This window comes from Oncorhynchus kisutch, linkage group LG5 (assembly GCF_002021735.2).
Source record: "Oncorhynchus kisutch isolate 150728-3 linkage group LG5, Okis_V2, whole genome shotgun sequence".
Lineage (NCBI taxonomy): Eukaryota > Metazoa > Chordata > Actinopteri > Salmoniformes > Salmonidae > Oncorhynchus > Oncorhynchus kisutch.
In genome coordinates, this window is record NC_034178.2 from 58,752,315 (window position 1) to 59,040,672 (window position 288,358).

The 288,358-nt window shown below is 43.0% G+C and overlaps 9 protein-coding genes and 1 long non-coding RNA gene across 30 annotated transcripts in view; 6 read left to right on the forward strand and 4 right to left on the reverse strand.

Annotated features, from left to right (window-relative positions):
• The first annotated feature begins 2,684 nt into the window (after window positions 1-2,684).
• Window positions 2,685-5,261, forward strand: rpusd4 (RNA pseudouridine synthase D4). The gene is made up of 6 exons (XM_020483800.2): window positions 2,685-3,268; window positions 3,424-3,628; window positions 3,914-4,007; window positions 4,217-4,367; window positions 4,686-4,783; window positions 4,909-5,261. The coding sequence occupies exons 1-6, from the start codon at window positions 2,809-2,811 to the stop codon at window positions 5,101-5,103; spliced, it is 1,203 nt and encodes a 400-aa protein (XP_020339389.1). The 5' UTR covers window positions 2,685-2,808; the 3' UTR covers window positions 5,104-5,261.
• A 357-nt stretch (window positions 5,262-5,618) lies between these two features.
• Window positions 5,619-18,113, reverse strand: qrich1 (glutamine-rich 1). 2 transcript variants are annotated; one of them, XM_020483799.2, is made up of 12 exons: window positions 18,010-18,113; window positions 16,140-16,418; window positions 15,804-15,884; window positions 15,474-15,578; window positions 14,418-15,359; window positions 13,894-14,053; window positions 13,524-13,678; window positions 12,162-12,276; window positions 11,778-11,886; window positions 7,217-7,377; window positions 6,893-6,983; window positions 5,619-6,624 (listed from the first exon to the last, which is right to left on the reverse strand). In XM_020483799.2, exons 2-12 carry the CDS (start codon window positions 16,389-16,391, stop codon window positions 6,435-6,437), a joined length of 2,361 nt encoding a protein of 786 aa, XP_020339388.1. In that variant the 5' UTR covers window positions 16,392-16,418; window positions 18,010-18,113; the 3' UTR covers window positions 5,619-6,434. The 2 variants fall into 2 exon arrangements, with proteins under 2 accessions (XP_020339388.1, XP_020339387.1); XM_020483798.2 differs by having other exon boundaries at window positions 17,761-18,096.
• On the forward strand, window positions 17,765-20,493 carry LOC109891340 (uncharacterized). Its single transcript, XR_002255518.2, has 2 exons — window positions 17,765-18,180; window positions 18,338-20,493. It is a non-coding gene; the product is annotated as an uncharacterized LOC109891340 (long non-coding RNA).
• A 10,676-nt stretch (window positions 20,494-31,169) lies between these two features.
• LOC109891621 (extensin) lies at window positions 31,170-35,209 on the forward strand. Of its 2 annotated transcripts, XM_031825519.1 has the most exons (8): window positions 31,170-31,545; window positions 32,215-32,331; window positions 32,449-32,570; window positions 32,724-32,874; window positions 33,056-33,174; window positions 33,281-34,104; window positions 34,237-35,056; window positions 35,151-35,209. In XM_031825519.1, exons 1-7 carry the CDS (start codon window positions 31,230-31,232, stop codon window positions 35,048-35,050), a joined length of 2,463 nt encoding a protein of 820 aa, XP_031681379.1. In that variant the 5' UTR covers window positions 31,170-31,229; the 3' UTR covers window positions 35,051-35,056; window positions 35,151-35,209. The 2 variants fall into 2 exon arrangements, with proteins under 2 accessions (XP_031681379.1, XP_020339737.2); XM_020484148.2 differs by having other exon boundaries at window positions 33,281-35,056.
• A 6,254-nt stretch (window positions 35,210-41,463) lies between these two features.
• Window positions 41,464-60,792, forward strand: LOC109891341 (transmembrane and coiled-coil domains protein 1). 5 transcript variants are annotated; one of them, XM_031825522.1, is made up of 8 exons: window positions 41,564-41,747; window positions 47,727-47,889; window positions 50,757-50,835; window positions 52,130-52,896; window positions 56,742-57,167; window positions 58,313-58,761; window positions 59,061-59,196; window positions 59,521-60,792. In XM_031825522.1, the coding sequence occupies exons 4-8, from the start codon at window positions 52,315-52,317 to the stop codon at window positions 59,833-59,835; spliced, it is 1,908 nt and encodes a 635-aa protein (XP_031681382.1). In that variant the 5' UTR covers window positions 41,564-41,747; window positions 47,727-47,889; window positions 50,757-50,835; window positions 52,130-52,314; the 3' UTR covers window positions 59,836-60,792. The 5 variants fall into 5 exon arrangements, with proteins under 5 accessions (XP_031681380.1, XP_031681381.1, XP_031681382.1 ...); XM_031825520.1 differs by lacking the exon at window positions 47,727-47,889 and having other exon boundaries at window positions 41,464-41,747; window positions 52,130-52,962; XM_031825521.1 differs by lacking the exon at window positions 47,727-47,889 and having other exon boundaries at window positions 41,464-41,747; window positions 50,792-50,835; window positions 52,130-52,962.
• Window positions 60,793-62,201: 1,409 nt separating this feature from the next.
• h1m (linker histone H1M) lies at window positions 62,202-64,664 on the reverse strand. 2 transcript variants are annotated; one of them, XM_031825524.1, is made up of 5 exons: window positions 64,540-64,664; window positions 64,037-64,302; window positions 63,675-63,789; window positions 62,973-63,016; window positions 62,202-62,787 (listed from the first exon to the last, which is right to left on the reverse strand). In XM_031825524.1, the coding sequence occupies exons 2-5, from the start codon at window positions 64,247-64,249 to the stop codon at window positions 62,284-62,286; spliced, it is 876 nt and encodes a 291-aa protein (XP_031681384.1). In that variant the 5' UTR covers window positions 64,250-64,302; window positions 64,540-64,664; the 3' UTR covers window positions 62,202-62,283. The 2 variants fall into 2 exon arrangements, with proteins under 2 accessions (XP_031681384.1, XP_020339398.2); XM_020483809.2 differs by lacking the exon at window positions 64,540-64,664 and adding an exon at window positions 64,393-64,532.
• An 8,863-nt stretch (window positions 64,665-73,527) lies between these two features.
• LOC109891343 (mucin-5AC) lies at window positions 73,528-95,319 on the forward strand. Of its 7 annotated transcripts, XR_002255519.2 has the most exons (21): window positions 73,528-73,636; window positions 74,133-74,159; window positions 76,242-76,553; window positions 76,700-76,744; window positions 77,371-77,418; window positions 77,606-77,659; window positions 77,749-77,805; window positions 78,659-78,715; window positions 78,856-78,903; window positions 79,077-79,130; window positions 79,752-79,778; window positions 79,926-80,018; window positions 80,178-80,196; window positions 80,319-80,350; window positions 80,458-80,562; window positions 82,428-82,456; window positions 82,549-82,612; window positions 83,133-83,173; window positions 89,389-89,493; window positions 89,851-90,536; window positions 93,440-95,319. XR_002255519.2 is itself a non-coding variant. In XM_020483812.2 (19 exons), the coding sequence occupies exons 1-19, from the start codon at window positions 73,582-73,584 to the stop codon at window positions 83,409-83,411; spliced, it is 1,218 nt and encodes a 405-aa protein (XP_020339401.1). In that variant the 5' UTR covers window positions 73,528-73,581; the 3' UTR covers window positions 83,412-84,992. The 7 variants fall into 7 exon arrangements, 5 of the variants coding, with proteins under 5 accessions (XP_020339401.1, XP_020339402.1, XP_031681386.1 ...); XR_004210094.1 differs by having other exon boundaries at window positions 89,389-90,536; XM_020483812.2 differs by lacking the exons at window positions 89,389-89,493; window positions 89,851-90,536; window positions 93,440-95,319 and adding an exon at window positions 83,319-84,992 and having other exon boundaries at window positions 78,701-78,715.
• Window positions 95,034-162,566, reverse strand: LOC109891622 (voltage-dependent calcium channel subunit alpha-2/delta-3). The gene is made up of 36 exons (XM_031825527.1): window positions 162,461-162,566; window positions 160,262-160,321; window positions 154,437-154,599; window positions 151,172-151,303; window positions 150,415-150,475; window positions 149,472-149,622; window positions 149,099-149,173; window positions 148,904-148,993; window positions 144,948-145,061; window positions 128,811-128,889; window positions 127,434-127,579; window positions 126,923-126,940; window positions 113,922-113,993; window positions 113,440-113,520; window positions 113,261-113,335; window positions 111,763-111,846; window positions 111,313-111,384; window positions 111,138-111,199; window positions 106,806-106,873; window positions 106,558-106,603; window positions 104,896-104,993; window positions 104,054-104,147; window positions 103,734-103,829; window positions 103,480-103,598; window positions 98,519-98,596; window positions 98,156-98,217; window positions 98,001-98,045; window positions 97,768-97,830; window positions 97,597-97,667; window positions 97,384-97,459; window positions 97,254-97,294; window positions 97,072-97,127; window positions 96,831-96,948; window positions 96,536-96,648; window positions 96,129-96,211; window positions 95,034-95,947 (listed from the first exon to the last, which is right to left on the reverse strand). Exons 1-36 carry the CDS (start codon window positions 162,527-162,529, stop codon window positions 95,855-95,857), a joined length of 3,024 nt encoding a protein of 1,007 aa, XP_031681387.1. The 5' UTR covers window positions 162,530-162,566; the 3' UTR covers window positions 95,034-95,854.
• Window positions 162,567-198,730: 36,164 nt separating this feature from the next.
• LOC109891345 (parapinopsin-like) lies at window positions 198,731-205,834 on the forward strand. Its single transcript, XM_020483815.1, has 5 exons — window positions 198,731-199,143; window positions 199,635-199,803; window positions 199,920-200,079; window positions 200,395-200,637; window positions 205,237-205,834. Exons 1-5 carry the CDS (start codon window positions 198,804-198,806, stop codon window positions 205,354-205,356), a joined length of 1,032 nt encoding a protein of 343 aa, XP_020339404.1. The 5' UTR covers window positions 198,731-198,803; the 3' UTR covers window positions 205,357-205,834.
• Window positions 205,743-288,358, reverse strand: part of LOC109891346 (voltage-dependent L-type calcium channel subunit alpha-1D) — a 123,030-nt gene continuing 40,414 nt past the window's right edge. Inside the window, exons 5-48 of one of the 8 annotated variants that reach the window (XM_031825529.1) lie at window positions 286,006-286,211; window positions 281,669-281,821; window positions 281,334-281,530; window positions 280,808-280,911; window positions 277,106-277,278; window positions 271,110-271,187; window positions 268,521-268,608; window positions 268,184-268,210; window positions 267,514-267,674; window positions 260,493-260,718; window positions 260,140-260,347; window positions 259,422-259,542; window positions 258,954-259,057; window positions 258,745-258,778; window positions 258,422-258,548; window positions 258,203-258,332; window positions 257,396-257,455; window positions 253,223-253,329; window positions 252,885-252,972; window positions 252,528-252,635; window positions 249,902-249,954; window positions 249,524-249,670; window positions 248,689-248,890; window positions 247,022-247,180; window positions 244,073-244,183; window positions 242,461-242,544; window positions 234,183-234,311; window positions 233,874-233,939; window positions 231,636-231,727; window positions 230,813-230,972; window positions 229,600-229,727; window positions 229,351-229,447; window positions 229,052-229,154; window positions 228,853-228,954; window positions 225,558-225,691; window positions 223,996-224,112; window positions 222,999-223,411; window positions 222,144-222,170; window positions 220,766-220,894; window positions 219,260-219,426; window positions 218,848-218,954; window positions 216,816-216,970; window positions 215,010-215,175; window positions 205,743-209,409 (exon numbers count right to left, since the gene is read on the reverse strand). In XM_031825529.1, coding sequence (XP_031681389.1) covers window positions 209,104-209,409; window positions 215,010-215,175; window positions 216,816-216,970; window positions 218,848-218,954; window positions 219,260-219,426; window positions 220,766-220,894; window positions 222,144-222,170; window positions 222,999-223,411; window positions 223,996-224,112; window positions 225,558-225,691; window positions 228,853-228,954; window positions 229,052-229,154; window positions 229,351-229,447; window positions 229,600-229,727; window positions 230,813-230,972; window positions 231,636-231,727; window positions 233,874-233,939; window positions 234,183-234,311; window positions 242,461-242,544; window positions 244,073-244,183; window positions 247,022-247,180; window positions 248,689-248,890; window positions 249,524-249,670; window positions 249,902-249,954; window positions 252,528-252,635; window positions 252,885-252,972; window positions 253,223-253,329; window positions 257,396-257,455; window positions 258,203-258,332; window positions 258,422-258,548; window positions 258,745-258,778; window positions 258,954-259,057; window positions 259,422-259,542; window positions 260,140-260,347; window positions 260,493-260,718; window positions 267,514-267,674; window positions 268,184-268,210; window positions 268,521-268,608; window positions 271,110-271,187; window positions 277,106-277,278; window positions 280,808-280,911; window positions 281,334-281,530; window positions 281,669-281,821; window positions 286,006-286,211 — 5,854 coding nt within the window. In that variant the 3' untranslated portion in view covers window positions 205,743-209,103. Of the gene's footprint in view, window positions 209,410-215,009; window positions 215,176-216,815; window positions 216,971-218,847; window positions 218,955-219,259; window positions 219,427-220,765; window positions 220,895-222,143; window positions 222,171-222,998; window positions 223,412-223,995; window positions 224,113-225,557; window positions 225,692-228,852; window positions 228,955-229,051; window positions 229,155-229,350; window positions 229,448-229,599; window positions 229,728-230,812; window positions 230,973-231,635; window positions 231,728-233,873; window positions 233,940-234,182; window positions 234,312-242,460; window positions 242,545-244,072; window positions 244,184-247,021; window positions 247,181-248,688; window positions 248,891-249,523; window positions 249,671-249,901; window positions 249,955-252,527; window positions 252,636-252,884; window positions 252,973-253,222; window positions 253,330-257,395; window positions 257,456-257,537; window positions 257,598-258,202; window positions 258,333-258,421; window positions 258,549-258,744; window positions 258,779-258,953; window positions 259,058-259,421; window positions 259,543-260,139; window positions 260,348-260,492; window positions 260,719-267,513; window positions 267,675-268,183; window positions 268,211-268,520; window positions 268,609-271,109; window positions 271,188-277,105; window positions 277,279-280,807; window positions 280,912-281,333; window positions 281,531-281,668; window positions 281,822-286,005; window positions 286,212-288,358 lie in introns of all 8 variants that reach the window. The other 7 variants (XM_031825530.1, XM_031825528.1, XM_031825533.1 and 4 more) reach the window with 7 other exon arrangements.

Genomic DNA, 288,358 nt, shown 5'->3' on the forward strand with positions numbered 1-288,358 from the left:
TACAAGATTGAATCCCCGAGCTGACAAGGTGAAAATATGTCGTTCTGCCCCTGAACAAGGCTGTTAACCCACTGTTCCTAGGCAGTTAACCCGCTGTCATTGAAAATAAGAATTTGTTATTAAATGACTTGACTAGTTAAATAAAGGTTAAGAATGTGGCCTTTATAGCTATGGTGATTGATGGCACTGCTAAGGTGGAGAGGAAGTCCAGGAAAATAGATATCATTGTGGATGCGGCGGAATGGTTCCTGGGACTGGAAGACTTCTCAGCGGAGAAGTTGCATGGAGTATTGTCACAAGCTGTACCATCTTCTCAGGTCATAGAACCTGAGAAGGGAGATAGGGAGATTTGAAGGAAGAATTGGGAGTTTTGGTGTTTTGGTTTTGTCAATGTGTTTTTTTATTGTTTTATTTTGGGTGGATTAAGTTAGTTTTCCCTGTCACGTATGGGTTTTACTTTTACCTAGTTTTTTTCCAACCCCATCCAGTTGGTAGCAGTAATACATATTTCTGGGTGTAGTCTGCCATAAAACCCACAGAAGAAGAAGAAGAAGAAGAAGAAGAAGAAGAAGAAGAAGAAGAAGAAGAAGAAGAAGAAGAAGAAGAAGAAAATGAGGCATTGAGGGAAGCCACATTACCTATTGGGTATTATATTTTCTAGACTGTGATAACAGGAAATACACAAGCTATAGGCTACACACTATAGCTCAATGTGGTCTACATCGGAATATCGGCTTGCACGTGAAAAACTGTAAATGATAACATTTATGGTTGAGATTTAATTAATATAAATATAAATTATGCACCTTTAATTAATATAAATATATTCCATCTAGACACCGTTGCCCTAGAGCACACAAAAAACTATACATACCTTGGCCTAAACATCAGCGCCACAGGTAACTTCCACAAAGCTGTGAACGATCTGAGAGACAAGGCAAGAAGGGCATTCTATGCCATCAAAAGGAACATAAAATTCAACATACCAATTAGGATCTGGCTAAAAAATACTTGAATCAGTCATAGAACGCATTGCCCTTTATGGTTGTGAGGTCTCGGGGACCCCACTCACCAACCATGAATTCACAAAATGGGACAAATACCAAATTGAGACTCTGCATGCAGAATTCTGCAAAAGTTTTCTCCATGTACAACGTAGAACACCAAATAATGCACGCAGAGCAGAATTAGGCCGATACCTGCTCAAAATCCAGAAAAGAGACGTTAAAAGAGACATTAAATTCTACAACCACGTAAAAGCAATTCCCAAACCTTCCATAACAAAGCCATCACCTACAGAGAGATTAACCTGGAGAAGTGTTCCCTAAGCAAGCTGGTCCTGGGGCTCTGTTCACAAACACACCCCACAGAGCCCCAGGACAGCAACACAACTAGACCCAACCAAATCATGAGAAAACAAAAAGATAATTACTTGACACATTGGAAAGAATTAACAAAAAAAACAGAGCAAACTAGAATGCTATTTGGCCCTAAACAGAGAGTACACAGTGGCAGAATACCTGACCACTGTGACTAACCCAAATTTAAGGAAAGCTTTGACTATGTTCAGACTCAGTGAGCATAGCCTTGCTATTGAGAAAGGCCACCATAGGCAGACCTGGCTCTCAAGAGAAGAGAAGACACTGCCCACAAAATTAGGTAGAAACTGAGCTGCACTTCCTAACCTCCTGCACAATGTATGACCATATTAGAGGCACATATTTCCCTCCGATTTCACAGATCCACAAAGAATTAGAAAACACACCCAATTTAGATATATCACATATCTACTGAGTGAAATAACACAGTGTGCCATCACAGCAGCAGGATTTGTGACCTGTTGCCACAACAAAAGGTCAACCAGTGAAGAACAAACACCATTGTAAATATAACCCATGTTTGTGCTTATTTATTTTCCCTTTTGTACTTTAACCATTTGTACATCGTTACAACACTGTATATATACATAATATTTCATTTGTACTGTCTTTATTCCTTTGGAACTTATGTGAGTGTAATGTTTACTGTTCATTTTTACTGTTTATTTCACTTTTGTATATTATCTACCTCACTTGCTTTGGCAATGTTAACATGTTTCTCATGTCAATAAAGCCCCTTGAATTGAATATAAACTATGACTTTGACTTTCATAACAGTAACACGCAGACGTTAGTACGGCGTTGGTAACACGTTCAATGGTAGTTGACAGCCACACGGTGGTATTGTTGCCTAAACTGAATTCAAGTCTGAATCACTCCCCATCCCATAGTATGTACACCGTGTCGCTAACTAGCTAGTTCTCTTGCAAACTGTGTCCTCCTAACATCCAGTCTGCTGTCCCAGGGGGAGGCAGGGACAACCGGTAGACAGTGTCCTTTGCACCCACATGTGTCGGGCAAGGTTTTCTCTGTATACGGGAGGCGTGGACAACACTTGTGTTTGCTTTCTATTGGAGAAAGCTAGAAATCCCCCCCTGTCACTTTCACGAGGTTGGAGTAATAACATGTTTAAATACTCAAGACCTTGGCTCGAATCTAGGTTATACCTTTAGATTTCGAGAAAATGAACAACTAAGGAATAATTGTTCCCTTCTTGCTGACTTCTCAAACCGCGGACTGGTCTGCTTTACAAGCATTCCCGGAAGTCTTGAGATGTTGGGTCTCTGGTTTGAAACTCTGTGGTAGCGAATCTGAAAAAAAGGAAGTCAATTTACGTAATTTCCGGTGACGGTAACCCTAATGGTGCACTCCAGTGTTTTCAGCTTCAGAACGACATGAGATTTAACAATCTTCAAAGTAGCTAGTTATCATGAACAGCTATAGGACGGTTACATTGGCTTGTAATAATGATGTTATAAGGACATGTAAAGCGGCAATTCGCTCAGGGAAAACAGGCAGTATTTGTCACATATCAAGGGGAGTAGCATCCTTGCTCACGCGAGCATATGCTTCTGTCCCGAGACGAGAGGAACCACCACCAGTGTCTGACTCTGACAAGAGACCGAATCTGAGAGCCATCGACCTTGCACGCAAAATTCGCCAGGAGAAACTGAAAGGAAATGCAACTGGTGGTGGGTCAGACGCGGCTGTCCTTAATCCGTCGGTGCCAGTGTCCCAACTGCAAAAGAGGGTCATCGAGCTGCGACAGTTCACTCAGCAGCTACAGAATGTTCACCCCAACGTTCTTGCAAAGCACCTTCACAGAGGTCTGATCCTCCCACATCCAGAGCTCGCCGTCGTTAATAAACCCTATGGAGTTTCTGTTCAAGGTAAGGTGTATGAAGTGCTGTATTGAGTCAAACACACAATTAAAGATAACGTGAGGAATAAGTCTGTTCTTTTTCATGTCCCTTCAAGAACACACATCTGTGCTAGAGCAGTGGTCAAATCCACAGTGATTTAAATCCCATATTCTTCCTCTTAGATGGGTCAAGCAACAAAAACAACATCTCAGACGTGCTTCCAATCCTTGCCAAGATGGTGGATGGAATAAGGGCTGGGTCTCGGCTGCACGTCTGCCTTGGATTAGACAAGGAGACGACAGGGACCCTCCTGCTGGCAAGGACTGAGGAAGCACTGGACTATGTACAAAATCTTCACAAAAACCACCAAGTGGAGAGGAAATATTGGTGTGGATTTAGTTTCAAATAAGGATCAAGGCAGCACATCATTCACATTTCAAAACCATCAATTGAGGGCAGCAAATTAACATAGAATATGCCATAAAGCTATTGCAATGACCCTGCCATTAACAAGACATTACTGCTCCCCCAATGGAACTTCCCCTTGGAGCAGCGGGAATGTCTTAATCTGGACGCAAGGGTTATTGAGCTTGATTCACGCCTTGCAACATCATGCTACATTCTTGTTTCGTTACTTTCAATCATCTTCCATTCTCCCTATTCCCCATGCAGGGTTGTTGCTGTGGGTGTGCCTGTTCCCTCTGAGGGAGTGATTGACATTCCCGTCATAGAGAGAGAGGTCACAGGGGCTCAGCCTCACTTCAAGGTAACGTAATATTTTGTAATATCTCTCAAACTTCTTAACCAGTGCTGCCAATAGTTCTGTTAAATTCTAGTCATTATGACCAGTATTGTCATCCAGTCAGTCTTTCCTCTCATTTGTATTGGTGGCTTTCAGTATACTGTGCTGTCCTTGAGGTTTTTAACTTGACAGTCTTATATACACCGAACCTAACTACCCATAACCCTTCTCAGATGGGCCTGAGTCCTGTGTACAGGGTGAGTGACGGGGGCGAGGGAGTGACCAAAGTGCGGGCCAATCGGCAGGCCCAGGGTGCCGTGACTCAGTACCGTGTCCTGGACAGCAGCAACGGCTGCAGCCTGGTCGAGCTCCAGCCTATCACAGGTAGAGACACTACTGAAGCTGACTCTGGGGTCGTTCCAAGTTGTTGGTTTTTGCAGTCACCCTGCACATCCCAAAAGATTGCTATATAACATGACTGCAAAATGTTATGCTGTTTTCAAATTAAATACAATATCTTGCTCAAGCTTTTAGAATTGATTTCAATCATGTTGTTGAGGGGGTCTACCACATGCTAATAACACAGATTAACCTAGGTCCTAGAGGATACTATGCACCATGTTATAGTAGCACCAATAACTTTGAACCTTCATAGAAAGCTGTTCCCTCTCTCTTGCCCCGTCCACCCTCTTGTGCTTCTAGGTGTGAAGCACCAGTTGAGGGTCCATATGGCATACGCTCTGGGATCTCCTATCCTCGGAGATCACAAATACTCCCACTGGACCAAACTGGCACCTCAGGTAAGGCAAATGAACATCTCCAGACTTCACAATGTAGAAGCTTTACAACAAGGTAGCCTAGCATTTAGACCTCTTTGGTGCCAGTGATTGATGGGCATTGTTTTTTAAAACTTTTTTTACTTTAGAAACTGCCAGATGGTGTGTTGCGGAGGCTGGGACTTGAACAGAGCAAGGCGCGTTATCTGCCTCTCCACCTGCATGCCCGTCAGCTGACACTGCCAGAGTTCAAAGGTCAGAGTGACATTACGGTGTCTTGCCCCCTGCCAAAGTATTTCACCAGCACTTTGCGACGACTGCAGATCCCGATTCCAGATGAATGATGCTTCAGGATACAGAAGACTTGCTTCTTGCTTATGAAATATGAAGCAGCATCACTTCAAGGGACCCTTGGCCTAATGGTTTAAGTTTGTACCTGGACTGGGAATTAACTGTGTGTGTGGCAAATAAAATAAACGAAACCATTTTTTCCCTAATTTCACATGCTAGGACCATTTCTTCATAACGTGCCTCCCCCTGGGACAGCAGACTGGAGGTTAGGATGACCTAACAGAGCATCTATGCAGATTTGTTTAAACAGTAAATTAATTTACTGTCATACAGACCTGTACAATGGTGAATAGTGGTATTCATTGAAATATCAGTGCAAACTCTACCCACCTGAGAGACAATTCTGATAAACAAATAGTTCTGGCAAGGCAAGTGACATCACTTCACGGTATACATTGACAAAACCAGATCCTACATTTGTCCCTTCTGTTATTCTGTGGACTTTTTTTTTCTACCAGAGGATCTCGTATGAGAGAAAATAGTGTTTAGATCTCAATACTACTTCAAATCACTAAGTAGTAGCCAGGTTTATTACCATTACATCCCAGTCATGTGTGAAGACGGCAACATATAACCTACTGTATTGTGAACTGTTCAACATCAGAGCCAAGGCTTGACATACATAATGCATCTCAAATCACACAGTACAAAAGGCATATTTGAAAACACAGGCTTTCTTTAGCCTCCAACACCACCATAATATCAATACATACAGGAGATCATAAATGCCAATATATATATATATATATATATAAAAAAGAAAAGTGAGCAGAGGTCCTGTTAAATGTCTGTAGGTTATCCTGCCATGTCTGGGACCTGAGAGCTTGGAGGAAAGAGGTCCGTGTGGTAAAAGAGTTACATGTGTATAATATATTTAAGACTGAATTAGTCCCAATATTTCACCATCCATTTCTGCCTACTTCAGTTTTATTGGGGGGCTGCAGTGGCCTACAAGAGTAGACGAGGAGCGCTGAGTTGGTCAAAATCCATTGGTCTCATCAGTCCAGGAAAAAACATTATGGTGAAGTGGTGGGTGACACGTGAAAAATAACATCAGTCATTCTGGACTGGGCATTGAGGGTGACATAATTGTCATTGGATGAATAAACACATGGTACTGTACTTAAAAAAGGCCCATAAATCCACTCTGTAAACACTGTCACTCCCCCACTCCTGTGGTTGAAAGGTGTGATAGGTAGAGACTGAGGCCACCGGAGGTCCTTAGAGTTAGACACTGGGTGAAGGAGGTACAACAAAGAGGAACGCTAGAGAAGGGCTGATTTCGGAGTGAAGAGTGTGATTCGGTTCCTCCTCCCCTCCCGGCTCAGTGCATGTCGACCGACGACATGGCGATGGTCTCCTGGATCTCTCGCACCATGATGATGCGTGTGAGCATGTGCTCCACCTGCTCACTTGTGATTGGCTGAGTGGAGTACCATATGGGACTGTTTGGCGCCACGACAGGCTCTGGCGTCAGGTAGTACGCGTCGTTACGCCCCTTAGCACTCTGGGGACTGAGAGAGACAGGTGATTAGTTGTTGCAGGGCTATATGCTAACATTTTTTTCAAGTAGTAGATGTGCTCCTAAGTTGAAAAATGTAGGAGTACAAAAATAAACAGTTGATTTGATCATTAGAAATGCATAGAAAAGGGCATTCCAGTAGAAGATAAATGTGTCGTTGTGTATTTTTTTATCCTTTTAACACCAAGGAAAACATCACCCTGTGCAATTACATCCTCTTAGCTACTAGAAATGTAGTGAGAATGGGGGGCATTACTCACCATTTGAAGAGGTAAAAGTCATACAGTTTAATGGGGCATCGCAGCGGGTTCTCAGGATCCTCAGCCTGCTCCTCATACATGTCATCAGTCACTGCAAATCAAGTAACAAAGAGGTTAGAACCAGCTAGTAGTGATGGGGCATATGGAATTCATAATGTTACCAAACTCGGGAGAATCATAGAGGCCCAATGAATTAGCCCCATAGGGAAAGTTCTAAATGTATGAAACACAAAGCTGACTCAGTGACTGGGTATATGGAAATCAGGTCTGACTACAATATAAGAAGATTCATTTTCCTTGACATGAAGTAAGAGAAGATCTCACCTTTCTGCCCAGCATGGTGTGTCCCCAAAGGGCCATGGCCCTTCAGATAGCGGATACTGGTGCTCTTGTCCTTGGGGTTGGACGGGTTCTTCTTGGTGTGTCTCAGCACCTTGGAGAAGGCCACCTTCAAGTGCTGCTCTACCGTCGTCAGATGGAAATACCTAACGCAGATAGGTTTGTTTAATACCAAAACACAAACACTAGGCTTGAGCAATATATCGTATATACCAAGGTTTTTTAAAATACCGAATAGTATGACTTTCAACCCCCCCGCCCCGAAGCTATGTCCCCGACACAGCCTTGTGTGGATGTGTGCTACGCCACTGCTATTAACTATAAATAAATAAATTCTCTACAGCTCAGGGCTCCAGCTATGCATTTTGCTAACTTGCTAGCTGTGGCTCGATGGCAAGATCAAGCTTCTTGGTCACAGCAGAGAATCAATTCATCACGGATCAAGATCCCTGCTGTCTAATGTTTGTGTGTGTGCAGCAAACTGTTCGTAGCCTTTAAAGATCATTGTATATGAGCTGGGTTGTCTGTCCCTGCAATTAGTTTATGTTCACTTGCACTTGTTAGCTTTTAGCTAGAGTCCGCTATGGGATTTCGCTAGTAATTATTAGCATTTGTTCGGACCCCAACGTTTGGAAAGAAATAGCACCCCTTGTGAACACTGATGGTAATACCATATACCCTGTATATGGTATGAACATCTGGAAACCTCCCAATCCCCCCCCCCCCCCCCTTTCTCACACACACAATCACCTCAATTAACCTGCAGAAATAAAAACAGCCACTAACCTATATACATTTCAATTACCTTGTGGCTCTGAAAGTACAATGACAGCACCAGAGAGAAAAAGATATGTGAGCATATGTTGGGGTAGTGAGCAACCAGGAATATTGATTTCAGAATCATGTGTCCAGATGATTGTGTGCATGTGCTTCATTCTATAGCTAGAGGACTCCTGATATCTCCAGGATACATCTCCAGGAGTGATAAGGATCATTAATTGGTTGTTGTTTCAACCAGGATTAAGGGGCAGGGCAATTCATGACTGTTGTCATTTTTGTAATCAGTGGTTGTATTGGAGGGGGGGGGGGGGGGGGGGGGGGGAGTGCTTTCAGTCAGAAATTAGTATCAGGAGTTGTGCTCTTCACCTTTGCAAGGCAATTAGTACTTCAGTCTCCCTTGTTTTCTCAGCAGTGGTCTCGTCACAAGAAGGTTTTGGTAAATGAACTAAATGTCTATCGCCCCGTAGCAATGACTTCTGTCATCATGAAGTGCTTTGAGAGACTAGTCAAGGATCATATCACCTCCACCTTACACCCTAGACCCACTCCAATTTACATACTGCCCCAATAAGTCCACAGACGATGCAATCGCCATCATAATGCACACTGCCCTAGCCCATCTGGACAAGAATACTGTTTAGACTACAGCTCAGCATTCAACACCCTAGTCCCCTCCAAGCTCACCATTAAGCTTGAGGCCCTGGGTCTCAACTCCACCCTGTGCAATTGGGTCCTGGACTTCCTGACGGGCCATCCCCAGGTGGTGAAGGTAGGAAACAACATTTCCACTTTGATGATCCGCAACACTGGGGCCCCACAAGGGTGCGTGCTCAGCCCCCTCCTGTTCACCCATGACCGCCTGGCCATGCATGCCTCCCAACTCAATCATCAAGTTTGCAGACAACACAACAGTAGTAGGCTTGATCACCAACAACGACGAGACTACAGGGAGGAGGTGAGGGCACTCGTAGTGTGGTGTCAGGAAAACAACAGACTCCAGGATGCTGGCCTTCAAGGAAGAGTTGCAAAGAAAAATACATCTCAGACTGGCCAATAAAAATAAAAGTTTAAGACGTCCAAAAGAACAGAGGAACTGCCCTGAAGGCCAGCATCCCGGAGTCGCCTCTTCACTGTTGATTTGCAGGTACTATTTAATGAAGCTGCCAGTTGAGGACTGGTGAGGCATCTGCATTCCAATATTTTTTTGACTTTACTGCAAACGACACTCAAGTCTTGAGGGAAAAAAACAATACACTAATATTGCAGTTAGCCATGACAGCCTTTATAATAGAACGCTTGTGACCACACACACACATCTAAAAATTGCACTTGGGAAAAAAACATCTTTAAGTAGAAACAGAATTAAACAAACAGGCATTCTATTTTTGCTCTATTATAGTGTCCACTATAATAGACATCGATCAAGTGCACAAGGTTACATGTGTGCAAAAATAATGTTCAACGAGTAAAACATTTAATTATCCCCCCTCACTCACACACACAAATTGTACTGTCAAGTTAAACACAAAAGCAATATCTTTGGGCTACAGTGCAGGTTATTACATTGTACACTTCCTGCCTGTTGGCATCTGTTCTACAATGTGCCAGTAGCAGAGCATGAGACCCTTTGCTGGCATAATTGATCTCTCAGGCAGAGTACACCTGGCATACCCCTTTTATCCACTGTATTGGAAAAGTGAGACAGAGGGCAAGTGTGGTGTTCCTTTCACCTCTGTCATCCAGCTTAAGCCTGGCCTAGCTACACTTTACATGTTTTTTTTTTTAACCTTTAACTTGGCAAGTCAGTTAAGAACAAATTCTTATTTACAATGACGGCCTAGCCCGGCCAAACCCAGACGGCATTGGGCCAATTGTGCACCAACCTATGGGACTCCCAATCACATCCGCATGTGAAACAGCCTGGATTCGAACCAAAGTGTCTGTAGTGACGCCTCTTGCACTGAGATGCCGTGCCTTAGACCGCTGCGTCCATGTGTTACCTATTTAAATGTACTAGAATGCTAAAAGTCCACTAAAATTTTAAATATTGGTTATCGGTATCGTTTTATTTTCAAGGGAAATATTGTTATCGGCCAAAAATGTCATATCGGTGCAACACTAGCTGTAACGTTAGCTAGCTAACGTTGGCTGTCTGACTTTATTAGCCAACAAATTGTCACACCATAAACTCAATTACTTGACCAATGTTGGTCAACATTTCGCTGGTTAGATAATGGAGAATTCGATCCAGCTAGCAAGATAGCATTGTTAAGTAACGTTAACAATACTAGTACTTGTTCCACCACACTTTCTCCCGTACCTCAAACTTTCCAAATGCCAGTTGTTTTTCGGTTACAGCTCATGAAGTACGCTTCATCACCTTCTCACCAGTCATGCTTTTCATTTTGGTTTCAAAATGGCAAATTTCGCCTTAAGATGACTAGTTTGCAACCCTGCGGCATCCCTTCTTTCTTTCTAAAACGCGTGTTGCCTCTGACCAACCTCTCTCAGAATGATCTTATTGACCCTCAAGACGGGTCTATCAACCGAGATTACTCTTCTGCCCTGCCAAAGCTGACTCTCTCCTCTGTCAGCATCCTCCTAGATCTTTTCCGCTTCCTTTGACACAGTGAACCATCAGATCCTCCTCTCCCCCCTCTCAGGGCTGGGTGTCTCAGGCTCTGCACACTCTTGGATTGCATCCTACCTGGCACGCCGCTCCTACCAGGTGACATGGAAAGGAACTGTGTCTGCACCACATACTCTCACTACTGGTGTCCCCCAGGGCTCGGTTCTACACCCTCTCTATACACCAAGTCACTCGGCTCTGTCATATCCTCAAATGGTCTCTCCTATCATTGTTATGCGGATGACACTACTTTTCTCCTTCCCCCCTTCTGACACCCAGGTGGCGACACGCATTTCTGCGTGCCTGAGATATCTCAGCATGGATGTCGGCCCACCACCTCAAGGTCAACCTCGATAAGACGGAGATGCTCCTTCCCACAGGGAAGGCCAATACCTCTCCATCACAGTTGACAATGCCACATGTCCCCCTTCCAGAGTGCAAAGAACCTTGGCATGACCCTAAACACTCTGCCATTCTCTGCAAACATCAAAGTATTGACCCACTCCTGCATATTCTACAACATCTATAGAGTAAAACCCTACCTCACACAGGAAGTGGCGCAGGTCCTAATCAAAGCACTTGTCATCTCCCGTCTGGTCTACTGCAACTTGTTGATGGCTGACCTCCCCGCTTGTGCCATCAAACCCATGCAACTTATCCAGAATGCTGCATTCCGCCTGGTGTTCAACCTTCCCAAGTTCTCCCATGTTACCCCGCTCCTCCGCACACTCCACTGGCTTCCAGTCGAAGCTCACATCCACTACAAGTCCATGGTACTTGCCTATAGAGCAGCAAGAGGAACTGCCCCTCCCTACCTTAAGGCTATACTAAAACCCTATATCCCCAACCCAAGTACTCTGTTCTGCCACCTCTGGTCTCCTGGCTCTCCAAGCTCGTCTGTCCTGACACTCCAATGGTGGAACCAACCCTCACACCCCCTCTTGACCTTTCTTGAACTAACACGTTACTTTCTTACCCCTACTACCTCTGACTTTGCTGATAGCTTCTGAGGTCAAATGTACTTACTATGACTGTGATATGTAGTTGTCCTACCTAGCGATCTTAAGATGAATGCACTAACTGTAAATCGCCCAGAGCTTCTGGTTGATGACTGAAATGTAAGTGTGTGAGACTCACTTAGTGTTGAAGAACATGAGTGTGGTAAGCAGCGTGGCTGGCGAATGGGCTCCTAGTTGTTTACACTCCCACAGCATCTCCTCTGTCACGTGACTGGGAATGATGTACCCTGGGAGGAGAGAGCAGCCAATCACAATACACTCTCCTCTAATGAGACCACTGCATTCTGCACAGAAATGTACTCAGGTATGGAAGTAGCGAAAATACACAACAGAATTGTGAGTTTCTCTTGCACTTAACAAAAAGATATCAGACTGTGCACAGAACAATCAATGTTCCAAAGTGCTTTTACAGTTCCACCCTCAGCCCTTCAGCAGGCTTTTACCTGTACTCTCTCTTGCACTTACACACAGAAACACAAAAGACAAACGCTGTGGCTCTTACCTAGTGGATGGATGCTGGGCCTCCACTCATCCAGGGCTTTGTGTAACCACTGGGAGAAGCGTGTGTAGTACTGGTCAGAGAAGATATCATCCACCCGTCCGTTTTCAAAGAGGTACTGCAAGCAGAAATACAACCTCTATCAACTGTAATACATTTCAGTCAGTATCTTGTACCATGTGTGTTTGTGGTATGATGCTATGTCAGTGACAGGGCAGGTGGGGCAAAGACCCACTGTTATTTTGGCATTAATACGTGTCACATATCTGTTTGCAAACAATGTAAAAAATTATAATAATCATTGAGTTAATAAAGCCACATACAAACACTGTCTATTTTTTGCGGAAGGCAGCTCCAAAATGCAGGCGTTTCAGCCTAGCTCAGTGCTTTCACTGGTGGTGGGGCAGCCAGTGTAAAATATGGAGTGTTCGGTCACTCATGGGGACACTACGTCACCGCAAAATCTACGGGAGAGCTCAAAAATTCAAACCCCTTGGGTGCTGCCATAGAGTTACATTAGAAGTGCCCACCCAAGAAGGCTCAAAGTCAATGGCTACAGATAAAATTACGTCAAATCACATTATATGTACCATAGCTTTAATTTGACTGATCATGTCAACATCATGCTTTCAGAATCTTAGCTAGAAAGCATCATCATTAATTAAGTCTACTGGCAAATCCTGTTCAATCCTTGTCATCTGAAGAGAAATTATAGACAGAACATATTGGTGCTCATCAGCGATTAGACAAAAAATTACACGTCACAAATTCAACAATGAGTGGTTTGGAAGGAATCAATGGCCTACTGTAAGCATTGCAAAGAAATCACTAGCCTATTATTCAGTAGAGTGGGTGTGTGGTCCAAGTCTGGGTTTAAGGGTTTGTTTTCCAAGCTTAAAAAAGATAAACATGGGCTATGCTGTCAATCTAGCATGACTTCTACCGCGTTCGAAACAACTAGAAACTCGGAAATCTCAGACTTCAGGGAGTTCAAGACAACTGGGGACTCTGAACTGAAAGAAACAAGCTCTGACTGGGAAAATAAGTTTTGAACGTTTGTCAAACTTGGGAACTCAAGCCTCTTTCTAGAACAGACCTGAAGATCACGGACGTCATGACACAACCCTGCCCCCCCCCCATCAGCTATGTAAACGAAGCTGAATTAACTGGGGTTTTTTGGACTGCTGTTAGGACTGCTGTTGGGACAGCTTTATGTAGGCCCTAACAGTTTGTGCGCAGCGTTTGTCACTGTTATAGTGCAATTAATGTATTGTCTAGTGGCTTTGTTGGCATTCATCAACAACAACAAAAAATGGTGTTTGCCCCACCAAGATTTACATGCCACTGGTCATGTGGTATGCATACCTTCTGTATACACAGGAAGATGTAGTAGAGGGCATCAGGCTCAAAACGTTCTCCCTCCAGCCCCTGGGCCTCCTGGGTCATGAGAGCCAGAGCCACGTTGAGCTCAGCCACCGCACTCGACACCAGGTCCTCCTGGAAGCGCAGGGCCTGCCGACCTGCACAAAGAGAGAGAAAATAAATATGGTAATTTAGAAGAAACTTTTATCCAAACTCTGACTAGTAGAACATTCATTGACATATTCAGAATTAAGAACCTAAAAACCTACAAGAGAAAGACAGATGCAGGAGAGAGAGACAGGAAGGGAGGAGAGAGTGGATGAGAAGTTCACATACTTGGCGAAGGCAATTTAATGAGTTTGTTGACACTCACGTCCAATGGGCGCCAGCTTGTTCTGCTCGTCCTTGTCCAGCTCTGCGTTCTTGCGCTGGACCCAGAGGCGCCACACATCCAGGCCCTCCTCAGGCTTCAGGGAGATGGGCATCAGTAGCTCCTGGGGGGCTTCCACCTGGGACTCTGACTCCACGTGACCCTGCAGGGGGACACATTTGAAGTGAAACGTTAGAAGAGAAACATGCACACTACATGCTTTGCTCATTTGTGGTGCAGGGAATTAAATATTTCCTAAAATGCCTCCAAGGGGAGAAAGACAGCACAGGGGACATAAAACTGGAGACAGGGAATAGGTGTTCATTAATTGAAATAATCATATCCTGCTTAACTGGGGGAGAGTACTGACTTAATCTACAACATAATCTAACAGTCCAACATGTTAATTATTGATTAATCCAACATATGTCATAAAGCACAAATCTACATTAATGTTGTGGAAAACCTTGAAATCGGAGGCAAGGACAAAGTCAGGGTCACCCAAGAGGTGAAGGTCCTGTTCTGACCTGTAGGTGGAGCTGGTGCTCCTGGTGTTCCTGCTGCTGCTGGGGGTCCCAGATGTGAAGCTGCTGTGTGCTATTGTAAGCCCCGCCCACCGTCTGGACCACCACTGGGCAGTGAATGTTCCCGTTCATGAACTGCGTTGGGAACAGCGTCTGCACCACTTCCTCATTCGTCGTCCCGGACACCGACACGGTGCCACCCGACTGGACGGACAAGGCACCCGACGATGAGGAGTGGGCCACTCCATTGTCTTTGTTGTCGTGGTGACTGGAGGACACCTGCATCGTGCTGTATGCCTCCTGGGGAATGGCAATATGATGCACGCCCCCTTGCTGCCCCCCAGAGTACACAGGGATGGTCCAGGTCTCCCCGGCAGGGCCTGTGATGGTACCCGTGGTGCTGTACAGGTGGGTGCTGTCCACAGTGAGCAGGTCTGGCCGGATGGACAAGTACTGCTGCTGCTGCCCCTGCCCTTGGGGGAGGGCCAGAACCACCTGCTGGCCCTGCTGGCTCTGAGGGAGGGCATAGGACACCTGGATGGGGACATCCATCTTGCGCTTCTTGGCAGGTTGGAGGACACCAGCTCTCCTCTCTGGCTCTCGGGGAGAGCCCTGCTGCTGCTGAGGAGACATGGCCTCCACCGTCTGGATCTGGATCTGCTGGCCTCCCTGTAGTTGAATTTGTTGACCGCCTGGTAGCTGAATGTGCTGGATTTGTTGCCCACCTTGCAGTTGGATTTGTTGACCGCCTGGCAGTTGGATTTGTTGACCGCAAGGTAGCTGGATTTGTTGACCGCCCGGCAGCTGGATTTGTTGACCACCCTGTAAGTCCCCTTGAAGCTGGATGTGTTGACCTCCTTGGAGCTGAATTTGCTGACCCCCTTGTAGTTGAATATGCTGGATTTGTTGACCGCCTGACACTGCTGCCACCAACTGGGCCTGGATCTGAACGAGACAGAACAAACACCTGAGCATGGTGTATACACTTACTGGGTGAGGAGAGTACATGGATGGGGTGGGTGTGTATTTAATAATGCAGCATGGTGTGTGTGTGTGCACCTGTTGGTGCTGCTCCTCTGTGAGCTCTCCTTGCTGGACCAGCTGGGCTGCTGTGGGAATGCCCTGGAGGTCCACCGTCTGGTCCTGCTGCCCCTGGATCTGCACCTGATCACAGAGAATGAGAATGCACAGTGCACCACCATCCATTACATGCCACATGTCTGAGGGTGGTGGGGTTCTGTGTTTCCCTGACCACTGTATTTTCATTTGAACATTTTGGTTACAGGCCCTGGATGTCAATAAAGAGGCCTATCGGTCCAGTCTGGAGAATAATTGAGTGTAAACACTGCTTATAGTGTAATAGGTAGGGTGAGTGAGGGAAGGTCTCACCTGTACTTGTATCAGCTGTTCAGACCCCTGGTGCACACCAGAAGCCATCTGGGGTGAGATCTGTGCAGAGGTCACCTGCACCTGTTGAGCCACAGGAGAATGAATCAATCGCAGAGTAAAAGTAGCAATGATAATGACAATAAGATAGGTGCTGCCAGTGTTGAAGGATGAGTTGGGCTTTACTATCAATTTGGTCAATTGGATCCGTTTTTTTATATATTTTTTTTAACATATATAGACTAGACTAGATAAGGGCAAAGGGCACTCGGCAGCCTGAGGTGGATTCAAAAGAACGGAACTACTGAAGGAACCACGTAAGGAGGTCTCTCCTCTTACCGGACAGGCCAGCTCCAGCAGTGAGCCAGCTACCTCTGTGCTGTCTGTGTATACACAGTTGCCCCCCTGCTGGTAAACCATGGTGGTGGTAGTGGCGGCATCGCCCTGCTGTCTGAAGTCCTGCAGCGTCTCAGGGCCCTTGTTGGCCAGGGACTCCAGGAACTCCTTCATACGGTGCTGGGGCACACTGCGGGCCTTCTGACGCACGTATTCATCAAATGAGACCACACCGCTCTCTACGGGCTCGTTCATGACAATTCACTCTGCCCTCCACAGCACCTGGTGGGGAAAGAAAGGATATAGTTAACACAGATGTCCAGCATCACAGGTCAAGAACTGGGCAGCAATATCACATCCTTTAACTCTGGTGTCAATAGACTGCAGCCACAGTCACCAATACAACCTCACACACTTCAGTGCCACGTTCAGTAGCCTCGAACATTGCAGACAAATGTCATGTTCCAAAACATTCTGTCCGGCTGAATGAGCCCCAGTGTCTATTAGACATTTAAAGGCCCAGGTACACAACGGTTTGCATAGAGAGAAATAGTAATGGTATCTTTTTGTAGGCACTAACTCCACCGTGGTTCACCGTGGAGATAAATGCTGAAAATAAGTTCTGGTAAATAGAGGCGTTTTATTCTATGAGATCATCTTAAATCAGCTAACGCCACTTTGTGGACTCTGATGCATTTATGTAATACATTATTTTTTTTAAAGCTCATAAATGCCATGTTAACTGACTGATCATCTCATAGAACAAAGGGTATAAGATCCCCTAAGCCTGCGTTAACCTCAGACCTTATTTTGGGGGTTTATTCCAAAACCCTATTAATTCCCAATTCATTTTCCCCATAGGTATTGATAAACGAACCAGAGGTGACAAATTTCCGGGTTTGGCGAGCTGTATTAGAGGGGGAAGTAAAGCCAATTAGGGCAAAGTGCACTGGCAAACCCCTTTCTATGATGAACTTTGAACCAATTATTCCGCCATCTGAACACTTGGCACTATGTTCTGTATACTGCATTGGGCCGTTGTAGTATTCATTATTTGTCTTAGAAAAAATATGATAGTATTATTATCATGATGCTAAGATTTGCTTGCTAGCTACATTTACTACAGGGGCAGTGTAAAGAGCCACCAACCTCTGTGCATCCTTAGCCATTTATCACATGATGGCTTTTTCTTATAGTAATTATATTCATGCTGCCTAGTTTAACTACTAAAATCCCACAATCTGAATGAAGTTAACATTTGAAAAATAGTGTACTTGAGTGATAAACATACGTGCAACTTCTGCAAAGCATTCTACAACAATACCTAGCTAACTAGTTGCTAACGTTGTCTGGCTAGCTAACTAGCTAGCAGTACATCTTCCCATGCTACCTTAAATAAAAACCAAAACCCCTCGGTTCAGCCAAGGCACGGCGTTCAAAAGTAATTCGATAAACCCCAAGTCATTTGCTTTCCACATGCCATTTGTTAGTATTCTTTGTATAGTGTGCATTGAATTGCAATAATTTTAATTTAACAGTTAGCTAGCCAACTAAACAATATCACAATTAGCTAACTAGCTTGCTAGCCAGCTACGTGACGTGTGCTTATTTCTGAGATATTTACCCTCGTTTCGAATAGAACAATGTGGGAAATCCACACGAAGAATTTGGCTCGCGCGTACAAGTTTATCCAATACAATTCCGAGCGTTTATGGAAAATATGTGTCTAACTGTAAAATGTTACTATTAAGAGAACATTATTTAATCGATACATAGAAAACTACGGAAGTAAGCCCGGTAGAACAACGTGAATCCCGGACTGCTGACAAGCAACGGCCTCATCAGACATGGCGAGGAGTCGGAGATCCTTTACCGTAAATTCCACTTGTAAAGGCGAGGCAACAACCATATACAGTCATTGGCAACAACACATTTCATTTTTACGGGAACGAGCATGGCGTGCACCCGAGAGACCAGGGGACCCTAAATTGTGCCAGTCCAGCGAACTATTGTCTTATTGCAAGAAATACATTTGACTGTAAAGGTTCGTATTTCAATTAAATAATTATGTCAACAGACACTGATAAGATTAAACTGTTTGTGTCTATACAGTCAATGAGTGTGTTGTGATAATGCATTGTAAATATATTTGGACATGCCTTGTAATTATTCAAACTATTAATTATCTGCATTTTCTGTAGATTTGGACGGTGATACCACCGCAGCACCTGATTTCGAGGCCAGCTCGCCCCCGCGTCCACATGTATCTTGCGCATGTACGCGAACAGGACTCCAAGGTGCATTGCACGGGCGCTAGTGTTGTGGTACAGACGCTGAGATATAATAACTCCCACCCATATCCCTTGTATTCTGATCTAACGGTCTTATCTGTTACTATTTAAATTATGATGTGTCTTGAAGGTCCTCTTAGGCCCAGCTTTTGTATATTCTATTAATAATTAGCACTTTTCTTTCAATACTTCCTACACAGTTGTTGGAAGGCGCCATTTTACATTCAGTTCAAATGGGCACGTATTCTCGCGAGTACTCGCTTGGAAAGGGTCACGATTAAGGCATGCATGCTAGTAGCAGAAAGGATGCTTATCTATGAAGTTCAATTAAATTATTAAATTATAGGACTATTATATTTTATTATATTCAAAGATTCAGGAAGTTGTGGAATGACAATGAAATATTTGATATGAATCACATCTATCTTTGTTTTTTCACTGTACATTCTGAAACTTACCAAATACCTTTCAAGGATCGAATACAACCCTGGTTCCTAAAGCACTGTTTGAAATGGCAAAACAAAAAAAAGTTATAATTAAAAAACAAACACAGGCTACAATAACATTTTCTCAGTTGGCCTATTGTTGGGCAAAAAAACATCCATATATTAATTCCTAATGTTTTAATGTAAAAGTGAGTGTTAAACTGACTGTTACGTTTAAGGAAACCTCATTTTGACCCTTGCACCCTGTAAAGGTTAATTTTGTTCAGAAGTTAATATTCAAGGTCCGTCTGAATGTATACACTTTTGTGTGTGTATGTGCCTTTAAACAGGAATACAACTGCCCCAGTCTGCCTTAAAGAGCCAGGCATGTGCTGGTGAGGCTCTCCCCACAACAGGCTGCCTCTCTGCTCTCTTAAGGTGGACCAGAAGAGATGTGTTGCGTGTGTCTAGTACCTTGCAGTAACAATGGACGGGAAAGAGTTAATTCCCACGGTCTCTCCTCTAGCCTCTTTGTGATCTCATGGAAGGCTGTCCAGTGGATATGAGGATCACTCTCTTCCCCAGAACACTTCTTATACACCGCATCTCATCTAATAATAGGGTACACACACACACACACACACACACACACACACACACACACACACACACACACACACACAAAACACCCCTCATACAAAGGTAAATTCATATGAGGTGTGTATGATGAGAGGTGGGACTGATCCCAAGCTGTACAATACATGACAACCTGTTATGACTTGTTGACAGCATACACAACACATGGCACTATGTTACAATTGTGGAATGAATGAGAGGCCCTCACATAGACTATTGCTGCTCCAAGTGCTTTATTCTTGCACCCAAATACACTATGTTTCGACTTCACAGAAGACTTTGTCCGGTGTATATTACGATTGACCTAAACCTATTTACATATTATAGTAATCCTCATCACTTACTGTATCATGTTAGTTACATGAATGTGTTTTGTGTATGTCACTGTATAAAAATGTATCTTAAGTTCTTTGTAGGCTAGTCTGTGTTTGTCGGTTGACAGTACCACCTGTCCTCCTTTGCTCAGTGTCTGCCTGAGGTTAGTCCCAGCATACTGGCAATAATCCATGAACTTGGCGTCAAAACAATAGGTATGTTGTACACACCTACACAATACACACACTTACACAATACACACATCTACCAGAATACACACATCCACCTATTCCTATTCTAACTGATTTCCTCTATGCATTTGTAAATCTTTGTGTCTGTGAGGTGTGTCTGTGTGTGTGTGTGTTTTTTCTCTACTGTCCTCGTGCACTGCTGGTATCTTTGCGCCACTCTAATGATCTTAAAGTAATCCTTGACTGATGAGATTACAGAAAACAGTGTGAAAAGGTATGTAGAGGAGAGACTGAGCATCACTATAACAGATCCACTCAGTGCAAACAGGACAACTACAAAATGGCTACACTTGACCCATGAGACCAACGGGAGAAAAGGGAAAGCCAGTGTGTTACCCAACAACACGACAAATGTGAAGCAGAAGTCTAAAGGATCAGAGGTATATATTGAAAGAGCAGCCTTTATTGCTTTTGATGGAAATTAAATTGGTTTATTGAAGCATCTGTTACTTTGCCTTAAAGTTACTGAAAGAGGAATTATGTCTAAATGTTCTCAAAGAACAGAACAGGCATACCATGCATTGAGGTAGAGATGCTGCAAGTGCAGAGAGGAAATGAGTGTGTGAAGTATCTTAATAAAACAGTGTAAGTTTTGCTAATTTTTGCCAATTTAAAAGGTAATGTTTTCAACTTTTAATTTGATAACAGATAGACCATAGTAAATTATATGAAGATACATAAGACAGGAGGATATTTGCTTGGAAATATAATTATAATGTGCTGTAGTGTGTGTGTATACACACACTCTGCATATGCCTGATACCAATCACAATGAAATTAGGTATCATATTGTATGATGGTGTCTGATTGTATCAAGGAAACACTAATTTTGTGCACCAGGCACTTCCTACGCAATCTGTGTGCAATAGCTTGGGGACAAAGTTAAGGAAACAGACAGGCATGTGACAAAAAGGGCACACCTCCAAACTCTCAGAGGTCAGACTGCTTGCAGCTGTAGGATGTTGTATTTTTGCCTAGTTCACCCACAAGTGTAAGCATGCTTGCGTGTCACATGTCTCTCACTCATACACACAGACACACTTGGAAATGCAGATTAATGATCAGCAGGGAAGCTGTTTGACACATTACCCCCAGCTCACATCTTTAATCAACAGCAGCTGTTCACCCTGACAAAGTAGTGTTATTAAACTCTGGAAACCACATTACCTACAGTGCCTTCAGAAAGTATTCACTCTTACTTTTTCCACATTTTGTTCTGTTACAGCCTGAATTTATTGTCACTGGTCTATACACAATATCTCAATGTCAAAGTGGAATTAAGTTTTTCAAAATGTTTACAAATTAATGTTTTGAGCCAATAAGTATTCAAACCCTTTGTTATGGCAAGCCTAAATAAGTTCAGGAGTAAAGATATGCAAGATATGCAACAAGTCAAAGTAAGTTGCATGTACTCACTGTGTGAAATAAGTGTTTATTAACATGATTTTTGAATGACTACCTCATCTCTGCACCCCAAACATACAATTAAAGGTCCCTCAGTTGAGCAGTGAATTTCAGACAGAGATTCAACCAAAGACCAGGGAGGTTTTCCAATGCCTCGCAAAGAAAGGCACCTATTGGTAGATGGGTAAAAAAAAAGCAGACATTGAATATCCCTTTGCATGGTGAAGTTATTAATTACACCCAGTCACTACAAAGATACAGGCGTCATTCCTAACCCAGTTGCCGGAGCGGAAGGAAACCGCTCAGAGATTTCACCATGAGGCCAATAGTACTTTAAAACAGTTGTGATAGGAGACAACTGAGGGTGGATCAACAACATTGTAGTTACTCCATAATACTGACCTAATTGATAGAGTGAAAAGGAGGAAGCCTGTGCAGAATAAAATGATTACAAAATATGCATTCTGTTTGCAAGGCACTAAAGTAATACTATACAAAAATGTGTCAAAGCAATTCCCTTTTTGTCCTGAATACAAAGTGTTACTTTTGTGTAACAGTATAACTTTAGACCGTCCCCTCGCCCATACCCGGGCGCGAACCGCTAACTAGCTAGCCATTTCACATCCGTTACATTTGTTGCAAATCCAATACAACATATTCAAGAGTACCACTCTCCATATTTTCAAGCATAATGGTGGATGCGTCGTGTTATGGGTATGCTTGCAATTGTTAAGGACTGGAGTTTTTCCAGGATAAAAAGAAACAGAATAGAGCTAAGCACAGGCAAAATCTTAGAGGAAAACCTGGTTCAGTCTGCTTTCCACCAGACACTGGGAGATGACTTCACCTCTCAGCAGGACAATAACCTAAAACACAAGGCCAAATCTACACTGGAGTTGCTTACCAAGAAGACAGTGAATGTTCCGGAGTGGCCGAGTTACAGTTTTGACTTAAATCTGCTTGAAAATCTATGGCAAGACCTGAAAATGGTTGTCTAGCAATGGTCAACATATCAGGTTTCAGGTATGACCCAGATGCAGACAGTGCCGATAAAACAAATGTCACGATCGTCGTTGGAATGAGGTGAGTACCAAAGCGCAGCGTGATAAGTGTTCATCATATATTTATTAAACCGAGAACACTAAACAAAATAACAAAGGAGAAACGAAATGAAACAGTTCTGAAAGGTGACATACACATAACAGAAAATAATCACCCACGAAACACAGGTGGGAAAAGGCTACCTAAGTATGATTCTCAATCAGAGACAACTAACGACACCTGCCTCTGATTGAGAACCATACCAGGCCAAACACAGAAATACCAAATCATAGAAAACGCACCTAGACTGCCCACCCCAACTCACACCCGACCATACTAAAACAAAGACAAACCAAAGGAACTGAATGTGACAAAGGGCAGAACGTGACAACAAATGTTTATTTCTAGTACAGGGCAGGCAAACTACAGAGCAAAGGCAGGCAGAGGTCAGTAATCCAGAGAGGGTGCAAAAGGTCCAGAACAGCAGGCAGGGTCAGGGCAGGCAGGGCTCAATAATCCAGAGAGGGTGCAAAAGGTCCAGAACAGCAGGCAGGGTCAGGGCAGGCAGGGGTCAATAATCCAGAGAGGGTGCAAAAGGTCCAGAACAGCAGGCAGGGTCAGGGCAGGCAGAGGTCAGTAATCCAGAGAGGGTGCAAAATGTCCAGAACAGCAGGCAGGGTCAGGGCAGGCAGAGGTCAGTAATCCAGAGAGGGTGCAAAATGTCCAGAACAGCAGGCAGGGTCAGGGCAGGCAGGGGTCAGTAAACCAGAGAGGGTGCAAAATGTCCAGAACAGCAGGCAGGGTCAGGGCAGGCAGGGGTCAATAAACCAGAGAGGGTGCAAAAGGTCAAGAACAGCAGGCAGGGTCAGGGCAGGCAGGGGTCAATAATCCAGAGAGGGTGCAAAAGGTCCAGAACAGCAGGCAGGGTCAGGGCAGGCAAGGGTCAATAATCCAGAGAGGATGCAAAAGGTCCAGAACAGCAGGCAGGGTCAGGGCAGGCAGGGGTCAATAATCCAGAGAGGGTGCAAAAGGTCCAGAACAGAAGGCAGGGTCAGGGCAGGCAGGGGTCAATAATCCAGTGAGGTGGGGCAGAGGTATAGAACGGCAGGCAGAACGGTAAAAAAAAGAAAAGAGAAGGACTAGAAAACAGGCGCAAGACCAGACAGACCCAGGGGAACAAACGTTGTGAAACAAACAAACTGGCAACAGACAAACAGAGAACACAGGTATATGCCCAGTATAAATATACTGGGCATAATTGGGAAGATGGGCAACACCTGGAGGGGGTGTAGACAATCACAAAGACAGGTGAAACAGATCAGTGTGTGACACAACCACCAATTTGACAGAGCTTGAAGAATTTTTAAAAGAATAATGGGCAAATGTCGCACAATCCAGGCAAGATTTTTCCAGAAAGACTCACGGCTGTAATTGCTGCCAATGGTGCTTCTACAAAGTATTGATTCAGGGGTGTGAATACTTATGTAAATGAGATATTTCTGTATTTCTTTTTTAATAAATGAGTTAAAAATGTCTAAGAAGTTGTCTTCACTTTATCATTATGGGGTACTATGTGTAGATATGTAATTTAAAAAAATCAAGAAGGACTGATCTTTATAATATATATATATATATATATACAGTGCCTTGCGAAAGTATTCGGCCCCCTTGAACTTTGCGACCTTTTGCCACATTTCAGGCTTCAAACATAAAGATATAAAACTGTATTTTTTTGTGAAGAATCAACAACAAGTGGGACACAATCATGAAATGGAACGACATTTATTGGATATTTCAAACTTTTTTAACAAATCAAAAACTGAAAAAATGGGCGTGCAAAACTTTTTAACAATTCAAAAACTCAAAAAATGGGCGTGCAAAAATGGGCGTGCAAAATGAACTTATCCTCTGCAGCAGAGGTAACTCTGGGTTTTCCTTTCCCGTGGCGGTCCTCATGAGAGTCAGTTTCATCATAGTGATTGATGGTTTTTGTGACTGCACTTGAAACTTTCAAAGTAATTTAAATTTTCCGCATTGACTGACCTTCATGTCTTAAAGTAATGAAGGACTGTCTTTCCTCTTTGCTTATTTAAGCTGTTCTTGCCATAATATGAATTTGTTTTTTGAACAAATAGGACTATATTCTGTAAACCACCCCTACCTTGTCACAACACAACTGATTGGCTCAAACGCATTAAGAAGTAAAGAGATTCCACAAATGAACATTTAACAAGGCACACGTGTTAATTGAAATGCATTCCAGGTGACTCGCTCATGAAGCTGGTTGAGAGAATGCCAAGAGTGTGCAAAGCTGTCATCAAGGCAAAGGGTGGCTACTTTGAAGAAACTCAAATTAAACATATATTTTGATTTATTTAACCATTTTTGGTTACTACATGATTCTATATGTGTTATTTCATAGTTCTGATGTCTTCACTATTATTCTACAATGTAGAAAATAGTACAAAATAAAGCAAAACCCTGGAATGAGTAGGTGTGTCCAAACTTTTGAATTTTACTGTATATAAAATTGCCTAATTCTCACCAAAACCTTCCAAATGTTCACATCAAAAGGGTATTGCACAGAAAAACGTTGACCATCGGGTGCATTGCAAATTCAGAATCGCTGGACATCATAATAAACTAAAGTACCGATCATTGGGAATGAGATCCGAATGACTGCTAAGGCTTGATCCATAAATTCAATAATGAAATAGGTAGTCTAGCTGTTCAGGGGCAGAACGACAGATTTTTACCCTGTCAGCTCGGGGATTCGATCTTGCAACCTTTTGGTTACTAGTCCAACGCTCTAACCATGACAGCAAATGGAAGAAAAAGAACAAGTTCGATTGTGCTGATTTAATGGCACATTGAACCATGTCTCTCTCCGTAGTGTAATCTGTGGGTAGTGCTTTTTTTCCCTCTCGAGTCACTTTACACACAGAATATCTCGACGAACATAGAATCGCATGGTTTAGCCGTCTCTCTGTGACTGTGATAACTTAAGAACAAAGCTGACGACAAATATGAAGTTGCCGATGTCTTTGCAATTTATACAAAAAAGCGACGTATAAAAAGATGCTCAAATGAAAACCGAGATGACCACATTAAGATATAAACAGTCAGCCCTATTTCAATCATATGAAATACATTTCCTGTTCAATCAATTGTTCTATTTTTCTACTTATAGGCAACTGTTTGTGATTTGTCTCAACATATTTCATGATGTGAAGCCTAACATGTGCGCAATGATGTGCCACATCAGTGATTTAGAGACATTTTTATTGGGTAAGCATTAGAATAAACTGCCTAAATATTTACAGCCGTAGCTGTTAATATCTCTCAGTATTGTGAAATAATTATAATGTTAAGGAAAGATCTTCGGCCATTGTAGGAAAGATGCATCATTAAAGATGCAATACGCAGAAATCGCTCCCCCATTTCCCGGTTGCTGAAATTCTAATAGTTTGCCTAATTTCAGTTTATGTCAGAAAACAAGCAGTCATTGTGTAGAGAATCATTGTACCATCTAAACCGCTGTGAAATATATTTTCCCTAACCAAAAATATTGTATTTTCAGCTGTTTGAAGCTGGTGTTCAAAACTGAATGTAAAATACTCAAAAACGGGAAGCATAGAAATAGCTTACATAGAACAGATCTCTCACTTCTTAGACTTGCTTTCAATGAGAATGACAGATCTTTAACATACATTTCTGTGTGAATTTGGTCGGGTCACCCAAAAACCTACATATTGTAGCTTTAAAACACTTATAAGCCTACATTTCACTGCTATCAGGAAACCAGGTGACCGGTATGGAGGACTTAGCTAGGGCATTGATTGGCACATCATATGGCAGTGAAGAGTGTATGGATGGCGGTGAACCTGGAGACGTGTTTATAATAGAAGGTAAACAAGAGACCAAGCCACCTGCCAGCACACTTAATTTCTGTGCCTGGAAAAGAGGAGAATAAAGCAGGGGAACTTGATGTGCACTCCTCTGCCCCAACTTCTCCCCCACTCCCTCCTTTGCCCCAAAAACAGACCCAAGAAAGTGTCAGCACAGCAGAACCAGTTGGCTCACAAATGTGAGAGGATGTACGTTCACAAGCCAAGATCACACTTATAGCAAGATCTAGAATAGATTTGTATCCCGTAGGTAACAGATCTAGAATAGATTGTCTCCCATAGGTAACGAAGACAGTGGACTCAAACTTGAACCTGAGTATTCTACTATAGAGATCTCTGAACAAATGGAGCTAAATTTATCCAAACTCATTCACAGCTTCCACCAATCTCCTAAACCCACAATTACAGAGGCCACTGCCGAAGAAGGGCTCAGAGCACTGGAGGAGAATGAGGAAGACCTTTTTGTGATTGACTCAATGGTTCCTTTAAGAAGCAACATACGTACAAAACAGTCCCACTCCTCCTCCTTGTCATCTGCCATTGTGATAGAACAGTTTCAAACAGGTAACTGAGAGTAAAGCAGTTAACAACACAATCTTATTTTTTTTAATTATAATTGTTCACAAAACATCTAAGCATTTCCTCTTCCATGTGCTTGCTCTTTTTTCTTCAGACAGGGAACAAACTCAAACCATTCCTGACATACAAACAACTGAGTCGTTGGCAGCATCATCCCCTGACGTGAACAAAACAATCGATCAACGCTTAAAAAAATGGTAAATAACCATTTTGTAGTGCTTAGTGTCTATTAATGTATCTTAGTGTAACGATGCTTAGGCCTACTGTATCATTAACTGAGATAATAATTTCACACTCTCTTGCTCTCTCTGACTCTGTCAGACAAGGGTAAGCTCTGGCCTGCGCTCCCTGTCCTCTATGGTGTGTTTGGCACCATAACACATCAGAACCTGAATGGAGGCCCCTGTGTGCTGGGCCTGGGCCCCTGGGTGGAGCTCATGCCAAACAACTGCGTTGGGCAGCATCACTCGAAAGCAGCTCCATATGCCGTGTCTATGATGACCCCCCTCCACCACCACAGACTGAGAAACCATGTCATCATAAGGGTGGAGGAGGACCCACTACCAACAGCATCTCTCCCCTACTGTGGCAGTGAGCATCCTCTCCTTCATAGAGCATCCTCTCCTTCATAGAGTTCGACATGTGTCCTCTGTCACAATCAACCTCCGCATCGACAACGTGCTCCACCGTGACCATGGACACCTGATAGGGGTGGGCAGTCACTTCACAGCCCCACCCCCTTCTTCCTGGACACACCAAGCTGGAGCTGACCTCTCACTGCAGGACAGTGAGATCACAACCATCTCTCACACCTCTGGTGGCTATGGCTGGATGCTGCAACTCCTGACAATTTCAGAGCCAAGGAGCAACCACAGCCAAAGCCAGAGGCTCATTCAGTCATTGCAGGCTTCTGGTCAGATCCTTCAGCCATCTCCAACCCCTGAGCACCAAGAGGAGGAAGTTCCAATGATGTACACATGTCTATGGTTCCAGACAAGGTGAATGAGCCAGGGGTCACTCAGGAGGGTCCAGTATGGGCAGCAGTGACTTTTTTTATTTTTTTTATTTAACTAGGCAAGTCTTTTAAGAACAAATTCTTATTTACAATGATGGCCTACCAAGGAGAATTGGGTTAACTGCCCTGTTCAGGGGCAGCCTTTCAGTTACTGGCCCAACACTCTAACCACTATAGGTACACTTCAACTATGACAGACAAAATGTGAAGAAAAAAAATCCAGAAAATCACATTGTAGGATTTTTAATGAATTTATTTGCAATTTATGGTGGAAAATAAGTATTTGGTCACCTACAAACAAGCAAGATTTCTGGCTCTCACAGACCTGTAACTTCTTCTTTAAGAGGCTCCTCTGTGCTCCACTCGTTACCTGGATTAATGGCACCTGTTTGAACTTATTATCAGTATAAAAGACACCTGTCCACAACCTCAAACAGTCACACTCCAAACTCCACTATGGTCAAGACCAAAGAGCTGTCAAAGGACACCAGAAACAAAATTGTAGACCTGCACCAGGCTGGGAAGACTGAATCTGCAATAGGTAAGCAGCTTGGTTTGAAGAAATCAACTGTGGGAGCAATTATTAGGAAATGGAAGACATACAAGACCACTGATAATCTCCCTCGATCTGGTGCTCCACACAAGATCTCACCCGTGGGGTCAAAATGATCACAAGAATGGTGAGCAAAAATCACAGAACCACACGGGGGGACCTAGTGAATGACCTGCAGAGAGCTGGGACCAAAGTAACAAAGCCTACCATCAGTAACACACTACGCCGCCTGGGACTCAAATCCTGCAGTGCCAGACATGTCCCCCTGCTTAAGCCAGTACATGTCCAGGCCCGTCTGAAGTTTGCTAGAGAGCATTTGGATGATCCAGAAGAAGATTGGGAGAATGTCATATGGTCAGATCAAACCAAAATAGAACTTTTTGGTAAAAACTCAACTCGTCGTGTTTGGAGGACAAAGAATGCTGAGTTGCATCCAAAGAACACCATACCTACTGTGAAGCATGGGGGTGGAAGCATCATGCTTTGGGGCTGTTTTTCTGCAAAGGGACCAGGACGACTGATCCGTGTAAAGGAAAGAATGAATGGGGCCATGTATCGTAAGATTTTGAGTGAAAACCTCCTTCCATCAGCAAGGGCATTGAAGATGAAACGTGGCTGGGTCTTTCAGCATGACAATGATCCCAAACACACCGCCTGGGCAATGAAGGAGTGGCTTCGTAAGAAGCATTTCAAGGTCCTGGAGTGGCCTAGCCAGTCTCCAGATCTCAACCCCATAGAAAATCTTTGGAGAAGTTGAAAGTCTGTGTTGTCCAGCAACAGCCCCAAAACATCACTGCTCTAGAGGAGATCTGCATGGAGGAATGGGCCAAAATACCAGCAACAGTGTGTGAAAACATTTGTGAAGACTTACAGAAAATGTTTGACCTCTGTCATTGCCAACAAAGTGTATATAACAAAGTATTGAGATAAACTTTTGTTATTGACCAAATACTTATTTTCCACCATAATTTGCAAATTAATTCATTACAAATCCTACAATGTGATTTTCTGGATTTTTTTTCTCATTTTGTCTGTCATAGTTGAAGTGTACCTATGATGAAAATTACAGGCCTCTCTCATATTTTTAAGTGGGAAAACTTGCACAATTGTGGCTGACTAAATACTTTTTTGCCCCACTGTATATATCATGTTATGTTTCTGATTAAATGAATAAAACATTAAATCCCGACTCCTGAGTGTTATTGCAATTATTGTGGTTTATTATATAGGCTAGTTTATATCCCTGCTCTAATAAGAGCAGAGATTAACAGTTCGTACAGTCTATAACTGGAAAGATAGCCTACATAAAGAGGACACAATAACAATCATAGTTAAAAATCAAAAGTTGATGTGCCATACTAATTGATTAACTAGCCTCTGATTGATTTAGACCAGCTAACAGTGCTTCAGGAGGTTCTGTGAGTCGAGAACGATAGAGAAAGGCACTGTGAACAGACATACTTTATAGTCAATAACTATTTGTTTAGCACTTTTGAAATGTATAGTGACAGAATTCAGAACACGGGCCATTCTTACAGTGTTCTCCCTGTAACATCAAGTTAGCAGCCTAGGATAAATAAAGGGTTCTTTAAAGCAGACAATGAAAGCTCTTAAAATATTAGCGGGCCTCCAAGTTAACAGTTGTTTTGAGCGAGGCACAAATCATGCTTCATTGACAGCATGGCCAATTTTGAATGTTTATCATTTAAAAAAAGAGCCCCTTAATTCCAGGTTTGTGACCACACAGCCACTGTCACTGATTCCTTCCAAACCACTCATTGAATTTGCCATTTCCAACTTGTTGTGTAATGTCCAATGGCTGATGAGCACCAATACGTCTTATCTATAATTTCTCTTCATTATTTCTCTTCATACGATAAGGATTTTAAAGGATTTGCCAGTAGATTGTTAACTTGATTCATGATGATGACTGCTAGCTAAGATTTTGAAAGTATGATGTTGACCTGATCAGTCCAATCCAAGCTACTGTACATATAAAGTGATTTGACTTCATTTTATCTGTGGTCAATGACCTTGAGCCATCTTGGATGGGCACTTCTATGGCAGCAGCCGAAGGGCTAGAATTTTCAATGTCTCCTCTTACACTTCGCAGTGATGTGAAGTCCCCATGAGTGACAGAGCTCTGAGGCATATATATATATATATAATTTAGTTAATAAAGACGCATATATATATATATATATATATATATTGTAACGACCCTGGGTTTATAACCGCGGAAATCGACACTGCCGCACGAGCATGCTTTTGCGGCACAGTCGATAGCGCGCCGGACCTCGGGCTCGAAGGTCGAGGGTTCGAGACCTGCTCCCTGCTGTGTCATTACAATATATATATTTTTTTATGTTTGCAAACTGTTATGTGACACGTATTAATGCCCAAATAACATTCAAAACAGGCAAGCCCTCCCAAAAAATAATATGTGGGGCTCAGCCCCACCTGCCCTGAATGACGGGTCGCGACGGCACCGGCACCTCAATTGGCCTGCATTTCTATCTGCAACTTAACCGGGAACGCTAATAAGTAGTGTAAAAAATGTCAATTCTGATTGGTCTTTCAATTAGGCAAGCCGTTTAAATTTGGGGCAACTTCTACCAGAGACCTCAGTGAACTCGCGTATTAGCGCAATTGCACAGACTTTTGTGTGTATCACCATGCGAAAAACGATTAGAGATGTGATGTCGTGTAAACATCCTATATTGTGTTTTACGGTGATGGCAACGATTAGCTCTGTGTTAACCCCTTGCTATGGCCAGATTCCAGACGCAAGCATTTCAATGCCAAATGCCAAAATTCATCCGACGATTGTCCGATCCGGGAGGCTTGTAGTTGGGAATAAATTGGTCCTACTGAGAAGGGTGGGTTTCGAAGTAACCAATGATGAATCCGCCACTTCTGACCGCATCAAGACTCAAAACGGATCTCTTGCATTTGAGGCTGGTAATCAGGCTGGACAGCCTGCATCACAAGGTAAGCCACCAGGCCTCCCTTTTTTCCAGTTTGTAAATCATGTAGCGGTAACCTAATAGTGAAATGCTATATTGCTTCAACACATCGTTGGTCAGTCTTTGCATCCACAGCTGAACTTAGTAGATACATTGGTTTAGCCCCATTCTAGCTACAGATTGTAACACCAGCTAATGTGATTTAACCAACACATTTGACCATTTTATACTGGTAGTTACATGTGTGGCTATACAACACGTTCCTCTGTGTTAATGTTCTCAAATGTCTCCAGTTGCAGGGTGTCTGTTTGAATTTTAGATGTCTGCAAAAACAATTTTTTAAAATGAATCCAATGATGTGTACACCTCATCTTGTCTTCTCGTTGCTTGAAATGGGTGTATGTCCTGACATGTGGCAGGTGGTTCCACCCCAAAGTGTCTCAATTGGTGATTTGAAAGGGGTAAGATGGCTGTGTTCACTGTTGGACTACTTCATGGACCACAACATTTAGTTTAAAAAGGCTGTGTTTTCTAAATTCAGATGGACCCCCTGCAACTGGCCAGACTTCAGACTTCTGTTTTGCTGAATGGAGGACTAAAATGTTAGAGCCCTTTGTTTGAATCCCAGATTGCCCCTTAAAGGTGGCACATGTTTGAGCCTTCGCAAATCCTGTTTATTCATTCCCTCTCCCAGAATGGCACAAGTTGGATGCTAAACTCCAGCATATGGGGCCATCAGTACAGTGTAGCAATGAAACAATGACTCTTCGGGTCAAAGGGGGAAGAGCTCCACATTTTCTGGTCGACGGCGGTAAGTAGAATGTGCCCACTAAGTAAGAAAAATATTACACACTGATGCTGCTTATGCATGTAGGTTGCGTAGCCCTATATGAGTTGGTTTAGCCTGAGGTATTTCTGTCTTGTGCAGGTGATGGGTCTCCTGTTCTTCCCCTGTCCCGAATGCCAACTCACTGTGGCTTCTCTGTGAAGCGGTCACGCAGGGATGTGTTTTTTGTCGCACCATACCAAGGCTGCCATGTCACTCAAGAGGTGATATTTCCTCCATGGAGGCTTTCCCTTACTAAAAAATGTTAAAATTAATCATCTTGTACTGCTAAATGTTGATTTGAGCCTCTATTCACATGTTGGCTATTAAAGCACATTTACATGGGTTGCATCATGATACTGTTTTCCTTCATACAGGGGGGTAACTATGTTCTGCCACTCCGTCTGTGGGGGGCACCCATGACCATGTCTTGTCCTGTTGCACCACCCCCCCCTCCCTCTGTCTCCTGCTATTTATCTGGCATGGTGGTGAAGCTTTCCATGGCAGCGAATGCTCTTCAAGTCAAAGGTGGGTAATTCTTTGACATTGTTTCAGTGCACATGGTATATTTGGGCATATGAAATGTATTCATTTGAACCTATGGTGGATGAATGCTGATCCAAAAGTAATTAATTTCTATGAATGTTTGACAGTAGACTGGTGTATGCCCACAGTCTATTCTGTTGCTCACACTGAAATTGTTTTTCAGTGTCTGGTGTGTGGGAGCCACTTCTCGCAATCACCCAGCAATGTGGCTTAACTATTGAGCCATTCTTTGGAGGAGTGGTGATCACTGCACCATACACAGGACCCTGTGTGGAGTTGGAGGTAGTCCTTAATGTCATCTTGTGGTCATGAACGTGATCAAATGGTCACTTTTTTTGGGGGGGTTATTTCCTGACTTTTGTACTTTTTTATTTATTTTTTAATTCAGGATGATGAGCGTTTGCTTTTTATGCTCTCGGGTGCTGGGGAGCTCACCCTCTCCTGCCCTGCAGGCCTCCCTCCAACTGAACCTGTTACGTCTGGATACCCTCTGTTCTACCAGTTGTCCCAGTACCATTTCCCTCCGTATCCCCCCCAACCACCCTCGTCCCCAACAGCAGCCACTACCATGTCTAAACAAACACATTCCCTTAAACCTTCTAGCCAGGCCATGCATATGCCACGTAAAGGAGACCCCCAGGTCCCACAAACACCTGAATTCCACCCGTTTTACCCATACCATTTTCCTCCATATCCCCCTCAACGCTATTTCCCAACATCAGCCCCCACTACCTCACCTAAACACACAAAATCCCCTCAACCTGTCACCCAGGTCCTGCATATGCCACCTAAAGCAGACCCCCAGGTCCCACAAACACCTGAATTCCACCCGTTTTACCCATACCATTTTCCTCCATATCCCCCTCAACGCTATTTCCCAACATCAGCCCCCACTACCTCACCTAAACACACAAAATCCCCTCAACCTGTCACCCAGGTCCTGCATATGCCACCTAAAGCAGACCCCCAGGTCCCACAAACACCTGAATTCCACCCGTTTTACCCATACCATTTTCCTCCATATCCCCCTCAACGCTATTTCCCAACATCAGCCCCCACTACCTCACCTAAACACACAAAATCCCCTCAACCTGTCACCCAGGTCCTGCATATGCCACCTAAAGCAGACCCCCAGGTCCCACAAACACCTGAATTCCACCCGTTTTACCCATACCATTTTCCTCCATATCCCCCTCAACGCTATTTCCCAACATCAGCCCCCACTACCTCACCTAAACACACAAATTCCCCTCAACCTGTCACCCAGGTCCCACAACCACCTGAATTCCACCCATTTTACCCGTACCATTCACCATATCCCCCTCAACAACGCTATTTCCCAACATCAGCCCCCACTACCTCACCTAAACACACAAATTCCCCTCAACCTGTCACCCAGGTCCCACAACCACCTGAATTCCACCCATTTTACCCGTACCATTCACCGTATCCCCCTCAACAACGCTATTTCCCAACATCAGCCCCCACTACCTCACCTAAACACACAAATTCCCCTCAACCTGTCACCCAGGTCCCACAACCACCTGAATTCCACCCATTTTACCCGTACCCTTCACCGTATCCCCCTCAACAACGCTATTTCCCAACATCAGCCCCCACTACCTCACCTAAACACACAAATTCCCCTCAACCTGCCACCCAAGCCCTGCATATGCCACCTAAAGGATACCCCCAGGTCCCACAAATGTTTTACCCGTACCATTTTACTACACATCTCCCTCAACCTTATTTCCCATCAGCCTCCACTACCACACCTAAACAAACAAATCAGGCCCTGCATATGCCACCTAAAGGATACCCTCAGGTCCCACTGAGTTACCAGTTCCCCCAATACAATTTCGCAGGGTTTTTCCCTCAACGCTCTGTCCCAAGAGCACCCCCCATAGCCAGCCAACTGGATAACCAGAATAACCCCCAGAAATATCATTACTCAGATTCCTCCTACCGTCAAAAGTCAGCCACTCCTTCAGTAACTGCTAGCACTATCCCTGGCACCACACCCCAGGCCCAACCCAAGCAGCCCTTCATGCAATATGACCAGCATCCGATGGTTCGCAGCTGGAATCCATATGCTTCTGCTCTGTTCCCACCCCATTATGGAACGGTGCCGTATCATTATCAAGGGCCTAGGGAGTAACTTATGGTAAGGCATAATTATCACAAATGTAATTAAGTTTAAAATGTATAATGTACTATTTGCAATTAAAATTGAAGTTTAATCACACTACTTTCAACAGGTAGAATCTACAGTTTCCAGACATTACTTGTGAAGTGTAAAATAAATTAACTAAATGTACTGCTTGAGTTTGTTTTTACTTGACAGTTGGACCAGTGGTACTGTTGGCCAGGGAACTAGCAGGATAGACTAGCAGAATCCAGTAAGATCAGGGGTGGTGTCACCCCTTCTGGTCTTCAATGCAGGGCCGACATAAGTTTCTTACATTTTCCCTCCATCTTTTTGCGGCAATGCTGCAATTAGTTGGTTGTAATTTTGGGTAGAGCAGACATTTTCATAAATTTATATAGCTTTATAAAAATATTTTAATATAAATATTTAGTATAACCACAATATTTGTTGTATTAATATGTTCCTTTTTTCTGGTGGATTAAATTTAAATTGCAACCAACTTTCTATGGCTTGTGTTAAAAATAGTGATATTTGGGAGAATTTCAGTTTCAAATAACTGGTTGTAATTTGAATAAAGTTTAAAAGGCCATTCTTAAACATGGGGTGAGAAATTATTACTAATTTGCTGGAGAACCAGTTTGGCTTTAAGTATAACTTTTGTATGACTGCATTTAGTGAGGTCTAATGCTTTATTTGAATAATTTCTGCCCTCAATTCATTATATAAATAGGCCTGTTGAATTGTCTGGCTTGCCGTTCCAAATGAAATGTTTTTTCCTCATATAATTTAAATAACTTCACTAGGTGTAGGCAAGACCATAAGCAAATAGGTAAACTGGGATATGAATAAGTTCATCAGGATGCTTTTTTCCACGATAGCAAGATCTTCTATATTTAACTTTCTATTAAAATGCATTGGCATGAGATCATTTATTTCAAGATATATACTGCGTTTCTCCACATCAGATCCTTTTATTGGTATACTACACAGTAAAGGGTGTATTTCATTATTTTTTTGTGATCCAATACGTAGTATCATTTGCATTACTTTTTCTATCCTCTGGTTGTATCTCGAGGCTGTGGAGGGAACCAAATTGTGGATTTAAAAGAGAATTAATCAGCTTACAATGACATCTTTGTTTTTAAGCCCTGGATTTTTAACCCCTTAATGTTGGATCTGATTTTAATTGCTAACATTTCACATGGCCATAATAAATATGCCGATAGTGGACAACCTTGTTTTACTCCGACAGTTTAAAACTGAAAGCCATTATTATTTCATACCTAGGTTTACTATACATGACTTCAACCCATTTTTATAAGATTCTCATTGTTCCAGATATTTATCATACTTATTTTTTTATTTTTTTTTATTTCACCTTTATTTAACCAGGTAGGCTAGTTGAGAACAAGTTCTCAATTGCAACTGCGACCTAGCCAAGATAAAGCATAGCAGTGTGAACAGACAGAGTTACACATGGAGTAAACAAGTCAATAACACAGTAGAAAAAAGGGGCAGTCTATATACAATGTGTGCAAAAGGCATGAGGTAGGCAATTACAATTTTAATTACAATTTTGCAGATTAACACGAGTGATAAATGATCAGATGGTCATGTACAGGTAGAGATATTGGTGTGCAAAAGAGCAGAAAAGTAAATAAATAAAAACAGTATGGGAATGAGGTAGGTGAAAATGGGTGGGCTATTTACCAATAGACTATGTACAGCTGCAGCGATTGGTTACCTGCTCAGATAGCTGATGTTTGAAGTTGGTGAGGGAGATAAAAGTCTCCAACTTCAGTGATTTCTGCAGTTCGTTCCAGTCACAGGCAGCAGAGTACTGGAACGAAAGGCGGCCAAATGAGGTGTTGGCTTTAGGGATGATCAGTGAGATACACCTGCTGGAGCGCGTGCTACGGATGGGTGTTGCCATCGTGACCAGTGAACTGAGATAAGGCGGAGCTTTACCTAGCATGGACTTGTAGATGACCTGGAGCCAGTGGGTCTGGCGACGAATATGTAGCGAGGGCCAGCCGACTAGAGCATACAAGTCGCAGTGGTGGGTGGTATAAGGTGCTTTTGTGACAAAACGGATGGCACTGTGATAGACTGCATCCAGTTTGCTGAGTAGAGTGTTGGAAGCCATTTTGTAGATGACATCGCCGAAGTCGAGGATCGGTAGGATAGTCAGTTTTACTAGGGTAAGCTTGGCGGCGTGAGTGAAGGAGGCTTTGTTGCGGAATAGAAAGCCGACTCTTGATTTGATTTTCGATTGGAGATGTTTGATATGAGTCTGGAAGGAGAGTTTGCAGTCTAGCCAGACACCTAGGTACTTATAGATGTCCACATATTCAAGGTTGGGACCATCCAGAGTGGTGATGCTAGTCGGGCATGCGGGTGCAGGCAGCGATCGGTTGAAAAGCATGCATTTGGTTTTACTAGCGTTTAAGAGCGTTTACTAGCGTTTACTAGCATTTAATCAAAAGCCTTTTCAAAATCAGCTATGAATCGCAAGCCTGGTTTCCCAGATTTTTTATAGTGTTGGATTGTTTCCAGTACTTATCTTAGTATTTCCAAGGTAATGTCCATGTAAAAAAGAATAGTGATTATAATGAACAATATCCGACAATACCTTTTTAATTCTCTGCACTATACATTTGACATCAGAACACTGAACTGTAAGGCCTTGTCTACCATTTACATAGGAGTGGTTAAAGCTAATTGAGTATGTGTAAAAAAAGTTTACCTAACTGGTATGCCATCCAGCCCTGGAGTTTTCCAGGACTTACGGGCATTAATTACATTTAACTAGGCAAGTCAGTTAAAAAACTATCTTATTTACAAAAATCCTGCACTGGCCAAACCCGGACGATGCTGGGCCAATTCTGCACTGCCCTATGGGACTCCCAATCATGGCTGGATGTGATGCAGCCTGGATTCGAACCAGGTACTGCAGTGACGCCTCTTGCACAGTGATGCAGTATCTTAGACCGATGTGCCACTCCTCCTCTGTAATTTGGCCTTCTAGGGGCAGCAGGTAGCCTAGTGCTTAGAGCGTTGGACTAGTAACCGAAAGGTTGCATAACCGAATCGTCGAGCTGACAAGATTAAAAATCTGGCGTTAACCCGCTGTTCCTAGGCCGTCATTGAAAATAATAATTTGTTCTTAACCGACTTGCCTAGTAACTTTTTTTAAATTTCTGTATAGCTGTTAAATTTGACATTTAATAGAAAAAAATTAGCTGTGATTAAATTAACCCTCGCCCACATGGAAAGTCAGTAAGTGTAAGTCCTTGTATATGCCAATTATCTCATGGTCCGACTGCATTCTGTCCCCTATCAACATTTTTTTTTTTTTGCTTTTGGTGCCACAGAGAATGACATAAGAAAGTAGTCAAGATGACTAGCTTGATTAAGCCTCCGCCATGTATATCTCACTTGGTCAGGATATTTAAGCCTCCATATATCCACTAGAGTTCCTATATATACACTGCTCAAAAAAATAAAGGGAACAGTTAAACAACACAATGTAACTCCAAGTCAATCACACTTTTGTGAAATCAAGCTGTCCACTTAGGAAGCAACCCTGATTGACAAATGTCACATGCTGTTGTGTAAATGGAATAGACAACAGGTGGAAATTATAGGCAATTAGCAAGACACCCCCAATAAAGGAGTTGTTCTGCAGGTGGTGACCACAGACCACTTCTCAGTCCCTATGCTTCCTGGCTGATGTTTTGGTCACTTTTGAATGCTGGCGGTGCTTTCACTCTAGTGGTAGCATGAGACGGAGTCTACAACCCACACAAGTGGCTCAGGTAGTGCAGCTCATCCAGGATGGAACATCAATGCGAGTTGTGGCAAGAAGGTTTGCTGTGTCTGTCCGTGTAGTGTCCAGAGCATGGAGGCGCTACCAGGAGACAGGCCAGTACATCAGGAGACGTGGAGGAAGCCGTAGGAGGGCAACAGCCCAGCAGCAGGACTGCTACCTCTGCCTTTTTGCAAGGAGGAGCAGGAGAAGCACTGCCAGAGCCCTGCATTTGTGGCCTCCAGCAGGCCACAAATGTGCATGTGTCTGCTCAAACGGTCAGAAACAGACTCCATGAGGGTGGTATGAGGGCCGACATCCACAGGTGGGGGTTGTGCTTACAGCCCAACATCGTGCAGGATGTTTGGCATTTGCCAGAGAACACCAAGATTGGCAAATTCGTCACTGGCGACCTGTGCTCTTCACAGATGAAAGCAGGTTCACACTGAGCACATGTGACAGTCTGGAGACACCATGGAGAACGTTCTGCTGCCTGCAACACCCTCCAGCATGACCGGTTTGGTGGTGGGTCAGTCATGGTGGGGGATGGCATTTCTTTGGGGGGCCGCACAGCCCTCCATGTGCTCACCAGAGGTAGCCTGACTGCCATTAGGTACCGAGATGAGATCCTCAGACCATTGGTGAGACCATATGCTGGTGCGGGTGGCCCTGTGTTCCTCCTAATGTAAGACAATGCTAGACCTCATGTGGCTGGAGTGTGTCAGCAGTTCCTGCAAGAGGAAGGCATTGATGCTATGGACTGGCCCGCCCGTTCCCCAGACCTGAATCCAATTGAGCACATCTGGGACATCATGTCTCGCTCCATCCACCAACGCCACGTTGCACCACAGACTGTCCAGGAGTTGGCGTATGCTTTAGTCCAGGTCTGGGAGGAGATCCCTCAGGAGACCATCCGCCACCTCATCAGGAGCATGCCCAGTGGTGCCCGGAGCTCATACGGCAGGGTAGCCTAGTGGTTAGAGCATTGGACTTATAGCCGGAAGGTTGCAAGTTCAAACCCCCGAGCTGACAAGGTACAAATCTGTCGTTCTGCCCCTGAACAGGCAGTTAACCCACTGTTCCTAGGCCGTCATTGCAAATAAGAATTTGTTCTTAACTGACTTGCCTGGTTAAATAAAGGTAAAATAAATAAAAAATACAGGCACGTGGAGGCCACACACACTACTGAGCTTCATTTATGACTTGTTTTAAGGCCATTACATCAAAGTTGGATCAGCCTGTAGTGTGGTTTTCCACTTTAATTTTGAGTGTGACTCCAAATCCAGACCTCCATGGGTTGATAAATTTGATTTCCATTGATCATTTTTGTGTGATTTTGTTGTCAGCACATTCAACTATGTAAAGAAAAAAGTATTTAAGAATATTTCATTCATTCAGATCTAGGATGTGTTATTTTAGTGTTCCCTTTATTTTTTTGAGCAGTGTATATATAATAAATTAAGAACTTTCTTCAGAAACTCATCAGTCTATTCTTGTTTTGAGAAATGAAGGCTATTCCATGCGAGAAATTGCCATTTGGTACAACGCCGTGTACTACTCCCTTCACATTACAGTGCAAACTGTCTCTAACCAGAAAAGAAAGAGTGGGAGGCCCCGGTGCACAACTAAGCAAGAGAACAAGTACATTAGATTGTGTCTGTTTCTCAAACTAGACCTCACAAGTCCTCAACTGGCAGCATCATTAAATAGTATCCGCAAGACACGAGTCTCAACGTCAACAGTGAAAAGGCAACTCTGGGATGCTGGCCTGGAGTAGTTCCCTCTATTATAATAATAAGTCATGTATAGGCTTACAATGTATTTCTTGGGACCAATGAAATGGGTGGAGCAGAAAGTGCTGTTAGGTATTTAGACCACAGTCCCCCGAGAAGATAGGCACCTGAATTTGACTGAGACATTGCAGGCTCTTCATCCTCGCTCATTTGTTCCACTTGTTTGCATTTATCCGGCAGTGATTACATTGTCCATATACTTTATCCTCTTTGGGTTCATTTCTCTGACACCATGTAATTATGTATATGTGAATAACTCACGTCGGAGTTTGGTAAAAATGCAAGCATAATAATTTACTCAGGTGTTACAGGTCACGACATCCTAATTAAACACTTATAATGCACCTGTTTATATATCCTACTGTAGATAAGTGCCCCACTATCACAATCTCTGGGTTGGCATTATGACCATTATTTTAACTGGAGGAAAGTAGTGTTCAGTGTTGACAATGTCCCTTTTTACCTTGTGGGAGTACAGTTTGTTAATGAGAAGCAGTTGATGCATTACCAATCTTGAAGAATCCATTTGAAATATCCAAACTAATGTAGAGAGTGCTGTGTCAAGTGAACGCTGTGAAGATCACGAGAGACAGACTTGTCAGGCTTTCCAGTGGCGCAGCGGTCTAACATTGCATCTCAGTGCTCGAGGCGTCACTACAGACACCCTGGTTTGATTCCAGGCTGTATCACGACCGGCCGTGATTGGTAGTCCCATAGGGCGGGGCACAATTGGCCCAGCGTGGGTCGAGTTTGGCCGTCATTGTAAATAATAATTTGTTCTTAATGGATTTGCCAACAACAACAAAAAATCATTAAGATGTTTGTACTTCTTGGCGGAAGAGTTGCATGGAGTAGTGTCACAAGCCAAACCATTTTAAGGAAGAAGTGGGCTTTTTGATTTTGTCAAGGTACTATTTTTTTGGGGGGGGGGGATTTTCTTTTTACCTTGTTTTTTCAACCCCATCCAGTTTGTGGCGGCAATCCACTTTTTGGGGTTGTTGTCCGAAGAAGATTTCTTGAACACGCTCTTTGACGTCATCGTGGCAATGCTGTTCCATCCGGAGAAATGAACTGGCATCATCAGCACAATCCTCTCAGCGCCTATGTAAGTTGCAGCCTGTAAATGCACAATATATCATATAGTTTGATTTACGAACTGTAGTGTCATTGTGGTGTGAAGAACGTCTATGTTGGTAGTATATTTCCTAAAGAGGTATTGTTTATGAACTTGTGTTCAACCTGATGCTAGCTCGATGTGGTAGCTAGCTAATGTTCGCTGGCTAACGTTAACCCCAACCAACCTGTTCTATCTCGCTAGCATTAGCTAAGCCAGATAGCCTGTAGCTTGTTAGTGTTGCTGTCTGAGTGCAAGCAATTTACGATTACTTTACTGTCTGGGCATGGGATGGCTAGCTAGCTACACGGCTTGCTTGGGTGTGTCATACAGCATTCAAATGTGATCACCCCCTCCATGATCACATTTCCAGTGAGCACATGTTACCTACATTGTCATTAAACTAAAGTGTGTAGTGTGAGGGTCTGCCAGGTAGGGAGTAACACGAAAGCCACTCAGCCGGTGGCGCATCGTCGGGATGTGCTGCGGTGTAAATCCACTGTCAAAAACTACAGCGTACACACACACCAGGTTGGTCAATGTTTTCAGCATGTCTGTGAGATCATTAGCCATGCACAATATGCAACAGACAAAAAGGAGTTGTTCATTTTTTCATGCTGTTTGTCAATTGTCGGGTTTTCATTTTAATTTGGCCTGTACGCAGTAGTGCTAGTGGATGTAACATTGGCGATTCAAATCCACACATGCTAACTAACCAGCCAGCTAACGTAAACTCACCCCATTCCGTACAAATGTGCGCAACCGCAACATTCAAACGAGGCTACAAAGAAAACCAATGGGACTATGTTGACGTCAAAATCGGGGGTGTGAACTAGTTTTCTATTCAAGCGTTGATCGACATGGTAATGGCTCTATAGTATTGGAGAAAAGTTTAAAAAACGGACCCTCAGTTACATCGGGATGTGTCATGTCTTAACGTTCAGCACTCATAAAGCAACTATTTCTGTCTTACAATCTCTCTCCACCAGGTGTAGCACTACTCTCATCCTTTAAAAACAAGAAATGGACAGTATTTTCATCATTGCATGCAATCATCATTCTCAAAGCCGCTGTTTATTTCTAAGATCACTTTAGCACAGCCCTAAAAACCTGATTCAAATTCGACAAACCTTCAAATAGGTGTGTAATGACACATTATATAAACTCTTTATAGTGTTTTATTGACATTTTAGAGGCGATAAGTTGGACAGATCGAGTGAAAAAAAGCAATTTTCCCACACATCTCTCCGTCTCACTATCACGCATTAGTTTCGCTTCCCCACCCGCCATTTTTAAAAAGGCCTGACGGGGCTCATTGCCTGCTTGAATTATGCCGAAACGGGCAGTGTTTAGGTCATGTAATTGATTCTGTTGGAAAGGGGAGAAATTGTACTTTACAATGGTATTGACATTACAGTTGATCTGGAAGTATTACGTTTTGGGGGCGCTAAAATAAGGGCAATTGTACGGACCAAGGCGATGTACGAGTTTACGTGAGTTTACGTTAGCGGCCTCATTGTGATATTGATGGTGGTTTTGTTTGGCCACTGACTACTGATAGCTGCACAACTTATTTTCAATGCTTGCCAAAAGATACCGAGCTTACCTTTACGCTGAGTTACACTGGGTTCAGAACGCAATCGTGGTTACTTTAAGACACCATGGAGCCGGCGTGAGATATGGGTCTGAAAACATACCTCAATGCATGGATGGGATATGCCACTACTCCAAATATGACCTTTATCCACCCAGCTGCATCAAAAATATTGAAGTACTGCTTGTTTTCCCAGAAAACTGGTATTTTTGTCATCATGCTAGCTATCAGTAGCCACAGCAGCCATTATGGAATGGCATGTCTGCATTGAACAATAAAGGAGCTTAAATCAAATGAAAGTTTTATTGGTCGCATACACAGTTTTGTTTATGTTATTGCAGGTGCAGCAAAATACTTGTTTCTAGATCCAACAGTGCAGTAATACCTAGCAATAATAAAATAAACTATACACATATAATGCAGAAATATCAGAAGGAGCAATGTCAGATCCCGGAAAATATAGGTGTGTGCCTTTCCAAATCATGTCCAATCAATTGAATTTACCACAGGTGGACCCCAATCAAGTTGTAGAAACATCAAGGATGATCAATGGAAACAGGATGCACCTGAGCTCAATTTCGGGTCTCATAACAAAGGGTCTGAATGTAAATAAGGTATTTCTGTTTTTTATTTTGTAAAAAATTTGCAAAAATGTCTAAATCTGTTTTTGCTTTGTCATTATGGGTGGGGTATTGTGTGTAGATTGAGAATGTATTTATTTAATCCATTCTAGACTAAAACAGTAAACTAACTAAATGTGAAAAAAGTCAAGGGGCCTGATACTTTCCGAAGGCACTGTACATTTTAAAGTTGGTTAAAGAGTATCTAAACATTTATTGTCCAGTGTTCAATGACTATGTATATAGAGCAGCAGTCTCTAAGGTAGTGAGCGGAGGCCGGCTAGTGGTGACTGTTTAACAGTCTGATGGCCTGGAGATGAAAGCTGTTTCTCAGTCTCTCGGTCCCAGCTTGGATGCACCTGTACTGTCTCCGCCTTCTAGTCTCATCGTTGTTGGTAATCAGGCCTACCACTGTTGTCATCAGCAAACGTGATAATTTGAGTTGGAGACGTGCATGGACATACAGTCATGGGTGAACAGGGAGTACAGGAGCGGGCTGAGCACACCCCTGTGGGCCCCTGTGTTGAGGGTCAGCGTGGGGGAGGTCTTGTTGCCTAACTTCACCATTTGGTGTTGGGAGTTCAGGATCCAGTTGCACGGGGAGGGGTTCATACCCGAGTCCCTGAGCTTAGTGACGAGCTTGGAGGACACTAGGGTGTTGAAGGCTGAGCTGTAGTCGATGAATAGCATTCTTACTAGAGGTCGACCGATTTAATCGGAATGGCCGATTTTAATTAGGGCCGACTTCAAGTTTTCATAACAATCGGTAATCTGCATTTTTGGATACCGATCATGGCCGATTTATATTGCACTCCACGAGGAGACTGCGAAGCAGGCTGACTACCTGTTATGCGAGTGCAGCAAGGAGCCACGGTAAGGTGCTAGCAAGCATTTCAACTCGCCCAACTCTGTTTCAACTCGCCCAACATGCCTACAAAGTATCTAAGTTACCTGTAAACTTGGTCCAAACATTTCAAACAACTTTCCTAATCCAACCTTAGATATCCTAAAATGTAAATAATCAATACAATTTTTAAGACTGGATAAACTGTGTTCAATACCGGACGAAAACAAAGTGAAGCACGTTCCAGGCCCGCGCGCACCAAAAGACTTGAGTCCCTCTGAGTGACACATGGAAATAACAGGACTACTTCTTAATTTCTCAAAAGAAAAACATCAACCAATTTCTAAAGACTGTTGATATCTAGTGGAAGCCATAGGAACTGCAAGCAAATTCCTATTAAAAAGAGCTTCCCATAGAAAACACATTGACATTCCCTGGATGGATTGTGCTCGGGGTTTCGCCTGCCAAATCAGTTCTGTTATACTCAGACATTATTCAAACAGTTTTAGAAACTTCAGTGTTTTCTATCCAAATCTACTAATAATATGCAAATCCTAGCTTCTGGGCTTGAGTAGCAGGCACTTTACTTTGAGCACGCTTTTCATCCGGACGTCAAAATACTGCCCCCTAGCCTTAAGAAGTTTTTTTTAACTACACATGGTTGAGGAAATTACGAGTTTATCTAGCTTGTCCTACGTTGCATACAATCGATGCGGTGCCTGTTAATTTATAATTGAATCATAGCCTACTTTGCCAAACGGGTGATGATTTAACAAGCGCATTTGTGAAAAAAGCACTGTCGTTGCACCAATGTGTACCTAACCATAAACATCAACGCCTTTAAAAAAAATCAATACACAAGTATATATTTTTAAACCTGCATATTTAGTTAATATTGCCTGCTAACATTAATTTCTTTCAGTTAGGGAAATTGTGTCTTCTCTTGCGTGCTGTGCAAGCAGGGGTGGCAGGGTAGCCTAGTGGTTAGAGTGTTGGACTAGTAACCGGAAGGTTGCAAGTTCAAACCACCGAGCTGACAAGGTACAAATCTGTCATTCTGCCCCTCAACAGGCAGTTAACCCACTGTTCCTAGGCCGTCATTGAAAATAAGAATTTGTTCTTAACTGACTTGCCTAGTAAAATAAAGGTAAAAAAAAAAAAGCTAAGTCAGGGTATATGCAGCAGTTTGGGCTGCCTGGCTCCTAGCGAACTATGTGAAGACCATTTCATCCTAACAAAGACCGTAATTCATTTGCCGGAATTGTACATAATTATGACATAACGTTGAAGGTTGTGCAATGTATAACAGCAATATTAAGACTAAGGGATGCAACCCGTTAGATAAAATATGGAACGGTTCTGTATTTCACTGAAAGAATAAACGTTTTGTTTTCAAAATGATAGTTTCTATATTTGACCATATTAATGACCTAGGGCTGGTATTTCTGTGTGTTATATTATAATTAAGTCTACGATTTGATATTTGATAGAGCAGTCTGACTGAGCGGTGGTAGGTAGCAGCAGGCTCGTAAGCATTCATTCAAACAGCACTTTCCTACATTTGCCAGCAGGTCTTTGATGTGCTTCAAGCATTGTGCTGTTTTATGACTTCAAGCCTATCAACTCCTGAGATTAGGCTGGCAATACTATAGTGCCTATAAGAATATCCAACAGTCAAAGGTATATGAAATACTAATGGTATAGAGAGAGAGTCCTATAATAACTACAACCTAAAACTTCTTACCTGGGAATATTCAAGACTCATTTTAAAAGGAACCACCAACTTTCATTTGTTCTCATGTTCTGAGCAAGGAACTTAAACGTTAGGTGTTTTTAAATGGCACATATTGCACTTTTACTTTCTTCTCCAACACTTTGTTTTTGCATTACATAAACCAAATTGAACATGTTTCATTATTTATTTGAGACTAAATAGATTTTATTGATGTATTATGTTAAAATAAGTGTCTATTCAGTATTGTTGTCATTATATATATACATGTATGTCTGATTTAATGTTTATCAGATTAATTGAGCTAACAGCTCTGTTAGGCTCGAAGTCAACTGCCTCCTATTGTAAAAACAAACGCACCCCACACATTTTGGAAAATCTATCCGTCACATCACTCTAACTAACGTTAGCTAGTTACACAACGATTCCTCCCCGGGCGCGGCAGCTCCCTGGATCTCCCGAAACCAGTGTATGTGTGTCTTTCACATGGGGTTGGGTTAAAAGCGGAAGTCACATTTCGTTTACCTTATGCGCAATTGACCAATAAAGTGATCTTGATTAGCTAAGAAATATCACGCTCCCAGACATACAGTGCCTTTAGAAAGTATTCACACACCTTGACCTTTTCCAAATTTTTGTTGTTACAGCCTGATTTTAAAAAATGGATTCAATTTAGATTTTGTGTCACTGGCCTATACACAATACCCCATAATGTCAAAGTGGAATTGTTTTTCAAAATGTGTACACTTTAATTACGAATCAAAAGCTGAAATGTATTGAGTATGAATACTTTCTGAAGGCTCTGTAAGCTACTCAGAGGAGACTGTTGGCAATAGTTTGCTTGTCCGAGGTCAGAGTTTGCACCTGTTTGGTCCTAGTTTTCATGACAGCTCACTGGATTAGCCAGAATGATATACAGTGTAATAGCTTATTGAATCTGGAGCGCATACTGTATTGAGTCTTGATAAACCACACATTAAATGAGCGAATCGCATGTATTTGAGTTGAGTCTGAAAGTACAGTGTTGAACTGCGGTGAGTTTGTCAAAAGCATAAAGATCACATTTACCAGTCAGATCATCTAAAGTCAATGGACAAACCATGGTCTTAATGGTAAATGTTTATCTTTATACCCCTGGTGATTTTGGAAACCTGACATTTCTCCACTCTTTCCATTGCAGCATGTGATATTCCTAAACATCACTGGATACCGTTGACTGAAGAGGAAAGGACATCCCACGTCTTTTATTTTGGAAAGAGCGGTTTTGAAAACTTCCCTGGAATATTTAGCCTTTTCTTATGCAGAGAAATCCTAATAGGCCTGCCGATGACTGGAACGTAAAGGCATGTGTCCCAGTAGCTCGCCAAACTATTTGCTTTAGGAAAGAGTCAACTGGCTATTGTACTGCATATCATTTTGCCTAAATCTTGTCCAAAAGGAGGGAATTTCTTTGCCTTATGGTAGATGAGGAAAGAAGGCAGCTCCTGAGTTAAATTTTTTTGTTGATCCTAACATTGTTGAAAGTGGCATTAATGTTTCAGCCATGTTGACTTTCATCAGAATGAAGAATAGCTTATGGTAGATGAACAGTGGAAAAAATAGATCAGAAGATCAATAATCAGCAGGCTGACACAGCACATTGAAGGGGAATGGAAACACTTTTTAGGACATATAGCAATGCAACAAGTTGTATTCAATCCACTAACACTAAACAGGTGTAAAGCCTAGTGTTTCCCTTCCCCTTTAAAGCTGGAATCCTTAATGGTGAAACTGCCATGTCCTTTTGGGATATTACAACAACAAAGAAGTTACTGCAAACAACAAACTCTGTTTTTTACCCTCTGACGACATTGCATACGCGATAGAATAGCAGAATATGTACTGTGTTGCTCGAAGCATCTCGCCTCCATTTAGGTCCACAAAATAATAAGAGGTGCTGGGGCGGACAGGGGCGCTTTCCCCCCTATTGCGGATTCAATCTTTAAGATGTTGTCATCTTGCTGTAGATGCCGTGTGAAAGTAGACTGTTACAGTGAATGGACACAAGTACAGATGTGGTAGATACATTTGCATGCAGTATCTTATCTATGTAGGCACAGGCAGTATAGACTGTAGACATACGCACACTGGTGTGACCTTGGAAGGCTGAATGCTCGAGGCGGCGGGGGAGAGTGATAAGCGAGTGTTGGCCAACCCTCTTAAGTCAGAAAATGTAGCGGACTAGAGGAGGAAGAGAGACTGGGTGTCATGGTGTGTAATAGTGTCATGGTGTGTGTGTGTGTGTCACTGTGAATGTTTGCTACTATGCACATCTATGTACTTAGCTGTGGATGTGCATGTTGGACTGCATCTGTGGTGGTAGGTAGTCTGATATTATAGCATTAGGCCTTGTGTTCCATTAGCCTTTCTGCTTGTGTATTATCTATAGTGTTTTTGGATATGTTGGATGTGCCTGCTTGTTGACAGTGACACACAATATCTGTGCTGAGTCACTCCTATGTTTGTCTGCTTAATAATGTATGAACAACACCGTTAGACTCACTTATCGCTCTGTATTACCTTCAGGACACAATGGAACATACACGTCTCTGTGTGTGTGCCACATGGATGTCACTGTGTGTGCCACATGGATGTCACTGTGTGTGCCACATGGATGTCTCTGTGTGTGTGCCACATGGATGTCACTGTGTGTGTGCCACATGGATGTCACTGTGTGTGCCACATGGATGTCACTGTGTGTGCCACATGGATGTCACTGTGTGTGCCACATGGATGTCACTGTGTGTGCCACATGGATGTCACTGTGTGTGCCACATGGATGTCACTGTGTGTGCCACATGGATGTCACTGTGTGTGCCACATGGATGTCACTGTGTGTGCCACGTGGATGTCACTGTGTGTGCCACGTGGATGTCACTGTGTGTGCCACATGGATGCCACATGGATGCCACTGTGTGTGCCACATGGATGTCACTGTGTGTGCCACATGGATGTCACTGTGTGTGCCACATGGATGTCACTGTGTATCTGCTCAACTGTTGGCCACAGCGTCCCCTCATTGAAATCGGGCCTGCACATATCCTATAGATGGCCATACCTTTCAGTCTGGATTGCAATAAGTCGAACATGGGGTGAAATGAGGAGGAGGGGAAAGGGCAAACACATTAGGGGACGTTCAGTGACAGACGAGGAGGATGCTGATATGACTGTTGTTGACACTTTGTTTTAGGTCAGTTGTTAGTTAGAGCAAGGGTTTGAATAGTTTCTCTCTGTGGGTGAGATTAGCCATAGTGGTACACCAGTGTTGGGTTAATGTTACAGGGTTAGTGTTATAGTTATGAGGAAGGGGACTTTGCTTCATTTGAGAATCTCTCCTATCCATTTGGGATACTTTCCCTCCATGCTAGTAGTGTTTTCTCTATGCTGTTCCTGCATAGCACAACCTCCTAATGTGAGGGAAATACAGGTGTATCATCATTTCAGAGTGAGTAGGGGCGGTAGGGGGGCTTGTGTGGGTAGGGGGTTGTCAGTGGTGCCAGTAAACTGGTGGTGACTGAATTTTTCACCTTTCTTAGTTTTGTGCTGATTAGGAAAATGCTGCCACATAGGCCAGTAATTGGTGGGGTTGAGGTGCACTGACGGGCACTGTGTGTGTGTGTGTGCCAAACAGCAGCCTAATTTCCTATATAGTGCACTACTTTTGACCAGAGCCCAAATGCTGGAAACGGTAGTGCACTATTGTAAGGAATAGGGTGTCATTTGGGATGCTGCCAGTGACTCTAAGCAACAGGCTCTTAGCTCACTACATGAAAGACACTATTAGGTTATTGACAATGTCTGCTAGTCAGTGTCTCTCAAGCTTTGTGTCCCTCATTTACTTACGTTATTTACTGTACCACTCATGATGCATCAATGTATCAGAGACTTCTACTGCTCTGCTCTCTGAGTAATCTGGATGGAGTCATCACTGTTAGGTGTTCCACACATCTTCATGTCATAGTTTCACATTTTGAGTGTGCACTGGGCAGTGAAGATGAGGACTGCTCCTCCTTCTAGAATACATTTTAGAAGTAACTGAATAGCCTCAGTGTGTGTTTGTGCACACACTGAGTGCAGTTTATACATGGCTGATTTGAGCGTGAGTCAGTGTGCTGCCATACCAGCATAATTTATTTGTATCTCTATCTCTTCGTTTGTTCCAATTTGATAGTGATTTTCCTCTCATGTTGACCACCTCCTCCGCAGCAGCCAACCCTGAGCTGTGAGTCAGAAGAGAAGCTGGACGGATGGTAAGCTTTTTTTCTCGCTCCATTTCTCCTCTCTTTCTTGCCAACTGTTTCTCCTTTTCCCTCTCACTTTCATCCTCCATATCTCTCTCCCTCCCTTTATGTCCCTCTCTCTTTCAATCTTTCTATGCTGTTGATAAGTGAAAGATAGTCTTTATATAATGTGCTCTCCATGAACTCAGCTCTCAGACACTGTAGATTAGCCATAGACAGCCCCGCTAACTCGTATGTTTGATTCTGAGGCCAAAGCTCTCTACAGGGAGAACATGGTGCAACTCTGGGTGCCTCTGGCAGATAAGACCACCTGATAAAACTATATGAATTAATATTTTAGTGCTCACTCACCATCCTTTCCATATTATTTAGCTACAATAATTTTAAACTAATTTGAAATCCTAAAAGGATATATGGTTTCTTTCACCCATTTGGTAAAGAAATTGTTTCTGAAATGCTGTGTCTTATATTAGGCGACAATGTAAAAGGATGGTCTGAGTGTCACTTAGGCCTACTGTCTGAGTGAATAATTAAGGCAATGTTTGTTTGCCTCTGCCTGACCAGGGAACCACAAAGATTAGGCTAGTTAACCCAGGTCCTGTGACACGCTTCTGTCCTCTAAAAGGTCACTGTGGCACTTTAGTGTATCTATGGAAACTGTACAATGAACCCCATTTCAGAAATGTAATTAAAAATATTTAAAAAATTATATTAAAAAATGTTTAGCGTGACACCCATCATTTTATTTTACTTGCTATATTGTATTTACTTTGCCATCATGGCCTTTTTTTGCCTTTACCTCCCTTCTCACCTCATTTGCTCACATTGTATATAGACTTGTTTATACTGCATTATTGACTGTATGTTTGTTTTTACTCCATGTGTAACTCTGTGTCGTTTTATCTGTCGAACTGCTTTGCTTTATCTTGGCCAGGTCGCAATTGTAAATGAGAACTTGTTCTCAACTTGCCTACCTGGTTAAATAAAGGTAAAATAAAAATAAATAAAAAATTGCTGTAGATTAGGCTTGTGCAGTAGATTTATTTTGGAAGTGGGTTTAGACATATCAGACATTATTTGGCTTATATGGATTTCTCTGAGAACATTTACTATTAATTGCCATTAAGAATATTTGGACATAAAAAAACGAACAATTTGACTCAACTAATAACTCAAGTCTCAAAGCCGACCCTAGTACGACTGTCTGCTCCTTTGTGTAATCAGTTTTAATTCTGCTACTTTTTTTGTCCCGTCCACTCACTGCTGCATGTCATAATCCATTTTATTTTCCTTCTTGTGTTAGACGAGCATGACTTTGAGCCAGTCCGCAGATGCATGCATGTGCACAGGGCCCAGTGCCATCCCCCCTGCTTCCCGGCTTTGAAGCTGCCTCTGAGAGGGGGTGTGGCGTCGGGACGTAGCTAGACCCTCGCACCCCCAGTGTTGGCCGTGTGACACTGTGGCTGAGCGTCAGCCTGGCGCCCCCTGATGGATCAGGCTAGCAGTGAGCAGAGTCCTGAGGAGCCGGAGGTGGGCCGAAGGGCGTCTGAGTCAGAGCACGGCCTGTCCAAAATCACCCATAATGCACTGGAAAACATGGGCGCGCTGGGCCACGGCCTGAAGCAGCTCTTCCAGCCGCAGCGCCGCCGCTCGTCCGTCTCCCCGCACGACGCCGCCACCTCCGTCTCTATGGGTGGGCCTGCCCCTGAGCCCCCGGACGGTGGGGGTACAGAGGTTGGGGACTTTCCCGCCCCCGGTCCGGACTCTGACCCCCACGCTACTTCCTCCACTCACCCTGCAGCTCTGAGCCGCGTTCTGCAGCAGATCAGAAGCGCGCCCCCAATGATAAAGCGAGGGACCAGCCTGCAGAGCCGCCGCAGCAAGACTGGGGGGACTGGGGACCCCCCCCAGAAAGGCAGCCCCCAGATCCACCGGAGGAGTACCCAGGAGGTGATGCTGCTGCAGGATGGCCGCCCGCGCTCCTCCTCCACCACGGACACGCTCACCAGCCCCACCCTGGCCGACATGCTGCTCACATCTGGGTACCACTCCACTGAGGAGCCTGACCAGGTGAGTTTAACCCCAACCGACATGCTGCTCACATCCGGGTACCACTCCACTGAGGAGCCTGACCAGGTGAGTTTAACCCCAACCGACATGCTGCTCACATCCGGGTACCACTCCACTGAGTAGACTGACTGTGTAAGATTAAACTAGGGGACCTACTCACAAGCCACTGCAAAGCTTTTTGTCCTACACTAGTTCAAAAGTTTGGGGTCACTAGAAGGCCAGCATCCCGGAGTCGCCTCTTCACTGTTGACGTTGAGACTGGTGTTTTGCGGGTACTATTTAATAAAGCTGCCAGTTGAGGACTTGTGAGGCATCTGTTTCTCTAACTAGACACTAATGTACTTGTCCTCTTGCTCAGTTATGCACCAGGGCTTCACACTCTTTCTATTCTGGCTAGAGACCGTTTGCGCTGTTCTGTGAAGGGAGTAGTACACAGCGTTGTACGAGATCTTCAGTTTCTTGGCAATTTCTCGCATGGAATAGCCTTCATTTCACAGAACAAGAATTGACTGTGTTTCAGAAGAAAGTTATTTGTTTCTGGCCATTTTGAGCCTGTAATCGAACCCACACATGCTGATGCTCCAGATATTCAACTAGTCTAAAGAAGGCCAGTTTTATTACTTCTTTAATCAGAACAACAGTTTTCAGCTGTGCTAATAACATCAATGCAAAAGGGTTTTCTAATGATCAATGATAAACTTGGATTAGCTAACACAACGTGGCATTGGATCACAGGAGTGATGGTTGCTGATAATGGGCCTCTGTACGACTATGTGATATTCCATAAAAAATCTGCCGTTTCCAGCTACAATAGTCATGCAGTATGTCTACATAGTATTTCTGATCAATTTGATATTTTAAATGGACAAAAGAAATTGCTTTTCTTTCAAAAACAAGGACATTTCTAAGTGACCCCGAACTTTTGAACGGTAGTGTAAATTTAAGAAGCTGCTACTACTAGAGAAACAGAAGATTCATGACTTCTTGTGCTGTTAGATTAAATTGGTCAGATTTCGGCCAACTGGTTTGCCATCCTCTGGATGTTCTTTGATGAAGGAGTGAAAGGAGCTGTCAGTGCTGATAGGTCAGAGAGAAATATTGTGTGTGTGCGTAGGTGACTGTGCTCTAAGCTTTTCTATATTTAGCTGTGGCCTGTGGCTGCCTCTAAGTGTACTTCAGGTCAGCCAGAGAACACTTGCCTTGCAGGCCAAAACGAGCTCAAACTTTACATCATTGACACTGTTCTATAGCCCCCAAGATCTAAAATGTTCCTCACTGGAATTTCTCAAATCCACTGAAATGTGTAGTACACTGATTGAATACTGACTTGTAGCAGGTAAATGATCAAATCCTTTACATTGTTAAAATTGAGCGTTGAACTTCTAGACAACTAGTAAAGCTGGCGCCTCATTGTGTCTGAGGTATACCAATCAAGCACAGTGCATATCCCTGGCAGTGATCTCACAATGCTTGATGACACCACCAAGCCTTTTGATATGAATCTGACTGTTAGATGGATAAGGCTAAGTTGTCTGTTGCACCAACAGACAGTGATCACCCTGTGTGTACTGCAATGAACTGTCCTTACAAGAGCAGCTATCGGACTAGGGTCTAACTAGCATCGAGACATGTCTGTGGTTGAGGGACTCAGTCGACAGTCTGTCATTCTTAGAAAGAGCAACAACTGTCCTGTCCACTGCCTCTTTTACACAAGCTGTCTGAGCGGACAGTGATGGAAAGGGGAATGTACTCGCAACCCCACTGTGGTGGCCTACGTCTTTCCCAACTCCCAAGAACAGCACAGAATCCCTCTCTGCACAAAGTTAATTCTCTTCTGACCTCTAACACTGCTGTTCCAGAATCTGTTTATAGCAAATTGATTTGAGAACATAGTGCCTTCAGAAAGTATTCACACCCCTTTACTTTTTCCACATTTTGTTACAGCCTGCATTTAAAAATGATTACATTTAAATGTGTCACTGATCTACACACAATACCCCATAATGTCAAAGTGGAATTTTGTTTGTATAACATTTTAGAAATTAATAAAAAATGTAAAGTTGAAATGTCTTGTCAACAAGTATTCAAACCCTTTATGCCAAGCCTAAATAAGTTTAGGAATACAAATGTGCTTAACAAGTCATATAAGTTGCATGGACTCATTCAGTGTTCAATAAAAGTGGTTAACATTATTGTTTTCATAACAACCGCATCGGTGTACCCTATACATACAATTATCTTCATTGATTAGTGAATTTCAAGCACAGATTCAAACACCAGGTTTTTCAATGCCTCACTAAAAATGTCAATGAAGATGTTTTAAAAAAACAAACAGATGCTGAATATCCCTTTGAGCATGGTGAAGTTATTAATTAGGCTTTGGGTGGTGTTACTACAAAAAAAATACAGAGTCCTTCCTAACTCGGTTGCCGGAGAGGAAGGGAACTGCTCAAGGATTTCACCATGAGGCCAATTGTGATTTTGAAACAGAGTTTTTAATGGTTGTGATGTGAGAACTGTGGATGGATCAACAGCATTGTAGTTACTCCACAATACTAACCTAAATGACAGTGTGAAAAGGAAGCCCAAACAAGCATCCTGTTTGCAACAAAGCACTTAAGTAATATTGCAAAACATGTGGCAAAGAAATGAACTTTTTGTCATGAGTACAAAGTGTTATGTTTGGGGCAAACACATCACTGAGTACCACTCGACATATTTTCAAGCCTTGTGGTGGCTGCATCATGTTATTGGTATGCTTGTTATCGGTAAGAACTAGGGAGTTATTTAGGATACAAATAAACGGAATACAGCTATAAGCACAGGCACAATTCTAGAAACCTTGTTCAGTCTGCTTTCCAACAGACACAGAAAACAGACACAATTCACCTTTCAGCAGGACAATAACCAAATATACACTGGAGTTGCTTACCAAGACATTAAATGTTCCTGGGTGGCCTAGTTACAGTTTTGACATAAATGATCTTGAAAATCTATAACAAGACTTTAAAATGGCTGTCTAGCAACAATCAATTTGAGAGCTTAAATAATTTTAAAAAATCATAGTTGGCAAATATTGTACAATCCAGGTGTGTAAAGCTCTTAGATTTACCCAGCTCTTAGACTCTCAGCTGTAATCTCCGCCAAAGGTGCTTCTACAAAAAATGAATGATGTTTTCACATTGTAATAATGGGGTATTTTGTGTAGACAGGTGAGACATTTGTTTTTATTTAATACATTTTGAATGTAGGCTGTAACACAAAATGTGGAATAAGTTGTCGGGGTGTGAATACTTTAAGGCACTAACATTTAATTTTTCTGGTTGAGCATTAAGCTTCTTCAGAGTTATGTATGAGGTGGCACACAGTCTTTATGGCATCCCTGTGATGGATTACTGCTCAGATTGTACACATGGATTCCTCTGCGTTCATATATGAAAGGTATGGCCCAGCTGTTTTACACATTCTAGGAAACCAGTCTGAGTATAATGGTAGGTAACAGGTAACCTTATGATTATAGGGTGTTGGTATTGGCTGGTTTATTATGTTAGTGCTATAGTTTCATATACATAAAGGTCTGATGTAGGATGAAGACAAGTTTCTTCACCACATCAAATAGTGACCATAGCAACTGGAGGAAGCTTGTGGTAACTGTTTTGCAGCCGAATGATCATGATAGTTTATGAAATGATGAAACTCAATATTGCCCCTGTTGATATAATAGGCCTTCCCCTTCCAGTTCAATTTAGTTATTTTTACACTCTCCCTCAATCTCACACGTCAGTCTCTGATTTCCATCTTCCCTTTATCTTCTCTTCCTCATTACTCTCCCTTTCCTTGGTCAGCTGGATCGTCTGGACGGCTCTGGCCCGGCCATATCGCCCAACGCTATTTCCTATGGAGCCGACAGCTACGGGCTGGACTCGGTGGACAGCACCCCAGACCCCCAGCGCACAAAACAGGCCATCGCCCAGCTGCAGCAGAAGATACTCAAGCTCACAGAGCAAATCAAAATGGAGCAGAGGGCCAGAGACGACAATGTGGCAGAGTACCTGAAGCTAGCTAACAACGCAGACAAGCAGCAGAGTGCCCGCATTAAACAGGTGTTTGAGAAGAAGAACCAGAAATCAGCCCAGACCATCCAGCAGCTGCAGAGGAAGTTGGAGCGCTATCAGCGCAAGCTGAAAGAGGTGGAGCACAACGGGATCCCCCGTCAGCCCAAAGACGTGCTCCGAGACATGCACCAAGGCCTCAAAGACGTGGGCGCCAAGGTCAGGGCTGTTATGAACATTTTTAATCACATTTACTTTCCCTGTGAGCTGTTTTGTTAGTCATCTCATGTATTTTTCACCACTGTCATACTAATTCCTGCCAGTGTAGTGCGCCACTGCATCTGCTAATGTGAGTAGTACCACCACAAATGTACAATTTGTCTGGTCTTAGCCACCTGTCCTTGACTTCTTTGCAGAGTGGTTAGCAGTACACAGCTTCTAACAGAGTCCTATAGAACACATGTAGAATACGTATCTCTCAGACCTGGGTTCAAAATTACTTGTTTAATTTCAAAATTATTTGAAATCATTTATAACACTTTAGCTGGGCTTGATTGGCACAATGGAACCAATAGAATAGTTGCAAAACATCATACCTGGCCTATCTGGCACTTCAGGCAGACTAAAGGAATCGCTAAAAAATATTTGAACCCAGATCTAGTATATCTATGTCCCTGTCCATTAAGTAAGGGATAAACACAGACATTCTGTAGATTATCTTGGAAATAATGGATGACATTGCAGAGTAAATTTTTCCAATGTAATGTACATAACAGAGGCGTTTATCCCGCTTATACCACAGTTTCCAAAGAAAACGATACTAAAGCACACATTTACCGGTAGAAATACCTTTTGTTTATTTACTTATCTTTTAAATGCTAGGGACTCAACCCAGTTGTTCATTCTATATGGTCTGTTGCCATGCTCGCTGGCTAACACAGGCATGACCTCTGCAGCCAGAATAACAAGAAAGTAGCTGCATTTGCATTTATTTAAGCTGTTTTCTATCAACATCCATTAAGATAACAATGAGCTGATGGTGCCTGGCATAGCTAGAAATGTTAATTACGAGGAGATTGCATATATTCAAATAAAGAAATACCTGATGCTGAAAACAGATGGTAAAACTAGAAACATGGGAGGATTTGACAGCATAGCGCCACTTGCGTAAGGACTAGAGAAATTCATCATTGCAAGGTGTCCTGATTTTATATTTTCAAATGGACATGTTATCTGGTTTTAATGTCCATTCTAGAGCCCTTCTAGCCAATCACGAACAAGTATTCAACAATGCTGTGGTCAAATCTCCTTTAATTCACACTTTAGTCCCACCCCAGTTAGTATCTATCTGTCCTTCCCTACAGGTGACCGGTGGCCTCTCCAGCTTCTCCCACGCCACTCACTCTGCAGCTGGGGCTGTGGTGTCCAAGCCCCGAGAGATCGCCTCCCTCATCCGCAACAAGTTTGGCAGCGCCGACAACATTTCGTCCCTGAGGGACTCCCTCGACGAACCCCAGGAGGATGGTCACGGTCTGGTGGGGGCTTCCAGCCCAAAGTACGGCAGTGAGGATGACTGCTCTAGTGCCAGCTCTGGCTCGGCAGGGGTCAACAGCGTCCCCGGGGGCCCGCCCAGCTCTAAGGGTCTTAACACCCTGGACCCCGGCCAGTCATTGAGCTTGGACACGCTTCTCCACGAGGTTCAGGAGCTCCGGGACAACCAGGGTCGGCTGGATGAGTCGTTCAACAGCCTGAAGAGTCACTACCAGAGAGACTACACCATGATCATACAGGCCCTGCAGGAGGAGAGATACAGGTAACCAGTCACTGCCACACACAACCTCGCAGGTACTACATACACTTTACTGAGTCCTCATTTACAAAGGACACGGACTGTCACTAATACTTATGTGATAACCTGAAATCTGCATGTATTTACCACCCCTCCCTGAACTCAGCACTTGCTCAAATCGCTCATAATTGCAAATCGGTCTCGTTATTAAACACTTTTTACGTTCAAAAGAATGTATTATTCTCACTCAGCAACAGAACATCTCCTCCACCTTTATGAAAGGAAGCGTGTGTGATCGGTACCTGACCTCTGTGTGTCTCTAGGTGTGAGCGTCTGGAGGAGCAGCTCAACGACTTAACAGAGCTCCACCAAAATGAGATCCTCAACCTGAAGCAGGAGCTGGCCAGCATGGAGGAGAAGATCGCCTATCAGTCCTACGAGAGAGCTAGAGACATTCAGGTAGGTTGTTTCTCCAGTACTTGAAAGAAGGATTATGGAATGATTATATTTGACTTTTAGCTCCAAAGGGCCTCAACAGTGCGTCTCCAGTGAACCCAAAGCGTATTCTTAGTCTGGGACATTTTTTGTATTATTATCATGCTACATGGTACAGTAGTTGTCTACTGTACCATGTCACCATGGTGATCCATGGTCTTCTCAATGCCCCCCCCCCCCCGTATGTGGTACTGTAGTTATGTCTAGCCATGTTTGTGACGAAGTGTGTTGTTGACATTCCACAGTGTGTGGCCGTCTGATAATCCTGTCTCTCCCCTCCCCCTGTAGGAGGCGTTGGAGGCATGCCAGACGCGGATCTCCAAGATGGAGCTGCAGCAGCAGCAGCAGCAGGTGGTCCAGCTAGAAGGCCTGGAGAACGCCACGGCCCGCACCTTGCTGGGCAAGCTCATCAACGTGCTGCTAGCCGTCATGGCCGTGCTCCTGGTGTTCGTCTCCACTGTGGCAAACTGTGTGGTGCCCTTGATGAAGACGCGTAGCCGCACCTTCTCAACGCTGCTCCTTGTTGTCCTCCTCGCCTTCCTCTGGAGGAACTGGGAGGTCATCTCCCAGTACTTGGACCGCTTCCTGTTGTCCCCGAGTTGATCTGCAGGGGGGCCTCAATGAACGACAACAGAGGTGCGGGGCTCTCATAACAATCAGGGATGGTGACGCAGGGCCTGGCGGGACGAGAGGGGACTAACTAACCCATGCATTGCCTCTGCAACTGTAGTGGCTTAGTGGAAAGGAGGAGGAGCCAGGATACCTTTCTCTCTCCAAGGAGTGAATTTGTTTACAGGTGGAAGATGTTTATTGCATTAGAATTGATTCAAGTGGTATTGAATTTGTTTCTTGATATTGCTATCATTAATGCAGATGATTGAGGGCTTTCTCGTGGCTGGATTTGGATAATGAACAGCTGGCATTTTGCTGATCCACATGGCTAGTGTCGTCTTTTGCTATTCCTTTTCTCTTTCTCTTACTCCGATGTCTCTCTTCTCAATCACCCCAGTCTGCTTGTCTTTCTGGGAGGATTGATAGACTAACTACAGTACACAGTTGTGGACAAAATCTTTCTGGATCAAGCAATTGATGGGTTCTCGAGCAGTGTGTTTTATATGGACAAGCTGAACGCAATGATGGGCCTGATTGGATAAGGACGCTAAGTCGGAATATGCTCAGCCCTGTTGGTCCTGCCCCCTGCAGAGATGAACATACTTGAAGAGCTGTAAAAATGCTCAGACTGTGCTTCCATACCATTTCTATTAGTGACAATAAAATAGGACTTATTTAAAAAAAAAAATGAAAGATGGACTGGTCCTTGAGTCAAACCATGACTGGGTGATGTTTGTTTCCTTTCTCAAATCGAGGTTCACAGCACTGTTTTATAGATCTCCTGGCTGACTAGAGAATTTGATCAAACTTCCAAGGAAAAAAGAACCAGCAGCACCCCAACGCCTTGATCACACCAAGTGTCACTGCCCAAAATGGTATACAGCATCTGGATGTGCAACATTCACCTACCATTTAATGCATACTATTTATAAATGCAATGCAAATGCAGCATTCTATTGGAAATGATTGCACTGTCGAGGTGCTCAATGGGTAAGGCTATGGTTGGAGTACCCCACAGAACATTTGGTATGATCAGTTTAAGCTCAATGTGTCCTTGCACACCCTTGTGGACAAGCTGAAGTGGAGAAGAGGTGCATTTTTTTCACTTATGACCCATACACTTCTAATAACCCATGGCAAATGTATCGTTAATCCTGAATCGAGCGAACACCAACCTTGTATAACCATTCAGATTAAGGATAGTGCAGTGCTAATCCAAGGCTGGGAGAACCCACTTTGGCATCAAATGTCAAACAGGATGTACTAGTAATGCAATTCACCTGGTAGAAGAGGCTACCTCTGCTGAACAGGTCTAAATGGCTATACCAATTTTGGACTCATGAACTGAAATGCCCCTATTTCAACTACTGTACACCAATGTAACTCAGTTAAGGCTATTTACAATGCCTACTCGAAAGCTTGTTTTACTCCAATCTTTGGAAATGTAGAACTACAGCCTCAAGTCAATTTGAGTGGTTAATTTCTCCAGCCACCCAAGAGTTGTTTCAACTGCCACAAGCATTTAAAGATTGCACTGATACAAGTTTGTCATTTTTAACAAAAAGAAAGTGGGCCCCTATGCCCTATAAGGACAGATTTAGACATGGGACACCAGGTGGGTGCATTGAATTATCACAGGGACGCAACTTGTTTTAGAAGGGGGGATACATTAATACAAACACTCCAGCCTACCCTGCCGCTCTGAGGTGTTCATATGGCACACCGTTGCCTTTTATCACATTACAATGCTGAAACGGGGGGGGGGGGGGCCCCATCTTTCATAGATAATTCATAAAAATCCATATACCGTCACAGATCATTGTAAAGGGTTTAAACACTTTCCCATGAATGTGGAACGGTCGTTAAGACACTAACAGCTTACAATTATGAAAACTTGACACTAAAAAGAGGCCTTTCGACAGACTGAAAAAGATGCCCAGGGTCCCTGCTCATCTGCGTGAATGTGCCTTAGGCATGACTGTATGTTTGTTTTTACTCCATGTGTAACTCTGTGTCGTTTTATCTGTCGAACTGCTTTGCTTTATCTTGGCCAGGTCGCAATTGTAAATGAGAACTTGTTCTCAACTTGCCTACCTGGTTAAATAAAGGTAAAATAAATAAATAAATAAAAAATGCTGCAAGGAGGATTGAGGACTGCAGATGTGGCCAGGGCAATAAATTGCAATGTCTGTACTGTGAGACGCCTAAGACAGCGCTACAGGTCGGACAGCTGATCGTCCTCGCAGTGGCAGACCACGTGTAAATATTTACACATGTTAAGTTTCCTGAAAACAAACACTTGACAGTGAGAGGACATTTTTGTTGCTGAGTTTAGTATGCAGGTCTACACTAAAGGATACCGCAACAACTTCAAAAAATAAGCTTTATTCAAAAACATAGTGAATCTTAAAAACCCACATTTGGATGAAAGGAGATAAGTCACTCAGCTGCTCCCTTCTTGTCTCGTTTCCCTGTGGTTCTAGCAGCAGGAGCCCCCTCGCCCTTCTTGGCTGCCCCCTCGCCCTTCTTGGCTGCCCCCTCGCCCTTCTTGGCTGCCCCCTCGCCCTTCTTGGCTGCCCCCTCGCCCTTCTTGGCTGCCCCCTCGCCCTTCTTGGCTGCCCCCTCGCCCTTCTTGGCTGCCCCCTCGCCCTTCTTGGCTGCCCCCTCGCCCTTCTTGGCTGCCCCCTCGCCCTTCTTGGCTGCCCCCTCGCCCTTCTTGGCTGCCCCCTCGCCCTTCTTGGCTGCCCCCTCGCCCTTCTTGGCTGCCCCCTCGCCCTTCTTGGCTGCCCCCTCGCCCTTCTTGGCTGCTTTGGTAGTCTTCAGTGCTTTGGGCTGGTCCTCAGCAGCCACCTCAGCCCCTCCTTCCACTGCAGGCCTCGTCGCCTTGGGCTTCTTCGTAGGGGCCACCTTGGAGCCACCAGGAGCCTTCTTGGGTTTTGCATCCTTGAACATGAAATTGACTGTCAGATTTGCCATACAATCACCCATTGATTAGAGCTAACATTTTGCCATGATAAAGCCCAGACGGAACAGTACCCATTATGACCAAGGTACATAAACTGCTTACCCACCAAAACCACTTGAACTATGTCAATAGTCATAAGAAGAAAATAAATAAAAAAACTTGCCTCTGAAGTCTTCTCCTTTTTGGCTGTAGTTCTTCTCTCAGAAACTAGTGATGTAAATGGAGCGACATGCAATCATGGACACCACAAAAAGGAGAAGTGAGATAGAACAATGCTCATTCATGACTTGTATTTGTGACAAAGAAAAGTTCCTGCAATATTATACCAATACCTAGACTCGAAGTAGCAATTTGTAAAAAATAAAAATTCTCTAGGTAGCGCATCGTTCATCCTATAGCTTGTGCGCCATCTGTTTAATTAGTGAACCAATAGGTTTCAGCACATTTCCATGGCTGATTAAAACTAATTTCTCATGTTCTACAGCAGACATTAGTGAGCAATATGCTCCCAGATAGCACAAATACATCTGCCCAAAGTCCTGCAGATTCATTTAGAATCCCTAAATTCTTCACTCTACATTGTTTATACATCAGTTAGACAAACATTCTGATGTCTCACCGACATCTTCCCAATGTGCAAACATGCTCCAAACTACACAGTCCCCATGCAATTCCATACGTCAGCTCGTTATCTGGGTTTGGAACATCAGCACTTAAGTATCGTGATAACTCCTCACAAGGTTCCTGGCAATTCCCAGCCCTCCATTGAAATGTGTTGCTCAATAAGCAACAATTATCTCAACCAATTGGGCAGATGGGTTTAGACGTAACCCTAAGGACTATGATCACAATAGATTCAGTTTACCTGCTTCCTTCTCTTTGGTCTTCTTGGCTCCAGCCTTGGAGGCCTTTGCCACATTGGGATCAGTGTTCTCAGTGGCCTTAAGCTTGGGCTCCTTCAATTTACCCCTGACTGCAAGCTGGAAAGGGAGGGTGACGACGCACTACATTTTAGAAACAGCAAACCCATATTCAACGCAATGTTTTGATGTAACAACTTGTATAATAAACACTGATGCTCAAATGTGCATTCAAAAGGTGGTACCAAATCCAATAGACAAATTTGGCAGGTACGCTACCACACAGGAAAGTATTTAATTGGTTGACATCTGTAGTCCTAGTTAATTATTCTAACAAAAAAAAAATATATAGGTATGGGTCACTTACCCGAAACCTCCCCTGTGCGCCGCTTGCAGTGGAGTTAGGTGGCCTCGCTAATACCCCGCTCTCGATTCCTTTGTTCAGGGCCTTGCGCATCATGTACTTCAACCTCACCTGGTCCAAAGATGGATATTTCTCTGTTATGTAACTACGAATGGCCTGCGAGGAAACACCCTTTCGAGAGTCCAATTCCTTCAGCGCTTCTTTGACCATTATCATCGTTGGTGGATGAAGGTGGGTTTTCCTTGCCACATCAGGTGCTTTGCTGGACTCTAACAAAATGAAAAAGAACAATTTATAACCGTAAACTAACAAAATATTAGGATACCCTTATTGGCCAAAACAACACATGGGTTACAAACCGGATTTAGCTTTTCCCAACACTTTCTCATCTTTATTGGATGATTCAGAAGATGCGATTCCTTCTTCGGAGGCTACCGTTTTTTTAGGTGCCATTTTCTAACGATAAATCTTAAATTAACTTAAAAACAGAACGCCTATTTTCTCACCTTTAAAAGCGGATTGGATTCCAATTTTATGCACTCCAAACAACTCAGCCGCTAACCACGTGGTTCATCAAACAGGTGCTCCCAGTTATTAGGTAGGCTACCACTCAGGACACATCCCACTAGTGTGAAGTCGATTCCTTTCCTTGCCTCTGTTCCTCCTTTGCATCCTTTCCTTTATTGCTCTGATCAGCTGCTTACATTTACTGCTCTGGCATATTAAACACGATTCAACAAACATAAATAAAATATGAAAACATTTATGCTTCGATCATACTGACTGTTATTGCATTTTGGTACACCAGAAGTACATTACTTTCCAATGGAACACTGCATTTGCCTTGCAGCATTGTGTTGCGGAGGCAGTTGCAGTGTGTTCTGTGTGGTGCATATGTTGGATTTATCAAACTGTATGCTTAGACGGCTTGAAGGAAATGGTAGCAGAAGGTGAATGTTGAACTTTTGTTGCACACGTATCCAGAGGATGTTGCATACCATTTTGCATAATAACACGATAGGTGTGATGAAGACGTTACACCTAGATCACACGGACTGAGTCATTGCGCTTTGGTTACACCAGAAGTACATTCATTTCCAATGGAACGTTGCGTTTGCCTTGCAGCGGCAGTTGCAATGCATTCTGTGTGGTCCATATGTTGGATTTATCAAACATATGCATCGAACGAATGCATCAAATTGTATGCCTAGACTTGACAGAAAGTAGCACTGTGAATGTTGAACTGCACACATATCTAGTAAAAAATATTGTGGGATTACATCATTTTTAAAAAGTGTGACTCTAGAATTTTTTATAAAAATGATTTACAAAGTAAAAACATTATTTATTCGATGATATCTACACATTTGTGACAGCCTATAATATAATTTACCTTAAAAATGCATAGTTGGAGGAAATTACAATAATAAATAGTCAAGATAGTAGAGAGTAGGCTCTTTCAACAATGAGACCAATGTTGTGCAAGCTGGTCTTGATTGTGCTGTTGGACTGGGACCAGCCCCCCCGAAAGCGCTGGTCTGTGTGGGTCCAGGGATGGTTGAAGTCCCAAAAGCAGGCAGGGGAGTTCCACCGTCTCATTCAAGAGCTTTGACTGTTTGCAAAGGAATTCCAAAGCTACTTTTGTCTGGACCGAAGCCAGTTCGATCACCTGCTCCAGATGGTTGGAGACAGGATCGCCCGGATGGATACCAACTACCGGGAGTCCATCAGCCCAATTGAACGCCTGGCAATGGCAAAGGAAAATTAAAAAGACTTTTAAAGCCTTTGATACCGTAATTGATTGATATTAGATATACAGTGCATTCGGAAAGTATTCAGACCCCTTCACATTTTGTTACCTTACAGCCTTATTTTAAAATGGATTAAACACAAAAACAGGTTTAGAATTTTTGGCAAATTTATACAAAATAAAAAACGGCAATATCACATTTACACAAGTATTCAGATCCTTTACTCAGTACTTTGTTGAAGCACCTTTGGCAGCGATTACAGCACCGAGTTTTCTTGGGTATGACGCTACAAGCTTGGCACACCTGTATATTGGGAGTTTCTCCCATTTTTCTCTAAAAATCCTCTGAAGCTCTGTCAGGATGGATGGGGAGCGTCATTGCTCAGCTAATTTTAGATCTCTCCAGAGATGTTCGATTGGGATCAAGTCCGGGCTCTGGCTGGGCCACTCAAGGACATTCAGAGACTTGTCCCGAAACCACTTCTGTGTTGTCTTGGCTGTGTGTTTAGGGTCATTGTCCTGTTGAAAGGTGAACCGTCGCCCCAGTCTGAGGTCCTGAGCGCTCTGGAGCAGGTTTTCATCAAGGATCTCTCTGTAGTTTGCCCCGTTCATCTTTCCATCAATCCTGACCCCGCCGCTAAAAAACATCCCCACAGCATGATGCTGTCCCCACCATGCTTCACCATAGGGATGATGCCAGGTTTCCTCCAGACGTGACGCTTGGCATTCAGGCCAAAGAGTTCAATCTTGGTTCAGAGAATCTTGTTTGTCATGGTCTGAGAGTCCTTTAGATGCCTTTTGGCAAACTCCAAGCGGGCTGTCATGTGCCTTTTCCTGAGGAGTGGCTTCTATCTGACCACTCTACCATAAAGGCCTGATTGGTGGAGTGCTGCGGAGATGGTTGTCCTTCTGGGTGGTTCTCCCATTTCCACAGATGAACTCTCGAGCTCTGTCAGAGCGACCATCGGGTTCTTGGTCACCTCCCTGCCCAAGTCCATTCTCACTTGATTGCTCAGTTTGGCCAGGTGGACAGTTGTAGGAAGAGTCTTAGTGGTTCCAAACGTCTTCCATTTAAGAATGATGGAGGCCACTGTGTTCTTGGACCCTTCCCCAGATCTGTGCCTTTACGCAATGCTGTCCCGGAGCTCTACGGACAATTCCTTCGACCTTATGGCTTGGTTTTTTCTCTGACATGTACTGTCAACTGTGGGGCCTTGTATAGACAGGCGTGTGCCTTTCCAAATCATGTCCAATCAATTGAATTTACCACAGGTGGACTCCAATCAAGTTGTAGAAACATCTCAAGGATGATCAATGGAAACAGGATGCCCCTGAGCTCATTTTCGAGTCTCATAGCAAGGCTCAAAATACTTACGTAAGTAAGGTTTATTTTATTAATGTGCAAACATTTCTAAAAATCTGTTTTTGCTTTGTCATTATAGGGTATTGTGTGTAGATTGATGATGGAAAAAAAAGATTCACTCAATTTTAGAATAGGGCTGTAACGTAACAAAATGTGGAAAAAGTCAAGGGGTCTGAATAGTTTCCAAATGCACTGTATTTTATGCTAGCTAAAGGGCTCTCTAGTTAATAGCCCCTATGTGATATCAGATGTACTTTTACAGAATGTTCATTAGGTCTATTACTTTTCCCAAAGTTTGTTTAAAATCCCTTTTTAATGACTAAATGTTACCAAATGAAAAGAATGTTGGGGTGCCTTCTGCCCTGATGAAGGTAGGCTAGTCTTCTCCAGGACCACTTGTTCAAGACAGTTACAGTCATTCATTGCATTCTTATTGGAATCATGTACACTCTTAGAAAAAAGGGTTCCAAAAGGGTTCTTCGGCTGTTTCCGTAAGATAACCCTTTTTGGTTCCAGGTAGAACTGTTTTGGCTTCCATGCCTGTCCCCAAGGAGGAAGACTGGAGGGACATCACTGCTGAGATCCTTGTTACCCAAACTGTTATAGACCTACATGTATATCCATCCTGCCCTGCCTTTCTAAAATCTTTGAAAGCCAAGTTAACAAACAGATCACTGACCATTTTAAATCCCACCGTAACTTCTCCACTATGCAATCTGGTTTCAGAGCTGGTCATGGGTGCACCTCAGCCATGCTCAAGGTCCTAAATGATGAAGATGGCGCCATCGATAAAATACAGTACTGTGCAGCCATCTTCATCAACTTGGCCAAGGCTTTCGACTCTGTCAATCACCGTATTCTTATCGGCAGACTCAATAGCCTTGGCTTCTCAAATGACTGCCTTGCCTGGTTCGCCAACTACTTCTCAGACAGAGTTTAGCATGTCAAATTGGAGGGCCTGTTGTCCGGACCTCTGGCAGTCTCTATGGGGGTGCCACATGGTTCAATTCTCGGGCCAACTCTTTTCTCTGTATACACCCTCTTGCTGCTGGTGATTCTCTGATCCACCTCAACGCATACGACACCATTCTGTATACATCTGGCCCTTCTTTGGACACTGTGCTAACAAACCTCCAAATGAGCTTCAATGTCATACAACACTTCTTCCGTGACTTCCAACTGCTTTTAAATGCTAGTAAAACTAAGTGCATGCTCTTCAACCGATCGCTGCTCGCACATAGCCAATCTGTAAATAGCACACCAACTACCTCATCCCCATGTTGTTAATTATCCTCTTGCTCTTTTGTACCCCAGTATCTCTACTTGCACATTATCATCTGCACATCTATCACCCCAGTGTTAATGCTAAATTGTAATTATTTTGACTCTATGGCCTATTTATTGCCTTACCTCCCTATTTTTCTACATTTTCATACACTGTAGATGTTTCTATTGTGTTATTGACTGTACGTTTGTTTATGTGTAACTCTGTGTTGTTGTTTTTGTCGCACTGCTTAACTTTTTCTTGACCAGGTCGCAGTTGTAAATGAGAACTTGTTCTCAACTGGCCTACGTCATTTAATAAAGGTGAAATAAATTCAATAAAACCGTTGACATTGCATGTCACATCAAAAACCAAGCTATGAGGTTGAATGAATTGTCCGTAGAGCTCCGAGATAGGATTGTGCCGGCACAGATCTGGGGAAGTGTACCAAAAAATGTCTGCAGCATTGAATGTCCCCAAGAACACAATGACCTCCATCATTCTTAAATGGAAGAAGTTTGGAATCACCAAGACTCTTCCTAGAGCTGGCCGCCTGACCAAGTTGAGCAATCAGGGGAGAAGGGCCTTGGTCAGGGAAGTGACCAAGAATCTGATGGTCTCTCTCGTGACAGAGCTCCAGAGTTCCTCTGTAGAGATGGGAGAACCTTTCAGAAGGACAACCATCTCTGCAGCACTCCACCAATCAGGCCTTTATGGTAGAGTGGCCAGACGGAAGCCACTCCTTAGTAAAAGTCACATGACAGCCCGCTTGGAGTTTGCCAAAAGGCTCCTAAACACTCTCAGACCATGAGAAACAAGAGCCCTCTGGTCTGATGAAACCAAGATTCAATTCTTTGGCCTGAATGCCTAGCATCTGAAGGAAACATGGAACCATCCCTAATGTGAGGCATGGTGATGGCAGCATCATGCTGTGGGGATGTTTATCAGCGGCAGGGACTGGGAGACTAGTCAGGATCAAGGCAAAGATGAAAGGAGCAAAGTATAGAGAGATTCTTGATGAAAACCTGCTCCAGAGCGCTCAGACTGGGGCGATGGTCCATCTTCCAACCGGACAACGACCCTAAGCACACAGCCAAGACAACACAGGAGTGAGCTTTGGGACAAGTCTCTGAATGTCTTTGAGTGGCACAGCCAGAGCCCGGACTTGAACCCAATCGAACATCTCTTGAGAGACCTGAAAATAGATGTGCAGCAATGTTCCCCATCCAACCTGACAAAGCTTTAGAGGATCTGCAGAAAAGAAGGGGAGAAACTCTCCAAATACAGGTGTGCCAAGCTTTTAGCGTCATACCCAAGAAGTAAAGGGTCTGAATACTTACAGTTTAAGTCTGAAGTTTACATACACTTAGGTTGGAGTCATTGAAACTCGTTTTTCAACCCCTCCAATAATTTCTTGTTCACAAACTATAGTTTTGGCAAGTCGGTTAGGGAATCTACTTTGTGAATGACACAAGTAATTTTTCCAACTATTGTTTAAAGACAGATTCTCTTATAATTCACTGTATCACAATTCCAGTGGGTCAGAAGATTACATACACTAAGTTGGCTGTGCCTTTAAACAGCTTGGAAAATTCCAGAAAATTACTTTAGAAGCTTCTGATAGGCGAATTGACATCATTTGAGTCAATTGGACGTGTACCAATGTATTTCAATGCCTACCTTCAAACTCAGTGCCTCTTTGCTTGACATAATGGGAAAATCAAAAGAAATCAGCTAAGACCTCGTAAATAAATTGTAGACCTCCACAAGTCTGGTTCATCCTTGGGAGCAATTTCCAAATGCCTGAAGGTACCACATTCATCTGTACAAACAACAGTACGCAAGTATAAACGCAGTCGTCATATCGCTCAAGAAGGAGACGCGTTCTGTCTCCTAGAGATTAACGTACTTTGGTGCGGAAAGTGCAAATCAATCCCAGAACAGCAAAGGACCTTGTGAAGATGCTGGAGGAAACAGGTACAAAAGTATCTATATCCACAGTAAAACGAGTCCTATATCGACATAACCTGAAAGGCCGCTCAGCAAGGAAGAAGCCACTGCTCCAAAACCGCCATAAAAAAGCCAGACTTTGGTTTTCAACTGCACATGGGGACAAAGATTGTACTTTTTGGAGAAATGTCCTCCCTCTGGTCTGATGAAACAAAAATAGAACTGTTGGCCATAATGACCATCGTTATGTTTGGAGGAAAAAGGGGGAGGCTTGCATGCCGAAGAACCCCATCCCAACCGCGAAGAACAGGGGTGGCAGCATCATGTTGTGGGGGTGCTTTACTGCTGGAGGGACTGGTGCACTTCACAAAATAGATGGCATCATGAGTGAGGAAAATTTGGTGGATATATTGAAGCAACATCTCAAGACATCAGTTAGGAAGTTAAAGCTTGGTTGCAAATGGGTCTTCCAAATGCACAATGACCCCAAGCATACTTCCAAAGTTGTGGCACAATGGCTTAAGGACCACAAAGTCAAGGTATTGAAGTGGCCATCACAAAGCCCTGACCTCAATCATATTGAACATTTGTGGGTGAATTGATAAAGTGTGTGCGAGCAAGGAGGCCTGACTCAGTTTTTTAAAACCTTTATTTAACTAGGCAAGTCAGTTAAGAACAAATTCTTATTTTCAATGACGGCCTAGGAACATGGGCAGAATGACAGATTTGTACCTTGTCAGCTCGGGGATTTGAACGTGCAACCTTTCGGTTACTAGTCCAACACTCTAACCAATAGGCTACCCTGCCGTCCCTGGTTACACTAGCTCTGTCAGGAGGAATGGGCCAAAATTCACCCAACCTATTGTGGGAAGTTTGTGGAAGGCTACCCAAAACGTTTGACCCAAGTCAAACAATTTAAAGGCAATGCTACCAAATACTAATTGAGTGTATGTAAACTTCTGACCCACTGGGAATGTGATGAAAGAAATGAAAGCTGAAATAAATAATTCTCTCTGCTATTATTCTGACATTTCACATTCTTAAAATAAAGTGGTGATCCTAACTGACATAAGACAGGGAATTTTTACTAGGATCAAATGTCAGGAATTGTGAAAAACTGAGTTTAAATGTATTTGGCTAAGGAGTATGCAAACTTCAACTATATGTAAATGTCATAGTTCAGTTTTTTTAAAATGTTTTGCTTTATCATTATGAGGTATTGTGTGTAGATTGATGAGGGGAAAAAACAATTTAATCACTTTTAGAATAAGGCTGTAACAAAATGTGGGAAAAGTCAAGGGGCCTGAATATTTCCGAAGGTACTGGAGAACAAGCTTACTACTATACTGACCTGGCAATCCTACTATCGTGGATACTTGTCTCCAAGCAGCATTTTTTTGTGTTTATGTCCCTGTAGCTGTCAGCAGTTGTGTCAAAAAGGCACTGTTTTGAGGATACTGCGAAAATGATTATTCCCTCAATGTGTCCAACAACCGCATGCGACCGTCTGCAACACCTGTGTAGGTACATGCATTCAGTATAGTTGCATTGCTGCACAAAATGTTATGCAGCATTGATGCAAAGATGCTGTCGGTGTGATCAAGGCGTTACACTTTAGAGACTGTTTTTTTTTGGGGGGGGGGGGGGGGGGGTGTCAATGTAAATACACTGGGTGGCAATTTTATTAATTGTTCAGCAGTCTTATGGCTTGGGGGTATATCTGTGAAGGAGCCTTTTGGACCGAGACTTGGCACTCTGGTACCGCTTGCTGTGCTGTAGCAAAGAGAACAGTCTATGACTTGGGTGACTGGAGTCTCTAACAATTTTTTGGGCCTTCCTCTGACACCGCCAAGTATATTGGTCCTGGATTGCAGGAAGCTTGGCCCCAGTGATGTACTGGGCCATACGCACTACCCTCTGTAGCGCCTTACGGTCGGATGCCGAGCAGTTGCCATACCAGGCGGTGCTGCAACCAGTCAGTGCTCTCAATGGTGCAACTGTAGAACTTTTAGAAGGTCTGGGGACCCATGCTAAATCTTGTCAGTCTCCTGAGGGGGAAAATGTGTTGTTATGCCCTCTTCACGACTGTCTTGGTGAGTTTGGACCATGATAGTTTGTTGGTGACACCAACGAACTTGAAACTCTCGACCCGCTCCACTACTGCCCTGTCGATGTTAATGGGGGCCTGTTCGGCCCTCCTTTTCCTGTAGTCCACGATCAGCTCCTTTGTCTTGCTCACATTGAGGGAGAGGTTGTTGTCCTGGCACCACACCTCCAGGTCTCTGACCTCCTTCCCGAAAGGCTGTCTCATCGCTGTCGGTGATCAGCTTGTTGTTTCGTCAGCAAACTTAATGATGATGTTGGTCGTGCTTGGCCAAGCAGTCATGGGTGGCCAGGGTGTACAGGAAAAGTTTAAGCACACACCCCTTAGGGGCCCCACTGTTGAGGATTAGCGTGGCAGATGTGTTGTTGGCAGATGTGTTGTTGCCTACCCTTACCACCTAGGGGCAGTCCATCAGGAAGTCCATGATTCAGTTGCAGAGGGAGGTGTTTAGTCCCAGGGTTCTTAGCTTAGTGATGAGCTTTGTGGGAACTATGGTGTTGAACGCTGAGCTGTAGTCAATGAACAGCATTCCCACATAGGTGTTCCTTTTGTCCAAGTGGGAAAGGGCAGTGTGGAGTGTGATTGAGATTGCGTCATCTGTGGATCTGTTGGGGCGGTATGTGAATTGTAGTGGGTCTAGGGTTTCCGGGATGATGATGTTGATGTGAGCCATATCCTGTTCAAAGGCACTTAAATATTTTGTCTTGCCCATTCACCCTCAGATTTGCACACATACACAATCCTTGTCTCAATTGTCTTAAAAAAAACATTTTTCCTCCCTTTCATCTACACTGATTGAATTGTACTGTATTTAACAAGTGACATCAATAAGGGATCAAAGCATTCACCTGGTCAGTCTATGTCATGGAAAGAGCAGGTGTTCTTAATGTTTTGTTCACAGTGTATATGACTGAGACATTATTCTGATTGTTCAGATGCCATGTCCTCCGCAACATTTGCCCACACTTGCTGCATGAGCCTGGTTTTTGCTCTCTGTGGTTTTCCTGTGCACATGCTCCACATCTACTTCTCCATTCAAACACTCCCACTGTCTCTGTCACATACACCCTACCTTGTGAAATCATACTTACAGTCTGAAACACTCTGTATAATTACAATGTTCATCCCTGATATGGCAGCTGGTTGTCTGTTTTTGGTCATCGTCCTTCTATGTGAGTAATTCCTTTGATCCAAATGACATGATCTGTTTTTGCTACAGGTTTCTCTCTTTTCATCTTTTACTTTATTTGAATCTTTTACTTTAGGAACGCTTGACATTTCTGAATTTCATGGCTATAATAAGTGTGTCTTATTTCATTGATTATCCTACTGATTTATTTTTCTAGATCAGTATTGTACGTTTTGTTCAGATAAGAATAACCACTGCTTGATAACATAGCCATGAATGCATTTACAGCAGGGGTGTCAAACTCATTCCACAGAGGGCCGAGTATCTACTGGTCTTTTGTTTTTTCCTTTCAATTAAGACCTAGTCAACCAGGAGTTCCTACTAATTAGTGACCCTGCAGACACTCTGCCCTCCATGGAATGAGTTTTACATGTTTATTTCAGGCTATTCAACTTTACCGACTTGTGCCAGTCTCATGTCTTCTCATTTTTTAGAATGGCAAAATGTGCATGATAATGACTAATTTGATTTATTTATAGATACCTTTCAATACATCAAAGCCCAAGGTCAGTATCATTATTATGATTTAAACTGCTACTATTTTCAGTTTTTCCAATTTAGTTAACTATTTTAACTAAATAATATTACACAGTACCATCAATCTAAATGATCTTTTTCCAATGTAAATCAAATGCAACTTTGTATCTCTAATTACCGTGTTAACCTCAAATACATATTTTAGAAACTCTGTTACTAACAGATAACAGTGACTTAATAGTTATTTTTTTCGGATTTGATTTGATTTTGAATAGAACTTTATAGTTTTTTTCTTTCAAACTGATATACAGTGCTTTCAGAAAGTATTCCCTCTCCTTAACCAATTCCACATTTAGTTGTTTTACAAAGTGGGATTAAAATGGATTTAATTGGCATTTTTTGTCAACAATCTACACAAATTAAAATATAATAAAATGGTGAATATTTGTAAACAATTAATGAAATTTAAAACACTAACTTGATTAGATAAGTATTCAACCTCATGAGTCAACAATGCATGTTAGAATCACCTTCGGCAGCGATTACAGCTGTGAGTCTCTCTGGGTAAGTCTATAACAGCTTTTTTTTACCTGGATTGTGCAATTATTGTACAAATATGGGGCAGGTCATGATCTGCCCACTGAGCTCAAAGTGAGCTGTATCTACTATGCTGCAGGGAGGTCTAACCCATCTCCTCTCAGTGACATTGTCTCAGTCACTTTTCAAGGTAAGCAGGTGGTTTATAGTAGGCAGGTCAAAGTTCACCTGCTGAAGAGATCCCAGAAGAGACACACTTTCCATTTCCTGTCTCTTTTACGAGTCTGGGTACGAGATTATTATTTAAATGAATACACTGATCTGATTGGCTAATTGTAACCAGAATTACTTTTTTAAACATCTTCAGCTGGCACCATAAAACAATACATTTCTCATTATTTCAGTCATTTATAAAGAGGTGTGTATTATTATTTTTATGCTACTGTATAGACAGAATATTGCTGCTTTCTCCTCTCAAGTGAACTAAAGAAACCAGAGATTGGTGTCAATGACATGACATCACCGTCATCTGTGTACTTCCTGAGTCTGTCAGTGATGGTAGCAGCTGTAACCTGTACACTGGAGACTGGCTCAGCCTTACAAAGAGGCTCAGGCCGCGAGGATGATGTGGAAGTCAACCTTAAGACATTTTAGCCACAACACATTAATGGGAATGTATCAGGGGTTAGAACTGGTTCAGTGAACAGAACAGAAAACCGGGAAAGAACAAAATTTTTTGAGGAACAGAATCAGAACTGGGAATGAAAATGATCTTTACTGTTCCGGAACAGAAATGTTACGCTGAAAGCAATGGAACCGGTTAATAACATTATTTTACGTTCCATGCATTTTTTTCAGTCACGCAAAAAAACGCAACAAGGCGCTTATTGTAAATGAGAACTTGCTTACCTGGTTAAATAAAGGTGAAATAAAACATTTAAAAAATAAAAAAGCCCTAACTTTTTCAATGCTAATTAAGGATACTATAGTTATCACGGTTCACATCGGATTTATTAACTACATGTGTTTTTAATTCTGGTGCCGCTCTGCACACACATGCTTGTTAGCTAGCTAGCGCTGGTCCAACATTAAGTCAACTCAGAAGTTCAAAGACATTCAGTTCCTCAATAGAAGCCGCTCCTCGGTAGGTATAATTATGTTGACCAGATAATGCATGTCATAACAAGACGCCCAGCGCTTCAAGCCACCCTCTCCTGTTCTCTCCCCACCTGCAAAATTTCAGTCACATCTCGTGCCCTACACTTGTCTGACCATCGCACATGTAAACAACTATAGCTTGCCCTCACCATAGCAAGCTCATCTAACCACACTGATTGGTGAAGTAATTTAATGTTGAGCTAATGTCAATTTTAAGCTTTTAAAAAATAACATTTTCTGAGGTTTAAAAATAAAAAGGAACGATTTTTATATACTTTTATATTTTTTCAGATTTTTATAGAAACCATATATCCATAATGTTTTATGAAAATCTGCATTTTATGTTTTGTTGTGAAAATGGAACTTATAAAATAATAAACAGAATGATATGCATAGAAGTGTGTTCTACTTCACAGTTCAGAAACCAGTGATTAGTACCAGTCATAATGAGGAGGATTTCATCATCACCTGTTTGATTCCTGGAATTGCTGGTAACGACACCTGCTGTAACCTGTATATTGGAGAGAAGAATAAGCCATTCTTGAAAACACGGATATGGAAAAAGAAAACCCAAAAAACCAAGCAATGGTACTGTACATTCTCTGTGACCGAAGACGATCTGATCAGACATCTACAGTCAGTGAGGAGTAAGGCGGTGAGCTGTGACTACAGAGTGAACTCAGGAACAAACTCTCTCTCTCCACGTAGTGATGGATACAGCTTTACAGGTGAGTCATGATCTATTCAAATCTATCAGTGCTGCAGGTCTTCATGATCTGACTTCCCTTTGATTTACAATCTTCTTAGTAGTACTGTATTCATTCTGACCCACAAACTAAAAAACGTATTTACTGTAAATCCCAAATACTTTTAGATCTGGTGGAAGTTCACATCAGTGATCCAACAACTATTACAGCAGGTAGGCTTAAAAATATTGTTTTGTTTATTTGAACAACAAAAAAATGATTGAGGCGCTGCTGTTATTTTATAGCAGAGTGGGTTTCAGTAGCAAGATACAGTATAATAGCTGATGTTATTTTGTAGCAAAACACATTTCAGCATTTAAAAAAGATCCTGGCTCTACTTTGCTTCTGAGCAGAACAGTGAGTCCTACAACAGACTACCTTTTCAAATAGTTTCCAATTATACATTCATTCAAGGATGTAGGTTTCAACAATAACATGCCATCTTTCTACTGACTGAGTTGTGTTGTTAATACCTTTATTCTTTGGTAATCAGATACAGAATCAACTTTTATTGCTTCCCAGCAGGTTTGACTGATAGTTCTACTTTGACCCTCCAAAACGTTTGACTTTGTTTGCAATTAAAATATTTTTCTCATATTTATTTACAAATGCTCAGACTGGCTTTGCAGTAATAGACCTATTTATAGATGCTTGTCATTTTATTTCAGATTTTTTTACTTTTACATCTGATTTGTAGGGAATGTATAGTGTAATTATCTCTTTCTGCGTAATGGATAACCTTAGACATTAACACATGTACATTTGCTCTTGTATAATATGAGTTCTCTCTTCTCACAAGGATTGACCTCTCCTTTGACCCCCAGCACAGCAGTGAATCCTACGTCAGGTGTGTTGGACATCTTTATCTAGATCATGGTTTCCCAAACTCAGTCCTGGGGCCCCCCCTGGGTACACGTTATGTTTATTTGCCATAGCACTACACAGATAATTAAATTAATCAACTAATCATTGAGATCCCATTTAGAAACCTTTATTCTTGTATAATTAGATCCAATTACTTTTCTGTGCACCAGGTTGGACTGTTCTTTCTACTTTGACCACTGACACCGCAAAGATTTCAACTGAAGGTAAGTATGGCCGCTAGATTTTGCATAGTATTCTAAGTTGTGTTGTGTGTTAACTGTTAGTAAGCTGTCTCTCTCTGGCATGTGCACAGGAGGTCAAAGCTACACAGAAAGTGAGGTTTTTTCAAACAGTCAAGAAAGCGTTCCAGGTATGCATCCTTCTCTAGGTACCTAACTGTTTTTCTCACACAAACGAGACAATCGAGACATGTAATGCCACATTTTCTGAGATCACATCATGAGATGAAGTATTGACCCTGGGAATAGAAGCTAATGACCTCTCCCAATGTCACCAAACAGCTGAGTAATTGTGGCAGGCAGCAGTAGTTGTGGCTTCTGGAGGGGGCGTGCAAATAATAGTCCTCATTTCCTGATTTTATACTGAACAAAAATATATGTGCAATATGCAACCATTACAGTTCATATAAGGACATCAGTCAATTTAAATAAATACATTCATTAGGCCCTAATCTATGGATTTCACATGACTGGGAATAAAAAATACCATAACCCGACCGCCACCATGGGGCACTCTGTTCACAACATTGACATCAGCAAACCGCTCACCCACAGAACGCCATACATGTGGTCTGCGGTTGTGAGGCCGGTTGGATGTACTGTCACATTCTCTAAAACGACAAGAGAGTTGGCTTAAGGTAGAGAAATTAACATTAGATTCTCTGCAAGCTCCCTCAAAACTTAGAGACATTTGTGGCATTGTGCTGTGTGACAAAACTGCACATTTTAGTGTGGCTTACTATTGTCCCCAGCACAACATGCACCTGTGTAATGACCATGCTGTTTAATCAGATTCTTGATATGGCTCAGGTGGTTGTTGTCCTTGATGATCTTTTGGGCTTTCCTGTGACATCGGGTCATGTGCTTTCAGTTTTGCGCGAAAGCTGCCATCTATCCACGGTTCCTCTCTACTGACTGAGTTGTGTTGTTTATTGAAATAAATAATTAATACATTTATTATTGTGTAATCATATTGCTTCCCAGCATGTTCAACTGTTGCTTCTACTTTGACCCTTGACATCACAGTGAGACCAACTACCAGTAAGTAGGTCCTAAGTTTAGCTTAGTTTGCAATTACAATACTTTTGTACACATGAATTCAATAAAACTCCAACTGGTTTACTAGAGTAATAGATATATTAATAGCTGCTTGTGTAATATGACTTCTCTCTTCTCCCCAGGTTTGACCTCTCCTTTGACCTCCAGCACAGCAGTGACTACTACATCAGGTGTGTTGGACATCTTTATCCAGTTAGTAGATAGAACTAAAACAAATAGACTAGCTTTTTTCCATGACAAATTTGCCTAATTACAAAAAGAGATTGATTTGATTGATTAAATCATCCCAGTTAGATACATTTATTCTTGTATAATCAGATCCAATGACTTTGCATTGCGCCAGGTTCGACTGTTCGTTCAACTTTGACTACTGACACCACACTAAGTCCAACGGAAGGCGAGTATGGCCACTATATTTTTGTTTAGTGGTTTAACTTTTCTCAAACTATTTGTCACATTATAGAAGATGTGAACATGTTATCACTATATACTGATTTGTGTCGAGTGTTAAGCATTTAAGGTCCAATGCAGCAGTTTAAAAAGAAATCTCAATCTCAAATAATTTCTGGGTAACAATTAAAGTACCTTACTGATTTTTTTTATATTAAAATTGTCAGAAATAAACCAAAATAGCTTCTTAGCATAATTTCTCAAGCAAGAATTTTGCTAGGACTGTCTGGGAGTGGTCTGAGAGGAGCTCTTATTGGCAGGGAGAGGGCAAACTCTCCTTTTTATTAGTCTATTAAACTTACACCGCCTGGTGATGTCACCCGGCAGTCCAAAAACCCACCTAGATAAACAAGCTGAAATTTGAGGCAGTCTTTTCAAACAGCTCCTACACTAAAAGTGCATTATCCACATTTTTCACAATTTCACAGTATTATTCCAACCTCAGTGTGAAAAAACTGTATATGTATATACAACCCAGGAAAATCACGTCTTTGACTGCTCTCTCTCTCTTGCATGTGCACAGGAAAATCATGTCTTTGACTGCTCTCTCTCTCTTGCATGTGCACAGGAAAAGGCTCCACAGAAAGTATTCTGTGTATGTATCCTTCTCTAGCTGACTACCTTTCTTTTAAAATACATATGAAAACAAACAAATGTATCAGACAAATAATAATGTGGTCTTTAAAACCTAGTCTTGATGTACTGACTCTGGGTAATAACCTCTTCTACTGTTCCCAAACAGCGGGGCAGGTTTGGCAGGCAGCAGTGGCTGTGGTTTCTGGAGTGGGTGTGTTCCTGGTGGGATTGACTGCTTTCTGTCTCTGCAGGAGCACCAGTAAGTACTTCTGATTCTAAATAACAAATAATTAACACATTTACCTTCCTCACATTAATGTAAGTGCATTTGACATGGGTCATCAATCAACTCCTTTTGGTCATATTGTATAGATCAGGCTATATTCAGTATAATTAATTAAGCGTATTTTTTTTTCAGAGAAAAACAATTCTCAGAGGTAAGTATTCCCCTTGTTTTTGATACTTGACAGTATGATACAGTTTCTATCAACCTTTAGTTGTGTGTTGTCATGACGAGGTCTTACCACAACCTTTTTGTTGTCTTTTTCTTTTCCTCTAGACCTACAGCCAGACAGGATGATGACAACCAATGTATGTTCCAAACACAATACATAAAACACCACCACACTACTAACAAAACGACACACATGCATGTACAAACACATTGTAATTACATTTACATTTTGTTTCTGTTGTAGATGATTTGGTGTTGGGAGCCATGAGCAGTGCAGCCATGATGGATTCTGGGGAAGCTGGGATATACAGTCTGATCACCTCTGTACCAGCCACGTTTTTGCCCTCAGGTGAGTCCATTCTGTTCATAACAAAATGTCTTCTGTCCCTATCTTCCCGACCTTAGATGTGATTTCGGCATCCGCAGAATAACCACACTCAATGTCAACTGTATTAACTTAAAGCCGAAAATAATGTGTCAGTCAGAGCATCTGGGTAGCATGAGAAAAGAGCTGTAAGTTAAACTCATTCCACGAGTGTCAAACTTATTCCACGGAGGACCGGGTGTCTGCAGGTTTTCGCTTCTCCCTTCACATAATTGAGGAATTAAGGTCACTAATTAGTAAGGAAGTCCCCTCACCTGGTTGTTAGGTCATAATTTAAAGGCAAAAACAAAAATCCTCAGACACTAGGCCCTCCATGGAATGAGTTTGAAACCCCTGGTCTACAGGATGGTTTGAGTAAGGAGGAGAAGTGTGAAGTGACATTATTACATGTTACTTTCACTTCTGTTCTGCTGTTACTAATGCACTGGGGAAATTTGGCAAAGTAATGTACACATGGACAAAATACCCCCCCCCCCCCCACGCACACATGTATAAACCCATGCTCCTCTCCCCACCCTTGTAAAGCCCATGCTCCTCTCCCCACCCGTATATAAACCCATGCTCCTCTCCCCACCCTTGTATAAACCCATGCTCCTTTACCCACCCGTATATAAACCCATGCTCCTCTACCCACCCTTGTATAAACCCATACGCCTCTTCCCACCCTTGTATAAGCCCATGCTCCTCTCCCCACCCGTATATAAACCCATGCTCCTCTCCCCACCCTTGTATACGCCCATGCTCCTCTCCCCACCCTTGTTTAAGCCCATGCTCCTCTCCCCACCCGTGTATAAACCCATGCTCCTCTCCCCACCCTTGTATAAACCCATGCTCCTCTCCCCACCCTTGTATAAGCCCATGCTCCTCTCCCCACCCTTGTATAAGCCCATGCTCCTCTCCCCACCCTTGTATAAGCCCATGCTCCTCTCCCCACCCTTGTATAAGCCCATGCTCCTCTCCCCACCCTTGTATAAACCCATGCTCCTCTCCCTACCCTTGTATAAGCCCATGCTCCTCTCCCCACCCTTGTATAAGCCCATGCTCCTCTCCCCACCCTTGTATAAGCCCATGTTCCTCTCCCCACCCTTGTATAAGCCCATGCTCCTCTCCCCACCCTTGTATAAGCCCATGCTCCTCTCCCCACCCTTGTATAAGCCCATGCTCCTCTCCCCACCCGTGTATAAACCCATGCCCCTCTCCCCACCCTTGTATAAACCCATGCTCCTCTCTCCACCCTTGTATAAACCCATGCTCCTCTCCCCACCCTTGTATAAACCCATGCTCCTCTCCCCACCCTTGTATAAGCCCATGCTCCTCTCCCCACCCTTGTATAAGCCCATGCTCCTCTCCCCACCCTTGTATAAGCCCATGCTCCTCTCCCCACCCTTGTATAAGCCCATGCTCCTCTCCCCACCCTTGTATAAGCCCATGCTCCTCTCCCCACCCTTGTATAAGCCCATGCTCCTCTCCCCACCCGTGTATAAACCCATGCTCCTCTCCCCACCCTTGTATAAACCCATGCTCCTCTCCCCACCCGTGTATAAACCCATGCTCCTCTCCCCACCCTTGTATAAACCCATGCACCTCTCCCCACCCTTGTATAAACCCATGCTCCTCTCCCCACCCGTGTATAAACCCATGCTCCTCTCCCCACCCTTGTATAAACCCATGCACCTCTCCCCACCCTTGTATAAACCCATGCTCCTCTCCCCACCCGTGTATAAACCCATGCTCCTCTCCCCACCCGTGTATAAACCCATGCTCCTCTCCCCACCCTTGTGCATACACACAACCTCTTACTTGTGGCTTTATCTGTCTCTGATGTGAAGGTCCTGTGCAGGTATCTGCACATGAAGATGTAAGTACAGCACAGATAATCACATTGGATATAGATACATACTTGTTTACACAGACAGACAGAGAGGGATAATATGGATCTCTGTCCTCCAGGTCGATTCAGGGAATACAGGGATCTATAGGCTGATCACTGCACCACGCACATCTATACCTTCAGGTTGGTCCCAATACCAAATCATTGGATTCATAATACAGTGGGGCAAAAAAGTATTTAGTCAGCCACCATTTGTGCAAATAAATTCATTAAAAATCCTACAATGTGATTTTCTGTTTTTTTTTCTCATTTTGTCTGTCATAGTTGAAGTGTACCTATGATGAAAATTACAGGCCTCTCTCATCTTTTTAGGTGGGAGAACTTGCACAATTGGTGGCTGACTAAATACTTTTTTGCCCCACTGTATATACTGCTTTTTATAGGACATAATGTTGTTTATGCCTGGATTTAGTTCTGAATGTAGTCATATCAGCAAGCATGTATTATAAGTTATACATACATCAGAACATGTGTTAGTCTGAGCATCTTGAAAGTGTTTGAAACAGAGCTGTAAGTCTTCAGGGTGGTTTGACTCTGGAGGAAAAGTGTAAAGTGACATCAAGCACAGCAAAGAAACACAGCCACAACAACAACTGGAGGCACGCACACACATTCTCACTCAGGCTCTCTCTGTGTTGTACAGGCCCTATTGAAGAGAATGGACAGTCATTTGAAAACTACACAGTAAGTAGAATCACCAACTGTGTTATGTGTGTGACTTTCAGTTTCAGATATGTATTACATCCATAAAATATGCCTATTCCCAGAGGATTCGTTTTACAGCACTGTAGATTTAAAGGTCTAAAGTGAAACTGTTTCTTTTCTCTAGACTGATACGTACCACATATACTGCTCAATCCCTGACAAACTAGCAAACTCAGCCCAGCCGGATGGGTTGTACAGTCTTCTACAGGCACACTGAAACTACACCACTGGCTGTCTGTAGCTATGTCTCACACAAATACCCTCTTTGTCCCATGATGTGCTTTGTTTATTACATATCAAGTTACTGAGCGTATCCATAACATCTGTTACTGTGTTAGTAGTTTTATTTTGGAGGGGTCTGGTGGCATACTCCTGAGTATTTGTCTGATTTTGTTCTCGTAGTAAACACAAAATCTACTGTGTATCTATTCTTTCAGCTGTGTCATTCCATAACGGTCAGATCAAAATCAACAAATACGGACATTTCAAAATGATATCAATAAATGTATAGCATATTAACACAATGCTACCATGCAACAACGCAAATAGTAAATGAAGCGACATTCATTGAAATTAAGAACAAAAGAGTAGTATCTTAAAGAAAAATAACACAAATTCCCCAATATACAACAATATTACATTTTCCTTTGTGAAATGAATCTTGCCACTAACAGTAAAATATGCTTATTAGCTAGATGCTAAGATGCACCAAAAAAGCTTGGGAAAAGTCTGAAAATGTAATAGACTTTTCCTCTTTTTATAGCAGGAGTATTCATATTTATATTTCCCATACATGTTGCTTCAGGCTACAAATTATATTTCAACTTTAAAATGTTTACGTTGTTGGCAACTGATCATAAAAATGGAAAATATAGATTTCCTAAATGCTACTCAAATATCCCCATCTGCCCACATTTACCTGTTATTTAATTTCCCAGTTTAAATTAAACTTACTCTGCCTCCCCTTCAATGTGCAGTGTTGTACACACATTCTAGCTTTTTAGTTCAATGACCTCTGAGCAGTTAAGATGTAAATGGTGTTGGTGCCATAACTTTGACAATTTATTTTCAAACTAAAATGGGGAGGGGGGGATCAGCCTCATTCGACCATTCTGATCTTGCCAGTTTACATTCTGTTTCGCTGCACACGAGAGTTCAGCAGATATGGAGGGGTGGTGGTGGTGGTGTCACGATCGTCGTATGAAGGAGACCAAGGTGCAGCGTGGTATACGTACATTCTCTTTATTAAAAGAATGAACACCGAACAAACTAACAAACGAAACGTGAAGCTATACAATAGAGTGCTGAAAGGCAACTGCACATAGTCAAGATCCCACACCAGAAAGTGGGGAAAAAGGCCTGTCTAAATATGATACCCAATCAGAGACAATGATAAACAGCTGTCTCTGATTGGGAACAATATCAGGCCAATATAGACATACATAACCTCTAGACATACAGTGGGGAGAACAAGTATTTGATATCGACAGTGTATCAAATACTTCTCCCTACTGTATATAAACCCCTAGACATACAAAAACCTAGAGTACCCACCCTAGTCACACCTTGACCTAACCAAAATATATAGAAAACAGAGATATCTAAGGTCAGGGCGTGACATGGGGTGGCTTTTAGGACAAAGGGGTGTGTCTCCCCCTCTTTTATAAGCCCCTCCTCTATAAAACCTTTGAGGTACAGTAAATACAACCTTCTATGCTTTTTTTGTTGCTCTGTATGAAACGCTCTCTTCTGTAAAAAGAAAAACCAAACAGAATAAATGGACTTCAACCTTTGGCAACACTGGGTGTTATTGACTACAAGTAGTCACAGACATTGATATTTTTGCTCTTGTATCCAGGTTCTGTGTTGTAGTCAGTGCTACTGTGAGGGGGGCAGAGAGGCCTGCATTCTCCTGCAGCAGTCAGACAGTCTACAGGCCACATACCGGTACATGGACTGTATGCTGCCACTTATCCACACAAACAGGTGCACCAGTGTAGATGTGCACACACAGCAGGATGGAGAGGATGACATGAGTCAGGTCACTTCCTGTCCATATGATACTTCAGCCTATCACATTTCAGACACTCGTTGTGTTCAGAGGGGTTAAGGATGGAAATGCAGATGAACCAAAATTCAGATACATTCAATCACATACAATATTTACCAGATTTGAGCAAAACCCAATTCACCCTCAGGTAGGTTACCCTCCCCCTGACTCCCTCAGGTAGGTTACTCTCCCCCTGACTCCCTCAGGTAAATAGCGGGCATGCAATCGTAACACTGCAACACACTGCACACTGAATTGTTCTGATATGGCACTGAATCAAGATAGTTATAGTCAGTGGCAACCTGTCATTGCCTGTTTTGCATGTTATTTTGGCATTAATAAATTAATAAATTAAATAAATCGATAAATAATAATTTACTTAATAAAGCCTCATACAAACTAGGTCTTTTTTTATTTCTTGAGAAAGGTAGCTCCAAAATGTAGGTGTTTCAGCCTAGCTCGGTGCTTTCTGTGGTTGTGGGGCAGCCAGTGGAAAATACAGACCGTATAGGTTGGTAATGTTCTCTAGTTGTGCCGTGATTGGCTCTGTGTTCTGTCACTCATGGGGACACTAGTCACCCTAAATTCAAGGCCCTTGGTTGCTGCCATAGAGTTACATTAGAAGTGCCTTTCGAAGAAGGCTCAAGGTCATTGGCCACAAATAAAATGATGTCAATTCATGTTATATCTACAGTAGCTTTGATTGGACCGAGCACCTCAACATCGTACTTGCAAAATCTTAGCTAGAAAGCTAGCAGTCATCATCATGAATCAAGTCGACAATCTACTGACAAATCATTTTCAAACCTTGTTATATGAAGAGAAATAATAAAGAGAAATTATAGATAAAACGTATTGGTGCTCATCGGCCGTTGGAAATCGCAAATTCAACAATGAGTGGTTTGGAAGGAATCAGAGGCTAACTGCAAGCATTGCAAAGCCATCACTAGCCTGCTTGTCAGTTGAGTGGGTGTGTGGTCCCAAATCTGGGTTTAATGGTCTCTTTTCCAAGATTAAAAGGATAATCATTCAACATTGGCCATGATGTCAATCCAGCATGACTTCTGCCGCGCTTTAAACAACTGGAAACTCGGAACCGGAAAATCTGACAGTTCAAGCCAACTGGGAACTCTGAAAAAAACTTGCTCCAACTGGGAAAATACCTTTTGAATGGTCATCCAACTCGGAATTGCAAGTCGGGAACTCGGGCCTCTTTCTAGAGCTCTGACCTGAAAATCATTAAGATTCGACCTTGTTCTTTTCTGAGTTCTCAGTTGTCTTGGATAAACAGAAATCCAGAGAATGCCAGACATTAATGACAACATTTTCCCATGATGGACCGCCGCACCACCTTTCTGTTTAAGTGAGCACAGCAAAACAAGGTGAGTCCAAAAATGTTTTGTATGCTGCTGCATAAATGATGTAATATGCCAGGAGATATGTATACTCTAGCTAAGAAAGTAATATTAAGTGTATTAAGCAAGATGGCAGGTAAGCTGTTAGCAGCCCATGTGCCTCACCCTAATAATTTAGTCCCTTTTCCACACTTAATTTCACCTACTTTTCTGACTTGGTGGTGCACATGTAGCCTATAGCCTGTTTTAGATAAATGCAATCATTGACCATGGTAAGCGCTTTCATTGTCTGCTTATATGCCCAATTTATTTATTTGTTTTTGGGGCAGAAGGTAGCCTAGTGGTTAGAGCGTTGGGCCAGTAACTGAAAGGTTGCTGGATTGAATCCCCAAGCTGACAAGGTAAAAATGTGTCGTTCTACCCCTGAACAAGGCAGTCAACTCACTGTTCCCCGATAGGCCATCATTGTAAATAAGAATTTGTTCTTAACTGACTTGCATAGGTAAATAAAAAGGAATGATAATTCATCCTATGGTTCTGACTTGGTGTACAGGGAGAACACTGTAAGAACGGCCCATGTTCTGAATTCTGTCGCTGTACATTTCAAAAGTGCTGAAAAAATTGTCATATTGACTATGTCCGTCCTAGCTCGCTCATTAATGTCTTAATCGAAATTACGGATTGCCTCTTATCTGCTCGTCGTCCCCTTCTGCCGTAGTTTGTACATCTCAATTGTCAGTAGAAGCCACATTTGTTTAAGCAAGTCAACCATATCAGCTATGTTTTTTTTAAAGGCAGTAAATGAGGCTGAATAAACTGTATTGCTGCCACACAAGGCTCCGCTGATAGCCAGGTGTAGCAGTGGTAAGGTGTTGGTTCTGCTGTTGGGACTCTGCTGTTGGGACAGCTTTATTTAGGCCCTAACAGTTTGTGGGCACCGTTTTTCACTTTTATAGTGAAATTAATGTATTGTTTAGTGTTGTGTTGTGTAGTGGCTTTGCTGGCATTCATCTAAAAAACATGTTTTGGGGTTTGCCCCACCAAGATTTACATGCTAAAACCACCACTGGTAATTCTAAGGGAAGGCACTGCAAACAATATGGTGAAAGGCACTACAATCTCGCTCTGGTTCTGCACACAATATGAGACCCATCCTTGGCCCTGCTCTACTCTGCCAACCCCTCTAAAGGACTACTGCTATGGGACAACTAGAGAGGGGGAAAGACACACAAGAGAACATATAGAAAGGGTGGGGAAAGGTTCTAGATTTCTAGGGTCTGATGAGAACCATTTCCCCACAAAATCAAATAAACATCTCCCTGTTCTGGAACATGCCCGGTCTGAGACTGCTTGGCGATGTCACCGATAGCCCCGCCTCCGGTGCTAAACGAGAGGAAGACAGATGGCAGGGAAACCTGCCGACAATAGTGGCTTCTAGTGGAGTGGCAAAACAGCCCAGAGAGAGTAGTGTGAGGGGAACATAGGAAGAATCACATCCCTTACTTGGTGGAGCTAAAGCTCCTAGATATCCTTTATACCAATGGCTCTCTCGGTCCATTGCTCTCCAATCACCACGCAGCTCCACAGCCCCAGTTCGTCGTCAACTCAGACGCCCACTTCCTCACTCAAATTCGCCAGTAAGACTTCTCGTCCCACATACACTGGTCCAGTGCGATCACCACAAACAAGACATGGACACTTGCATGGGAGACTGATCCCCACAGAGAGACATTCTCTGCTCAACTCCCAGCCCCGAACACCACAAAACACAAGGCTTTTAAAGGAAATTACAGACAATCCTCAGCTACCTGTCTGATTAGCTAATCCGCAGCAGGTGGGTCTGATCACACCAGCCCCGCCACTCTCTCCCCCCCTTTCTCTACAGTCGTCCTGACTATCCTGAACTAGCCAACTGTGCCCGGTACGTGTCTACCCATCTAGGGGCCCAACCACCTTACCTCTAGCATCCTGAACCGCTGGGGGAGCAGCAGCCTCTTCTCTGTCCAGAGGAACGGCAGTGCGCCTGACTGGGTACCATGTGTAGTTGTGCCAGTCCGGCCTAGGGACCTGGCTCAGCTGAACATTGTTTGATTGGCTAGTTGGGGGGAGAGTTGAATCTGGGTGCGGCCTGAAGTTTGGGTAGGGGCAAGGCCGCACATGGTTCCTATGAATTGTCACTATTGGTCCCCTTCCCTCTGGTCAGACACGAAGGACTGGCAGTCCAGGCCGAAGGTGTCCTAGAATGACAAAAGGCTGCGGTTGACATTGGGGGGCTAGTTTACCCTGATCACATTGTGTATGTGAATTGAAGGGGGTCTAACGTTTCCAGGATGATGGAAACCCTAGACCCTGGGGCAGGCTTGGCAGGCAGCAGTGGGTGTGGCTTCTGGAGTGGGTGTGTTCCTGGTAATTTGCAAACATTGACTTTTCTCATATTAATGTGTCTTTGACATGGGATAATCTATCAACTCCTTTTGGTCATATTATATACACCAGGCTATATTCAATATAATTAATTTGGCCTATTTTGTTTTTCGGAGAAAAACAATTCTCAGAGGTAAGAATTCCCCATGTGGATATTTTATGATGCATTTTCTATCTCAACCTTTAGTTCTGTGTTGTCATGACGAGGTCTTACCAGAACCTTTTTGTCTTACCAGAACCCTTTTGTTCTCTTTTCATAGACCTACAGCCAGTAAGTCCTTGTCAACACCACCACACTACTAACACAACTACACACATGTACAAACAAATTTTGTAATGATCTTTTCATTGTGTTTCTGTTGTAGATAACTTGGTGATTGGAGCTGTGAACAGTGGAGGCATGGTGGATTCTGGGGATGCTGGGATGTATTCTCTGAGCATCTCTGTACCGTCCACATTTTTGGCCTCAGGTAAGTCCATTCTGTTTCTAACTAAACGTCTTCTGTCCATGTCTTCCCGACCTGGAACGTGAATTTGAGACCCTCAGCACAACAAAACTTTGTCACTCAATATCAACAGTACTAACTTTTAACAGAAAATGATGTGTTAGTCAGAGCATCTGGGTAGCGTGAGAACAGAACTGTAAGTCTACAGGGTGGTTTGAGTCAGGAGGAGAAGTGTGATGTGACATTATCACATCATGCTTTCACTTCTTCTGTTCTGCTGTTATTAATGCACTGGGGCAAAACTTGGTAAAGTAACACACACATGACCCGACCAGCAGTCACAACCTCTTAATCATGGCATTGTCTTTCTGTGATGTACAGGACCTGTTGGTGTGGATACACAGGGATCTGCAAATTAAGATATAAGTACAACAAATATAATTATATTACTTTGTCTAAATAATTGTTTGCGAACAGACAGCTGAGGAGGATAAAAGGTCTCTCTCTCTCTCTGTACCAATCACATTCATGCTCACAGGTGAGTTAATTCAGACTGCTTATACATTATTAATAATAATATATTGGATTCATATAGCTCAAGTTGTATTTAAAACAGGAAGGAGTATGTCAGAACATCTTGGGAGTGTGAGAACCGAGCTGTACACTCTTACTTTCACTTCTGTTCTGATGTAATGCACTGTCACTCACTCACTCACTCACTCACTCACTCACTCACTCACTCACTCACTCACTCACTCACTCACTCACTCACTCACTCACTCACTCACTCACTCACTCAGGCTCCCTCTGTGTTGTTCAGGCCCTGTTAAAGCCAATCGAAAGTCACCTGAAAACAACGTAAATTCATAATCTGTAGCTTTGTCTCACACGTCTCACAAATACCTTCACACATGATGTCCTTTGTTTAACCATAACATCACCGGGGGCAAACTACCAGCCCTCCAGGACACCTACAGCACCCAATGTCACAGGAAGACCAAATATCATCAAGGACATCAACCACACGAGCTAAGGCCTATACACCCTGCTACCATCCAGAAGGCGAGGTCAGTACAGGTGCATCAAAGCTGGGGCTGAAAAACAGCTTCTATCTCAAGGCCATCAATCACTTTGGCACTAATTTCAGAACCTTGATGTCATTTTTCAAAACTCTAGACACAAAACTCACATCCGATCATCAAAATGCAAATTTTTCAAAACTCTTAACACTTTTTCCAATTGCTTGGAAACAATACACATAAAGCTAAGATCATTTGTTCATTGAACTAAAATCACCTGTTCAAAATGACACAACTTTGACGCAGCACATCAAAGTGTTACCATTTCAAAATGCAATTCACACATTACATCTGAAATGACTGTCTATTAATTTCATTATAATGATCTAACTATCAATTGATACAACTGCTCAAAATGATAAGTAACTGTTGCGTTACTCTTAATGTATAGTTTTATGGAAACTGACAAACAATATTCCATGTTTAGATCATGAAAGTTTCAGGATAACGAGATACATTGACACCAATTACTGTGGAACATGAACCAATTGGACTTCATTATCTATGGATGTAATGTTTCATCGTCATTCTTTATCAGACACTGTTCTAATATCCATTTAACACTTTTCCAGACCATGTTTTCAGGTTTGACATTACTGTACACTCACCGGCCACTTTATTAGGTACACCGGCCACTTTATTAGGTACACCTATCTAGTACTGGGTAGGACCCCCTTAACTCCACAACAGCCTGAATTATTCACGGTGTTGTACGTTGAGAGATGCCCTTCTCCACACCACTGTTTTAAACAGCTGTTATTTGAGCATTTGTGGCCTTTCTGTTAGCTCGAATGAGTCTGGACATTCTCCTCTGACCTCTCTCATTAACAAGGTGTTTTTGCCCACAGAACTGCCGCTCACTGAATGTGTTTTGTTTATCGCACCATTCTCTGTAAACTCTAGAGACTGTAGTGCGTAAAAATCCCAGGAGGGCAGCTGTTTCTGAGATGCTGAAACCACCATGTATGGCACCAACAATCATACCACGGTCAAAGTTGCTGAGATTACGCATCTTGCCCGTTCTAATGTTTGGTCGAACAACAACTAAAGCTCTCTACTCTATATACTCTATATGTTGAGTTGCAGGCTGCCACATGATTCTCTGTTCAAAGGAGCAGGCTATTTGCATTAACACGCAGGTGTACCTAATAAAGTGGCCAGTGAGTGTATGTATGCAGGCCCTTGTCATTGCTTTTTCAATACTGACAACTCGTTACTGATGATACGAGTATATAGTGAAATGAGTGGTATCCACCTACAACAACATAGTGATAACGTGGAGCCTGCAGGTGATCCAGGTCACAACAGAGGTCAAGCAGTGGGAGGAGGAAGACGAGGAAGATGTATTGGTCAAACAAATGTCAGGGGACAAGCACCCCTTCTGAGAGGTGGTCGTGGGCATCGTTTGAGAGGTGTGGGGGAACGTGGTAGAGGACAAGGCCAGGGACCAAGACAGCGGCAGCAACAGCAAAGAGTGTCCAATGAAATCTGAGCACAGAGTAGGTGATGTGACTAAATGCGTTCTTACTGTAATTTTCCCTGCAGAATTGAGACTAGGGCAAATAAGGGGACGCAGAGGCAAAATTCTGACTGACCAACAAGAGCGGGCTGTGGTCAATTTGGTTCAGGCCAGAAATGATATTCACCTAACAGAAATTCGGCAGCACATCTTGGACAATAACAACATGTTCAATAATGTGGAAGCCATAAGTTTGCCGACTATTGTACGCATGCTGAAAAGGCACCAGGGGTCTCAAAAACAGCTATATCGTGTGCCTTTTGAAAGAAAAACAGCTATACCGTGTGCCTTTTGAAAGAAAAACAGCTATACCGTGTGCCTTTTGAAAGAAAAACAGCTATACCGTGTGCCTTTTGAAAGAAAAACACCTATACCGTGTGCCTTTTGAAAGAAAAACACCTATACCGTGTGCCTTTTGAAAGAAAAACAGCTATACCGTGTGCCTTTTGAAAGAAAAACACCTATACCGTGTGCCTTTTGAAAGAAAAACACCTATACCGTGTGCCTTTTGAAAGAAAAACAGCTATACCGTGTGCCTTTTGAAAGAAAAACAGCTATACCGTGTGCCTTTTGAAAGAAAAACAGCTATACCGTGTGCCTTTTGAAAGAAAAACACCTATACCGTGTGCCTTTTGAAAGAAAAACACCTATACTGTGTGCCTTTTGAAAGAAAAACAGCTATACCGTGTGCCTTTTGAAAGAAAAACACCTATACCGTGTGCCTTTTGAAAGAAAAACACCTATACCGTGTGCCTTTTGAAAGAAAAACACCTATACCGTGTGCCTTTTGAAAGAAAAACACCTATACCGTGTGCCTTTTGAAAGAAAAACACCTATACCGTGTGCCTTTTGAAAGAAAAACACCTATACCGTGTGCCTTTTGAAAGAAAAAACACCTATACTGTGTGCCTTTTGAAAGAAAAACAGCTATACCGTGTGCCTTTTGAAAGAAAAACGCCTATACCGTGTGCCTTTTGAAAGAAAAACACCTATACCGTGTGCCTTTTGAAAGAAAAACACCTATACCGTGTGCCTTTTGAAAGAAAAACACCTATACCGTGTGCCTTTTGAAAGAAAAACAGCTATACCGTGTGCCTTTTGAAAGAAAACAGCTATACCGTGTGCCTTTTGAAAGAAAAACAGCTATACCGTGTGCCTTTTGAAAGAAAAACCGCTATATCGTGTGCCTTTTGAAAGAAAAACAGCTATACCGTGTGCCTTTTGAAAGAAAAACAGCTATATCGTGTGCCCTTTGAAAGAAATGCAGACAGAGTGAAGCAACTGAGGACTGAGTATGTTCCTGATGCCTGTTGTGAAAAATTCCCCCAAAATTCTACATCATTGTAATTCTCTTTCCAAAATGTATTTCTAGAGGGTGATGGAGCTGGATGCTGATGAAAACCTTCACAAATTCCTCTTTTTGGATGTAGCAGGCTTCAACCTGGCCAAGACAAGGAGGAGAGGTTGGAATTTCATTGGCCAGCGGGCAACCAACCAAGTACCTGGACAACATGGGGCCAACATCACCATGTGTGCGGCTATATCGGAAGACGGTGTGGTGGGACGCAGACCTCGTATTGGATCATATAAAGCAGCTCTCCTTGTGTAACCTTCTTGATGAGATAAATCAGGTCTGTAGAGCGGATGTCGTGGTGGGACGCAGACCTCGTATTGGATCATATAAAGCAGCTCTCCTTGTGTAACCTTCTTGATGAGATAAATCTGTATTTTTAGAGCTGATGTTGTGACCTATGTCATTGCGTGGGATAATGTCAGGTTCTACCATGCTCAAATGGTGCAAGCACGGTTTCAGGCCCATCCACAATTTATCACCCTGTACTTACCCCTATACTCTCCTTTCCTTAACCCGATTGAGACATTTTTCTCCAAGTGGAGGTGAAAGGTATATGATAGGCGCCCTCAGGAACAAGCCACCCTTCTCCAGGCCATGGATGATGTATGCAATGACATCACGGCATACCAGTGTCAGGCCTGGATTCACCCTGCCCGAAGATTCTTCTCAAGATGTTTGGCCAATGAAAACATCCATTGATGAGAACCTTTGGCCAAATCCACAAGACAGGTTTGATGGAAATATAGAAGTACAGTAATCAACCCTTTGTTTTGCTTTTTACAGTAAGCCAGGTGAGGAACACTACAGTTGACATTTTACTGTAGTGTTTTTCTTTTTTGAAGCTAATCATTTTTGCATTGATTCAAGGAGACCTGACCTATGTTGTGATTTTATTGTATTTCATCAATACCTTTCAGATTTTGTTCAATGATTCCAATGTGTCTGTAGTATTCTCTTTGCTAGTCATTTTACAGTGATGTATTACGTGTAGTACCATAATGAAACACGTATCACATATTTTGTACTACAATATTTACATTGCTCAATCTAATAATTATATATTTCTTAATTACATTCTTTTACTTTTAGATGAGTGTATATTGTTGTGAATTGTTAGATATTACTTTACTCTTGGAGCTAGAAAGACAAGCCTTTCTCTACATACCCTTTCTCTGATCTGTTTCACCTGTCTTGTGCTTGTCTCCACCCCCCACCAGGTGTCTCCCATTTGTCCCCATTACCTCACTGTGTATTTATACACTATGAAGTACCTCAGAAAACAAACGTTCACTTCCAAAACCCATCTACTCACACACAAAAAGAATGTACTTAAAACACGCACAACCCTTTTTACAAAAAAAACACATAGAGAGAGAGAGAGAGAGACAGACAGAGACAGACAGAGAGACAGAGAGAGACAGACAGACAGACAGACAGACAGACAGACAGACAGACAGACAGACAGACAGACAGACAGACAGACAGACAGACAGACAGACAGACAGACAGACAGACAGACAGACAGACACAGACAGACAGACAGACAGACAGACAGACAGACAGACAGACAGACAGACAGACAGACAGACAGACAGACAGACAGACAGACAGATGAGAATATCAATTAGGTTTATTGAGATTTTAGCAGCCTTCTTAAAGGAAGGGGGTTTGGGTTCAAGGGTAGGGGTCAGCATTAGGGGTTATAGTCAAGGTAACTATAACATTCTTAAAACAGGCAAATGTTCATATTTCAGTTTGCAGCCAGAGCTCTGAACTTGATTCCTTTCATGGAACTTAAGTATGTTTGTTTTTATCCATCACATGCATCTTTTTACTCTGTATGAAATGTTCACTGCTGTAAAAATTAAAAGCAGGCTAAATAAATTGACTTCAACCATCCTGTAATCTCTTACTTCACATGATCCCTGTCATATCCCAAAATACAGAATTAGATTCTCCAAGATAATGCTACATATATTTAGCTCCAATTTTTTTTTGCAGTTTCTTTTCAATTGTAAAGATAGACCACTCTTTTTAAAAGGTGACATTTTTTTTCTAGTTCTTTCATAACTACCTTGACATAGAAGGTCTTATTTTCTACAGTGCAGGTAAAGTACACAGGGATATTGATTTCTTTGCTCTGTAATGCTCTCAGAATGTCATCATTGCATCACAATGCTTTCTCATAGTTTATTTCTCAGTCTGATGTCCATATGGTTTCCCTCTTGGAACAGTGTTCTATTTATCTTGAACAATGCCTTCTTATTCATTATTTCTCTGCTGGTTAGCGATAAGCAACTCAGTTAGTTATGAGCAAGTTCTTCTGGTTGGCGAGGCTCCCTGCACTTTGTCAGCATTTGATGATGTGTTAAAGCCGGTCTATCAGTCTCTCCAGTGTTGGGTCCAGTGTGGTGGGCTTCGGCGACGGTATGGTCATCTGGTGAAGAGAGTGGCCAGCAGGGAGAGCAGTGCTCCTGTGAGGGGGGCAGACAGGCCTGCTGCTCCTCCACACTCCATGGCATTCTCCTGCAGCAGACACAGGGGGCATCAAAACAGAGATACTAGAATTAATATATACACTATGTATCTATGGTTCAGACAATATACAGATGGTCACATACGTGCTAACTGTCACATTATTACTCAACCAAAAACAGGTGTTCATGTTCATTTTCATGTCATCACAGAGCAAATACATACTACGTACCTCAGGGTGGAAAGGATGACATGATTCTGGCCGCTTCCTGTCCTTCTGAAACTTCAGCCTATCACATTTCAGAGATTCGTTGTGTTCAGAGGGGTTAAGGATGGAAATACTGATGAACCAAACCTCAGATATGCATTTAACTGACACTGTGGTGTCCGTTTCTGCAACATCATTGTAGCTTGATGAGAAACACAAACCATATTGCACGCTTCAAAAAGACCTACATGTATGAGAAATGTATTAATACCTCTGACTATGAAGTAACTCAGAAGCTGTTGATGTTCTCAGAAAACAAATGTTTGAGTTCACTTACAAAAGCTCACTCAAAAACCCTTCCTAGTAAAAACACACTCAAAACCTTTTTTACTAAAAAACACACTTAATATTCCCAAACTTCACAAGGATATACATAATCTCAATGGGGTCCATGGAAACTGGAAGGGTGGAGCTACAGTCACACTTGTTGTCCACGACAACCATGAATAGGTTACTGCTGGGAATCTGCTGAATAACAAAAGATCTGAGGACAGACAGACAGACAGACAGACAGACAGACAGACAGACAGACAGATAGAGAGAGATGAGTCGATTCAGTTGCTGCTTGCAATATTATCCCACTAAGGCATGATCCTGTAAACACTATCAACACAGGTTAAGTGAGTTTATAAGTGCTTAACGCAAAGGTAACTGTATTCCCAGTACCTGACACAGCCCTCACAGTCAATGTTGCCCGTGGTCTCTTTGATGGTACGCTCAGAGACAAAGGCAGGGTACTCAGTATCACATGGCACCAACATGGTCTTTCCCCTCGAGTTTTGGGCTACAAATGAGACATGTAAATGTTAACATACTAAAAACACACATGACTCTCTCACACACACACACACACACACACACTCATTCATGCATGTGCACACACTTGAGCTCACACACACATACTGACCTTTGACAGAGAGGTCAACATGCCACCAGCTGTACAGGTTGAATTCCAGCAGGAACCTGACGAGGAAGACACAAACATACACATTCAAAATATACATTTATATAACAAACCATTTCTATGTGGTTGATAATCAGTGGATCTTTAATAATTTTACTATATCATGGTGATAGTATTATTCTCACATTACTAGTTCAGTCAGGAGCCATTTCACAATGGAGAAGGGCTGGAAGAGAATCAATTAAACATTTGCATTAAGTGGATTTAACATTGACTTGATGTAGGGCTAGTAAATCATTTAGGGGTGGAACTTACATGTGATAAACAGTGTCCACTGTCACTGCTGCCGGCATACTCTCTACAGAGAGCCTGGTAGTCATACAGATTGATCCTACAGGGACGAGACACTAGGACATTAGTGTGTGTATGTGTGCGCTCCAATGTGTATAGGCCATGGCGGTGTGTGTTCGACTGTGTAGGACAGAGACATTGTAGATATAATGATTGTAATTTTATTGCTTCTCTAACCTCTTGAAGGAGCCAATGAGGAGCAGCTTGGTCATAACAGCAGCCTCCACCTCGCCAAAGAACTCCCCTGTCTGAGGAAGAAAATATGGTTTATTTAAAGGCAAATACTAAGACCTAGGAGAGCAACAGGCCACGGGACAGACATATGTGTCTTGTGTATGTAAGTGGTACCTGAGAGTAGTCTTCTGTGACCAGAATAAAGCCGTTGTTGTCTATGAGGTAACACTTGATGTCCTGAGAATAGAGAAGATAGGAAGATACACATCATCAGCACAGGACATAATACAGCAATTCAATAGCGTGTGGGAACAGAGAAAGGTCAGAAAGATAAGTCAAAAAGAGAGAGGCCCAGAAACCAGAAGTAGAATGAGGGGAGTTTCAGACAGGGACTGTTCTGTTCTTACCTCATTATCACAGCTGATGGTGCACTTCCCATCCAGAGCAGCACACTGTATCAAATTAATATGATGAATCATTTCATTCAATAATAAATACATCATGTCACTGGAGTTTGAATGAGTCAATTTGTGTGTGTGTGTGAATTTGTGTGTGTGTCTACCTGTCTGCTAGCGGTCCAGAACTTCCTCTGAAAGAAATTCAAGTTCATTTGAATCCCAACGGCTATAGTGGATTTGAGAAAAACAGAACTGTCAGCACACTGTACATCTAGTAGAGGAATTTATGTGAATTGTGTCAATTCTTTATCTATATATTCTGTCTGTACATTCTGTTTATTGTGGTCAACACTATTTCACCAGGTGTAATTCCTGTTATGTGTACATGTAATTGGTGAATAAAGGTGATTCTGATAAAGGGGTCTCTTGAAATGTCTTCAATGGGCATTTATATAGAAAATATGACAGTTAAAAGTTTATGACAGGAAAACCTTACAGTACTCTAAATTAGGGATTAGTGAATTTACATGCAACAATGGGTGACTTCCTGTCATCCAGCAACTGTATGGCGGTGCTGGCCAAAACCACACTCTTATTCTCATTTCCTGAGGAGAAACAGGAACACAGAAGAACACAGACATTAGCAGGCATTTAACAGAAAAAATTGCATAAAAATTGACCAAAAAGTATTTGTCAGTAGCTAGGTTCCATCCAATTGGCAACAGATTTTAATGTGAATATTCTAAAATCTGCATAAAAACAACATGCACATTTTCCCACCAGAGATGTGTTTCCATCAAATTACTTCCCTACATCAAACATGTCTAACAAAACACAGGTGTAAACAAGAAAATACATACCATATATATATACACACACATACACTTATATAGTGGCTTGCGAAAGTATTCACCCCCCTGGAATTTTCCTACTTTGTCACATTACAACCTGGAATTAAAATACTTTTTTTTTTGTATCATTTGATTTACACAACATGCCTACCACTTTGAAGATCCACAATATTTTTTATTGTGAAACAAACAAGAAATAAGACCAAAAAAACAGAAAACTTCAGCGTGCATAACTATTTACCCCCCCAAAGTTAATATGTTGTAGAGCCACTTTTTGCAGCAATTATTTCAAGTCTCTTGGAGTACGTCTCTATAACGTGCCCATTCTTCAAGGCAAAACTGCTCCAGCTCCATCAATTTGGATGGGTTCTGCTGATGTACAGCAATCTTTAAGTCATACCACAGATTCTCAATTGGATTGAGGTCTGGGCTTTGACTAGGCCATTCCAAGACATTTACATTTTTCTCCTTAAACCACTCGAGTGTTGCTTTAGCAGTATGCTTAGGGTCATTGTCATGCTGGAAGGTGAACCTCCGTCCCAGTCTCAAATCTCTGGAAGACTGAAATAGGTTTCCCTCAAGAATTTCCCTGTATTTAGCGCCATCCATCATTCCTTAAATTCTGACCAGTTTCCCAGTCCCTGCTGATGAAAAACATGGATGGTGTTCTCGGGGTGATGGGAGGTGTTGGGTTTTCCGCCAGACATAACGTTTTCCTTGATGGCCAAAATGTCACGCCCTGACCTGAGAGAGCCTTTTTATGTCTCTATTTTGGGTTGGTCTGGGTGTGATTTTGGTGTGCATTCTATGTTTTGTTTTCTATGTTTCTATGTTTTGGCCGGGTATGGTTCTCAATCAGTGACAGCTGTCTATCGTTGTCTTTGATTGGGAATCATACTTAGGTAGCCCTTTTCCCCTCCTTTCAGTGTGGGTAGTTGACTTTTGTTAGTGGCACTATAGCCCTGTAAGCTTCACGGTTGTTTCTTTGTTTGTTGATTTGTTGGCGACATTTTAAATTAAACGAAAATGTACGCTAACCACGCTGCACTTTGGTCCACTTCTTTCGACGGCTGTGACACAAAAAGCTACATTTTAGTCTCATCTGACCAGATGACCTTCTTCCCTATGTTTGGGGAGTCTCCCACATGCTTTGTGGCGAACACCAAACGTGTTTTCTTATTATTTTCTTTAAGCAATGTCTCTTTCTGACCACTCTTCCATTAAGCCCAGCTCTGTGGAGTGTATGGCTTAAAGTGGTCCTATGGACAGATACGCCAATCTCCTCTGTGTAGCTTTGCAGCTCCTTCAGGGTTATCTTTGGTCTCTTTGTTGCCTCTCTGATTAATGCCTTCCTTGCCTGGTCCGTGAGTTTTGGTGGGTGGCCCTCACTTGGCAGGTTTGTTGTGGTGCCATATTCTTTTCATTTTTTAATAATGGATTTAATAGTGCTCCGTGGGATGTTTAAAGTTTCTGATATTTTTTTATAACCCAACCCTGATCTGTACTTCTCCACAACTTTGTCCCTGGCCTGTTTGGAGAGCTCCTTGGTCTTCATGATGCCACTTGCTTAGTGGTGTTGCAGACTCTGGGGCTTTTCAGAACAGGTGTATATATACTAAGATCATGTGACAGATCATGTGACACTTAGATTGCACACAGGTGGACTTTATTTAACTAATTATGTGACTTCGGAAGGTAATTGGTTGCACCAGATCTTATTTAGGGGCTTCATAGCAAAGGGGTTGAATACATATGCACACACCACTTTTCTGTTTTTAATTTTGTATATATTTTTGAAACAAGTTATTATTTTCATTTCATTTCACCATTTTGGACTATTATGTGTATGTCCATTACATCCAAATAAAAATATATTTAAATTACAGGTTGTAACGCAACAAAATAGGAAAAACACCAAGGGGGATGAATACTTTTGCAAGGCCCTGTATACATAACACTACCGGTCCAAACACACTCATTCAAGGGTTTTTCTTTATTTTTACTATTTTCTACATTGTAGAATAATAGTGAAGACATCAAAACTATGAAATAACACATATAGAATCATGTAGAAACCAAAAAAGTGTTAAACAAATCTAAATATATTTCAAATTTGAGATTCTTCAAATAGCAACCATTTGCCTTGACGACAGCTTTGCACACTCTTGGCATTCTCTCAACCAGCTTCATGAGGTAGTCACCTGGAATGCATTTCAATTAACTGGTGTTCCTTCTTAAAAGTTAATATGTGGAATTTATTTCCTTCTTAATGTGTTTGAGCCAATCAGTTGTGTTGTGTCAAGGTAGGGGTGGTATACAGATGATAGCCCTATTTGGTAAAAGACCAAGTCCATATTATGGCAAGAAGAACTCGCTCAAATAAGCAGAGAGAAACAACAGTCCATCATTATTTGAAGACATGAAGGTCAGTCAATACGGGACATTTCTTAAAACATTTCTTCAAGTGTAGTCGCAAAAACTATCAAGCGCTATGATAAAACTCGCTTTCATGACGACTTTTGACTTTTGACCAGTAGTGTATGTATATATATATTCTAAAGGAAATCATTACAAAACATATGACAATTGTAGTGCAATTGTATTCATTCAGATTTTTTATTTTATTATAATAATTCAGGAAGATGTTATTATTTTTGTTATTATCAAATTGACATTGCAGATAAAAAGCTTTACGTGATGACATAGTGCACATAAAAATACCTTTTCCGGTTAAGTTCCCATGTACCGAATACAAAATACAAGTTCAATGGGTTTCCATCATAGTTTCAACTCTACTGATGGTTTACTCACAAAACAGATGTACCTACTCTGGTATTGGCACTGGGCTCAGCTCATATATAACCTACATGGTGAGATTATGGACAAAAAGATCAAGATTATTTTTATTTGTCAAACCGCAGCTAAGCATCAACGACAATGTCACCTAAATAAGACCCTAGATATTTATTGGGAATGAGCATCAAGCTCATCACCTTGCACTTTCACCACTCATTTATTTTATCAGTATCCTAATAAGCCCGACGAGTTGTAGTGGGAGGACCACACAACATGGCAGAGCGTGACTCCAGGTTTTCTTCAATATGATGATTATTACCAACGTATTGTCTCAAGGCTTAAACATCCTTCTTTAACCCGTCTCCTCCCATTCTTCTACACTGATTGAAGTGGATTTAACAAGTGACATCAATAAGCGATCATAGCTTTCACCTGGTCAGTCTATATCATTGAAAAAGCAGGTGTTCCTAATGTTTTGTATACTCAGTGTCCATCAACCCTTGAACAAATCACATAAATATGAGTGATACACCTTATTTAGCTTGAAGATGGCGCCATACGCACAGCTTTCAAACAGCAGGTTCTAACACAGGAGCAACCCACTACTCCACTCTGTATAGTTATAGAGTATAATGACATCAATAGAGCTCAGCCAGGTAATACAACACCCCTTGAGAGAGCGAGAGAGAGAGAGAGAGAGAGAGAGAGAGAGAGAGAGAGAGAGAGAGAGAGAGAGAGAGAGAGAGAGAGAGAGAGAGAGAGAGAGAGAGAGAGAGAGAGAGAGAGAGAGAGAGAGAGAGAGAGAGAGAGAGAGAGAGAGAGAGAGAGAGAGAGAGAGAGAGAGAGAGAGAGAAAAGGAGAGAGAGAAAAGGAGAGAGAGAGAAAAGGAGAGAGAGCAGAGAGAGAGAGAGAGAGGGGGGAGAGATTGAGAAAAGGAGAGAGAGAGAGAGAGAGAGATAGAGAGATAGAGAGAAAGGGAGAGAGAGAGAAAGGGAGAGAGAGAGAAAAGGAGAGAGAGAAAAGGAGAGAGAGAGAGAAAAGGAGAGAGAGAGAGAAAAGGAAAGAGAGCAGAGAGAGAGAGGAGAGAGAAGAGAGGAGAGAGAGGAGAAAGAAGAGAAAGAAGAGAGAGAAGAGAGAGATAGAGAGAAGAGAGAGGAGAGAGAGAGAAGAGAGGAGAGAGAGAGAGAGAAGACAGGAGAGAGAAGAGAGAGAGAGGAGAGAGAGAGAGGAGAGAGGAGAGAGGATAGAGGAGAGAGGAGAGAGAAAAGAGAGAGAAAAAAGGAGAGAGAGGAGAGAGAGAGACAGGCAGATAAAAACAGGTAGAGCAAGTAAAGAGGGAACAGTATGATTGTGATCTGATTATACCTCTCCTCTCTTGCTATCAGTGGGGGGAAAGTGAGGCACAGTAATTACACACAGGAGTTAGAGAGGTGAGCTGTACAGTATACCCTATCAGAGACACAGATACACAGTCTCTATGACAAACCTATCAGAGACACAGAATCCCCACAGAAATGCAGAGATACATACAACAAGGTAAACTAAAAAGAACTATTGAGTGTGAGAATGCATTACAGACGGTATTACATTAGAGTGTTGGGAGAGTGAGCTACTATATATTAGAGAAACTGAAGAATGATTAAAAAGTCAACTTAAAAAAACTACACAACACACAAAATAGTATTTTAAAGGCAACAACAACCACACAATGGAAACACGAGCGATGGATGTATGGCCGTATAAAAACGTTTGTTAAACTTTGAGGTCGAGTAAAGGTGTATTTAGTGGGTGTGGGATTTCTGGATGTAGTAAAGGTACATTTAGTGTCAGTGTCTCCTTACCTCCAAAGGGGATGGAGTAGACAAAGGTGCCAGGGACCTGCTCTGCTGCTCTCTTATACCACAGAGGGAAGTGGTCAGCGTTAAACACCCCCTCCTTATCCTCCGCTGTCAGGAAGTCTCTGATGGAACACAGGAAGTCATGAAGGAGTCAAAGGAGAAACTACAAGTCACTGCTGAAACTACAAGTCATTGCTGTAATGCTTTGTCTCAGTGTTAATTTCACTAATTCATCAGATGCTCAGTATAGTGCTCACTGATTGGATAGATCCTCTTGCACAACAAACAGGTTGGTTCTAGAGAGGCCAGTGCGTGTGCCCAGGTAAGCAATCTCCACACCTTTATCTGAATTCCTGTAGACATGATGGAAGCAAACAAGTGTACAGTAAGAATATAATAAGGGGAGATAATCTGCATATTTGTCATGATATCACATAGTACAGAGGACAGTACGCTGGCGATGACAGGAGACACTTTGCTACATACAGTACCTGTGGTAATACAACAGGTGCAGGACAGCGGCAACGTTAGTTGAGAAGAAGTTAGTTCAGTTTAGGAGTTAGTCAGTAAGACTCACTCTGACTTGTTGAGGGCCAGGCCTGTCCAGTAGGCCTCCAGTGGGGCTGTGACCACAGCATCAAACAGAACCTCCTGGATCAGCTCCCTGTCACCTGCAACAGAAAGGAGTTGTTCTGGTTCACTACAGGAACCTATACAGACAGGACTGAGTCATCCCCCACTATCAATCATGACTAGATAACAGTACATTATATTTTGACTCACATCATTATAATTAATTCCTGTCTTCTGAAGCAGATGGGATATTCAGTCCAGGAAACACATGACCAAGTCCTCTACAGACAGGGTATAGGGTTAGGGTTAAGGCTGAGGCTAGGGTTAAGCCTAAGGGTTAGGGTATAGTGTTACGGCTGAGGGTTAGGGTTTAGTTGAGGGTTAGGGTATAGGGTTAAGGCTGAGGGTTAGGGTATAGGGTTAAGGCTGAGGGTTAGAGTATAGGGTTAAGGCTGAGGGTTAGGGTATAGGGTTAAGGCTGAGGGTTAGAATATAGGGTTAAGGCTGAGGGTATAGGGTTAAGGCTGAGGGTTAGAGTATAGGGTTAAGGCTGAGGGTCAGGGTCAGGGTACAGGGTTAAGGCTGAGGGTCAGGGTATAGGGTTAAGGCTGAGGGTCAGGGTACAGGGTTAAGGCTGAGGGTCAGGGTACAGGGTTAAGGCTGAGGGTTAGGGTATAGGGTTAAGGCTGAGGGTTAGGGTACAGGGTTAAGGCTGAGGGTCAGGGTACAGGGTTAAGGCTGAGGGTTAGGGTACAGGGTTAAGGCTGAGGGTCAGGGTACAGGGTTAAGGCTGAGGGTTAGGGTTATAGTTAGTAGACCTATAGATCCCAGTGAGGTGTGGCTCACATTTGATGAGTGGTTTGCGTCCGGTCAGGTAGAGTTTAATAGCCTGGATCTGGGAGAGAGAACGGTGCTCATAGTACTCGTCTGTGTTGCAGTACGTCCTGTCAAATGAACAGGTAGAAACACACCCCAAAAATATATACTGAAGAAAGTCATACACTGTCTAAATACTACCAAACACTTAATGAAAAGTAACAACATTTTGGCCATAACATAACAGACACATGTGCTGTTATGTCACATGACTCAACATAACATGCCTACTGAGATTTACAGAGAGCAGTAGCCCTCTGATTTTTTCACATTTTGTTGTGTTACAAAGTGGGATGGAAATATATTTAATTGTCATTTTTTTGGGTCATAGATACTCCATAATGTGAAAGTGAAAATAAAAATACTACACATTTTTACAAATGAAAAATGTAATAAATAATATAGTAATTTAATAAGTATTCACTCCCTTTGTTTAAGCAAGCCTAAATGAGTTCAGGTGTAAAATGTGACTTAACAAATCACATAATAAGTTACATGGACTGAAATAATAGGAGTTGACATGATTTCAGAATGACTAACCCTTCCTCTGTCCCCCATACATCCATCTGTAAGGCCCCTCAGTCAAGTATTGCATTTCAAGCACAGATTCAACTACAAAGACCAGGGAGCTTTTCAAAATCCTCACAAAGAAGGGCAGTGATCGGTAGATGGGGAACAAGACATTTAATATCTCTTTATGCATGGTCAAGTTAATAATTATACTGAGCCTGTGGATGATGTATAAAAAAAACAGACACATATAGAGTAGTTCTCCTGAAATTAACTGAGCTCAGGGATGTCCCCAATAAGGTCATTAGCGATTTTAAAACATTTTAGTGACTCAACAATAATGACCTAAAGACAGAGTGAAAAGAAGAATAGAAGCATTCCAAAACATTCATCCTGTATGTGACAAGCCACTAAAGTCATCCTGGAGAGAAGAAAACATGGCAAAGAATACACTTTCTGGCATAAATGTCAAGCATGGTGGTGGCTGCATCATGGTATGGGTATGCTTCACATCGACAAAGACTGGGGAGTTTTCAGGATAAAAAGAAATTCACCTTTCAGCAATAACCTGTAACAGCAGGCCAAATCTACACTGAAGTTGCTTACCAAGAAGACAATGAATGTTCCTAAGTGGAAAGGTTACAGTTTTGACTGAAATCTGCTTGAAAATCTATAGCAAGACTTGAAAATTGCTGTCTCATTATGAGCGCCAACACCATGACAAAGCTTGAAGAATTTTGAAAAGAACAATGGGCGAATGTTGCACAATCCAGGTGTGAAAAGCTCTTGGAGACTTACTCAAGAAGACTCAGCTGTAATCTCTGCCAAAGGTGTTTCTAACATGCATTGACTCAGGGGGTGAAAAGTTATCAAATCAAGATATATCAGTGTTTTATTTTTAATTAATATAAAAATAAATACGAATTCTTCCCCTTACAGAGAATGATGTGTTGATCATTTTATTTATTTTTATAAATAAATCCATTTTAATTCCACTTTGTAACACAATATAATGTGAAGAAATCCAAGGCGGATGAATACTTATGATACCCACTGTATATAATGCTTGTCTGACCAATCTCAAGCCTTTAACTCAACATTACCCATAACCTCCTGCATTACCATTCATCTGCTAGCGCAACATCTGGCTGTTCCAGGTCATGAAGCCCTGAAAAACACATGAACATCAGATCAGTGCCGCTCCAGCAGGGCCAGGCTCAGTGGGCTGATACATGGCCTTATGAAAAGGCAGACCACAGGTACAGAATACACAGATCCTATGTGAAACTGATGACGAACTGGTAGTTTGTTGAGTGAGTGTAGGATAAAAGGAGTGGGAGAGTGAATGACAAGAGTAGAGTGACACTTACCTGCTTCTACGGAGACGTTTCCTCTGAAGAAGAATTTGCCATGGCCTCTGGACAAAGCCACACCGACACTGAACACAGAAATAATATAAACACACACACACACACACACACACACACACACACACACACACACACACACACACACACACACACACACACACACACACACACACACACACACACACACACACACACACACACACACACACACACACACACACACACACACACACACACACACACACACACAGTAGGGTGAACCGCAGAGATAGTCAACAGTTACATTCACATGTCATTCACTCACTGAACCAGCCCATCATGTCAACTCACAGAAGAACATCAAGAGAATTGATCAAGATAAATGGATAAATCAATAAATGTACTGAAAAGCTAAAGAAGTATAGTGCACCCTACTCTCCTCTGCTCAACATGAATGAAATCTCCACTCACCTGAACCCAGTATAGTGACGGACTACAGTGCATTTGGAAAGTTTTCAGAGACCTTGACTTTTTCCACATTTTGTTACGTTACAACCTTATTCTAAAATGAATTACATTTTTCCCCCTCATCAATCTACACACAATACCAAGTAATAACAAAGAAAAAACCGTTTTTTAGAAACGATTGCAAATGTATAAAAATAAAAAAAATCACATTTACATAAGTATTCAAACCCATATTCAGTACTTTGTTGAAGCAGCTTTGGCAGCGATTACAGCCTTGAGTCTTCTTGGGTATGATGCTACAAGCTTGGCACACCTGTATTTGGGGAGTTTCTCCCATTCTTCTCTGCAGATCCTCTCAAGCTCTGTCAGGTTGGATGGGGAGCGTCGCTGCACAGCTATTTTCAGTTCTCTCCAGAGATGTTTGATTGGGTTCAAGTACAGGCTCTGGCTGGGCCACTCAAAGACATTCAGAGACTTGTCCCAAAGCCACTACTGCGTTGTCTTGGCTGTGTGCTTAGGGTCGTTGTTCTGTTGGAAGCTGAACCATGGCCACAGTCTGAGGTCCTGAGCGCTCTGGAACAGGTTTTCATCAAGGATCTTGCAGTACTTTGCTCCGTTCATCTTTCCCTCGATCCTGACTAGTCTCCCCATCCCTGCCGCTGAAAAACATCCCCACAGCATGATGCTGCCACCACCATGCGTCACCGTAGGACTGGTGCCAGGTTTCCTCTAGATGTGATACTTGACATTCAGGCCAAAGAGTTTCTCAAGGTCTGAGAGTCCTTTATGTCCTTTTGGCAAACTCATGTGCCTTTTACTGAGGAGTGGCTTCCGTCTGGCCACTCTACTATAAAGGCCTGATTGGTGGAGTGCTGCAGAGATGGTTGTCCTTCTGGAAGGTTCCCCCATCTCTACAAAGGAAATCTAGAGCTCCGGTTCTTGGTCACCTCCCTGACCAAGGCCCTTCTCCCCCGATTGCTCGTTTGGCTGGGCGGCCAGCTCTAGGAAAAGTCTTGGTGGTTCCAAACTTCTTCCATTTAAGAATGATTAAGAATGATGGTAGCCACTGTTTTCTTGGGGACCTTCAATGCTGCAGACATTTTTTGGTACCCTTCCCCAGATCCGTGCCTCGACACAAACTTGTCTCGGAGCTCTACAGACAATTCCTTCAAGCTCATGTCTTGGTTTTAGCTCTGACATGCACTGTCAACAGTGGGACTTTATATAGACAGGTGTGCTTTTCCAAATAATGTCCAATCAAATGAATTTTCCACAGGTGGAATCCATTCAAGTTGTATAACTAAAGCAGGTATTCCCAATGCCGTCAGGGGTATGCCAAATAAAAAATGTGATTCACATAAATAAATAAATAAACATTTTCAAGCAGTACCTTTATATTTTCCAACAGGGCTAAACATTTGGGTGAGGTTTGTTTTCTCACCTGAGTAGCCTCGTTTCACAGCCAAAAATAAAATTAAACCTTCTAGTGTTCAGCGAAATAACAACACAATGTCAAATACAGGGGGCCTTAATTAACATCCATCACATTAACCATTACTCTCACAGGAAACCTTCACTCTTGTAAAGACATTTAGAAACTTAACATAACCATTTGAAAAATAAACCACAGGAGTTTTTTGAGCGAGAATAAAGATGACTTTCGAGTAGTAAGTATAAAAGCAACAGATACCATGAATAACAAGGGGCTAGAAGCGTCTTATATGGTGAGCTACCGAGTGGCTAGGACAGGCAAGCCCCATACTATTGTGGAGGAATTAATTATTCCTACTGCCACAGATATGGCTGGGACAATGCTGGGGGAAAAGGCCCAAAATAACAATACAGACAATGCCTTCATCAAACAACACTGTTTCATGATGCATCAGTGACATGGCAGGAGATGTTTTTAAACCATTTCTGCTTTGCATACAAGCCAATGAATTATATGCGTTACAGCTGGATGAATCAACAGATGTGACGGGCCTGGCACAGCTCCTCGTATATGTCCGTTAAGGTTTATGGGGGTTAATTAAGGAAGACACCCTCTTCCTCAAACCACTGGAAACCAGGACAACATGAGAGGATATGTTTAAAGTACTGGACATCTTTGTGACATCAAATGGACTTTGGTGGTCAAGATGTGTTGGTATCTGTACTGATGGAGCAAAAGCCATGACAGGGAGACGCAGTGGAGTGGTAACATGTGTGCAAGCAGTTGCTCCCAACGCCACTTGGGTACACTGCAGCATCTAACGAGAGGCTCTTGCTGCCAAGGGAATGCCTGACAGCTTGAAAGACGTTTTGGACACTACAGTGAAATTGTTTAACTTTGTTAAAGCAAGACCCCTGAACTCTCGTGTATTTTCAGCATTATGCAATGACATGGGCAGCGACCATGTAACGCTTTTACAACATACAGAAGTGTGCTGGTTATCAAGGGGCAAAGTATTGACATGTTTTTTAAAATTGAGAGACGAGCTTAATGTTTTCTTTGTTGACCATGATTTTCACTTGTCTGACCACTTGCATGATGAAGAGTTTCTCACACGACTGGCCTATCTGGGTGGTGTTTTTTCTCGCCTGAATGATCTGAATCTAGGATTACAGGGACTCTCCGCAACTATATTCCATGTGCGGGACAAAATTGAGGCTATGATTAAGAAGTTGGAGCTCTTTTCTGTCTGCATTAACAAGGACAAGACACAGGTCTTTCCATCACTGTATGATTTTTTGTGTGCAAATTAACTCAAATGTGATATAGCGAAGCACTTGAGTTTTAAATATATATATATATTTTACCTTTATTTAACTAGGCAAGTCAGTTAAGAACAAATTCTTATTTTCAAAGACAGCCTAGGTTAACTGCCTGTTCAGGGGCAGAACGACAGATTTGTACCTTGTCAGCTTGGGGGTTTGAACTTGCAACCTTCTGGTTACTAGTCCAACACTCTAACCACTAGGCTACTGCCACCCCAGTGAGCTGAGTGAGTTGGGTGCGCAATTACGCAGGTACTTTCTCGTAACGGACTACACAAACAACTGGATTCGTTATCCCTTTCATGCCCTGCCTCCAGTCCATTTAACGATATCTGAACAAGAGAGCCTCATCGAAATTGCAACAAGCGGTTAAATTGAATTTAATCAGAAGCCACTGACAGATTTCTGGATTGGGCTGCGCTCAGAGTATCCTGCCTTGGCAAATCACGCAGCTAAGACACTGATGCCCTTTGCAACCACGTACCTATGTGAGAGTGGATTCTCGGCCCTCACTAGCATGAAAACTAAATACAGGCACAGACTGTGTGTGGAAAATGATTTAAGCCAGACTCTCTCCAATACAACCTAACATTGCAGAGTTATGTGCATCCTTTCAAGCACACCCTTCTCATTAACCTGTAGTGAGTTATTCACCATTTCTGATTAACAAATAAGGTTTTATATGTAAGATGGCTAAATAAAGAGCAAAATGATTGATTATTATTATAATATTATTTGTGCCCTGGTCCTATAAGAGTTCTTTGTTACTTCCCATGAGCCGGTTTGTGACAAAAACTCAAACTCATGTTTAATAAATGTATCATATAGTGTGTGTGTGGCAGGCTTACAATGATGGCAAAAAACAACATTTGAGAGTGCGCTGACCCCGGTGCTAGAGGGCGTACGCAGCTGGAGGTTGAATGTTTTAAGGGGTATGGGACTATAAAAAGTTTGGTAATCACTGATCTAAAGGATGATCAATGGAAACAGGATGCACCTGAGCTCAATTTCGAGTCTCATAGCAAAGGGTCTGAATGTGGAAAAAGTCAAGGGGTCTGAATACTTGCCGAATGCACTGTACATTAAACATTAGAGAATGTATCAAGATAAATAGGAAACTGCGTAAACCTGAAGGGCGTTCCCTTGACTTCAGTGTAGTAGTAGTCATTGTGCATCTTCAGCAGACGTTTCTGATAGCACAGAGGAAAGCACGAAGCATGAGGACTCATCCACTGATTTCATTACAGTCCACAGTCTTTGATATACAGTAACTGTAAGGGTCATCCTCCTCCTCCTGTCTCACCCCTTTGTCCACTGTCTTCTTCACTTCCATGGAGAAAGTCCCCGTCTTCCTGTTGACCATGGCATTACGCAGCTGAAACAGAAAAACAAGCTGTAAGGAGTCTGTGCAGTTCTGGTGTCATCATTAACACCAGGAGGTGTTATATTTGTTCAGTTTGATCAGACCAGCATTCAATCAGAGGCGCGTTACACACTGGACAGCCGATAATGCCCCTTTTAAAGGTAATTTACGCTTGAGCCGACATCCGCAGCGTTTACCATGAATGTGATCTCCACGAATGTCTGGGACATTGCTTTTAAAAGGCACCTTGTTGGCTGTCCAGTGTGCTACTATATAACACGCCTTGGATTGAATACTGTCAATAGTATTATTATTTAAAATGAAACCGGTCTGTCTGTATTAGGAATCAGATGCGTGTATAAAGTTTGTTATGTCAGGGTTTAGACGTACAAAGTCATCCTTGTCCTCCCACTCCACCTCAGACAGGTCCACACTGCTGTAGTTGGGTTTCCTCCTCTTCTGGCCCTTCTGGTACTGAGGCACAGAGGAACACACATTTGAGGGAAACAGTTTCAGATTTTGGTTGCACTGTGGATGTTCTGTGTAAACAGCACATTTCAGGCCTCCCGAGTGGTGCAGTGGTCTAACACACTGAATCATAGTTGCTAGCTGTGCCACTAGAGATCCTGATTCGAGTCCAGGCTCTGTCGCAGCCGGCCGCGACCGATGAAACCGAAGGTGTCCCAACGTCATCTGGGTTAGGGGAGGGTTTGGCCGGCAGGGATGTCCTTGTCACATCACGCTCTAACGACTCCTGTGGTGGGCCGGGCACATGCACGCTGACACGGTCGCCAGGTGTACGATGTTTCCTCCGACACATTGGTGTGGCTGGCTTCCGGGTTAAGTGGGCATTGTGTCAAGAAGCAGTGCGGCTTGGTTGAGTTGTATTTCGGAGGACGCATGGCTCTCTACCGTCGCCTCTCCCGAGTCCGTACGGGAGTTGCAGTGACGAGACAAGACTGTAACTACCAATTGGATACCACGAAATTGGGGAGAAAAAGGGGTAAATGTTTTTAAAAATTCGAATAAAATGAAACACATTTCAGAGTGAACCTTTTATAAGGCCTCACTAACACTGTTTTGCTCAAAACCAGAACACTCCTAGCCTGATCAAGCAGACTGACTCACTGCGCAGAATGTTGACCGCTCAAACAGAATGTTGACCGCTCAAACAGAATGTTGACCGCTCAAACAGAATGTTGAGCTATAGTGTCATCAGGCTGGTTCCACCAGGTTAGAAGTCCCCAGTTCAATAATGCCTAATTGATCAGTTCATTCAACAACCAATAACATAAAAACATCCAGTCCAATAGAGTCTGGTTCAAGATCAGAATACACCACCCACAGTCACATCACAGTCTACGACACAGAAAAACCCACACAGGGGCGCTAATATTACACAGACACTGTTACACACAGATCCACTAGAACATGTTTCTAGTGGGAACCCAAGCAGGATCCCAGAGAGTAAGTGTCTATGGTCTAGTCTACAGTTACAGGTGAGTGTCTATGGTGCAGTCTATGCATAGGACAGTTACAGGACAGGAGGGTTACCTCAGGGTTACTGTTAGCTCAGTTAGCCAGGGCCAGCCAGACCTACAGTACTATCAATGGTCTGTATCCCTCCCTGCATGCATATATCAAAGGAAAAGGTGAGGATTATAAATTGCTACCGAGCAAGTTGGGAGGCTCACTCACTCAAACTGGTTCTGTTTTTAAAAACACTCATATTCATTGGCGGCATTATATGTATTAACAATTCAATGAACCTCGCTCTCCTGCTTTCTATATAGTTCAAGGTGTAGGTGCAGGTTAGGGCTAATGCAATGTTGTGGCAAGGTTACAGTTAAGGTTAGGGGACAAGTGTGTTTAGGAGACAGTGTATTACCAGTGGCCTCAGGTCTGGATGGGTCAGGATGTACCCGTTGTTAGTGATGGCAAACGCGTAACCGTGGATACCCAGCTGAAGGCACACAAATAATATAGAGATAATTGATTACATGAAGTAGAGTGTATGAGAACAGTAAATGACAATGCGTCATAACTTTGGGTTATTAGACACTGTACCAGGTGTTTAGGGATGATCTTCATAAGTTCCTGTAGGGGAATGTCTGTGCCCACTACCCCTAGGAGAATACCCTGGTTCTTCTGTACAGAGAGGAGAAACAGACAGACTCAATGACAGAGAGAGAGACAGACTCAATGACAGAGAGAGAGACAGACTCAATGACAGAGAGAGACAGACTCAATGACAGAGAGAGAGACAGACTCAATGACAGAGAGAGAGACAGACTCAATGACAGAGAGAGAGACAGACTCAATGACAGAGAGAGAGACAGACTCAATGACAGAGAGAGAGACAGACTCAATGACAGAGAGAGAGACAGACTCAATGACAGAGAGAGAGACAGACTCAATGACAGAGAGAGACAGACTCAATGACAGAGAGAGAGACAGACTCAATGAGTATCACACAGACAATCAGATGGACAGAAAGAAAGAAAAATACAGACTGACAGACAGACACACACAAAGACACACAAACTTACCGTCTCGTTCTTGGTGCTGAACACAGGCATGGCCACAGTGGTCATCAGGCTGGGGCCCTTCTTGTTTCTGGACTAAGACAGAACACAGTATCAGAGACCATGTCTACTGAGATTCCTTATGTTTTAACTATCATAGGCTGTTGCTACAGTGTTCTCTTTCTGACTGATGCTAAATGCTAATCTGAGTCAACAGAGGAATATAAGCAACAATGTCCATCCGTGCCAAGTTTTCACCAAAATAGATTTCACCAAACAGACATGTTTATACAAAATAAACATGTCTGGCGGGCGGCAGGTAGCCTAGTGGTTAGAGTCAGGTAGCCTAGTGGTTAGAGACAGGTAGCCTAGTGGTTAGAGACAGGTAACCTAGTGGTTAGAGACAGGTAACCTAGTGGTTAGAGTCAGGTAGCCTAGTGGTTAGAGACAGGTAGCCTAGTGGTTAGAGACAGGTAACCTAGTGGTTAGAGACAGGTAGCCTAGTGGTTAGAGACAGGTAGCCTAGTGGTTAGAGTCAGGTAGCCTAGTGGTTAGAGACAGGTAGCCTAGTGGTTAGAGACAGGTAGCCTAGTGGTTAGAGACAGGTAGCCTAGTGGTTAGAGCGTTGGACTAGTAACTGAATGGTTGCAGGAACAAATCCCTGAGGTAAAAAATCAGTCGTTCTGCCCCTGAACAAGGCAGTTAACCAACTGTTCCTAGGCCCTTATTGAAAATAAGAATTTGTTCTGAACTGACTTGCCTAGTTAAATAAAGGTCAAATAAATCAAATAGAAGACAGTCTCAGAGCTCCCAACTCTCATGCATTGGCTGTGAGACACGTATTTGACCCTCTTGTCACACTCACACGCCACACCTCTTATATCTCACGCAGTGAAAAATACTGTATTTAGTTTTGTAATTAGTCCATTGTATAGTCAGTGTGTTAACTTTTCAACTGTACTCCAAATATTTTTGAAATCGTAGCATTTGCGCCTGCAACTTAACATCATGAGCAGAACCTCTATCATTGTCCTGTTTTACCACAGCACTGTGAACCGCGGCACATTGAAGCATATGATTGGTCTATTTATGTAAGGGATCAAGGGAATTGGATGTGCATTTCAAAGAAACGCCCCTCAAGATTAGGAGAGTGGAGCTGAATGGAGAGAGAGAACGTTCTCAGCTGAGTTTATCAAACTGTAAAAAGAGCAGCATGGTAGCTGTTTTATATACACTGTTGTCAACAAAATTACAATATGTTTTAGCAGGGAAGTTTAGTAGGGTGACCTGATTTGTAACTATGAAAATAATTTTGTCAAACATATTGTGAACCCCAAAGTGTACGTTTGATTCTAGAGGAGGGACAATAAATATTACAGTGATTTGGTTATGGCGTAGAGGCAGATTCATTTCATTTTGTCTTCAGGAGATTTTATTATATATTTATATTATATATTATTTAATGTTGCTCGTAGTTTGTGGCTTTACAGCTCCGGTTTAGAGCAATCCCCAGTGTTTCTTGTTTGGCTGAGAGCAGGGCTATGCTCAGCAGAATGAGAAGTGACTTGAGTAAACACATGAGCTGTCACGTTGGCATGAAGCATTGGGAGACAGATGCAGGAATGCATAATCGTTTTTTAAATTAAACCTAAATTACGGCGTGCCGTGTAAAGGCACGGGGACGAAGACCAAACAAATCCGTAACAAATCACACGGTAGAAACCCAAAACAAAAGAGCGAGGAGCACCTTGAAAAAATAACACACACGCACAATGATTAACACACGGGACGAGACCCGTAATCATCTGCGCAATCCACAAGGGCACGAAAGCCAAAACACACAGCACAGGTACTCCCACGCACCAACGGACAATGTAACAATAATGGACAGTCCAATGGAAACCAAAGGGCACACTTATACAAGTACTAATCAGTGGGAATAGGGGACAGGTGTGCGCAATGAAAGTTCCGGAGGCATCACTGAAACTAGGTCTGCTATTCCCTAACAGGCTCATGGACACAGCTGTGACTGTGTGTGCTTATGTCTACTGTGTGATTGTGTGGCTATTTGTGTGTGGAAGTGAGTGTGAGTTTGCCTAAAAGAGAGGGAGTGTGTGTGAGTGTGCGTGTACTGTGTATATGTATGTGGCTGTTTGTGTGCAGGATAGAATGTGTATTGCAAAAAAGAGCGTGTCCATGTATAGTACAGAACATGTGTCGGAGAGAGGTAGTGAACTGTGTAGGGTACTAAGGTACTGGATTACTAAGGTACTAGGGTACTAAGGTACTAAGGTAGTCTCTGTATGGTACTAGGGTACTAAGGTACTAGAGTACTAGGGTAAAAAGGTAATAGGGTATTAGGGTACTAAGGTACTAGGGTACTAAGGTAGTCTCTGTATGGTACAAGGGTACTAGGGTACAAAGGTACCAAGGTGCTAGGGTACTAAGATAGTACCCCAGTACCATACAGAGGCTATCTTAGTACCCTAGCACCTTGGTACCTTTGTACCCTAGTACTTTAGAACCCCAGTACCATACAGAGGCTAAAGTACTAGGGTACTAGGGTACTAAGGTAGTCTCTGTATGGTACTAGGGGACTAGGGGACTAAGGTACTAAGGTGGGAGAATGTTTCCTTGTTGACTCAACAAAATGATTAATGGACGGTTTCACCATCGACCACCCTCTCCCTCCCAGAGCAGCAGCCCACACTGGGAATAGAAGGGTTTAGCATAGACCAACTGGGAATAGAAGGGTTCATGTCAGACACACTAGGAATAGAAGGGTTCAGTACAGACACCCTGTGAATAGAAGGGTTCAGTACAGACACACGGGGAATAGAAGGGCTTAATACAGACACACTGGGAATAGAAGGGTTCAGTACAGATACATAAGGAATAGAAGGTTTTAGTATAGACACAATGGGAATAGAAATGCTTAAAACAGACACACTAGGAATAGATGGGTTCAGTACAGACACATAGGGAATAGGAGGGTTTAGTACAGACACAGTAGGAATAGAAGGGTTTAGTACAGACACACCGGGAATATAAATGTTCAGTACAGACACACTAGGAATAGAAGGGCTTAATACAGACACACTAGGAATAGAAGGGTTTAGTACAGACACACTAGGAATATAAGGGCTTAATACAGACACACTAGGAATAGAAGGGTTTAGTACAGACACACTAGGAATAGCAGGGCTTAATACAGACACACTAGGAATAGAAGGGTTTAGTACAAACACACTAGGAATAGAAGGGTTTAGTACAGACACACCGGGAATAGAAGGGTTCAGTACAGACACACCGGGAATAGAAGAGCTTAATACAGAGACACCGGGAATATACATGTTCAGTACAGACACACTAGGAATAGCAGGGTTCAGTACAGACACACAGGGAATAGAAGGGTTTAGTACAGACACACCGGGAATATAAATGTTCAGTACAGACACACTAGGAATAGCAGGGCTTAATACAGACACACTAGGAATAGAAGGGTTTAGTACAGACACACCGGGAATATAAGTGTTCAGTACAGACACACAGGGAATAGAAGGGTTTAGTACAGACACGCTGGGAATAGAAGGGTTCAGTACAGACACACAGGGAATAGAAGGGTTCAGTACAGAAAAACAGGGAATAGAAGGGTTCAGTACAGACACACAGGGAATAGAAGGGTTCAGTACAGAAAAACAGGGAATAGAAGGGTTCAGTACAGACACACAGGGAATATTCTGCAGCAGTCAGCAGAAGCTAGACACAAGATCTTTCTGGGAAATGACCTTGTGATATCCTTCTGCCCCCCATCTGCCGTCCCCCGTCCCCCTGTTCCCCTGTCCCCTCTCCTTCTTTCTCTGTCTCTCTCCGCTCCAATGTCAGTTTTATTACAGGCTTTAGGAGATAAAAGGCAATGATCCACAGAATGATCAATGGTGTGTCTCTGTGGCTGAGATACAGCAGAATACACTCTAGAGGACAATCCCCCTACCAACCCAACCCTCACCTCTGTCACCACTGTGTGTGTGTGCGTGCGTGCGGTGTGATCTAGTTCTTGCATGAGTGCGCTTCTGTGTGTGTTTGTTTGTGTACATGAGTTTATGTGTGTGTGTGCATGTACTTACACAATACACATTCAATCTCTAAATGACAAGGAAATTTGTTTCAAGCAGTTCTAGTCAGAGACTGATTTTTATCAGAGAGAGAAAGAGAGTGAGAGAGAGAGTGAGAGAGAGAGAGAGAGAGAGAGAGAGAGAGAGAGAGAGAAGAGAAAGAAATAGAGATAAATGTAGATAAACTTGAATTTTTTCAGAAGGACATACAGGATAGTAACCTAAGCAGTAAAACCTTCAATCCAAATCAAAATTTCTGACCTAAAACCTTGATTTTGGACAAAATTACCTGAATGGACTATTACTACCAAGGACTCTCAAGAAAAAACTTCTAACAAACCAAGACCTGCAGAAAAAAACACAGTGGGTCCTGGAAATACCGTCCATCACAACACTGAGTGAGTAATACTCACTCTGAAGCTACTTCACAAGCCAAAAAGTAAAATACAATAATCTCCAGGTAATTGTGTTATATAAAGCTAAGTAAATAAGTATACTAAGCTACCGAGTTGCTAGGACAGAACAGACCTGGTGGCACCTTCAATTAGCACTGAAGTGTGAAATCAGATGTGTGAAAACATTTGAGCCCAACAATGGCAGGACAGTTTCACCGCTGACTGCTACAAAGAGGGGAAAGTTAAGCAACTTCATTTTCCACACCATCCCCTGGCATGGCACAGTGCTATATTAACACACACCATCCCCTGGCCTGGCACAGTGCTATATTAACACACACCATCCCCTGGCCTGGCACAGTGCTATATTAACACACACCATCCCCTGGCCTGGCACAGTGCTATAACAGCACACTACCCCTATGGCAAGAGAGAGAGTATTGGCCCAGGGTGGAAACTCAGAATACAAGACATTGAGGAAATTTAAACAACCTCTGTCAAATGTGTACAAGTCAAATGTGACAGTAATGGTGTAGGGCATCCTCATGCAGTTCCAGCAGGACTTACCGAGATCAAATAGAGACCACAGTAGGAAAAGCTCTCTCTCTGTGACGACTCCCCCATCCTGAGTGAGTCTGATCACACCTCTTCAAACTGTCCTGCAGACGAGGATAGTCACACAGTGCTGAACACACCCAGGTCTCACAACTGACTGCTGCTCCAGGGATAAATTCTTAGAACTGGAGAGAGACATGGTGGAGCTCAGAGAGCTAGTCCACACAATCCAGACAGAACAAACCCATAAAACAGACCAGCACAACAACACCCCGAACAAGACCCAGAGGGCAGAAGGTGGAGATGGACGGCTGTCTGAGAGAGCTGGCTGCTCTACGGACTGAGATGAGAGAACTTAAAGAGGCACACATGGCACTGAAGGACGAGGTCAGAAAGCTGAGGTGTGACAGAGAGCAGGACACTCCCCAAGACAAGCCAGCAGAACAGCCCAACTCAGACCCAGACTACAACCTCAACACCACAATGGGACAGACAACACAGGACCTACCAACCCAACAGACCCCACACCCTCCTAACAGCCCCCCTGTCAGCTCCCCCGATAGCCCTCCTGACATCCCCCACACATCCACTGAGGACACACAAAAGCCAGAGATTGTGTTCCTAATTGACTCAAATGGCAAATACATTCAAGAGGATAAACTTTTTCCCAAACACAAAGTGGCTAAACTCTGTTTCCCAAACACTAGGCATGCCCTGGAGCTGTTGGCAAAGGACAGACTAGGGTCCTCCAGCCACATCATAATTCACACTGGCACAAATGCCCCGAGGGCCCAGCAGTAAATGATGGCAACAGCACTCAAAGGAGTGATTGAAAAAGTTTATTCCACTTTACCTAACCCACAAGTGGTCATCTCCACTAATTTGGTATAGTGCAGACCTAACCCACGAGTGGTCATCTCCACTAATTTGGTATAGAGCAGACCTAACCCACGAGTGGTCATCTCCACTTATTTGGTATAGTGCAGACCTAACCCACGAGTGGTCATCTCCACTAATTTGGTATAGAGCAGACCTAACCCACTCTATTAAATGAGTCAAAACAGGGACATTTTACATCTGTTGAGAAATTAATAAGGAAATTATCTCAACAGAGAAAAATGTCCTCATGTGTCCTACCTATATCCCCCCAATAGAATCCCCATACTTTAACAATGACAGCTTCTCCATCCTAGTGGGTGAGATCAACAATTTCCAGGCCAAGGGACATGTACTAGTCTGTGGCAACCTAAATGCCAGAACTGGACAAGAACCCAACCCCCTCAGCACACAGGGGGACAAACACCTACCTGGAGATGACAGCATTCCCTTCCCCATATGCCTCCCTAGACACAACTATGACAACATAACCAACAAAAACAGGTCACAACTCCTGCAGCTCTGTCAGGTGCTGGGTATGTACATAGTCAATGGTAGGCTTCGAGGGGACTCCTATGGTAGGTACAACTATAACTCATCACTTGGCAGTAGTACTGTAGACTACTTTATCACTGACCTCAACCCAGAGTCTCTTAGAGCATTCACAGTCAGTCCACTGACACCCCTATCAGATCACAGCAAAATCAAACTCTACTTGAACAGAGCTATGCTCAATCATGAGGCATCAAACCCAAAGGAACTGACAAATATTAAGAAGTGCTTTAGATGGAAGGAAAATTGTGTGGAAATCTACCAAAAAACAATTAGGCAACAACAAATTCAATCCCTTCTAGACAAAAGGCTTCACTGTAATAGTGAAGGTGTAAATTTGGCAGTGTCATGACGTTGCCCTCTTTGGGTACAGCAAGCCCATCCCCCTCTCCCTGTCTCCTACACCCAGGCTGCTGTGGTCAGAGAGAGGTCGTAAATTCCTGGAGGAGATTATCTCCTCATGGCCACAGTATAGAGACAGAGTGAATTTTCATAGAGAACAAAGGAATTTCTTCCACCTCACAGGTCTGGAGAACCGAACATCATTTATGTTCTGGAGAAGGTATACAAGTTCGGTGAAGAATCCAGCTACGAACTGGTCCGTTTGGTACAATTTGGTGAAACTCATGGAAGACAATACGGCCACATTACCATAACGCTGTTAATATAATAGCCTCAGATATGAGGTTTACATCTAATTGTTGTATAAGATGAATGAGTGAAGATGATACTGTTTGTAAAATTGTCTAATGTGATTTTGGACTGTTTAATGAAGGAAACTCCAATTCCCTTTTGAGTGTAACTAAATCAGAGGACCGCCCATGAGCCCAGTTCGGACCTGGCGTCATGAGACAGCCTTTTTCTGCTCTGCCGACTAAAAACCCCACTTTGAGAATTTCTCAACAGACCATGTTTCCCACAATTATGAGAAGACAAAGGTTGCAGACCAGCTTACCTCGATAACGAGAGGGCCAAGGTTTGAGACCAGACTGGTTAAACTGGTTAAACTCTTAGACTATCGATACCGACAGAATAAGAACAAGTCTTTGATATTAATTACTAGTCTGCAGCTAGGAATTCGGTATCTTTGAACGTGAAGACCGACAACTGCCGAAACATCTATCCATAACGACATGAATGAATGTCACTCTGAACTACCATTCTAACCACGACAGAGAGGGCAAACTCTCCAACAGAAACAAACTTTTCAACAGAGACCCCGACGACACACTGAGCGTAAATATATACAGTATGTTGATTGCAATTGTTCACAAATGAGTGAGCGTTCATGTGCATAGGATTAGCATTTCAATTGTTATAATTATCAACTGTGTGTTGTCTTATCTCAGTCGACTCCCACTTCCCTTTTGTACACCAAGCCGCGATGCCAGTTTATCCCATTAGGGAAACTCCGTTATCATTTCCTTGTAACTATCTACTGTTTGTTTATGCATTTCTGTGAATTATTTAGTTAGTAAATAAATGATTTAAGACAATTGATGTATGGATGACACATAGTGAAGACGGGGTTCGTGCAGATAACCAATAATTTACAACGTTTGGAATAAGACTAACGTGAGGTAAAATAAATAATTCATTAATTCAGAAGACTATTGATCAGATATGAAAATATCTGAAAAGTTATATTAGGAAAATTATAACTTTGTAATCTGAATATTTTCCTTGACGCCCCCGACTTCCTAGTTAATTACAGTTACATGATTAATCAGTCTAATCGCGTAATAATAATTACAGACAATCTTTGATAAAAACTACAAGTCTTCATTTAATGATAGTAAAGACACGACAGCAGTAGAAAACCTAAACAGTATATTTGACCTCTCAGCTTCCCTATCAAATCTAAAAATGTCAAACAGACAACCTAAGAAAATTGACAACAATGACAAATGTTTTGATGAAGAATGTCACGACTTCCGCCGAAGTCGGTCCCTCTCCTTGTTCGGGTGGTGTTCGGCGGTCGACGTCACCGGCCTTCTAGCCATCGCCGATCCACTTTTCATTTTCCATTTGTTTTGTCTTTGTTTTACACACCTGGTTTCAATCCCCCAATTACTTGTTCATTATTTAACCCTCTGTTCCCCCATTGTTTTTGTAAGTGATTGTTTGTATGTTTATGGTCCGTTATTGTGGGCTAGTTTATTGTGTTGTATATATTTGTATTCTTGAGTAAAGTACATTCATTACTCATATCTGCTGTCCTGCACCTGACTCCTCCTTACCAGCTACACACAGACCGATTACAAAGAATGCAAAAACCTAAGAAAGAAATTGAGAAACCTATCCAACCAAAAACATAGAGACCCAGAAAACCTGAGCCTACGCTTTCACTATGGTGAAGCACTAAAACAAAACAGAAATACTGTACACTATGGAAAAATAAGTTGTAGCACATCAGAAATCAGCTCAATGTAATTGAAGAGTCCATAGAATCTAACCACTTCTGAGAAAATTGGAAAACTCTAAACAAACAACAGCATGAAGAGTTATCTATCCAAAACAGAGATGTATGGATAAACCACTTATCCAATCTTTTTGGCTCTATAACAAAGAACAAACAGCAAAAATATATACACGATCAGATACAAATCGTAGAATCAACTATTAAAGACTACCAGAACCCATTGGATTCTCCAATTACATTGAATGAACTACAGGACAAAATACAAACCCTCCAACCCAAAAAGGTCTGTGGGGTTGATGGTATCCTAAATTTTATGACAAAATATACAGACCAATTGGTTATACTTAAACTCTTTAACATAATCCTCAACTCTGGCATCTTGCCTGGTTTTTGGAACCAATGACTGATCACCTCAATCCAAAAAAGTGTAGACAAATTTGACCCCAATAACTACCGGGGTTTATGTGTCAACAGCAACCTTAGGAAAACCCTCTGCATTATCATTAACAGCAGATTTTACCTCAGCGAAAACAATGTACTGAGAAAATGTCAAATTGGCTTTTAACCAAATTACGGTATGACATACCACGTATTCACCCTACACACCCCCTAATTGACGAACAAACAAATCAAAACAAAGGCAAAGTCTTCTCATTCTTTGTTGATTTCAAAAAAGCTTTCGACTCAATTTGGCATGGGGGTCTGCTATACAAATTGATGGAAAGTGGTTTTGGGGGAAAACATACATTGTAAAATCCAAGTACATAAACAAGTGTGCGGTTAAAATTGGCAAAAAAACACAAATTTCTTTCCACAGTGCCAGGGGGTGACACAGGGATGCAGCTTAAGCCTCACACTCTTCAACATATAACCTGTAACGCTCGTCGAAATGGGTAGACCAAGGCGCAGGGTGATTTGGGTTCATCATAATTTATTAGAATGTGAACCAGCAACAAAAACAAGAAAGAGAACCAAACAAACGAACGTACAGCCTTGTAGGGCTCAAAAGCAACAATACAAAAACAAGATCCAACAAACAACAAATGGAAAAAGGCTGCCCCAGTATGATCCCCAATCAGAGACAACGATAAACAGCTGCCTCTGATTGGGAACAATACCCGGCCAACAAAGAAATAGAAAACATAGAATACACATAGAAATAATAAACTAGAACACCCCCCAGTCACGCCCTGACCTACTCCACCATAGAAAAGTAAGGCTTTCTATGGTCAGGACATGACAATACCAACAAATTGGCAAGGGCACTAGAACAGTCTGCAGCACCCTACTACCATCTGAAGTCTTATGTCTACTGTTTGCTGATGATCTGGTGCTTCTGTCCCCAACCAAGGAGAGCCTGCAGCAGCACCTGGATCTTCTGCACAGATTCTGTCAGACTTGGGCCCTGACTGTAAATCTCAGTAAGACAAAAAAATGGTGTTCCAAAAAAGGGCCAGTTGCTGGGACACCGAATACAAATTTCATCTAGACACCGTTGCCCTAGAGCACACGAAAATGTATACATAACTCGGGCTAAACATCAGCACCACAGGTAACTTCCACAATGCTGAGAATAGTCTGAGAGACAAGGCAAGAAGGGCCTTCCATGCCACCAAAAGGAACATAAAATGTGACATACATCAAATTTGAAATACTTGAATCAGTTATTGAACCCATTAGGTTTGGGATCCGCTCACCAACCAAGAATTCACAAAATGGTAGAAAAAACAAATTGAGACTCTGCATGCAGAATTTTGCAAAAATATCCTCTGTGTACAACGTAAAACACCAAATAATGAAATAATGCATGCAGAGCAGAACTGGGCCGATACCCGCTAATTATTAAAACCCAGAAAAGAGCTGATAAATTCTACAACCACTTAAAAGGAAGCGATTCCCAAACCCTCCATAACAAAGCCATCACCTACAGAGAAATTAACCTGGAGAAGAGCCCCTAAGCAAGCTATTGAGAAAGGCTGCCAAAGACTCTCAAGAGAAGACAGGCTATGTACATACTGCCCACAAAATGAGGTGGAAACTGAGTGCACTTCCTAACCTCCTGCCAAATGTATGACCATCTTAGAGACACATATTTCCCTCAGATTACACAGACCCACAAAGAATGTGAAAACTCCCATATAAAGTCCCATATATATTGGGTGAAATACCACAGTGTGCAATCACAACAGCAAGATTTGTGACCTGTTGCCACAAGAAAAGGGCGACCAGTGAAGAACAAACACCATTGTAAATACAACATATATTTATTTTCCCTTTTGTACTTGAACTATTTGCACATCATTACAACACTGTATAGTGTTTGTTCATAGGACATGTGTAATGTCTTTATTGTTTTGGAACTTTTGGAAGTGTAGTTTTTACTGTTAATTTTTTATTGTTTATTTCACTTTTGTTGATTATCTACAGTGGGGCAAAAAAGTATTTCGTCAGCCACCAATTGTGCAAGTTCTCCCACTTAAAAATATGAGAGAGGCCTGTAATTGTCATCATAGGTACACTTCAACTATGACAGACAAAATGAGAAAAAAAATCCTGAAAATCACATTGTAGGATTTTTAATGAATTTATTTGCAAATTATGGTGGAAAATAAGTTTTTTGTCAATAACAAAAGTTTATCTCAATACTTTGTTATATACACTTTGTTGGCAATGACAGAGGTCAAATGTTTTCTGTAAGTCTTCACAATGTTTTCACACACTGTTGCTGGTATTTTGGCCCATTCCTCCATGCAGATCTCCTCTAGAGCAGTGATGTTTTGGGGCTGTAGCTGGGCAACACGGACTTTCAACTCCCTCCAAAGATTTTCTATGGGATTGAGATCTGGAGACTGGCTAGGCCACCCCAGGACCTTGAAATGCTTCTTACGAAGTCACTCCTTCGTTGCCCGGGTGGTGTGTTTGGGATCATTGTCATGCTGAAAGACCCAGCCACATTTCATCTTCAATGCCCTTGCTGATGGAAGGAGGTTTTCACTCAAAATCTCACGATACATGGCCCCATTCATTCTTTCCTTTACACGGATCAGTCGTCCTGGTCCCTTTGCAGAAAAACAGCCCCAAAGCATGATGTTTCCACCCCCATGCTTCACAGAAGGTATGGTGTTCTTTGGATGCAACTTAGCATTCTTTGTCCTCCAAACATGACAAGTTGAGTTTTTACCAAAAAGTTATATTTGACCACATCTTACCATATGACATTCTCCCAATCTTCTCCTGGATCATCCAAATGCTCTCTAGCAAACTTCAGACGGGCCTGGACATGTACTGGCTTAAGCAGGGGGACACGTCTGGCACTGCAGGATTTGAGTCCCTGGCGGCATAGTGTGTTACTGATGGTAGGCTTTGTTACTTTGGTCCCAGCTCTCTGCAGGTCATTCACTAGGTCCCACCGTGAGGTTCAGGGATTTTTGCTCACCGTTCTTGTGATCATTTTGACCCCACGGGGTGAGATCTTGCGTGGAGCCCCAGATCGAGGGAGATTATCAGTGGTCTTGTATGTCTTCCATTTCCTAATAATTGCTCCCACAGTTGATTTCTTCAAACCAAGCTGCTTACCTATTGCAGATTCAGTCTTCCCAGCCTGGTGCAGGTCTACATTTTTGTTTCTGGTGTCCTTTGACAGCTCTTTGGTCTTGGCCATAGTGGAGTTTGGAGTGTGACTGTTTGAGGTTGTAGACAGGTGTCTTTTATACTGATAACAAGTTCAAACAGGTGCCATTAATACAGGTAACGAGTGGAGGACAGAGGAGCCTCTTAAAATAAGAAGTTACAGGTCTGTGAGAGCCAGAAATCTTGCTTGTTTGTAGGTGACCAAATTCTTATTTTCCACCATAATTTGCAAATAAATTCATTAGAAATCCTACAAAGTGTTTTTCTGGATTTTTTTTCTCATTCTGTCTGTCATAGTTGAAGTGTACCTATGATGAAAATTACAGGCCTCTCTCATCTTTTTAAGTGGGAGAACTTGCACAATTGGTGGCTGACTAAATACTTTTTTGCCCCACTGTATTTCACTAGTCGTGGCAATATGTTTCCCATGCCAATAAAGCCTTTACATTGAAATTTAACTGAGAGAGAGAAAGGCTTTACCTTGTGTGGCTGGGAGAGCTGCAGGAGACAGAAAAATGACATATGAGGATTGACAGACAGACAGTCGCTCACTCACTCAGTCAGACAGACAGACAGACACTCAGACAGACAGTCAGTAAGTAAGATAGACAAACAGACAGACAGACACGCAGACAGGCAGACAGACAGACAGACAGACAGACAGACAGACAGACAGACAGACAGACAGACAGACAGACAGACAGACAGACAGACAGACAGACAGACAGACACTCAACAGACAGTCAGCCAGACAGACAGCATATCATCATTCTGCACACAGAAGAGCAGAACAAGTCAAATGGGAAAATCCAGTCAAATGAATGAAGCTCATAATGAGGAATCCCTCGTGTAGCATGAAGAGGACTGATCAGAGAGGACACACACACGGACACACACACACGGACACACACACAAACGCACAAGCACATACACATGCGCACACATACAGTACATTATGTACACACGTACACTCATGCCCTTTTCTACTCACTATGATACTCCCAGTGCTGTCCATGTAGGCTTCTGTCCAGACCGTGTCATGTTCATGATCGATGACTTTAGGACGACTCATAACATGAAGATACCTCATCACATTTTCCTGTACATCAGCCAGTGTGGAGATCTGACTGAAATACCCTATGGCAACACACACAAGCACGCACGCACACACAGACACACACACAAACACACACGCACGTGCACACGCACACACAATGTATCACACTAGGGGTATTTCACAGTAAGTGTGTGTTACTGTGAGTGTCAGAATAAAGTTAGAGTAGCTGGGCTGTGTAATCCCACAGTGGTCACTTTTCCTGACTGTGACTTTCCCAGTCCAGAGCATTCACCTCTCATCTGGAGCATGGGCACACGGTAGCCATCAGCGGCAGGTGGCCAGGGGGAAAGTCTCTGACAGAAAGAGTGATTAGGCAGGTATGGCCCCTGAGCCCTGTGTCTCCACTAACACTCCATTCTGCACACATCAGCACAGCCAATCTACCCAACACACACTCACGCTCACATATTATATCCTTCCTGTTTGGCCCTGTCCGGGGGTGTCCTCGGATGGAGCCACAGTGTCTCCTGACCCCTCCTGTCTCAGCCTCCAGTATTTATTCTGCAGTAGTTTATGTGTCGGGGGGCTAGGGTCAGTTTGTTATATCTGGAGTACTTCTCCTGTCCTATCCGGTGTCCTGTGTGAATTTAAGTATGCTCTCTCTAATTCTCTCTTTCTCTCTTTCTTTCTCTTTCTTGGAGAACCTGAACCCTAGGACCATGCCTCAGAACTACCTGACATGATGACTCCTTGCTGTCCCCAGTCCACCTGGCCGTGCTGCTGCTCCAGTTTCAACTGTTCTGCCTGTGATTATTATTATTTGACCATGCTGGTCATTTATGAACATTTGAACATCTTGGCCATGTTCTGTTACAATCTCCACCCGGCACAGCCAGAAGAGGACTGGCCACCCCACATAGACTGGTTCCTCTCTAGGTTTCTTCCTAGGTTTTGACCTTTCTAGGGAGTCTTTCCTAGCCACCGTGCTTCTACACCTGCATTGCTTGCTGTTTGGGGTTTTAGGCTGGGTTTCTGTACAGCACTTTGAGACATCAGCTGATGTACAAAGGGCTATATAAATACATTTGATTTGATATTCACACACAGCCAATCTACCCAACACACACTCACACATTCACACACAGCCAATCTACCAACCACGCCCACACATTCACACACAGAAAATCTACCCAACACACACTCATACCCACACATTCAACATACCATCACAGTAATAGTATACATGTGCTGTGTAGTGTATTTGGTACATAGTGTATGTGGTTATTATACAATTTTTAAGAAAAGACAAACCTTTATTAGCACAGGCCATCCATTTCATGTTATCAGCAAAGGCAGACTCTCTGCCAATCAGGTATGGGAATATGCGCACCTATTTGAAGAAGAAAGGGACATCAGCCATTTACAGTGTGGTGATTTAAATAGAGAATACATAAACATGTGCAGTGATGGAATCACATGGTGCTCCATTTTCCTGAGAGGAGAGGAGTGGAGATGAGATGAGAGGAGAATGAAAGTATAGTCTACTACCGAAGAGAGGAGAGGAGTGGAGATGAGAGGAGGGTGGATGCATGTATAGTCTACTACTGAAGAGAGGAGAGGAGTGGAGATGAGAGGAGGGTGGATACATGTATAGTCTACTACTGAAGAGAGGAGAGGAGTGGAGATGAGATGAGAGGAGGGTGGATACATGTATAGTCTACTACTGAAGAGAGGAGAGGAGTGGAGATGAGAGGAGGGTGGATACATGTATAGTCTACTACTGAAGAGAGGAGAGGAGTGGAGATGAGAGGAGGGTGGATACATGTATAGTCTACTACTGAAGAGAGGAGAGGAGTGGAGATGAGAGGAGGGTGGATACATGTATAGTCTACTACTGAAGAGAGGAGAGGAGTGGAGATGAGATGAGAGGAGGGTGGATACATGTATAGTTTACTACTGAAGAGAGGAGAGGAGTGGAGATGAGATGAGAGGAGGGTGGATACATGTATAGTCTACTACTGAAGAGAGGAGAGGAGTGGAGATGAGAGGAGGGTGGATACATGTATAGTCTACTACTGAAGAGAGGAGAGGAGTGGAGATGAGAGGAGGGTGGATACATGTATAGTCTACTACTGAAGAGAGGAGAGGAGTGGAGATGAGAGGAGGGTGGATACATGTATAGTTTACTACTGAAGAGAGGAGAGGAGTGGAGATGAGAGGAGGGTGGATACATGTATAGTCTACTACTGAAGAGAGGGGAGGAGTGGAGATGAGAGGAGGGTGGATACATGTATAGTCTACTACTGAAGAGAGGAGAGGAGTGGAGATGAGATGAGAGGAGGGTGGATACATGTATAGTCTACTACTGAAGAGAGGAGAGGAGTGGAGATGAGAGGAGGGTGGATACATGTATAGTCTACTACTGAAGAGAGGAGAGGAGTGGAGATGAGATGAGATAAGAGGGCGGTGGATAGATGTATAGAATACTACCAAATAGGAGAGGAGTGGATATGAGAGGAGAGGATGGATGTATAGTCTACTTCCTCTGTCGTGGCCAAAAGTTTTGAGAATGACAGAAATATAAATGTTCACAAAGTCAGCTGCCTCAGTTTGTATGATGGCAATTTGCATATACTCCAGAATGTTATGAAGAGTGATCAGATGAATTGCAATTAATTGCAAAGTCCCTCTTTGCCATGCAAATGAACTGAATCCCCCAAAAACATTTCCACTGCATTTCAGCCTTGCCACAAAAGGACCAGCTGACATCATGTCAGTGATTCTCTCGTTAACACAGGTGTGAGTGTTGACGAGGACAAGGCTGGAGATCACTCAGTCATGCTGATTGAGTTCGAGTAACAGACTGGAAGCTTCAAAAGGAGGGTGGTGCTTGGAATCATTGTTCTTCCTCTGTCAACCATGGTTACCTGCAAGGAAACATGTGCCGTAATCATTGCTTTGCACAAAAAGGGCTTCACAGGCAAGGAAATTGCTGTCAGTAAGATTGCACCTAAATCAACCATCTATCGGATCATCAAGAACTTCAAGGAAAGCGGTTCAATTGTTGTGAAGAAGGCTTCAGGGTGCCCAAGAAAGTCCAGCAATCGCCAGGACGGTCTCCTAAAGTTGATTCAGCGTTGTGATTGGGGCACCACCAGTACAGAGCTTGCTCAGGAATGGCAGCAGGCAGGTGTGAGTGCAACTGCACGCACAGTGAGGCGAAGACTTTTGGAGGATGGCCTGGTGTCAAGAAGGGCAGCAAAGAAGCCACTTCTCTCCAGGAAAAACATCAGGGACAAACTGATATTCTGCAAAAGGTGCAGGGATTGGACTGCTGAGGACTGGGGTAAAGTCATTTTCCCTGATGAATCCCCTTTCCGATTGTTTGGGGCATCCGGAAAAAAGCTTGTCCGGAGAAGACAAGGTGAGCGCTACCATCAGTCTTGTGTCATGCCAACAGTAAAGCATCCTGAGACCATTCATGTGTGGGGTTGCTTCCCAGCCAAGTGAGTGGGCTCACTCACAATTTTGCCTAAGAACACAGCCATGAATAAAGAATGGTACCAACACATCATCCGAGAGCAACTTCTCCCAACCATCCAGGAACAGTTTGGTGATGAACAATTCCTTTTCCAGCATGATGGAGCACCTTGCCATAAGTAAAACATCGATATTTTGGGTCCATGGCCAGGAAACTCCCCAGACCTTAATCCCATTGAGAACTGGATGTATAATCTACTACCGAAGAGAGGAGAGGAGAGGAGAGGAGAGGAGAGGAGAGGAGAGGAGAGGAGAGGAGAGGAGAGGAGAGGAGAGGAGAGGAGAGGAGAGGAGAGGAGAGGAGAGGAGAGGAGAGGAGAGGAGAGGAGAGGAGAGGAGAGGAGAGGAGGGTGGATGTATAATCTACTACCGAAGAGAGAGGAGATGAAAGGAGAGGAGGGTGGATGTATAATCTACTACCGAACGGAAATTAGAGGAGTGGAGAGGAGGGGGTGATGTATCGTCTACCACCAAAGAGAGGAGAGGTGTAGATGAGGAAAAAGGAAAGTAGAGGAGAGGAGAGGAAAGTATAGGAGAGAAGGGGGGATGTATAGTCTACCACTGAAGAGAGGAGAGGAGAGGGTGGATGTATGGACTACTACAGTACTGTTTGTGCCTCACAATGAAAGACCCAGCACTCAGTATAGCTCTCTGTCTTTCTTCTTTTCCTTGCTTTTCCTTTCCTTTCCTTTCCCTTCCCTTCATCTCTGCTCTCCTCTCCTGCATCCTCTTCTCATTTTCATTATGTTTCCTTCCTCTTGCTCTCTTTCTTGCTCATCCATATGATCTGCATGTCTGCGCTTAATTAGATCTGTGTGTATAAACCAAGGTTGACAGCACAGAGAAACAAGAGACAGTTAGAATTTTCTCTGTGGCATCCGCCAGCCACGGCTCAGAGTGAACGGCTGCCAAATACTGCCCCTCCGGGTATGTGGGGGGATGGAGGTTACACTGCCAGATACTGCTCCTTTGTGCAGAGTCTGCCGACACACACATGCTTGATAGGACTGGACAAAAGGGCCCCAAGGTGTTGTTTTTATTGCACTGTGAATAGTACAGCAGCCCATTTAATTTCAATTGCATTTGTTTAACGTTTTCACCAAGTCGTTTGTCACAGTGTGGCCTCCTGCCAGAATGACCCTCCAATAGAGAGCCAGCCTGGGGCGACAGAGACTACTTCCTGTGTCTGAATAGTGCCAAATCCACCTGTCACTTAAATCTCATTGGATTGATTGCTTTCATTTTACCAATGCAACTGTTTCAAACTCTTGCTTGTGCCTGTCCTTTTTTCGACCGCGGAAATCAAATCAAACTGTATTTGTCACATGCGCCGAATACAAGATGTGTATACCTTACCGTGAAATGATTTAAACATCCCAAGGAGCACTGTGCAAGCGATAATATTGAAATGGAAGGAGTATCAGACCACTGCAAATCTACCAAGACCTGGCCGTCCCTCTAAACTTTCAGCTCATACAAGGAGAAGACTGATCAGAGATGCAGCCAAGAGGCCCATGATCACTGTGGATGAACTGCAGAGATCTACAGCTGAGGTGGGAGACTCTGTCCATAGGACAACAATCAGTCGTATATTGCACAAATCTGGCCTTTATGGAAGAGTGGCAAGAAGAAAGCCATTTCTTAAAGATATCCATAAAAAGTGTTGTTTAAAGTTTGCCACAAGCCACCTGGGAGACACACCAAGCATGTGGAAGAAGGTGCTCTGGTCAGATGAAACCAAAATGGAACTTTTTGGCAACAATGCAAAACGTTATGTTTGGCGTAAAAGCAACACAGCCCATCACCCTGAACACACCATCCCCACTGTCAAACATGGTGGTGGCTGCATCATGGTTTGGGCCTGCTTTTCTTCAGCAGGGACAGGGAAGATGGTTAAAATTGATGGGAAGATGGATGGAGCCAAATACAGGACCATTCTGGAAGAAAACCTGATGGAGTCTGCAAAAGACCTGAGACTGGGACGGAGATTTGTCTTCCAACAAGACAATGATCCAAAACATAAAGCAAAATCTACAATGGAATGGTTCAAAAATAAACATATCCAGGTGTTAGAATGGCCAAGTCAAAGTCCAGACCTGAATCCAATCGAGAATCTGTGGAAAGAACTGAAAACTGCTGTTCACAAATGCTCTCCATCCAACCTCACTGAGCTCGAGCTGTTTTGCAAGGAGGAATGGGAAAAAATGTCAGTCTCTCGATGTGCAAAACTGATAGAGACATACCCCAAGCGACTTACAGCTGTAATCGCAGCAAAAGGTGGCGCTACAAAGTATTAACTTAAGGGGGCTGAATAATTTTGCACGCCCAATTTTTCAGTTTTTGATTTGTTAAAAAAGTTTGAAATATCCAATAAATGTCGTTCCACTTCATGATTGTGTCCCACTTGTTGTTGATTTTTCACAAAAAAATATAGTTTTATATCTTTATGTTTGAAGCCTGAAATGTGGCAAAAGGTCGCAAAGTTCAAGGGGGCCGAATACTTTCGCAAGGCACTGTAACTCTGCAATGTTGGGTTGTTGACACGCCCTGATCTGTTTCACCTGTTCTTGTGATTGTCTCCACCCTCTCCAGGTGTCGCTTATTCTCCCCAGTGTATTTATCCCTGTGTTTCCTGTCTCTCTGTGCCAGTTCGTCTTCTATGTTTAGTCAAGTCAACCAGCGTGTTTTCCCCCGTACTCCTTTTGCTATTCTCTTTTTCTAGTCCTCCTGGTTTTGACCCTTGCCTGTTTCTGGACTCTGTACCCGCCTGCATGACCATTCTGCCTGCCTTGACCACGAGCCTGTCTGCCACTCTGTACCTCCTAGACTCTAGTATGGTACTGACTTTTTTGTCTGTCCACAACCATTCTCTTCCCTACCCCTTTGGATTAGTAAACATTGTAAGACTGCAGCCATCTGTGTCTCGCCTTGTGCCTTGATAGTTGTATTGGAGAAAGTCTCTATCTTAAATCATTTTCCACATACAGTCTGTGCCTGTATTTAGTTTTCATGCTAGTGAGGGCTGAGAATCCACTCTCACATAGGTACGTGGTTGCAAAGGGCATCAGTGTCTTAACAGCATGATTTGCCAAGGCAAGATACTCTAAGCACAGCCCAATCCCAAAAATCTGGCAGTTACTTCTGATTAAATTAAATTTTCACAGAACTGCAATTTTGAGGCTCTCTTGTTCAGATATTGTTAAGTGAACTGGAGACAGGGCATAAAAGGGATAACGAATCCAGTTGTTTGTGTCATCCGTTTCAAGAAAGTACCTGCGTAACTGCGCACCCAACTCACTCAGGTACTTCGCTGTATCACATTTGACATTGTCTGTAAGCTTGAGTTCATTTGCACACAAAACATACAATGATGGAAAGACCTGTGTGTTGTCCTTGTTAATCCAGACAGAGAAGAGCTCCAATTTTTTAATCATAGCCTCTATGTCCCGCACACTGAATATAGTTGCGGCGAGTCCCTGTAATCCTAGATTCAGATCATTTTGGTGAGGAAAAACATCACCCAGATAGGCCAGTTGTGTGAGAAACTCGTCATCATGCAAGCGGTCAGACAAGTGAAAATTATGGTCAGTAAAGACAACTTTAAGCTTGTCTCTCAATTTAAGTCCCTTGATAACCAGCGCACTTCTTTCTGTATGTTGTAAATGCGTTACGTGGTCGCTGCCCATATCATTGCATAGCGCAGAAAATACACAAGAGTTCAGGGTCCTTGCTTTAACAAAGTTAACCATTTCCACTTTTTATCCAAAATGTCTTTCAAGCTGTCAGGCATTCCCTTGGCAGCAAGAGCCTCACGGTGGATGCTGCAGTATACCCAAGTGGCGTTGGGAGCAACTTCTTCCACACGCGTTACCACTCCGCTATGTCTCCCTGTCATGGCTTTTGCGCCATCAGTACAGATACCAACATGAGCAGCAGCTACGTTTGGCTACATATGGACCGTTAGTGGAATTCCCACGAGAGTAACGGTTAATGTGATTGGATGTTAATTATTTTACTAGGCTACCTGTAATGCACTCTATGCGTAGTGGGTGCGGAGTCAGGCGCAGGAAGCAGAGGGTAAAGAACAATGTTTTATTCCGACGCAGGGAAAATGGTCACGCCAAACGTGACACTACCTGTATTTGACATTGTTATTTCACTGAACACTAGCTGGTTTAATTGTATTTTTGGCAGTGAAACGAGGCTAACCAGGCAAGGGAAACCTCACCCAAATGTATGAAAAATATAAATTAACTGTTTAGTATACATACTGTAGTATTACTATAGCTAAACCATAGTCTATATTATATTATTTACTGTAGTGTTTTGTGGACATTACTGTAGTGTTTTTGTTTCATTGTTAGAAGTGGGAGCTTTCTCCTTGACAAAACCTACAGGACAATTACAAAAATAGCTAATTTTTCATAACCTGTAGGTAGGAACTGGAGTCTAAACGGATAGATTTTCTATAACCTGCAGGCCTGTGAGGAACACAATATGGTCTATACTTGATATGTAAGTTGATCATGGGTGGCACACAAATTGGGATATGGGGAGGGGAATGGATGGGGTATATATGCAACTTAAATACTGTAGTATTACTATAGTTAAACTATAGTGTTTTTGCAGACAGTGGACACTGTAGTGTTTTTGCTGACTAGTGTAGTATTTAGTCGTTTTTTTGCGGATAATACTGTAGTATTCTACAGTACACTATGAAATGATATAATAGCACTACACATGATCAAGGGATACTACAGTGTGGAGTTTAGTATTCTACAATATACTACAAAAGTATATAGTAAGCACTACATGATCATGGGGCACTACATTGTGTAGTATAGCATACGACAAAATTCTATAGTAACAACTACACATGATCAAGGGATACTACGGTGTGGAGTATAGTACAGAATTCTAGAAGTACATTAGTCTTCTATTGTAAACTGTAGTATTTTTGCATGTGGGGAGTCTGTTGCTTTAGCCAGGGAAGCCAAGTGAGAGTGCACTCTGGGCATTTGTAAATTCAGATCATTGTCAGATTTCAATTTCAATAAGCATTTTTCTACGGCTGGCCATTCTTTCCACCTGGCTACTCCTACCCCGGTCAACAGCACTGCACCCCCAACAGCAACTCGCCCAAGCCTTCCCCATTTCTCCTTCTCCCAAATCCGTTCAGCTGATGTTCCGAAAGAGCTGCAAAATCTGGACCCCTACAAATCAGCCGGGCTAGACAATCTGGACCCTTTCTTTCTAAAATGATCTGCCGAAATTGTTGCCACCCCTATTACTAGCCTGTTCAACCTCTCTTTCGTGTCGTCTGAGATTCCCAAAGATTGGAAAGCAGCTGCGGTCATCCCCCTCTTCAAAGGGGGGGACACTCTTGACCCAAACTGCTACAGACCTATATCTATCCTACCATGCCTTTCTAAGGTCTTCGAAAGCCAAGTCAACAAACAGATTACCGACCATTTCGAATCTCACCATACCTTCTCTGCTATGCAATCTGGTTTCAGAGCTGGTCATGGGTGCACCTCAGCCACGCTCAAGGTCCTAAACGATATCTTAATCGCCATTGATAAGAAACATTACTGTGCAGCCGTATTCATTGATCTGGCCAAGGCTTTCGACTCTGTCAATCACCACATCCTCATTGGCAGACTCGACAGCCTTGGTTTCTCAAATGATTGCCTCGCCTGGTTCACCAACTACTTCTCTGATAGAGTTCAGTGTGTCAAATTGGAGGGTCTGCTGTCCGGACCTCTGGCAGTCTCTATTGGGGTGCCACAGGGTTCAAATCTTGGACCGACTCTCTTCTCTGTATACATCAATGAGGTCGCTCTTGCTGCTGGTGAGTCTCTGATCCACCTCTACGCAGACGACGCCATTCTGTATACTTCTGGCCCTTCTTTGGACACTGTGTTAACAACCCTCCAGGCAAGCTTCAATGCCATACAACTCTCCTTCCGTGGCCTCCAATTGCTCTTAAATACAAGTAAAACTAAATGCATGCTCTTCAACCGATCGCTACCTGCACCTACCCGCCTGTCCAACATCACTACTCTAGACGGCTCTGACTTAGAATACGTGGACAACTACAAATACTTAGGTGTCTGGTTAGACTGTAAACTCTCCTTCCAGACCCATATCAAACATCTCCAATCCAAAGTTAAATCTAGAATTGGCTTCCTAGTTCGCAACAAAGCATCCTTCACTCATGCTGCCAAACATACCCTTGTAAAACTGACCATCCTACCAATCCTCGACTTTGGCGATGTCATTTACAAAATAGCCTCCAATACCCTACTCAACAAATTGGATGCAGTCTATCACAGTGCAATCCGTTTTGTCACCAAAGCCCCATATACTACCCACCATTGCGACCTGTACGCTCTCGTTGGCTGGCCCTCGCTTCATACTTGTCGCCAAACCCACTGGCTCCATGTCATCTACAAGACCCTGCTAGGTAAAGTCCCCCCTTATCTCAGCTCGCTGGTCACCATAGCATCTCCCACCTGTAGCACACGCTCCAGCAGGTATATCTCTCTAGTCACCCCCAAAACCAATTCTTTCTTTGGCCGCCTCTCCTTCCAGTTCTCTGCTGCCAATGACTGGAACGAACTACAAAAATCTCTGAAACTGGAAACACTTATCTCCCTCACTAGCTTTAAGCACCAACTGTCAGAGCAGCTCACAGATTACTGCACCTGTACATAGCCCACCTATAATTTAGCCCAAACAACTACCTCTTTCCCAACTGTATTTAATTAATTAATTTATTTTGCTCCTTTGCACCCCATTATTTTTATTTCTACTTTGCACATTCTTCCATTGCAAAACTACCATTCCAGTGTTTTACTTGCTATATTGTATTTACTTTGCCACCATGATCTTTTTTGTCTTTACCTCCCTTCTCACCTCATTTGCTCACATTGTATATAGACTTGTTTATACTGTATTATTGACTGTATGTTTGTTTTACTCCATGTGTAATTCTGTGTCGTTGTATCTGTCGAACTGCTTTGCTTTATCTTGGCCAGGTCGCAATTGTAAATGAGAACTTGTTCTCAACTTGCCTACCTGGTTAAATAAAGGTGAAATAAATAAATAAAATAAATAAATAAAATAAAGATTGTCCGTTTGTAAATTCAGAGTATTTCGCTCTGGGAGCGTTCAGAGCGCACACTGGATGCTCTGGCCAAGGAGTAGGGTGACTTGAGCGTTCTGACCTTACAACAGCAGTCAAGCACCCAAGCTAACTGGCTAGCTACTTCCAGACACAAATGAGAGAACACCTCACTCTGACCATTTTACTCGCCCTAGCAGAGCTGGTTAAAAAGTTTTCATTTTATCCAGAGCAGTGGTGATTGTATATGTGCTGCTTGCATCAATTTAATTATGCATTTTTGCCGAAGTTTACTTTATTACATTGCTCAACATTTTCTTAACATTTGTCATAATTAGTTAAAGCAATGAATTTGTATCCGCTCTCGTTGCATATTTTCCGCCATTTTCTTCAAATCTGAAAACGTTGTGAAGCCACGCCCATTTCCTGAAGAATTGCATTATGGGCCCTATAAGTACGGAAATGATGTCCACTGTGTATACTTCGTATTTTGGCGAATGTAGTACAACATCTGGGAACTTTTGGCATACTAACTCTATCCATACTATGACCAATAAGCATACTCTATACACAATTTATGTCAAAAACAGTGAGGTTAGAATGAGTATTCAAACACAGCTAATATCTTTCCATTGAATCTATGAATGCTAAAGCTTTGTTGGGGATTTAACGCACCGCCTCGACACATGTAAGAGAAGAAAGATAACTTTATTTTGATGGGTGTTTTTGTGGAATTGAGAAAAGTCATCATTTAATAAAGTTCAAATGTTTACACATTAGATGCGCTGAAATGAAAGCAACTTCTGAAAATGAACACTGATTATAGTGATACTTTGATGTCACAAACAATGTAAAGTATGTTTAGGTAGGTGTAATCTAGAACCAAAGGTGTTGATTTTTTAAATCCGAGGGTATTCTGCTATTGACACTTGTTGAATTATGCAAGAGAAGGTGACAACAGTAAATAATAAAGCCGTCTAGGCAGTGCAGGTGTAATCATGCAAATGAGGCACATACGTTTCTTCATTTTAACAAAATATTCAAAAAATACCTGTGACAATAAGAATATGAGTGGATTTTAAGAATATATATATATATTTTTTTTACAATAAATGTAATACCTGAATTCCCACCAAAAGCCCTGAACTCCATTCATTATTTGGCCGTGAGAGTAAAATGTTTTATGTGCTACAATTCAGTCAATATCTGATGGATTACAAAAATTTAACTGTTGCGTTTATTAGAATTGTAAAAAAAAAAATGTTGAACCATTTTGATTGTAGTAGAGGCAGGGAGAAGGCTGTGGATACGGAAGGAGGGAGGGGCTCTAGAGCACAGAGAACCAGCCTGGGGCAGTATCAGCAGAGAAGACAGGAGGAGAGAGGCTCTAGAGCACAGAGAACCAGCCTGGGGCAGTATAAGCAGAGAAGACAGGAGGAGAGAGGCTCTAGAGCACAGAGAACCAGCCTGGGGCAGTATCAGCAGAGAAGACAGGAGGAGAGAGGCTCTAGAGCACAGAGAACCAGCCTGGGGCAGTATAAGCAGAGAAGACAGGAGGAGAGAGGCTCTAGAGGACAGAGAACCAGCCTGGGGCAGTATCAGCAGAGAAGACAGGAGGAGAGAGGCTCTAGAGTACAGAGAACCAGCCTGGGGCAGTATCAGCAGAGAAGACAGGAGGAGAGAGGCTCTAGAGCACAGAGAACCAGCCTGGGGCAGTATCAGCAGAGAAGACAGGAGGAGAGAGGCTCTAGAGTACAGAGAACCAGCCTGGGGCAGTATCAGCAGAGAAGACAGGAGGAGAGAGGCTCTAGAGTAGAGAGAACCAGCCTGGGGCAGTATAAGCAGAGAAGACAGGAGGAGAGAGGCTCTAGAGCACAGAGAACCAGCCTGGGGCAGTATCAGCAGAGAAGACAGGAGGAGAGAGGCTCTAGAGCACAGAGAACCAGCCTGGGGCAGTATCAGCAGAGAAGACAGGAGGAGAGGGGCTCTAGAGCACAGAGAACCAGCCTGGGGCAGTATCAGCAGAGAAGACAGGAGGAGAGAGGCTCTAGAGCACAGAGAACCAGCCTGGGGCAGTATCAGCAGAGAAGACAGGAGGAGAGGGGCTCTAGAGCACAGAGAACCAGCCTGGGGCAGTATCAGCAGAGAAGACAGGAGGAGAGAGGCTCTAGAGCACAGAGAACCAGCCTGGGGCAGTATCAGCAGAGAAGACAGGAGGAGAGGGGCTCTAGAGCACAGAGAACCAGCCTGGGGCAGTATCAGCAGAGAAGACAGGAGGAGAGGGGCTCTAGAGCACAGAGAACCAGCCTGGGGCAGTATCAGCAGAGAAGACAGGAGGAGAGGGGCTCTAGAGCACAGAGAACCAGCCTGGGGCAGTATCAGCAGAGAAGACAGGAGGAGAGGGGCTCTAGAGCACAGAGAACCAGCCTGGGGCAGTATCAGCAGAGAAGACAGGAGGAGAGGGGCTCTAGAGCACAGAGAACCAGCCTGGGGCAGTATCAGCAGAGAAGACAGGAGGAGAGAGGCTCTAGAGCACAGAGAACCAGCCTGGGGCAGTATCAGCAGAGAAGACAGGAGGAGAGAGGCTCTAGAGCACAGAGAACCAGCCTGGGGCAGTATCAGCAGAGAAGACAGGAGGAGAGGGGCTCTAGAGCACAGAGAACCAGCCTGGGGCAGTATCAGCAGAGAAGACAGGAGGAGAGAGAGGCTCTAGAGCACAGAGAACCAGCCTGGGGCAGTATCAGCAGAGAAGACAGGAGGAGAGAGGCTCTAGAGCACAGAGAACCAGCCTGGGGCAGTATCAGCAGAGAAGACAGGAGGAGAGAGGCTCTAGAGTACATCCAGTCCTCTTCCTCTAGCAAAGCACATGCAGGAGCAGAGTTCACTGTCTGCATGAGTGGCTGATTGAGCCAGATCAATCTGTTAAGGTGGATGGAGGTCAGACAGACAGATGCCACTGAACACATGATGAGATTCCTCTCCTCACTTTCCTCTAAAGGATGGCTGGAAAGTCCATCCACAGTCCCTCCATTATGACTATTTACGTCATCAATGTAGGCTTTACCAAATCTTGTATGTTGCAGTTAATTGTAGATTTATTGTGCTAAAAGCTGTAACTGAATAATAAGAACTACATCTTTCTCCAAACATCAAAAAGGAAAATCAAACAGCCATATATTATCCATGATTTTAAAATGGTACACTTGCAATGGCTGCCTGGTATTGTGATGCAATCATTTTCATGGTATTTTGGAAAGTTCTTTCAACTGATGGTGGACTGCCATGGTAATGTAGAATATTCATTCAAATGATACTAACTAATGTGGCTTATACAATGAAATACATTTTTTGTAATGTCAGTTGAGGTGACTCAACAAATCACATGGTTGTGACTAGAGGGAGTGCAGCTACGACCGGAAGTGCCTTTTCATAGCAGGTTAGGAGATAATTTTAGCTCCAAAGGGCCGTCCATACAAAGGACAATAATGATAAAAATATTTGTTTATATTCAAGTGAACAGGAGCGTTCACACAACGATAACTACAAAATGAATGGAGAACGATTTTTTATTTTTTCACCTTTATTTAACCAGGTAAGCTAGTTGAGAACAAGTTCTCATTTACAACTGTGACCTGGCCAAGATAAAGCAAAGCAGTGAGACACAAACAACAACACAGACTTACACATGGAATAAACAAGCGGTCAATAACACGATAGGAAAAAAAATGTCTATATACAGTGAGTGCAAATGTCGTGAGGAGGTAAGGCAATAAATAGGCCATAGTAGCGAAGTAATTACAATTTAGCAAATTAACACGAGTGATGGATGAGCAGATGGTGATGTGCAAGTAGTGATACTGGTGTGCAAAAGAGCAGAAAAGTAAATAAAAACAATATGGGGATGAGGTAGGTAGATTTGGTGGGCTATTTACAGATGGACTATGTACAGCTGCAGCGATCAGTTAGCTGCTCAGATGGCTGATGCTTAAAGTTATTGAGGGAGGTATAAGTCTCCAACGTCTGTTATTAAATTAAAAAAACATTCATTATTATTATTTTCTTTTTTTTTATAAATGTTTTTTTTCTCCGCAATTCGTTCCAGTCATTGGCAGCAGAGAACTGGAAGGAAAGACGGCCAAAGGAGTTGTTGGCTTTGGGGATGACCATTGAGATATATCTGCTGGAGCGCATGCTACGGGTGGGTGTTGTTATTGTGACCAGTGAGCTGAAATAAGGCGGGGCTTTACCAAGCAAAGTCTTATACAGTGGAGAAAAAAAGTATTTAGTCAGCCACCAATTGTGCAAGTTCTCCCACTTAAAAAGATGAGAGAGGCCTGTAATTTTCATCATAGGTACACTTCAACTATGACAGACAAAATGAGAAAAGAAATTCCAGAAAATCACATTGTAGGATTTTTAATGAATTTATTTGCAAATGATGGTGGAAAATGTCCGGCAAGTGTCTTCACTGACATTTTCAACCTCTCCCTGACTGGGTCTGTAATACCTACATGTTTTAAGCAGAACACCATAGTGCCCAAGGAAGTGAAGATAACCTGCCTAAAATGATTACCGCCTGTAGCATTCACGTTGGTAGCCATGAAGTGCTTGGAAAGAGTGGTCATGGCTCACATCAACAACATCATCCTGGATATCCTAGATCCACTCCAATTCGCATACCGCCCCAACAGATCCACAGATGACGCAATCTCAATCACATTCCACACTGCCCTTTCCCACCTGAACAAAAGGAACACCTATGTGAGAATGCTGTTCATTGACTACAGCTCTGCGTAGTCCACAAAGCTCATAACTAAGCTAAGGACCCTGGGACTAAACACCTCCCCTGCAACGGGATCCTGGACTTCCTGACGGGCCGCCCCAGGGTAGGTAACAACATTTGCCACACTAATCCTCAACATAGGGGCTCCTCAGGGGTCTATGCTTAGTCCCCTCCTGTACTCCCCGTTCACCCACGACTGCATGGCCAGTTTGCTGATGACCCAACAGTGGTAGGCCTGATTACCAACAATGATGAGACAGCCTATAGGGAGGAGGTCAGAGACCTGGCAGGGTTGTGCCAGGACAACAACCTCTCCCTCAATGTGAGTAAGATAAAGGAGCTGATCTTGGACTACAGAAAAAGGTGGGAACAGGCTCCCAATAACATTGACGGGGCTGTAGTGGAGCGGGTTGAGAGTTTCAAGTTCCTTGGTGTCCACATCACCAACAAACTATCATGGTCCCATCAAACCAACACAGTCGTGAAGAGGGCACGACAACACCTTTTTCCCCTCAGGAGACTGAAAAGATTTGCCATGGTCCCCAATTCCTCAAAGTTCTACAGCTGCACCATCGAGAGCATCCTACATCGCCTGATATGGCAACTGCTCATCTGACCGTAAGGCGCTACAGTGGGTAGTGCGTACGGCCCAGTACATCACTGGGGCCAGGCTTCTTGCCATTCAGGACCTATATAATAGGCGCTGTCAAAGGAAAGCCCATAAAATTGTCAGACTCCAGTCACCCAAGTCACAGACTGTTCTCTCTGCTACCGCAAGGTAAGCGGTACCGGAGCACCAAGTCTAGGACCAAAAGGCTCCTTAACAGCTTCTACCCCCAAGCCATAAGACTGCTAAACAATTAATAAAATGGCCACACGGACTATTTACATTGACACCCCCTCCCCTCCATTTGTATTGTACACTGCTACTTGCTGTTTATTATCAATGCATAGTCACTTCACCCCTACCTACATGTACAAATTACCTCGACTAACCTGTACCCCCCTCACATTGACTCGGTACCGGTTCCTCCTGTATATAGCCTCGTTATTATTTGGTGTTACTTTTATTATTATTTTTACTTAAGTTTATTTGGTAAATATTTTATTAACTCTTTCTTGAACTGCATTGTTGGTTAAGGACTTGTAAGTAAACATTTTGCAGAAATGTCTAAACCTGTTGTATTCAGCGCATGTGTAAGGGCGTTCTTCGTTTGTAGAAAGAGAGTCGGACCGAAATGCAGCGTGGTGGTTACTCATGTTCTTTAATGAAGAAAAAGTGACGATACATGAAATAACTTAATAAATACAAAACAACAAACGGAACGTGAAACCTAATACAGCGTATCTGGTGAAACTACACAGAGACAGGAACAATCACCCACGAAAGACAAAGCGAAACTCAGGCTACCTAAATACGGTTCCCAATCAGAGGCAACGAGAATCACCTGACTGCTGATTGAGAACCGCCTCAGGCAGCCAAGCCTATACAACACCCCTAATCAGCCGCGATCCCAAATACTACAAACCCCAATACGAAATACAATAACATAAACCCCTGTCACACCCTGGCCTGACCAAATATATAACGAAAACACAAAATACAATGACCAAGGCGTGACAACATGTGACAAATAAAGTTTGATTTGCACGCTGCCTATAAAATGGTGACAACTGAGCTGCACTTCATAACCTCTTGCCAAATGTATGACCATATTAGAGAGACCTATTTCCCCAGATCCATGAATTCCCATATATATTGGGTGAAATACCACAGTGTGCAATCCCACCAGCAAGATGTGTGACCTGTTGCCACAAGAAAAGGGCAACCAGTGAAGAACAAACACCATTGTAAATACAACATATATTTATTTTCCCTTTTGTACTTTAACTATTTGCACATCATTACAACACAGTATATATAATATTTGAACTGTCTTTATTCTTTTGGAATTTTTGTGAGTGTAATGTTGACGAGAGAGAGAGATCAATTTCTCACCTTTCTGTCTGGCCAGTTGAACTTGGCGAAAACATCGTCGTACATCTGTGTGGCCCCGTCAGTCACCAGCATAATGGCCTGGCTACACACACTGCCATGCCCAGTCTGGTTAAACTACAGATACACACACATTCAGGAAAACAGTTGAGATTTGTCTGGGACTGTGCTGCACTTCCGTTGCAAAAATACAGGCTCGTGACTTGACTATAGTTATAGGCATATTTTGGTTAATTGAAGTTCAGATGATTAATTTATATAAATATACAGACAATTATCGACTAGATTATTTAAAACATTTCTAATAAGGAAACTCATTGAGTTGAACAAGATCTCCATCATCAGGAGAAAATGATGACCACTTTTGCACCATTATTCAGAGGGCCACCCACCAAAAATGTCTTGTTCCGTGACCCAAAAACAGCAGTGTAAAATTTCAGCAACAGTTTGTAGATAATGTTATGAACATGAATACGGTGTGATTAAAAACTTGAAGTGGCACATTATTTAGCTTTGAAATCACAGAGCATCTTGGAAATGTCCCTGGCAACGTTCCTGACGTTGTTTCACCTTCGTTACTTTTTTTGCACACTGGCGCACAGAACTATTCGCGTGTTCGTCCATGCATCAGCTCAAGCAACACGTGTTACTGTCATTGATCCAGATGAACCCCGAAATGGGAATGTTTTAACCACGTACAGTACAGTGTGAAGACATTTTTGGCAGCTGTATAGAGAGCAATAGTAATGTCGTCTTTTTGTAGGCACTGACATCACCTGTCATGTGTGCTCCCTCTCGGCCTCTACGTCACCAGGCTGCTCGTCTATGGCGCACACCTGTCACCAGCGATACACGCATTTGCCTGGACTCCATCACCTCCTTTATGTCACTCCCTTTGGTTTCTTCTCCAGTTGTCATTGTTTCAGGTCGGTGCGCTGTTTGTGTTTTCTTGTTTTGGTCATTTATTAATTAAATGTATTCACTCCCTGAACTTGCTTCCCGACTCTCAGCGTACATCGTTACACCACCATGGTTCATTGGCCAAATTATGGGGAAATGAATGGTGTTTTTGGATAAATGCTGCGGTAAACACAGGTTTAGGAGATCGTATATGTTATGTTCTATGAGATAAAGATTATCAGCTAACGTACATTTTTGTGAATTTTGAAGCATTTGTCATAAAAAAAACACTTAGGCTTCATAATTCATAAAGGTCATGTTAACTGACTGGTATTACCTCCATAGAACAAAACGTATCAGATCTCCTAAGTGTGTGTTAACCTCTGACCTTATTTTTGGTGTTTATCCCAAATCCCTATTCTTTCCCCATTTAATATCCCCCCTGGGGATGACTGTACGAACCAGACTTAACTCATTTAGGACTACAAGGGTTTTAGGACTACAAGCTGGCGAGCTCTATTAAGCTTAGAGGGGCCATTGTTGCTCTTGCCTACTAGCGAAACTAAAGACAGCATAATGTTTGCAAGCTGACACAGCTCTCAAAACAAGAATGGTCCCGACACCTAAATGAAGCGCTGTTCTGCCATCTGAGAAAAATATATTTTGCATGTTTCAACAGCTTCTTATCTCATATTATTTTGCGATTCCTCCGGTCCGGTACATGCGTTTCTTTCTGCCAGCATGTACAACGGAACTTGTGTAAAAATTGTAACCGAGATGTAACATGGCAACCTCATAATGCTGCGAGGAGAAATTATCAAAAATGTGCTATGATTTCAAATCGTACCTTTGATTTATAATATTTAACTAATGTGCAGCTTTTACAAGGTTTGAATGACACAGTGTTTATATTCATAAAATCATCTATTAAGATGTTGAATTTTGCAGTTTTGTTTACTGGGTCACGGAATGCCTTTTCAGAAGCCTTTTTTTTGTGGATGGCCTTGGACCACATGGTCTTCACGAAAGCCAGCTGACTATCTTCAAAAACGAGCACCATTTATCCACGGGGCATGTTCATCTGTCCTCCAATCCTATCCCATCTCTGTCTTTGAGGCCTGGGCTATCTCTGAGACAGACCTGGGTTCATATACGATTTGAAATCATTTCAAATCCTGGGCTTGAGTTTGCATGAGACAATGGAAGCAATATAATAGTCATACAAAATAAAAACCTTGCCCATTTGGCACTCCAGGCAGGCTAAAGCAAATGCTAAAGATTTCAAATAGTATTTGAACCCAGGTCCGCTTTGAAACTCAGCTGCCTGTCACCTCTGCCCTTGGCCATGCCTGTAATGTCTGTTTTCGTTGCTGATGTCTGATGATGTCCGATACTGGCGTCCCATCAGGGACTAAAACACAGATAATCTCTTTGTAAATAAACTGGGAAGTGCAGCCCACATTAATCTGATGGCAGAAGATGCATGGTGGTAATTAAATAGTTTATTGACCCGTGACAGAGGGAATGTGGAGAAATAGAGCTTTGTGGAGTGAGCACCATTATTGCCGTCTAAAAGCTGCTGAGCTGAGCATGGCTCTGCTCCCAAAACACACCGGCAGCAGCGTTTTGTAAGAGTGTGTGTGGAGACAGACATACGTACACACACAGGATTACAATACCGCACGGACTGTCTCTCTTGACACACACTCATCCCTCACACATGCATGCACAGTGGTCTCCACACACACTGCAGATTACCACAAGTTGACCTTGCTCAGATCCCTTAAAGCTAAAGAGTTACTGAAGATATGTCAAAGAGACCAATATAAACACAGCATATGGAGCAAATGATTTAAATGTATTTTGTCAACAATATGGTCAATGCTAAGAGCAGGTTTAGAGCTAGGCAGGTTTGTCGGAGGCAGAGAACGGTAAATAAGGCAGCATTGGATCAAACTAACAGCATTGAAAGCCTGTCCACCACAGTGAACTACACAGAAAATGAAAGATATACCACCCAGATAGACCATAATGTTTAGAACAGATTCAGGGTAGAATACATGATACCATGGTAGGATTTGAGTTTTGACAAATGTGGAGATGATGGGAACATGTGGTGATCAGTATTATGGTCAAGGTGTGTTTTTGATCAGACCACAGTGCTGCTTCTAGCAGAGAAACACACAAACACCTCCAGGCAACCCTAGTCTTGATACACCACTAGTCAATTGCGTTCTACCTTCGATCTGCTCTGCTAAGGGATAGTATAGAGAATAAAATGGCCATAGCCCAGTTAGAATCCAGAATCCACCAAGGTGGTAGCCTAGTCTAGAGTAGCAATGTATTTCACACTCAGCCTATTGGCCGCCTGATTACCATATTCATTGCACTAGATTTAATTAATCAGACAAATGCAGACGTTGAAGCCCTGCTCCCAGGGCCCGGTGCAGAGCGGTGCGACAGACCGCTAGCCTGAAAACAGAGAGATAAGACCAGGAGCCTCTACCTTTTATCTCCACCGGCGTTGTGTTCCGATCATCCTCCTTATTAATCAGTACTGTTAATTACAACCATTAATCATCCTTCAGAATAGATGTGCCTGTGCTTGCAGGGCGGAATGGGGGACAGCAGGGATTGCGGTGAAGAGTTTCGAATGGTAGACAGGGAAGAGACGTGCTATATTCAGAGCTTGAGAATAAGTATGTACACCTTACTGATGCTGCTCCGTTTAAATCACTCAATTAGGTTGGGAAGTGAAAACTACTGTGCCTGAACTAATTGCCTTTCTACTCTAACTTCTCTGGCATGGATCCAAGTGTGTTTACTTATTTGTTGTTCAATCATGTAAAAAGTCATTCTGGAATTAATCCAAAGTCTGAGACACATATGAGAACCAATTTTTGTTTAAAGTTGTGTGTTTCATTTGGTCTCTGCTCTAGTATGTGATATGGATACACAGGCGGAGTACATGTAATTACTGTATATTAGTCTGTGCAATATCTGTGTTGAACGGATGAATGAATGAATTCAGGGGGGTTAAAGCCAGAGGCTGAACTTACATCACTTAGAATGGTGAATGCTTCGGTAAGAGCATCACCCAGCAGACCAATCCCTTTGGCAAACAGCTTGTCCAGATGTTCTCTAAAATGCTAACAGGAAAGAGGTAAACATACAGTATGATTTGAGTGATAATCAAACACATTCCCTCTGATATGATCTACGTACAATTATCTGTGTGTTAGTGAGGAACTTACAGCTTTATTGTTTCTGTCTGCTCGTACCAGTGTGCCATTCAGACAAGGCTCCACATAGTGAATCTCTTGATTGTACTGTGAACAGACATATGGAGAGGGTTAGCTTTGAGTGGAATATCACGATAAGAGTACAGACACACACACACATTCTAGACATACCTATTCATTTTCTAGATATGGTTTTAGATATGAGGTAGGATAATCATAAACACGGTATAGAAAAACTAGCAGCAGAAACCCCATATAAACAGAGAAGCTAAAATGCTACGGGTGATATATTAAGCAGACCCCCCCCCCCCCCCCAACACACATAACCCACTCCAGCACACACACACACATACACACAAACAGAGGTGATTTCAATCAGACTGACAGCGATGATGTTGAAGAAGTCGTCGTCTCCCAGTGTGTCCAGTATAGAGGAGACAGTCTGTCTGGCGATGGTCAGTCTCAGGCCCTTCATACTGCCACTCACATCTACTAGAATCACCACGTCTTTAGGAGATGTCGCTGCCTGGATGTACCTGACCATGAAAGGATGAAACAAGTATACACACACTAATCAGAATGTCAGTTCTATCTATCTATCTATCTATCTATCTATCTATCTATCTATCTATCTATCTATCTATCTATCTATCTATCTATCTATCTATCTATCTATCTATCTATCTATCTATCTATCTATCTATCTATCTATCTATCTATCTATCTATCTATCTATCTATCTATCTATCTATCTATCTATCTATCTATCTATCTATCTATCTATCTATCTATCTATCTATCTATCTATCTATCTATCTATCTGTCTGTCTGTCTGTCTGTCTGTCTGTCTGTCTGTCTGTCTGTCTGTCTGTCTGTCTGTCTGTCTGTCTGTCTGTCTGTCTGTCTGTCTGTCTGTCTGTCTGTCTGTCTGTCTGTCTGTCTGTCTGTCTGTCTGTCTGTCTGTCTGTCTGTCTGTCTGTCTGTCTGTCTGTCTGTCTGTCTATCTATCTATCTATCTATCTATCTATCTATCTATCTATCTATCTATCTATCTATCTATCTATCTATTTATTTACTGGGGGTATATAGTGTGGCATAACAACACAAAACATGCTGCCCAACCTTGGACTGCAATGCAGCAAACACTGACTGGAATCAATGCAGCGCTAAAGCAACACACAACACATTAACAAAATCCACGACAGGGATCAAGATTTTGCCATAATGTACGCTGCACAAACAAGTAAAGCATGATATTGTAGGCTACACAGCAAGAGGAAAAACAGTTTCCTCATTGGCTAACGCTGACCTATTGTGAAAAAGCATACCATTTCCTGTTCCTGCAGTCAAAGGCGATGACTCCGTGTTCGTCTGGATGCCATTTGACCCCTGGAACCACGAGGAGAAAGACACTTAGCTAGATACACAGCGCATTACGTTACAGAGTCATACAGAGTGTAAAGACATTCCGGAGCCAACTACAGACTACAAAATGTCTTTAGAAATGGGGGTTCAATACGCAGGTCTGTCTTTCCTTGCTATGTGTGTCTCAATAGAAATTGGGAGGAGAGTGGAGTCTAATGATGCCACATCCGTGAAGGGCACAGTGCTACGTTACATGTCCTACACACTAACAATACACTAGTCTCATTGGAACTAATGCATAACATTATCCACACACAGTCAGGCAGGGCACATTGGTGGTGGGTGACTTTAAATGATATGACTGCAATGTGAAGGGAATTCAATGAAGGGCATTATATATGAAATAACACTTTCTGTATCACCTCTAATTTCCCATATATGTATCTGTGGTGTTATAGTACTGCAGTCAGCACGGTCACTGTCTGACGATCACTGTCGGTGCTCTAATGAACCCTTAGCTCTGCCTTAGCTCTGGACTGTGTTGCAGTGTGCTGCTGGCATCCTCTCTGATGGTCTGTAAAATTACAACATTAGCTAAATCACCCTTTGAGTGATTCCATTTCATTTTCTCCCATTTCTTACAATGACTACTTCCTGTGTTTTGCCCCTCCCCCACTCTCCCCACACAAGCATGCACGCACACACACACACACAACTCACCGGGATACTGCCTAAAGAAGCCCTTGGCACTGCCAAAGTACTGCCATATCAGGGACGGATCTTTTTCAAAGTTATCCACAAACACTTTATTCAAGGCCTCTGACCAATACACCCCATTCACTATGGCAGGATCTGAGAGAGAGAGAGAGAGACTTCATTTTTTATTGTTTATTTCACTTGCTTTGGCAATGTAAACATATGTTTCCCATGCCAATAAAGCCCCTTAAATTGAATTGAATTGAGAGAGAGAGAGAGAGAGAGAGAGAGAGAGAGAGAGAGAGAGAGAGAGAGAGAGAGAGAGAGAAGAATTCTGCAAAACATATCCTCTGTGTACAACGTAAAACACCAAATAATGCACGCAGAGCATTTAGGCCGATACCTGGTAATTATCTAAATCCAGAAAGGAGCCTTTAAATTCTACAACCACCTAAAAGGAAGCGATTCCCAAACCTTCCAAAACAACAGTCCCCTAAGCAAGCTGGTCCTGGGGCTCTGTTCACAAACAAAAACACACCCCACAGTGCCCCAGGACAGCAACACAATTAGACCCAACCAAATCATGAGAAAACAAAAAGATAATTACTTGACACATTGGAAAGAATTTACACAACAAAAAAAACAGCAGAATACCTGACCACTGTGACTGAACCAAAAATAAGGAAATCTTTGACTATTTACAGACTCAGTGAGCATAGCCTTGCTATTGACAAAGGCCGCCGAAGGCAGACCTGGCTCTAAAGAGAAGACAGGCTATGTGCCCACTGCCCTCAAAATGAGGTGGAAACTGAGCTGCTCTTCCTAACCTCCTGCCAAATTAGAGACACATATTTCTCTCAGATTACATAGACCCACAAAGAATTCGAAAACAACTCCCATATCTATTGAATACCACAGTGTGCAATCACAGCATGATTTGTGACCTGTTGCCACAAGAAAAGAGCAACCAGTGAAGAACAAACACCATCGTAAATACAAAGTATATTTGTTTATTTATTTTCCCTTATGTACTTTAACAATTTGTACATCGTTACAACACTGTATATAGACATAATATGACATTTGAAATGTATTTTTTGATTTGGATCTTTTGTGAGTGTAATGTTTATTGTTAATTGTTTTGTTTATTTCACAATAAAGCCCCTTAAATTGAAATTGAGATTCCAAAAGGGTTCTTTGGGCTGTCTCCATAGGAAAACCCTTTTTGGTTCTAGATAGAACCCTTTCTACAGATGGTTCTACATAGAACCCAAAAGTGTTCTACCTGCAATTAAAAAGGGTTCTTCAAAGGATTCCCATATGGGGACAGCAGAAGAACCCTTTAAGGTTGTAGATAACACCATTTTTTCTAAGAGTGTAATAACAAGGGTAATAATGGTCATAATCTCCATTAACACTGAACAAAGGAGTGCTGGACCATTGACCTTTGGCCTTTATTGACCCCTCTGGTGGAGGGACAAACAGTGTGACTAAATAATGCCCTCCCATCCTTCTGCTGCATGGTCTCCACACACACGCGTACGCGCACACACACACACTGAGGCTCTCAGATAGCCTTCCATTGTGCAGAGAACAGAGAGGGGTGGAGGGCACTGAGGAGGCCATTATAGACAGACAAAAGAGACCCAGGGCTACACAGAGACAGGTGACATGATGAGCTATAAAACAAATAACAGTTGAACATTAAGTCACTGCAAGAGGCACAACCCCATCCCTTCTTTTCTCCTCTCCTCACCCTTCCCTCTTCTCCTCACTCACTCCATTGTCTTTGAAAGGCCTGTAGTGTGACTGCTCTCTCTATCTTTGGGCCATTATGGATCCCTTCTCCACTGTCTACCCATATCTCCACCCCCTTCCATCCTCTACCCCCTCCCTCTACCCCCTCCCTCTACCTCCGCCCTCTACCCCCTCCCTCTAACCGCGCCCTCTACCCACCTCCCTCTACCCCCGTCCTCTACCTCCGCCCTCGACCCCCGCTCTCTACCCACCTCCCTCTACCTCCGCCCTCTACCTCCGCCCTCTACCCCCTGCTCTCTACCCACCTCCCTCTACCTCCGCCCTCTACCCCCGCTCTCTACCCACCTCCCTCTACCCCCGCCCTCTACCTCCGCTCACTACCCCCTCCCTCTACCCCCTCCCTCTACCCACCTCCCTCTACCCCCCACTCTCTAGCCACCGCCCTCTACCCACGCCCTCTACCTCCGCCCTCTACCCCCGCTCTCTACCCACCTCCCTCTACCTCTGCCCTCTACCCCCGCTCTCTACCCACCTCCCTCTATCCCCGCTCTCTAGCCACCTCCCACTAGCCCCGCCCTCTACCTCCGCCCTCTACCCACCTCCCTCTACCCCCGCTCTCTACCCACCTCCCTCTACCCCCGCTCTCTACCCACCTCCCTCTCCCTCTGCCCTCTACCCCTGCTCTCTACCCACCTCCCTCTACCCCCGCTCTCTACCCACCTCCCTCTATCCCCGCTCTCTAGCCACCTCCCACTAGCCCCGCCCTCTACCTCCGCCCTCTACCCACTCCCTCTACCCCTGCTCTCTACCCACCTCCCTCTACCCCCGCTCTCTACCCACCTCCCTCTCCCTCTGCCCTCTACCCCTGCTCTCTACCCACCTCCCTCTACCCCCGCTCTCTACCCACCTCCCTCTCCCTCTGCCCTCTACCCCTGCTCTCTACCCACCTCCCTCTACCCCCGCTCTCTACCCACCTCCCTCTACCCACCTCCCTCTACCCCCGCTCTCTAGCCACCTCCCTCTACCCCCGCTCTCTAGCCACCTCCCTCTACCTCCGCCCTCTACCCACCTCCCTCTACCCCTGCTCTCTACCCACCTCCCTCTACCCCCGCTCTCTACCCACCTCCCTCTCCCTCTGCCCTCTACCCCTGCTCTCTACCCACCTCCCTCTACCCCCGCTCTCTACCCTCCTCCCTCTACCCCCGCCCTCTACTACTTTTACTCAAATAGTGACTTTTTGACTTTCACTTAAGGTATCTAGATGACAATTGGATACTTTTTCCACCACTGCAAAAAGATGGAGCGTTTCACTTTCTAAAATTGGAAATTCAATTATTTTCTTGAATTGACATGAAATGTACCCCAAACCTGCTTTTCACACAATTCAATAGATTGTTAATGTCCCGGAATGACAATTTAGTTGCCACCATGAACTCTTATGACACCTCATGTGGGGGATTTCCTACTTTTCCATATCGGCAGGCTTCAACTATTATGCACTATATTGGCAGTGATTTCTGAGTGTCCCTACCTTTGTTATACATGTTGGTGGGCACCTGCACCACACTGAGGCTGAGGTTGACTGACAGGTTGTTGAAGTGTTCATTGGGCTCGAGGACAAACTCTCCTCCCAGCTCCACGTTGTTGCCCTCCTCATCCACCTCGTTGATCAGCACCGCGTTGAAGTACTCATACTGGGGAACAGACATGGTACACATAGAGTTAGAGCAGTCTAGCAGTGGAGGTGAGCTGTGCTGCTCAGCTCTCTGTCTGGATGATGAGGTTAATTAAGAGAACAATCAGACTTCTCTGAAGTGTAACTCTGCTTTGTGATTGGCCTGTTCTTCACAGTGCTGAACCCCTGGACCAGCTTAGAGGAGAGACTCTTTCATTCTGTCTAAGCAGGGAGGGAGGGAGAGGAGTAGGGGGGTGTGATGGACTCTGTGGCGTACTTGGGGGAGGCCACACGGGCATCACCATAAAGCAGGGCCTGACAGCTCATACCACGCCTGGGCGCCCCTCTGACGGGCCGAGGAAGGTAGGAGGGGAGGAAGGGGGGAGGAGAGGAACGTGCATGCTCAGCAGAAGTGATAGGACTGTAGAGAGAGAGGCCCGTTAACCATCAGCAGGGTTATTACTGTAGTGTAGAGCAGGCCAGGCCAGACAGGGGACACTGCGGCTCCACGGCCATGACGCTCCATTGGCTCTTACTGTAGGTTACTGTACACCACTGCTGCAGCGAGACGCTGCCTAGCGTCCCAGGGCTGGCTGTATAGGTAGTTGCTTGTGGGTGTAATACCCTCAACCCTGAATTTTTCACAATGTCCTTGCAAGCACGGTTCCATGCAGCAACTATGGGATGGATGCATAACAAGGCCAGGAAGACTACAGTTTGGCATGGCTTGGCTTGTTTCAGTAGTGTGAAATGGGTATAACTGGTTTAAACACGGGCTGCCTGAGCTTGCTACATAAAGCTAATTAAAGGGCAGTGTGCGAGTTTCTTCTTTTTTCTCATCTTATTCAACTGTTACAATGCACCTGCAACAAAGATAGCTCAGATGTGCAAGGGCCTTTTGAAATTGGAACTGCAGTGGGTCTTACTGGACCTCTTTGGAGGTCAATGTACCACATATGACAGAGTAGTCCAGCCCAATTTCTCCATACTAACCCTTTGATCCTCAGACTGACCTTCAGGCAGCCAGAATGACTCATTGTAGACATCACTGAGACTACTCTGCATAGTAACATACTTAACACAAATGTTGAACAAATACTGGTGGTAAAAAAGAAAGTACAGAAAGCTGTTGAGAGCTACTGTAGATGAATACAAGTATTTACACTACTTATACAGGCACATGTTATAATATTATTTTCCAGTTGTAAGTCATTTGACTTTAATTTGATTCTCTTTAGGTATTTTTTTATGTTGAAACCAACATAAAACTATATACACATAAAACTATATACACTGTATCGAGTGGAAATTTAAAATAAAAAAAATTCGGCTACTTTAGAGTTCTACCTGAGGATATCAGATCATTTTATAACATCAAACTCTGACGCATCATTTAATAACAGCTTGCCGTTTTGACACCATGCATTTTTCACGCGCCAAGACGTGATACGGTGGGTTCTCTCTTATCTAGTCTCTGTCTCATTTTAAGACGGTGCTGTGTTTTACATTAACCAGTGTTAGGCTATACAACCAGGGTTCAAGGGCGTGCAGGTGATGTGTGTGACAGCATGGTATACCGCAAGGTGAACTCTCTGTATCCGCTCATATGCTATCGATAACAGATCCCGCAAAATATGTTCAAATAATAATGTATTTTCACTGTTGTATTGTAGTTTATTGTATATTCGATGGGTTTCCGCAATTTACGTTTTATTGTTAAAGAGGAGAACCGTGTTTTGTAAGCAGCAGAATAGTTTACTATTTAAAAGTCTGGCTACATTTGCTGATAAGCATAGCCTATATGAGAGTCCATTTTTGCAAGTCATAGTGACAACATTGAGCATCGAAGAAAAAAATCTGGTATACTGTATAATTTTTGTATTAAAGATGAGCAATTCTGAAAATATTTGAACAGTTTTCTAGAGAGACGGGGGGCGGCGGAGTAGGCCTACCCTACATTTTTACAATAAAGAATAGGCGTTAGGATTTTACAATGAAAATGCGGGCATTAAGTTTTAGCAAGTTCACTGTAAAATAACTAGTCTGAATAGAGCCTAAAGGAAAGAACGAAATATGTTTTACATTACCGTGTAAAAAAATCGATGAACATTATTCGGCTTAACTACTGTATAGCGATTCAAAATGGGTGAATTTGGTCACCATTTTAAATAATAGTAAATAATGATTATCTAAAATACTAACCCTGTTATGTATGCACTAAAATATCTAACAATCACAGTAATAGCCTTCAAAACTGTGAATATTAGTTATAAAGCTTATTATGCATGTTTAGCATATAGTGTAAACGTGTAGGCCTATACTGTAAATGTGTAGCTTACAGTAGATCTAAATATAACACTCCCAAAAAACAGGAAACCTTTTGCTCAATGACAATATGCTCTTAAATCATAAAACAATATAATAATGTGTTGTGGGCTACATAACTGCATTGTTATAAAGAAGATGAATATCACCACAGCAATGAAAATACATAATAATCTGGTCACATTGAATCTGTAGTTGATTGTTATCCTCAAACTATAAACTACCAAAATTCTGTTCTATAAAGGTAATAATGACCGTATCCAAATTCTTCCAATGTGTTAATATAATCACCAGAGAAACCTGCAAACTATGGGGTGATCACAATGTATTCATATGATGTAAGTGCAGCTATTAACTGGGTGGCGACAAGTGATTTGTTGCCCGAGTGAGTTTCCAATCTTCAGGAAGAAAAGTGGAACAATGCACTGTGCATAAGAGTTCCATTTATCTTTGTCTACTGGAGAGAGAGAGAGAGAGGTAGATAGGGAGAGAGAGAGAGAGATATAGATAGATAGATAGATAGAGAGAGAGAGATAGAGAGAGAGAGAGAGAGAGAGAGAGAGAGAGCAATGAGTGAGGGAGGGAGGGAGGGAGGGAGGGAGGGAGGGAGGGAGGGAGGGAGGGAGGGAGGGAGGGAGGGAGGGAGGGAGGGAGGGAGGGAGGGAGGGAGGGAGGGAGGGAGGGAGGGAGGGAGGGAGGGAGGGAGGGAGGGAGAGAAAGAGGGAAAAATGGAGAGAAGGAATGAAAGAATGAAAGAATGAAAGAATGAAAGAATGAAAGAATGAAAGAAGTAAGGAGGGAGGGGAGAGGGTCCTGTATATTCTCAGTGTGACAGAATTACTGCAATTCCACTGCATAGGAAGAGAAGGCTTACTGCACCAAAGAAAATGAAAAAGAATCCAGCAATAACAGCTGTATAATGTCCTTTACTGAGCACAATGGCTGTGCACAATGGCTGTGCACAATGGCTGTGCACAATGGCTGTGCACAATGGCTGTGCACAATGGCTGTGCGCTGGGCTGGGCTGGGTTGTAACACACACGGGCATGGGAACCACACCTGAACACATACCGCAGCACACACAATGGGAATATTATAATCTCTTATATTTTATAAAGTATGAGGATGGATGAATTTATGAATATTTAATGTATGAAGTTGAAATAAACCAAAGACACAGCTGATTGTTGTTGCATGACATCCAATAATTTTGCTGTGTTGCATTACTCTTCATATCAGCGTACTATTTATAGCACTATGCTTTGTGATGTGTTAGAAGATAACATCAGCATTCCTTGGGTGCGAGATTGCATTCAGAAAAAGAAAAAGTACCTCATTATTGTTAATGGTGCAGATATGCAATGGTATAAATGCATTGTAATATAATCTGATTCCAGTGTGGTTGTCAGTGGGCGCTGACCATGGTGCTGAATTTACACTTGGATCTTGTTCTTTCCAATGGCAGTTTACTGAAATTGAAGCCACTCCCTCTTCAACAGTGTCAGGCTCACAGGCTACTTGTGAATGATGCTTACGCTTAAAAAAAAAAAACAATCAGTGTGAGTTACCAGCCGCAGCATGGTATGGCGTTCTATGCAGCGTTGCTTATTAAAGAGGAATTATGTATCATCACTGTGACAGGGTATTAACATGAAGGACACTGTCAATGCCAACAGCCACTATACTGTCCGTAACCCCTTCTATCACCTTGTCATAGACTACCCCTTCTATCACCTTGTCATAGACTACCCCTTCTATCACCTTGTCATATACTACCCCTTCTATCACCTTGTCATAGACTACCCCTTCTATCAGCTTGTCATAGACTACCCCTTCTATCACCTTGTCATAGACTACCCCTTCTATCACCTTGTCATAGACTACCCCTTCTATCACCTTGTCATAGGCTACCCCTTCTATCACCTTGTCATAGACTAGCCCTTCTATCACCTTGTCATAGACTAGCCCTTCTATCAGCTTGTCATATACTACCCCTTCTATCACCTTGTCATAGACTACCCCTTCTATCACCTTGTCATAGACTACCCCTTCTATCACCTTGTCATATACTATCCCTTCTATCACCTTGTCATAGACTACCCCTTCTATCACCTTGTCATAGACTACCCCTTCTATCAGCTTGTCATATACTACCCCTTCTATCACCTTGTCATAGACTACCCCTTCTATCACCTTGTCATAGACTACCCCTTCTATCACCTTGTCATAGACTACCCCTTCTATCAGCTTGTCATAGACTAGCCCTTCTATCACCTTGTCATAGACTACCCCTTCTATCAGCTTGTCATATACTACCCCTTCTATCACCTTGTCATAGACTACCCCTTCTATCACCTTGTCATAGACTACCCCTTCTATCACCTTGTCATAGACTACCCCTTCTATCACCTTGTCATAGACTACCCCTTCTATCACCTTGTCATAGACTACCCCTTCTATCAGCTTGTCATATACTACCCCTTCTATCACCTTGTCATAGACTACCCCTTCTATCACCTTGTCATAGACTACCCCTTCTATCAGCTTGTCATATACTACCCCTTCTATCACCTTGTCATAGACTACCCCTTCTATCAGCTTGTCATATACTACCCCTTCTATCACCTTGTCAAAGACTACCCCTTCTATCACCTTGTCATAGACTACCCCTTCTATCACCTTGTCATAGACTACCCCTTCTATCAGCTTGTCATATACTACCCCTTCTATCACCTTGTCATAGACTACCCCTTCTATCACCTTGTCATAGACTACCCCTTCTATCAGCTTGTCATATACTACCCCTTCTATCACCTTGTCATAGACTACCCCTTCTATCACCTTGTCATATACTACCCCTTCTATCACCTTGTCATATACTACCCCTTCTATCACCTTGTCATAGACTACCCCTTCTATCACCTTGTCATAGACTACCCCTTCTATCACCTTGTCATAGACTACCCCTTCTATCACCTTGTCATAGACTACCCCTTCTATCACCTTGTCATAGACTACCCCTTCTATCAGCTTGTCATAGACTACCTCTTCTATCACCTTGTCATAGACTACCCCTTCTATCACCTTGTCATATACTACCCCTTCTATCACCTTGTCATAGACTACCCCTTCTATCACCTTGTCATAGACTACCCCTTCTATCACCTTGTCATATACTACCCCTTCTATCACCTTGTCATAGACTACCCCTTCTATCACCTTGTCATATACTACCCCTTCTATCACCTTGTCATAGACTAGCCCATATTTTATATCTCTCACTTTCTCTTCTGGACATCATGCTTCTTACTGTCTCTGTCTTCTACGCGCCATCTTATCCCCCCTGCCCCTCTCACCTGCAGCTCTGGGTTTTCCTCGTGCTGTAGATGTGCCTCTTCTGCTGCCTCCACCAGCCTCTGAAGGAGGGGGGCATAGGGGGGAGAGATATGGGGAGGGGATGAGTTAGGGAGGGAGAAGGACAGAGGGGAAGCATCAACACACCAGCTCAACTCCAACCCATCCCCCATGATCAAGAGTTTTTTAAGACCAGACACAATGTCAGAGCATCTCAGTGGCTCCTATAGTTCTAGCTAGCCTGCTGCAGCGAGGCAGTGAATCTGCAGTAACAGAGGGCCAGAGAGATGAGGGCTGAGGAATAGCCCTGCCTGCCTACCTGCATAGCTGTTTGGAGCACAGAGACATGAGTTTGCTCTACTCCTGGTGCTCTGGCCACGGAACAGCCCAAGCCAAGTAATGTAAATGGTAGCTGGGATGGACAGAATATCTAGTCAAGGACCTTTGACATCTTACAGTATTCAATCAATGTTTCCACACTTCAATGATATTTCACAAAACTAATAATGATAGAGTTATACATCAACTGTTAAAGGATTTGATGTTATTTAGTGATGCTCAGGTCATTCTTCTAATCCACTTCAAATGATAGCCCTAAGCACTGTGCTCAGCCTATCAATTACCTGCCTCCAACAAAGGATGCTCTTGCCTCTGAAAACAACATGAAAATCATACCAATAGGCATACAACAATGATGTGGTAAAAATGTCTCATCACATAGGTTACTGTAGGCCTAGGCCTATATTTCTGCCTAGCAAGGCCACTCACAGAAATATGCAGTGCAGTGAGTGAATTTATTGATTAGCATGGCCCAGTGTAGAACTGTAACCCACCACACTCAATAACCTATACAATATTCCCCTCTTTCAAAGGTGCTTGCCTACGTGTTTTGGAAGAAATGCCGCCTTAAACACCTAGGCTTCTACAGTCGTCATCGCCGTTCTGGAACAGGTCATTAATAACTCTCGAGCATGTCAACTCAAACAGTAAACAGCTGTAGGCTATGGCATGAAGCAAACGCTTGTGTGACAGTTAAACTTAATTTATTTTTCATACCTAGATGCTGTCGTTAACAATAGACATAGGCAATTGTAATGATGATAAAACCTCTAAGGTGCTAAATGTAAACAGATGTTTCTCTAGGGCTATTTTTGATGGGAAGGTATTTCAAACCATATCAATTAAGTATTATTAACGAAAGTGAATTTCAAAACAGGTAGCCAGAAGGACTAGATCAATATCATAAACACGAATTGGGCTACATTGTAATTGTTTTATATTAATTTTAATTTCCAATAGGCTTTCGCCACGGCAATGGTAGCCTATAGCCTATTGTCAATTGGTGACCATCGGAATTTCGTTAATTGGATATGACAATTTGATTGTTGCCAATTGAGAGATATCAGTTATTTTCTTTAGGCTAAGCTATAACAAAATAAGTCAACGAATGGGATTTTTATCATTTGCATCTGACGAAATAAGCCTAGGAAATGCAGTGCTTTCAAATAATTTTAATTTGTTCACACCGAAACCATTTTTTCAATTTACAGCACTGTAATAATATACATTGAAATACTGCCTAATAAATAGAGAATGATACCAGCAAATGGGCCCACACGGTAGAATTACAACCATGCAGGTAATACCGTACAGCGCAGTGAGATCTGGCCGTGCGAGATAAACGCTATCATCTCACACCAGTTTAACTATTAAAATAGGCTACTTGCACCTATCCTCTCGGGCCAAATACAAATGTCCAACGGCTATATTTGTCTCTTGAGAATGCTGTCGCAGGAGAGGGATCGTAGTAAATAGCATACCGCTGCTGGATAAAATGCGACAGTGTAATTGTCATCCAAGACAAACTTTAAATTTAAACCTGTGCTATGAATAGAAATGCACACCAAGCAGAAAGCTTGAGGAATATAAACGAAATATACATTTCTGACCGTTGATATATATGGCCACCAGCTTTGAATTGGTTATAACAGCTTCATTCATGGTCATGGATAGGCCTAAGGAAAATGCAAAATATGCTCCTAAATGTGATAATACTAATTATAATACTACATATAGATATTTTGTTGAAATGTTTTTGCTATTTAAAGTCTCCTCTTGTCAGTAGTCTAAATTAGGCCTACTTCCAGAAATCACAGCCTAATGAAGGGGAGACAAAAGGAAAGATACGACGATATTTGTACCCGAATGGCCTCCTTTTTCTTCCGGAACATCTCCTCCATCTTCTTCGATAGATTTTTGACCACTTTCATGCCATCAATTTCTTCCACTCGGACAGACTTTTCCAATTCTTTATATTTCTGTAAATGAAAGAGAAAATACGTTTTAACTCTCTAATACTTTGATACTGAATTAATCATCAGCTGGTGTTTGAGAAATTCAGAGTGAGTGTGTGTCACAAAGGATCACACGAACACTTCGAATACACATCTCATGTCAATGGGTTTTATTGGGTGGGTTAAGTCAATGAGCTCTGTGTTTTAGTAACAGAGAAGGTGAACCTTTGTTCTATCTGTTAATTCCACACACACACAGAAAAATCCCTTAGCTTTCATATCCCTGCACCTCTGGAACCAGCAGAGTATAACACTCCCTCCCGTGTATCTGAGGAGGGCTGACAACCCTCAGATGATTGGATGATAAAACGTATCCTGTTTTATTATATGATTGATAGGCTTTATCTTGGCTGACAAGCTGTGGCTCTGGCTCTGATTGGCTGCTGGGTGGGCTGTGGGCGGGCCTGGACGTGAAGGCCACGCATGGTTAGAGGGTAATTGAAATGCAGTCAAAGCATGGGAGAAAGATAATAACATGTCATGCTTGGGCGCTTCTGGATAATGAACTACACTTCACATAATGCTGAGCCTGCAGGATACACTGCACCTGCACTGACAGAACAAAGCCCAACAGAACACACAAAGAGAATAGAACATAACATACACAACAACAAAAAACACACAGTCACACAAAATAATAATCCGAATATAACCTGCATGTCTCTCACGTCCCACACACACACACACACACACACACACACACACACACACACACACACACACACACACACACACACACACACACACACACACACACACACACACACACACACACACACACACGCATACACGCACACACGCAAACATGCACACACGCGCACACGCACGCAGACACACACTGGGGTTCCCCTTGATAAAGATGAGCAAAAATGACTGTATAAAATAAATAATTCAAATACTGCGCAATGTATGCTGAATAAATGTATGCTAAAAAAATAGGGAAATTATATTATTTCATACTAATACAATTGCTCAGAGAGAGTTTTGGTTAACAAATAACAATAGTTTTTCTCAAAAAGGTATGGGTGAAAAAGTATTGACAGCCCTGTTTTAAATACTTTTCAAAACCTCTCCTTGAGGTAGCCTAGTGGCAGGGTAGGGTAGCCTAGTGGTAGCCTAGTGGTTAGAGCGTTGGACTAGTAACCGGAAGGTTGTGAGTTCAAACCCCCGAGCTGACAAGGTACAAATCTGTCGTTCTGCCCCTGAACAGGCAGTTAACCCACTGTTCCCAGGCTGTCATTGAAAATAAGAATGTGTTCTTAACTGACTTGCCTGGTTAAATAAAGGTAAAAAAAAAAAAAAGGATAAAGGCACCAACAGACAGCATGCGACGACCGGGGTGGCCCATTAAGTTTCGATGAAGCCTAGGCGGGGTGAAATTCTACCCAGATGGAGGGGTCTTTAGTTTAGTTTATTAATTCGACCATTTAAAAAAACAAGCACACATAAAACTTAAAAGCCATACATGAATATTAATAAAATCATCATGAATAAAATAATCTAGGATAACACACAATAAAGTCTGGGACTTATTTCCATTGTGGTCCTCTTGAGACAAGATGGCTAGACAAGATGGAACACAGTTAAACACAGTATGGCAGTGAAATAATAAAACAACAACAGAGAAGAAGAACATCTATCTCATCATTCCAGGTACATCATAGGGGTTTTTCATATGGGCACAGAGGACATCAAATATATTTTTACTTTATGTTTAAAGCTGCCCAGAGAGGATGTTGTTTTTATAGGCAGAGGCAACTCATTCCATTCTGAGGCTCCAGTATACAAGACAGTACATTTCCCAGCATTACTCCTGAACCTGTATAAGCATACATCACCAACACCTGATCTGGTGCTGTGATTGTGTGCATCACTAACACGAGGTAAGTAATCACTTAGATATCTGGGTGCAGGACCATAAATACTCCTGTAAACCAAACCTAGTCTAATCTGGGACACCCTAGCCTCAACAGGCAGCCGATTTAGTTCCTGAAAGCAGCTCCTGCCTATGTGAGTATGTGGACTCACCTTCAATACTACCCTGATCAGCTTATTCTGGGCTATCTGGAGCTTCCCCTACACAATTTCAAATCAAATCAAAGTTTATTTGTCACATGCGCTTAATACAACAGGTGTAAACCTTACAGGGAAATGCTTACTTACAGGCTCTAACCAATGGTGCCAAAAAAAAGGTATGTGTATGTGTGTGTGTGTGTGTGTGTGCGTGCGTGCGTGCGTGCGTGTGTGTGTGTGTGTGTGTGTGTGTGTGCGTGCGTGTGTGTGTGCGTGTGTGTGTGCGTGTGTGTGTGTGCGTGCGTGCGCGTGTGTGTGTGTAGGTAAGTAAAGAAATAAAACAACAGTAGAAAGACATTTGAAAAAAGAGTAGCAAGGCTATATTCTGTTAGTTCAGGCCTATTTAGGTAGTATGTACATGTAGGTATCGTTAAAGTGACTGTGCATATATCGTGAACAGAGAGTAGCAGAAGCGTAAAAAGAGGGGTTGGTGGGTGGAGAGACACAATGCAGATAGCCCGGTTAGCCAATGTGCGGGAGCACTGGTTGGTCGGGCCAATTTAGGTAGTATGTACATGAATCTATAGTTAAAGTGATTAAGCATATAAAATAAACAGAGAGTAGCAGCAGCGTAAAAGAGGGGTTGGGGGGCACACAATGCAAATAGTCTGGGTAACCATTGGTTACCTGTTCAGGAGTCTTATGGCTTGGGGGTAAAAACTGTTGAAAAGCCTTTTTGTCCTAGACTTGGCACTCCGGTACAGCTTGCCATGCGGTACTAGAGAGAACAGTCTATGACTGGGGTGGCTGGGGTCTTTGACAATTTTTAGGGCCTTCCTCTGACACCGCCTGGTGTAGAGGTCCTGGATGGCAGGCAGCTTTGCCCCAGTGATGTACTGGGCTGTACGCACTACCCTCTGAAGTGCCTTGCGGTCAGAGGCCGAGCAATTGCCTTACCAGGCAGTGATGCAACCGGTCAGGATTCTCTCGATATTGCAGCTGTAGAACCTTTTGAGGATCTCAGGACCCATGCTAAATCTTTTTAGTTTCCTGAGGGGGAATAGGCTTTGTCGTGCCCTCTTCACGACTGTATTGGTGTGTTTGGACCAATCTAGTTTGTTGTTGATGTGGACACCAAGGAATTTGAAGCTCTCAACCTGCTTCAATACAGCCCCGTCGATGAGAATGGGGACGTGCTCGGTGTTCCTTTTCCTGTAGTCCACAATCATCTCCTTAGTCTTGGTTACATTGAGAGATAGGTTGTTATTCTGGCACACCCGGCCAGGTCTCTGACCTCCTCCCTATAAGCTGTCTCGTCATTGTCGGTGATCAGGCCTAACACTGTTGTGTCGTCAGCAAACTTAATGATGGTGTTGGAGTCATGCCTGGCCATGCAGTCGTGGGTGAACAGGGAGTACAGGAGGGGACTGAGCACGCACCCCTGTGGAGCTCCAGTGTTGAGGATCAGCGTGGCAGATGTGTTGCTACCTACCCTCACCACCTGGGAGCGGCCTGTCAAGAAGTCCAGGATCCAGTTGCAGAGGGAGGTGTTTAGTCCCAGGATCCTTAGCTTGGTGATGAGCTTTGAGGGTACTATGGTGTTGAACGCTGAGCTGTAGTCAATGAACAGCATTCTCACATAGGTGTTCCTTTTGTCCAGGTGGGAAAGGGCAGTGTGGAGTGCAATAGAGATTGCGTCATCTGTGGATCTGTTTGGACGGTATGCAAATTGGAGTGGGTCTAGGGTTTCATTACCAGCCTTTCAAAGCCCTTCATGGCTACGGACGTGAGTGCTACGGGTCTGTAGTCATTTAGGCAGGTTGCCTTTAAGTTCTTGGGCACAGGGACTATGGTGGTCTACTTGAAGCATGTTGGTATTACAGACTCAATCAGGGACATGTTGAAAATGTCAGTGAAGATACCTGCCAGGTGGTCAGCACATGCCTGGAGCACATGTCCTGGTAATCCGTCTGGCCCCGCAGCCTTCTGTATGTTGACCTGTTTAAAGGTCTTACTCACGTCGGCTACGGAGAGCGTGATCACACAGTTGTCCAGAACAGCTGATGCTCTCATGCATGCCTCAGTGTTGCTTGCCTCGAAGCGAGCATAGAAGTGATTTAGCTCGTCTGGTAGGCTCGTGTCACTGGGCAGCTCGCGGCTGTGCTTCCCTTTGTTGTCTGTAATAGTTTGCAAGCCCTGCCACATCCGACGAGCATCGGAGCCGGTGTAGTATGATTCAATCTTGGCCCTGTATTGACGCTTTGCCTGTTAGATGGTTCGTCTCAGGGCATAGCGGGATTTCTTGTAAGCTTCCGGGTTAGAGTCCCGCACCTTGAAAGCGGCAGCTCTACCCTTTAGCTCAGTGCGAATGTTGCCTGTAATCCACGGCTTCTGGTTGGGGTATGTACGTACAGTCACTGTGGGGACGACGTCCTCAATGCACTTATTGATAAAGCCAGTGACTGATGTGATGTATTCCTTAATGTCATCGGAAGAATCCCGGAACATGTTCCAGTCTGTGATAGCAAAGCAGTCCTGTAGTTTAGCATCTGCTTCATCTGACCATTTTTTTATAGACCGAGTCACTGGTGCTTCCTGCTTTAATTTTTGCTTGTAAGCAGGAATCAGGATGATAGAGTTGTGGTCGGAGGGAGAGCTTTGTACGCGTCTCTGTGTGTGGAGTACAGGTGATCTAGAATTTTTTTCCCTCTGGTTGCACATTTAACATGTTGATAGAGATTTGGTAGAACTGATTTAAGTCTCCCTGCATTAAAGTCTCCGACCACTAGGAGCGCCGCCTCTGGGTTAAGTGGTTTCCTGTTTGCTTATTTCCTTATACAGTTGACTGAGTGCAGTCTTAGTGCCAGCATCTGTCTGTGGTGGTAAATAAACAGCCATGAAAAGTATAGCTGAGAACTCTCTAGACAAGTAGTGTGGCCTGCAGTTTATCACAATATACTCAACTTCAGGCGAGCAAAATCTAGAGACTTCCTTAGATTTCGTGCACCAGCTGTTGTTTACAAATATGCACAGACCCCCCCCCCTCGTCTTACCGGAGTGTGCTGTTCTATCCTGCCGGTGCAGCGTGTATCCCGTTAGCTGAATATCCATGTCGCCATTCAGCCATGATTCCGTGAAACATAGGATATTACAGTTTTTTATGTCCCGTTGGTAGGATATTCGTGATCTTACCTCGTCTAGTTTATTGTCCAATGATTGCACGTTGGCGAGTAATATTGACAGTAACGGCAGCTTTCCTAGTTGTCTTCTGCGGGTCCGGACGAGGCATCCAGCTCTACTTCCTCTGCGTCGCTTCCTCTCGCAAATAATTGGGATGTCTGCCCTGTGGGTTGTTTGGAGAATATCATGTGAGTCCTGCTTGCTGCTGTTGTTGTTGTTGTTGTTGTTGAAGAAATCGTTGTCTAATCCGAGGTGAGTGATCGCTGTCCTGATATCCAGAAGCTCTTTTCTGACGTAAGATACGGTTGCAGAAACATTATGTACAAAATAATTTATAAATATCGCGGAAAAAAACACATAATAGCACAATTGGTTAGGAGACCTTAAAACGGCGCCCATCTCCTCTGGCGCCATCTTCCATCTTAGGCCTGGATCCAGAAATAATTGCTTCAGTTTTCCCTAAGTGCAGAGATAGCCTATTATCTCCAAACCATTTGCTAATGTTAGTAAGCTCTGTGCTAAGCTATGCTCTCCAACATAGTTTTACTTTGTGAGACACCAGAAGTGTAGAGTCATCCGCATAAAGAAAAAGACGGCAAGAACAAGCACCTTTCATAACGTTAATATACAATAAAAACAGCAGAGGCCCAAGCACGCTCCCCTGCGGAACGCCACAACTCATTGGTTTTGCCTGAGACAATGAACCATTAACCTCTACCACTTGCTCCCTTCGGCGGTGTTCGTGCCTGTGGAAGCTGTTAAACCGAGCCATAGAAAATATAATTCTGCTCTATTATTCAAGCAGCGCTGTAGTTGTTGACCAATCACAGTTGAAAACGTGGCCTGTGTGGTGGTACTTCAGCAAGAATGTCCAATTTGCCCACTCCAGCTAGCAGGCTGGCAGTTTACAGAGTCATGTCTAACGATTAAAAATAAATGTTTTCTAATAGATTTTTTGATAAATTATTTCTGTTGCATGTAAATACATATTTATGCATGCATATGGTGTGAAAGTTTTGCATGTCAATAATGTTTGTTTATTTTGTTGCTATGGTCACTGGCAGTTGGCACCCTCCTGTGTGACAGAATGGGGCTGGAGGGATGGTGCTATTTTGTGTATTTATTTGTGCTGATCCTAACTTGTTTCGTACATTATTTTTCCGCCATCGTTTCCTATGACGAAAAGAGCTTCTTGAAATCAGAACAGCTATCACTAACCTTGATTTGGACAAGGACTTCTACTTCAATAAGTCAGAGGCGAAAGACATATTGATTATCCTGGACCAGGCCCAAATCGCTGAAGGAGGAGGAGACAGCGCTATAGAAGCTGACGTGTGGGATACCTGATGAGACTACTCAGAGAGTTGATTTGTGGATTCTGATGTATGCTTGGGGTTATTGTCTTGGTGGAAGATCCATTTGCAGCCAAGTTTCAACCTCCTGACAGAGGCAACCAGCGTTTTGGCCACTGGGTAAAGTTCATGATGCTGTTGACCGTAACAAGGTCCCCAGGACCAGTGGAAGCAAAATAGCCCCATAACATCAAAGATCCACGACCATATTTTACAGTAGGTTTGGGGTTCTTTTCTGCTCATTCATTATCATTTCGACACCAACCCCACTACTGGTGTGCGTGGCCAAAGACCTCTATTTTCATGTCATCCAACAGATATAAATGTCTTTGCTAAATGGCATTTGCACTTGGATTGGAACCGGTGCCTTGGTCAGTTTACATGAAAATAGAGCTCTTTGGCCATGCACACCATTGGTGGGTTTAGCGTCGAAATGAGAATGTATGAGCAGAACACACACATACATACACAAATCCCAGTACATGGGGTGAAATTGACCCAGGGAAGGGAAGAGTGTGGGCCGGCAGTGGCTCGGAACAGTTCATTTCACGCCTGTCCTCCCTTCCTCCTCCTGCCCCCCACCCCTCCCCAGTCATCAGGGAGAGGTTAAACCCCATCCATCAACAGAACTGATTATGTTTATTGATTAAGGTAATGACTGATGTGTAGATGAGGCCTGACCGAACCCAAGCCTGAGGAAGAGTCACACAGACATACACACACAGCCTCCTGTCTGTATCCGTATGTATTCCTGTTCTGTTGTCCATACAGCAGCTCAGCTCTGTGTGGAAATCTACTAATTCCCCATAATAAAGCACCTAATGATCATCCTTAATGATCAGCCCTAAAACCATCCAGCCGTGCCTCTCTCTCTACACCTCGCCTCACTGGCCCCTGTAGGTCTAGAGGCCTGCTGATTGGATGAAAGGTGTCCTACACCAGTCATGCATCTGTGAACGGGAACATGAGGAAAGTGCTTACATACACAGAAAGAAAAACAACTGCTGGGGACATTTTACCTCTGAGTGTTCTGTTCTCACACAAGATCAGCTGGGGACGTTAGACAGTCAAAAGGTAGGCAGACACTCCCATCCAACACATAAACACAAGCACGCACACTACCCGTATACTGCTACAGTGTTGGATGTTAGAGTATTGCAGCAGCAGCCTGGTGCTGAGCTAAGCTCCACATTATCAGAAAATGAGAGACTGATGAACAGAGCTTAATGGGGATATGTATCTCCTCATCACCACTGACTTCACACTCAATCACATTACACAACCGACCACTTACATACAGTACAGTATATACTGTGTGAATGTAACATATCCGGGTCGTATTCACTAGGAACCAAACGGACTGAAACACGGAGGAACTACCTGAACTTGTCCAAATAAGAAACTCTATTTCCATAGCAAAATGTTTTTTTTGCAAAATGTTTTGCTACAGTTTATTACGGTGTGCACTAATGATTATGACCCAGGTTTTCCTCTCTCTGTGGTCATCGACAATCTCTGGTTTTCAATCAAACTTATTTCATAATGCTGCAAGTCTGCAATCATTTTTTATTTAAATGCAGCGTTTAATTAAAGCTTAATTGAAGGAAAAGGAGCATAAAATCTGTTGGAATAAAATGACTGTCAACATTCAGGTGTAAGCACATAGGGCCATATGGCCAAGTTTTAAATCAATCCATCTGCTTAACTCAGACTTTCCCATAACGTATGCACATTAGTGCTCAGTTCTGATGCTGTGAGTTCACTACAGTACAAATAGTGCTTAAACTTCAAAATGCCCACATTGCCACATTCACAAACTCTGTACTTTTACAGTACTGTAGCCAGTGCTCTGGGTCCAGCATTATGTTTGCAAGATTCCAGAAATCCTGGTTTGAGGATTCACAATTTTCTGCTTATTCCCTTCTGATTCTGCGAATCTTCCAACCAGGATTTCTGGAAAACCTGGGAATTTTTGGAAAGATTACATATTTTTGCAACCCTATCCAACATACAGTATAGTACATTGTCTCCACTTGGATGACAGGTGCTGTAGTGTTCAAACCATAACCTCTGTACACACTGGGGAGCACATGGCTGCTGCCAAGTGGTAATTTACTTTCACTTAGGGGCTTTTTTCTGCAAACCCATCTCTCTTTCTCTCTCTCTTCTCCCCACTCTCTCTCTACCCCACCCATTGCCTCCAGCCCATCCCACCCCATCCCAACCCATCACAGCCCATCACACTCAACACACTCTTATTCAATTTGTCTCCTTGTCACATTTATATCCTGGGGTTGAAACTCTTTACTCCAGAGAGTGAACTGGAGATGAGATGAGAGAAGAAACTGTGCTGTGGTTAATGGGCTGTGTCCAGTACACCCCCCCCCCCCACCCCACACACACAGATGGAGAGATGGGCCTCTGATCCACACACCTGAGTCCTTTCATACACAACACATCAGTATTCAGCTGGGACACAAAAATGTGTCAGCAGCCATTAGATGAAAATGCAGCATTACACCATACACTGTGTGTGTGTCTGTGTGCGTGTATAGGAATGAGATTAAGATTGAGGAAAGAAAGAGATACCTTCTGCAGCAGCTGGGATCCAGAGTATTTTGCAGAAATTGATTTAATTTCTCCACCAAACGCTGAGGCCCATAACTTCACCCTGGAAACCAACAGAACATTTCTATATTGTTATTATACCAGTTCAGGTGAACACCGGACATTCTGTGACATTACACACACATTTTAATAACGTACAGCTGAGATAACAAGAAAACACAAACTGCACCAGAAATTTCAAAACAAATTTCAAAAAATGTAATCATAGATCCATGGATATCTAGAAGTTGTTTGTGTGTTATATGGCTGGTGTGAGTATAAACTATTTTCTTGAAGACACTCCTGTTCTTAAAAAAGCACAGGACCCTCATATAAGAAATACATTGTTTTGAGGTGTGTTCAATTTGCCTCCATCAAGAATATGTCAAATACACTAGACCTACATTGTAGATAAGTGGTGTTTATGATGTGTTATAAATTGATAGTTTATGAAGCTAAAGTTGATGCAAACTTTTGCCTAAAGTCTTCCTTAAACTGTACATTGTAGACTGTGGTGTCTCTATGCAGACCAAAGTACAGCACTCTGGGTTAACATCGACAAATGAACATGGTTTTGTATAGTAGATATTTAGGACATATCTGTATTTTGATTAAAAGAAGGACAACAATCAGTTTAAAATAAAGACATCTGTACATTTAAATAGCGTGTACATGTCATATATGATGATATATGATTCATTTGTTGTTCTTATGCCAGATATTTTTATTTTTTATATATATTTTTTTACCTTTATTTAACTAGGCAAGTCAGTTAAGAACAGATTCTTATTTTCAATGACGGCCTGGGAACAGTGGGTTAACTGCCTGTTCAGGGGCAGAACGATAGATTTGTACCTTGTCAGCTCGGGGATATGAACTTGCAACCTTTCGGTTACTAATCCAATGCTCTAACCACTAGGCTACCCTGCCGCCCAGTCATATGATCTATCTATAGCGGCAATAGACTTGGGGTTAGGGTAGAGAAGTCTATTTTTGGTCATTATTTATTAGACACCAACACTAATAAATAAATAAATGACAAAAACGATTTATTATTAGTATTATGCAGTTGTTGTTACATTGTTATTACATGATGATGTTTTCGGCTTGTTTATCATTTTTACTATAACAAATCTACTGCTTACACACTTCAGGAAATATAACTGAAAAACTCAACAACATGTGGTGTAACTATTGAGTAACTAAAATGTTAAGATATGACATCCTCCACTCACACTGAGAGAGGAATCCCTTGCTGGGACCCTTTCACTTCCACCACTGCCGTGCCCAGTATAATCCAGAAGAGAAGGAAGCTGGCGCAGTACACGTGCGAAACGAGGATCTTCCAATTCCACAGCATCTTCACGAGCATTCCAGACCACGGATCCTGGTACAATGGCTAGTACCTCTCTAGTCCCGAAAACGCAATCAGCGCGAAAAGCGGCAGCCCCTGTTACCGGCACATATTTATCAGTTTCCCCCCCTGCGCCAGTCCCACATCCAGTTGTCACTCCTGAAGGGACCCGCGTGCTGAAAGAGAGCGTTGACCTATGAACATAGGCACAAACCGCTCACCACCAGAGGGCAGAGAGAGAGAGAGAGAGAGAGAGAGAGAGAGAGAGAGAGCGAGATAATGCACGCAGAGCAGAATTAGGCCGATACCCGCGAATGATCTAAATCCCAAAAAAGAGCCGTTAAATTCTACAACCATGTAAAAGGAAGCGATTCCCAAACCTTCCATTACAAAGCCATCACCTACAGAGAAATGAACCTGGAGAAGAGCCCCGAAGCAAGCTGGTCCTGGGGCTCTGTTCACAAACACAAACAGACCCCAAAGAGCCCCAGGACAGCAACACTATTAGACCCAACTGTTATTATATGTATGTGAATAACTTCCGTCGGAGAGTTTGGTAAAATAGAAGCATAATCCTTAACTCAGGTGTTACATGTTACAGGTTACCACATTCTAATCAGACACTCATAATGCACCTGTTCATACATCCTAGTGTGTCACACTGGTAGCATATTGGGCATCTCTGGGACGTTGGGCACCTCTAGGACGTTGGGTACCTCTGGGACGTTGGGAACCTCTAGGATCCTCAGGGCCTCTCCTTCCTCTTCCACAGCCTCCTGAAATGTTTATTTATTTTATTTTTATTTAACCTTTATTTAGCTAAGCAAATCAGTTAAGAACAAATTATTATTTACAATGACGGCCTATCCCGACCAAACCTGGACAACGCTGGGCCAATTGCGCGCTGCCCTATGGGACTACCAATCATGGCCGGTTATGAGACAGCCTGGAATCGAACCAGAGTGTAGTGAAACCTCTAGATGCAGTGCCTTAGACTGCTGTGCAGCTTGGGAGCCTCAAATTGTGGAGGCACAGACTGTCACGCCCTGACCATAGAGAGCCCTCGGTTCTGTTTAGGTCAGAGTGTTTAGGTCAGAGCGTGACTAGGGGGGTGTTCTAGTAATTTATTTTCTACGTGGCTGGTTTGTATTGTTCCCAATTAGAGGCAGCTGGTAATTGTTGCCTCTAATTGGGTATCATATTTAGGAAGCCCTTTCTCCCACCTGCTTTGTGAGAAATTGTTTTGAGTGAGTGCATGTAGCACTCTGTTTGTTCACGGTCGGTGTTTGTTTATTGTTTTGTTTCGAAGTTTCACTTTAAATAAATATGTGGAACTCAAATCACGTTGCGCCTTGGTACGTCTTTCTACACGACCGTGACACAGCCAGCAGAGAACTGCCCTGGTGGGGTCTTGCCGTCTCCTCATTAAGTGTCCTGCCCGCACCATCTAGAGGATATTCCCAGTGTTCCCATGTGTCCCTCCTGTTCCCTATGCTTTCCTGAACTGGGGGTATGTCCTTCCGGTTCCTTCCATACTTTCGGCCATTTACTTCCACTTCATATGACCTTGCGCTGATGTGCCCTATGCATGTGCCAAGACTCCATGTGGCATCCCTAGCGTGAGGTGACAGGAGCACTCTGACAGCTTGGCCTTGATTTTTTTGCATGCTGGTCATAGTAGTGTTTTGACTTGTCCTGACATGCACGTTTGTGAGCTTGAACATCCCCAATGACCTATGGTGCAAGGAGCTTGGGAGCTGTTGGCAACAGAGAGCGGGTGCATCTAGACATTAAGCGCTGTACAGGACTGCTGCTGAGGCCCTCTGTGGGAGTATTTCTCCACGCCAAAATGGCTTGCCACACATCTTTGCCTTCGTGCATAGTATTTGTGATAAGAGTCTTTGCTATTTTCTCTGCTGACTCCGCCTTACCATTACTCCGACTGTGGTAGGGTGAGGAGGTCACATGGTGGAACTCCAACGCTTTTACAAACAAAGCAAAGTCTTGACTCATGAACTGCGGCCCATTATCCATTACTACACCACTACCATATCTGCTAAAATGCTGCTTACAACAGTCACTGATACAAGCGACTGTTGTGTCAATCCATTTCTCCACCTCCCAAAAATCGGAATAGTAGTCCACTATAAATCAAAAAGGAACGTTCTTTATTGTGAACAGATCCATTCCCTCTTTAGACCAAGGACGTGCTGGTACGTTATGTGGGTGCAGCGTTTCCTTAAGCTTTTCACACATTTCTGCTGAAAAGGAGAGACCTTTTGCAAGGTTTTCACCACTTGGAACTTTAGCACATATGTTTCCCCATCATTATTGGCTTGTAGTTCACACTCCCCTACTGGTGTAATAACCAAGCCATCGTACAGTACAGCCTTAGCCTTGCCTTGCTCGGTTGGTTGTGGCTTTGCATCTCCATCCTGCATTACTTGCATAACGCCTCTGTAGCTGAGTTGAGCAACTGTCTAGCTGGCATTTGATAGTGCTGCTTGGATCATAATAACAGTTATCACATGTCAGTGGGGCAAGCTTTAAGTTTGTAAACCATTCATCTTTGACACTTTGGACAAAATTGATATCTGTCATGTATAGCATGTCGCTTGATCACTGCATGTATCCTGTTCTAGCAGATTGACAAGCTTACTTGCTTTAGCAACATTTTTATTTTTTCCCACATAATTTGCATATACAGTGGGGCAAAAAAGTATTTAGTCAGCCACCAATTGTGCAAGTTCTCCCACTTAAAAAGATGAGAGGCCTGTAATTTTCATCATAGGTACACTTCAACTATGACAGACAAAATGAGAAAAAAAAATCCAGAAAATCACATTGTAGGATTTTTAATGAATTTATTTGAAAATTATGGTGGAAAATAAGTATTTGGTCACCTACAAACAAGCAAGATTTCTGGCTCTCACAGACCTGTAACTTCTTCTTTAAGAGGCTCCTCTGTCCTCCACTCGTTACCTGTATTAATGGCACCTGTTTGAACTTGTTATCAGTATAAAAGACACCTGTCCACAACCTTAAACAGTCACACTCCAAACTCCACTATGGCCAAGACCAAAGAGCTGTCAAAGAACACCAGAAACACAATTGTAGACCTGCACCAGGCTGGGAAGACTGAATCTGCAATAGGTAAGCAGCTTGGTTTGAAGAAATCAACTGTGGGAGCAATTATTAGGAAATGGAAGACATACAAGACCACTCTTAATCTCCCTCGATCTGGGGCTCCACGCAAGATCTCACCCCGTGGGGTCAAAATGATCACAAGAACGGTGAGCAAAAATCCCAGAACCACACAGGGGGACCTAGTGAATGACCTGCAGAGAGCTGGGACCAAAGTAACAAAGCCTACCATCAGTAACACACTACGCCGCCAGGGACTCAAATCCTGCAGTGCCAGACGTGTCCCCCTGCTTAAGCCAGTACATGTCCAGGCCCGTCTGAAGTTTGCTAGAGAGCATTTGGATGATCCAGAAGAAGATTGGGAGAATGTCATATGGTCAGATCAAACCAAAATAGAACTTTTTGGTAAAAACTCAACTCGTCGTGTTTGGAGGACAAAGAATGCTGAGTTGCATCCAAAGAACACCATACCTACTGTGAAGCATGGGGGTGGAAACATCATGCTTTGGGGCTGTTTTTCTGCAAAGGGACCAGGACGACTGATCCGTGTAAAGGAAAGAATGAATGGGGCCATGTATCGTGAGATTTTGAGTGAAAACCTCCTTCCATCAGCATAAGTGTACCTATGATGAAAATTACAGGACTCTCTCATCTTTTTAAGTGGGAGAACTTGCACAATTGGTGGCTGACTAAATACTTTTTTGCCCCACTGTAACCCCATTTGCTGGGCATTTGGCTCTTGCGTGTGTTGATCCTCAGTACATGCACCCATCTTTAGTGTTCAGTGTTCATCTTTTTAAATTGGATCTTCGTCTGTTCGCTTGCTCTGCATATACAGTGCCTTGCGAAAGTATTCGGCCCCCTTGAACTTTGCGACCTCTTGCCACATTTCAGGCTTCAAACATAAAGATATAAAACTGTATTTTTTTTGTGAAGAATCAACAACAAGTGGGACACAATCATGAAGTGGAACGACATTTATTGGATATTTCAAACTTTTTTAACAAATCAAAAACTGAAAAATTGGGCGTGCAAAATTATTCAGCCCCCTTAAGTTAATACTTTGTAGCGCCACCTTTTGCTGCGATTACAGCTGTAAGTCGCTTGGGGTATGTCTCTATCAGTTTTGCACATCGAGAGACTGAAATGTTTTCCCATTCCTCCTTGCAAAACAGCTCGAGCTCAGTGAGGTTGGATGGAGAGCATTTGTGAACAGCAGTTTTCAGTTCTTTCCACAGATTCTCGATTGGATTCAGGTCTGGACTTTGACTTGGTCATTCTAACACCTGGATATGTTTATTTTTGAACCATTCCATTGTAGATTTTGCTTTATGTTTTGGATCATTGTCTTGTTGGAAGACAAATCTCCGTCCCAGTCTCAGGTCTTTTGCATACTCCATCAGGTTTTCTTCCAGAATGGTCCTGTATTTGGCTCCATCCATCTTCCCATCAATTTTAACCATCTTCCCTGTCCCTGCTGAAGAAAAGCAGGCCCAAACCATTTTATTTATTTTATTTATTTTACCTTTATTTAACCAGGTAGGCAAGTTGAGAACAAGTTCTCATTTACAATTGCGACCTGGCCAAGATAAAGCAAAGCAGTTCGACAGATAAAACGACACAGAGTTACACATGGAGTAAAAACAAACATACAGTCAATAATGCAGTATAAACAAGTCTATATACAATGTGAGCAAATGAGGTGAGAAGGGAGGTAAAGGCAAAAAAGGCCAAGATGGCAAAGTAAATACAATATAGCAAGTAAAATACTGGAATGGTAGTTTTGCAATGGAAGAATGTGCAAAGTAGAAATAAAAAAATAATGGGGTGCAAAGGAGCAAAATAAATAAATAAATAAAAATTAAATACAGTTGGGAAAGAGGTAGTTGTTTGGGCTAAATTATAGGTGGGCTATGTACAGGTGCAGTAATCTGTGAGCTGCTCTGACAGTTGGTGCTTAAAGCTAGTGAGGGAGACAAGTGTTTCCAGTTTCAGAGATTTTTGTAGTTCGTTCCAGTCATTGGCAGCAGAGAACTGGAAGGAGAGGCGGCCAAAGAAAGAATTGGTTTTGGGGGTGACTAGAGAGATATACCTGCTGGAGCGTGTGCTACAGGTGGGAGATGCTATGGTGACCAGCGAGCTGAGATAAGGGGGGACTTTACCTAGCAGTGTCTTGTAGATGACATGGAGCCAGTGGGTTTGGCGACGAGTATGAAGCGAGGGCCAGCCAACGAGAGCGTACAGGTCGCAATGGTGGGTAGTATATGGGGCTTTGGTGATAAAACGGATTGCACTGTGATAGACTGCATCCAATTTGTTGAGTAGGGTATTGGAGGCTATTTTGTAAATGACATCGCCAAAGTCGAGGATTGGTAGGATGGTCAGTTTTACAAGGGTATGTTTGGCAGCATGAGTGAAGGATGCTTTGTTGCGAAATAGGAAGCCAATTCTAGATTTAACTTTGGATTGGAGATGTTTGATATGGGTCTGGAAGGAGAGTTTACGGTCTAACCAGACACCTAAGTATTTGTAGTTGTCCACGTATTCTAAGTCAGAGCCGTCCAGAGTAGTGATGTTGGACAGGCGGGTAGGTGCAGGCAGCGATCGGTTGAAGAGCATGCATTTAGTTTTACTTGCATTCAAGAGCAATTGGAGGCCACGGAAGGAGAGTTGTATGGCATTGAAGCTTGCCTGGAGGGTTGTTAACACAGTGTCCAGAGAAGGGCCGGAAGTATACAGAATGGTGTCGTCTGCGTAGAGGTGGATCAGGGACTCACCAGCAGCAAGAGCGACCTCATTGATGTATACAGAGAAGAGAGTCGGTCCAAGAATTGAACCCTGTGGCACCCCCATAGAGACTGCCAGAGGTCCGGACAGCAGACCCTCCGATTTGACACACTGAACTCTATCAGAGAAGTAGTTGGTGAACCAGGCGAGGCAATCATTTGAGAAACCAAGGCTGTCGAGTCTGCCGATGAGGATATGGTGATTGACAGAGTCGAAAGCCTTGGCCAGATCAATGAATACGGCTGCACAGTAATGTTTCTTATCGATGGCGGTTAAGATATCGTTTAGGACCTTGAGCGTGGCTGAGGTGCACCCATGACCAGCTCTGAAACCAGATTGCATAGCAGAGAAGGTATGGTGAGATTCGAAATGGTCGGTAATCTGTTTGTTGACTTGGCTTTCGAAGACCTTAGAAAGGCACGGTAGGATAGATATAGGTCTGTAGCAGTTTGGGTCAAGAGTGTCCCCCCCTTTGAAGAGGGGGATGACCGCAGCTGCTTTCCAATCTTTGGGAATCTCAGACGACACGAAAGAGAGGTTGAACAGGCTAGTAATAGGGGTGGCAACAATTTCGGCAGATAATTTTAGAAAGAAAGGGTCCAGATTGTCTAGCCCGGCTGATTTGTAGGGGTCCAGATTTTGCAGCTCTTTCAGAACATCAGCTGAATGGATTTGGGAGAAGGAGAAATGGGGAAGGCTTGGGCGAGTTGCTGTTGGGGGTGCAGTGCTGTTGTCCGGGGTAGGAGTAGCCAGGTGGAAAGCATGGCCAGCCGTAGAAAAATGCTTATTGAAATTCTCAATTATGGTGGATTTATCAGTGGTGACAGTGTTTCCTATCTTCAGTGCAGTGGGCAGCTGGGAGGAGGTGTTCTTATTCTCCATGGACTTTACAGTGTCCCAGAACTTTTTTGAGTTAGTGTTGCAGGAAGCAAATTTCTGCTTGAAAAAGCTAGCCTTGGCTTTTCTAACTGCCTGTGTATAATGATTTCTAGCTTCCCTGAACAGCTGCATATCACGGGGGCTGTTCGATGCTAATGCAGAACGCCATAGGATGTTTTTGTGTTGGTTAAGGGCAGTCAGGTCTGGGGAGAACCAAGGGCTATATCTGTTCCTGGTTCTAAATTTCTTGAATGGGGCATGTTTATTTAGGATGGTTAGGAAGGCATTTAAAAAAAATATCCAGGCATCCTCTACTGACGGGATGAGATCAATATCCTTCCAGGATACCCCGGCCAGGTCGATTAGAAAGGCCTGCTCGCAGAAGTGTTTCAGGGAGCGTTTTACAGTGATGAGTGGCGGTCGTTTGACCGCTGACCCATTACGGATGCAGGCAATGAGGCAGTGATCGCTGAGATCTTGGTTGAAGACAGCACCATGATGCTGCCACCACCATGTTTGACAGTGGGGATGGTGTGTTCAGGGTGATGAGCTGTGTTGCTTTTACGCCAAACATAACATTTTGCATTGTTGCCAAAAGGTTCAATTTTGGTTTCATCTGACCAGAGCACCTTCTTCCACATGTTTGGTGTGTCTCCCAGGTGGCTTGTGGCAAACTTTAAACAACACTTGTTATGGATATCTTTAAGAAATGGCTTTCTTCTTGCCACTCTTCCATAAAGGCCAGATTTGTGCAAGATACGACTGATTGTTGTCCTATGGACAGAGTCTCCCACCTCAGCTGTAGATCTCTGCAGTTCATCCAGAGTGATCATGGGCCTCTTGGCTGCATCTCTGATCAGTCTTCTCCTTGTATGAGCTGAAAGTTTAGAGGGACGGCCAGGTCTTGGTAGATTTGCAGTGGTCTGATACTCCATTTCAATATTATCGCTTGCACAGTGCTCCTTGGGATGTTTAAAGCTTGGGAAATCTTTTTGTATCCAAATCCGGCTTTAAACTTCTTCACAACAGTATCTCGGACCTGCCTGGTGTGTTCCTTGTTCTTCATGATGCTCTCTGCGCTTTTAACGGACCTCTGAGACTATCACAGTGCAGGTGCATTTATACGGAGACTTGATTACACACAGGTGGATTGTATTTATCATCATTAGTCATTTAGGTCAACATTGGATCATTCAGAGATCCTCACTGAACTTCTGGAGAAAGTTTGCTGCACTGAAAGTAAAGGGGCTGAATAATTTTGCATGCCCAATTTTTCCGTTTTTGATTTGTTAAAAAAGTTTGAAATATCCAATAAATGTCGTTCCACTTCATGATTGTGTCCCACTTGTTGTTGATTCTTCACAAAAAAATACAGTTTTATATCTTTATGTTTGAAGCCTGAAATGTGGCAAAAGGTCGCAAAGTTCAAGGGGGCCGAATACTTTCGCAAGGCACTGTATCTATGGCTCTTAGTCAGTGTAAATTGCGGTTTGCGCAGCATACTTGCTCTTACTCTGTTATCTTTACAGACAATCACAAGTCTGTCTGACCATTTCGTTTCTCATTGACCCCGAAATCACATGAATCAGACAATTGACGCAGCCTCACAACATATTGATCAGACGTCTCTGCTTTGTTCACGTGTTAAAAATGAATCTTTCATAAATAAATCACATTACGATTGGGATCAAAATGTCTTTGTAAAACGTCAAGGATTTTCTTTGAATTGTTCCTATCCTCTTCCCCCAGATACAGTGTTGCCAACTTAGCGACTTTGTCGCTATATTTAGTGAGTATTCAGACCTTTCTAGCGACACATTTTCAAAAAATCGACTAGAGACAATTCTATAGGCTTTTTCTGGTGTTATTGGAGACTTTTGGAGACTCTGACGTGAAAGCACGTATCGTTCTTACTCTTCTCAACGAGCAGCGGGTGCTGCCTTGGGCCCCACCCCCATCCCAAAGCACTTACAGGCGGCCCAGTCCTCGCGCAGCAGTCCCTCCCAACTGCAGTCAGAGCAGGAGATGTTCACCGCTCCGTGTCCAGACTGCCTCCACTGTCAGCCAGGGCGGGATGTAAATGTAAAATGTTCTTTTTTTATATATTTTTTTATAAATCACTGCATTTGACTCACACAGCCTCAGTCACTTACCTTGTCCACTGTGTGTGTGCCTCTCTGTGACATAAGCTAAACATCTAGCTGGCTAGCTCATCATGTCAAAAAATACAGAAAGGAGTGGGAATCAAATGTTGAGTTGGAGGGAGGAGATGCCAAATCTATAGCCCGTGCTGTTGTGGCTTTCCTCGAGAAGTGTTGTCTTAAAAAAGAAAAACTCCTGGGGATAGGGATTGACAATGCCTCTGTTATGATGGGGATTAACAAATGGGGTCCATAAAGTGCTGAAGGAGGAGTATGGCCTCAAATATCTGGTTCTTATTCGCTGTGTGTGCCACTCTCTGCAGCTTGCTGTAAGTCATGCTTCCAATGACACCATCCCTCATAGTGTGGAGTACTTGGTATGAGAGACTTATAACTGGTTTTCAGTGTCTCCAAAGTGCAGGGAGGCCTATAAGGCTATATATGAGACCATCAACTGTGGTGTGACGACCCTCTCACTCTGTCTGCCGTATTCTCTCTTTGTTCTTGTTTCCTTATTAGGATGCCGGTGGGTGGGTTGGGAGGGACGTCATCTACATGGTAAACACCTGGGCCCGGCGTCCCAGGATCAATACACCACTTCCCCATTCATGGAGGAGACTCTCTCCATGCAGACACCTTTATAGTTTTTGTTGTGTATCTTGGTGGTTTTTGGTTGTTTGCTTTGGCACCTTTCAACACTCTGCATTATCACATGCATGCAAAACACTCACTTACACTACTGATTACTGATTACACACACCATTGTATATTGTACTTAGTTTACTTTATTTAATAAATATATGTTTTGCTACTCCTTATCTCCACGTTGTCTCCCTTTTGTTACGGGCTTTGAGCCGGTTCGTGACAGTGGGGAGAAACCTTTACAGATAACCAAGGTGTGTGCCACACGTTGGCTCTCCATTGAACCCGCGGTTTCATGGGAGGAGCTTAGGCTGCATTTCTCAGTCACCAAGTCCAGTGAACACTGCTACCTGGCAGAGGTTTTATACTCCATGTACAGGGATCCTCAAAACATATTGTATCTGACTCTTTTGAAGTCAGTGCTGGGTGAGGTACAGTTGGCCATCAAGGCTTTTGAGGGAGAACAAGTAGATCCTCTTAAGCTACTTGACAGCTTGGTTAGCCTGATCAAGTCTGTGAGCAGCAGGGTGCTGAATCCACTGGCAAATGTTGATGTACTCGAAGTGCCAAGAGATGGATAGATCAGTCCCAAACTGTACCTTGGTTACCTTTTTGGGTCAAAGGCAGCTGAGCTCCACCTTGATCCTGAGGATGAAAACAATGTCCGAAAGTGGTGTGTAGCCTTCACCATCTCCCTCACTAATGAGTTGAGGGTGAGACTGCCGGACAACATCGAAGCATTGCAGTACATGTCAGTTTTCAATGTGGAGGAAACTCTAAAGCACAATAAGAGCCCTGGAGAAATAGAAAAAATAGCCAAGCTCCTTGGCTACTCCCCTGCAGAGATAGACAAGATGGTCCATCAATGGTGTGCCATCCATCTTAGTAAATGGAATGAGACAAAAAACACACTGGGCTTCTGGAGTGAGATTTGGAAGTTCAGGGATGCAGCTGATATCAACCCGTTTCAAGAACTTGCCATGGCTGCTGTGTCTGTGTTGTCCTTGCCACACTCGAATGCTGAAGTTGAGAGAGTATTCAGCCAGATGAGGGTGGTAAAAAGCAAACTTAAAAATCAGATGTCCTTGCAGACCCTTAACTCCATCCTGTACATTCGATATGGACTGAAGCTGTCTGGTGAGGATTGTTATGAACAGCAGCTGCCTGATAATGTTTTGCAGCTTTTTGGCACATCAGCTGCTTATTCATGTAAGTCAGCTCCCCCCAGTTGCTGAACCTGCCATAGAGAGCCTTGACCAAAAATGACGATGACCCACTCTTTCTGTGAGCCAGCACAGCCTGTGTGTGTGTGGAGGGGGGTCTGGAAAAAAAACAACTACTAACCTGATTTAGGGCCAGACTAGTTACCATAATTTTCTCACATTGCCATTGACAGTTTTTTCTATTGTCTCTTTTTGGTCCATTTAGATTGTTAATGTAGATTGTATACAAAAAATGTAAATAATGTTATGGTTAAAAATGTTCATGTTTTACTGTGACTTGTTGTAGGCTCCTAAGTGGACCATAAGGTTAAAAACCAAACCAAATTAAGAAAACTAAACACAAAAAACCCACAAAAAACCAAGTAACTCTCACTTACCGGTCCCAAGCCCGGATAAAGGAGGAGGGTTGGAATTGTGACATTAAAAAAACAAGAATCGACAGAAGAAAGATCATTTGTAGTTCTAAACATTTTTTGGGGTGTTTTTTACTCACTTTTTGTCTCTCCCACGACGTTATTCTTCTCTCCTACAGTGTCCATCACAATTACATGCACATGGCCAATTATGCAAATTAGGCGATGACGTCGTTTAGTGACTTCTAGCCACTTTTAGGACAGCCAATAGCTACTTTCCTTACTGAGGAGTTGGCAACACTACCCAGATATAGGAAGCATATGGTACTCTCTTCCAAAGAAACTAAGCAGTGTTGCCACTAGCACGTGCAGGTAATTTTTATCTAAGATCGTAGCGATTTCATAACTCTCCCACGGATCACTAAAAAACAATCAGTTTTGATACAAATGGCCTTTCATGTCCATGACACTATGCTCCGGAATTTGCCTGAGAAACATTGGAGGCTCATCGTCCTTGCTCATTTGTTCCACTTGTTCGCATTTATCCCACAGCGATTATATTGTCCACATACCTTGTCCTCTTTTCTGTAGTGCTTGGCTTTGGGTTCATTTCTCTGACACCATGTAATTATGTGTATGTGAATAACTCACGTCGGAGAGTTTGGTCAAATACAAGCATAATCCTTTACTCAGGTGTTACATGTTACAGGTCACGACATTCTAATCAGACACTCATAATGCACCTGTTCATACAGTTGAAGTCTGAAGTTTTCATACACCTTAGCCAAATACATTTGAACTCAGTTTTTCACAATTCCTGACATTTATTAACTTGGGTTAAACTTTTCAGGTAGCCTTCCACAAACTTCCCACAATATGTTAGCCCATTCCTCCTGACAGAGCTGGTGCAACTGAGTCAGTTTTGTAGGCCTCCTTGCTCGCACATGCTTTTTCAGTTCTGCCCACAACATTTATATAGGATTGAGGTCAGGGCTTTGTGATGGCCACTCCAATACCTTGACTTTGTTGTCCTTAAGCCATTTTGCCACAACTTTGGAAGTATGGTTGGGTCATTGTCCATTTGGAAGACCCACTTGCAACCAAGCTTTAACTTCCTGACGGATGTCTTGAGATGTTGCTTAAATATATCCACAGAATTTTCCTACCTCATGATGCCATCTATTTTGTGAAGTGCACCGGTCCCTCCTGCAGCAAAGCACCCCCACAACATGATGCTGCCACCCTCGTGCTTCACGGTTAGGATGGTGTTCTTCGGCTTGCAAGCTTCCCCCTTTTTCCTCCAAACATAACTATGGTCATTATGGCCAAACAGTTCTATTTGTGTTGCATCAGACCAGAGGACATTTCTCCAAAAAGTATGATATTTGTCCCTATGTGCAGTTGCAAACCGTAGTCTGTCTTTTTTATGGCGGTTTTGGAGCAGTGGCTTCTTCCGTGCTGAGCGGCCTTTCAGGTTATGTTGACATAGGACTCGTTTTACTGTGGATATAGATAATGTTGTACCTGTTTCCTCCAGCATCTTCACAAGGTCCCATGCTGTTGTTCTGGGATTGATTTGCACTTTTCGCACCAAGGTACGTTCATCTCTAGGAGACAGAACTCATCTCCTTCCTGAGCGGTATGACAGCTGCGTGGTCCCATGGTGTTTATACTTGCGTACTGTTGTTTGTACAGATGAACGTGGTACTTTCAGGAATTTGGAAATTGCTCCCAAGGATGAACCGGACATGTGGAGGTCTACAATTTTTTTTATGACGTCTTGGATGACTTCTTTAGATTTTCCCATGATGTCAAGGAAAGAGGCACTGAGTGTGAAGGTAGGCCTTGAAATACATCCACAGGTACACCTCCAATTGACTCAAATGATGGCAATTAGCCTATCAGAAGCTTCTAAAGCCATGACATCTTTTTCTGGAATTTTCCAAGCTGTTTAAAGGCACAGTCAATTCAGTGTATTTCAACTTCTGACCCACTGGAATTGTGGTAAAGTGAATTATAACTGAAATAATCTGTCTGTAAACAATTGTTGGGAAAATTACTTTTGTCATGCACAAAGTAGATGTCCTAACCGACTTGCCAAAACTATAGTTTGTGAACAAGAAACTTGTGGAGTGGTTGAAAAACAAGTTTTAATGACTAAGTGTATGTAAACTTCCGACTTCAACTGTATATCCTAGCAAGGTGCCCACTAGCACCATCTATGGGTTGGCATTAATGCCCATTATCTTAACGCCAACCAAATCATGAGAAAACAAAAAGATAATTACTTGACACATTGGAAAGAATTGACAAAAAACAGAGCAAACTAGAAAGCTATTTGGACCTAAAACAGAGAGTACATAGTGGCAGAATACCTGACCACTGTGACTGACCCAAAATAAAGGAAATCTGTGATTATGTACAAACTCAGTGAGCAATATCCTTGCTGTTGAGAAAGAGACCTGGCTCTCAAGAGAAGAAAGGCTATGTGCACTGCCCACAAACTAAGGTGGAAACTGAGCTGCACTTGATAACCTCCTGCCAAATGTATGACCATATTATAGACACATGTTTCCCTCGGATTACACAGATCCACAAAGAAAATACAAATACATTTTTTATAAACTCCTATATCTATTGGGTGGAATACCAGTGTACAATCACAGCAGCAATATTTGTGAGGTGTTGCAACAAGAAAAGGGTAACCAGTGAAGAACATACACCGTTGTTAATACAACCTATATTTATGTTTATTTATTTTCCCTTTTGTACTTTAACTATTTGCGTATCATTACAACACTGTAAATAGACATAATATGACATTTGAAATGTCTTTATTCTTTTGGAACTTTTGCGAGTGTAATGTTTTTTAAAATGTATTGTTTACTTCACTTTTGTTTATTATCTATTTCACTTGCTTTGGCAATGTTAACATATGTTTCCCATGCCAATAAAGTCCCTTACATTGAAATCGAATTGAGAGAGAGCTAGAGAGAGACACTAAAGTCAGGCATCTATGTGTGATAACATTGCAATTGCTGTTATCGTCTGAGAAGCAAATTGTTGTATTCTCTCCTGGGGATTTTCTTGAGATTTGCGGATCTCAGCCTTTTGCCCCAAATAAAAAACAAACACCTCAGCTGCTTTCACAGGGAAGGAACAGAGAGGAGAGATAAGGAGTTGCGGGTAGAGCAAAGAGCCTGATGCAGGGTGCGAGAGAGAGGGAGCAAAGAGCACCAACGTTTGTGTGGGGTATCTTGCATCAATTTGTGAGAACCCCAGAAAGAGCGTGAAAAGGTGGAAATGTAAAATGCGAAACTTTCACTCGAGACTTTCACTCCATTCCTATGTATGCGGACATTCCAAAGTCAGCATGAGAGTTTGTGCTATTCATATCTTGCCTTTTCTTCCTACTGTCATCCAGACATGACTGACTCAAAATAGCGTTGACTTGCTTTTTGCAGTGTTTCAGACAATGCTTTGTTATTTGAGGCAGATTGCACCGTTTGACCTGCTCGTTGTCTTTCAAGTCGGTGGTGGATGAAACGATAGACCAATGCAATATGCACACCTGACATCAAATCGAGATGACTGATTAAGTGTTTATTATGCTAATCAAAGATCAACGTTTGTCATTCTAAGCCTTTGGTAGTCTAACGCCTCGATCACACGGAGATCAAGGTTTGTCATTCACACCTCGATCACACAGCGTCTTTGCATTTTGGTACACCAGAATTACATTCATATCCAATGAAACGCTGCGTTTGCCTTGCAGCATTCCAGCACTGCAAGGCAGTTGCAGTGCGTTTGGTGTGGTGCATACTTTGGATTGATGAAGGTATGCGTCAAACTGTATGAGTAGACGACTTGACAGAAATGGTAGCAGAAGGTGAATGTTTAACTTCTGTTGCACACATATCCAGATGATGCTGTATACTATTTTGCGCAAAGCACTGTCGGTGTGTTCGAAGCGTAAGCCATTTGTTCGTCGAACGCCTCGATCACACCAACAGTGTCATTGCATTTTGGTACACCAGAAGTACATTCATATACAATGGAACGCTGTGTTTTCCTTGCAGCATTGCGTTGCAGAGGCAATGTGGTATGTGTGGTGCATACGTTAATATGTGTCAAACTGTGCGGATACGGCTTGACAGAAATTCTAGCAGAAGGGGAATGTTGAACTTTTGTTGCATACATATCCAGATGTTGCGGCATACTATTTTGCGCAAAAAATATCGGTGTTATCAAGGCGTAAAGCTTCATGTCCACAAGATGTGTCAAACTCAGCATTCCGGCAGAAGTAATACATTGTCAATGGAGCAGTCCGCAACGCTATGTTTGGGATACCGCACTAGGCTGCGGTGCGTTCTGTATATTGCATGCGTTCAATATTTTCAACTCGTGCGTTGCATTACCATGCGGTGTTACAAACAGAGGTTCATAAAAGTTCCATGGCGGGGGTGGCACCATACATAGGACAAATGATGAGGACTATTGTGTAGTTAGAGACAAGAATATAATCGGCTGAATGACTGGAAATGTGTCTCTGAGGGTATGAATGACTCTGGTGCAATTCATCATTACTACACTTGGGTAGTGCAGCCTGTTGGCTTTTCAGGAAACCAGCCAACAGAATGTCATTCAAAAGGAATATGCACAGGACGGTTTTGTGTGTAATTTAGCATGCCATCATGCAGTACAAGCTAGTGATTTGAAATCAGTACTCTATATGTGAACAACCAGTTCAATTTATTGATGTTGATGTTGATAGAGATAAGTGACAGAATTGTTATAAAGCACCCTTGTGCACGCCAGTCTGTTGGAAGCTCTGCCAGCCTATGATACTAGTAGGTCGATTGGAGAATAACTTTCACCTGTTCTAATTATTAGCTTTGGTGGAACAGGGTGAACATGATCTTCTCCAGGCTGCATTCCATTCTGCAACCTTGCGAAGCACATGTGCACCATTGTTCAGAAAATGCGGGCAAGACATCTGGCAAACAACATAAGGCAAAACGCATGTGCACATGCTGGACATGTGGTATAAGCTAGCCTTAATGTAAGTCCTCTCTTTAAGACAGTTTAAATTCCAGCACTTAACTTGACTTTACTTCAACATCTCAAGTGTGTTGCCATCTACACAACGGATCCACAGTGGAACCGCAAAAGAGGTTAGGCCAAGTGCACAGGCTATACATTTTAAATGGTATTTTTTTATATATTAGACTACATGACATTTTCATAACTTTTGAATACTTACAGATGACCAAAGATACTCGGCATTTAAGTGCATGTTTTATTTGATGGGTAGGCTATAGCCACAATGCCATGAACTAGGCTACTGCAGTGCATACATGAATTGCCATTACAAATCATTTGAGTCATTAAGACTAAATGCATGTTAGAGTTCATGTAGGGAGTAGGCAAGCCGATAATATGGAATAATATATTATAGCCTATTCTTGAGCTGGTCAGTACCCAAACTCTCCTCTATGAGGATGCCCTACCCCCCATCACCACAATGTTTCAAAAACTCAGTTTGCGCTCTCTGGTGTGACAGTTACAGGGCCTTGCAAAAGTATTCACCCCCCTCGCCGTTTTTCCTATTTAGCTGCATTACAACCTGGAATTTAAATAGATTTTTATTTGGATTTCATATAAGGGACATACACAAAATAGTCCAAATTGGTGAAGTGAAATGAAAAAAAGAACTTGTTTTAAAAAATGATAAAAAAATCTAAAACGGAAAAGTGGTGAGTGCATATGTATTCACCCCTTTTGCTATAAAGTCCCTAAATAAGATCTGGTGCAACCAATTTACCTTCAGAAGTCACATAATTAGTTAAATAAAGTCCACCTGTGTGCAATCTAAGTGTCACATGATCTGTCACATGATCTCAGTATATATACACCTGTTCTGAAAGGCCCCAGAGACTGCAACACCACTAAGCAAGGGGCACCACCAAGCAAGCAGCACTATGAAGACCAATGAGCTCTCCAAACAGGTCAGGGACAAAGTTGTGGAGAAGTACAGATCAGGGTTGAAGAAGAAGGTATTCTGGTCAGAATAGACTAAAATGTAGCTTTTTGGCCATCAAGGAAAAAGCTATGTCTGGCGCAAACCCAACACCTCTCATCACCCCGAGAATACCATCCCCACAGTGAAGCATGGTGGTGGCAGCATCATGCTGTGGGGATGTTTTTCATCAACAGGGACTGGGAAACTGGTTAGAATTGAAGGAATGATGGGTGGTGCTAAATACAGGGAAATTCTTGTTTCAGTCTTCCAGAGATTTGAGACTGGGACAGAGGTTCACCTTCTAGCAGGACAATGACCCTAAGCATACTGCTAAAGCAACACTTGAGTGGTTTAAGGGGAAACATTTACATGTCTTGGACTGACCTAGTCAAAGCCCAGACCTCAATCCAATTGAGAATCTTTGGTATGCCTTAAAGATTGCTGTACATCAGCGGAACCCATCCAACTTGAAGGAGCTGGAGCAGTTTTGCCTTGAAGAATGGACAAAAATTCCAGTGGCTAGATGTGCCATGCTTATAATAAAGACACCCTGGGAGACTTGCAGTATTGACTTTTTTTTAGGGGGGGGGGGGGGGGGGGTGAATAGTTATGCACACTCAAGTTTTCAGTTTTATTGTCTTATTTCTTGTTTGCTTCAAAGTGGTAGGCATGTTTTGTAAATCAAGTTATACAAACCACTCCAAAATAAATTTGACTTCCACGTTGTAAGGCAACAAAATAGGAAAAATGCCAAAGGGAGTGAAAACTTTTGCAAGCCACTGTCATTGGCCCCTTTTTGTTATAAACAGACCCTTCTCCTTTCAGAAGTCCTCGAGAGGTACTCTTTCGAAACGCTGATTAGCGTGTGATAATAATGTCAAGGCGGTGTATGGGCTGATGGATTTCCCCACCATGCACGCCGCGTTTCGGCGCGAGGCCATTATTAGCTGGATAACTGGATAATTACATCGTACATCAAAGGTGCATGGAGCCTCTGCCAGGCTGGGAACGTGCCAATAAGGCGCATGATCATCATGGACAATATCACAGCCTTTTGTCTGCCCAGGTCCCAATCACATCTAGTGCGAGGAGGGCCACTGCTTTAAATTAACTGCCTCCAAATAAAAGTTTAGCGTCGCATTCCGAATCAGCTACACTTTATCTGAGTTTCACTCAAGACCGGCGCCAGATAAGTGCTTGTAAGTAAGGATTTCACTGTAAGGTCTACTACACCTGTTGTATTCAGCGCATGTGACAAATACAATTTGATTTGATATGAGATAGGTCTATTGCAGTGAGAGGGATTTGATTCCAATGATCTCCACTATTGGCAACAGACAGGGTAGAAAAAGCCTGTTAAACTTAGATAAGAACAGAGTATTGAAGTTCTCTTGATTAATTCCCCCCATTTTATATTTCAAGAAATGAGAGTAAACCCATGTAGAAATAAAGAATGGTTCTGATTTCATTGTAGTTGCACGAGGCACTGTCCACGGTGCTGATTTTCACGCCTGTCTTTACGAAGCGGGGAAGTTTATTCAGCCAACATCGAAATAAATGTACAAAATTTATACCAGCCTACTGAATTCACAGTGTGTGTCAAGTAACAATCAACTCATCATGCCAACTACATTTCACAAACAATGTTTCTTCACCCACTCAGATTTAGAATGATTGGTCGAGATTAAACAGGTTTAGAAAGTACTGCGTTGAAAGCGGTTTTAAATCCTCATGGCTCGATTTTAGTTCAGGACCCCCAAACACTCGTAATCTCTGTCTTGATTTAATGAAAGTTAAACCTCTTAGAAGGTTATGCACTGGACTGACAACTTACTGTGCTGTCTGGCCTGTTAACTCCAGGGAGCTTAACTCCAGTCTTGCCACCTGTCAGTCACCCTCTGACCTGTCACATTATCTCTGGCTCTCTAGTAGGAATTTTGTATCACTGTGCAAACTGCCCCACAGTCAGTTGTGTCCAATTGTGAATAGTCTTATGTGATTGGCTCCTTCTCATTTTATTATGGAATAACTCCTGTATTTCAGGTCAACATCTGAATAACTGTATGCTAAAGCTACTGTAATTGTTAGAACAATTCCCATTGTTAGATGATTAACATTGGTTTGGGACAAATATGTAAAGTGTGACATGAGCCAGGGCCAATCATTTCAGTGCAAATTCCATCATCCCGACTAGTGTCATGTACCCTTTCAACCTCTATATTCTCTACGGTTTAAAGAAACAGGATTACCCCTGACTTAATTATCAAAGTGATTCTATATGTACAGTATTATAGACTATACACTACCGGTCAAAAGTTTTAGAAGACCTACAGTTGAAGTCGGAAGTTTACATATACCTTAGCCAAATACATTTAAACTCAGTTTTTCACAATTCCTGACGTTTAATCCTAGTAAATAATTCCCTGTTTTAGGTCAGTTAGGAACACCACTTGTACAAACACTTGTAAGGGGTGCGTACTGGCGGAAGAGAAGTCAGATGAAGTCAGAGAAGTCAGATGCAGGAGAGAAAAAACAGTGTTTCCAACGGTGCAGTTCAATAATAAAAACCCACCGGAAAACAGAACAATCAATAAATGGGTACAAAACCCAACGCACACCAGGACAGACGTGCAATAACCCAACGCACACCAGGACAGACGTGCAATAACCCAACGCACACCAGGACAGACGTGCAATAACCCAACGCACACCAGGACAGACGTGCACAAGCACTTACAATAAACAGTCACCGACAAGGACATGAGGGGGAACAGAGGGTTAAATACACACCAGGACAGACGTGCACAAGCACTACAATAAACAGTCACCGACAAGGACATGAGGGGGAACAGAGGGTTAAATACACACCAGGACAGACGTGCACAAGCACTACAATAAACAATCACCGACAAGGACATGAGGGGGAACAGAGGGTTAAATACACACCAGGACAGACGTGCACAAGCACTACAATAAACAATCACCGACAAGGACATGAGGGGGAACAGAGGGTTAAACACACACCAGGACAGACGTGCACAAGCACTACAATAAACAGTCACCGACAAGGACATGAGGGGGAACAGAGGGTTAAATACACACCAGGACAGACGTGCACAAGCACTTACAATAAACAGTCACCGACAAGGACATGAGGGGGAACAGAGGGTTAAATACACAACATGTAATTGATGGAATTGAAACCAGGTGTGAGGGAAGACAAGACAAAACCAATAGAAAATGAAAGGTGGATCGGCGATGGCTAGAAGGCCGGTGACGTTGACCGCCGAACGCCCGAACCAGGAGAGGGACCGACTTCGGTGGAAGTTGTGACAATTTTAAGAATGTGAAATATCAGAATAATAGTAGATAGAATAAGTTATTTCAGCTTTAATTTCTTTCATCACATTCCCAGTGGGTCAGAAGTTTACATACACAATTAGTATTTGGTAGCATTGCCTTTAAATAGTTTAACTTGGGTCAAATGTTTCGGGCAGCCTTCCACAAGCTTCCAACAATAGGTTGGGTGAATTTTGGCCCATTCCTCCTGACAGAGCTGGTCTAACTGAGTCAGGTTTGTAGGCCTCCTTGTTCGCACACTCTTTTTCAGTTCTGCCCACAAAATTTCTATAGGATTGAGGTCAGGGCTTTGTGATTACCACTCCAATACCTTGACTCTGTTGTCCTTAAGCCATTTTGCCACAACTTTGGAAGTATGGCTGGGGTCATTGTCCAAGCTTTAACTTACTGATGTCTTGAGATGTTGCTTCAATATATCCACAGAATTTTCCTCCTCATGATGCCATCTATTTTGTGAAGTGCACCAGTCCTTCCTGCAGCAAAGCACCCCCACAACATGATGCTGCCACCCCCATGCATCACGGTTGGGATGGAGTTCTTCGGCTTGCAAGCTTCCCCCTTTTTCCTCCAAACATAACGATGGTCATTATGGCCATACAGTTCTATTTTTATTTCATCAGACCAGAAGACATTTCTCCAAAAAGTACAATCTTTGTCCCCATGTGCAGTTGCAAACCGTAGTCTGTCTTTGTTATGGCAGTTTTGGAGCAGTGGCTTCTTCCTTGCTGAGCGGCCTTTCAGGTTATGTCGATATAGGACTCGTTTTACTGTGGATATAGATCATTTTGTACCTGTTTCCTCCAGCATCTTCACAATGTCCTTTGCTGTTGTTCTGGGATTGATTTGCACTTTTTGCACCAAAGTACGTTCATCTCTAGGAGACAGAACGCGTCTCCTTCCTGAGCGGTATGACGGCTGCGTGGTCCCATGGTGTTTATACTTGCGTACTATTGTTTGTATAGATGAACGAGGTACCTTCAGGCATTTGGAAATTGCTCCCAAGGATGAACCAGACTTGTGGAGGTCTACAATTTTTCTTCTCAGGTCTTGGCTGATTTCTTTTGATTCTCCCATGATGTCAAGCAAAGAGGCCCTGAGTTTGAAGGTAGGCCTTGAAATACATCCACAGGTACACCTCATATTGATTCAAATGTGGTCAATTAGCCTAAGAGAAGCTTCTAAAGCCATGACATCATTTTCTGTAATTTTCCAAGCTGTTTGAAGGCACAGTAAAATTAGTGTATGTAAACGTCTGACCCACTGGAATTGTGATACAGTGAATTATAAGTGAAATAATCTGCCTGTAAACAATTGTTTTTAATGACTCCAACCTAAGTGTATGTAAACTTCCGACTTTAACTGTACTTAATACGGAACAGTTCAAAAACGTTGAAACGTTTCTTCAAGTGCAGTAGCAAAAACCATCAAGCGCTATGATGAAACTGGCTCTCATGAGGACCGGCACAGGAATGGAAGCCCCAGAGCTACCTCTGCTGCAGAGGATAAGTCCATTAGAGTTACCAGCCTCAGAGACTGCAGGCAGAAGTAAATGCTTCATTCACAGAGTTCAAGTAACAGACACATCTCAACATCAACTACTCAGAGACTGCGTGAATCAGGCCTTCATGGTCGAATTGCTGCAAAGAAAACACTACTAAAGGACACCAATAATAAGAAGAGACTTGCTTGGGCCAAGAAACACAAGCAATGGACATTAGACTGGTGGAAAGTTGTCCTTTGGTCTGGAGTCCAAATTGGAGATTTTTGGTTCCAACTGCCGTGGCTTTGTGAGACGCGGTGTGGGTGAACGGATGATCTCCGCATGTCTATTTCCCACCATGAAGCATGGAGGAGGTGGTGTGATGGTGTGGGGGTGCTTTGCTGGTGACAAGGTCTGTAATTAATTTAGAATTACAGGCACACTTAACCAGCATGGCTACCACAGCATTCTGCAGTGATATGCCAGCCCATCTGGTTTTGGCTTAGTGGGACTATCATTTGTTTTTCAACAGGACAATGACCCAACACACCTCCAAGCTGTGTAAGGGATATTTAACCAAGAAGGAGAGTGATGGAGTGCTGCATCAGATAACCTGGCCTAAACCAAATTGAGATAGTTTGGGATGAGTCGGACCGCAGAGTGAAGGAAAAGCAGCCAACAAGTGCTCAGCATATGTGGGAACTCCTTCAAGACGGTTGGAAAAGCATTCCAGGTGAAGCTGGTTGAGAGAATGCCAAGAGTGTGCAAAGCTGTCATCAAGGCAAAGGGTGGCTATTTGAAGAATCTCAAATATAAAATGTGTTATTTCATAGTTTTGATGTTTTCACTATTACTCTACAATGGAGAATTATTATTTTTTTTTAATCCTTTGAATAAGTAGGTGTTTTAAAACTTTTGACCGGTAGTGTACAGTCGTGGCCAAAAGTTTTGAGAATGGCACAAATATTAATTTTCACAAAGTCTGCTGCCTCAGTTTGTATGATGGCAATTTGCATATACTCCAGAATGTTATGAAGAGTGATGAGATTAATTGCAATTAATTGCAAAGTCCCTCTTTGCCATGCAAATGAACTCTATCTCAAAAAACATTTCCACTGCATTTCAGCCCTGCCACAAAAGGACCAGCTGACATCATGTCAGTGATTCTCTCGTTAACACAGGTGTGAGTGTTGACGAGGACAAGGCTGGAGATCACTCTGTCATGCTGATTGAGTTCGAATAACAGACTGGAAGCTTCAAAAGGAGGGTGGTGCTTGGAATCATTGTTCTTCCTCTGTCAACCATGGTTACCTGCAAGGAAACATGTGCTGTCATCATTGCTTTGCACAAAAAGGGCTTCACAGGAGAGCGAACTTCAAGGACTTCAAGGAGAGTGGTTCAATTGTTGTGAAGAAGGCTTTAGGGCGCAGGGATTGGACAGGGATTGGACTGCTGAGGACTGGGGTAAAGTCATTTTCTCTGATGAATCCCCTTTCCGATTGTTTGGGGCATCAGGAAAAAAGCTTGTCCGGAGAAGACAAGGTGAGCGCTACCATCAATCCTGTGTCATGCAACAGTAAAGCATCCTGAGACCATTCATGTGTGGGGTTGCTTCTCAGCCAAGAGGTGGGTGGACAAACAAAAACCCACAAATTCTGACAAACTCCAAGCATTGATTATGCAAGAATGGGCTGCCATCAGTCAAGATGTGGTCCAGAAGTTAATTGACAGCATGCCAGGGCAGATTGCAGAGGTCTTGAAAAAGAAGGTTCAACACTGCAAATATTGACTCTTTGCATCAACTTCATGTAATTGTCAATAAAAGCCTTTGACACTTATGAAATGCTTGTAATTATACTTCAGTATTCCATAGTAACATCTGACAAAAATATCTAAAGACACTGAAGCAGCAAACTGTGGAAATTAATATTTGTGTCATTCTCAAAACCTTTGGCCACGACTGTATATACAGTAGTCCGGAGAAAGGAGGGGGATTCCCATAAAATTACATATATACAGTAACTATTTAAATTGGAATTCATAGGATCTCTGTGGGGATTCCTCCGACTTGATAAAAACTTGGTTAGAACAAGAGGAGGCCAGAGACTAAATATAGCAGCTGCTAACACAGTGTACCAGCCAGGACCAGCACAACACAGTGTACCAGCCAGGACCAGCACAACACAGTGTACCAGCCAGGACCAGCACAACACAGTGTACCAGCCAGGACCAGCACAACACAGTGTACCAGCCAGGACCAGCACAACACAGTGTACCAGCCAGGACCAGCACAACACAGTGTACCAGCCAGGACCAGCACAACACAGTGTACCAGCCAGGACCAGCACAACACAGTGTACCAGCCAGGACCAGCACAACACAGTGTACCAGCCAGGACCAGCACAACACAGTGTACCAGCCAGGACCAGCACAACACAGTGTACCAGCCAGGACCAGCACAACACAGTGTACCAGCCAGGACCAGCACAACACAGTGTACCAGCCAGGACCAGCACAACACAGTGTACCAGCCAGGACCAGCACAACACAGTGTACCAGCCAGGACCAGCACAACACAGTGTACCAGCCAGGACCAGCACAACACAGTGTACCAGCCAGGACCAGCACAACACAGTGTTTATTTTTATAATGGTTTATTTAATCCATTACGTGGCAGTATTACTGTAGTTAAGAAATAACCTGGATAAGCAAAACTGAGCCACAACAACACATAATAGATGGGAGGAGACTGAAATGGGAAAGAACATTATCTTAATCTGTATTCAAATGAGCATCCAAGATTATCATAAAACAATAGAATCAAAATAGTAATTGAAAAAAATAGCATTACCTTATGAAAATTATTACAGTAAGTACATACACTGAATAGTAATTGTATTTAATGATACTTGACACACACACACACACACACACACACACACACACAGCTTTGTTGTAGGTCCATGGTAAGTTAAAATAAGGAAGGCTGGACAGGTCAGATCAATCAGGAAAGGATAGTGACCTGGAGTGCCCCTCTCTCACACACCTATTAGTCAGAGGCTGACACTTTCAACTTTCACTGACCCTGTGTGTGTGGGAGAAAGAGTTTGTGTGTGCATGTGTTAGTGTGTGTGTGAGAGAGAGTTTGTGTATGTCCATGTGTGTGACAGCAAAAAAGCTTAGGTAGTCAGACATTTCCCAGAAAGCCCCTCTCTGGAGTGACACTCATTTTCGCCATGGATGTCAAGGAATGAAGAGGGATCCTGGGAAGTTTAAAATTCCTATCACCTTGACTGGAGTAATTTAACACACATATTCCTGTGAGGGCACTTGCAATTGGTGAGAGACAACTTGTTCTGGCGCCTCTACAATCAGGTGTAAATTGTGATCAAGGATCACCACCTGAGGGAATTACTCTTTGTTAAGTCTGGATTTGTGGGACTTTACATCACACGACTTAGAACACCTAATCTCAGATATTCCACTCTCTGTGTCTCAGTCTGTGCACCCTTTCGCTGCCGTCAGAGTGGTGTGGGCTCTGAGAGACTTAAGGGAGTGTGAGAAACCTTGTGTTGGAGTGTGGTGTGGAGGTTCTTACCACCTCCAAGAGAGTGAGAGCCTGTGTGGTGTGTGCTTGTTGTCGTTCTATATCCATGATGCAGCTGCCAGCCTCTCTCCCCAACGCTTCGTCCTACCTGGGACTGTCCCCCGAGGGCAAGGAGCTCCTGCCCCGAGCCGGCTTCATCACCCTCTCCATCATCATGGCTATGTTCACCGTACCGGCCATTGTGTTGAACTCCACGGTGATCGTGGTGTCGCTGATGAACAAGCAGCTGAGGCAACCTCTGAACTACGCCCTGGTCAACATGGCCGTAGCTGACCTGGGGACAGCGTTGACTGGTGGGGTTCTGTCTGTGGTCAACAACGCTCTGGGGTACTTCTCCCTGGGACGGACCGGCTGTATCATAGAGGGATTCTCTGTGGCTCTGTTTGGTGAGTGGCTCCCAGAACCGTCTCTGGGATATATTTTGTAAGTTTTCACATACACATAGACATTGATGACATTCATTCCTTCTCTACAAATATGTCCTTACTGTAAAGTGTACATTTGAAAATACATGTACTGTATTAAAAGTCTATATTTGCTTCCAAAAGTACGATTGTATTGTTAACTTTTTTTCACATATTTTATAATATGGAACCATGTTGATTTTGTTTCAATTGAATATTTTTCTTATGGCCATCTAGCTGAATCATTATTTTGAATCAAACTCGAAATTAAACTAATTCTGAATCAATTAAAATGAGTTCTCGTAATGATTCTGTCATACTAATCAGTCGTTGCAATCTCCAGGCAACACTATCTGTAATTACTGTACCTTTAATTACAACAACAATATAATTTGCAAAATAACTTTACGATGAGGCCCTGTGGAGCACTGTATGACTGCTGTACTGTACTGTCTGACTGGGGTGTACTGCAGGTATCACGTCACTGTGCACGGTAGCTCTGATTGCTATAGAGAGGATGTTTGTGGTGAGCAAGCCGCTAGGACCAATCTCGTTCCAGACCAAGCATGCAGTTGGGGGTGTGGCCTTGTCATGGGTTTGGTCTCTCATCTGGAACACCCCACCCCTATTCGGCTGGGGAAGGTACTGTAATGATATCAGATTAATCCGCCACACTGCTATGTACTGATGAGGTATCATGTAATGAGACCACGCAGATTATAATAGTAAACCATGACTAAACTTCACTTCCCTTACAGGTACGAGCTGGAGGGCGTGGGGACGTCGTGCGCCCCGGACTGGCACAACCGGGACCCCAATAATGTGTCATATATCCTGTGCTACTTCCTGCTGTGTTTCGCCGTGCCCTTCCTCATCATCGTGGCCTCTTACTCTAAACTCATTTACACCTTAAGACAGGTAGGTCCACTCAATGTGTAGTTTACATGCACGGCCCTAAAGGCGTGTCTGCTCAGACAGTGTCTGTGCCAGTTTGGTAGTGTGTGTCATAATTAGGGCCAGTCAGAAGTTTTTCCTGATCTCAAGACCTGAAACGGAAATATTCAGCCTGTAGGCTGGAGTTGTTCTTGGTCAGGTTATATGGTCAGGAAAAACTCCTAGCCCAAGACATACTCTCTGTATGACCACATATTGTCTGTGCCATGCATTCGGCAAGCTTTACATACTGTACTATCCATATTCAACAACCTGGCTGTGATGTTGTTGTTGTTGCAGGTCTCTGCAATGGGCTGTATAGAAGGGGGTGCAGCAGCCAAGGCGGAGGCTAAGGTGGCCCGCATGGTGGTTCTGATGGTGGTTACTTTCCTGGTCAGCTGGCTGCCCTACGCTACCCTGGCCCTCGTGGTGGTCTCCCACCCTGATGCCCCCATCAGCCCTCTGCTGGGCACTGTGCCAGTCTACCTGGCCAAGAGCAGCACAGTGTACAACCCTCTCATCTACCTCTACATGAACAAACAGGTATACTTATAAATCTACCTCTACATGAACAAACAGGTACACATACTGTATAAATCTACCTCTACATGAACAAACAGGTACACATACTGTATAAATCTACCTCTACATGAACAAACAGGTACACATACTGTATAAATCTACCTCTACATGAACAAACAGGTACACATACTGTATAAATCTACCTCTACATGAACAAACAGGTACACATACTGTATAAATCTACCTCTACATGAACAAACAGGTACACATACTGTATAAATCTACCTCTACATGAACAAACAGGTACACATACAGTACAAGTCAAAAGTTTGGACACCTACTCATTCAAGGGTTTTTCTTTATTTTGACTATTTCATACATTGTAGATTAATAGTGAAATACCAAAATAATACCAAAATAAAATAAAATTTGATTTGTCACATGCTCCGAATACAACAACTGTAAACCTCACAGTGAAATGCTTACTTACAAGCCCTTAACCCCCCCAAAAAAATATGTGTTAAAAGACCTCTTAAGGATCTTTTTAAAATTTCAGCCCAAATCTAACTGCCTGTAGCTCAAGACCTGAAGCAAGGATATGCATATTCTTGATACCATTTGAAAGGAAACACTTTGAAGTTTGTGGAAATAAAATTAATGTAGGAGAATATAACACATTAGATCTGGTAAAAAATAATACAAAGAAAATAATATGTGCATCATCTTTGAAATGCAAGAGAAAGGCCATAATGTATTAGTCCAGCCCAGGTGCAATTTGGATTTTGGCCTTTAGATGGCAGCAGTGTATGTGCAAGGTTTTAGACTGACCCAATGAACCATTGCATATATGTCCAAAATTTTGTATCAAGACTGCCCAAAGGTGCCTAATTGGTTTGGTAATACATTTTCAAGTTCATAATTTTGCACTCACCTCAAACAATAGCATGGTATTATTTCACGTTAATAGTTCATGTAAATTGGACAGTGCAGTTATATTAAAAATAATTTAAGCTTTCTGCCCACATTAGCCTACGTTAGCTCAACCGTCCCGCGGGGGGGGGGGGGGGGGGGGGGGAACACCGATCCCATAGAGGATTTATTAAGTAAAAAACATATAAGAAAAAAATAAGAAATGAAAGTAACAAATAATTCAGAGGAGCAGTAAAATAAAAATAGCGAGGCTATATACAGGGGTTACCGGTACAGAGTCAATGTGCGTGCGGGGGCACCGGTTAGTCAAGGTAATATGTACTGTACCTGTAGGTAGAGTTAAAGTGACTATGCATAGATAATTAACAGAGAATAGCAGCAGCCTAAAAGAGGTGGGGGGAAATGCAAATAGTCTAGACATTTGATTAGCTGTTCAGGAGTCTTATGGCTTGGGGTTAGAAGCTGTTGAGAAGCCTCTTGGACCTAGACTTGGCGCTCCGGTACCACTTGCTGTGAGGTAGCCGAGAGAACAGTCTATGACTAGGGTGGCTGGAGTCTTTGATAATTTTTAGAGCCTTCCTCTGACACAGCCTGGTATAGAGGTCCTGGATCGCAGGAAGCTTAGCCCCAGTGATGTACTGGGCCATACGCAAAACAATCTGTAGTGCCTTACGGTCATGGGCCGAGCAGTTGCCATACCAGGCAGTGATGCAACCATGCTCAGCAAACTTAATGATGGTGTTGGAGTTGTGCCTGGCCAAGCAGTCATGAGTGAACAGGGAGTACAGGAGGGGACTGAGCACACACCCCTGATGGGCCCCTGTGATCAGTGTGGCAGTTGTATTGTTACATACCCTTACCACCTGGAGGCGGCCTGTCAGGAAGTCCAGGAGCCAGTTGCAGAGGGAGGTGTTAAGTCCCAGGGTCCTTAGCTTAGTGATGAGCTTTGAGGGCACTATGGTGTTGAACGCTGGACTGTTGTCAATGAATAGCATTCTCACATAGGTGTTCCTTTTCTCCAGGTGGGAAAGGGCAGTGTGGAGTGCAATAGAGATTTAATCATATATGGATCATATATATATAAATTATATATATTATGCAAATTAGAGTGGGTCTAGAGTTTCTGGGATAATGGTGTTGATGTGAGCCATGATCAGCCTTTCAAAGCACTTAATGGCTACAGATGTGAGTGCTACAGGTCGGTAGTCATTTATGCAGGTTACCTTAGTGTTCTTGGGTACAGGGACTATGGTGGTCTGCTTGAAACATGTTAGTATTACAGACTCAGACAGGGAGAGGTTGAAAATGTCAGTGAAGACACTTGCCAGTTGGTCAGCACATGCCCGTGGTACACGTCCTGGTAATACGTCTGGATCTGCGGCCTTGTGAATGTTGACCTGTTTAAAGGCCTTACTCACATCGGGTACGGAGAGCGTGATCACACAGTCGTCTGGAACAGCTGATGCTCTCATGCATGTTTCAGTATTACTTGGCTCGTTTGGAGCATAGAAGTCATTTAGCTCGTCTGGTAGGCTCGTGTCATTGGGCAGCTCATGGCTGTGCTTCCCTTTGTAGTCTGTAATGGTTTGCAAGCCCTGCCACATCCGACGAGCATTGGAGCCGGTGTAGTACGATTCAATCTTAGTCCTGTATTGATGCTTTGCCTGTTTGATGGTTCGTTGGAGGGCATAGTGGGATTTCTTATAAGTCCCGCTCCTTGAAAGCGGCAGCTCTACCCTCTAGCTCAGTGCGGATGTTGCCTGTAATCCATGGCTTCTGGTTGGGGTATGTACGTACAGTCAATGTGGGGACAAAGTCATAAATGCACTTAATGATAAAGCCAGCCAGTGACTGATGTGGTGTACTCTTCAATGCTATCCGAAGAATCCCGGAACCCATATGGAATCATGTAGTAACCAAAACATTTTTAACAAATCAAAATATATTGGGGATTTTATATTCTTCAAAGTAGTCACCCTTTGCCTTGATGACAGCTTTGCACACTCTTGGCATTCTCTCAACCAGTTTCGCCTGGAATGCTTTCCCAACCGTATTGAAGGAGTTCCCACATATGCTGAGCCCTTGTTGGCTTCTTTTTCTTCACGCTGCAGTTCAACTCATCCCAAACCATCTCAATTGGGTTGAGGTCAGGTGATTGTGGCCAAGTCATCTGATGCATAACCCCATCACTCTCCTTCTTGGTCAAATAGCCCTTACACAGCCTGGAGGTGTGTTGGGTCATTGTCCTGTTGAAAACAAATGATAGTCCCACTAAGCGCAAACAAGATGGGATGGAATATCACTGCAGAATGCTGTGGTATCCATGCTGGTTAAGTGTGCCTTGAATTCTAAATACATCACAGACAGTGCCACCAGCAAAACACCATCACACCCCCTCCTCCATGCTTCATGGTGGGAACCACACATGCGGAGATCATCTGAGATCATCTACTCTGCGTCTCACAAAGACACGGCGGTTGGAACCAGAAATCTCAAATTTGGACTCATCAGACCAAAGACAGATTTCCACCGGTCTAATGTCCATTGCTCAAGTTTCTTGGCCCAAGCAAGTCTCTTCTATTTATTGGTGTCCTATAGTGGTGGTTACTTTGCAGCAATTTGACCATGAAGGCCTAATTCATGCAGTCTTCTCTGAACAGTTGATGTTGAGATGTGTCTGTGAAGCATTTATTTGGCCTGCAATTTTTAACAAGGCACACCTGTTAATTGAATTGCATTCCAGGTGACTACCTCATGAAGCTGGTTGACAGAATGCCAAGAGTGTGCAAAGCAGTCATCAAGGCAAAGGGTGGCTACTTTAAAGAATCTCTAATCTAAAATATATTTTGATTTGTTTAACACTGGTTTAACACTGGTTCCTACATGATTCCATAAGTGTTACTTCATATTTTTGATGTCTTCACCATTACTCTAAAATGTATAAAATAGTACAAATAAAGAAAAACACTTGAATGAGTAGGTATGTTTAAACTTTTGACTGCTACTGTACATGCAGTACATCTTCTATTCATCTACACATGTGTATAGATGGGTTGGTTGTTTAGCAACAAAACCAACACACATTTTTCCATATTAGCAAAGACGTGACATCAGTCAAAACACCTCAAAACAAGACATGGTATCAAGAACAAGTTCAAACCAACTGAAACGTGCCACGTATGATTCACACCATGGCAGTTTCGTTGTTGTTAGCTATCTGGCCATTCAGAACCATAACAAGACATGCCCTTATGACCATTTGAAATGTGCGCATCGTTTTCGTGACGTCAGCAAACCAGTCAATGAAACACTTTGTTTGTATTGAAAACAAGATCAGATATAGGAAGCAAAAAATGTCAAGGATGATAATAAGCCTATAAATGTGATAGGAGATTAAGTTAGACACTAATCTGTAGAATGATCACTGCAATGCGCCTTGCCACAAACCAGACACTCGTTAGCAGTCTAAAGACTCCATCTAGTGGAGAAAAATGTGAAAGTAATTTCAGTCACCATTAGCTCAGGTCCTGTGGTAGAACATTGTTTCACTGCGACTTCATTTCATACAGTTTTGCCATTGAACAGCTGCTGTTACCATGAACAGTTATTTTAAACATTGAAGCCATTTGATATACAACAAAATGTCGGACACAGTAACAGTGTATGATAATGGTGTTGTGTCTTGTCCAGTTCCGGAGATATGCAGTGCCCTTCCTGCTGTGTGGGAGGGACCCATGGCCATCTGAGGAGGAGGGGTCAGAGATGCAGACCACTGTGGCAACCATCAACAACAAAGTCTCCCCCAGTTGATCCATAAAGGCATTTAGATAAATCCACTGATGGCACCAGCAGCACCAATAAAGTGTCACTCATATTCTATGCCTTTTTTAATACATTCATTAAATATACCTCTTAGTTTGTAAGAATATGACTTATTAATACCTTAATAAGGAGATTTGTATGACTTTCTTACCTTGTCATAAACAAAAAAAACTTTAGAGTATGGTTTTAATACAACATCCAGAATGGGATGAGAGACTGGCTGATCACAGAGTGTTACCTACAGTATGTTACAGAATGTATATTAACTGGAATCTATCGTTACTTTATGGTAAATATAAAACACTATGAACATGCTGTTCAATACATAATGCATGGCTTATCTATAAACAAAGCACAAATAATGAACATACAGTGTAGAATTTCAGTGTAAGTTTATTCAGTAATAACCATTAGAAAATAAAATATCATTATTGATTAAAATGAATTCAAGGCAAAAAAAAAAAAAGGAAAAAAAATGAATTGATACAAAACATAGAGGGTCATAATAAAGCATTTGCTACTAAGAGAAATCATGTTTACTGAATAAAAACATTACAGAGTAAATATAAGGACTTTCAAGTAGAGAACATTACCATGGGTCTTTCCATATGTTTCTACATATTTTACATTATCTTCTATTTTAATACATATTTAATAACAGTAATAGTAGTAATAGTAATCATAATAATTATAATAATAGAATGAAAACTAATCAAAATGTTTAAATCAACAAGGGTTTCTCTGTAAACTGGTATATTACCATTGGATTTATCTTTTTTTAACCCACCAACAGAGTAACAGTGCACCTTGAAAATGTATATTTTTTTCTTTATTTTTTTCAGATTCTTTCTGTCCCAGCATTGAAAGGTGAGGTGTAAATGACAAATATAGATTTCACTAAACCATACACACAGTCACAAAAAAGTACAAAATTGTCTCACCTTAATTCACAAAAATGTGTATAGAAAAAGGAGAAACAATAGCACTATACAGTTACTTGTGCAAAGACAAACAGCTATGTGCTAATATTGAAATACCATTGGTATAGAATGAACCAAATCATTTTATCTTTTCTTTTTTTCAGGAATCCCTGACATGAGGTAAAAGTATGTTTGTTTTATCTTTAGTTTAACACAACCTTTTTAAAAGTGTTTACAAAATAATGCATATTTTCAGTTTATCAGTAATTGCTACGAATAGTATAACGTGCCTGGAATGCGCATTGGTCCTTTCACAAGATAATTCTCAACAAAAAGACCAGAACACATTTTTTTTTACTCAAACAATTCAAAGAGCCCTTTCAATGTGCACACAATGTGGAAAACCTACATTTTCAAGACAGTATTCAGGTTGACTGAGAACGCAATGCAAACTCATGAACTACAAATCAAACACTCATGAATTACAGATCCCACACGTCTCATCACCTACCCATCTTCTGTGCTTATTCAAACTATCCAGGGCAGCGCCTGAAAAAGAAGTGAACTTAGTACTTTATTTTTTGTCTGCTAGTGTAAAGTAATTTTGTGGTGCATCAATTTTCAACTTGCGTTGATAGCAACAAAAGTGGCGTTTTCTTGTAAAATTAGCCGTAGTACAAACACTCCCTTCTCATTGGACAGATAAGATGGCTGTGGGAAACAGACTGGTTGGTTGAGAGGAAGGCTGATATGTTTTCCCCAGACGATGCTGGACCACCACGAGGTATAGTGTATGCAGAGAGAAGCCAGAGAGGCTGAGAGAGTGAGGGGGTTAGTATTGCTTAGCCTCTCTCCAGCTAAAACACTTCAGGCCAAATATGACACAACAACACAACAGAAGAGGACAACAATGGTGGAGATCGTGGACCTACCTAGACCATGATGATACCTAGCCTGGTCCCAGATCTGTTTGTGCTTTTGCCTACTCCATTGTCATGTTTTGCTTGACAATTCCGTAAGGAGTTGGCGAGAGAGCAGAACCAGACTGGCACCCAGGCTAGATGCAGCCTCATCACGTGAGCTCATCTGCCCTGTCAACATCCCTGATGAATACGTGCCTCACCAATCAACCACCGTGCATCCCGTCTGTCCTGGCTCACACCGGCTCAGTCTGTCACAAGTCTCGCACACAACAACATAAAGGCCAAGTGATTAGGAAGATTCAGTTTGAAAGGATCAGTGGAATTAACTTACATTAATCGTGATCAACAAGTTGTATATTGAGGAAAAATCCCAATAAAAGCATTGAGAACGACAGGGAGATTTCTGTTCATCTCACGTCTATCATATTGTTTTCTTTCAGCAGCAGAAGGCATTTCAGTTGGGACAGATGCAACTAATAAAGTTGTAGAATTCATTTCAAAATGGGCAAATGAAGCAGCATTGTCAATGCACTAGGCATCTGACCTTTCTGTGCTGTGCACCTCCTCTGCACAACATATACAAACACGGAAGTTTAGTATCACATCTTTATAAAGGTAGAATAGCCTCCTTGAGGCTTAGCTAATATCAAGTCCTACAAAGATGCTCTTAATAAGGGGTACTTTACTTTGTGGTACTGGTGTTGGTGTGGTTTGAGTAACACATATACAGTGTTCTTATGCTCATAAACAAGTAAAAAAACAAAGACATTTGCATATCTTGTGCAGCTGTGTTGTTACACGAAAAAGAAAACGATTTTAAAAAGCTGTTCACAGACATGTCAAGGATGCATATGAGCAACAACAAAGAAAAGGCAAATAAATGTCAGAATATTGTACCTAATAAAATAATAACACCAGCGATCTTCTTTCCTGGTAGCATAATAGGATTCATTAGGGTGTGTATTGCTGATCTTCTTTTGAAATGGTACACAATTACAAAATATAGAACATCTCTTTACAAAGTTTTTCTTTTTGTTTATATAATACAATTCATTTACAGTATATCTACTATGAAATATTCATCGTCAGGCTATTGTCAAATTAAAAACAACCTGCCTGCTAGTGCATTTATTCCATGCTGTAGTCGTCTCAGAAGTGTATATCTCCAGTTGGATGATGCTATAAATGTGACTGATATCTCCTGCATACGTAAACTGGTTATTCTCTAAGAATCTGTTCGATGTGACCCGTCTACAGCCATCTTTTAATTATTTATGTCAATGATTCCGGGATCAAAGTTATACTAAAACATCTAAGGGGGGTTAGGTGGGGAGAGATATGCCTTTCTATGCTTGCATTGAAAACTTGCATGATATGCCAAAATCTTAATAAAGTGACAGAGGGAATGACATCTTACATCTGATTGTCATCACCCTTAACGACCTGCCTACGGTACCTTACGCCTCTGCCAATAGGTCCATCTCCTCCACTGACACGCCATGTCCTCGTCTGCAATTGGCTCGTTGATGAACCTGTGAGTGTCACCTCCAGATGGTGACCTATGACAGATGCTCATGGCCTCCTAAGCGCCAGTAGTGTCGGTCTGGGAGGGTGGGACTAACATGGTTCCCTGGCACCAGGATTGGCTTCTGGTCCTGTGATTGACAGAGGTGATGTGAATTCCCTGGCTGGCAGAGGGTGAGTGAGAGAATAAGTGTGTCTCTCTCTCTCCTCATAGGTGCCTTTCTCTTCCATGTAAAAGGCACTTCTTTTGGTCGTAAGCCAATAGATGCATTTCTCATTTAGTTTTCCACTGATGGTACTGTAGTCTATATGAAGTAGAGTACATACAGCTAGTAGTTAGTTTCTAGTAGTTTATTCTCCAGCCGATGCTATAAAGTGGTGATGCAGATCATCTCATCTGCCAGGTCCTCCTCGTACGGTAATCTAAGCTCCACCTCCGGCTCCTCGTCACTGTAACTGGCCGTGGCGTCCTGGAGGTCGTAGTCCCGCTCGCTCATGACGGGGTACACGTTGACCCCATTAACCGCCGGCGCCACACCGCCATTCAGCAAGTGGCTGGCCGCGCTCTCCATCTCGTCAATGGTCATCTCGCACGCGTCTGCTATCTCGTGCTTGGTGGCCGCCACAAACTTTGGATCCTTGGCGTATCTCCCGAGCCCCTCTGATATCAAAACCTGCATGGCAACAGGAGAAAACCGACCACATTGTGTAAACGTGGGTCATTTAAATTACTGTTAGTCACCAAAGTTTGGATATCTGAGTCTGAGTGTTTAAACCATCAACACCTGTGGCAACTCCTGTAGCATGCACACCACCCACCGCTCCTGAGTATTTTACTCGATAATGTCCAATCGCTGGATAATAAAATGGATGAGCTCAAGGCAAGAGTTGCTTTTCAGAGAGACACCAGGGATTGTAACATACTCTGCTTCCATGAAACATGGCTCTCTCGAGATATACTGTCTGGCTCTGTAAAGCCAGTTGGGTTCTCAGTACATTGCGCCGACAGGAACAAACATCTCTCCGGGAAGCAGAAGGGTGGAGGTATATGTTTATGATTAACGACTTTTGGTGTAACTGTGATAACATACAGGAACTCAAGTCCTTCTGTTCACCCGACCTAGAATATCTCACAATCAAATGCAGACCGTACTCGTGTTCTCCTGAGAGAATTTTCATCAATTATAGCCACAGCAGTCTATATCCCCCCAAGCGGATACCACGCCGGCCCTCAAAGAACTTCACTGGACTTTATGCAAACTGGAAACCACATATCCCGAGGCTGCATTTATTGGAGCTGGGGATTTAACAAAGCAAATTTGAGGAAAAGGATCCTGAAATTCTATCACATCATTCCCCCACGCGGTGAAGGTAGGAAACAACACCTCCTCTTCGCTAATACTCAACACTTGTGCCCCACAAGGGTGCGTGCCCAGCCCCCTCCTGTACTCCCTGTTCAACCATGACTGCGTGGTCAAGCATGCCTCCAACTCAATCATTAAGTTTGCAGACAACACAACAGTAGTAAGCTTGATTACCAACAACGATGAGACAGCCTACAGGGAGGATGTGAGGGCTCTGGGAGTGTGGTGCCAGGAAAATGACCTCTCACTCAACGTCAACAAAACTAAGGAGATGATGGTGGACTTCAGAAAACAGCAGAGGGAACACCCCGCAATCCACATCGATGGGACTGCAGTGGTGAAGCGACTCTTCAACCTCAGGAGGCTAAAGAAATTAGTCTTATCACCTCACAAACTCTTACAGATGCACAATTGAGAGCATCCTGTCGGACTGTATTACCGCCTGGTATGGCAACTGCACCACCCACAATCGCAAATCTCTCCAGAGGGTGGTGCGGTTTGCCCAACGCATTACTGGGGGCAAACTTCCCGCCCTCCTGGACACCTAAAGCATCCGATGCCAAAAAGGAAGGCCAAAAAGATCATCAAGAATATCAACCACCCGAACCACTGCCCGTTCACCCTGCTAACATCCAGAAGGCGAGGTCAGTACAGCTGCATCAAAGCTGGGACCGAGATACTAAACAGCCATCTCTAGCACATCAGATTCGGCTGCCAATAGACATAGATTAGGAATCACTGGCCACTTTTAGAAATGGATCACTAGCCACTTTAATAATGTTTCTGTATCTAGCATTACTCATCTCATATGTACAGTGGGGAGAACAAGTATTTGATACACTGCCGATTTTGCAGGTTTTCTTACTTACAAAGCATGTAGAGAGGTCTGTAATTTTTTATCATAGGTACACTTCAACTGTGAGAGACGGAATCTAAAACAAAAATCCAGAAAATCACATTGTATGATTTTTAAGTAATTAATTTGCATTTTATTGCATAACATAAGTATTTGATCACCTACCAACCAGTAAGAATTCCGGCTCTCACAGACCTGTTAGTTTTTTTTAAGAAGCCCTCCTGTTCTCCACTCATTACCTGTATTAACTGCACCTGTTTGCACCTGTATAAAAGACACCTGTTCACACACTCAATCTAACAGACTCCAACCTCTCCACAATGGCCAAGACCAGAGAGCTGTGTAAGGACATCAGGGATAAAATTGTAGACCTGCACAAGGCTGGGATGGGCTACAGGACAATAGGCAAGCAGCTTGGTGAGAAGGCAACAACTGTTGGTGCAATTATTAGAAAATAGAAGAAGTTCAAGATGACGGTCAATCACCCTCGGTCTGGGGCTCCATGCAAGATCTCACCTGGTGGGGCATCAATGATCATGAGGAAGGTGAGGGATCAGCCCAGAACTACACGGCAGGACCTGGTCAATGACCTGAAGAGAGCTGGGACCACAGTCTCAAAGAAAACCATTAGTAACACACTACGCCGTCATGGATTCAAATCCTGCAGCGCACGCAAGGTCCCCCTGCTCAAGCCAGCGCATGTCCAGGCCCGTCTGAAGTTTGCCAATGACCATCTGGATGATCCAGAGGAGGAATGAGAGAAGGTCATGTGGTCTGATGAGACAAAAATAGAGCTTTTTGGTCTAAACTCCACTCGCTGTGTTTGGAGGAAGAATAAGGATGAGTACACCCCCAAGATCACCATCCCAACCGTGAAGCATGGATGTGGAAACATCATTCTTTGGGGATGCTTTTCTGCAAAGGGGACAGGACGACTGCACAGTATTGAGGGGAGGATGGATTGGGCCATGTATCGCGAAATCTTGGCCAACAACCTCCTTCCCTCAGTAAGAGCATTGAAGATGGGTCGTGGCTGGGTCTTCCAGCATGACAATGACCCGAAACACACAGCCAGGGCAACTAAGGAGTGGCTCCATAAGAAGCATCTCAATGTCCTGGAGTGGCCTAGCCAGTCTCCAGACCTGAACCCAATAGAACATCTTTGGAGGGAGCTGAAAGTCCGTATTGCCCAGTGACAGCCCCGAAACCTGAAGGATCTGGAGAAGGTCTGTATGGAGGAGTGGACCAAAATCCCCGCTGCAGTGTGTGCAAACCTGGTCAAGAACTACAGGAAACGTATGATCTCTGTAATTGCAAACAAAGGTTTCTGTACCAAATATTAAGTTCTGCTTTTCTGATGTATCAAATACTTATGTCATGCAATAAAATGCAAATTAATTACTTAAAAATCATACAATGTGATTTTCTGGATTTTTGTTTTAGATTCCGTCTCTCACAGTTGTACCTATGATAAAAATTACAGACCTCTACATGCTTTGTAAGTAGGAAAACCTGCAAAATCGGCAGTGTATCAAATACTTGTTCTCCCCACTGTATGAACTGCACTCCACACTATTCTATGGTATCTTATTCACTTTAAATTATGTTTACATATTACATCACCGATTTCATATGTATATACTGTATTGTATTCTATACTACACCACTGACTGTTAAACAGGCATCTCCAGCACATCAGAGGCTGCTGCCTATAGACATTGATTAGGAAACACTAGCAACTTTAATAATGTCTCCGTATCATGCACTACTCATATCATATGTGTAAACTGTACTTTAATTGTGTGTAAATATTGCATAACCCATCTCATATGTACTATCGTGGCCATTTTTTTTTGAAGGACACAAATATTAATTTCCACAAAGTCTGCAGCTTCAGTGTTTTTAGATATTTTTGTCAGATGTTACTATGGAATACTGAAGTATAATTACAAGCATTTCATAAGTGTCAAAGGCTTTTATTGACAATTATATGAAGTTGATGCAAAGAGTCAATATTTGCAGTGTTGACACTTCTTTTTCAAGACCTCTGCAATCCACCCTGGCATGCTGTCAATTAACTTCTGGGCCACATCCTGACTGATGGCAGCCCATTCTTGCATAATCAATGCTTGGAGTTTGTCAGAATAAGTGGGTTTTTGTTTGTCCACCCGCCTCTTGAGGATTGACCACAAGTTCTCAATGGGATTAAGGTATGGGGAGTTTCCTGACCATGGACCCAAAATATTGATGTTTTGTTCCCCAAGCCACTTAATTATCACTTTTGCCTTATGGCAAGGTGGTCCATCATGCTGGAAAAGGCATTGTTCGTCACCAAACTGTTCCTGGATGTTGGGAAAAGTTGCTCTCGGAGGATGTGTTGGTACCATTCTTTATTCATGGCTGTGTTCTTAGGCAAAATTGTGAGTGAACCCAGTCCCTTGGCTGAGAAGCAACCCCACACATGAATGGCCTCAGGATGCTTTACTGTTGGCATGACACAGGACTGATGGTAGCACTCACCTTGTCTTCTCCGGACAAGATTTTTTCCGGATGCCCCAAACAATCGGAAAGGGGATTCATCAGAGAAAATTACTTTACCCCAGTCCTCAGCAGTCCAATCAGTGTACCTTTTACAGAATATCAGTCTGTCCCTGATGTTTTCCCTGGAGATAAGTGGCTTCTTTGCTGCCCTTCTTGACACCAGGCCATCCTCCAAAAGTCTCCGACTCACTGTGCGTGTAGATGCACTCACACCTGTCTGCTGCCATTCCTGAGCAAGCTCTGAACTGGTGGTGCCCCGATCCCGCAGCTGAATCAACTTTAGGAGACGGTTCTGGCGCTTGCTGGTAACCATGGTTGACAGAGGAAGAACACTGATTCCAAGCACCACCCTCCTTTTGAAGCTTCCAGTCTGTTATTCGAACACAATCAGCATGACAGAGTGATCTCCAGCCTTGTCCTCGTCAACACTCACACCTGTGTTAACGAGAGAATTACTGACATGATGTCATCTGGTCCTTTTGTGGTAGGGCTGAGATGCAGTGGAAATGTTGTTTTTTTGCGATTCAGTCCATTTGCATGGAAAAGAGGGACTTTGCAATTAATTGCAATTCATCTGATCACTCTTCATAACATTCTGGAGTATATGCAAATTGCCATCATACAAACTGAGGCAGCAGACTTAATTAATATTTGTGTCATTCTCAAAACTTTTGGCCACGACTGTATATACTGTACTCTATACTATGACACTATATCTTAGTCCAATGCCGCTCTGACATATATGTGTATATATTCTTAATCCATTCCTTACTTAGATTTATGTGTATTTAGGGTATATGTTGTGAAACTGTTAGATATTACTTGTTAGATATCACTGCACTGTCGGAGCTAGAAGCACAAGCATTTCGCTACACCCGCAATAACATCTGCTAAACACGTATATGTGACAAATAAAATGTGATTTTACTTGAAGCTAGCTGGCTCGTTAGCTATAGCTACTCTGAAGCTAGCTTGTCGTACTAGAAAGCAATATAAACAAGTTGAAAAAAAGTAACTACAAAAACCGTTATCTTCTGAAGCAATTTGGTTATCCTGTCTTGATTGTAGAAGTCCTAATTTGCTATCTCACAAAATGAAGAGAGGTTTAGTCAGTGAATCAGGCCGTCTCAATGGTAACCAGATACTCTTTTGCCATACATGCCAGTAAAACACCTTAATTAAGTATGCACTTAGATAAGGAAATATTTGAGGGGCTCGATGCAACGCCCTTAAACATTTCCCTTAGGTAAGGGAAAATGATTCCTTAAGCTAAACCATTAAGGGAAACACTTAATATGTTTTATGCAAGCGGGCCCTGCCCCCTACAAGGTGTAGAATTTACACAGGCGTAGCTCATAAAAGGGATTATGCCCAGGTGGTATCATTTTTAGGTCCGGCGTAGAGCGTTGGACGTAGTTGGACGTAGTTACGACACACTTACGACCGACTGGTGCAACTGGCCCCTGGACACCAACCCACCCACCCTCCCCTTCCCTGCCCTCCCCTGCCTCACCGCCTCAACCAGGCTGGTAGCACTGCCTCTCTTCTGGTGGTAATGCTGTCGGTACTCTGGGGGCAGCTGGAGGTGGACGGGGGAGTAGGTCCTCTGGGAGTACTCTGGGTCGTCTGTGTACCATGAACTCTTCCTCACAGACACCTGGCTGCTGGAGGCACTCTCCCTGAAGAGAAAAAGAGATTCAGACACTCTTGGAGTGCAATGGAGGAAAGGTGAAGGATGAGAATGATTGAATGAACATAGTAACTCGATGGTTATTATCAGAGTTCTACACAACTTTCTTATGAACAAAATAATCAAAGTGAGCGTGGCACCTGCAACCATTCCAAGACTAATCGTTTTAAGATTCTGTCGCGAAGGAATGGGATGCGTGGTATAGCGAGCAGAAGTCGTTTCGGTGTTTGGGTTTTTCACTGGATATTTGGTCAAATCGAGAGCTTGGGACTATTAGGTTCTATCTGCATTTTTGTCCAAATGTAGTTATTGACATAGCCTTGTTCTGGTCAATGTTCTCTACTTATATGGCTATTTGCATTGACCCTCTTTTTTACACTGCTACTACTCACTGTTTATTATCTATGCATAGCCACTTCACCCCTACCTACATGTACAAATTACCTCAACTGACCTGTACCCACGCACACTGACTCTGTACGGTTCCCCCTGTATATAGCCTCATTACTGTTATTTTATTATGTCACTTTCTTTTATTACTTTAGTTTATTCTTTTAGAAAATATTTTCTAACTCACTTTTTTTGTTGGTTAGGGCTTGTCAGTAAGCATTTCACGGTAGGTCTACTACACCTATTGTATTCGGTGCATGTGACAAATAAAATGTTATTTGATTTGATATGTAGAACTCGAAATACCCAGGTACACGCTGTTTATGCTCAAAAGAATGCAATATAAAAATGACTAACCACATTAAAACCAATGAGGGTCCGGAACTTTAAAGCCAGTTATCTCAGAATCATCTTTTTGCAGATAGAACATTATGGTCCCAATATCTCAAAATAACGTTTTTGCAGGTATTAGCATCTTTCGAATTTCGGAAAAGGGAAGGAATGTTCAGCCCGTAACTTCCAAAGAGAGAGGGTTCCGCTCCTCGTTCCGGTTCTGCTCCTCGCTTTAGCACCTCTTCATCTTTTATCTTAAAGGGATAGTTCACCCAACTGACAAAATTACATACTGGTTTCCTTTCCCTGTAAACTGTCTATGGACAAGCATTTTTGTACATGATGCATGAAAGATACTAATATCGGCCCTATTACTTGAATAGGATTTGTGCCACAAATGCTAAAACGTCAACATCAAATCAAATCAAATCAAATTTATTTGTCACATACACATGGTTAGCAGATGTTAATGCGAGTGTAGCGAAATGCTTGTGCTTCTAGTTCCGACAATGCAGTAATAACGAACAAGTAATCTAACTAACAATTCAAAAAAAAAACTACTGTCTTATACACAATGTAAGGGGATAAAGAATATGTACATAAGGATATATGAATGAGTGATGGTACAGAGCATGTGGAAACAGTGCCAGGAAAACTAACCCAAAGAATGAATTGCTGTCATACCTTGTCCATAGACTGCTTACAATGTTAGAAAACCAATGTGTCATTTTGTCATTTTATTTTGTTAAGTGCCAAAATAACAGATATATTAAAAATAAAAGTCCCACATTAGTCACAAAATAAGGGTCTCACATTAGTCACAAAATAAGGGTCTCACATTAATAAAACCAATCTGTAGTCTTCATCAGACGAACAGACAGAACAATGAAGGAGTCTTTCATATACCTGCGTCCGGGGAGATCGACCCTGATGAGGGGCGTGTAGTAGGGCGACTGTTCCTTACTGGCCGGAGTGGCGGGGGGAGTGGCCCAGGAGCGGGTGGAGCGGGTGGGGGAGAGACGGTGGGCTCTGCTGGAGTCCAGCCCTGCTACAGCCATCACCTGTAGAGGAAGGGACGGACGGAAAGTAACAAACACACTGGTCTAGAACCCCTGGGGAAGCACTGCGTTGGTGAATCAATTCATGCAACATATTGCACTAGTAATATGAATGTGTGTGAATGTACAGTGCCTTGCGAAAGTATTCGGCCCCCTTGAACTTTGCGACCTTTTGCCACATTTCAGGCTTCAAACATAAAGATATAAAACTGTATTTTTTTGTGAAGAATCAACAACAAGTGGGACACAATCATGAAGTGGAACGACATTTATTGGATATTTTAATTTTTTTTAACAAATCAAAAACTGAAAAATTGGGCGTGCAAAATTATTCAGCCCCTTTACTTTCAGTGCAGCAAACTCTCTTCAGAAGTTCAGTGAGGATCTCTGAATGATCCAATGTTGACCTAAATGACTAATGATGATAAATACAATCCACCTGTGTGTAATCAAGTCTCCGTATAAATGCACCTGCACTGTGATAGTCTCAGAGGTCCGTTAAAAGCGCAGAGAGCATCATGAAGAACAAGGAACACACCAGGCAGGTCCGAGATACTGTTGTGAAGAAGTTTAAAGCCGGATTTGGATACAAAAAGATTTCCCAAGCTTTAAACATCCCAGGAGCACTGTGCAAGCGATAACATTGAAATGGAAGGAGTATCAGACCACTGCAAATCTACCAAGACCTGGCCGTCCCTCTAAACTTTCAGCTCATACAAGGAGAAGACTGATCAGAGATGCAGCCAAGAGGCCCATGATCACTCTGGATGAACTGCAGAGATCTACAGCTGAGGTGGGAGACTCTGTCCATAGGACAACAATCAGTCGTATATTGCACAAATCTGGCCTTTATGGAAGAGTGGCAAGAAGAAAGCCATTTCTTAAAGATATCCATAAAAAGTGTCGTTTAAAGTTTGCCACAAGCCACCTGGGAGACACACCAAACATGTGGAAGAAGGTGCTCTGGTCAGATGAAACCAAAATTGAACTTTTTGGCAACAATGCAAAACGTTATGTTTGGCGTAAAAGCAACACAGCTCATCACCCTGAACACACCATCCCCACTGTCAAACATGGTGGTGGCAGCATCATGGTTTGGGCCTGCTTTTCTTCAGCAGGGACAGGGAAGATGGTTAAAATTGATGGGAAGATGGATGGAGCCAAATACAAGACCATTCTGGAAGAAAACCTGATGGAGTCTGCAAAAGAACTGAGACTGGGACGGAGATTTGTCTTCCAACAAGACAATGATCCAAAACATAAAGCAAAATCTACAATGGAATGGTTCAAAAATAAACATATCCAGGTGTTAGAATGGCCAAGTCAAAGTCCAGACCTGAATCCAATCGAGAATCTGTGGAAAGAACTGAAAACTGCTGTTCACAAATGCTCTCCATCCAACCTCACTGAGCTCAAGCTGTTTTGCAAGGAGGAATGGGAAAAAAAATTCACTCTCTCGATGTGCAAAACTGATAGAGACATACCCCAAGCGACTTACAGCTGTAATCGCAGCAAAAGGTGGCGCTACAAAGTATTAACTTAAGGGGGCTGAATAATTTTGCACGCCCAATTTTTCAGTTTTTGATTTGTTAAAAAAGTTTGAAATATCCAATAAATGTCGTTCCACTTCATGATTGTGTCCCACTTGTTGTTGATTCTTCACAAAAAAATACAGTTTTATATCTTTATGTTTGAAGCCTGAAATGTGGCAAAAGGTCGCAAAGTTCAAGGGGGCCGAATACTTTCGCAAGGCACTGTATGTGTGAACTACATGGAGGTGCATTCGGTGCAGACGCAGAGCTGTCTACTGTACGTGTTACCTGGTGGTACATTCCATGCAGTTGTACAGCAGTGCACTGTGAGAAGTGTGTGTGTGTTACCTGGTGCTGCATTAGGTGCAGTGGTAGTGCAGTGCGTTGGTGTGGCAGCTCGTCCTGACTGCCTTGCCTTCTTAGACACTCAAAGTTGAAGGAGGGCCTCCGGTGACCTGGGTGTGTGGTGGATAGGTGGACAGGACAGGAGGATGAAACTAGTGAAACTAAACTACTCATGCAGGAAACAATGACGACATGCAACTAAAGGGCATCAACACACATTCACAAACAAACAAAATGTCATGAAGGTGTCTTTAAAATTATACAGTACCAAGTCAGCGGCAAGGCAGTTTAATGAAAGAGTCAAAAACTGTGCATGTGTGTGTGTGAATAACTATTAGCTTTTATCTAACCTCAGTAACAGTATATTTGATGACAAGCATCAGAAGCATTTCTGGGTAGAGTGGAGGGGCATTACCTTGAGGTGTGGCAGGAAGCATCCTTCTCTTAGGCGACCTCCTTCCATCTTGGTAGAGGGGCTGCTCATCATCGTCATAGTAACTGTCGGGGTGGTGGTAGCCTCTAGGAGTCTCATACTCCGTGTCACTGTTCTGGTACCTGTCCAGGTATTCTTTATAGGACCTCCTGGAAGCCAAGGATAGGGTGTTGGAGGTGAACTAGCTACTTAAAAAAAAATATAGCGGGATAGATTTAATAGGCTTCAGGTCCACATCTGGCTTGCGGGCCGCTAGTTTGAGACCCCTGCTCTAGCAGAAGAGAACGAATTGTGAGGTACACTACATGACAAAAAGTATGTAGACACCTGCTTGGCGAACATCTCATTCCAAAATCATGGGCATTAATATGGAGTTGGTCTGCCCTTTGCTGCTATAACAGCCTCTATGCTTCTGGGAAGGCTTTCCACTAGATGTTGGATACGGGGACTTGCTTCCATTCAGCCACAAGAGCATTAGTGAGGTCGGGCACTAATGTTGGACGATTAGGCCTGGCTCACAGTCGGCGTTCTAATTCATCCCAAAGGTGTTTGATGGAGTTGAGGTCAGGGCTCTGTGCAGGCCAGTCAGTTCTTTCTCACCAATCTCAACAAAACATTTCTGTATGGACCTCGCTTTATGCATGGGGACATTGCCATGATGAAACACGAAAGGGCCTTACCCAAAATGTTGAAAATCCGCCCCAGACCATTATTCCTCCTTCACCAGACTTTACAGTTGGCACTAAGCATTCGGGCAGGTAGCATTCTCCTGGAATCTGCCAAACCCAGATTTGTCCGTTGGACTACCAGATGGTAAAGCATGATTCATCACGCCAGAGAACGCGTTTCCACTGCTCCAGAGTACAATGGCAGTGGGCGTTACACCACTCCAGCTGACACTTGGCATTACACATTGTGATCTTAGGCTTATGTGCGGCTGCTCGGCCATGGAAGCCCATTTCATGAAGCTCCCGATGAACAGATCTTGTGCTGACGGTGCTTCCAGAGGCGGTTTGGAACTCGGTAGTAAGTGTTGCAATCAGGGAAAGACGACTTTTACGCGCTACGTGCTTCAGCACTCGACAGTCCCGTTCTGTGAGCTTGTGTGGCCTACCACTTCGCGTTGAGCCGTTGTTGTGTCCTAGACGTTTCCACATCACATAACTGCCATTACAGTTGACCGGGACAGCCCTAGCACGGCAGAAATTTGACGAACTGACTTGTTGGAAAGGTTGCATCCTATGGCGGTTCCACATTGAAAGTCACTGAGCTCTTCAGTACAGGTCATTCTACTGCCAATGATTGTCTATGGAGATTGCATGGCTGTGTGCTCAATTTTATACACCTGTCAGCAACGGGTGAGGCTGAAATAGCGAAATCCAATCATTTGAAGGGGTGTCCACACACTTTTGTATTTATAGTGTATAAACAATATATAAGATAAGACATGTATTTCTGTTCTGCTATACAGGTGGAGAGTTACTTTACCTGTCTCCTGACAACATGCTGTCGTCCTCGTAGAACTCCTCCCCGCTATAGTACTCTCCTGAGTACCTGTCATCGTCAAACTCCTCCTCCCGCCGGATGGTCGGGTGACGGACGTCTCCCACATGGGACCTAGGAGGTGGTGAGGAGTCAGGGTTCAGAGGTCAGAGGAGGGGTGGTGCCCAGTGGAGGCTGGTGTCACTTTCAAATCGGAGGATGGGCTCATTGTAATGGCTCGAATGGAATGAATAGAATGGTACTGGTTCCAGACATTACTATGAGCAGTCCTCCCTTCACTAGCCTCCACTGGTGGTGTTGGACTGCGAGGGGGGTCGTGGGGGAACAGGGCCATGCACTGCCATGCAGACGCAAACCTCCAGCCTCCAGGGGGCAGCGATGCAACAGAACCAACGACCCTCATCATCCACCACCGCAGCCTCATCAAGACAACAGGGACATAGACAGTAGAAGCAGTAGACCAGTGGACATAGCATATAGTATCGAAGAGCATCCCTCAGTGTTCACTAACACTTCTTATGTCAAAGGAAAACTATGGTTTCCTGTACGTTCATTTGGGAAGTCTTCAATCAAATGTATCAAAACTTACATTTCCTTATTACCCATCTCATCCATGGTTTACTTAAAGGGATAGCTGACCCAAATTACAAAATTACATTTTGGTTTCCTTACCCTGCAAGCAGTCTATGGACAAGGGAGAACAGCAATCTATGCTTTGGTTTGTCCATAGACTGCTTACAGGATAAGGAAACCAGCACAATTTTGTAATTTAGGTGAACAGACCCTTTATTGAAAGACATTTCTGAGGGTTTTTATACTGGTCGTTGTTGGCCTCTTAGGAAGTATCAGAGCTAGGGTGAGTAAGGTAAGTTTCCATACATATCCATGTGGTTTGAGCATCCGAGTTCCTCCAAGGCAAGCACTTCAGTTCAATTCTCTTTTAGCAGTGCTCTCTTCCTAGCAGACACATGCACACAGCAAGACTGGTCTAGGGCTAGGCAGTGTGCTGGCCAATCAGGCCTCTCCTTTCTCTGTCAAACATCAGAACACTGGGTCAAGAGATACTACTCCACAGACAGGTGGTGGTGCAGAGACAGGGAGAAGGATGACTGACTAGAACACTCAGCACTAACTGAGCAGGGATTAGGGTTGCAAAATTCCAGTACCTTCCCCAAAACTCAGAGGTTTTCCAGAAATCCCAGTTGGAATATTGCCAGAACCAGTTACAGGCATTTTGCAACCTTAGAAGGGATGCAGTCAGTCACAAACTGGCCCCAAAAAATGGAATTCAAATGAAAAGTTCCCCTTTGTCATGGTGGACACATACGGCTCTAGACATACCTAGGAAAGTAACATACAGTACCTAACATAGGTCTCATAGTAGCGCCTTCTGTCCAAGAAAGCAGAGAGATGGTTGAGAGAAAGCATTTGGTTAGGTAGAAGAAAAGGAGGAGAGAACAGAAAGGGTAGGAAGTCACATATATATCATACAGTATATGAAACATATACATGCATTCTTATATATGTATAATTGAAGAAGGAAGACAGAGGGGTGACAGATGTGTGTACCAATGTTTGGGGGCGGGCAACATTTTCTGAAATGATAAGAATTTAAATGGACGTTGAACCCAACCCTGGGGTGCTCCAGGGAGATGCATGGACTGCTTGTGTGATGGTAGCCTGAAGAAATATAAAATGTGTGTCGTTAGCCACTTATATGGAATGAAGAAGCTGGGATTGCTCAGTTTAAGGGAGGGTCTGAGAGGGTACGTGCTATAGGTCAGTGACGTTTGATAAGGAGAGGCTAGGTCCTGCCTTTGGCAATCTGTAATGATAGATACACAGAATGGCCTTATGGCTAATGGTAGCCGCATGCTTACCCTGCATGCTAATTTATATCCCAGGTTTGTTGCATTGTACAACAACTCTTAGTGTTGACATCATCATACACACGTAGACAGCTGTATGACTACGAGGGACTCAGAGAGTCGCTCAGGTGAATTGACAAGGAGGGACGGAAGAGTTTAAAGGTTAGACATTATAGTTTCTAAATTATTGTCGCATTTGAAGTTTATAGTACATGAAGCTTCAAGCCACAGACGTTTCCCCATTCTCTCTTACTATAAGTAATCAATCCCATTCAACAACACATGACTCGTCACCCATTTAATTTCACGGCCAGAGAGAGAGAGATGGCTGATGGTCAGTGTGTGGTCACCTTTGTCCTTGGGGCGTGCCCCGAGGAGGTGGCTTGTCGTAGTCGGGGTAGTAGGGGCTGCCACGGTGTCCAGGGTAACCGTTGGCGGGGGGCGGAGCGTGCTCGTAGTAGCGGTGGTGGTGCCCTCCTCCGTTGGGCAGACTGGACACGTTGGCATTGTTCAAGTTGATGTTGGTGGACTTGGGCGACTTGCCGTAGGAGGAGTTGTGGTGGTGGTGGCGATGGTGGTGGTTAGGGTGGGACATGGCATTGGCCCGGCAGAGACGCCCCACCGGCTGCTCCATGTGGGCGTAGTGCGGAGGCGGCTGTACTTGCAGGGGCCGCTGGGTGGCGTTGGTTTGGTGACTCGATGAGCGCCGGTGGTGGTCCCCGTTCACGTGGTTGACGTGGTTACCGAACAGGCCGCCGTTGCGCTGTGGAAGAAGACTCAAGGTCAAACGGTCAGAGACTACTTTCTGTTCAACACGGAGGATGAATATGCAACGCTACTTATGTGCAAACTGGGTTGAATTGTTGTGATTGTTGATTTGCTTTCCTTTCAGAAATCATTGTATGGGCGGAAAATAAGTTCAGAAGCTGGTTCAATGTTTCATGGTATATGTGAGCAAAATGGAGGCACTATAATTGCTTTTTTTTCATATCAACTGAAAAAAGAAAAACAGAAGAACACCAAATGGCTTACTTCCTCTGAGATTAACATAGTACATTGTCCTATGCAACGATGTCCAGTCCACCTTTGTGACTGAGTTTAGAGCATTGCGATTTTGGCCTGTAGATGCAAGGCGCTGCGCTATACAAATAAAATGTCATATTACAGACTGTGTATGTCTATGTCTGCTGTGTACAGTGTATACCTCCAATAGGGACATTGATGTGGGGCATTATAGACTACCATTACCCTAATATTCCATTTACCCAACCAATCCATTCCAGCAAGACAAAATAAATATATGTGCCAAACATTTACCCCCTCAGGCAGATGAATTGAACAAGTTACCCTATAAATCTCCTCGTCCTCCTCTGGAATAAAGTCTACTAGCTCGTCATCTTGCAGGTCACATGATATCGCTCGTCGAATTTCAGGCCCGATATCATGTAGCGTGCGAAGGCCAGCCTGTAACCATGACAATAGAGGGAGGGGCTAAGGGCTGGTAGGAGGGGTTCTCTTTCAGGCAAAGAGGCTCTTCACACACACTCACACACACACAAACATGATCAAAAACACACACGCAGACACACACACACGCACACACAGCTGCCCTTTGCTGGCTCTCACGCAAAACCGGAAGTTTACAGACGCCCATATAGGACGGTGCTAGACAGACTGTGAGAGATGAGAACATTTATAAGAGACAAACAAAATGTGCTCCCCTGAATGTGCCCTGCCCTTCGTGTGTCTCCTATGACATGACATTATTCTGACTGTGTGATACAGCTCTCCCTCACCAAAGGGTGCTCGCTTGGTTATGTGAGACATTTTGGTTACATATTTGGCAGTGTAGAAAAAATTGCAACTACTCAGTATTACAGTTATTACAATAGGCATATACTGTACTTTACTTACTATAGATCAATTTCAACGAAGAAAAGTATATCTAGGATATATGAGGAGATATAGAGAGGAATAGCTAAACGGTAAAACCTCATGGCTTGAAGCTAACGGTGACGGAAACAGAAAATACCCTCATGGCTTGAAGCTAACGGTGACGGAAACAGAAAATACCCTCATGGCTTGAAGCTAACGATGATGGAAACAGAGAAAAACCTCATGACTTGAAGCTAACGGTGACGGAAACAGAAAATACCCTCATGGCTTGAAGCTAACGGTGACGGAAACAGAAAAAACCCTCATGGCTTGAAGCTAACGGTGACGGAAACAGAAAAAACCCTCATGGCTTGAAGCTAACGGTGACGGAAACAGAAAAAACCCTCATGGCTTGAAGGTGACGGAAACAGAAAAAACCCTCATGGCTTGAAGCTAACGGTGACGGAAACAGAAAAAAGCTGCTGTGAGTGAGAGCTTCATAAGCTGATGGGTGATAGACACGTGAAAACAATGGATGACGATGTTGAGCGGACAGAAATGGTTGCGTCCCAAATGGCATCCTATTCCCTACAAAATGGCATCCTATTCCCTACATAGTGACCAGAGCCATGGTAGTGCACGATAGAGGGAATAGGGACCCTTTTGGGATACGCACACATACCATTGTCAACATTAATATAGAGATGAAGACACATGCCTCTTAGAAAGAGACATACATTGATGTACGTCATCACATAAACAGGGTCATACTGTACACCAATAGCTTTGATCATGAATGACCTGCTGAATCATAAATCACAACATTAGCACACAGATTCTCGGTGTTTCAGGCACACACTTTCTCTTCACACACATTTCTTTGCACATTTTGTAGACGCTTGCTCTCTCTCAAACACACATACGCATGCACACACACACACACACAAACGCACGCACGTACACAAATGCACACATGCACAAACGCAAATGCTCGCTCGCACACACACAAACAGTACACACACACCGATACTCACCTGTAGAGCGATGGCTGTGTTGTTCTGGGAGGCGTGCACCCCTACCAGGCCCTCCTCTTTACGTTTCTTGAATTTCCTAAAGTAGTCCTGTATCAGGAAGGTGGCATAGAACTTCCCCACGGTTACCTCATCATCTAGGTGAACAGACCACACAAACGCTTCCTGTGTCAGACAGGAGGTCACTGCACAGCATTCTGGGAGTCCCAACCTCATTTCGCTTCCCCACGCCCCGGCCGCTCCCCTCAGATTCTGGACCCTAACCATGAGGTTATCCTTTAAATGATAAGACACTATTCCCTAGATCCCTGTGCTGTACTGGACCTTCATGCACTGAAATCTCATATCACCTGTATCATTCATATACATCCATGTTGATGGTGTTTTTACTGTATCTGAAGCTGCCTCTGTAGGTCAAAGACTACAATAACTCAATAATAACTCAGAAATAACTCAGAAATAACTCAGAAATAACTTGATAATAACTCAATAATAACTCAATAATAATTCAATAATAACTCAATGATAATTCAATAATAGAATATAGATCCTCAATGACATCTTTCAGGCCTGGGGACAGAGGTCGGAGAGAAGAGGCAACTGTAGTTCCATGCCACCACCCTAAAACAGAACTGGTATACCTCACTGGTACACCTCAAATTAAACCGAAACCTTAGCTGAACTATGGTTCGATGCTAGTTCAATGCTGGGCCTCCCATAGAGATCCTGTAATTCCTAAGAATTATAAGATTTCTATTAGGCCTATTGACATCTTCTAAACTATCACTTCTATTAATAACCCCCTGCCCAGCCTAGGAGGCAGAAAGAGAGGGCAGACATAGCAGACAGGGCACAGGCAGGACCACAGAGGCACAGGACCCCTCCAGAATCTACTTTCTTGAGTCTGCAGGTTAAAATAGTACCATTCATACGGGTTATTATGAGCAATTTACTAAGTAAAGCAAGGCACTTCATTTAAATAGGAGTTAATGCGCCAAGCTGTTTTTGTTAAGTTGATTTATGATATGACTAAAAAGAGGCAGCCCTGGGAATGTATTCAAACAGTTGAGATCCACTCCAGTAGAGGGATTTGGGGTGTTAAGGAGCACAATACGCAGTTAGACTCTACTGAGCACATGCAAGCAAGCAGAGCTAGGTATAAATGTGAGTATGTTAGTGTTAGTGTGTATCTGTGTGTGCTTGCGGTGGCATGTGGTAGCATGTGCGTTTGTGCGCACACATATGAGAGCAATGTAAAAATAGATGTAGAAGATGTATGCAAGAGTATATCAAAGTGAGCATTTACAGTACAATGTGTGTGTGTCTGCGTGTGAGTGAGTGAGTGAGAATGATTCTGAAGCAGGGGTCTGTGTCACTTTAAACAAGCACGTTGGGGACAGAGTTCGGAAAAATGAGGCAACACTAGTTCCATGCCACCACCCTAAAACAGAACTGCTTCAGAATATTCTGAAGTTCTTAAGAGTCGTTTTTTTTTATATACACAGATATACAGTATAGAGGAAAGGACCAGAAGCTGTGGAAAAGCTCAAACAGAGAGAGAGAGAGACGGACAGACAGGCAGAGATAAAGACAGACAGAGATAATGACATACAGAGATAAGTACAGACAGAGAGAGATAAGGACATACAGAGAGAGAGAAAGCGAGAGAGACAGAGAGAGAGAGTGAGACAGGGAGAGAGAAAGCGAGAGAGAGACAGAGAGAGAGAGTGAGACAGGGAGAGAGAAAGCGAGAGAGACAGAGAGAGAGAGAGTGAGACAGGGAGAGAGAAAGCGAGAGAGACAGAGAGAGAGAGAGAGAGAGAGAGAGAGAGAGTGAGACAGGGAGAGAGAAAGCGAGAGAGAGAGAGTGAGACAGGGAGAGAGAGTGAGACAGAGAGAGAGAGACAGAGAGAGAGAGTGAGACAGGGAGAGAGAAAGCGAGAGAGACAGAGAGAGAGAGAGTGAGACAGGGAGAGAGAAAGCGAGAGAGACAGAGAGAGAGAGAGAGAGAGAGAGAGAGAGAGAGAGAGAGTGAGACAGGGAGAGAGAAAGCGAGAGAGAGAGAGTGAGACAGGGAGAGAGAGTGAGACAGAGAGAGAGAGACAGAGGGAGATAAGGACAGACAGAGAGACAGAGATGGAGAGAAAGAGAGTTTAGTAGGAGAGGTACGGCATGCACTGACAAACAGTGATCTACCACTATGAGGCCATGCAAGCCCAAAGCCTAGCACACAGTAACAGTAATAGTCACAGTAACAGTCACAGTAACAGTCGCCCTGGAACCTCCAGTGGTATCCGGAACAGGAAAGAAAGAGTGTAGATACACACACACACAGATCAAAAACACTGCGGAGAACATGAGAACAGAAAACAGCAGGGCACAGCTGAAATCATGAGTGAGAGAGAGTGTGTGTGTGTGTAGGCTATTATGTGTGAGAGGGGGAGTTTGTTGTGTACATACATTGAGAAGGCATTATGTGTGAGAGGGGGAGTTTGTTGTGTACATACATTGAGAAGGCATTATGTGTGAGAGGGGGAGTTTGTTGTGTATTTACATTGAGAAGGCATTATGTGTGAGAGGGGGAGTTTGTTGTGTATTTACAATGAGAAGGCATTATGTGTGAGAGGGGGAGTTTGTTGTGTACATACATTGAGAAGGCATTATGTGTGAGAGGGGGAGTTTGTTGTGTACATACATTGAGAAGGCATTATGTGTGAGAGGGGGAGTTTGTTGTGTACATACATTGAGAAGGCATTATGTGTGAGAGGGGGAGTTTGTTGTGTACATACATTGAGAAGGCATTATGTGTGAGAGGGGGAGTTTGTTGTGTATTTACATTGAGAAGGCATTATGTGTGAGAGGGGGAGTTTGTTGTGTATTTACAATGAGAAGGCATTATGTGTGAGAGGGGGAGTTTGTTGTGTATATACATTGAGAAGGCATTATGTGTGAGAGGGGGAGTTTGTTGTGTATATACATTGAGAAGGCATTATGTGTGAGAGGGGAAGTTTGTTGTGTATTTAAAATGAGAAGGCATTATGTGTGAGAGGGGAAGTTTGTTGTGTATTTAAAATGAGAAGGCATTATGTGTGAGAGGGGAAGTTTGTTGTGTATTTACAATGAGAAGGCATTATGTGTGAGAGGGGGAGTTTGTTGTGTATTTACAATGAGAAGGCATTATGTGTCTGTGTAATATATTTCTGTGTGATAGTGTGCTGGGATGTTGGGCGTGTGGGTCTATATATGCTACCGGGATTTAATTTGTGTGTTACTACTAGGATAGTGTGTTTTGACTGACCACCAGCAGGGGGCACCACTTGGTCCAGTAGCTTCATACTGGTCCTCTTCCAGATCTTCTTGATGACTGCTCTCAGCTCCTCGTTGGCCTGCTCCAGATTACCTACAGCACAGATAAACAACACATGTCCTGTCACTATCAATACAAACTGTACAGATGATACTGTTGTGGTGTTGTGGTATGTGTGTGTGTCTCCTACCATCAGTTTTGATCTTCAGGGCTGTGCGTACTAATGCAAATAAGGTAGCATTGAACATCACGGTGCCGTCGCTGTTTAGAGGCATGTTCATGGCCACCAGTCTCTGAGAGAAGGAAAAAGGAGAGTTACTTACATGCTGTTTATAGGTATCAACACATGCCAGATACATTTGAGAGAGAGACAGAGAGTTACAAGCGAGAGTGAGGGAGAAAAATAGAGAGCGAGAGAGAGGGATATCATAGCAGGGAAAAGGAGAAAGAGAGAGAGAGAGAGAGAGAGAGACCAGAGAGATGGTGTACCTTGCAGGCCACTCTATGAGGACAGAGTTTGCCGAAGCCCAAAGGAGGCTGAATTCGTCGGAGCAGAGTGACCACGTCCAGATGTTTAATCCTGCCCCTGTGTCAGAGAGAGAGAGAGAGAGAGCAAGATATAAACATACACTCAGAGACTATTGCAACAGAACAGACAGAAATTAATCTCAAACATAATCTCACACAGGTCAATACAACCAAATATTTGCACTAAATAGACACACAAAACACACTTACTTGGCCTCTGGGTCATACTCAGACCAGATCCTCTTAAACTCGTCCAAGTGGTGAGGACCCAGGATTGACCAATCACGAGTCAGATAGTCAAAGTTGTCCATGATGACAGCCACAAACAAATTGATAATCTAGATTAGAAGAACAGAACAGGCTACAGTTATTGTGGGAATATAGGCCTGTATCTGTGTGAGCGTATTTGTGAGAATTTATAGTGTATGCCTGTATGCTGGTGTGTATGTGTTTCAGTGTGTGTCTGCTGAGTGTATAATAGGCTTGGGCTTTTTCCAGATTTTCATATCTTCATACCAACCTTCTCTCATCCCATGATTTATGGTATTACCGGCATAGAACACAAGGGGGTGCTAAAGATGCAAGAAGAGCCCATTGGGCCTCTATTACCAGAACGCTATCAAAATAAGCACAAACTAATAATGAAATCACATAGACGCTGTTAGCTAAATGCTAATGAGTGAAAACAAACATAAACTAATTGCAAAGATAGGAAAATTAAGCTCATAAAGTTATGCAAGCATAACCAAATGTTATTTTTGGTGAGTGTGGACATTTACAAGCGAAAGTGAATGAGAAATTGTGCAAATGAACAAAGCTGCAATGCATGCTTTTCTGAAGAAAGAGCAGCATGTGTATATGGAGCAGAGAAATGCTAATAGGAAGCACAGGGAACAAATGGCAGCTGTAAAGATAACTCATCCAGAGCTCTTCGACTCCTGGTAGAAAGCCATTATAAGATATCTGATGGCAAACATTTAGTAGTGAATTGCATACAACTGTAACTTCATTATCTCATGTGCACCACACACCTGAGACTCACCGCTAGATATAGCATGCTATGGACTCAGCAGCTCTCTTTCTCCCGTTGTGCTATTTACAAACACGTGACTGGCTCAACTGTTCTGGAGAACTACGGTAACCTTCATAATGTAAAATAACATGACAGATGAAATGAGGAACGCAATCTGCTTTTTCTCCTAACGTATTGCACAATTTGACTGCAGGTATTAACTTTAAACGTAGCTACAAATATTCACATTTACTGTTAAATAGTTTTGACGATATTGAAAAACTATCCCTTGGCTGTTTCCAAATACCCCGGTATACGGTATATACGGTATAGAGCGCAAGCCTAGTGTATAAGTATGTACAGTATGTACAGTATGTACAGAATGGTGTGTATCTAAGTGTATTTATGCACCAGGAAGGCACAGAGCATGTAGAAGCTGATGAAGTAGATGTAGGCGAAGCTGGCTCCACAGGTCATCTCCTCTCCAGGGTTGTAGTCGGACTCTGGGTCACACAGCTTTCCAGACACACACGCCAACATGATCTCCTGCCACGCCTCCCCCGTGGCACACCTGAGACCAAGACATGACTTGTCAAGATACCTCAGCATAACCTTTTCACAACCTTCACAACCATATGTCATCAACATATCTCCTTACCTCGCCTGTGGTACACCTGAGACAAAAACATCACTCATAAGATAGCCTAGTCAGCATTACCATAATCTTTTCACAACCACATCTCCTGATGAAGACTTTTAGGGATAGTTTGGGATTTTGGCAATGAGGCCCTTTATCTACTTCCCCAGAGTCGGATGAACTTGTGGATACCATTTTTATGAAATTTGAGATAGTTTCGCAAGCCAATGCTAACTAACTTAGCACAAAGACTGGAAGTCTTTGGATACAGCTAGCATAACTTCCTTTATGCTGGACTTCATTGCTAAATTCCCGAACTATCCCTTTAAGGGTCAAAACGTTGTTAAAGGTAACTTTAGAGGAATGACGTTGCACGAGCAGCAATGCAGAATTTGCTATGAGGAAGAAGTATGACTTCGCTCTCAGGCAGTCACACGTAGTATCTGTGCATGTGCACGGGTTCGCTTCATGCTCTTACAACGTGGTAGCTACGGGACCGAAATAGCGAAGACGTTTAGTCTTGCGCTTCAATGCTACATTGTCTGGGTGAACTCTGCCCCTGTGACCCCTCATGCTGACCCCCTGACCCCTACAGACCTAAAGAGCAACAGCACGGCCTGAGGGAAGGTCTGAAAGTTGTTGTTCCTGTTGATGTGGGTGCCGTCCACCATGGCTACCTTCCCGAACACCTGAAACAAACAGTATAGATAAACAAGGGTCAGTTTACATACTGTGTGAAGAACAGGGTTGTGTTCATTAGCTTATGCAATCAAAAACTATTTTACAACTCTTTATAAAGAGGTTAAGTAAGGCTGTTACTGTTAGACTGACCAAGGGGTACTGCTACTCTTTATAAAGAGGTTAAGTAAGGCTGTTACTGTGAGACTGACCCAGGTGTACTGCTACTCTTTATAAAGAGGTTAAGTAAGGCTGTTACTGTTAGACTGACCCAGGTGTACTGCTACTCTTTATAAAGAGGTTAAGTAAGGCTGTTACTGTGAGACTGACCCAGGTGTACTGCTACTCTTTATAAAGAGGTTAAGTAAGGCTGTTACTGTGAGACTGACCCAGGTGTACTGCTACTCTTTATAAAGAGGTTAAGTAAGGCTGTTACTGTGAGACTGACCCAGGTGTACTGCTACTCTTTATAAAGAGGTTAAGTAAGGCTGTTACTGTGAGACTGACCCAGGTGTACTGCTACTCTTTATAAAGAGGTTAAGTAAGGCTGTTACTGTGAGACTGACCCAGGTGTACTGCTACTCTTTATAAAGAGGTTAAGTAAGGCTGTTACTGTGAGACTGACCCAGGTGTACTGCTACTCTTTATAAAGAGGTTAAGTAAGGCTGTTACTGTGAGACTGACCCAGGTGTACTGCTACTCTTTATAAAGAGGTTTACTGAGGCTGTTACTATGAGACTGACCCAGGTGTACTGCTACTCTTTATAAAGAGGTTAAGTAAGGCTGTTACTGTGAGACTGACCCAGGTGTACTGCTACTCTTTATAAAGAGGTTAAGTAAGGCTGTTACTGTGAGACTGACCCAGGTGTACTGCTACTCTTTATAAAGAGGTTAAGTAAGGCTGTTACTGTGAGACTGACCCAGGTGTACTGCTACTCTTTATGAAGAGGTTTACTGAGGCTGTTACTATGAGACTGACCCAGGTGTACTGCTACTCTTTATAAAGAGGTTTACTGAGGCTGTTACTATGAGACTGACCCAGGTGTACTGCTACTCTTTATAAAGAGGTTTACTGAGGCTGTTACTATGAGACTGACCCAGGGGTACTGCTACTCTTTATAAAGAGGTTTACTGAGGCTGTTACTGTGAGACTGACCCAGGTGTACTGCTACTCTTTATAAAGAGGTTAAGTAAGGCTGTTACTATGAGACTGACCCAGGGGTACTGCTACTCTTTATAAAGAGGTTAAGTAAGGCTGTTACTGTGAGACTGACCCAGGGGTACTGCTACTCTTTATAAAGAGGTTAAGTAAGGCTGTTACTGTGAGACTGACCCAGGTGTACTGCTACTCTTTATAAAGAGGTTTACTGAGGCTGTTACTATGAGACTGACCCAGGTGTACTGCTACTGTTTATGAAGAGGTTTAGTGAGGCTGTTACTATGAGACTGACCCAGGTGTACTGCTACTCTTTATAAAGAGGTTTACTGAGGCTGTTACTATGAGACTGACCCAGGTGTACTGCTACTCTTTATAAAGAGGTTTACTGAGGCTGTTACTATGAGACTGACCCAGGTGTACTGCTACTCTTTATAAAGAGGTTTACTGAGGCTGTTACTATGAGACTGACCCAGGTGTACTGCTACTCTTTATAAAGAGGTTTACTGAGGCTGTTACTATGAGACTGACTCAGGTGTACTGCTACTCTTTATAAAGAGGTTTACTGAGGCTGTTACTATGAGACTGACCCAGGTGTACTGCTACTCTTTATAAAGAGGTTTACTGAGGCTGTTACTATGAGACTGACCCAGGTGTACTGCTACTCTTTATAAAGAGGTTTACTGAGGCTGTTACTATGAGACTGTCCCAGGTGTACTGCTACTCTTTATAAAGAGGTTCAGTGAGGCTGTTACTATGAGACTGACCCAGGTGTACTGCTACTCTTTATGAAGAGGTTTAGTGAGGCTGTTACTATGAGACTGACCCAGGTGTACTGCTACTCTTTATGAAGAGGTTTAGTGAGGCTGTTACTATGAGACTGACCCAGGTGTACTGCTACTCTTTATGAAGAGGTTTAGTGAGGCTGTACTGTGAGATGAAGAAGATATTTTGGGGAGAATGATTTAGTAACAAATGGTTTCTCAGTTTCAGTGACTCACCTGCATGCCGATGACAGCATAGATGAAGAAGAGCATGGCGATCAGAAGGGCGACATAGGGCAGAGCCTGGAGGGAGAGAGAAAGAGGCAGAGTGAGAGACAGCGAGAATGAGAGTGAGAAGAATGAGATAAATGGTAAGGAGAATGAGAATGAAAGAAGGAAAATTAGAATGAAAGAGTGAGAGAAAGAACGAAAGAAAGAAAGAGGAAGACAGAAAGTGAGAGGGAAGGAGACAGAAAGAAAGAGACCAGAGATAATCCAATTCATTAATAGCCTGGTAAATGAGCTGAGTGGATGATGCCTACTCACCTGAAAGGACTTGATGAAGGTCCACAGGAGGGTGCGGATGCCCTCCCCTCTACTCAGCAGCTTGACCAATCGCATGACTCGGAACAGTCGGAAGAAGGTGATGGAGATGCGAGCACTGTCCTCCGTGTTCTGTAGGAGACGGAGGCAGCATCAGAGGATCGGAGTGTGTGTGTGTTTGTAGAAAGCCAGCATGAGGGTTTGCGCTCAGACTAGAATGGAAGGTGGCCGGTTCGCAGGAGAAAGAATATACAGTATGTAGAGTTCAAAAGGTACTCACACTCAAAACCATGAAAAGGAATAACCTGTGTACACAGGGAACCTGGCTGTGCTTCAATGCCTGGACCAGCACTTAACAGTACTCAAAGTACCACATGCATGTATACTAAATCAAATGTTGATACTAAAGGTGATTGGCCTTTACTGAGACTAAGATGTGAGATACAGTGGGGCAAAAAAGTATTTAGTCAGCCACCAATTGTGCAAGTTCTCGCACTTAAAAAGATGAGAGAGACCTGTAATTTTCATCATAGGTACACTTCAACTATAACAGACAAAATGAGAAAAAAAATCCAGAAAATCACATTGTAGGATTTTTAATGAATTTATTTGCAAATTATTGTGGAAAACAAGTATAAGGTCACCTACAAACAAGCAAGATTTCTGGCTCTCACAGACCTGTAAATTCTTCTTTAAGAGGCTCCTCTGACCTCCACTCATTACCTGTATTAATGGCACCTGTTTGAACTTGTTATCAGTATAAAAGACACCTGTCCACAACCTCAAACAGTCACACTCCAAACTCCACTATGGTCAAGACCAAAGAGCTGTCAAAGGACACAAGAAACACAATTGTAGACCTGCACCAGGCTGGGAAGACTGAATCTGCAATAGGTAAGCAGCTTGGTTTGAAGAAATCAACTGTGGGAGCAATTATTAGGAAATGGAAGACATACAAGACCACTGATAATATCCCTCAATCTGGGGCTCCACGCAAGATCTCACCCCGTGGGGTCAAAATGATCACAAGAACGGTGAGCAAAAATCCCAGAACCACACGGGGGGACCTAGTGAATGACCTGCAGAGAGCTGGGACCAAAGTAACAAAGCCTACCATCAGTAACACACTACCCCGCCAGGGACTCAAATCCTGCAGTGCCAGATGTGTCCCCCTGCTTAAGCCAGTACATGTCCAGGCCCGTCTGAAGTTTGCTAGAGAGCATTTGGATGATCCAGAAGAAGATGGGGAGAATGTCATATGGTCAGATCAAACCAAAATATAACTTTTTGGTAAAAACTCAACTCGTCGTGTTTGGAGAACACGAATGCTGAGTTGCATCCAAAGAACACCATACCTACTGTGAAGCATGGGGGTAGAAACATCATGCTTTGGGGCTGTTTTTCTGCAAAGGGACCAGGACGACTAATCCGTGTAAAGGAAAGAATGAATGGGGCCATGTATCGTGAGATTTTGAGTGAAAACCTCCTTCCATCAGCAAGGGCATTGAAGATGAAACGTGGCTGGGTCTTTCAGCATGACAATGATCCCAAAAACACCACCCGGGCAACGAAGGAGTGGCTTCGTAAGAAGCATTTCAAGGTCCTGGAGTGGCCTAGCCAGGCTCCAGATCTCAACCCCATAGAACATCTTTGGAGGGAGTTGAAAGTCCGTGTTGCCCAGCAACAGCCCCAAAACATCACTGCTCTAGAGGAGATCTGCATGGAGGAATGGGCCAAAATACCAGCAACAGTGTGTGAAAACCTTGTGAAGACTTACAGAAAACGTTTGACCTCTGTCATTTCCAACAAAGGGTATATAACAAAGTATTGAGATCAACTTTTGTTATTTACCAACTACTTATTTTCCACCATAATTTGCAAATAAATTCATAAAAAATCCTACAATGTGATTTTCAGGATTTTTTCTCTCTCATTTTGTCTGTCATAGTTGAAGTGTACCTATGATGAAAATTACAAGCCTCTCTCATCTTTTTGAGTGGGAGAACTTGCACAATTGGTGGCTGACTAAATACAATTTTGCCCCACTGTATATATGAGCTGATTCAGCATGTATTGCATCTTTACTCAACTAACATCTCTGAGGGTTGTTTGAGGGATGGTGGTGATTTTACGTATCCTTGTGATTAATCTTTGATCAAGTTTGCATTATATTTCACATTAATCTAAGTATCATGTTATGGACATCAAGACACTTTCTGTTCAAACCAGACGAATCCTGGACTTGTTGCATCTACTAGGGCAGAGTTTCCCAACCCTCTCCTCAGGGACCACCAACCATTTCATACATTTGTTGTAGCCCTGATGACGAGAACTTGGGGAAACAGCGGTGGGGTAAACTCTGTGGGAGGAGTTTAGAGTGACAGAGTGGGAGGAGTATTCCCATATGCAGTTTAGCTGGAGTGTATCTGCTATGTAACTGTATCTAAGAGGCTGGTGGTGAAGTTTTGCCAGGAGCCCTGCTACAGTACAGACAGACCTACAGGGAGGACGAGAGGGACAGGGTGCATGCTGTAGGAAAGAAAACCTTGCCATAACTTGACTGGACACATCAGCACAAGCATGGCACCCTCGGTCCAGAGTCACTGCATGCGGAGTCACAGTGGGACTGACCCCCCCAGAGAGGTCAGAGGTCATAGCAGAGGTCATGATCCCAACCCCATGGGGTCATCCATGGGTCACTGCCGCACGCAGAGGGCACATGGCACAGCAGAGACCATGCAGCGGTGGCAGCGATACAAACGTGAGGAGGAGCGGACAGAACCGCCCTCACCATGGGGATGCACTCCGCCACGTTTGAGTGACCGACACACTCTCCTTCAAAATAATAACCCCAAACCAAAAAAGGAAAATTAAGAGAAGAAAAACTCAAACAAAAAATACAACCAAAAAGAACAGTAAAGAAACCAAACCAAACCAATCTCAAAATGAAAACAGAACTTTTTAATTGTATAAATTAAAAAGGCAAGGTTCTAGAAAAGGCCATGTAGAAGACTAGAGAAGGTTATATAGATTGAAGACGATAAAATAAAGACCAACATAAACCAATGCAAGCCCAGAGAAGACAGGCAGGGCCCTGATTGGGGGAAGAGCATCTTACCCCCGACTCATCCAACTGAGGAGCCTCCGTAGGCTTTAAAATCAAAGACCTGTGTTAATGACTCACACAACGTTATCACAACCCTCAGGTCTCCCTTATACTTTAACACAATATTATCACCATGTTTAAGACGTATGCACCATTAAAAACACACATAACTACATATACTGTCACTATGCTTAAATTAAACTTACGTTAGGTTTAAGACTGACACTCAACATTGTCTCCACACTTGACGTTTATACACTGTTTTTGTAACATTGAAAGACCGACCAACTCACACCTAAATCAACACCCCTATGTAACATAACGGTGATGACACGCAGAACAGAATCTTAACACTGTAAATGTTTAAGACTGTCAGACAACATACTGTGACGGTTAAGAACTTCTATGTGGTGCTTACGTTGCATTTAAGACTGACATAGCATTAAGACAATATAACACTTAAGTTAACATTTAAGACTGAAACACAACTTTATCACTCCCCCTGTGTAATGGGAATGACTGACATACATTATCGTAATGGTTTTAAATGGTTTAAACAGTAAGATGTGGCTCTACATATGGATAATGCTATAACAATGTTTCTGAAACATTATTTGACTGACACAGACTGTTATTATGATGCTTATGGACATGATGTTCCAAACATAATGTTAACATGACTATAACAGTGTTATTTTAGTGATAGTCACACAACCCATATATAACCCATTTATACCTGTCAACCGGTTATAATACTACAACCTCTTCTCCCCTCCTACTCATATAACGTCTTGTCCAAAGATGACTTTCAGATGACTTACATTCAGTTTTTCTACTTCAACATTTCACTTAAGGGGCTGGACATGCAGGCTAAAACTGTAAATCAAACACTGTCTTTTGCTAACTGACACTCTCGCTTTCTCCCACACACAAATCCACACAAACACAGATTTAGTAAAATATTACCTATCATATCAGTCACAACTCTTAAAGGTCCAATGCAGCTGTTGTTTATCTCAATATCAAATCATTTCTGGTTAACAATTAAGTAACTTCATTAAAATGGTCAAAAAGAAACAACAACAGCTTCTTAGCAAAGGGCAATTTCTGAAACGAGAATTTTGCTAGGACTGTCTGGGAGTGGTCTATTAACTAATTTACAGCATGGTGATGTCACCATGGAAGGCCAAAACTCCATCCCACCAAAACAGGTTTTAATTTCAGGTACTTTGCAAACACCTCTGACACTAAAATGGCATTAACATAATTTTCACAATTTGACAGTATTATTCCAACCTTATAGTGTGTAAATATATATAATACAAGGTTTTTGACTGCACTGGGCCTTTAAAATGCACCTATATGGGAAAACAGTATATTTTTCATCAAAACACAGCTGTGAAAACTGTGAAAGAAACTGTGAGAGAAACTATGAACCATTGTATGATTTCAGATGTATGATTTCACAGTAACAGTACAGGAAGAACACTGGGTGATGTCATCAACAGTGGAAAGTATGAGTAGAGTAACTCCAGACAGACATGCCTTCAGTTCATTCATCTCCTACAGCGCAGTGGTTCACGCTGAACAACAGGAACGTTATGAGGTGCAGAATGAGCAAGAAATCATAACACATGGAATAATAAAGCTTTGAGGAGGTTCTTTAGCTAATCCTGGTCAACCAACAGCGTTTGATAGAGCATGCATTCAGCATCGCCATGTTGTTGCAGACAAGCACCGCACATATACACGCAAGTCAAGTTTTGATGATGAGGAGGAGGCGGCATTAGGAGCCGTTAGTGGTATCTGTTAGCATCACACGCAGCAACCCCATGCATGTCGAGAGTCAGTCAGTGACCTGCATCAGAGTCACCGCTAGGGGGCGCTCTCATCGTCCAGTGCAGGGAGAGAGGGGTTAAAGAGAGAGAGAGGGGAGGGAGGAGAGGAAGAGAGAGTGAGGGGATAGAGTGAGGGGAGGGAGGAGAGGAAGAGAGAGAGAGAGAGAGAGAGAGAGAGAGACAAAGATAGAATGTTTGGGGTAGAGAAAGGGAGAGAGGGAACGAAAGAAAGGGAGAGAGGGAACGAAAAAAAGAGAGAGAAACAGAATAGAGGAAGGAAGAGACAGCGGTGAGAAATATCAAGTGACTGAAATAGTTCAGAGAGAGAGCAAGAGAGAGAGAGAAAAAAGAAATGGCCATGCACCTGACTGAAGGCTACACACCTGGACCTTCTCTACACATGAGCTCCATTGTGAGCTTTAAGAGCTCACTACATAGGAAGACAGAACAGAAGACAGAGACAATCACTCACAGAGACATAAACACAAGATCAACAAAGAACCTCACAGTCAGCTACTGCATTGATTGAAGCACCATCAGTGTGATAGACATGACAGTCATGATAACTTCCATCACACCTGCTGATGGGCTGTAAGTACACTGGTTCTTACACTGATTGTAAATTAACATGAGTTTAGCCTGCTACTTTTAGTTCCATGTGCATCTATCTACATTCTACATTGCCTGTGTTTGTGATTCAACTTTGACCCTGATTGAAATTGATATTGACCGTGCTGCTTTAATTGTGTTGCTAAGCAGAAGCAGACCCTACACAAAGCTGTGGAAATAAATATCATGTAAAAGTATGTTTCTTAATCCCATATTAAATCACCTCTGTCGGTACATTCTATTTCTATGTGTAGCATTGTGCCCTAGCTTTGCTCTGAGCTCCAGGGCCATTCTGTCTGGAGGAGAAACAGATAAGAGGAGGTATGGCGAGAGAGGAGGGTCAAACTTCACAAAGGGTCACAAATGGTTAGTGAGCAAGTGGACGGGACTGACCGGTGCAGGGCCACGTGCCATCTGTGGGTTGATGGAGGGGGGGGGGGGGGGGGGGGGGCAGGACATGGGGAGGATGTTAGGGGGATGGGAACACCTGACACTTTCCCAGCATGCATCAGGAGAAGAGGTACACAGCCCAGTGATTGAGTAACAACAATGAGCAGCTATAATATAGCCACACATAAACATACGTAGATCCTAGATCACAAGTTAAAACAGCCCAACTGAGTGGAGTTTCTGATCTAGTCTATGACAGACAGTGGGACAGAACAGCAGCATGCAAACCAACAGTCAATGAAAGATGAAATGGGCCTCGCAAGGTCCTCTGTCAAAGGCCTTGTGAAATCAACACCAAACCATCAAACAACACACATATAGAAGGCCTGACTTTAACACATAAACACACAGAAGCACGCGCGCACACACACCAACATGCATAAGTATCCAACATATGCATGTTAAACACCAGCTCTCACACAGACACTCATGCACTAACACATTCATATCCACATAAACTAGGAACAGACACTAACACATTCATATCCACATAAACTAGGAACAGACACTAACACATTCATATCCACATAAACTAGGAACAGACACTAACACATTCATATCCACATAAACTAGGAACAGACACTGACACATTCATATCCACATAAACAAGGAACAGACACTAACACATTCATATCCACATAAACTAGGAACAGACACTAACACATCCATATCCACATAAACTAGGAACAGACACTAACACATTCATATCCACATAAACTAGGAACAGACACTAACACATTCATATCCACATAAACTAGGAACAGACACTGACACACTGACATATGGTGACTCCAGAGAAACAGCACTGCAGCTCAGAAAGTAGAGCACTCGGAGACATAGAGAGAGAGAGAGGGAAGAGGGGGAGAGAGTTGAGCAGTAAGGCTCTGCTACACTTCACCTATAAATAAGCACCTTTACTGAATCTACTCAATATGAAAAACAATGTATGTGTGTGTGTGTGTGTGTGTGTGTGTGTGTGTGTGTGTGTGTGTGTGTGTGTGTGTGTATGTGTGTGTTCATTGTCAGAGGGTACAGTCTGGGATATGTATTGATTAAACACATTATTGACATTATGTATGAGCATTGCACAGTGCTGTATGTGACCTAAAAGAGTGCTACGCTAGTAAAGTTATGTTAGTAGCAGTCATTTTAATAGAGCACTGTCCATCAAGGCCATGCAGAGAACAATGTGACAGCAGTAGTCTGTTACAGTAGCTGGAAGTAGCAGTCATCCAGCATTTTACCCTGTCTTGACACAATAACTATACCAGGCCAAGACTTAACTTGGGTTATCTGATTAACAGATGACTCTCTAGATTTCCTATAGCTTTTTTAATGACATTAATTCAGAACAATTCTTTGACCAAGACGATAAAACACTAGATGACTAATTGTATTGAGTTTCTTAATCCATTTACACTATAAATTGGGTCCCGAAGATAAAGTTGTTATGAAACAGATTAACACGCAAAACAGGGAGATGGATCATTGCCATACTTGCCTCTACAAGTTTCTATGGAAACAGAATGAACAAGAGGTATAAGGGTTAGAAAACCAAGCGGATACATAGCAACATCACACGGCTGTAACCCAACTATAGATCCCCATGGTTACAAAGCGTGGGACACCTCTATCGGGAAACGTCCATGTATACAGAGGCATCGTAACAGCTGTTCAAACAATAAAACATTTCATCATATCATACCATATAATACAGTACCCCATTGTATAAGACCTGAGTAGCACAAAAACACTGAGCTAGGTAAAGGGGTTCATTTCAATAGTGACAGTACATTTTTCAGACAGGACAGTACAAGACAAGAATCACAAGCCAACTGAAGCCTTACAGACATAGCCAATGGATATATGACCTAAACATATGTTATCAAACAATGACAAAAGCCAATAGGATCTATTCTACAGATGATTATTTGTAGACACATATACAGTACATTTCCTAATCATCTATAGTGATTTGAGTGATCATTTTTACTGTGGGCATTACTGTAAATTAGGAGCAGCAGAATTGTAGTACCAACAAGCTAACATGGGGGCACTGTGGGCCTAATGTAAAATAATAGAATTCATGAGGGGAGAGGGAGAGTGATATGAGGAAGATGCTTGGATTCACTCTCTCAGTCTAATGTTCACTGAATGTAAGCACAAGCACCTTCCTCAATCTCAGAACACACTTGGGAATAATGGTGGTGCTACTGTCAATTCTGGCGTTATAGTAAGGCTTCAGTTCCACGAGAGAGGCAGAAAAGGCAGTACTTACATTCACTTCAGTGATAGCAATATCAACGACGCTACCAACTACAATTAAGGCATCAAATGTGTTCCACGCGTCAGTGAAATAGTGCTGTTAACGGAAGCCACAGCACACAAGGGGAAGAGAGGGGGATGAAAAAGAAAGAGAGAGAAAACAGAGAAGAGGACAGAGGCAATAATGTTATTGTGTGAGAGAGAGAGAAAATGAGAAGAGAATAAGTGTGAATAGGATTGTGTAGGGAGGCAGCAGGTAGGGCCAGAGAAGGAGAGAAAAAAGACAAATAGAAAAGTAGCCATTAAGACCTGAGTAATTAATAACAGAGAGACTGAGTAGGCCCTTTGGTAGCAGAGGAGCTGAAGTCAGCAGAAACAGCAGGCCTTATAACCAAAGACCAGCGGGTGCATTCAGTGAGGTAAAACATCCAGCATGTCGCAGATAGAAATGTAACAAATAAAGCTAATGCCAATTGCCTATTCTATCTGACAGTCATATCTGTTCTACACAATAGTTTTCTATCTAAACGTTCTGTAACGGTACACCCTCTTGAACACACCCCAGAACATATATGTAGATAGATACATAGAGGGAGGACAGATGACCAGGGACAGATCAGACGGGACAGATCAGGGGCGGGGCCAAGGAGGGTTGGGTGGGGCTTACTTACATCAATCTCACTAAGCACAATGTCTACTATGCTGCCCATCACCACCAGGGCGTCGAACACATTCCAGGCGTCCCCAAAATACCCCTGAGTGAGGTCAGGGGAGTAGGCAGTGGTTAGGTGGTGAGATTAATACTGTGTCATTTCAGTTACTTTCAAATGTTATCTGCATGTTTAATGCATTTATTCCACTGTACAACTTCATTGTAAATGACCATATGCAATAAAACATGTTGATAGAATTACTGAACTGTAAATGTTAAGGTATTAGAAAGTTAGCTAGGTCACTGGTTAGTGTTCCCAGGTATGCACTTGTGGGTGAGAGTCACAAAGAGACAGAGAGAGAGACAGCGAGAGAGAGAGATACAGAGACATAGAGAGAGAGAGAGAGAGAGAGAGAGAGAGAGAGAGAGAGAAAGAGAGAGAGAGAGAGAAAGAGAGAGAGAGAGAGAGAGAGAGAGTTGGAGAGAGACAGAGAGAGAAAGAGAGTGAGAGAGACAGCAAGAGAGAGATACAGAGAATGAGAGAGAGAGAGAAAGAGAAAGAGAGAGAGAGAGAGTCCTGTCTCTAGGCACTGCACCACACCACTCAGTCTCTTACTGGGTCCCTGTCCTTCTTCTCAACACAAAGCTGTGTGTGGGCCACCAGGTACAGTAGGGGGTAGGGAGGAGCAGGAAGGGGTAGGGCGGAGCAGGAAGGGGTAGGGCAGGGTGTAAACAAGTCAACAACCAACAAATGAAGGTACTGTACTGTACACACAATGACCAAAGACACCTACAAACATAACATCCACAGACAATACACCCACAAAATAGACAAATGGGGATTTATGTGAGACGGGAGATGCACGACTATGTATGTGTGTGTGTGTCCGTCTGTGTGTCCATCTGTGTGCACACATGCATGCATTTGTGTGTGCGTGTGTCTGCGGGTGTGTGTTTGTGTGTGTGTCCTTACCCGAGGTTTGAAGGCGATGAGTTTGAGCACCATCTCTGCAGTGAAAACAGCAGTGAAGACCATGTTGAGGATGTCCATCACATAGTTAAATGTTGCAGACTGGCCATAGTGCTACAGGAGAGGGAGATAGATGGAGAGATGGAGAGGGCGATAGAGAGAGAGATGGAGAGGGAGATAAAGAGAGAGATGGAGAGGGAGATAGAGAGAGAGAGAGATAGATGAGAGATGAGAGGGAGACAGATGGAGAGATGGAGAGGGAGATAGATGGAGAGGGAGATAGAGAGAGAGATAGATGGAGAGATGGAGACAGAGAGAGAGATGGAGAGCGAGATAGAGAGAGAGAGAGAGAGAGAGATGGAGAGCGAGATAGAGAGAGAGATGGAGAGGGAGATAGAGATAGATGGAGAGATGGAGACGGAGAGAGAGAGATGGAGAGCGAGAGAGATAGAGAGAGAGAGAGATAGAGAGAGATGGAGATAGAGAGAGATGGAGATAGAGACAGATGGAGAGATGGAGACGGAGAGAGATGGAGAGCGAGATAGAGATAGATAGAGATAGATGGAGAGATGGAGACAGAGAGAGAGATGGAGAGCGAGATAGAGAGATGGAGGTGGAGATAGAGATAGATGGAGACGGAGCGAGAGATGGAGAGCGAGATAGATGGAGAGATGGAGACGGAGAGAGAGATGGAGAGCGAGATAGATGGAGAGATGGAGACGGAGAGAGAGATGGAGAGCGAGATAGATGGAGAGATGGAGACAGAGAGAGAGATGGAGAGCGAGATAGATGGAGAGATGGAGACGGAGAGAGAGATGGAGACAGAGAGAGAGATGGAGAGCGAGATAGATGGAGAGATGGAGACGGAGAGAGAGATGGAGAGCGAGATAGATGGAGAGATGGAGACGGAGAGAGAGATGGAGACAAAGAGAGAGATGGAAAGCGAGATAGATGGAGAGATGGAGACAGAGAGAGAGATGGAGAGCGAGATAGATGGAGAGATGGAGACAGAGAGAGAGATGGAGAGCGAGATAGAGAGAGAGATTGAGATAGAGATAGATGGAGAGATGGAGACGGAGAGAGATGGAGAGCGAGATAGATGGAGAGATGGAGACGGAGAGAGAGATGGAGAGCGAGATAGATGGAGAGATGGAGACGGAGAGAGAGATGGAGACAAAGAGAGAGATGGAGAGCGAGATAGATGGAGAGATGGAGACGGAGAGAGAGATGGAGAGCGAGATAGATGGAGAGATGGAGACAGAGAGAGAGATGGAGAGCGAGATAGAGAGAGAGATGGAGATGGAGATAGATGGAGAGATGGAGACGGAGAGAGAGATGGAGAGCGAGATAGATGGAGAGATGGAGACAGAGAGAGAGATGGAGAGCGAGATAGAGAGAGAGATGGAGATGGAGATAGAGATAGATGGAGAGATGGAGACGGAGAGAGATGGAGAGCGAGATAGATGGAGAGATGGAGACGGAGAGAGATGGAGAGCGAGATAGATGGAGAGATGGAGACGGAGAGAGAGATGGAGAGCGAGATAGATGGAGAGATGGAGATAGAGAGAGAAATGGAGAGCGAGATAGAGAGAGAGATGGAGATGGAGATAGAGATAGATGGAGAGATGGAGACGGAGAGAGATGGAGCGCGAGATAGATGGAGAGATGGAGACGGAGAGAGATGGAGAGCGAGATAGATGGAGAGATGGAGACGGAGAGAGAGATGGAGAGCGAGATAGATGGAGAGATGGAGACGGAGAGAGAGATGGAGACAAAGAGAGAGATGGAGAGCGAGATAGATGGAGAGATGGAGACGGAGAGAGAGATGGAGAGCGAGATAGATGGAGAGATGGAGACAGAGAGAGAGATGGAGAGCGAGATAGAGAGAGAGATGGAGATGGAGATAGAGATAGATGGAGAGATGGAGACGGAGAGAGATGGAGAGCGAGATAGATGGAGAGATGGAGATGGAGATAGATGGAGAGATGGAGATGGAGAGAGATGGAGAGCGAGATAGATGGAGAGATGGAGACGGAGAGAGAGATGGAGAGCGAGATAGAGATAGAGATGGAGATGGAGATAGAGATAGATGGAGAGATGGAGACGGAGAGAGATGGAGAGCGAGATAGATGGAGAGATGGAGACGGAGAGAGAGATGGAGAGCGAGATAGAGATAGATGGAGAGATGGAGACGGAGAGAGATTGAGAGCGAGATAGATGGAGAGATGGAGACGGAGATAGAGATGGAGAGCGAGATAGAGAGAGAGATGGAGATAGATGGAGAGATGGAGACGGAGAGAGAGATGGAGAGCGAGATAGAGAGAGAGATGGAGATAGATGGAGAGATGGAGACGGAGAGAGAGATGGAGAGCGAGATAGAACAATAGAGAGGGAGATGGAGAGCGAGATAGAACAATAGAGAGAGAGATGGAGAGCGAGATAGAACAATAGAGAGGGAGATGGAGAGCGAGATAGAACAATAGAGAGAGAGATGGAGAGCGAGATAGAACAATAGAGAGAGAGATGGAGAGCGAGATAGAACAATAGAGAGAGAGATGGAGAGCGAGATAGAACAATAGAGAGGGAGATGGAGAGCGAGATAGAACAATAGAGAGGGAGATGGAGAGCGAGATAGAACAATAGAGAGAGAGATGGAGAGCGAGATAGAACAATAGAGAGAGAGATGGAGAGCGAGATAGAACAATAGAGAGAGAGATGGAGAGCGAGATAGAACAATAGAGAGAGAGATGGAGAGCGAGATAGAACAATAGAGAGAGAGATGGAGAGCGAGATAGAACAATAGAGAGGGAGATGGAGAGCGAGATAGAACAATAGAGAGGGAGATGGAGAGCGAGATAGAACAATAGAGAGGGAGGGAAGGAGAACAATCATGTTTTTTATTTCTAATAACCGGAGTATAATATGAATGGGTTGGGTTGAGCTTCTTCTTACCTGCACAGCCAGGCAGAGTGTGTTGAGCATGATGAGGACGAACATGATGTACTCAAACCCTGTGGAGTTGACCACGTACCAGAACTTATACTGGTAGGGGTTCTTAGGGATGTACCTCCTCAACGGACGGGCCTTCAGGGCATACTCCACACACTGCCGCTGTAGAGACAACCCACACAGTTATTCATTGCATACCTGTACATACAGTATAGTATACACCAGGATTTCCGTTAGCTGGTAATAACCGGCTTTTGGCCAATAAACATTTTGATAAGCAGCGAAATAAAATAACCAAGAAGACTCGAGGCTGTAATCGCTAACAAAGGTGCTTCAACAAAGTCCTGAGTAAAGTGTCTGAATACTAATGTAAATAAGGTGGTTCTGTTTTAATTTTTTTATATATATATTTTATAGAAAAACCTGTTTTCACTTTGTCATTATGGGTTATTATATGTAGATTAATAATAATTTAATCCATTTTAGAATAAGGCTGTAACGTAACAAAATGTGGACAAAGTGAAGCAACACTTTCCGAATGCACTGTATAATTTTGTGGAATTAAACTGGCTCGTGTGTACAGTATATGTGTTATGTATCTTATTTATCACATACGTACAGAATACAGATATAGATGAGCGGAAAATCTGTCAGACAGTGTGACAGCTGCTGCTACAGCATCTCAAACAGCAAATGCATTGGTAATGGAAGGCAGGCTTCATACAACAGTACATATGATGAGGCATGTCTTACCTTGCTTCAAAGTAGCCAAAATCAGGCCATATCCGTGGAGGCAATTCTTTTATATCATCTTTCTTTCATTGTCCAGTACACAAAGGCACAACCCTAGTCATATTAACAACCCATGCTAGTTGTTGCATATTTCATCTCCCCTCTTTCTAAATTTCAAACAGATATTTTTATCTCTGTCACATGAAACCACTCGCAGGTGTGTTTTGACAACAGTGTTTTCCCATGAACTGCATTATGGAACAAACATTCGCGCCTAGCCTACTGCCTTGTGCACATTGCTGCTCTCATAATGTGAAGAAATAATAGTTTATCAAAGTTTTAAGCTAAACGTTCTGATCTGTTGCATCAGACTCATTGCTTTTTAACATTTTTTATTTTGTATCCTAGGCCTACTGGTTGTATGAATTTGGGATCTATCATCTCACAGTTGTTCCAGTGTCTGTTTGGAATAGACTATTTCTTTCTCTCCAAGCTGATCAATAAAATAGGTCACCTTTTCTACAATGAGGGATAGTAGATTGACATAGGCTAGTGATTTTGCTGTTTGTTACTCGTCTTGTCAGCTGTTAGAAGAGTTATTCTAACATGTTCAAATTGAGCATCAGAATTCGGTAAGCATCCTCTGCATCCTCTGTTAATATGAAAGACTATAATCTGAATGTGATTTCTGTCACTTTGAGCAGTCATAATCAGGTTACGCACCCAACGCATATGTGTCCAGTACATTTATCAAATGTCAGGTACATTTAAATGCTGCTGGTCAAATGTCTGTAGGCACACACACACACACACACACACACACACACACACACACACACACACACACACACACACACACACACACACACACACACACACACACACACACACACACATGTTTTGTTCTTCTAAACACACACACACACACATGAACTGACCTGGTTCTTATCAAGCTCACAGTTCTTGTATTCTTTCTCTCCTTGCTCCTGGAAGGTGACGATGACGAAGCCGACGAAGATGTTCATCATGAAGAAAGCGATGATGATGATGTAGATGATGAAGAAGATGGAGATCTCGATGCGGTAGTTGTAGATGGGACCCAGGTTCTCTCTGTTAGAGTCTATGGCCTTGTAGAGCAACCTGAGAGACAGAGAGGAGAAAGATAGAGAGAGATAGGAGAGACAGAGAGAGGAGAGAGAGAAATAGGAGAGAGAGAGATAGGAGAGAGAGATAGGAGAGACAGAGAGAGGAGAGAGAGAGCGAGAGAGAGAGAGGGAGAGAAGAGAGAGACAGGAGAGACAGAGAGGAGAGAGAGAGAGAGAGAGAGAGAGAGAGAGAGAGAGAGAGAGAGAGAGAGAGAGAGAGAGGGAGAGAAGAGAGAGACAGGAGAGACAGAGAGGAGAGAGAGAGAGAGAGAGAGAGAGAGAGAGAGAGAGAGAGAGAGAGAGAGAGAGAGAGAGGGAGAGAAGAGAGAGACAGGAGAGACAGAGAGGAGAGAGAGAGAGAGAGAGAGAGAGAGAGAGAGAGAGAGAGGGAGAGAAGAGAGAGACAGGAGAGACAGAGAGGAGAGAGAGAGAGAGAGAGAGAGAGAGAGAGGGAGAGAAGAGAGAGACAGGAGAGACAGAGAGGAGAGAGAGAGAGAGAGAGAGAGAGAGAGAGAGAGAGAGAGAGAGAGAGAGAGAGAGAGATTTTTTTTATTGTTATTTTTTATACACAAAAATATGAAAGTGTTTAATATTGTATTTGAGTATATAATATGAGAGTGTGTCTTACGAAGGCCAGCCCTCGAAGGTAGACACGGTGAAAAGAGCCATCATGGCCATCAGCACGTTGTCAAAGTTGAACTCGCTGTTGTGCCACACTCTCTTTTGGATGGCTGGCTGGTTCACGTCCCCGTCCTTAAAATGGATGTAGGTGCCCCTGGGAGGTTAGAGGTCACAGGAGTTAGAGGTTTAGGCCTATGATGTACAATATATAAACAATATGAATATTGTGGAAGTTGTGAATATGTATGTCTATGGGCAACATGCTCAAATCAAAGATACTAAAGAACACATACTGTAGAGTAAATGGCAGTATTTATGGTACAATATGACGGGTGTCAGTTTACTATGTAGCTATAGATGGACAAATGTATCAAAAGCAACTGACTTGCATTCGTCTGGGCTGGACTTGGCTTCGTCTGTACATCGGTAAAACTTCCCCTGTGAAGCAAACACACACATCTTCATTGTCTGGGAGTGTCTACACACAAGGGTCTAATTCATTAGGACACACCATAGCAAAATGTTTAGCAATGGAAAACAAAAACAAGCATTTCATATTGGATGGGTTTCAGTGGTCCTCCCTGTTTCAGTCAGTTTTCTTCCAATTTGGTGTTACAGTGCTGTTACGGTAGTGTTAGAGTACTGATCTTAGAACCAGTGTTACAGCACTGACAGTAGTGTTATAGTACTGATCTTAGAACCAGTGGTACAGCACTGACAGTAGTGTTATAGTACTGATCTTAGAACCAGTGTTACAGCACTGACAGTAGTGTTATAGTACTGATCTTAGAACCAGTGTTACATCGCTGACAGTAGTGTTATAGTACTGATCTTAGAACCAGTGTTACAGCGCTGACAGTAGTGTTATAGTACTGATCTTAGAACCAGTGTTACAGCGCTGACAGTAGTGTTATAGTACTGATCTTAGAACCAGTGTTACAGCACTGACAGTAGTGGTATAGTACTGATCTTAGAACCAGTGTTACAGCACTGACAGTAGTGTTATAGTACTGATCTTAGAACCAGTGTTACAGCACTGACAGTAGTGTTATAGTACTGATCTTAGAACCAGTGTTACAGCACTGACAGTAGTGTTATAATACTGATCTTAGAACCAGTGTTACAGCACTGACAGTAGTGTTATAGTACTGATCTTAGAACCAGTGTTACAGCGCTGACAGTGCTGTTACGGTAGTGTTATAGTACTGATCTTAGAACCAGTGTTACAGCACTGACAGTAGTGTTATAGTACTGATCTTAGAACCATGTTACAGCGCTGACAGTGCTGTTACGGTAGTGTTATAGTACTGATCTTAGAACCAGTGTTACAGCGCTGACAGTAGTGTTATAGTACTGATCTTAGAACCAGTGTTACAGCGCTGACAGTAGTGTTATAGTACTGATCTTAGAACCAGTGTTACAGCGCTGACAGTAGTGTTATAGTACTGATCTTAGAACCAGTGTTACAGCACTGACAGTAGTGTTATAGTACTGATCTTAGAACCAGTGTTACAGCGCTGACAGTGCTGTTACTGTCACGCCCTGGTCTTAGTATTTTGTGTTTTCTTTATTATTTTGGTTAGGCCAGGGTGTGACATGGGTTTATTATGTGGTGTGTTTTGTCTTGTTTTTTTTGTAGGAATTGGGATTGTGGCTTAGTGGGGCTATCTAGAATAGTCTATGGCTGTCTGGAGTGGTTCTCAATCAGAGGCAGGTGTTTATCGTTGTCTCTAATTGGGAACCATATTTAGGCAGCCATATTCTTTGAGTGTTTCGTGGGTGATTGTTCCTGTTTCTGTGTTTGTTTGCACCAGAATAGGCTGTTTTCGCGTTACGTTTCTTGTTTTGTATTGTTCGTGTTTATTCGGCTATTAAACATGTATTAAAATTACCACGCTGCATTTTGGTCCTCCTCTCCTTCACCGCAAGAAAACCGTTACAGTTACAGTAGTGTTATAGTACTGATCTTAGAACCAGTGTTACAGCACTGACAGGGCTGTTACGGTAGTGTTATAGTACTGATCTTAGAACCAGTGTTACAGCACTGACAGTAGTGTTATAGTACTGATCTTAGAACCAGTGTTACAGCACTGACAGTAGTGTTATAGTACTGATCTTAGAACCAGTGTTACAGCGCTGACAGTGCTGTTACGGTAGTGTTATAGTACTGATCTTAGAACCAGTGTTACAGCACTGACAGTAGTGTTATAGTACTGATCTTAGAACCAGTGGTACAGCACTGACAGTAGTGTTATAGTACTGATCTTAGAACCAGTGTTACAGCACTGACAGTAGTGTTATAGTACTGATCTTAGAACCAGTGTTACAGCGCTGACAGTGCTGTTACGGTAGTGTTATAGTACTGATCTTAGAACCAGTGTTACAGCACTGACAGTAGTGTTATAGTACTGATCTTAGAACCAGTGTTACAGCGCTGACAGTGCTGTTACGGTAGTGTTATAGTACTGATCTTAGAACCAGTGTTACAGCACTGACAGTAGTGTTATAGTACTGATCTTAGAACCAGTGTTACAGCACTGACAGTAGTGTTATAGTACTGATCTTAGAACCAGTGTTACAGCGCTGACAGTGCTGTTACGGTAGTGTTATAGTACTGATCTTAGAACCAGTGTTACAGCACTGACAGTAGTGTTATAGTACTGATCTTAGAACCAGTGTTACAGCACTGACAGTAGTGTTATAGTACTGATCTTAGAACCAGTGTTACAGCGCTGACAGTGCTGTTACGGTAGTGTTATAGTACTGATCTTAGAACCAGTGTTACAGCACTGACAGTAGTGTTATAGTACTGATCTTAGAACCAGTGTTACAGCGCTGACAGTGCTGTTACGGTAGTGTTATAGTACTGATCTTAGAACCAGCGTTACAGCGCTGACAGTGCTGTTATGGTAGTGTTATAGTACTGATCTTAGAACCAGTGTTACAGCGCTGACAGTGCTGTTACAGTAGTGTTATAGTACTGATCTTAGAACCAGTATTACGGTGCTGACCTTAAAGAGCTGTACTCCTATGCAGGCAAACATGAACTGCAACAGCGTGGTGACGATCATGATGTTACCTATGGTCCTGATGGCCACAAACACACACTGGACTACATGCTGCAAGGGTCAAAGTTCAAATGTTAGCAGTCATTGAACGGTAAGATGACATTACATTGATGAAAGGTTAATAAGAAGAAGACAAGGAGCTATAGTAACGATACAGTTACGGGAACTATTACCTTTTTTACCTGTCGCACAGCACAGGTTTTTGTAACAAACTATCACATGTTTACTGTAATTGTTCTACCAATACTGTGGCAAGTAAATTGATACATAAAGAGAAAGAGTAGGAGGTTAACAGTCTACCTTGAGACCTTTGGCTCTGTTGATAGCCCTCAGGGGCCGAAGCACACGCAGGACCCTCAGAATCTTCACCACTGAGATGGCAGATGACCTAAATGTCATCACAGGAACTCACTGTCAGAAACAAACTCACACTCTCTAAATACAACCAGTCACTGCCATATCTAACTGGACCATATCAATTAAAAATGATGTGTTAGGACAGTGTGCAAGAGAGAAGAAACAGAGAGAGAGGGAGATTGGGTGAGGAATATGATGAAGAGACAGATAGCAGAGTGAGAGAGAGAGAGGGAAAGAAAGAAAGGAAATAGTGTGGGCGGAGGGTAGCAGCAGGTACTGACTGGATGCAGAAGGAGACCAGGGAGACCCCCACCACCAGCAGATCCAGCAGGTTGAAGGTGTTCCTACAGAACGCTCCTTTATGGAGGAACGCACCGTATGTGGTCATCTGATGGGAAGGGCACAGTTAGTTAGAGGGGTATCAGACACTAAGAAATACACACATTAACACAAACACAGAGACATACACACAACCCACTGGGCACAAACTGGTTGAATCAACGTTGTTTCAATGTAATTTATCAACATATTGTGATGTGGAATCTACGTGGAAAATACCTTGGATTTGAAGAAAGTAATCAAACAAGCCAGACTAAGTGGAACTACAGTGCCTTGCGAAAGTATTCGGCCCCCTTGAACTTTGCGACCTTTTGCCTCATTTCAGGCTTCAAACATAAAGATATAAAACTGTATTTTTTTGTGAAGAATCAACAACAAGTGGGACACAATCATGAAGTGGAACGACATTTATTGGATATTTCAAACTTTTTTAACAAATCAAAAACTGAAAAATTGGGCATGCAAAATTATTCAGCCCCTTTACTTTCAGTGCAGCAAACTCTCTCCAGAAGTTCAGTGAGGATCTCTGAATGATCCAATGTTGACCTAAATGACTAATGATGATAAATACAATCCACCTGTGTGTAATCAAGTCTCCGTATAAATGCACCTGCACTGTGATAGTCTCAGAGGTCCGTTAAAAGCGCAGAGAGCATCATGAAGAACAAGGAACACACCAGGCAGGTCCGAGATACTGTTGTGAAGAAGTTTAAAGCCGGATTTGGATACAAAAAGATTTCCCAAGCTTTAAACATCCCAAGGAGCACTGTGCAAGCGATAATATTGAAATGGAAGGAGTATCAGACCACTGCAAATCTACCAAGACTGGCCGTCCCTCTAAACTTCCAGCTCATACAAGGAGAAGACTGATCAGAGATGCAGCCAAGAGGCCCATGATCACTCTGGATGAACTGCAGAGATCTACAGCTGAGGTGGGAGACTCTGTCCATAGGACAACAATCAGTCGTATATTGCACAAATCTGGCCTTTATGGAAGAGTGGCAAGAAGAAAGCCATTTCTTAAAGATATCCATAAAAAGTGTTGTTTAAAGTTTGCCACAAGCCACCTGGGAGACACACCAAACATGTGGAAGAAGGTGCTCTGCTCAGATGAAACCAAAATTGAACTTTTTGGCAACAATGCAAAACGTTATGTTTGGCGTAAAAGCAACACAGCTCATCACCCTGAACACACCATCCCCACTGTCAAACATGGTGGTGGCAGCATCATGGTTTGGGCCTGCTTTTCTTCAGCAGGGACAGGGAAGATGGTTAAAATTGATGGGAAGATGGATGGAGCCAAATACAGGACCATTCTGGAAGAAAACCTGATGGAGTATGCAAAAGACCTGAGACTGGGACGGAGATTTGTCTTCCAACAAGACAATGATACAAAACATAAAGCAAAATCTACAATGGAAAGGTTCAAAAATAAACATATCCAGGTGTTAGAATGGCCAAGTCAAAGTCCAGACCTGAATCCAATCGAGAATCTGTGGAAAGAACTGAAAACTGCTGTTCACAAATGCTCCCCATCCAACCTCACTGAGCTCGAGCTGTTTTGCAAGGAGGAATGGGAAAAAAATGTCAGTCTCTCGATGTGCAAAACTGATAGAGACATACCCCAAGCGACTTACAGCTGTAATCGCAGCAAAAGGTGGCGCTACAAAGTATTAACTTAAGGGGGCTGAATAATTTTGCACGCCCAATTTTTCTGTTTTTGATTTGTTATAAAAGTTAGAAATATCCAATAAATGTCGTTCCACTTCATGATTGTGTCCCACTTGTTGTTGATTCTTCACAAAAAAATACAGTTTTATATCTTTATGTGTGAAGCCTGAAATGTGGCAAAAGGTCGCAAAGTTCCAGGGGGCCGAATACTTTCGCAAGGCACTGTATCCAAACAGAAGATACATCTCCTTCAAATGTTGTTATTTGGCACTGTTGACTAACAAACACAATTGAATATCACTTATGAAATAAAATAAATAGCCTATTAACTTGTCGACATGCTAACAAATGATATGTTGGATTCACGTCTCCAACTCAACCAAAAGTAGAAGTTAAAGAATGGGATTTAAGCCAGTGGCTCAAATGGAACAATCCAGGCAGATACATCTCCTTTAAATGTTGATATTTGGTTACGTTGTCAACCAAACACAATTCAATATTACTTGTGTAATACAGGAAAGGGCTACCTTACAAACTAATGTAACATACAACCTTAAAATGGGTAACACATCCATGGCCACATTTTGTGGTTACTGCAACTATAAAGTTCTTATGTAATAATTTAAAGTGTGCATGTCAAAGATAACAGGTCGTCGCAGGTCTGTGGAAATCTTGAAATTTGGTTGTGCTTTTAGATGGTTGAAAGCATAGCGATAACACATTGGAAATTCAACACATTTTTGGCTGTGTTTTTGAGTGGGTAAATATAGGTTGTAATCTCACTGTTCATCGTCTCAACCAAATATTACCCAGTTCTCCATGTTGAATTGACATGGTGTCCCCAGTGAGAAGTACACAATATCACAGTTGTACACCACAAGACAGCCACATCGAAATAGACAAAGGAGTAGAAACACCAATAATACAGCACTCACTCTCCCTCACACCCACGTACACCCACATAATTCCACGCTCTTGTAGATCACTCTATTTCAGGGTGGCGAGCTCAGACTCAGACTCAGGCTCAGACTCAGGCTCAGAATCAGGCTCAGAATTAGGCTCAGACTCAGGCTCAGACTCAGGCTCAGACTCAGGCTCAGACTCAGGCAGAGCAGTAACACAGAAGGCTAGCAGCTACCATCGACACCCCACGGCACACTGGTACATGAATGTAGTAGCAAGTCATTCATTTCCCAATCCGCTAATAACAGTGTCACTCGCAGCAGTAAAACATGCAGTTTATTGCCACTCTGCGAGAACAGATATTATGTCTACTACTGAGATGAACTATAGGATCGAACGCTCCAGCGATTGGAAAACCAAATCCCCTTACTGACACATTCATGTAGGGCCGTTTCCCTTAAAGCACATTCCTTCATGTTCTTTAATAGCTCAAATATAAAGGGATAATAAAGCAGCTCCCACTAAAACATGTCAGACTTCAGCAGGCAGAGAAGTAAACAACCCAGCAGAAGGAAGTCTTGTTCAAATCATAATAGTAAAGTTCATCATCCTGAGTGCATGTAAATGTAGAGACCAGTAGAACATACAGTGAGGGAGAGAGTAAAGAGCTAACTGAGAATGGTAACAGAGAACGCAGGGTGCTGCTAACGCAGCGGGACCAAGCTGAGCCGGGACGTGTTCATTAGGCACCAAACGGAAAAAAAACTGACCGAAAAAGGGAGGACTAACTGAACTGGTCCAATAAGAAAATCTAGTTTTCGCTTTCCGTTGCGAAACATTTTGCTACAGTTTGCCCTAATGAATACGACCCTGGACAGGACTGTGCAGGTTAGGTCTACCCTCTTAACGGTTCTGGAGGAAACACTACATTTCTATGCACTCAGTCAGTCAGGGGAAAGTCCATGCTCCACATGAACATGGTTGGTTTGCCCCCTCTTTTATGGCTTTAGTATCTGAATAGCAGTCAGTCAGTATGAGATGGAGTTGGCTTTGACTGGAGATGGCCTTAGATGTTTGTTTTTAAACCCTCCAAAACTCCGCCAATGACTTCTGGTTCAACTTCAGTCAAAGCTACATGTCTTAAATAGTGCATTGATAGCTGTTTCCTTGCACAAAGAGTTGCATAATTTTTTGAAAGTTACACAAAATTGTGTCGTCGGTCGAAATTCCAAAACCTTTTCAACTCAAACGTGACAATCATGATGACACCAATCTAGGCTAGTTTGTGTCTGATTCCTTCCTGGATTATTAGTTTGATGATTAGTGGAAATTGAACAACTCTTTTGTTAGTCAGTGTGTGTGTAGTAGTAGTTGGGAGTTAGCTGATGATGACAATCTAAAAGTTAAAAGAGGTGCCATGGAGTCAAAAGACAAAGAATAGAAACTGAAAACAAAACAAGGCAGGTAGTACTGTGGTGGCAGCAGGTGACACACAAGGAGAGAATGCAACAAGGCTCTCTGTCGTCATTAACGGGGGTTACCTTCAACATGATCTCAAATGTAAACATACTAGTGAAGACATAATCTGCATAGCCTAGGACCTGGAAGGCAACCAGACGTTGGGAGTGTTACTGTGGGGGGCAGTTAGTAGACAGCACAAAGAGGCGGACACAGGCCATTTACCTTCAATAGGATCTCAACAGTAAAGATAGCCGTGAAAGCATAGTCAAAGTAACCAAGTATCTGCAAAAAGCAACGTATATGTTTAACAACGATTATACAGGTTATGCAGCATGTATATTCATCAAAGACATTAGAACAACTAGTTAGAGTGGGATAATCCATGTGTGCAGGAAAGGGCATAGGAAATTACTTAATATGCATAAACAGAACATCAACAGTAGTCATATAAATGTATCAAATCCATGTACAGTAGAATACAATATATTTTATAATACACTATCTATTCATCATATAGTTTCATTGAGTGCACCTGCATGATGCCATTATCCCACTACCACAATGACATCATCTTTAAATTCCCGCAGCTTGAGGTTAAGTTAGTATGATGAGTTGAAATAAAGCAACTCAAGTCAATGAACCTGCTGCCTCAGAGCATCATGGGGAAAAGTTCAGGAAAGAGTTATCTTTACCGCAGTACTCTGTTAGTGTACATCAATCGCAACAAACTAAATCACTAAATCAAGGTAAATAATTAACCAATAATTAACCTTACAGAATCTGTCTTTACTGTACATACTATGTACTACTACGAAGCCTATCTGTTGAAAATCAATTGCTGTATACGGTGTGTTCCTCTAACCTAGACATAAGGTTCCTGTACTTACGATGTTGCGTGCAGAGAAGTTGCGTATGGGGTCCTCTGCAGCGAGGGAGACAGAGCTGAGCATGATGAAGACCAGGATGAGGTTGGTGAAGATGTGGTGATTGATGAGTTTATGACATCCCACCCGGATCCTGAGGAAAACAACAGACAATAGACAGAGCTCTGAGAACAGGCTCAAGAACAGCCACTTGTTGTGTGCGTGTGTGTGTGTGTGTCCTACGGGTTGGTCTTGCTGAAGATAAAGAAGGCGCTGCCATCAGGGATGGGGGTGATCTTCTCCTTCTTGACCAGTTCAGAGATGGGTGGGCGTGGCCCTGCTGGAACCTCCGGCTCCTCCTCCTCCACTGCTGCAAATACAGGCACACACACAGTGAGTCGGATCACACACACACACACACACACACACACATACACACACACACACACACACACACACACACACACACACACACACACACACACACACACACACACACACACACACACACACACACACACACACACACACACACACACACACACAGGCCTGTTCTCTCCATGTACCTGCTGCATTCTCCTCTTCTTCCTCCACTGGCACCTGTATCCAAAGAAGCAAATGTGATTAAGAGTGTCATAAGTGTCATAAGTGTCATAATTTAGTTTTTAAAGTGTATTTTAAACTATTTTATAGCATCACATATTATGTATGTTTCACAAGTATACAATGCGGCTGAATAAACCTGAACCACAATATGTCTGGGATGGAGGTTTACCAAGTCTTCCTTTTTCTCTTCCTTTTTCTCTCGTGGAGCATTGAGAGACTCCGCGTCTCCCAGGTTGTCCACAGCGATAGCCAAAAAGACGTTCAGCAGGATGTCTGAGCAAAGTGTTCAGTCAAGGACAAAAGGAAGACACTGATACAGAACATTCAGAATAGGAACAGAGAGAAAAGCATACAGTGCTTGTGTCGAAGTCAGAAATGTTCAATGCTGGATGGGAGGAAACGGCCAAAGATAAGAAGGTTATTGTGTTTGGGCTAATACAAACCTCCCAGCCCTGGAGTGTCTGGATCAGAGGAAGTTGTTGGGCATGTTGTATATGTTTGATACCATCCCATTCATACCATTCCAGCCATTACAATCAGCTCCTATATGTCCTCCCACCAGCCTCCTCTGGAACCTAGGTAAGCGCAGATTGTGATCTGGGCTGTTGATAGGATGAGTGGGGTAAAGAAAGGATACAGTTTCCGCAGATGAAGAGGATGATGAAGTAGAAGGAGACGATCATCCCTGATGAGGAAGGGCCACCATACGCCATGATGCCGTCATACATCACAGCGTTCCAGTCTTCACCCGTCAGGATCTGGCAACAACACACCCAAATATATTGGATGCTACACACATAGAGGTCCTATAATTCATATGTAATTTTATGGATACACATAGAGCATACGCTGGTAGTACAACATAACATACTGTATTTTACAGTATGTATATACTGTAGACCATGGGACATTTTACTCTAGTTATGTAACACACAACAGCAAAAACAGAGGACTTGTCTGAGGCATAAACAAACACAAACCCACCTATTGTGGAAAAATGCATTTAAAATATAGGGAGCATGACTTTATTCCCCGCCAGTGGCGATCAGTGTTGACCCAGCTGTATTTTACCACTACATCCCTGGGCTAGCCCCTATGTCATCACCAGGAGGCTCTCTTTATATACTACATTCACTAAATACCGGTAGACTATGAGGTTCTAGATATAAGTGTGTGTGTGTGTGTGTGTGTGTGTGTGTGTGTGTGTGTGTGTGTGTGTGTGTGTGTGTGTGTGTGTGTGTGTGTGTGTGTGTGTGTGTGTGTGTGTGTGTGTGTGTGTGTGTGTGTGTGTGTGTGTGTGTGTGTGTGTGTGAGAGTGAGAGAGAGAACACCCACACACTGTACTGTTCACCCACCTGAAACACAGTGAGCAGTGCCTGGGGGAAGTTATCGAAGGTGCTCCTCTTGGTCTGTGTCTCGTCGAAGTTGAACTTGCCTCCGAACACCTGCATGCCCAGCAGGGAGAAGATGATGATGAAGAGGAAGAGCAGGAGCAGCAGGGAGGCGATGGACTTCATGGAGTTGAGCAGCGATGCCACCAAGTTACTGAGAGACTGCCAGTGACTGGAGAACAGAGAGAGATGGCCAAATCACACACACACTCTCATGCATACAGTATGCATGGACACACACATATACACACACACACACACAAAGAGAACAGTGTCTAGGGGCGACTTCACCCTACTCCACATGGCGGTGGTCTCACCGTGTGACCTTGAAGATCCTGAGAAGGCGGACACAGCGGAACACAGAGATGCCCAGAGGAGACATGATGGCCAGCTCCACCAGGATGGTCTCTGTGATGCCTCCACACACTACAAAGCAGTCAAAGCGGTTGAACAGGGACACAAAGTAGGCCTGCAGGCCCAGACTGTACATCTTGGTCATCATCTCACACGTAAAACATCCCAGTAGAACCTTGTTTGCCACGTCTGGAATCACAAAGGACAGAGGGTGGTGTCAGTCAATATAACACAATAACACAGAATAAAGTAGAAAGGTCATTTTCCATGAAGATAAATTGTGAATTGCTTCAGCTGGCAAAAAATATTTTTATTGTATTCAAAGAAATGTTGATGTTTAAATTGCTAGCGTTGACAAATTAAGGCTAATAGTAGAAGTAGTGACTGCAGTAGTGGTGGACCTATTGACTGTAGTAGCAGTAGTAGTAGCAGTAGTAGCAGTAGTAGTAGCAGTAGCAGTAATAGTATATTATTATTATTAGTATCATTATCATTATTATTATTATTATTAGTAGTAGCAGTAATAGTAGTACTATTATTATTATTAGTAGTAGTAGTAGCAGTAATAGTAGTACAATTATTATTATTATTATTAGTAGTAGTAGCAGTAATAGTAGTACAATTATTATTATTATTATTAGTAGTAGTAGTAGTAGTAGCAGTAATAGTAGTACAATTATTATTCTTATTACTATTAGTAGTAGTAGCAGTAATAGTAGTACTATTATTATTAGTAGTAGTAGCAGTAATAGTAGTACTATTATTATTATTAGTAGTAGTAGCAGTAATAGTAGTACTATTATTATTATTATTAGTAGTAGTAGTAGCAGTAATAGTAGTACTATTATTATAATAATAATAATTATTATTATTAGTAGTAGCAGTAATAGTAGTACTATTATTATAACAATAATTATTATTATTATTAGTAGTAGCAGTAATAGTAGTACTATTATTATTATTAGTAGTAGTAGTAGTAGCAGTAATAGTAGTACTATTATTATTATTATTAGTAGTAGCAGTAATAGTAGTACTATTATTATTATTAGTAGCAGTAGTAGTAGCAGTAATAGTAGTACTATTATTATTATTGGTAGTAGTAGTACTTGTAGTAATAATAATCAAATCAAACTGCATTAGTCACACGGGCCGAATACAGGTGTAGACCTTACAGTGAAATGCTTACTTATGAGCCCCTAACTAACAACGCTGTTTAAATAAAATTAAAATTAAAATATCAATAAGAAAAGTAACAAGTAATTAAAGAGCAGCAGTAAAATAGCAATTGCGAGACTATATACAGGGGGGTACTGGTACAGAGTGAACGTGCGTGGGCACCGTTAGTCGAGGTTATTGAGGTAATATGTACCTGTAGGTACAGTTATTAAAGTGACTACACATAAATGATAACAACAGAGAGGAGCGGTGTGGGGGGGGGGGGGTGCAAATAGTCTGGGTAGCAATTTTGATTAGATGTTCAGGAGTCTTATGGTTTGGGGGTAGAAGCTGTTTAGAAGTCTAGGCCTCTTGGACCTAGACTTGGCGCTCCGGTACCGCTTGCCGTTCAGTAGCAGACAGAACAGTCTATGACTAGGGTGGCTGGAGTCTTTGACAATTTTTAGGGCCTTCCTCTGACACCGCCTGTTATAGAGGTCCTGGATGGCAGGAAGCTTGGCCCCAGTGAGGTACTGGGCCGTACGCACTACACTCTGTAGTGCCTTGCTGTCAGAGGCCGAAAAGTTGCCATACCAGGGAGTGATGCTCTCGATGGTGCAGCTGTAGAACATTTTGAGGATCTGAGGACCCATGCCAAATCTTTTCAGTCTCCTGAGGGGGAATAGGTTTTGTCGTGCCCTCTTCATGACTGTATTGGTGTGCTTGGACCATGCTAGTTTGTTGGTGATGTGTACACCAAGGAACTTGAATCTCTCAACTTGCTCCACTGCAGCCCTGTTGATGAGAATGGGGGCATGCTCTGTCTTCTTTTTCCTGTAGTCCACAATCATCTCCTTTGTTTTGATCACCTTGAGGGAGAGGTTGTTGTCCTGGCACCAGACGGCCAAGTCTCTGACCTCTCGTCGTTGTCGGTGATCAGGCCTACCACTGTTGTATCATCGGCAAACTTAATGATGGTGTTGCTGTTGTGCCTGGCCGTGCAATCATGAGTAAACAGGGAGTACAGGAGGAGATTGAGGTTGCACCCCTGAGGGGCCCCTGTGTTGAGGATCAGTGTGGCGGATGTGTTGTTACCTAAACTTACCACCTGGGGGCGGGCCCGTCAGGAAGTCCAGGATCCAGTTGCAGAGGGAGGTGTTAAGTCCCAGGGTCCTTAGCTTATTGATGAGCTCTGAGGGCACTATGGTGTTGAACGCTGAGCTGTAGTCAATGAATAGCATTCTCACGTAGATGTTCCTTATGTCCAGGTGGGAAAGGGAAGTGTGGAGTGCAATAGAGATTGCATCATATGTGGATCTGTTAGGGCGGTATGCAAATTGGATTGGGTCTAGGGTTTCTGGGATAATGGTGTTGATGTGAGCCATGACCAGCCTTTCAAAGCACTTCATGGCTACAGATGTGAGTGCTATGGGTCGGTAGTCATTTAGGCAGGTTACCTTAGTGTTCTTGGGCACTGGGACTATGGTGGTCTTCTTAAAACATGTTGATATTACAAACTCGGACAGGGAAAGGTTGAAAATGTCAGTGTTGACACTTGCCAGTGGGTCAGCGCATGCTCGGAGTACACGTCCTTGTAATCCGCCTGGCCCTGCGGCCTTGTGAATGTTGACCTGTTTAAAGGTCTTACTCACATCGCGGAGAGCGTGATCACACAGTCGTCCGGAACAGCTGGTGCTCTCATGCATGTTTCCGTGTTATTTGCCTCAAAGCGAGCATAGAAGTAGTTTAGCTTGTCTGGTAGGCTCGTGTCACTGGGCAGCTCTCGGCTGTGCTTCCCTTTGTAGCCTGTAATGGTTTGCAAGCCCTGCCACAGCCGACGAGCGTCAGAGCCGGTGTAGTACGATTCGATCTTAGACTTGATGCTTTGCCTGTTTGATGGTTTGTCTGACATAGCGGGATTTCTTATAAGCTTCCAGGTTAGAGTCCCGCTCCTTGAAAGCGGCAGCTCTAGCCTTTAGCTCATTGCAGATGTTGCCAGTAATCCATAGCTTCTGGTTGGGGTATGTACGTACTGTGGGGGTGACGTCATCGATGCACTTATTGATGAAGCCAATGACTGATGTGGTGTACTCCTCAATGCCATCGGAGGAATCCCGGAACGTAATTCCAGTCTTTACTGGCAAACCAGTCCTGTAGCTTAGCATCTGCTTCATCTCACCACTTTTTTATTGATCGAGTCACTGGTGCTTCCTGCTTTAATTTTAGCTTGTAAGCAGGAATCAGGAGGATATAATTATGGTCAGATTTGCCAAATGTAGGGCAAGGGAGAGCTTTGTATGTGTCTCTGTGTGTGGAGTAAAGGTGGTCAATAGTTTTTTTCCCTCTGGTTGCACATTTAACATGCTGATAGAAATTTGGTAGGACCAATTTAAGTTTCCCTGCATTAAAGTCCCCGGCCACTAGGAGCGCAATCTCTGGGTGAGCGTTTTCCTGTTTGCTTATGGTGGAATGCAGCTCATTGAGTGCGGTCTTATTGCCAGCCTCAGTCTGTGGTGGTATGTAGACAGCTATGAAAAATACAGGTGAAAACTCTCTATGTAGATAGTGTGGTTTACAGTTTATCATGAGATACTCTACCTCAGGCGAGCAAAACATCAAGACTTCGTTAGATATCGTGCACCAGCTATTATTTACAAAAATACATAGTCCACTGCCCCTTGTCTTACCAGGCCCCCCTCTTTAATCCTGCCTATACAGCATATAACCAGCCAACTGTATGTTGATAATGTCATCGTTCAGCCACAACTCTGTGAAGTAGTAGTAATATTATTATTATTATTAGTAGCAGTAGCAGTAGTAGCAATAGTAGTAGTGAGTGTGGTAGTAGTAGTAGTAGTAGTAGTAGTGAGTGTGGTAGTAGTAGGCCTTACTTCTACTTAAGTAGGCCTTAAGTAGAATTTCTAGTGGTCTTGCTGAAGCAAGTCACATGAATTAGTGGTTCTCATTCATAGAATGTGCTATAATTAGAAATGTAAGAATGCTCCATTACATGGCAGTTAATTCAACAGTGGGAAGTTAGCTTGATGAAAGTAGTTGATGTGGTTTTTATAACAGTTGTATCGTTTGATTGGTAGAAGATATTTCTGTTCTTATTTCAAATTTGAATAGCAGATAAACACAACAAGATGTCATACACAGTAAGTTTTTATGTAAGTTGTTTGGAAAGTGGCCTAAACCTCTGAGGTTACAAAAACTGCTGTATCGTTTGATAGGTAGAATATATTTCTGTTCTGATTTAACATTTTAATAGCAGAGAAGTAGACCTTCATACCCTTTCCAACAGTTGGGAAAGTGGTAAAAATAGCTGATTTGTGTCAAAAGTCACATTGTTTACTAGTTGTCTAATTCTTCGAATGTGCTCCCCAAGTTCTATAATTAAGCAATAAGGCCTGACGAGGTGTGATATATTGGCCAGTATACCACGCCTAAGGGCTATTCTTACACACAATGCAAAGTGGAGTGCCTGGATATAGCCCTTAGCAGTGGCATATTGGCCATATACGACAAACCCCAGAGTTGTCTTATTGCTATTTTAAATCAGTTTCCAACATGAATATAACAGTAAACAAGTAGTTTTGCATCATACTCGTGATATATTGTCTGATATACACACAGCCAATCAGCATCCAGGACCCAAACTACCTGGTTTATAATTAGACATTTCTGAAAGTTCCATGGCAGTTTATTCAACAGTGGGAAGTTAGCTTAATGAAAGTAGTTGATTTGTAGAAGTTTTTCTGATCTGATTTCAGATTTGAACAAAATAGAATGAGAACAAGAATTCATACGCTCTTTTTTGTCTAAGATGTTGGGAAGGTGGTTAAAAAAGGTTAAAGTTGAGAGAAAAAAATTGTTGACTTGGTTACTAAAACAGCTGAATCGTTTTTTTTTCAGGTGATTACTGATCAATTCATTTAAACAATTATTATTAGTAGGTTTTATCTGTTATTTTTGTACTTATGTATTGTATATAGTTTTTGTGGTGTGGTTTTCATATTAGCCCTTGGGCTTTCAACAACACCTGCACACCGTTTTCTTTATTTTATATCAGTAATGTTGTCTATCACTAGTTTTCTTTATTTTATATCAGTAATGTTGTCTATCACTAGTTTTCTTTATTTTATATCAGTAATGTTGTCTATCACTAGTTTTCTTTATTTTATATCAGTAATGTTGTCTATCACTAGTTTTCTTTATTTTATATCAGTAATGTTGTCTATCACTAGTTTTCTTTATTTTATATCAGTAATGTTGTCTATCACTAGTTTTCTTTATTTTATATCAGTAATGTTGTCTATCACTAGTTTTCTTTATTTTATATCAGTAATGTTGTCTATCACTAGTTTTCTTTATTTTATATCAGTAATGTTGTCTATCACTAGTTTTCTTTATTTTATATCAGTAATGTTGTCTATCACTAGTTTTCTTTATTTTATATCAGTAATGTTGTCTATCACTAGTTTTCTTTGGTGCAAATAAATAAAAATAAAAATATAGATTATAGATAGATATTTCAGTTCTGATTTCAGATTTGAACAGCAGAGAAGTAGACTAAAGCCTGATTCAGATACAACAGACAACATGGTTTTACTCAGTTTTATAACATTTGCTTTGAACACTATTTTTAGAACGTCTCATGTTGGCTGCTTGATTTTCCCAAATTGAACATGTCAAATCTTAGCTAAAGACTTGCGATGAGACGGATCCATTTAGCCAATCAGAGAACAGTGCGCTGACATTTTGTCTGTGTTTAGACAAGCAGCTAGCAATTTGTTTCACAGCTTCACCACATCATTGTAAAAATAGTCACATTATAGTGGAATCGTTCTCAAACATTGATCTGAATGTTTTTAGTCAGCTGTCCTACAACAGACAATTCCAAAACAAGCTAATTTTGTCTTGTCTCATCTCTCCTTATGTCGGCTGTTGTGTCTGAACCGGGCTTAAGATTTCATACGCACAATGTTTTTGTCTAAGTTGTTGGGAAAGTGGTCAAAGTAGCTGATTTGTGTCAAAAGTCACATTGTTTACATTAAAGTGGATTAGGATTTTACAAAAAGGTTAATAGTTTAAAAGGTATAAACGGTATCAAAACTATTCCACACCAGTCTGCATGTTTTAAAGTTTGAATTGTTTTTCTAGCTTAAACAGTGTAAAAGGAGTAGTGATACAAATAATAACTTTAATAAAATGTCAGAAATAAGTACAAGATTTAAAGTGTGACTGCTGAAGCAAGTCACATTAAAAATATCATTGATAGGAGTTTTTCCTTACCACCTGACCTGACTTGAAAGTAATTCTGGCCGAGTCTCTTTTCACAGCTGCCATGGAGCGCCATGAGTCTTGCAAATAAGACTACTCTGGGCCTTAGTTATAGAGTATAAATACTGTATGGGCCTGAAGTTTTTCTGGTCAAGTCACATGGTCAGGAAAAACTCCTGGCCCTATGGCATATGATCTAAGACAATGGTAGCCAGTATGTGGTGTAGTAGACCCACTCCCTGTACTGGAGTGAGCCAGTCAGGCTGATTGTAGTGTACTAACCCTGTACTGGAGTGAGCCAGTCAGGCTGATTGTAGTGTACTAACCCTGTACTGGAGTGAGCCAGTCAGGCTGATTGAAGTGTACTAACCCTGTACTGGAGTGAGCCAGTCAGGCTGATTGTAGTGTACTAACCCTGTACTGGAGTGAGCCAGTCAGGCTGATTGAAGTGTACTAACCCTGTACTGGAGTGAGCCAGTCAGGCTGATTGAAGTGTACTAACCCTGTACTGGAGTGAGCCAGTCAGGCTGATTGTAGTGTACTAACCCTGTACTTGAGTGAGCCAGTCAGGCTGCATGTAGTGCTCTGAGGAGATGGTGAGTGTGTTGAGAAACACCAGGATGATCACCAGCCAATAGAAAGGCACCGATTTAACTGCCAACCGGCACTTCCTGCGGCAGAACCTGTTCCAGCGACGCCAGCGCCGACTGTGAGACAGGAAGTAAAAAGGAGACCAGTAGGGGAGGTTTTCATTGAAGAGGGGAGGATCGATGGTTAGAGGGGGGTTAGGAAGTATATAAAGAGGTGGTGTAGGCAGGCACTGAGTTCAAAGAATATTAGAAGAAAACTTGGGAAAGAGAAGTCAATGAACTTTGAAAGAACTTTGGGACAGGGAGAGAGCAGCATAGCATGCAGTATAAATCAAAAAGTATAAAAACACTGCACAAGGCTCCAGCACCTCCAGTTCCTTCCGATGCCCCAGATTATATGCTGACATGTTTAAAGGGGAGTTAGAGTTGATTTATTACCTGCAGACTCATTAAAGCTGACTCCAGAGAACAGAACAGCACATACAGTAGAGAAACCTAAAACAAGCATTTATCTACAGAAATAACAGACGTCACTACTTCATGCAGAAAAATAAAACTTTTACTGTACAGACTGCTGCTGCATGCGTCAAGCAAGGACACATGTGAGGTAAGGTGATTTCACTGACCTGAACTTTGACTTTGTAATTTTTTGACTGGAAAAATCAAAATGTTTATAATAGATGTCAGTTTAGCTTGCTGACTGCAGGATATTCATAAATGTTGTACAAAGCCACATATCCTATGTGCAACATGAGTGTACAACAAATGTATTTATTAAAGCTTGTTTTACACCAGCAGTTGTCCAGACAGGATAGATAGAGGATAGATAAAGATAGATAAAGCACACAATAGTTCACTCAGGGGTTGTGTTTCTGTAAAGAATGTGGTAGTTTCTATGATATCGCAGGTTGTGTTCTATGGTATGGAACTGCAGATGTGGTTCTAGTCTGGGGGAGTTCTCACCAAAAAGGTCCACAGCACGGTGTCTTCACCTCATCCTCGGCCACGTTCTCTGTGTTCACTGACTCCGTCTCACTGGCTGGCATACTCGCTGCAGTGGCAAACAGAGTACTCATCATACACACACACAGAACCCCATGTACAACACACCGTACATGTCACACACACACCTCAACCGTACAGTACACATTCAGACCCACGGTACCACAGCTGAGTCAAACACATCCCAGAGAAAATAAACCTCATTCATCAAAGAAAGAAAGAACGGTCAGCATCACTGCAGGAATTTCTAAGAAATCCCTTTTCTCAACAACAACAAAAACACAACACAAATTCGGTTCCAAAGGACGATACCTCCCAAAACCAAATCCATGTGCAACAGAATAGACAGAAGAAAGTCTGTAAAGTGGGCAGATAGAAAAACAAGAAAGAAAGAAACCACTATAGGGTTTGTGTTTATTTTATATCCCCTGGAAAGTATGACAATGTGATAGGATGTCTCTTCATCATAATAACTACTGGCTTCTAGTACCTTATTAACTTACTATGAATGAATAAACTAACTGCCATCATAAGTGTTACTAGTATGGTCATTGTAATCATCACTATGACTTAACATAATGAGTTAGAGATGTAGGAACAGAGGGGAGTTAGAGGACAGCTGCTATGTCTGAGGGCTCTCTGATGCAGTGGAGGAGTACAGGATGAAGAAAGAGGATGCTCCTTTAAGCAGCCATATTAGGCAAAAAATAAGGTATTACTTTAAAATATTAGACTTAAAACACTAACACCTTTCGGCACTGACATTTTACACATTGTTTTACTTTACAGCCGTATTCTAAAATTGATGATTTTTTTTCTTCTTTCTACTCATCAATCTACACATAATACCCCATAATAACAAACCAAAAACAGTTTTTTTGATTTTTGCTCATTTATAAAAAATAAGTATTCAGACCCTTGACTCAGTACTTTGTTGAAGCACCTATGGCAGCAATTACAGCATCAAGTATTTGTGGGTATGACACTATAAACTTGTATTTGGAGAGTTTCTTCCATTCTTCTCTGCAGATCCTCTCATGGTCCCTCAGGTTGGATGGGGAGCATTGCTACACAGCTATTTTCAGGACTTTCCTGAGCTGTTAGATCAGGTTCAAGTCAGGGCTCTGGCTGGGCCACTCAAGGATATTCAGAGACTTGTCCCGAAGCCACTCCTACGTTGTCTTGGCTGTGTGCGCTTAGGGTCTATGTCATGTTGGATGGTGAACCTTCGCAGGTTTTCATCAAGGATCTCTCTGTACTTTGCTCTGTTAATCTTTGCCTCGATCCTGACGAGTCTCCCAGTCCCTGTCGCTGAAAAATGGCCATTCTACCATAAATGCCTGATTGGTGGAGTGCTGCAGAGATGGTTGTCCTTCTTAAAGGTTCTCCTATCTCCATAGAAGAGAGTGACTATCAGGTTCTTGGTCACCTCCCTGACCAAGGCCCTTCTCCCCTGATTGCTCAGTTTGGCCGGGCAGCCAGCTCTAGGAAGAGTCTTGGTGGTTCCAAACTTCTTCCATTTAAGAATGATGGAGGCACTGTGTTCTTGGGGAATTTTCTAAATCCTGTTTTCACCTTATCATTATGGGGTATTGTGTGTAGATTTCTCAGGAATTTTGTTTATTTAATCCATTTTAGAATAAGGCTGTAACATCACAAAATGTGGAAAAAGTCAAGCGGTCTGAATACTTTCCGAAGGTACTGTACTACTCTAAAATATTAGACTCTTAAAATATTCTCTAAATACTTTGGGAGAAATTCTGTAATATGAGAAGACTGCTGCTATGACTGTGTGAAAAGAAACAAAGCTACAACTTTTATGTGAGACTCTCAGAGCATAATTATGCCTGTTTGTGCGAGGTTACGAGGTTTGTGTGAAAGCGTTCTCTTTGACTCTTGAGTCCTTCGACAGCTCTCTCTCTCTTTCTCAATACTGCTGACTGCTGGATGTAGTGATCTTGGTTTAGCCCCGTTTTTCTATTCACACTGAGCCCCTAGCCTAGCTGATTTAACCGGGCTGCGCATGGAGAGAGAGAGAGAGGGAGAGAAGTTGAGTGCCTGGTATCAACCAGAGCAGTATGTATCCCTATTATGCTGCCTGGTGCTCCTCATGTGACTCCACTCACAGGGGATGAGAGAGTCTGGGCTCATTGAGTCAGAAACAGCAGGAGTTGGCCTGCAGGGAGAGGCTTTATCAAACACAGAAAGAACACAAAAGGAAAAGCAAGACCGAAAGGATAGTGATGCTCAAACAGAATGGTCAATCACAATAGCAAAGCACAAGTAGGGTGATTAGGCTGCACACATTATGCTACAGACATTAGGCTGCAGACATTATGCTGCCAACATTAGGCTGCAGACATTAGGCTGCCGACATTAGGCTGCAGACACACAGCGGTGTACACACAGACATACCCAAACAAACAAATACATACACAAACACACAAGCTCACGCAAGCACGCGCAATCACCCACCCACACACAAGCTTGCTCACGCACACACGCACACGCAGACTTTTTCAATGTGGAAGGGAAAACCAGGGGATTTACCATGAGTGTCGGAGGACTGGCTGAACCACCCAAACCTGCTTCCTTTCTTCTTCTCTGTGAGGTCAGCCAGAGTCACCCCTTCATGTTTAATGCATGCAAGCCCATGCATTCAGACAGCAGACGGCACAGCAGAGAAACATGGGGAGGAGAATGGGCCTCTATCAAGATAGGTTAGAGCAGCACAGTAACAATGCACCACAACAACAACCGTAACAGCAACAATAATAGTAGGGTCGTTCCACCAATTTGGTGCCTTTCGAGAAGTGTAACTTGGTCAAAAAAAACGTTTGATTTCCACCTACTTTTAACATACTGTCATACAGAGCATATGTTCAACTTCATAAAAACACATCTCAATGAGATAGTAAGTGGCTATTAAGGGCCAAATAAAGTAACAGGTTTAAATCTGTCCAGCCATAACTCCCGTTGTGACTGGGGGAATGGAAGCTTGTTGTGTGCAACTGGGAGGGTCAATAGAATGCAAGGAAATACATTGTTAAAACATTTCTAGCCTGTCTATGGGTGACTAGGGTTGACTTTTTATGTTTGACCTGCTTATTTTCACACCACAAAAAGAGCAGAACCAGCTCACTTGCTTTTCCGTATGATTTTACTATTAGATGTTCAATGAATTTAGGATTTTTTTAAAATATTTTTTTTACTAATAGTTTCACCCTATTAAAAACGAGATTTCAGTTCACGTAACAGAGTTGACCTTAAAATGAGGGACATATGTAAATTAAACACAAATTACATGACATAAATAATAATCTTCAGAAATGACATTGTCAAAGCAACAAAATAACAAGAGCTTTACAATGATAGTGTAACTTTTGGGATTAAGTGGGTTAAAATCTTTCTAGAAGTGGCACAGGATTGATGAAGGGACATATCAAAATGTTTAATTTTACAAGCATTTAGCAAGCCTTTATTGAAATATAAAATCTGCTTTTTAAATTCTCAATGGGGTCTATATTAAAGGGCACATCATTTAATATAACAGGTTTTTAAAACTCAATATTTGTGCACAATTTCTACTTAAAGGCACTCTTTTCGTGGAACGACCCAGTACAGCTGGCAACAGCGACACTGACTGACAACACCAGCACCACTGACACCAGTAGCATGGACTGTGGTAGACACTGAAGAGGAGCAGAAGAGGAAGATGGACAACTGTTAGTCACATGACAGGAAGCTAGCACCTGCAGGCCGGAGGGGAGGGGGGGGGGGTCATACAGAACAGTACAGCTCTAGAGCCTATACCTACATGCTGCAATGCAAATTAACAGCATTCACATGCACACTGAGTGTACAAAACATTAAGAACACCTTCCTAAAAGCGTTCCAAAGGGATGCTGGCCCATGTTGACTCCAATGCTTCCCACAGTTTTGTCAAGTTGGCAGGATGTCCTTTAGGTGGTGGACTATTCTTGATATACACACAAACTGTTGAGCATGAAAAACCCAGCAGCATTGCAGCTCTTGACACAAACCGGTGCGCCTGGCACCTACTACCATACCCCGTTCAATGGCACTTAAATATTGTCTTGCCCATTCACCTTCTGAATGGCACACACACAATCCATGTCTCAATTGTCCCAAGACTTAAGAATCCTTCTTTAACCTGTCTCCTTCCCTTCATCTACACTGATTTAAGTGGATTTAACAAGTGACATCAATAAGGGATCATAGCTTTGACATGGATTTTTACCTGGAATTATAATTTTGTAATACTTTTTAGTTGAAAAAAAAGGCATTTCACTGTACTTGTGCATGTGACATTAAAACTTATTCACCTGGTCAGTCAATTGCATGGAAAGAGCAGGTGTTCTTAATGTTTTGTACACTCAGTGCATATGTTACTATACAGTCTCTCATGTCATACCCGGGTACGGTGATAGACACAGAAAAGCCAGGGTGATGCATTTCACAAGTTGGCATCGCCGAGGGATCCATGTTATTATAACCACTGACCTTTAACCCCAACCTTCAGCCTAGTGCCAAGCATTCTGAGCACTAGAAAGATCTCTTCTGAGACCCCTACATACTGAAGATGCTACTCCTACGATACATATCTCCTATCATGTTACTATCCAGTTACTAGGTATGTTAACGGTGTATAAATGGAGGCAGTGGTGATAATCCTGTGGCAATCCTTTACTTGCTTTAGTATTCTATACTTGACTATACTTGACTATATTTGACTATACTTTACTATAATTTAATATACATTACCTTACTTGGTTTGAAGGTTCAATTACTAAATCCCCATCCCTCCAGGATTTCACAGAGATTTTTTGTGATATTTGCGGGTAAAAATACTTGATTTTGCTGCAGCAATTTTGACATTTTGTTTGGGAAAATGTAATGATTTTGTCCAATTTGTAACGAAAATGCAATGACGAGGCAAAAACTTTGATGACGCATGGCTTGATTGAACCATATTCTGCGGTAAATGTGTGGTGATTGGTTGAACTTGTGAGCCCTCTTTTTGTTCTGGGGAGATGGGTCAGTTATATGCGATAATATTGCGATGATTTTATTGTTTATGCGGCAATACCGCAGTGATTGGTCAAATTTGCAAGCCCTCCCATAATATGCAGGGAACTGTTGATTCTGCAAAAACAATTGTGATAACAGCATAGCAGAATGCTGGAGGGACTGAAATACAGTTATTGACAAAAGAACAATAAATGTCTAAGTAAAACAGTATATTTGGAAGCATGGCAGAGATGCTTGACTAAATCTACATACTTGGTAAACACGAGAGGGACAGGGACCGTACTGAAACTCTGGAGTTTGGAGAGAATACAGGAGAGATGTGGCTTTAAAGTAAATCAGTGAAAGAGGTTGTGATTCTAATCTAGAGCTCAGTACTTTCTAGGGGAAGGAGACTGGAGACTGAGAGATAGTGTAGTGGTATAGTGCTGCTCTCTGGTTCATAGGAAGGGATGGTGACGAGAAATATACTGTACTAAAGCTGTATGGAAGGGCAGTAACAGTATCTGGTTGACAGGTAGGAAGGGTACAGTACTAAAGCTGTATGGAAGGGCAGTAACAGTATCTGGTTGACAGGTAGGAAGGGTACAGTACTAAAGCTGTATGGAGGGGCAGTAACAGTATATGGTTGATAGGTAGGGAGGGTACAGTACTAAAGCTGTATGGAGGGGCAGTAACAGTATCTGGTTGACAGGTAGGAAGGGTACAGTACTAAAGCTGTATGGAGGGGCAGTAACAGTATATGGTTGATAGGTAGGGAGGGTACAGTACTAAAGCTGTATGGAAGGGCAGTAACAGTATATGGTTGAAAGGTAGGGAGGGTACAGTACTAAAGCTGTATGGAGGGGCAGTAACAGTATATGGTTGATAGGTAGGGAGGGTACAGTACTAAAGCTGTATGGAGGGGCAGTGACAGTATATGGTTGATAGGTAGGGAGGGTACAGTACTAAAGCTGTATGGAGGGGCAGTAACAGTATCTGGTTGATAGGTAGGGAGGGTACAGTACTAAAGCTGTATGGAAGGGCAGTAACAGTATATGGTTGATAGGTAGGGAGGGTACAGTACTAAAGCTGTATGGAAGGGCAGTAACAGTATATGGTTGATAGGTAGGGAGGGTACAGTACTAAAGCTGTATGGAGGGGCAGTAACAGTATATGGTTGATAGGTAGGGAGGGTACAGTACTAAAGCTGTATGGAGGGGCAGTAACAGTATCTGGTTGATAGGTAGGGAGGGTACAGTACTAAAGCTGTATGGAAGGGCAGTAACAGTATCTGGTTGACAGGTAGGAAGGGTACAGTACTAAAGCTGTATGGAGGGGCAGTAACAGTATATGGTTGATAGGTAGGGAGGGTACAGTACTAAAGCTGTATGGAAGGGCAGTAACAGTATATGGTTGAAAGGTAGGGAGGGTACAGTACTAAAGCTGTATGGAGGGGCAGTAACAGTATATGGTTGATAGGTAGGGAGGGTACAGTACTAAAGCTGTATGGAGGGGCAGTGACAGTATATGGTTGATAGGTAGGGAGGGTACAGTACTAAAGCTGTATGGAGGGGCAGTAACAGTATCTGGTTGATAGGTAGGGAGGGTACAGTACTAAAGCTGTATGGAAGGGCAGTAACAGTATCTGGTTGACAGGTAGGAAGGGTACAGTACTAAAGCTGTATGGAGGGGCAGTAACAGTATATGGTTGATAGGTAGGGAGGGTACAGTACTAAAGCTGTATGGAAGGGCAGTAACAGTATATGGTTGAAAGGTAGGGAGGGTACAGTACTAAAGCTGTATGGAGGGGCAGTAACAGTATATGGTTGATAGGTAGGGAGGGTACAGTACTAAAGCTGTATGGAGGGGCAGTGACAGTATATGGTTGATAGGTAGGGAGGGTACAGTACTAAAGCTGTATGGAGGGGCAGTAACAGTATCTGGTTGATAGGTAGGGAGGGTACAGTACTAAAGCTGTATGGAAGGGCAGTAACAGTATATGGTTGATAGGTAGGGAGGGTACAGTACTAAAGCTGTATGGAAGGGCAGTAACAGTATATGGTTGATAGGTAGGGAGGGTACAGTACTAAAGCTGTATGGAGGGGCAGTAACAGTATATGGTTGATAGGTAGGGAGGGTACAGTCCTAAAGCTGTATGGAGGGGCAGTAACAGTATATGGTTGATAGGTAGGGAGGGTACAGTACTAAAGCTGTATGGAGGGGCAGTAACAGTTTGCATGTTCTGCATCATGTGCTGCTTACATAAAGAGGATTTGGATTACAGTCTTTCTTCTGCTCAAGTAATATGATTTATCCCTTTTTTCCCTTCTCAGACTAACTCAACTGGAGCTCCACTAACATGACTATGGTGTGAACTGAGGAAGGCTGTATAGTGCACCTCACAAACCTGACATAGATACTCTTTAGAGTCATAACAATAGTTGACAACAATATTGGAAACATTGCTGATTACAAGATATAGTGGTTAATATAGTTGTACATGTAGGAGTGTGTGTGTCTTTGTGTGTGTGTGTCTAGACAGAGAGTGAGAGAGTGTAATCACCTGACTCGCAGCGCAGCCGTGACACAGATTATGTGTGTAATCTTTTTTTTTTTAAAACAACCTTGATCTTTTGGCTTCGTCTCCCTACACTGACCTACATTACAGGGGACTCTGGCTCACCAAATCTATATTATCTGCTTAGCCGTGTGTGTGTGGTGTGTGTAGTACTTTAGTGTGTGTGTGTGTGTGTGTGTTTGTGTGCGAGTGTGTAGTATTTTAGTGTGTATGTGGATTTAACACAGTAACCCTGAACACAGAATTCCAGTATGTGGCCAATGAGAGCTGCGAGACTGCAAAAGAGCAGGTCACACTGGAAACCTTCAGTAGCTATATTTCCCTAAACAACATGCCACCCATACTGCAGTTTTTCTGTGGTGCACAGGTACACTCACTGGCTGCTCTTGCGCTGTGTGTGTGTTTTAGGATAGTGTGTATGTTTTGGGGTAGTGTGTGTTTTAGGATAGTGTGTATGTTTTGGGGTAGTGTGTGTTTTAGGATAGTGTGTATGTTTTGGGGAGTGTGTGTTTTAGGATAGTGTGTATGTTTTGGGGAGTGTGTGTTTTAGGATAGTGTGTATGTTTTGGGGTAGTGTCTGTTTTGGGGTAGTGTGTATTTTAGGATAGTGTGTATGTTTTGGGGTAGTGTGTATGTTTTGGGGTAGTGTGTGTTTTAGGATAGTGTGTATGTTTTGGGGAGTGTGTGTTTTAGGATAGTGTGTATGTTTTGGGGTAGTGTGTGTTTTAGGATAGTGTGTATGTTTTGGGGTAGTGTGTATTTTAGGATGGCGTGTATGTTTTGGGGTAGTGTGTGTTTTAAGATAGGGTGTGTGTTTTGGGGTAGTGTGTGTTTTGGGGTAGTGTGTGATTTAGGGTGGTGTGTTGTGTACGGTTTGTGTGTGCACATGTTTGTGTGTTTTAGGGTAGTATGTGTGTGTATGTTGTAGGGTGCTTACGGTTGCGTTTGCCCTCCTCGTTGCCCTCCTCGTCCTCGTTGTCAGGGTCGATGTCCTCGGCCTGAGTGATCCAGTCCAGGTAGCCCTTCAGGTCCTCCTCTAGCTGCTGCTTCTCTCTCAGCTTCTGGAAGTCTCCTCTGGCCTTGGCCTTCTCTCTCTCCTTGGAGAACTCTCTGTGGGCACAGACACACACAGAAGCAAGCACACACATGCAACCACACACATGCACACAGACAGGCACACAGAATGCACCCACGTTAGTGAATGCATACACAACATACAAACACACAAATGCGCCACATGCAAAATCACACACAAAACACATGCTCAGACTCAGTAACGCCTCACCACACAATTTGTATACAAAATGTAATACAGTTCATATTGAATGGGCATTGAGTGCTCAATCCAATTGTGTCCTTCAGACATTCAGACAGTCAATCTAATCCACAGTACAACTGTGTCCTTCAGACAGTCAATATGATACCAATGCATGGTTGTGTATCCAGTTCCTAACAGTATAACACATCAATACACTGGAGAACTGCTCCTTCTATTATATCACTGTCACAAATGGCACCCCATTCCCTATATAGTGCACTACTTTTGACCTCTGATTGCCTGTGTAGTCCTCCTAACCCTAGCCTAGCCACTGGATGGGGACGGACACCTTTCAAAAACAACAGAACATCAATATGATGCAGAGATAGACCAATGGGGGGAGTGGTTACTGGTATGTAGTCAGAATGTTATACTATTTTCACACAGGAATCAGAAACACACACAAAACAACATGCAAGCTGATGACCACTGGCCAATATTGTGGGTGGAATAGCTTCAGGGAAACATTCAGTCATTCAAATGAGCGGTTAACACAGTGATGCCATCACTTTGGAATTAAGCATCAAACAATTATGGTTGTCAAAATATTCCCAGAGGATTGTGTTCACAAAGGCCTACTAAATACACTACAATAGAACATCTCAATGATATTCCTAGAACATTTTGGAAACCAAAAGGTGTACCCAGGAGTGCCTATAATATGCTATGAATGTGAAAATATAACATGTAGACATATTTTAAATGAATTTGTCAATTTGTAAAAACAAACATTCCTTTAGCTGTTTTGTTTTGCCCAGTGGGTCTTGTTGCTACGTAAATTGCTACTTGAATAATCAGTCCCACTTCTAGCATATTACAGTATGACATATTAATTACTATAATCATCTACCATTACTGAATGTCAAACTTAACTGGAACCGTAATATAATTTTCTCTTAAATGACCTTCCCGCGAATAAATCTGAAGAAAGAAAGAAAAATCATAGAGAGAGGGAGAAGAACCTTCAGGGAACATTAGCAGAACCTTCAGGGAACATTAGCAGAACCTTTAGGGAACATTGACAGAACCTTTAGGGAACATTGACAGAACCTTCAGGGAACATTAACAGAACCTTCAGGGAACATTAGCAGAACCTTTAGGGAACATTGCCAACTGCCAACAGACCCCTCTAAGAAAGAACACACATCCTCAGAGTGCTGCTGGCCATAGAGTAGTGCAGGGGTCTCTAGCCCTGTTCCTGGAGAGCTACCCTCCTCTAGGTTTTCACTCCAACCTAGTTGTAACTAAACTGGTTCAGCTTATCAACCAGCTAATCATTAGAATCAGGTGTGCTATATTAGAGCTTGAGTCAAAAACCTACAGGACGGTAGCTCTCCAGGAACGGGGCTGGAGAGCCCTGGTGTTGTGAGAATTAAAAACAGGTATTTTGTCTCGTAGATGCTGATTGCCTGAAATACGTGGTCTATCAGACATTATAAACTGGGTGGTTCGAGCCCTGAATGCTGATTGGCTGATAGCTGTGGTATATCAGACCGTATATATCTTCTAACTACATTGGTAACCAGATTATAACAGTAATAAGGCACCTTAGGGGTTTGTAGTATACCGCCAATATACCACGGCTATGTCTGCGTTACGTTGTTCCTAAGAACAGTCCTTAGCCATGGTATATTAGTCATATACCACACCCGGTCGGGACTTAATGCTTGAATATACCACGCATATGATGCAAACTACTTGTTTACTGTTCTAATTACGCTGGTGACATGTATCATGTAACAGCAGTAAGATACCTTGGGGGCTTGTGGTATATGGCTAATGTACCACGGCTAAGGGCTGTATCCAGGCACTCTGTGTTGCGTCGTGCATATAACAGCCCTTAGCTGTGGTATATTGGTCATATACCACACGTTATTGCTTAATTATGAACTAACACCCCACCTCCACTAACACTTCCTCCCCAATGCAGGGGAATGGAAGCAGCAGTACACTGGGTTGATGCATTAGGAGAGAGAGAGAGAGAGAGAGAGAGAGAAAGAGAGAGAGAGAGAGAGAAAGAGAGAAAGAGAGAGAGAGAGAGAGAGAGAGAGAGAGAGAGAGAGAGTGAGGCTGAGGAGGGAGTGAAGGGCAAGGAATGAGATTAATTTATCTCTCAGGAAGTTGGGTGGTGGTGGTGATGACAGAGGTGGGGGGAAACGGCTCCCTTTGCTATGGGTTGTTGAGACGAGGAAACACAACGCAAAATGAGTGAGAGATCGACAAAGGTTATACTGGTGGTGGCCAGGGCAGTAAACGGCGTCAGTCAGAATTATATATCAAAATGGAATACTGTATTACCAGTGACTGAGTATTTCCATCTCTGTTTCCCTGAGACTTTCTCACCATTCCCCAACACCACACACTGCAAGCCACACCATTGTCTGTCCTTACCTGACCGCGCACAGAAAACACAATGCGCACAGCCCACACACACAGCCCACACCCCACTGCAGAGCATTCGGCACCCAGCACACAGCCCCCACCACCTCTTACCCACCCAGAATACCCAGCATACAGCCCCCACCACCTCTGACCCACTCAGAACACCCAGCACACAGCCCCTACCACCTCTGACCCACTCAGAACACCCAGCACACAGCCCCCTCCACCTCTGACCCACTCAGAACACCCAGCACACAGCCCCTACCACCTCTTACCCACTCAGAACACCCAGCACACAGCCCCCACCACCTCTTACCCACTCAGAACACCCAGCACATAGCCCCCGCCACCACTTAACCACTCAAAACACCCAGCACACAACCCCCACCACCTCTTACCCACTCAGAACACCCAGCACCCAGCCCCCACCACCTCTGACCCACTCAGAACACCCAGCACACAGCCCCCACCACCTCTGACCCACTCAGAACACCCAGCACACAGCCCCCTCCACCTCTGACCCACTCAGAACACCCAGCACACAGCCCCCACCACCTCTGACCCACTCAGAACACCCAGGACACAGCCCCCTCCACCTCTTACCCACTCAGAACACCCAGCACAAGGTTAAGCACGAAAAAGGAGCCCAGAATGATCAGACTAACAAAGTAGATGGCGGGCGTTCCAAAGCCGATGGCGTCGTTCACCTGTTGGAGCCCAGAGTAGCAGGTTAACAGACAGACCTATAGATACAGACAGACAGATAGACAGGTAGGCAGACAGACAGGTAAGACAGACAGGCAGGCAGAGAGAGACAGACAGGCAGACAGACATAGAGAGAGAACCAGGTCGACAGACAGACGGACGGACGGACAGGTAGACAGACAGACAGACAGACGGACGGACGGAGAGGTAGACAGACAGACAGAGGTGTCTTACCCGCTCAACACTCCCAGAACCAGGTTTAGAACAAAGAAGGAGCCGAAGATGACAAGAGAAACAAAGTAGACCCATGGTAGCTCTAGACCCATAGCATCATTCATCTGGAGGAGCACCCGTCACCAAAGAGAGATGGGGAAAGAAGAAGAAGAAAGAAGGGAGGAAGAGAAAGAGAATAAAATGGATAGTCCGAGGTAGAGAAAGGTGAGAATACCTGTTTGCTAAGAATGCAAGATGAAAGGAAAAACCTCAAGGCATTTATATATAGTTTTACAGTTCAGAGTGATAAAAAAGGTGAGGGAAGGTTCTGGGACTCAGATATATAGAGAAATGCTTGACTGAATCTTTAACATTTAAATGTCAGTCACATCTAGGCCTAATGACTAATCTACTGACACACCAGCTTAGTCAAATTCTCAGAGGGAATGAGCGGGTCAAAGTTCATACAGAGACCGCACAGGGAGAGCAGAAGGTACAGACTGAAATATGATATGAATGATAGGATCTCTATGACGGAGGGCCTCACCCAGTAGAGCACGTCTGTCCAGCCCTCCATGGTGATACACTGGAACACAGTCAGCATGGCGAACAGGAAGTTGTCAAAGTTGGTGATGCCGTTGTTGGGGCCGTGCCAGCCCTCCCTGCACTCGGTGCCATTGATGGGACATTGGCGCCCGTGCCCTGAGATCGCACATGGAGCCGGATCATCCTCCGCTATCATGCCTACAGAGAGGGGGGGCGGGGAGAGAGAAAGAGAAACCGAGAGGGAGACTGAAATACAAATGGAATAGTCATGTACACACACACAGATGGTAAGATGCACACACTCACACACACACACACACGCACGCACGCTCTTACCTGTGCTGGGGAAGAAGCAGGTAGCGTGCATTTTGCCAATGAAGAGCTCAAGGCCGATGATGGCGTAGATGATAATGACAAACAGGACCAGCAGGGCGATGTGGAGGAGAGGGACCATGGCTTTAATAATGGAGTTCAACACAACCTGTAAACCTAGAAAGAGTCAAACATACAGGTTAGGTAGGGAAGACATAGCTAGACGTGTGTGTGTGTGTGTGTGTGGTGTGTGTGTGTGTGTGTGTGTGTGTGTGTGTGTGTGTGTGTGTGTGTGTGTGTGTGTGTGTGTGTGTGTGTGTGTGTGTGTGTGTGTGTGTGTGTGTGTGTGTGTGTGTGTGTGCGTGCAACAGTAATATTGTATGTGGTTGAATTGGTATTGGTCAGTTGAGGATGGTGGGGAGGAGAAATGGGGAGGACGGGCTCATTGGATCACCAATCCACTCATGTTATCAGGGTTTGTATGAAGTATGTGTGTGGGTATGTGGTTTGTTTGTAAATGCACTTGTGTGCCTGTGCATATAATAAGGTTATTATAGTAAATGGTTATTATAGTAAAACTGAAACTAAAATAAAAACTCAAATGGAAAAATATTAAGAAAAACATTTGAAAAACTAAAACTATACTGAAACTATTATCTTTGACTGCAAAAATAACAAAAACAACAACAACAAAAAACATAGTAAATTATGTTTATTATTATTATTATATATTTTTTTTTTACTTTGGGCAAAAATGTAAGTTTTTTTTTCTTCTGATGGGGCTTTTGAAGCCTCTGAATCTGGTGGGTAAATGCTGCCAGTAGATGGCAATGATTCAAATAGGCCTAGCTTGTTCATCACTATCACTAGCTATCAGTAGCTAACAGGGAAGAAATCCGAGGGCGAGCGCGGAGTGTGAGCCTGAACCCTAGGTGTGAACAATGGAGGCAGCAAACCCAACACCAGCAGTGGTCTGTCGCAAAAGGCACAGCCCTGTATGGTTTCATGTGCGTTGTTAACATCTGTCTATGTTACTGCCCAGATCTTCTAGTCTGGATGACCAGACGACAGGTCCAGAACGGCGATCCCCAAACTGGACATCCCCTGGCCATTCCTGTGGTGCTTTGCAGTTTCCAGAAAACCTACCAAAGGTAAACCACCAGAGGGGGACCGCAACAATGACCCACAACCAGGACAACTCAAAGTCATTTTTATGTTGGTTTGCAACTTGCAGGATAATCACAAGATTGAACCCAACAGAGGGGGACTGTCATGACATTGCCCTGTTTGGTGAGGGTCATGAAACCCATTTTCTCTCTCCCCCCACTGGTTTATGACCCACCCATAAATACAGAACCTCTTTCTCTCCACTCTACAGAATGGACTTTTGGAAAGCCCTTTGCTACCACAGAGAAAGACTCTACAGGATGGTAACATCAGAAAGTTGAACAATGAGACAATACTTCTGTAATGAAAGGGTCCGTTGGAATATGATGTCAGATCAGGCATTGTTTTGGTAGATTGTTACTGATGATAGGACCACGTAATTGTATCTTTGAAAGTCTACACATTCTAGCTTTCAAAATCTTGCAAAACATATGTGATTAAACATGAAACTATTTGTGAAAAGATTAAATGTGATTTTAGCTTCTAAATGAGAGAATTGTTTCATAAGTAAACTTATGCTCAATCAGTAACCCCACCCTCGGGAGCACAGACATTGGTTAGAAGGATGAAACGCCCCTTCTCCTCCCCAGTACAAAAGCCCCCATAACGATGATTAACATTTAGTTACAGAAATGTGAGGACTGCTGTCCTAACGTTTAGGTGGGCAAATTTCAACGTGGAGGTGACGATCATCAAGTTGGAATGGTGAATTTCGACTAGACCAGCCAGAATACAGCACGAGCTGATTATGCGAACTTATGAACTTTGAACTATTATTCACTAAAGAAGACGTGATACATCCTAGACGTTGAGTTATCAGCTGCAGTTGTAAACGTACGTGGCCTAAGAAAGGACAGAAAATCTCCTAAGAACGACAGTGTACTTCAACGTATCTGCTCTACAACACTACGATCAGAAAGATTCTTCAAAGGACAATGGCGATCTCTGCTAGGCAAACCAGCCTTCCATCTTCGACCCATCTATCGAAGCGCAGCTCAGAGTAAACATATATCTTGCATTTTCCTTTTCCGAATGCATAAGATTCTGTATTTACGGTAGCATAGCTTCTCAAGGTCCGATGGAGACCCAATTCCTTTGTTCCTCAGTCTTCCCGCTCTTTCATTCAAACCCAACCCCCTTCCTTTGTGTAACCAACCGTCACATCGGGTTAGTCCACTAGGGACTTTTCATGACATGATTAGTAATCGATGTATGATCTATCCTGTGTATATTTATATGTAATTCTGGGTGATTATTTAGGTATTTAGTAAATAAATAATTAAGCCAATTTGTGTATTGCTGATTCAACTTGTTAGCCAGGGTTCGTGCAGATAACCAAGTACTTTACGACATTGAGAATGAGACTGAATAAGGCGACGATTAACAATTGACTGCTATTGATAAAAAAGATCTTCAGATCTTTAAGAGTTTATTCAGAAGACAGCAGCTCTATAAACACTCTTCTGTGGTGCACCAGGTTATTAATGAGTTAATTGTTGCATGGTTTAATTAAATCACGTAATGAATTAAACGTTCGGTAATCGATTTGATAAAATAGCCTGTCATCTCATTTAATCATTCAGAGACACGACAATGGGATTGTTTTGAGTACATTGCTGGAAAGGGCAAAAACAAGTGTATTGTAGTGTCAGGAGATGGCAGCGTGTGTGGAACACATATAAAATGGAAAAACCCAATCATCTGAACAGCACCCACAAAGAATTTCATGACAAAGACAAAGTGAGACTGCCACTTTGGGGGGGGGGGGGGGGGGTTGACTTCTGGCTTCTGGCATATTAGCATTTTTAAAACTAGTGTCCTGCAACAAGAACAACAACAATAAAAAAAATTGTGTTGAAACTGCTAGATTTGATTTTTGCCAACAAGAAGGGTGTGAATAGTTTTAACAGTCCGGGGTCGCATGGGTTGCAAGGCTGAGGTTTGTTACTATGCTGATAAAAACAATATCCATCCGGACGTTTGCCACTTAGGACATTTGTGTGACTGGACCTTCTGAAATAGCACTGGAGTACTGCTTCAAGCCTCCCATGCATGGGTATATGGGTATATGGCTTCAAGCCTCCCATGCACTGGCCTACTTTCTGTCCCTGAAAATAAATCATATCAAAACAAAATAGAAATGTTTTTATCAAACTAAAACTGAATAAAAACAAGTAAATCAAGTAAATCAGAATTTCAAATAAAAACCTCAAAACACATTTTTTTTTAATCACAAAACTATAATAACCTTGTCGTACAGTATGTAAACATGTGCATGCATGTGCATCTGGACAGAATGTCGAAGAGTCTTTTTTCATGGGTGTGAGGGAGACACACACACGCACACACACTTGCAGGAGAACTTATGTCTCTGGGGCATTGATTTGGACAGCTTGTTTTAAGAGAACATTCCAGAGGGGCTGCACACAGACCATATGGTCACATATTACTGTTAGTGTCTTCACCCCACAGACACATAGTCTGAGCTGAGAGAGAAACACTTTCTGTCATGGAGAGGAACGGCTGGGCTGTTTTGGGCTGGGGAGGGACTGTCAGGACAGAAGTAGACTTCTAATACATATGTAACTTTGGGACATTTTTCTCCAGAACAACATACAGTAAAGGAGTGTAGAGTAAACTTTTTCATTATGCGGATGTGGGAATCGAAGCTACAGGAATCAAACCTATCACCTTAACGTAGGGCAAATTTCCTAGCCACTGAACCATACATGACCCAGGGGGGGGGGGGGGGGGGGGGGGGGGACAAGATTGAGGAAGACTGAATTGAACCTTATAGAGGTAATGCCAGTTATATCAGGTCACAGTTTTCCGCAGTGTTATTTATTGGTGTGTGTTATGCAGTGACTTTCAGAGGTTAGCCAGCCTCTGAAATAGAGGCTGCTGTGTCTGTTTCCTCATGGGGGTCAAAAGTGAGGGGTCCGTCAGCACTCACAACAATAAACACAACACTGTATTTGAAATACTATTTCAAATCTTTCCAATTTGCTTTTGCCTGCCTGGAGTGCCAGATGGACGGGGTTTGTACTCCTTGTAACTATTCTATTCCATTGTGTTAGTCAAGCCCAATCAAGCCCAGATAAAGTATTTGAAATGATCTCAAATAGTATTTGAACCCAGGTCTGGTCGGTGTTGTTGTGGGGTCAAAGGTGAAGGGTCAGATAGCAGTAACTCACTGGGCACTCCTGAGACCAGGCGTAGGGGTCGCAGTACACGGAAGGCTCGGAGGGCTTTGACGTCGAAGCCGCCCGACTTTCCCCCGTGGCCTTGTGCGGAGGGGTGGAGCGCTGCCGCTGCCGCTGCTGCAGCCGCACCCGCCTCTGCCTCCTCCTTCGTCTCTACAGAGTCTTTGGTCAAAAGTTCCAGGACAACACTGAACAGTCTGCAGAGAAACACCAGAGGAACCGTCTTACAGAAAACACATCAGAAAGAGAATGTTACAGGTAAAAAGCTCTAGGACAACACTGAACAGTCTTTATAGAATTACAGCAGAAAGAATGAGAATACGTTACAGGATTGGAGCTTTCAATTAAGGGCCCGAATCCATAAAGAGTCTCAGAGTAGGATCTAGGATCAGGTTCCCCCGGTTTATGCAATCTTATTCCTTAAACTCATCCTAGACTTGGCGGCAGGTAGCCTAGTGGTTAGAGTGTTGGACCAGTAACCGAAAGGATGCTAGATCAGCCCCGAGCTGACAAGGTAAGAATCTGTCGTTCTGCCCCTGAACGAGGCAGTTAATCCCACCGTTCCTAGGCCGTCATTGAAAATAAGAATGTGTTCTTAACTGACTTGCCTAGTTAAATAAAGATTAAATAAAGGTGCTTTAAAAATAAAAATCGGTCAAATCCGTGTCCAAAAATACCAATTTCTGATTGTTATGAAAACTTGAAATCGGCCCTAATTAATCGGCCATTCCGATTAATCGGTCGACCTCTAATAGTTATCTACTGATACAGCAAATCACCATATGACTTTTAAGCTTCACACTGAATATAATATATGTTTGTAAGATTGCAGTAACAAATGAATAAGAAGAACACAAGCTGAAAAATATAGCACAAATGTATTGAACCCATGTACAAACTACATAGACAACATGAATAAACACACACACACACACACACACACACACACACACACACACACACACACACACACACACACACACACACACACACACACACACACACACACACACACACACACACACACACACACACACACACACACACACACACACACACACAGCAATACCAGTTGAAAATACAATGCAATACTGTAGTGTATGGGCTGAGTGAATAGTGAACATCCTATAGTAAAAAAAGAGTCCGCTTAATTACAGTCAGTTAGCCTGTCCTCACCTAGCCAATAGGAGAAATCATCCCAGCACATCACGTCAAAGCTGGGCAGCAGTAGGCACTAAATGGGCTGAATGGAGCTGCCAATACAGGCCTGGAGGGCCATAGAGGGTCATACTTCAGGGCTACAATCACAGACTGCTGCAGCAGCTGTAGCTAACTGATGTTGGACTGAATCAGAGTGGGAAAATTAACTGAGGTGTTTGATGTGTCACTCATCTGTTCACATGAGTAGAATACCATCAGAATAGAATAAAATACCAAAATAAAATATAATCAGAATAGAATACCAAAATAGAATACCATCAGAATAGAATAGAATACCAAAATAGAATACCATCAGAATAAAATACCAAAATAGAATACCATCAGAATAGAATAGAATACCAAATTATACAACAGGTGGGTCCTGAATGCTGATTGGTTAAAAGCGCACTCCACAAGGCTAAATCAATTACGTTAAAATGCCTATTTACTCCGTTCCATCTGACTGAGCAATCCACTGTCTCATCAACCAAGCCAAGCTATTGAACTTGATCTCCACTATAAAAGCATCTAGACATTATCTCATATTTCTTTTAGACTAACATTTCGTTTTCAACAGCGGAGATTTGTATAAATCTACCTAGGTAGTCCTAGGACCATGCCCCAGGACTACCTGACATGATGACTCCTTGCTGTCCCCAGTCTACCTGGCCATGCTGCTGCTCCAGTTTCAACTTCCACCTGACTGTGCTGCTGCTCTAGTTTCAACTGTTCTGCCTTATTATTATTCGACCATGCTGGTCATTTATGAACATTGAACATCTTGACCATGTTCTGTTATAATCTCCACCCGGCACAGCCAGAAGAGGACTGGCCACCCCACATAGCCTGGTTCCTCTCTAGGTTTCTTCCTAGGTATTGGCCTTTCTAGGGAGTTTTTCCTAGCCACTGTGCTTCTCCACCTGCATTGCTTGCTGTTTGGGGTTTTAGGCTGGGTTTCTGTACAGCACTTTGAGATATCAGCTGATGTACGAAGGGCTATATAAATAAATTTGATTTGATTTGATTTGATTTGATATAAACCTTGCTGTCTGTCTTACCGACATTCGCAACATTGTTTCAATATTAAAATTCGATCTCCAGCTGTCCCATACTAATGAACGTGTCTGGGTTGGCATAATTTTTT

What these genes read in the sequence shown, in the direction of transcription:
- rpusd4 (XM_020483800.2), top strand. Translation starts at nt 2,809, where the DNA reads ATGAACAGCTATAGGACGGTTACATTGGCTTGTAATAATGATGTTATA. An exon ending in CAAGTGGAGAGGAAATATTG is followed by an intron (nt 3,629 to 3,913) that starts GTGTGGATTTAG and finishes TTCCCCATGCAG; the next exon opens with GGTTGTTGCTGTGGGTGTGC. An exon ending in CGAGCTCCAGCCTATCACAG is followed by an intron (nt 4,368 to 4,685) that starts GTAGAGACACTA and finishes TTGTGCTTCTAG; the next exon opens with GTGTGAAGCACCAGTTGAGG.
- qrich1 (XM_020483799.2), bottom strand. Translation starts at nt 16,391, where the DNA reads ATGAACGAGCCCGTAGAGAGCGGTGTGGTCTCATTTGATGAATACGTG. An exon ending in ACACCATGCTGGGCAGAAAG is followed by an intron (nt 6,984 to 7,216) that starts GTGAGATCTTCT and finishes CTTGATTTGCAG; the next exon opens with TGACTGATGACATGTATGAG. An exon ending in GACTTTTACCTCTTCAAATG is followed by an intron (nt 6,625 to 6,892) that starts GTGAGTAATGCC and finishes TGTCTCTCTCAG; the next exon opens with TCCCCAGAGTGCTAAGGGGC.
- LOC109891621 (XM_020484148.2), top strand. Translation starts at nt 31,230, where the DNA reads ATGCGAAAAACGATTAGAGATGTGATGTCGTGTAAACATCCTATATTG. An exon ending in GAATGCTCTTCAAGTCAAAG is followed by an intron (nt 32,875 to 33,055) that starts GTGGGTAATTCT and finishes ATTGTTTTTCAG; the next exon opens with TGTCTGGTGTGTGGGAGCCA. An exon ending in GACCCTGTGTGGAGTTGGAG is followed by an intron (nt 33,175 to 33,280) that starts GTAGTCCTTAAT and finishes TTTTTAATTCAG; the next exon opens with GATGATGAGCGTTTGCTTTT.
- LOC109891341 (XM_031825520.1), top strand. Translation starts at nt 52,315, where the DNA reads ATGGATCAGGCTAGCAGTGAGCAGAGTCCTGAGGAGCCGGAGGTGGGC. An exon ending in CCACTGAGGAGCCTGACCAG is followed by an intron (nt 52,963 to 56,741) that starts GTGAGTTTAACC and finishes TTCCTTGGTCAG; the next exon opens with CTGGATCGTCTGGACGGCTC. An exon ending in AGAGAGCTAGAGACATTCAG is followed by an intron (nt 59,197 to 59,520) that starts GTAGGTTGTTTC and finishes CTCCCCCTGTAG; the next exon opens with GAGGCGTTGGAGGCATGCCA.
- h1m (XM_020483809.2), bottom strand. Translation starts at nt 64,486, where the DNA reads ATGGCACCTAAAAAAACGGTAGCCTCCGAAGAAGGAATCGCATCTTCT. An exon ending in GCGCACAGGGGAGGTTTCGG is followed by an intron (nt 63,790 to 64,036) that starts GTAAGTGACCCA and finishes CTCCCTTTCCAG; the next exon opens with CTTGCAGTCAGGGGTAAATT. An exon ending in GACCAAAGAGAAGGAAGCAG is followed by an intron (nt 63,017 to 63,674) that starts GTAAACTGAATC and finishes TTACATCACTAG; the next exon opens with TTTCTGAGAGAAGAACTACA.
- LOC109891343 (XM_020483810.2), top strand. Translation starts at nt 73,582, where the DNA reads ATGTTCATCCCTGATATGGCAGCTGGTTGTCTGTTTTTGGTCATCGTC. An exon ending in AGGTATCTGCACATGAAGAT is followed by an intron (nt 82,457 to 82,548) that starts GTAAGTACAGCA and finishes TCTGTCCTCCAG; the next exon opens with GTCGATTCAGGGAATACAGG. An exon ending in ACGCACATCTATACCTTCAG is followed by an intron (nt 82,613 to 83,132) that starts GTTGGTCCCAAT and finishes TGTGTTGTACAG; the next exon opens with GCCCTATTGAAGAGAATGGA.
- LOC109891622 (XM_031825527.1), bottom strand. Translation starts at nt 162,529, where the DNA reads ATGAAAGTGGTCAAAAATCTATCGAAGAAGATGGAGGAGATGTTCCGG. An exon ending in GATGGCCTGTGCTAATAAAG is followed by an intron (nt 127,580 to 128,810) that starts GTTTGTCTTTTC and finishes GTGTTGCCATAG; the next exon opens with GGTATTTCAGTCAGATCTCC. An exon ending in GTCATCCTTTCCACCCTGAG is followed by an intron (nt 95,948 to 96,128) that starts GTACGTAGTATG and finishes TGTCTGCTGCAG; the next exon opens with GAGAATGCCATGGAGTGTGG.
- LOC109891345 (XM_020483815.1), top strand. Translation starts at nt 198,804, where the DNA reads ATGATGCAGCTGCCAGCCTCTCTCCCCAACGCTTCGTCCTACCTGGGA. An exon ending in CCCCTATTCGGCTGGGGAAG is followed by an intron (nt 199,804 to 199,919) that starts GTACTGTAATGA and finishes CTTCCCTTACAG; the next exon opens with GTACGAGCTGGAGGGCGTGG. An exon ending in TCATTTACACCTTAAGACAG is followed by an intron (nt 200,080 to 200,394) that starts GTAGGTCCACTC and finishes TTGTTGTTGCAG; the next exon opens with GTCTCTGCAATGGGCTGTAT.